This window comes from Paecilomyces variotii (genome assembly GCF_004022145.1).
Source record: "Paecilomyces variotii strain CBS 101075 chromosome Unknown C8Q69scaffold_19, whole genome shotgun sequence".
NCBI lineage: Eukaryota > Fungi > Ascomycota > Eurotiomycetes > Eurotiales > Thermoascaceae > Paecilomyces > Paecilomyces variotii.
Window position 1 is genome coordinate 17,741 of NW_021167158.1, and position 261,384 is coordinate 279,124.

Genomic DNA, 261,384 nt, shown 5'->3' on the forward strand with positions numbered 1-261,384 from the left:
TAGACGAAGATGAAGATATGGAAATGGGTAACGCTGATGACGAACTTGAGGTCGCGGAAGCTACATTAGCTGGATATCCGCCCCCTCCTCCACCGCCACCACCACCGCGATCACAGACCCAAGATGCTACGCAGCAGTCTGCTACGGAGTCTACTACGGATGAGAACAGAGTTCCTACCACGGCGTCCAGTGTGCATATTCCAAGGACTCCAACTACCTCGGTTAAGCCTACACCTGCCAGGACTCCAAGCCACTGGCAGGTAAAACCACCTGGTCCTGCGACAGGCGAGGTGCCTCCGCATGAGGATCTCTGGCAGCGGACTCGTCTTGATTGGATGGTCCTCTTTGACCTGAGACTATGGAAGAAAGCAAGAACTGATCTTCGCGATCTCTACATCAGCACTGTGGTCAACGTCCCTGAGTTCAAGAGGGTCATGGGTCTGCGCTTAGCTGCCTTATACACTGCTTTGGCGCAGTTGTACTTGATTGCAGACAGAGAACCAGACCATTCGATCGTGAATCTCTCTCTACAACTATTGACTACTCCATCGATCACAGAGGAGATTGTTCAGCGTGGAAACTTCCTTACGAAGGTCATGGCCATTCTCTACACGTTCCTGACTACCCGCCAGGTGGGTGAACCTCATGAAGTCAACCCAACTGCAACACTAGCTTTCGATGCCGGGTCCGTGACGAATAGACGTCTGTACCACTTCTTTTTGGATTTGCGTTACCTTCTCCAGTCTGAATACGTCCAGCACCGTGTCCGTACAGAGGAACAATACCTATTGCAATTCCTTGATCTAGTCAAACTTCCGCAGGGTATCTGTCCCAATGTACGCGCAGTCGGAGAACACGTCGAATATGAGACAGACGCCTGGATTAGCGCGTCAATCCTCATGAGGGAGATTAACCGTCTCTGCCGTCAATTCTGCGAGGCATTCAGGAACCCCGAAGTTGACAATGGAAAGAATTTATTAAGAGCAGTCAAGGCCGCTGCTATCTCCGCGATCGTACACTCAACCGGCATTGAACGCAAGCGCTTCGACCAAGCTGAAATAAAAGAATATGTGCGCTTCAAATCGCTACCTTGCTTCGATTTCGAAGTCGATCCGTCGGGTCAGATACCCCGACACAGGGTCGTGGATTTCATAGTCGAAAAGGGCTCTATCAGCTTCCACCATCCTTTGCATTACATACTCTCCTGGTTGCTAGAATGCGGCCGGGGCATGAGCAGTGCTTTGATGCACAACGTCCTGTTAGAGGCCGCTCGGGTGGCCAACGAAATGTATATCCACGATACACAGCTTACCCCGGAGGATCTTCTTCTGACAATGTTCGACTTTCCACTCCGGGTGTGTGCTTGGCTGGCACAGATGAAGGCTGGTATGTGGGTGCGCAATGGCCTCAGCTTGCGCCATCAAATGTCACAGTATCGAGGAGTGTCATCCCGAGATTTCGCCTATTATCGTGACATCTTCCTACTCCAAACAGCACTAGTTACATGCGACTCAAGCAGGGTGCTTGCATCGATTGCAGACCGTTTCGGGATGGTAGATTGGATGACGCGAGGCTATGTTCCCAGGCAGGGATACGAAGACTCTCAGATAGTCGACGTGGCGGAAGAATTCGTTCATCTTCTGATTATCCTCCTTACCGATCGTACTTCTTTGACGGCCATCGACGATTCTGTCACTTTCAGCAGGGAGAACATCAGCCGCGACATCGCACATGTCCTTTGCTTCAAGCCCCTATCCTTCTCGGATCTATCGACTCGTTTAAGCGATAAGCTGCTCGAGACGGACTTGTTCCAGGACGTCCTAGACGAGATTGCTGTCTTCCGACCTCCGGAGGGCTTAAATGATACTGGAACATTCGAGTTGAAGCAAGAGTACATCGCCTTGGTAGACCCGTACAGTGCGCACTACACTAAGAACCAGCGCGATGAGGCGGAAAATATCTACAAAGAGTGGATGGCCAAGAAATCTGGAAAGAAACCAGCTGATATAGTCTTTGAACCCAACCTGCGGCACATCAGTACTGGGGCATTCTCCAAGTTACCGCACTTTACCAGGACTTTGATCTTTGCTCAGCTGGTACACCACTGTCTTGATTATGCGATGTCCTCGAAAGAGAGCACTCCGAACATCCCTTCCACCCGCGTGGATACTTTCCTTCAGATTGTTCTTCATCTGACACTGCTCGCTACGCTTGAAGATCCTAGCGACGAAGACGACTCTACGGAATCGCGCTCTTCCTTCGTCTTGCATGCGCTATCGCGCTCAAGGGAGACTCGGGCCGGAAATCTGACGATTATAGGCCTGCTGCAGAAGATCTCAACCATGAATGAGTTTGACGCATGTGGTCCCAAGATTCGACACATTCTAAGAAGAATGTGGCAGAAACGGCCGAAGGCGTATTCCGCGGCAACGGCAAACTTGAAATTCCCTTATGATAGGGTTGATGCCGGTTCCCCTGCCACCAATACAGAGAGCGAACAAGAGATGAAAAAGAAGCAGGCTCTTGAGAGGCAGGCAAGGGTAATGGCCCAATTTCAGCAACAGCAACAGAATTTCCTGAATAGTCAGGGTGCAATAGATTGGGGAGAAGAGGACTTCAGCGACATGGAATCTGAAGCCGAAGCCGAAGCCCCCTCTGAAGCCAAGATCTGGAAGTATCCGAGCGGAACATGTATCCTCTGCCAAGAGGAGACAAACGACTCTAGACTGTATGGTACTTTTGCGTTGATCCAGGACAGTGGCATTCTGAGGCAGACAGATATCAAGGACCCCGACTATATCAGGGAAGTTCTGCGGACACCGTCAAGCTTGGACAAGTCTGCCGACCACATCCGTCCTTTTGGCGTTGCAGGCGAAAATCGGGTTACAGTGAAGAGATTAGACTCAAAAGGTGACGAAGTGATCACCGAGAAGATTGGTGTGAGCAAGGGCTTTAACCCAGAGAACACCATTCGGGGACCGGTAACGACAGGTTGCGGTCATATAATGCACTACTCTTGTTTTGAGGTTTACTATGCCGCGACGCAGAGGCGGCACAGTCAACAAGTGGCTCGCAACCATCCCGAGCGTCTGTCCCTGAAGGAATTCGTCTGTCCTCTATGTAAGGCTCTTGGAAATGCGTTCCTGCCAATTATTTGGAAGGGCAAGGAGGAATCGTACCCCGGCGCTCTCAGGACCAGCGGATCTTTCGAAGACTTCATCAACACCGGTGTGAAATCCGCTCTAGAACAACCTCGCACTTACGCTCTTCTGGTGGAGGGTGATAAGCTGCAGTTACCTGCATATCATGATATCTATGCTGACTATCTGTCGAAGACGATGGTACCGCCACTAACTGGAAAGATTGGCCAACTCATAGCTTCCTCGCCGCCGTCCATGCCGCCAATTCCTGCTCAATACGTACAGGCGACACGGATTCAAATGCCGGGCGTCTTCCCAACTGCAGAAGACCTCACGGCATCGAGTCCACTTCAGCAAGTCTCTACACCCGGTCACAGCCCCATGTCAGAGCTCATGCAAATATACAAGAGACTGAAGAAGACTATCCGATTGAACAACATCCAGTCCTCATTTAGTCATCCTGCAGATGCGATCAACTCCGATGAATTACTTCACACTGATTCCCTCATACGAAGTTTTGGGTTCAGCATCTCTGCCTTGGAGATCGCTCAACGTGGCGTCGAATCTGAGCCTGGCTCAACTCTACTAGACAAGATCCCGCAGTTGACGCTCACCCACCTCCGTGTCCTTGCTGAGACAGCTCTGTCATATGTCGCAGTCGGTGGACTTCAAAATGGTGCCAATGGTAAGAGTCGGTCCGCTCAAGAATTCCAGGAAATACAGCGTCAGAAACTCTGCCAGTTGTTTGTTGGTCATCCTTGCATGACTGGTACATCTCTACTAAACGACGTCCGAAATATCGAACCTTTGCTGGCAACGGATATTTTCATTTTCATGGCAGAATCTTCGCTGTCTCTGCTCCAGATCCTGAACATCGACATCCGCCATCTAATTCAGATGTGTTATGTGGCGGAGATTATCAAAGTGGCAGTCACTTTTATTCTCTGGCCTCTGGGCTTGAAGGCGGAATTGGCAGAGCATGGCGATGCGTCTTATCTGCTCGAAGTGGAGTTGTCTGATGAACGCTATGCCATTACCAGGCATTTCTTTGATTCGGTCGTCACCGAGCTAAGATCTAACTCTGTTGGGCGTGCAGAAGGATCATCTTTTCCCGCCGAGAGCGGCTACGTGAAAGAAGGCGAGGGGTCTGCGACGCCAGGCATCATCATAGCCTTGAGGCGACTGATATCTAGCTATGCCCTGGCCTTCCTCCGCAAGACAGTGATCCTTCTGCACGTGCAACATGGAGTCGAATTCCCCAACACTGGATTTGCCGATGTAGGCACATCTGAGTTGGATCGCCTTACCAAGCTTCTTCAATTACCGACGCTGGACCAGCTATTCTCAACTTTCTCGCCAGCTAGGAATACAAAGAAACCATTTGACAGCGTCGTTTCAGGATGGATCTTCCACTGGAATGCATCTCGTTCTGGAATCCGCTTCGATGACCACAGGCTTTGGCCAAGCCTCTCGCACCCTGCTATCTTTGAGTTGGTGGGTCTTCCCAAGTATTATGATATCTTGATCGAGGAGGCAAACAAAAAGCGATGCCCGAACTCCAAGAAAGAATTGATGGATCCGAGTATCTGTCTATTCTGCGGTGATATTTTCTGCTCTCAAGCTGTCTGCTGCATGGACAAGAAGTTGGGCGGATGCAACCAGCATCTTAAGAAGTAAGTAGTAGACACTGCTCCCGTTTCTTCGTTTTCTGGATCGTGACTAACGAGGCGTTTTTTACAGGTGCGGCAAGAACGTGGGCTTATTTATCAACATCCGCAAATGCACCGTGCTCTATCTCCACAACCACAACGGTTCGTGGCATTTCGCGCCTTATCTAGACCGCCATGGAGAGGTTGATCCTGGTCTGCGGCGCAACCGTCAGCTCATTCTGAATCAGAAGCGCTACGACAGACTTCTGCGTGACGTCTGGCTATCGCACCAAATCCCAGCTACCATCAGCAGGAAGCTAGAAGCAGATATCAACAACGGAGGTTGGGAAACTATTTGAGATGGACAGCTCTATGTAAGAATGAAGAGTTTGGTGGAATTATGATATTTTGGCCATGGAAGGCGAAATGTCATACTCTTTGGAAGTCAAATTTCCTTTTGCATAATATCCGCTCTATTTCATTTTTTACTTACATTGGTGGTTCTTCTACTATGTCTTGAAGTCCTGACGCAACCACTTTACCATCATATGCTCATTGGCGGATTTTAAATTTCAGATAGCTTTGGACGTTTGCAACTAGGTGTCAGTAAATATTCTACACATATTCAGATGCTCTGGGCCCAGAGGAAAAAATAGAACACAATCAACTTTTTGTCCGATCATCTAGTGTGATGTTTTAAATAAACATTCGGGTCGAAACCATTAATGACCACTACTCGTTGTGGTAGAGTGCATATTGTATCCTGAAAGATACGTCGAAGGAAAACTCATAAAAGAATAGACTTCAATAAGCTCTGACGATCCGTTGACTCAAAATAGTTCCATACTGCAGAAGATAAAAGAGTTGTCTTCAAGCCGAAGTACATAAGTTAGCTTACTTGCCACCATCATGCTTGACCGCCAAGCCTTGCGGGACCCCTAGCACATGCCGTCATTCGCTCAGCGACAACTTTCGCGCATGTCACCAGTTAAACGAGAAACATCTTATCAGAACTACAAGTGTTGCTGCTTTCAGCAGAGTTATATTGCGGAGTCCACGTCGCTGCGAAGTGGTAGAGGCTGCAAGTTCCTCCGGCGGTCAGCGCGCCACGTTCTGTTTTTTCCCCCCTCGGCCAGTTTCGATATCCTCGATGAAACTGGATCTTTCGAGGAAAAGCAACAAACATGAATAACGAGCAATTCCGCCGTCTTATACTTGACCAGACGCCGGCTAGAGATAAGGATCAAAGTCCAAATGGATCTTCTCCGCGACAACAAGGGAAGTCTGCGGTCGGGGGCGCGACTCCCGGTGTGCTTGGGTCGAGAATGCGATCGAGCATCCCGATGACGCCGTATGTGGATTGTTCTCTTGTCATCACGATGTTTTGTTGGGATTATTTTTAGCTAATGAGTACTTCTTATGATCTAGTCGCTCTGTGAAAGGTGTTGACTTCGCCCGTCAGCTCGCTGAGCATCGTCGCGAGTCGCAACAGCCGCCTACGAAGAAGTTCAAATCTTCCGCCGCCCCGAAGGGAACCAAGCTTGCAGCGGGCTATCAGGACCGCTCGATATTGCGAAGGAAACAGGATGAGGAGGAAGCAGAGGCTGAGGATAAAGAGAAGCGCGTCAAGGCGTTGGAGGAGTTGGTGAAACTGGGTCAGATCGACCAGGCTACGTTCGAGAAACTGCGGGCGGAGATTGGGGTCGGTGGTGATGTGAGCAGTACGCATCTGGTCAAGGGACTAGATTGGAATCTGCTGAAGCGTGTCAAGGCGGGGGAGGATATTACGAAGCCTGTAGAAGAAGAAACTCCCGAGGCTGAGGCCCCCGAAGCAGTTGAGGATGTTGATGATGAGTTTGACCGTATACTGGATGAGAAGGAGAAGGATGTCCGACCTGTTGCTCCCAAGGAAGAAAAGGTTAAGAAAGGAAATATGGCTCCTCCGCCTCCGCCTGCTAGCACAGGGCAGAAGAGGTCAAGAGACGAGATTCTAAAGCAGCTTAAGGCAAGCAGAGCAGCGGCAGCTGCGGCTCCTGTTCAACCCGCTCCTCAGCAGACTGGTCCTGCGTTGGGTTCGAAATTCAAGAAGATTGGAGACAACAAGCAGCGCTGGATTGAACAAGACGAGACTGGAAGACGGAGGGAGGTTCTGATTACGAAAGATGCCGAGGGAAGGACAAAGAAGAAGGTTAGATATCTGGACAAACCTGGAGAACAGAATGGTGGCCTGCTGGCTCCTGATAAGAGCGCAAAACCTCTAGGAATGGAGGTTCCTGCTGAAATCGCGGCGAAGATAGCTGCGACACCGGAGGCAGAAGAGGACGGAGACATTTTCGAGGGTGTTGGCGCAGACTACAACCCTCTGGGTGATCTTGGTGACGAGGAAAGTTCTTCTGAATCCGAAGATGAGGCTGCCGCCGTTGAAAAGGATGCTGTAGCATCCACGGCTCCACCACCACCGGAACCTGCTTCCACTGAGACAGCTGAGAAAGCAACTGCGGCTCCGGCGAAACCTCGCAATTATTTCTCGACACCTACTACTGCAGAGACAGCGGAATCCTCCCGTGCCAATCCATTTGCCACGGATCCGACGATCATGGCGGCTTTGAAGAGGGCGGCTCAGCTCCGACAAGCAGCGGAATCTGAGGAAGTGGCCGGTGAAGAAGACGCTGACGCGGAGACCCTCGCGCGACGGAAGAAGTTCCTGGAAGAAGCGAAGCGGCGTGAGGCTCAAGATGCGATGGATATGGACTATGGATTCGGCAGTAGTCGTATCGAAGATGAGGAAGACGAAGAAGGGCCGACCTGGGAGGAGAGAGGTGGCAATAAGCGCAAACGGGGTCCAAAGAAGCGCAAGGGTAATAAGGATAGTGCTGCTGATGTTTTAAGGGTCCTCGATGCGAGAAGCAAAGGGGACAAGGGCAAGGAGTAGACACAGTATAGTCATGGTTAACCTTCCCAATATGATACCAGAGGTCGTGAAGCATCATTGTTGCTCTTTGGACCGACCTCATAATGCAAATTTCTACTCGACAAACCACAGTAGTGTATCTAGTTGGGTCCTGCGAATTCTAGCCGTAGAGTCCTCGCCAGTACGGACCCAATTCTGAACCGGTCATGATCACTGTTTAGAAACACGAAAGAAACAGTGCTTTGATCTCATTTCGACCTGTTATTTGCTTGAGTGCTATGGCGAGAGAATGGCGGATTGGTGCTCCCGTGTCGAACGACGGTGGACTGCCAACACTGAAGGCGAGGCGGGTCTTATATCCCTATTTTGACCCAGTAGTAATAAGCCATATACCAATTTAGAAGCTGTTTCACATCAGACCACAGTATTTCTGGATATTGAGACTCCCCAGCCACATCGTGCAGTCGCCACGACGGTGAAACAGCAAAATGTCCGTAGCGGAGCGGAGTGGGATCCTTGGCGTATCATTTTCGATCTATATATCAGACAAGCATCGAATATCTGCAATGAAATAATTAATCATTTATCAACAACGATTCTTGCGGAGAGGGAGATTAGGCAGCACTTATTACATCATGGAATGGCTTGCTAGGCTGCAATACTGTGCCTGGCTCTTATATCCCATCGATCCTCCGCTTCAACCCCAGCCGCCTCCTCCATCAACACAACCACTTCCCCACCCTCCCCAGACATCACAACAACGCGAAACGCGCTCTTCCTGGTCATGTATCTGATCGAACAAAGAAGACTTTACAACAAAGGAATAGTCCTCGCCCAAGACCGCTCGCCAGTCGTCCTCTTAGCGAATCGCGTGGACTAGCGCGAATCTCCTGAAGATAAATACCCCCCTCTGCCCACCAAATCTTCTCCTTACTACTTCACTTTCGTTCTATGCACTTCACCCGGGATCAAGTTCATGTGTGTGGACATGGACTTGATCCCGAAGACTACTTCATGGTGCGATGTGACCTTGCATAGCCGCATCAGTCCTCTTGTTCTTCCACTTGATACACCTTTCCCATCGACGTGTTCATCGAAGGAACACAATGACACCTTTGAATTATGGGCATAACATGCCAGATTCTTCTCTTGCACACAGGTAAGAACCTTAGAATGTACCCATCGCGACAGAGGACTGTTCGTTCCCTTTCTTGCCCCTTCAGATCTATATTATATATTGCCACTTATCCCCCAAGCACACGCTCGTAGCCGCGAGCAGACACCTCTTGTTTCTTTGCCGGAGTTCGATGACGGGTGGAAGAGCTTGCCAGTGCATTTGTGCTGAGGAGGAGGCCTCCTCTTCTGGATATTTCCAGACTTTCTAGGTTCGAAATTCTATGATACGATCGATCGCTCAGCCATTTAACGACTTGATGACATTTGCTGTGGGAACTTGATCAGGAAAAGAGGTAAGAAACCTGAGAAAGTACCCTTGGGATCCCTAGAATCTACCCTGGTGTAGAACTGGCCACTCGAAGCTTGGGAGTTCGAAGATGGGGTGGAAGACCTTACCAGTACCTTTGTGCTGACGGAGACGGTTGTCTCCAGGTTCTACAGGTTCTACGAGTTCGATCTCTGTACTGTCTGATCAGGCACAGGATATGGTGACATCGCATGTCACTTATCTACGAAATATACATACAGGTAAGAACCCTAGGATGTACCCCCTTGCGACACTGGATTTGCAGACTCTACGCTGCAGTCCAGAGAGGCCTTGTCTCTTGCCTTTTCCATTTTTCTATCCGTCGCGTGTATAGGGCCCTCCCCCTCCTCCCGTCGAAGCTGTCTATACTATCTTATAAAACTTTCTTTCCTCCTGCACCTGCACCTGCACCTGCACCTGAGCAAGTCTTCGGGTTTCTTGTGGGGAGTCTGCTTGATGGGTGGAAGATCTTACCAGTACCTTGTGCTGAGAGGGACGATTGTCTCTAGATTTCTTTTAGGTCGAGTCCCGTCCTCTTTATTCGATTATCCGATACGAAACGATACAATTCGATGCGATGCGGATGACAGGTCAATAGAGTGGAGGGACACTGAAGTGGTTAGGGAGGGGAAGGGAGTGAGGAGGTGCAACATGCAAGCAATTAATGGTTCTTTAATATATAGTATAGTATTATAGCAGCAGAATCCTTCGACGAGACGAATGGAGTATCACTCATTGATCAAAACTTTCTTTCGCTTGATATATATCCCTACTATAAGTTGATCTTCCACTAGGGGTTGATCTCAAAGAGATACTTCCTGTCAACAAGGCAGTATAGAGACGACGATCAGATGGATCTCCAGCCTTGAAGGAGCACCAAGGCTGACGGATAGAGCCGCATAGGAGGCGATACAGCAAGGCCTTGCAAGGCCATACACCACGATCAGGAAGGACCAACTGCGTCGACAAGGGTAGTGCGAGGCCGATTGAATAGCCTGAACACCTTTCTGTTTTACTATTGTTGGTCCTTATCTTGTTTGGGCGGGAACTCTATCGATACCCAGGTCCGTGATGTCGGAATTCCCAGACAACAGTGAAATGGACTTTGCTTCAACCAAAATGCATTAACTATACATTAACCGTATACTCGCCGTGGGTAATTTCCAAAAACCCCTCTTGCTGGTTGATTCACTATTAGAATCACTGGTATATAGAACCCGACTGTCGCTCTGTATTCTTATTACCTCCCAACCCCTTCAGAATAAAGCCTCTCGTATAAACCTCGATTCATATCGTATAATACCTTTATATCAATATGCCCTGTTAGAGATCCAGGCAGTCTAACAAGGAGTTCTCCTTTTTGGTCGACTGGCAGAAAGCCAATATCCCCTTTATGTATTCGTTCTGGAACACCATACCGTGAACGAGAAATTCCAAACTTGGCGAATTTGGAAACATTAGGTACCATCAGTTACAACTTAACCGGTACCTGGTATAACTTTAATCGGATCGCAAACCAAGACCTTGCTGACGCGTTCGACTATAGGGAAGGACGAAGCTAGTCGTCAAGCATGACAGGATCTATGATAAACTCAGTCGTGGCAGAGTCAAGGGCTCTGCAGAAAAGTGGGAGCGTGGACCGGGTGGTGTTATCACCCCTCCCCAATACCTATGGTTAGTAGGCTTTATTTCAAGTCAAACTAAAGCTAATATCAAGATTTTAGCCAATCTTCCCCACGCGTGCGCCCGGTTCTGCCTTGACCGACTTTATCGATATTGGAAAAGGCTCAACTTTTCAGGCAGCAGTTGGTTACCGGCCAAATTCCAAATACAACTCTCAGACATGAGCTCCAACACCTCCGAGATTTCGCCAGAGAGATGTTAATATAACTCCGCGTGGACAATTCAGAGAGAATGGTCAGGTTAAAAAAGATCCGTGTGCTCAACAGCGGTCGCAGCCGCGATGTCCTTCGAGACCTGGCAGATGTTGCCCAGTGTAGGCGCATCAAAGGATGCTTAATCCTCCGAACACTTGCTGTCAAGAGATGCCTGTGCCTAAGGCTAGTTAAGGAAAGACCACACACTCCCTTGTCAGGGGGTTACGTGGCAAACACGAAGTCGGAAGACTTTTGTTCGTAACAAGGTGGGTAGATCGCACGCAAAACATGGGAGAGATACTTAGATTTTGTTAGCGTGGTACGCATTCTGCTCTTACTATACAATCACCTTACTTACTGTCGAACTATCGATCGATATCTTTACACAGACAACCGATCTTCTGATCGATAGTTATATATTCCTGAGCGTCACTGCTGAAATCTCGTTTCATAATGCCGCCCAAAGTGGACACAATAGGCACTTCTTTTCTCAGTGCTTGTTCCAGTCCATGGTTGATTTCTACAATGCTATTTCGATGGGAAGCTCCGCATACGGTACAAGAAGATGCAGGATTTCAGAACCCCAGATTGCATAGATTTATTCAAAATAGTAATAAAGTGATTAGACCCAGTCCCATGTGGTCATACTATATCAGCTCTTGCGCCCTCTCCCTCTGCGTAGGTTCGATTACGGCTCTGCACGTAAACTCTAGTTACCTATATTGTTTTTCTCTCTGAGGAACCCTAGGGAAAGAAAGAATGAATTATGGCATCTGCAAACTTCTATTTCTAATATAAGGCTGTGCAGGAAGTGAGTACAATATCTAAACCTTCGACCTCCATATTAGGCTAGACCTTCAATATCATCTCAGAATCGTGTGTTCTTCTTTGTCTTCTCTCCAAGAATTCACATACCTCCGTCCTATCTTGTCGGAGCCTGCCTACATGCAAGCCTCCGTTTTGTCGGGTTTCTCCCGCGCCTTTCTAGCTCCACCCAGAGAGATAAATAGGCCCAGCTAGTTGCTAGAGAATTCAAGTTCGCGCGAGCTTCGCTTCCAGATATCTTCATCCTTCTTTGGAAATACAAAGTTTGCTCCACTTTTCAGCTTCCTCTGAAGTTTGCCTCTCTTGCTTTGTCTGCTCTCTTTGAGGTTTCATTCCGTCGCATTGGAAAGTTCTTCCCATTTCCGGTCCTCTTTGTGGATCAACGCTTGTTCACTCACACCGATTTTCTATTGAGAGCCGTGTTTCGTTTATTCTAGAGCTTTACTCCAGAATATACGCGTTTTTCGCTCTCCTAGAGAAGCGATAAATACAGCAAGAAAGCCTGCAGCCCTGTCAAAAAGGTAAGACCTCCTCACTCTCCTTATACCATAATTATCACAAGTGCTCAGAACCAGTAGGATGGCGTCGCAGAAACTTCCTGGCCCTGAGTGGTTCACAACCCCCCAAGGTTCGGATGCCCCAAAAGGGTTGGCCAGAGAAGCTTCCATACGGAGACCGTGCCGGGTGAATTTTTACGAATGCGAATCCGATGACTATGTCGAATGTAGAGTTCGACTGCTCCTAGATTCCCAGAATCCAAGACTTGTGATCAGTGTTGGGCCACAGGGTGACGGAAGTCCAGGCGCGCAGTTGGTTTTTACTGTTGAAAGTAACACTTTCACACTGGGAGTCGAAAAGCCAGGCGATACACTTTATCAGACTATCAAGGACGCCCGGAAGAGGATGCCACGACTGTTTGAGGGATTCCCCACGACGTCACTGTATCTTGTGAAATTGCATGGCGCCCCAATCCAGACTGGCCAGAGTTGGAGACTCGAGGGAGAAGCACGGAGCAACTGGGAGAAGTTGTCCCAATGGGCTAACCAGCATCGCAACATGCTTGTTTGGAAAAAATGGCTTCCATCCCACAAGAACTTTGAACAGATTAACTCTTGGTTTTCGGTCCTCCAGTCCAAGGTGGCCGCGGTCCCAGGTGGCCGAGCAGCATTTTGGGCCTACACGGCCACAAAACCGGCTCAGCTCCCGGATGGCTCTGAGGGACGACGCCCCGAGTTGACTTGGCTTCGGATGACTGGAGATAATCGCGAGTCGAGGGAGGAGTACTGCAAGTGGATACCATCAGATCCGTTCTTCTGCAATGAGCTTGAAAGACAATGGAGGCTGGTCGAAGGCACTCGTATTGAAAGAGACGCCCAATATTGGTCGATAACCAGAACCTTTTCCCTCAAGAGACACCACCGTTTCATGATGGAGCATCATGAGCCTTCCAGCTGCTTTGTCCACGTCAAAGTTCAGCGCGCTGTTGACGGGGAACATCAGTTTATGATTCCTTGTATCAAACCATCGATAACCGCGAAGTTGGCATTTGTGGATTCAGATACCAAAGAAGTTCAGGACACCGATCTCCAGTATTCGGGAATCTTTGTGCAGAGACAAACAACCTGTGATTTTGTCATAGCCATGTCAGAGCCCCCGGAGATCAGCCCGCAAGGGCGTTTCATAGTTGTGGTCGCCGACCCCGATTCCGAGCCCAATCTCCAATCCATTGATCGCCAAATCGATGCATTGAAAGAAGCTGGAACCACCATGGTCTATGGCGACATGGAATCCCAATTGGGTCAAGGGTACTCCCTCCATAACACGATTATGGCTCGGGGAGAAGAGCTCAATCCACACAGTGCAGGCTATTTCGAACTGAGCATTCATCAGCTGTCAAGTCTCGATCGACCGACGCAAGAAATGCGCTTAGCGTATATCCTCCAGAAATTCCCTCTGAGCGAGTCTCAGCGTCGAGCATTCGACCGGTCAATCTACCACATCTGTGCCGGAGTACATCTGATCCAAGGTCCGCCGGGAACCGGCAAAACCCGCACAGCCTCAGTGATCATTCTTGCGCTCGCATGTCTTCATGTGCGTGTGTTGCTTGCTGCGGGATCCAATAAAGGGGTAGATAATCTGGCAGCTGCCGTGCTGCGTGAATTGGACAATGATCCCACTCTCAGTGACTGGTGCGATGGCCAGCTCGTGCGTCTTCGATCACCAAGTTATCAGATATCTTCTTTGCGAGCCAAGAGCGCTTTGCACACTGTCAGCAAAGAGCATCGCGACAATTTAAGCAAGGACGAGGAGGACCTGCTTCGCGTGCAAATGGATTCACTGGTGCTCGCTCATGCCGAAGGGGATCCAGAGTCAGAGCTTCATTCCCAGCTTCTCAAGCTTCTGAGCTTTGACGAGACTCGGGGTTTAACTCAGAAGAGCTCAGAGCAACTAAGCGACTGCCTTGACAAACTCTCCATTGCTGAGCTTAGTCGTAGTAGAATCGTCGCCACAACACTAACCAACGCATATCAGGAGATATTGCAGCATCCTGACTCTTTCCAACCAGATGTGCTTGTCTGCGACGAATCCAGCCAATGTCTTGAAGGTGACCACATGATCGCGATGACCATACCGTCCATCAGAGCAGTGATATTCCTCGGTGACCCGGATCTGCGACCACCTCCACTTATCTCTGAACATGGAAGGAATGAATGTGCTCTATATCTGAAACGTTCGCTCATGGAGAGGCTATACGCAGCCGGATACCCCTGCACTGTGTTGTCAACTGACTACGGAAGCCATGTACAGAGCCTGGACCTCAGAAATCGTGAAGGGTACCATAAGAAGGCCCGGACAGTTGAGCAGCCGGTCAACTTCGGCGGCGTTCGAGCGCACGACCAGAACCGTCGAGCCCCTCAGCCACTGCCTCCAAAGCCACCGGTCATAGACCCGTCTCGCCGCCGTGCAGAGAGCTCAATTGTCCGCCGCCGTTCAGGTAGCCCTACTGGGTCCTCGACAGACTATCGCAACCGGTCTGATGACTTGAGAGACGGAGCCATGACTTCAACCAGAGAGAAAGAGGAAAAGGTCGCAATGTTAGAAATGGAGCAGGCCCAGAACGACGTAGACCTGGCCCAGAAAGACGTAGACCTGGCCCAAGCGCGGAGGAGGCTCGTTGATCTCCAACTCAGGATGGCAAGGAGGGAGCTCGAGCAAGACCGGGAGAGAGAGCGCGAGAGCAGCGGGTGAATTTCAGCAGACAACAACAAAGAAAGAGGCAAGGCGGGCGGGGAAATAGATAGATAGCCCATAATAGATAGTCTAATAATATGCCATGGATACTTTTTTCTTTGCTTGTATCTACCCTTCCCTCCTGAAAAGCCCAAGAGCCATAGACTAAGATACGGTGAGGCCACCAAGTAGAGAGATTGGAAGCTGTGGCGATATCGATCGAATGATCATGGGGCACCTCAGAGGTGCGAGTCTGATATCTGGGAGTGCTTGCAGAGCGTATAGTCCGGGAACGTTCACCGTTCTGTCACTCTTTTCACACTCAAGAAGAGTGAGGTAAATCACGATGGCCCAAGCTTGAAGAGCGTCTACTTAGAAATTGTCGTATATCTTATCCAATTCCATACTAGTAGAGACTGGAATGGAAGCGCGGGGAAGCACGAGGTATGCCGTATATCCGGGGAGCACGTCGATTAGCAGCTAACTATCGGTAAAGAATGCATAGCAAGGAGAATTTCCCGTAGCGTGAGCATGTATGCAGCTATTACAGCAAGGCCAACGGCTCTGCAGAGTCTGCTGTAGCTTAATGTAATAGAATGTGCGTGCTGTCTCTATCATGATTATGGTCATAGGAGACCGTGTAGGGTAATCTAGGAGTACACGCATAAGCAACAAGGTCATTCAGATCTATGCTCATTGAAATCCCGAAATAGTACCATAATCGCTTTTTACTCTACAGTCGGAAGCATTGGATTGGTGGAAGTTGCTGGTGACACAGCTTCACGAAAAGGGAAGTTGTTACAGGTATCGTGATCGACGCCAATACTGATTATCATCGATGAGACTATGTAGGTATGACCTGTCCTGAGTAGACGGAGAGCTCATATCATACCTCAACACCACGAGAACAGGCTTTATATTGAACTTGTTTCTTTCTTTCATTGTGGTCTTTGTCAAATACCCCGACATGGCGTGGTCACGATCATGACATACTCCAGATCGATCCGTCCACAAGCGAAGATGGTGGAGCACAAGGGAGATTGAAATTGGAGCTGCACTCATATGAGATCAAACGACGGACAAAGCTTAGGAGCAATAATGAAATGGTTTCCCTGAAGGTCCATCGAGTCGGTCTCGCCAGGACGACAGCAGGAATGACCTTTCTACCGAGCCGAATTTCCCGTCCCACGATGCCGCCTGTCTCCCTCGGACTTCGAATTTGTCCCAAGTCAGACCGCAGCACTATGCGGAAAAAGGGAAAGCGAGATAGCGAAGCCTTAAGTATTATTATTCTATTCTAAGCATTTCACATTCTTCCGTGCGCCTGGCGACCGCGTATGCTCCCACGTCAGCAAGCAGGGCTGGCAACGAAGCCATGTGGACGATGGACTTGTTCATCCAGAGCGGCATTGGACGTGTCGCAGTCCAGGCCTGTTCTACGCCCTGTCGAACAAGAGACAAGCTTTGTCTCTGAAACGCCCGGTCGGCGCTTGTTGAAGAAACACTGCAAAAAGAGAGAGACCGGTTTCACGACGCGCCGTCCAGCCGGGACCGGCGCTAGTTATCTCTCGATCGATCCATCGTCAGACGAGTCGATTACTCGCATAGGACCATCATCCTGGCACAGTCTATATAGCTACAGCAGCGCGACAACAATGGGAAAATAATAACGACGGATCTCAGACTGTCATAGCGGCGGTGGGCGCGAATGATGAGGCAGGACAAGCAAGCAGACCCGAGAGGGGATAATCAAACCGCATGGAGACAGTTCTTCAGTACGATCCAATAACCGGATGCCTTGCTGTCAGTCGAGACCAACTGCTGTGCTGGAAAGAGACGGGGAAATCGAGTTGTCGCGACGGCCCGTTCAACGATGCCTACAGTAACTATCGCATCGATAGCATGCAAATTCAATTCCCGATTCCCCATCGACCGAGCGCCACGGTTGCTCAGCGGAGACCAGAACATACGCAGTCATTCACTGGATGGCGAAATTAGGGTTAATCTCATAATCCATGGTGCGTTGTTCCTGCATCCAGGGGAACGCCTCTGGCATCAACTTCTAGGGCTGTTCACATGGCAATGGTCAGATTCCTGATCTATCTATCTACTCTGTGGGTTGTACTCTACTTTCTCTATGATGTCCAGAAAGGCTTTGTGTCGATCCCGTCCGATCATTTAGCACCGTCTTCGATGGTTCTTCTCGGGGGTGATATCCTCACCGCTAGCAGCCCAGTGGCGAGAGCGCCAAACCGGTCTAGTGATAGGGCGAGACGCCATCGACGGGGAGAAGCGAGGAGAGTTCGTCCCTGCAGGAGATTCAGGAACAGGCTGGTTGGCCACGCTCAGGCACCAAGGGTCGGTGGACGCGCCCAGACATCCAGTTGGTCTGTCTCCTCATCGCATCCACGGCGGTTCTTCCTCCACCAGCCCTGACATGTCGATGTCGAGCTAATCAGGTGTCTGAGCCTTGAGGGGCGTGGACGGCGATCCGATGGTTCCAATCGGGCAATGTCAACCATCATCTAGGGGCCTCTCCACTGGCGTTTCATCTCGAGAGCGAAATAATAATGACCCAGACGTGGCCACCACTTTATCCAAGTACGCCGTTGACCAGTGAATCGGATAGCCATCATGGTTGGTCTGTGTCTGTTCGTCCCGCTAGAAACTGACAGCACTTAGCGCCTGCGGAGATGCTTTGACTGCGCGCCTCGTCCCAGCTATCGGGCACCAATAGTTCAGAGGCCCTTTCTAGACCGATGCTGCATTTTGTTACCGGTGGGGGCAAATGCTGCATGCATAGGTTATAAAATCCTATATCTTGCAAGCCCCCCAGGGAATCCTTTCTTGTTCACCACCTTGTCCTTCCCTTTCCAAACTTCAGCGTACATACGTCTTGCGTGCAAGCCACGCCGTGCCGGGCACGACCAACACCAACACTCCTTTTCTCTTGCAGAAAGTTCATTCCTTTAAAAGAGCTCCTATCAGCTCATCCACCCTCCTTTCGACCCAAAAATACTCGGGTTTGATACTGGTTGAGAAGTTCTCTCCTTCATCTTCTTGACTATACAAGAACATATCGAAGAAGCAGTTTCACCAGGTCATCAAGATGGTTTCTTTCAGCGCTCTTTTCGTGTCCGGCCTCATGGCTACCGTTGCTCTGGCTGCTCCTCACCAGGCGCATCAGCACCTCCACGCCAAGCGTAACGCTACTTCCGCCAAGAAGGGTGCTGCTTACAACGAGGCCTCCCTCGTCGCTGCATTGACTGGTGTCTCCTGGGCCTACAACTGGAACATGGAGCCCGATGGTACCCTTCCCCCCGGCGTGGAGTACGTCCCCATGCTCTGGGGCCCCAAGATGTACAGTGGCTGGTCTGCCGCTGCCGACTCGGCCCTTTCCTCTGGCAGCAAGTACCTGTTGGGCTTCAACGAGCCCGACGTCGCCAGCCAGGCCAACATGTCGCCGTCCCAGGCTGCCTCCGACTACAAGCAGTACATGACCCCCTACGCCGGCAATGCCACCCTCGTCAGCCCGGCTGTTAGCAACTCTGGCTCCGCCGGTCAGGGACTGGACTGGATGAAGAGCTTCCTCAGCGAGTGCACTGACTGCCAGATCAGCGCTCTTGCTGTCCACTGGTACGCCGATGCGTCCCTCACCGACTACTTCAAGCAGTTCGTCAACCAGGCCATCGAACTCGCCAACCAGAACAACATCCAGGAGGTTTGGATCACCGAGTTCCAGGCCACCGGTGACGATGCCTCTCAGGTCCAGTTCCTCACTGAGATTCTCCCTTGGCTCGACTCTCAGGCGGGTGTTGGCCGCTACTCCTACTTCATGTGCTCCAACTCGGTCCTCCTGACTGCTGCCAACGTCCTCAGCCAAATTGGTCAGGCTTACATGTCCCTTTTTTAAATATCCACATCAATCACCGCTTGACTTCGGCAACTTTCCATTACCATTGAAGCCATGATTTGTATGGATATTCTTCGATTCTTCTACTCCACTGCGCATTTTTTGTTAGCAGTGGCCTTTTGATACAAACCACTTCTTTTTTTTTTTTTTTTCTTTCTCTTCACTTCTTGGGACCTGGGTCTCTATCCTTTTCTTTTTCTCTTCTCATGGCCTTTGCTGGATCCTTTTTTTGGTCCGACAAGGACGGAGATGATTTTTGTGAATAAAAAGTTGTCTTTTTCGGGACTTGTATGCTTGCAGCCTTGCATATACTTAGGACCATGCTCGGCCAGGAGCAACGAGCTATGATATATACGATAGCGAGCCAAAATTCAAAAACTGCGGAATGTGCATCTATTCAGAGTAGACTTTTCATCACAGTAGACTATCAGCTAGCCCGCAAAGTAGTTCTTGACCTGCCTTTTGCACACACCGTCGTGTACCCTAAACCCCCAACTAAGTCGCAACCTCAGCGGCAACACTCTCACTAAACCATGGGTCCAGCAGAACTCTCATCAGCGCCAAACGTTCCAGACCAAAGAGGTAGGAAACCTTCTGGGCGCCAAGAGTGCGCAAAATTTCCAGTCCACGAGGAGGAGTAGAATATAATTGGTGTTCCGAATGAAAGGTGCGATGGCAAATGAGATCCTAAATCATCAGGATCTTGATACATGTACTTCTTATGGATGGAACTGGGGCTAAATAGGAGCACAGTCCCTTAAGTCTCGCGACTAGATCTAGACGAAATAAACGTCTTGGTTGACCGTAAATGTACGAGTCTGTCTCTACAATTCGATTTGATTTTTATTTCTATCTAATATTGCTTCCGTGGGGAAAACCTACGCGGAGCATAATAATGTCGTGTTTCTCCAGTCGGCTTAGAAATGAGATTGCTGCCATTATGATAATACTCTAGTACAATTTGGAGTCCTTTATCCGCCCTTCACACCTGTCTCTGCCTTGTGTAGTATGATGCATATGCATCACGAGTTTTGCTCTCTCCGAGCTCGTCTCCTCTCTAACTCCGCACGTAGCATTTGCAGTTCTTGTTCTGCAACCCTCCGGCGGTGTTCAGCTGATCTCCTGTCTTGCTCTGCCTTCAGCATCTGCCATTCGTGATAAGCACCCTTCTCTTTGGCTTGGAGTACCGCCAGTTTAGAGAGGCATACGGCGTCTTCAGCGAGTTCCAGAGCCTTCTCCTCCAGGAACCTATCCTCTCGGTCACGGCGTGCTGCGTTCTCTTCTGTATCATCCCGTCTAGTGTCTGGGGATCGGTGGCGATACTGGCTCTTGTGTGAAGTGGGACTGCGCGAACGGCTGCGAGGATCCTCGGTCTGCGGAGGCTGGGTGTCATGGTCCATTCCTAATATCTGTGAATATCCTGGAGAATATGCAATGCAAGGAGATTAAACTTACTTTGTTAATATGGACTGAATTTCCTTTAGATATCTGTTTGTTCTCTCTCTGGCAGTCAAGAGCACGGATGTGTGGTGGTCAAGGACGAAGTGGTAGGTAGGTGGTAAGAAGACAAGAGAAGAGAAGACGAATTGAAGAAAATCATATGTGGGAGGATTAGAAGACAAAGAAAATCTTTTCTCATATGCTAGGTTGTGTTGTGTTATTATCAGATGACTGTGACAATGAATTCGGTAGACATCGGTTCGTTGAACTATTCGTCAGGAAGCTATCTTATTTCACAGAGAATTACCTTCTCTGTGGTATGTATAAATGCTGCTTTACTACGCTGTACCTTCTTCTGGGTTTATATAGGCTCTAGAATATTGAATATTCTTATTCATAATCTATAGGAAGATGTATTCAGATAAAGAAGTACCTGTGTGCTTATCAGCAAGGACAGAACTTATTATCATACATGTAAAAATTCATTCTGAGATTTCACTTCTGAGCCCGAGTGCCCTCTTTGTCTGGTCCTTATGATATAATAGGATATTGAAACTACATATCCATTATGCAGTATGATAGCGCATCTCCGTCTTACAGTAAGGACAGTTCTGCTGCTGTAATGCCGGAGATATGTAAGTCGTAAGAGATGGCGTCTTATGCTAAATACTCATGAGCAATATATAGAGATCATGTAACCTTGTTGTGTATTATGCTTGAGCAAAAGCTTCATGTTTCTGGTTCTATGCATCTGTAAAACAGCCCGTTGCTGTGACCGATTGACAAGACTCTGTTCGTTGGAAAGAGATACCCCTTGAGTCTTGTCTGTATGTTCCATACTCCCAGGCTTTACGCTTTCTATAATGGGTTTCTATCGAAGTTAGTATCCCAATGGACCACACTATGTATAGTAGAATAGTCGTGACTTGCTCAAGAGTTTTCTTTTCCTTTATTGTCGAGTCCACGTACATCAGAGTACATGATATTAGTATCCAGTCTTCTTCGAACGAGATATCGAGAAAAGAGGGTTGCTGAATGAGAGGAGCAGTGTCGAGTGCCAATATACCAGTACCATCCGCTCCATCTGCTGGCTTGAAGGGCCACGAAGGTGAGGCTGAGAGGGCACCTACCTCAACTTGGAACACAAACACAACCCCCCTTCTGGGCACATGACGCACAAAGAAGCCCCAACCCTCTCCTTTGAATTTTTATTTTTCTCCTTGAACTTCCTTCTCTCCCACAAATCCCATTCCGGTGCATTTCCCCTTGCACAGAGAGCGTCTCTTCACTGCCTCGAATTTGCCTCTTTCAGCTGTCTGTGAGAGCTACAGTTTCGCGGGCCCCCTGAATCTCACCGAAAGAGTCGACCGTTTTGACATTTCCTGGCTTGCTTTGCGTAGCCGGCGGTTTTCTACTTTCGATTGTATCTGAGCGTGGAATTTTCTCTCCTGGGTTTCTATCTGCCAGGCTTGACCTCTCTCACAACTTGCCGACTCTCCTTCGAAAGCTAAGTCCAATTACTCGGTTACTCCTGTGATACTTTGCCAGTGGCTGATCAGTTTTTTTCCCCTGTTAGGTCTATTCTCTTCGGATTGTTTGGTTGGTTGAAGGAACTCTATTTCACAAGTAAGAACTCATTCCACTTGCAGCATATATTCTCCAGTATACTCACCAATTTAGGATGGAGCCTCAGAGATCTGTTGACCCTGGACAGTTCAGCGCTACTCATGTTCCTGCTCCCCCCAAGGAATTGTCAAAGCAAGCAGCTGCACGCAGGAACTGCCGCGTGACTTTCGAAGATTCCGAGTCCGGGAACTATATCAACTGCAAAGTTCGCCTCACTTTGGATCCTCAGAATCCTAACATAATACTCAGTGTTGGTCTTCAGACTGATGCTAGTCCCCGTGCACGGTTGACGTTCACCGTTGACAACAGCACCATCAAGATGGGGGTCGAAGCGCCCAACGACGCTCTTTGCGAAGCCATTCAGGAGACTCGCGAAAGGATCCCGCGGCTATTTGAGGGTATCGTCACTGCCTGGGTGTATCTAGTTGAGTTACGCGGTCCTCCTCTCCAGACCGGAGAGTACTGGAGACTCGAAAGTCAGGAAAGGGAGAGATGGGATGCGTTGTGTAGACGAGCAAGTCAATGCCGTCAAATGGTCATCTGCGAAAGATGGATGCCCACATACAAATACACTCGGGATATCCATTCCTGGTTCACTACCGCGACATCAGCTATATCCGACCCGTCTCGTCCAGTCATTCCGCTGTCCAGATCGCCATTGCAAACTGCTCCTGATAGACAGGCAGTTCACCTAGCGCCACTTGGAGCGTATAAGCGTGAAGAGCAAAGGCCCCCATTAGCTATGAAACGTTCTCGCAGTCGCTCTCCTGTTCTGGGTCGTGGGGTCTGGCCTCCGAGGTCCGAGCACGATCCTCGCAGCCATGGATCTCGTGGGGCGGGCTCGTTTTACCGCCGCCGTTCAAACAGTCCTACTCGACGCCCCAGGGGTTATCGCGACCGTCCTGAGACTATCCGGCAAAGTGATGTGAATGACCAGGCATCGGGCTATGACTTAGAGAATGATGTATTGGAGAAGGAGAGAAATCTGGCCCTGATCGACCGACGGATCGCTGAAATTGAACTCGCAGCAGCAAGGAGGCGACTCGAAAGACGCTAAGAGAGAGCACGCGATTCGGTGGATGAAGATGGACAGTGGATGGGGTGAAAATGACCTTGGCTAGCTGCCACTGAATTATGGCTACGAGCTACGTATTGTCTTTTCTTTGACAGTTCAGGTCCACGATCCGCTTGTATTTGTCGCCGGTGAAAGCAGGCATGAAGAGAGCGATATATCCTTACAACGATAAAGTTAGAGACAAATGCTGGGTACATAGATCAAATGTAACAGTCGATAATAAGGGCTTAAGCTCAATTAATAATTCTTTTTAATATCAAAGGATAGCAATATTGCTTTCCTATAGTAAACTTAGAAATTAGTATGACGCCTTCCTCATGTGGTGGCCGTGTAGTTGTCTACAGCTAAACGTTTTGCTGAAATTCTGCTTCCGTCATTGGCTATATTGTTCAACATATTGTACAAAAGATTGTATCTTTATCCGAATTTACAGGGTAGCTCATTAGAAGTAATACAGAATACGAGATAATAATATGCTTTGGGGGGCTATTTGAAATTTTGAAATCATCAAGTGTACTACTGTTCATCTAATAGAAATCTTCATATAGTCAATTGATATTCTTCTATTTCTCTATGATTTTCTGCTATAATATATGCAACATCCTGTCGAAATATAGAAGCAAAGATGAAGCTGAGCACGCGTCAAGGATAGGATCCTTCAGATTGCTTAAGTAACGGAATCTATCAAAATCTATCTGCTACTCTTGCCCTGAGAACCGCAGAGAGTTCAAATACTACGCTCGTCATTGTCCAAGATGGTGCATTAACCTGCTATACGTCTCCTTGGTAGAACCAACAACCAAGGTGAGCCTGAGGAGGGCACCTCCCTCAAAAACACAAACACCAACCCCCCTTGTGAGCACCTGACGCACAAAGACCCCCCAGCTCCGTCCTTTTTATTTTATTTCTCTGCTTTTTATTTCATCCTCTTCTCTCTCCCTCATCAACCACCGCTTCTTCCCTTGCCCACACTGGCTCTCTATCAGAGTCAGCGCATCTGATCCCTTTTGTCGACTCTTTCTAAGAGACCATTTGCACATTTTGCATGTTCCAGATTTCGTAAATATTTGACGTATCCGTGCTAATATTGAGCTACAGGGTCTACACATACTTTTCGTCCTGGTCCTATCTGAGGATCATAATTATCTCTTACACACAGGTGAGTTTCCGCATTTCCCCTACCTTGTTTGCTGACGGGCAGATCAGCAGGCCTTTTCATATCCTGGACTTCGTTGAAGACCGGCGTTTTTTCTCAAATACCAAATACTTCACTTCCTAGTTCTACCTGGAAGCTGGACTGGACTTCACACACGATACTTCCTGGGTTCCGTTGGATACCCGGCGTTTTTTCAAATACCAAATACTTCGCTTCCTAGTTCTACCTAGAAGCTGGACTCGACTTCGCAGACGATACTTCCTGGGTTCCGTTGGATACCCGGCGTTTTTTAAAAATACTTTTCGGCGTTCTACGAGAATGGGCGCTTACAACCATAGCTCGCTGGTCGCCTTTGAAGGTCTCTATTTCTCTTCAGGTTAGTGTTCACTATCTTTCAATCCTTTCTCGTTTTCTGCCTTTCAGCGAAGACCGGTGTTCCCCCTTTTCTTTCTATCTTTATCACCACTACTATCATCATTATCTCCTCCTTCTTCTTCTCCTTCTTCTTCTTGCTCTCACCGGACTTATCCGCTTTATCTCTCCCGGTTCTCCAGTGAAGAAACAGGCAGAGCACGCGTGAGAAACAAAGTAAGCAAGCGTCAGTCCTCTCCAAGCTATATAACTTCAAATACTCACAGATACTAGTCTCCCGCGATATGGAACCGTCGTCGGTAAGGCGCGCCCTCCTCAAAAGACACCTACTTCGAACCTGTTGACTAGGTGAAGATCCGTTTGTCAAATACAGGGGAGTGGGTATTCTAGTTTTCCTACCATCATGACCATCCATTGGAAATAACTACTGGATACTTATTACTCCACATCATTAGAAATTATATTAGTCTGCATTACTATGATAATCTTAGCTTCATCTTTCCGGCCCGTCCCTACTTTTTGTTCTGGTCGATTGCCGCTTTCTTCTATGCTAATCCTGTCTTGTATAATTCGAAGTCGATATCCGCCATCTAAGCCTTCTCTGTGACCCCCACATGTTTCTCTCCTGTTCAGAATCCGATATCAGCACTGTATAGTGAGCTTGAGGAGGGTATCAGAGTGACAATAACACGATAAAACTAGGAATCTGATGAACACGACGTTGATTTCTTCTGCTGCCCCCACAGATCGTCTATTCTTGATGTTCCGCGAGGGAGGCGACACAGCAAGAGCCCAACATCAGGACCGAGACCAGGACCAGGATGAATCAAGGGTGGCGAAACGGGTAGTGTGAGAACATACCATGAATAAATAATAAAAGACCCGGATCTCGACGATGTCGCTGAAGAAGGATAGGTTGTATCTGAGTGATCATACATACCCCTCGGTTTTACCCTTGTTTGTCCGCTTTTTTTTTTTTTTTTTTTTTTTTTTTTTTTTTTTTTTTGGGTGGGAAGCCCGGTCAATACGCAGTCCTGCGATGAATGCAACGATGCCGGAATTCCCAAACGCAAGTGAAATGAGCCTCTCTTCCATCGAAATGTATTAACTATACGCAACCAGTAGGTACTTTCCAATACCCCTCTTTCTGATCGATTCACAGTTAGAGTTCCTGGTATATAAATCCCTCGTTATCTGTCTATATTCCTCTTTCCTTTCAACCCCCAACAGAATCCTACTGTCTAGAAAACCTGCCTCTCTCATAATCCTCGATTGGTATTATACAATAAATGATAGTATTTCTTTCATATATATACCGCGTTTCAACGTCACACACCATCAGAGACAAACTCAGATCTGTAGCTACATATTGTTTATTAGATAGCTGTATAGCCCGGGCCGGAATGCTCCACAAAGACTGGTCAAGAAGCTGTATTTAAAACGATGTGCTGGGTGACTTTTGCCGATGGCTCATACTCATGCACAAATTGTTACATTCAATGCAATGTCCGATGGCTCTCGGACTGCCATATCCGAAGAACGGTTCTCAGTGTCGGCGGACTCCGGAAGTTCAGGTGCGTCTCCTTGCTCATCTGGTATTCAGTATTCAAAACGATACATCACCGAATGGTTTTGGCTGATGAGTTGTGTGTAGATTAAATTGAATGGATTCGACCATTTACCACGGCCATCTCGCTTTTGCTCGATCGGCTCGCCATGATAGCCAGATCTTTGCTGGCTTTGTTGACTCTAACTGAAAGTCTATATGTTTTCGAAACTTCCTTGCTTACGTTGCATAGCCGGCGACCTTTTATTTTAACATTTATGGCTTATTTTATATACCTTGTATAGCTGGCAACATTTTATTTCGAAATCTCCTGGCTTCCCTGTATAGCCGGTTTTTCTTTTTGAATACTAAACTTGGTAAAGACCTACTGTCGTCCACCAACAAAGTAAGAAAAGAGCCCTGTTTCCATGACCACATCCTTTACACAATACTCACACCCCTTTAGGATGTCTAGTCAGAGCCTCCCCGGCCCTGAGTGGTTCGACGCTGCCCATGGATGCGACGCTCCAGCCGGACTAGGAAAAGAAGCTGCCGTGAAAAGGAGATGCCGAGTGGCTTTCTACGGAGACCCATGCACTGACTACGCTGCATGCCAAATCAGACTGATCTTGGACTCTCAAGATCCCCGAGTCATCTTAACCATGAGAGATACGAAGAGCTTCCCTTGCCCTCAGTTCATCTTCACCCTCGAGAAGTGCTTCATCAGCATGGGCATGGAAAAGGAGGGCGACGATCTCTTCCAAACCATCAAGGAACTCAGGGCAGAAAACCCTCACTGGTTTAAGGATTTTGAGAAAGTGACCCTCTGGGTCATCAAGAAGACCGCGGGCGAGGACCCAATAGAGACTGGCTTTAGCTGGAAACTCGACCAAAAGGCCCGAGAAGAGTGGTGCTCCCTGCGGGACCGGCTTCGTCAGTCTTCCTGTGTACTCATCTGGAAGAACTGGGCCGAAAACCACAAGGACCCTGAGCCTATTCAATCCTGGTTCAACGTCCTCCAATTGGAGAAGATAGCGGATCCTACAAAAGGGGGCATCTTCTGGGCCTACAACATCATAAATCAATTGCAGCCCGCTGACGGCTCTGACGAGATACACGTCGAATTACCCTGGCTTAAGGGTGCAAATGGGGAATATGCCAAGTGGAACCCGTCAGAGCCCTACTTTTGCAGCGAGACGGAGAGAAAATCGCGACTCATCGAGGGATCTCGAATTGAGCGAACGATCCAACATAGGGTGATTACGACCCTATTCTCTACCGCGAATCGCCATAAGTTCTGGGTCGAACGTCTTCCGGAATCAAAGCACTGCTTCGTCCACGTCAAGGTGCAGAACACTAGTGACGAGGAGCAGGTGCCAGTACCAGAGATCCGCCCGCCCACAAAGGCGAGGTTTACTTTTGTCGAGAACCAGAGTATAGCAGAGATTACCAAGGCTAATCTCAGCTCTGGTCTCGTGGTTGATCGGCAGACTACCGCCGACTTTGTCCTGTTCGTGCCATTTCTCCCAGGGAAAAGCTATGAGGGATACTCAATTGTCGTGGTGATCAAGCCAGATCTTGAGGCCACTGATCGCCAAATACGCGCACTGCGGGAAGCTGGCAATATCCGGGTCCACGGTGACGCTGAACCTCGGCAAGGATACTCTCTCCAGAAGACGATCATGGGTCGTGGAGTAGAGTTTCATCCGGACGGCCCGGATTATTTCGAGCTCAGTGTCAACCAGATATCCAATGTGGAGCAATCTCTGCAGAAACAACGCCTGGCGTATATTCTGCAGAAATTCCCTTTAGACGATATGCAGCGCGAGGTATTTAACCGGTCAATCAGCCGTATTTGTGCTGGAATCTATCTGATTTAAGACCCGCCTGGAACTGGAAAGACTCATACGGCCGTACTGGTAGTCCTAGCGTTCGCATGCCTCAACGTCCGTGTGATGATCGCTGCTGGCTCCAACAAGGGAGTCGATAACTTGACAGGTGCTGTGACCAGAGCTCTCAAAAACGATGATAGGCTCCTGGGATGGTGCGGCCAATTGATTCGATTTCGATCTCTCGCGACCAATTGTCTGTCTTGCGAGCCAAGAGCGCCTCCTCTGCAGTTGTCAAAAGACAGTCTGACAAGTTGGGTCAAGATGAGGTGGATCTGCACGATGTCCAGATGAAATCGTTAGTCCTCAAGGAGGAACTGTTTCTGATAAAAGTGGCAGATTCATGCAACTCCTCAAAACGGACCAGCCATCCCGGGTTAACGCAAGAGAGGACAAAGGAACTGAAGAATTGCCTTGAGCAGCTATATCGTCCTAAACTTGAGAAAGCCAAGATAGTTGCAACGACGTTAAACAATGCCTCTCAAGATATTCTGTGGTTCCCAAGGGTGTTCGAACCTCAGATTCTTATATACGGCAAATCAGGGCGAATCTCAAAAGAGACCATATAATCGCAATGATAATGCCCTCGATCAGAGTGGTCATTCTGCTTGGGGACCCAGAGCGGCTTCCTCCTGTTATAATCTCCCAAATGGAGCCAATGAGAGTGCTCTTTTCCTTAAGCGCTCCCTGATGGAGAGGCTGTACAAGACAGGGTACACTCTAATTACCCTCACGACTGATTATAAGAGCCATCCTCAAATTCTGGACCAGTACAACTGTCAGGTATATAATAAGCAACTCCAAGCGACTCCACTAACTTGGCACTGGACCCAGTGGGTAACGCTTGGGATAAGTTTACTCAATTCTGTTATTACTTTCAGGAGCAGAACCTTGCAGGAGTTTCCAGTGTCTTCATCAGTGTGATCTCCCTGGCAAGACACTTCAGCAACAGCCGGCAGTGGAAGAATAATGCCCAGGCATATCTTGCAAGGGACCTCTTGAAAGAGCTCTACTCGTTCCGGTCAAGCAGTGAGGATCAGATCAAGCGAGCAGATATCATGATAATCAGCCCGCTTAAAGACCAGAACCATCTTATGGACTACGTGCTCAGCGAGTCGAACGTTGGTTGTCGTAACAATCTTACGGTGGATTCTTGCCAGGGCTCTGAGGCAAACCTTGTGATCTACCTGATGACCAGGCCATCGGATCATGAGGGAATGAGCACGGAGTTCCTGGTGGATAAGCAACGAATGAATGTTGCGTTAGACTGCGCGAGAAAGGTCCAGGTTATCGTCGGTAACTTTGACGTCTGGAACAGGATGTCGATAAACATCGGTGAAAAATCGAAGAACGCTTTCCTGATGTCCCTGCTGCGCGATGTGTCGGCAAAGGGCCATACCTTGGGCTGGTATGGTGTGCCAACAGTCACCGAGACAGATCGACAGCTATCACTCTCATGACCATGACCGTTGTGACAATCTTACGGTAGATTCCTGGCAGGGCTCTGAGGCGAATCTTGTCATCTAAATACCCCATGACCAAGTAATCTGATAGTGCCGATTAGAACACGGGATTCCTCGTCCATAAGCAGCGGATGAACGTCGCAGTGAGCCGTGCAGAGCGCTGATTGGCCCCGCCCATTTCATACATGGGAATTGTCTAGGAGCTTTTCATCTTCATCGTCCAATTGTCGTTCACATGGTCGATTAGCTCTCATCCACTGGTCAGCAAATGTGGATGCCTATGATATTGAGTTAGTGCCAAAAAACATTCAGATAGAAAGAATGAGCATTGAAGTTCCTCGCTTTCTTATCCAATACTTTACTAATTTCGATATTCTTCAGCACAAAAAGTTATAATTTATCATCTTTAGTCCTCTTTAAGCGTTGAGATCGGCCCAAAAGAAAACCCGATCAATGCATTCTCGACACCCCAGAGCATGCTTCAGCTAGTCGAAGCCCACCTCCTCACACTGCGCGAGACGCTGCGTGGATGGCATGAACAAGAAGATGAATGTTGAGATAGTTTAGCAGTCCTCATTGTTCCTATGGGCCTGAAGTATTGGACAAAAAAGCTTCAAACCGGAGGCCCTGCCGTGTGCCCGTCCCTCGTTCTTAAAGCGATTGCTACATCGAGTGCAACGTCCGCCTAATCTTGGGGTTTTCCAGAATGCAAGAATACTCCTTAACATCCTTATGCTCAATTGACCTTCAACATCGAAAACTGCACCTTCAACATGGGAGTTGAGGACCCGAACGACCTCTTTACAAGGCTATCACAGAAAATCGCGGGAATGCGCTACACCTATACAAGAACTTCGTCACCACGTCTATCTATATCTTTGAGCGACACAGCCTCTACTCAAGACCAGATATGAATCGGGAGTGCCTCGATACCATGTTTTACGCGGACCGCTACGGTAGTCTCGCCCAAGAGGCCGTTCGTTCGTCTACCGCCAAACAGGGCTTACAGGTGTCGCGAGCGAGCCGTTCAGCGGCTAGCACTCGGTCTCCTAGTCCTTCCGGTACAGTGGACTATAAATCTCGCGCCCGGAGCCCATGGCGGTCATCCTCGTTCTCGCAGTCCCCTTCCTTCCGTCGACCGTTATAGCTCCTATTCCAGGGGGTCTGAACGGAAGACTCTGGGAGACGGCCGGCTCTACTTATGAACTGCGGACAGGGATGCTTGAGTCACAGAGAAGGCATACTATGGCGATAACGAGGACTGAGGACTTGACATACCAGTTACTGCGAGAAGAACTAGAATTTGCCGGAACGGAGCAGGAGAAGCTGTGACAGGAACAGACCGGAAAGACGTAGATAAGGTGGTCATATTAATAGACCAGTCTACATTTACCATTCTGTCGGCACAAAAAGACGTGTGCAGGTCATCTATCATATAATCCATTTACAGCAGGTTCTTGAAACAAGGAAGAATCAACTGATGCGAACCTTCACATTCGGTATGTCCAATCAGTGTTCCACTCGGGGAGCTTGTTGGTTGAAATTCGGCGTCCAAACTGCAACGCTCCCATTTCATGACGGCGAGAATACTTATCGAAATGAAATAATGGCGTCAAATGGATCGGGATGGTTTTTGGGGGAGGCTCTATGGTCTCGTTTCGAATTCCTTCACGATACCGGTACATCGGTTCCCACTGTCTCGTATCAAGATATGACCCTCTGTGGAATCCATTATACTTATCGACACTGGGGTATATTGGAGATTCTTTACTCAGTCCATTGAGATCTTCTAGAACTGTGTATTCGCCATCTCGAGTCTTCTTGGGACTCAGCTCCTTATTTTATATTTTTAGACGCTTTCGGGACCATCTAACATACAGTAGGCCCGCGCTCGATCTGATGCTGCTCAAGGTAGAGTAATCAAATTACTCTTCTACGGCGCCTTGCACGGTTATATGCAGACTGCACCGACATATGGGCCCCAATGCCTGACCTGAAAGTCCGAGACGGGTATGGCACTGGGCCAGCCCGTAGCCGTTACAAACTGTCCGAAGACCAGATTTCTCCGTGGACAGACTTTCTGGTTGAAATAAAACGGCATACAAGTCGATATTACAGAAACTCTAGAAACCCCTGTCCCATCACCCGGTCTGAATGCTACGTACCGTTTAACTAGCTCCCAACCTCGGTCTATAAACCTCACTTTATTTTGACCATCTTCACCTTGACCATTACCGGTCCTCCATTTGTCTGTCTTCGATATCAATGCGGTTGTTGGATCAAGGCTTTAATTATCATTATCTGGAGTCCTCTACAGTCTCTAAATCGTACTGTATATTCGCACCGTGACTTGGTACGTATCTTAAGCGAGTCGCCTTTCTTAAATCTTAGCTTCCTACCGAACCTTTAGACCATCCTTACTCGATCTATTCCTATTTATATTGTCTTCTTCGACGCATTCCACCCGTGTCATAATGAGGACAAGGGATTCTAAGAACTGAGAGGATGGGATGTCTTTTTTTATTAATTTGTGCAGTCTCCACTGAGCGGAGGTACTGCAATTTCATTACAACGGCCCACCCCCTCCCGCACGGCAACTATGTCTGGTAAGTCTTCTCTTAGTTACGGTTGTGGTGTTGCTGCTGACGTCCTAGGAGAACGTGATCCTGTTACTCCTGTCAAGCGCGAGCCCGTCCCTCCTGCTGGGTCTCCCGACAGTAAGTAGAGCTTCCTGTAAGTTGGGATACTGCTGACTCTATATTGTCCAGATCCTGTCGTTATTCACGATGAATCCCCTTCTGCGGAGCCCGCCTCCCAGTCCCGACTGCTGTGAACTTCCTTACCATGTACGCAAGAATGCGATATTCGGTGGTGCCCCTAGTCGTGCAAGGGTTACAACCCTCGCATCACCGAACCAGCTACAACATCTTCATTTCGACGAAGATGGCTTTTTGACTAAAAGGTTCCTGGAGAGTTTCCGTTCTTTCTCGGAGAGATACCAGGATAGACAAGGTTGCTGCAGCGTACCGATATCACTTTGTCGAGGGACCTCAGTTGCTGAATGCACTTCATTTCGATCAAAAGCACAGTTTCTTCCAACAAGCAATCCAGTTAGATCCTCTCGTGTATCTACTGAATGTTTGTGTCCGACCGGATCATTCCTGGCAGTTGATTTCTTTTCCTCGCCCTGCTTTACACACTGAACCTAGTACTGACAAGACCGTTCTGCTGTTTCCGCAAACCTGGAATGCTATCTAATTTCTCAGCCGAGCGCGCTCTACAGCGGCTGAAAATGCCAACCAAGGGGGCCAACTTCTAGGTTACTGGCTAACATCCGACAACCGAGCTCATGAGTACGGATATACTAAAGTCAATCTGCGAAATATATATTACCCGGATAACCGCACTGAGAAGATTAATGTACAGCCGTTTCGCTATCAGCTAGCTGTTGTTGCCTCCGGTTATGGTCAAAATTTGCTGTTAACTTCCGACCAGAACGCAACACATGAGATGTCACACCTGTGCCATAACCACGGGTGTTTTAACCCTCATCATGTATGTGTTGAGCCTCTCGAGATAAATCGTAAGCGCGGGGGTTGTGTGGGTGCGTGGGTTATAAAAGCGGCCGATGGATCAAGTCTCGCAAGACGCAGCTGGAATGCTGTCTTGTCCGGACCCGAAATGGCCGGCAAACCCTGCCGGACTCTTCGATACTTTTGTCGTTGACGAAGCCCATATCATACGCAATGTGAGCTCAAGCACTAGCCAAACCGTCATGTGGCTCATGCCAAAGTTTTATCTCCTTCCAACCGCCACCCCTTTTTACAACTCTGTGAACGATTTCTTTACGCTGGTTCGCTTCATTAGTCCTGTTAAGGACTATTACAACAAGACACACCTGAGTGGGGAGACACTGCTGAGAGCGTTTGATGAGGAACGAGACAATGATCTACTTGCCGAATGGGATTCCTTTTAGGGAATATTCCTCTTTTCTAACTGCAGGACTATCTTCGTCGGGACTCGTTCTGGTTTCATTTGGGAACCACTTTCACATTACATACTAATACACTGGGCAGCTTGAGTTTACCGACACTGGGATCGCTTCGAGAGTAAACAGCTCTTTGAGCATGTTTCACATTTCGTCACCGAATCTTGACCTTCCCCCGCGTCTACCCTATCGTTTAACGTGTTCTATGCTCTTATTTATATTTATATTTATTTATTTATTTTTTGCTGGCATGACACTCAATACTCCTACGACGTTATTGACTCGGAAAAATTCGACAAGATCCTAGAATGTGTCCGCGCGCTACAGAAGTCTTTTCCAGCCGACTTTATCCTGGTTAGAGGCGCGACTGCAAAGGGCCTTCAGAAACGGCGTTCTGTAAATTTAGCTTTTCAAATATAATGCTTAACTATAACTTAGCTACTAAAAGAGCCTTAAGCTCAGCCACGGCGCGGTCAGGACTTCAGGAGATAAATATGGGATCAAGTTTCCTCCTAGATCTAGAGTCAAGCAAGCAAGCAACCTAGCTACTGGCTAGCAGGTTCATATTCATCCTGTTGCATCCGCGCCCTTTAGATTCGACATATTCATTTTCTCATTCATATCAGTATGTTCTCATTGAGGCTACCCTCGTGCAAGAGGTAAATACTATATAAGATGCCTTGAGGCGCAAAAAGTGTTCACTTCTATATAGCTTGTCTCGAGAACACTAGAGAACTTCCCATCCATAGTAATGAAAGAGACATTTTTCTAAACCTGCGCGTTCTTTCTTTTCCTTGGTCTAGGAAGTGATCTTCGGATTATACAATTACACGACAAACGTTTGGAACTAACCCGTAAGGTGCAACTAGTTTCCAGTAATCAGTAACCTCTGACTTTTATATAATGCAGAGAAGATCAGATTGTTTGGCATTTTCAAAGTGATATCCAGTCGAATATGTCATTGTTTCTCCAGTATAAAGCCCCGAAAACGCAAAAGTAATGAACTGTACATATATCAGAATGTACATGTTGATCAATAGGAGATTCTCTCAGTTAAACAGGCCTCGGTCTTGTATTAGGTACACGTGAATACAAGATACACTCATCCCTCAGTCGTCCGTGGACATAACCTATCGGACTCTCTAGACAACTCAAAATCTCAGCTTGGTCGCCCTTGATCTGGCATAGCCTTATTGGAACATCAAGTCGAAATAGTTGGCTGGGCTCCGACGGAAGAAGATGCCTGTTTGGCCTTCCAAGCTTCACTGCACACTATCGCCAAGCTCAACACCAATTGTCCGAAGAACTTTACATGTTTGCTCGAATACATGTTGAATGGTCCATAGGACTTGAGCTTCAAGAAGCAGTCTTCCTGATTGTCAACGACTCCCTCCGATATATACTTCGGATATCCTTGGCCGAAAGTCGCAACGGTCAAATACGTGTGCTCGCGGTGTCCCGAAATTGTGAAGTATCTAAGAATTGTTAGTATTTAGCGTCCGAGGACAGTTTAGCAGATAAAGTTTGCTGCAACTTACGGGTGATCCTCGCGGAAATCTTCCCTAATCATCCAACATAATAGTTGAATGGCTATCTCCATCAGTGTCGAATCTGGCTTATCGGCCAACCTGAATGGCTTGACTTTCAACAAGGCATAGGTATCGTTATGCTCTCTTGGATGCAGCCGTCCATCGTTTTGTGCCGTAAGGTGTGCGTGTCCAACCTGGATATGGACAAGCCCCCGTGCACAACGCCAGTCAAGACCAACGTGCTGACAGCTTTTCGTCAAGGCCACAACGAAATTAACCAGACCAATGTCAACAATTCCTTCGTCACCAGCAGGGATTATTCTTGAGAAATATGGGACTCTGTTGGATTCACGTTCTGCTGGCGCTGAATCTTGCTCATCATTCGGGAGCAGTTGTGCTAGTAGTTGGCGATACCGTACGTTCCCAAATTCCCCTAATTCGCGAGATTCCCCTGGTTCGGGGATCCTATCCTCAGTGTCCTTTATATCACGAAGATATACATTCCAATCCCCATATCCGATAAGCCAACGATTGGCTTCCCTACAAATTTCCTGCGTCAGATGGAAGTCTGTGTAGTTTTCTGGGGCCTTGATATCTCTTGGATCATTCGCCATCTCTACCAGTGTTCTTGTCGTCAGGAAATGGGAGAATTGTATCTTTGATCCTGGATTCCAGCCGCTGAGATTCACAAGCGGCACATCAATGGCCTTTTCTCCCACGTGAAGGCTAGGAGCGTCGACAGGCTGCCTTCTGTCATATTGGTCTGAGGGTGGAGGCGCTTGTATGACTTCTCTCGCGGCTTTCTGCCTCCATTCAGCGGGGGTTTTTGGAAGACCGCAGGCCAGGGCGTTTTGACGACGGGAGTCCATATTGTCCGAATTGCGCTTTTTGACTTTGGTGACGAAGGATGCGAGATAAAGGTTGCCTACCGAGAGACTGTCAGTATCAGTTCCAGTATAGAGAAACTAACCTTTCGGTAACCCCAAGTCCCAAAAGGAACTCAGGAAGAGGGGAAAGGAGAAAAAGAGGCCCCAAGTCCCAAAAGGAACTCAGGAAGAGAGGAGGAGAGGAGAAGAGGCCCCAAGTCCCAAAAGGAACTCAGGAAGAGAGGAGGAGAGAAGGAGAGGCCCTAAGTCCCAAAAGGAACTCAGGAAAAGAGGAGGAAAAGAGAAGAGGAGAGGAGAAGAGAAGGAGAGGCCCCAAGTCCCAAAAGGAACTCAGGAAGAGAGGAAAGGAGAAGAAGAGGCCCTAAGTCCCAAAAGGAACTCAAGAAGAGTGGATGAGAGGAGGAGGAGATGGAGATGAGGAGAAGCCCCGAGTCCCAAAGGAACTCAGGAAGAGAAGAGGAGAGAAGGAGGAGGATATGGAGATGAGGAGAGGCCCCAAGTCCCAAGGGAACTCAGGAAGAGTGCAGAGGGGAAGAGAACAGAGGGGGCAATGAGTCTTGAGAAACCAGGATCACGAAGAGAAAAGAAACGTTCTCGACAATGATCAACAATGGTGACTAGAGAGACTCGAAGGACTGAAAATCAGGGAGTGGGTTGTGTTGATGGCGAGGAGGGCGAGGCGATTCGTACTCGCTAACGGATTCGCACCTTCCTCACCTACCCTCATCGACGCGTTCCTTCCTTACTTGTCTCAAACTGAGAGAGAAAAATGAACGTGTCTTTTAATCGTACTTTAACATGTTATTATTGTTATCGATTATTATTATCGACTAGCAGTAATCGCATACTATACTTCTTTATCGTACAGGGTCAATACGTAGTTATACTTTACAATTAGAGAGTTGAGCATCGGTAGCTGTTTCTTTCAGTAAACTCATATGTGATTATTGGCTTCTATGACAAAGGACACAGGAATGAAATATCAAATCCTCAAGGTATATAGGCGAACAGTCATATTGAATGATGTCGAAGATGGCTCGTTGCTTGCGCAGATTTTGAGTCTGAGCAGACTGTGATCATGTCTTTGATACTTAGCTATCCCGGAAGTACGTCAGTCCACAGTACAGTATATATCCTAATAGCGATTACAAAAATGGGGGTTGATTTTCTTCCCCTGAAAAGAGCATTTCGTCATCCGGAAATCGATAATCTGCTTGTGCTGGGAATCCTCGAGGGAAATTACGGTAGGAGGCTGCAAGACTTTTGACAATGCAGCGTCTACCGCACTGCTTCATCAGGGAACATTGGCTCCCTAGGGAACTGAGTAGGTTCTCTCCTGTAACCAGAGTAATCAAGATCATCAAACAGCTATTAGATGTCCCAATAAATTCACCTTCCGGTAAAGGTAGCAATCAGCCCTCTATGAAATGCTCGTACACTTCTTTATCGGTGCTCTTTCGGATCGCAGTGCAGAAGGCACCGGTTCCACTGTGGCTACCTCATTTCGCCTAACATGTAGAGCGCCCATATGCTTTACAAGGTGTTCGGGGTTCACATTCTCTTCTCCAGCGGCAGTAACTGACATTGTATCTCCACACGGCACTGGGTTACACAATCTGATGACCGTTTCGAAAAGATCTGGAAATTGGCGCCCATCCAAATTCTCGAAGTTGCTTAATTGTATCTTCACTTTTCCATCAAAATAACACTGTATGAATCGACAATGGGCTGGCTCAACAACTGAGAAAGCTAGTACCTATTACACTTCTGGTTAGGACTCTGAAAAATAGCTGAAATATGAAGATAAAGGTTAACGAACAGGGAATATTAGCTGCAAAGCAGAGCTATCAGGCCATTTGACTTTGTTGAGGGATTCAATATCAGCAAAGAGCTGTCGTGTCATTTCCGACAGCATATATCGGAGGATCTGAAAGGCCTCTGTTGCTGCAAGCTTTCCTTCTTGTGCACTGCAAGAAGTATTCATGAACAGCATAAGATGTGGCTTTTTCTTTCCCACAACTTGGTGAGCTATCGTGTTTTCCCAGAGATCATGCTTATAATGGAGGCCCACTCGCTTCATAAAACAGTCCTTCCTGGATGGGAATACGATATTAGCGTCTTTTGCTATTTATAGTGGAAAAAAATAACAACAAAGGACAGGCCATCTTCAAAACTTACTGCACAGGCTCCCATTGGCATACATTGTGGTTCTTCTCACGCAGTGGGTGCAAACGTTTCTCGAGAACGCTCAAAACTGCAGCCGCCCGTTCAGTCTGATAACCATCACTGCCTGGACTCTCAAATAAAGGGTCGAAACCGATCTTATCGAGTTCATCGTTCAGGCTAACCGGGGGCTCTTTGGTGTCCTTCAACGTCCAGTTACTGTTCTGGGTAGGTTTGAAAAACTGCGGGGCGCCCGAGGGAACACCAGTCCTGAAATCCATCTGAGATAGCTCAATTCCCAGCGCGTCTAAGTCTTTTTGGTTGAGATAGTGGGAAAGTTTGTAGATGTTTTCGGTACGCTCAGCAAGATAAATGACTTTTTTTCTCAGCGCAACAATCCATTTCGTATAGAGCTTTTCTTCTGCAGTTTGTGGGTTCAGGGGTACTTTGGGCATTGTGAGCGGTATTTTGTGGTAAGAAGTAGGGAGTTCAGCGGTGATGGTAAGTGAAGAATATTATGGAAGACAGATTGTCCGTGTGAAGAGATTGAGAAAGAAATGAAATGGATGTGTTGGAGAATACGAAATGCTGGAGGTCGAGAGTTGAACTGGTACGGGTTGGTTGACTTGCAGCCTGGTACAAGAACCACGGTACCATTCAGGCAGTACGGCACTCTCCACTTTGAGTTAAATAGCATTGAGATTCACTTCTATAGTACAGCGGGCGGCATTTGAGTTAAAAACACTACTTATTCTTGCTCAAGAGGCGTGGCATAATATTATTATTACTGATTCTCTGATTCTTCGGTGAGAAGAGAAAAGACCATTCAGGATACATCCATAGAACTCTCCTCTTTTACTTTTCAGGCCTTGCTGCATTCGATACTTAGTCCAAGTGCCACTCTTCCGAGCTCTATGACATGTCTTTTGTTAAACACGTCGAATGGCCCGTAACATCTCAATTTGAGAAAGCATTTCGTCTCGTCGTCAACTACTCCTTCTCGGATGTATGCGGGATAGCCCTCACTGACCGTTGCTATCGTGAGGTACACCCGGTCTCGATGGCCTGAAAGCATGAAATAACTAGATTATGTTAGTATTTCCTTTTTGACTAGGTCAATAGGGAGAGATGAATAAACCGGAAATATCACATGGATATCAGAGTCACCGTACCATACGAACTTAGTTTGCGACCTATTCACGACCTGCAATTTCATGGCATGTCGGATATGGCTAAGAATTTCGAGAATCACAATTTGGACTCCGTGTTTCTATTCATCCAGAGATTCTTATCTCTAAGTAAGTTCGGATGCGGTTCGCTCCATCCAGATTCAATCACAACTCTAGGGAATTGAGCTGAGTCGGGACGCATAAACCAATCTGGTTCTTTGGCGGAACCGGCATAGATCCCTGTAAAATTTTCAACCTCTAGAACGTATTATTAGTGCGTAAGCTTCAGTAAGTTGGAGAAGGGAATATACTAGTGCCAGATCCTTCAGCAAGTAAGAGAGCCTCCTGTTGGTTCAAAAGACTATTGGTGCCCCAGTGACCCTAGGTAATGTGTCGGCGTACAAAGCGAACGCCAGGTGATCGATCTGTCTGGAAATCCGTTTGCGGGATTCTTTGAATCCTGATTATAAGTGATCACTAGATTACTAGGATCTAGATTCTTTGTATGCTAGAGACAAAAAAGGGTCAAATCCCCCTCTAGACCTAGAAGTAAGCAAATAATTCAAGTCGTTTAGGTCAGACCTTGCTTCCGTGCTAAGTAAAGGATTCGACATAATGTGTATCGAACGAAAGATCCAGTTGTCTGTGTAAAGAGATTCATCGATAGTAAGTACGGTGACTGTGCTGAATTGAATATTAGAAGAGAAGTGATGTCAGTCACATAGTTTAGGTAACTTTCATCTTGGTAAAAAAGCCACGGTACTATTCAGGCCGCACTCTGCGTTGAGATTCACTTTCCAGTATATGCCACGATGGAAATATAGATCGGAGAACAGTTTCCTTCCCCAGACCCTCGAGCCAATTGCCGACAACGGCTATTGAAATTGCGAAAGTGCGGGGAACCCTTTTTATCTCTAAGTACTGAGTCTACTCTGATATAACCGTTCTATGAACACATAAACTTCCCATTTTTCTCCTTTTTTTTTTAATTGGGAACAAACTTATCTGACGATATATTCACTGTTTCATCAACATGATCACTGCCCTCGCACACGTTAACCTCCTCGTTCCGCCGGGGACACTCGACCAGGCGAACGAGTTCTATGCGGGGACGCTGGGCCTCATCTCCACTCCGGTTCCGCAGTTGCAGAAGGGCACTTTGGCGTGGTATGTACATATATACATACATCCAATATTCAATGCATCTATCTACAATTAGTTATACATGAAAACACAGTATCAACTAATCCACACCAGGTTCAACATCGTTCCCGACGGCAGCCAACAAGTCCACATCGCGTTCGGGACCAACGAGCCCAATTCTTCGCGCCATCCATGCTTTCGAGTCGGTTCATTAGAGGCTTTGCAGCAGTTGCAGAAGAGAGTTTGGGAGCATCATGTTCGTGGTGGATCAGCGGCTCCTTTGGCGGTTGATAAGCCTGGGGAGAAGAATTCAGGTTTGTTCTCTCCCTTCCCTCTCTGTCTCTTTTCTACATGCCTTATTTGCAGTAGCTACTTATAGGAGGATTTTATTAATATGAGGGAAATGTAGGCGCACAGGGAGTAGAGTACCCGACGAGGTTCTTCGCGAGGGATTACGCTGGAAATAGGCTTGAATTTACCTTATAGATTAAATCGGTCATATATTTTTATCTACTCATGAATAGGCAGATGGTATTTGCATGGATGCGCAGTTTAGAGGTTTATTATCGTGTTCTATCGTACATCGAGCGCAGCTGCATGCACGCGCTACTATTACCCCGAAATGGATGGCACATGGACTGACTGACTGAATGTATGCATATCATTATATTGGGTATCCACTAGGATGATCTGACGAGGTCCCTGACCTACATGCAATGCAACTATTAATAAAAAAGAGAAAGAGAAAAAAAGAATCATTCAATCATCCCATCTCCATTAGTTTCTGCGCCCTTATCCGGCTCCGCCACACTGGCGGGCATGCTGCTGCTGTTGTTTTCTTCTTCTCCCACACCGTTTATTTTGGCTTCCGGAGCCTCATTTTCATTCTCTCCTTCGTCTTCGGGGAATTCCTCCCAGATCCTCACGGTCCGGTCCAGCCCGCAGCTCACCATGAGTCTCTTGTCCCCGATGCAGCAAGTGTCCACGCCCAGGACCACGTCGGTGTGTGCCTCAATCCGTTGTAGAACCTTTTTGCTCACGACGTCCCAGCAGAGGATGGCACCGTCCTCGCTTCCACTGACGGCAAATGCCTCTGGCTTGCCGCCCGGCGCACCGTAGATCCCGAATCCGCCGCAGAGACCATATTTCAGGTTGACATGGCCTTGATATGTCTTGATGCACCTGCCCTCCACGTAGTTCCACAGTCGTACACAGTTGTCCAGAGTCCAGGCTAGCACGAACTTCCCGTTAGGCGAAAACTTTACCGACATGACCGGTGGATTATCCTCGTGGACGATCGTGCGAAGACACTGCCCCGTAGCCGTATCCCATATTCGGATCAATCCATCACTCGCACAGGATGCGATCAGCGTGCCATCGCGGACGACGTCGATTCCGCCAACGGGATCCGAATGCGCAGGGAGCGACCGCATCACACTGGCGGACCGGACATCCCAGAGAAAAACCGCTTCATCGTAGGAGCCGCTGACTAGCATGTTACCCTTGGGAGAGAAGGCAATGGCATAGACGTAGTTGTGGTGGCCGACAAAAGGGATCGGATGTGCTTTCCCCTGCGCAACTCAATCAGCATATGTGCGGACACTACCCTCAGCGCGACTTACCGTCAGCACATTCCATAGACGGATGGTCTTGTCATCTGATCCCGAAGCAATAATCTCTCCATCTGGACTCCAGGAAATGGTGGAAATTCCTGCCAGGTGGCCTTCGAATGTATGTATGAGCTTTCCAGACAGTGTATCCCAAACCTTAACCGCCGCATCGGCGCCTGTAATGAATGATATTAGACACAACCCTGCGACATAAGAAAAGCGATTAATGTCTTACCGCCGCTTGCAATCATCGATCCATCTGGTGAGAATTTGGCCGCTGAGACTCCGCGCAGGTGCCCCTTCAGTATGGATCTCACCCGGTAATTCAGGCGCTCAGGTTTTGGCGGAGGTGGGGGAGGTAATGGCGACGGTGTCCGCACGGCGGGCTGTATGTTTCGATCTTCTGCTCCAGGTTCCTCCTGTCGCTCGTCGTATTCCTCCGATTGCTGCTCTGACTTTTCTTCTGGCGGTCCTGAACCTCCTGCCCTGTCATCATGCGATGGACTGCGCCCGCGACTGCGGCTGCGGGAACCGCTGCGGCTTCTGGAGCGCCGTCTCTTGCTCTCCCTCCAGTATGTACCAGCATCGACGGCGAGCTCGTCTGAACTCCCGGAATCACTCAGACGAGGCGATCGCTGATATGACCGTCTCGACTTATAAGCCTTCTGAGCGGACCAGCTGGCCCTTCGGCGGTCCATCTCGTGATCGGAGACGGCGGCCAGCTCGTCGGATGAGGAATCGTTCACCGGGTCGACGTAGCCATTATCGGTGCGACGGCGCTTCGAGGTATAGATACGCACCTCCATTGGGAATATCCGGGCCCTTCCACGCGGTCACTCGAGGCCACAGACGAGAGAATCAGTGACTATCCTGGACGCATGCGAAGGCTTTCCCAGATGGACGCGATGCCCGCCGGCCCTGGTGAAATTTCGCGTTGGCCAATCGGGAAGTTGCAACCTCAAGGCGGTGAGACCCCCGGATCTTCCCTGATCGGCCGGAGTTCAACTTCAAGGAGAATCAACAAGATCGCATCGTCGTTCTGTCGTCCATTTATTCTACGAAGCATAGATGATATTCTGAATTTATTTCCCGTCATCTACACTTCCATAGCCTGCAATATTAGACCCGCTGGCAACAATGACCACCACGGGCGAGTCACCCCCAGCCCGCATCCGCATCCTCACCCTCAACTGCTGGGGTCTGAAGTATCTCGCCAAATATCGTAATGAGCGTCTCTCAGAAATTGGCCGCCAACTAGCCATCGCAGAAGACCCTCCCGAAATCGTTGGCCTTCAGGAGTGCTGGACGCAAGAAGACTACAAGAGCATTCGCAAACAGACAAAACACATCCTCCCGTACGGCAAGTTCTACTTCAGCGGCATCTTCGGCGGTGGGTTAGCCATTCTGTCGAAATGGCCCATCGAGGACAGCACCATGTACGCTTATCCACTGAATGGTCGTCCGACGGCCTTTTTCCGTGGCGACTGGTTCGTCGGGAAGGGCGTCGCGTGTGCGCGTGTACGCTTCGGGCCGGGTAATGAAGACGTTGCGGAGGTGTTCTGTACTCATCTCCATGCGCCGTATGAGAGAGAACCAAATGATTCGTATATCTGCCATCGGACAGCGCAGGCGTGGGAGATCGCGAAGTTGATGCGGGGAGCGGCGGAGCGGGGTCATCTCGTTATCGGACTGGGAGATTTCAACATGGTGCCAGCATCCTTTGCGCATCGACTGATCACGACTCACGCCCCCGTTAAGGATGCATGGCAGGTCCTGCATCCGGATTCTTCAGTTGGAGCTGCCATAGACATGGAGGAGAGGAAACGGAACCGCCCAATTCCCACTGCGGAATACAACCTACTCGAGAACGGAGCAACGTGCGACGGAGCATTCAACACCTGGCGATGGCCCAAGGATAGGAGGAAACGGCTGGAAAAGGGAGAAGATTACACGGTAGACCCTCAGGTCGAGGATCCCAAAGCAAAGAGACTGGACTATATCTTCGTCGGAGACGGCGGGTATCCTCCCTCCTTCCCACCATCCAGATGGAAGGTCGAATCCGTCAAACTCTCCATGACAGAGCGTCATCCGACTCTGAAGTGCTCGCTGAGCGACCACTTCGCCGTCGAGGCCGTCATCACACGAGATGCCACAGCAGAAACAACCACGCAGCCACCTCCCTCATCCACCGCCCCAGAAACAGAACCGTATCACCTCAGCCCAACCCCATCGTCTACTACGCAGCGCCCCAATCTCTTCCTCGCCCCCGAAACCTACGACGCTATCCTCGCCATGATCGCCAAATACGTCCGGCGTGAACGCTCCCAGCGTCGCTGGCGTCTGGCTCATTTCCTTGTTGCCCTTATCGTCTCCATTGGCTGCTTCGTCGCTGTCTGGTGGACAGGAGGGATCATCTACGTCGCGTTCATCCTCACATTCGTCAGCACACTGAGTTTCGCAGCTGGTGTGTTGGACGGGTTGATTGGGGGATTATTTGTGTCGAGTGAGCTCAGAGCTCTGAAGGAGTTTGAGTGGGAGGTGAGAAATGCGAAGAGGCTAGCACTAGGTGGGAGTGTGGGAGATGAGACGGAGGAGTGGAAGATATGAATTGTGAATGAATCGGGTAATAATAATAATAGCCCGAGACCAACCAAGTCTATCTTGTCTGATCAGAACATAGAAAAAGACAAGTATGGCATTATAATGTCTATAATAATAATGAGGGTTGTCCTCGATTTTTTTTTTCTTTTCAACGGTTATTATATTTACTAATTACTCCTATGATAGAAAGGAAGGAAAGAATAGAATACTTATAGATCCGACTTTGATGATATATAAGTGACCACTTCAATGAGCGTTGCGTTTCATTTCATTTCATTTCACTAGAAGCTAACTAGCGAGAGAGTGTACCCCAGGGCTCTTGCCCTCTTGTACAGTACATAGGTACGTACTTGATTTCAATTCATTCCACCACCAAAGGAAGGCCATCGCCAATCAGGTCAATAATAACATCGTATTCGTGAAATTCATTTGCGATTTCTCGGAAATGACAGACAGACAGAGAGACAGGAATCATCGAGGAGAATAAATCCCTACGGACAAGCGCGCGACAAGTGACGAATTTACTCAGCACACTCGCGCTTACGCTCGTCGATGATCTTGAGAGCCTCCTCAGCGGCCTTGACACCGCTGAGAACCATGGCACCAAAGGTGGGACCCATGCGGTTGGAGCCGTCGATCTCAGCCAGCTCCATACCGCCCATGATCAGACCCTTGCTGACCTCACGGGTGTTCTTGACGATGGCGTCCTCGGCGGAGTTCATGTCCAGGCCGCGCATGCCGCCGAGCTTCTCGATGGCGGTCATGGAGACCAGACGCTTGGCGGAGAAGGCGCCGAAGGGGCCGTCGTGGCCAGTGGTGGAGATCACCAGAGGAGCGTTGATGGTGTTGGGGTCCATGCAGGACTGGTCGTCGTGGTGCATGCTGACCAGGGTCCAGTTGGTGACCACACCGGCAATGCGGACGCTCTCTGGGTTGTTGTTGGGGTCAGGGCGAGTGATAAGGTCCTCAACGGTGGTGGCATTGAAGAGCTTGACGTTCGGGAACTGGAGGACCTTCGACAGAAGAGTGGAGGTGAACAGAGCAGCGTGCTTGACCACAACGTAGTTGGGGTTGGCGTCCTCCTCGTACGGGACTCCGAGGTCCTCCAGGAAGACCTCAGCCGGGCGACGCATAACCATGGCGGAGAAGAGCTGACCACCGAGCCAGGCACCACCACCTATTGACTGTCAGATCAAGGCTTAAGGCATAGTGCAGTCAGGGAAGGTCTTACCAGGAGAGACGTTGGCCTCGATGATGGCAATCTTCAGGTCAGGACGAGCCTTGGCCAGGACGTAGGCAGTGCTGAGACCGCAAGAACCGGCACCGATGATAACAACATCACTCTCAGCGTACTTGTCCAGGTCCTGGAAGTAGCGACGAGTCATGGCACGAGAGACCTGGCTCTCACGGATCGGAGCGAACTTGAACTGCTCCCACTTGCTGGCAAACTGGTCCAGCAGCTTGGTCTGAGACGCCTCGCCGGCCGGGGCGACCGTCTCAGGGACGACCACCTTGCTCTTGATAGAGCTGGCAGGGGCAGAGACAGCCTCGAAGATGGCAGCAGGGGGGGACATGTTGGCTGTTCTTTTGTTTGTTTAAGTAATAGTGACTGGTATCATTGTTAGCTATTCCAACCTACGGTTAGGGGAAGAGGGAAGCATGATCCTTTCGCTGGTATTATCCAGATCAAGTTGTGACCGTATAATTTCAGAACGAACCCAGAGCTGCTGGCAGACGGCATCTCTCTCTCGAGCAGAGAGAGAAAACAACATCGATCTCCCCTCCCGCCATCGAGAAAGGTGGATGCCGCCATCCAAGTCCAGCAGATGGGAACGAACACCGGTTCATGCACAGATATTTACCTGAGATACCTTGATCATCATTGGATAAGCCCAGCCATGAGGCCATGGCTTCCATCTTCACGGTTCACATAACGACCGGAGAGATATACAGTACTGTACTGGCGAGAAACCTATTCGAACGGTCAGCCAAGACATACACAGAAAAGAGAGGGGCCGCAGGTGGTACTCTTGATGATTTTGTTATAGAAACAGTCGGGCAATTGTTCGTAGTGGGCGAGAGAGAGAGAGGAAGAAAGCTGGCGATGGAGGGGTAATGTGCGCAACTTTATACTTACCCAGAGAAAAACCCCCGCTCCGCCGAGAAGTCCAGCATCTCCGGCCTCGCTCGTCCAAGACCCCGCTTACTCTACAAGTCGAATAATAATCCATTATGATTCCCCTCCTAACGATAAACCTAATCCAGTTTCAGTTTTCGCTATTCCATTTTGGCGGAGCAGAGCCATCCGGCAGGACAACAAATCGCTACGTACAATTACTACTCGTCCAGGCAATTTCCGCAGTGATCCAAGTGGCTTTCTAGCTCTCCCGGTGAGTGATTCATCGGCCGTGCGCTTATTCGTGCGAGCTGTGCTGGATCCGGTGGACCGCCCTCTGGAAGCTGTCAGGATTGCGACAAGTTTATCGGTCGTTCGGGCTGCGCTGTTTAAAATCTAATTTGCTGGATAGAGATTTGCGCAGAGCCGGGGTTTGCGTGTTCGGCTGCCCACCATCGCTCGCAGCCTCGTAGTGCGTTGTTGGTCCATGGATAGTAATTCGCGCAGGGAATGAGTTGTTCGTCTTCCTCACTTGTGGCATACTCTGAATTAGTTAACTCAGTGTCCTCGGATAGCGAATTCTAGTCATACTTGTGGGGTAGTTACGTTGTATGGACCGAATATCAATCCGACGAATCATGCAGACAATGGTTCGTTGAGATACCCAGAAATCCTTATGTACCCTCGGTCTGGATTCATCATATCTATAGTTGAACCCAATATGCTATGATGAATTCGAGGAATTGCGAGTAAGGAACGAGGCGGAAACGATATCCGGAATCCACAAGTCATAACGGATGGACAATGGATAGCCAGTCAATTGTTCTTTATCTCTGTCGAGTCTGTTTCATTTCCCAAATTCGACTGCAACACGAACACCATAGTCTTCCTCTTTCTTGCTCGTGGCATGGGCCCAGTTCTTCTTTTTCCCGGCCTTCTCGATCCTCTCGATCGTATCCTCAAAGACGTCTTTGGAAACCACGGCGCCGGCGGACGGATTGACAGCGATGGCTAGAGATAATAGGTCCTCTCTGCCTTTCTTCTTATCGACATGCTGCCAGGTATTTGTGATCCGAATCCGCCAATTTGTGTCAGAAACCACGCCTGCGGGATACACGTCTCCGATCAAAGTAGCCACTCGTCCTAGGTACTGACACCACCAAGCCTCCTGTGGGGTGATTAATTGGCAGAAACGCTCACGTAGGGATTGTTCTGCGGGAGAGAGATCGCCATTCCAGCGCTCGCAGAGTATCAAAGCAAGCATAGCGCGGTCGACATGGGCTAGGTTATTTGCCGAGGCGAGGATTCCAGTTGTTGTGCTATATAGTGCCGCTGCGGGTCTCGACTCCTTGGGGATGGAAGAGTGGACGAAGAGGATATTTGCTAGAGCAGTAATAAGACCGGCAGTGAATGAACCGGGTGCGCGTAGTGATGATATAGGAGAATGCGTAGGCGGCAGAGCATCAGTGAGGAGCTTGGCGATTGCTTTTGCAGATGCAGATGCATATGGAGCCGTGGCCACTACAAGGGGATCGTGTGTGCGTATCTCTTGCGGCAACCTGTCAAACAGGAAACCCTCACACACTCCTCCCTGGCAGAACTGGATACCCTTGATGACTGGCAGGGCTTCTGCAAGGACGTTGACCAACAACGCAACCGCAGGGACCTGGGAAGCTCGTCGCTTCGAAACGCGGAAGATCTTCTGTTCTGATTTCTGGATGGTATCCAGAACCGAGAGCGTATCGTAAAAGTCAGACCGGCTGACCCTGAACCCATTGATGATAGGGATTGGATAAGGGTCAACTCTCGATTCACTCATGAGAAGGTATCCCCAGCCTCTGAAGCCTCCGCCACACAGATACAAGTCAAACCCACCCCCAGCTTCAGCTGATCGCAAGAGACTCTCTGGGACCTGTAATTCTTTGTACGCATTCTGGAAATTCGTCCGCATCTCTTCCTTCAATTCCTTCTCGGCCTTCGAGCCATTCTTCCGCGCCTCTGCCAGCCGTCTAGTCAGCGCAGCCGCTCCGTAAGGAAAGCTGACCGATCCCCTTGGACTGGTCGTCACGGTTCCATTCTTTGCGATCATCCACGTAATTTGAGTACTCCCTCCTCCTAGATCCATTACCAGACCTTCAACGGAGGCAAAGCTGCTGGCAACTCCCAGTGCGCCAATGCGCCCTTCATCCTCTTTCGAAAGAAGCGAAACATCCCAACCCGTCGACTCCTTGATCCTAGCCCGAAATTCGACAGAATTTGGTGCTGTTCTCGTAGCTTCCGTGGCCAAAACATGGATGTTTTCCGAAGGCACGCCAAAATCCTCACATGTGGCTTTGAACCGACGTAGCCTTGTCACGACAGCATCTACTACGTCTTCTGGGATAGGCCCACGGATCCCGTCTGGATTTGAGAACTGCGCATCATAGAGAGAAATGCCTGCCCGCTCATGGAAGACACTGGGCATGATGCGCGCTGTTTGCTGAGATAGGTCAGTTATGGAGAATCGGATTCCATTGCTTGATTTTTGTTAGTGAGATTTTATGGAAGTATTCGATTACGTGGAGTGGTGACATAGAGCGAGATGAGGAAATCTTGCAGAGATAGATAGATTTCTCTTACCTTCCCATATCCACCACCGCGTGGAGATTCTTGTTTTCTTTTCTGGGGGTAGCCATTGCAAAGAGTAAAGGAAGAAATATACCTATCGGGAGCAAAATGGTTGGAGAAGCTGTGAGTCGCAGATAGAACTACTATCACTATCGCAGATCCTAGCGTCAAACACTAAGTAAGGATGCCAAATCCAGGGTCAGAATGTGATGTCAGCGGCTGCATGCATGGTTATGGTCTTAATCCAAGACCACAAAGGAGAATTGAACTATTGGTAACGGCTGCATATATCGACAATTTTAGGTCAGTAGATCGAAGCAACTCCATTAGATAGAACATCGCTTTTGGTTCGACAGTAAGTACTGTAAGTACTTACGGCGAGCGACGCGGGAACAAACAAATCTCGCACGTGGATTCCCGTTCCACAAGCCGGTCTGTCGAAGCGAAACCTTCTGTCGATGAATCACACACCTCAGCCACAACGAATAGTTGGGAAGGTCGGTTTTCATGGCATTTAAGCAAATTATGATCCATGGTCTGATTTCCCATTTCTGCATGGCGATGTGGCAGCCTGTTCAGCAGGGACAGGGTTGGTACGAACAGCCACTATGAAGACGTGGAGTCTGGTCCCTGCTACTACCATCTAGGGATGGCGATTTGAAATTCAAAATGTCATGAATTTCAGTAATAAAAAAGATTTTAATTTCACGAAAAATTTTTGAATTTCAAATAGGCACGTGACCGAGATTTTGCGCTTTTACTTATTAATAGTCGTACCTACTATTGGTTATTCTCTTCGCTTAATTTCCTAATCCGTATTTAGCGCGCCCCATTTATGGTCTGTGCGTTTTGAATTTCGAAACGAAAAAAAAGGGTTGAATTTCAGTATTTCAGTAATAAAAAAGAAAATGTCTGAAATTCACCACCCCTACTACCATCACAATCTATATGTGCCTTGCCTGCAGATAATACTCGATACTAGGACTCCGGCCTAGTTGAAACATCAGGCCCATCGACGGGAGGATGATTGGTTTTGAAACTCCATTCAGACGCGTCTGATCATCCCAGTGGTCGCTCTGTTGTGCTACACCGACATCTTCTCATTCCTCGTTACACGGGTCGTTTGACAGGATATTGATGCAGAATTGTTATGGATGGTGGGCGAAAAACTGCCGTTGGAGGATTCGTCTCATTGATAACATCATCATTGGATTTTCGTATTCATAACAATAACATAAATATACCATAGACCATTACACTGCATCAAAGGACATATCTATATGCGGGTCCATAGTTGGCCTCTGCATAGTTCTGAGCATCCTTGTCATCCTCCCCTGCCCGGGCTGCCCTTTCTTCCCTGGTTCCGTATGTCCGGTCAAGCTTTTTGTTCTCCCAGACGAGAAGCGTCCGCAGCAAGAGAGCCAGAAATGCGGTGAAGAACATGAATGCAGCACAGATAGACTGGCCTTTGACGTAACGAGGAGCATCCGTTTCTGGGAAGACGTTCGTTCCGAGGAACGGTCCACATTGGCCGATCAGATTGAGAAGGACCATGCCCATACCACGGCGTGTATCAGAACCTTGGTTGTCTGTGCAGTCAGGTTAGCTTAATCCGATTTGAAATTAGCACGGGACCACATACTCAGAACCCAAGGAAGGATATTGGCAATTGCTGGGAAGACGCCGCTTGCAGCCAAGAACACACCGAAGTAGCGAACTCCGACCGAGGTGCAAGTAGCAAGAAGAACATATCCAACCGCTCCAAGTAATGACAGGAAAGCAATCATGAGACCACGCTGCTGGGACTTATCCGCGATCCATGTGGTCAAGATAGTGATGAGGAAGGAAAGGAAATAAGGAGGCGCGGTCAATCCCTGGGCATTGACGGCCGTGAAGCCCATGTCGTTCAGGATGGTCGGAAGGAAAACAGGAAGCGAAGAGAAGCTGACATTGCAGCTGAAGTACATGAACTTTTCTCAGTCAGTATCCCTGCTGCTCCCACCAGAAAATTAGATGGTGGACACCTACCGCTGTTAACCAGGGCTTAGCATCTAGTAAAGTCAGAAAAATATCTTTCCATACAATGCCTTTCTCCCGTTCGAGGGTGCCACTTTGCCTGAGCCCTCTGGCATTCGCAATCTCCTTCTCCTCCGCGGTAAGGAACTTTGCGTCTTGCGCAGAGTCAGGCACGTAAAACCAGGCAACTGGGGTCATCAGCAGTGTGGGGATTCCCTCAACCAAGAAGAGAAGGCGCCAGTTCGCCAGCTTCGAATGGCCAGACGTGATACCATAAGCAAGTGCTCCTGCAAAGGTATTGGCCAAAGGAGCAGCAGACAGGAACAGACCGCAGCGGAGACCAAGCTCATGGCGACGATAAAAGAAAGACATCAGATATGGGACGCCTGGCCCGAAATCAGCCTCTGCGGCACCAAGGAGAAAGCGGAGGGCCATTGCCCCATTCCAGTTCTGTATAGCTGCCTGGCATGTCGCAAAAATACCCCTGGGAAGTCTGCATGAGTATCTCCGAACCAGATTGCATTAGAATGTCAGAACATACCATGCAAATACAACCAGCGCCGCCCATCGATGCGGGGGCACAATCTTCCACATAAACGCCTGAAACTCGAAGAGGTCGTATGAGATGTAGAAGATGGTGAGCAGCCACGGGTAGCGGTTTCCAGATAGTTTCAGGTCCTCCTGCATGCCAGCTATCTTCGCATTTCTGGCATCGTTCGCTCATTAGATGTCAAGAGCCCGTTTATATCCAGCACGTCCACTCACCCAATGTTCGATCTATCCAAAAAGGCGAGGAGATCTGGTAGTCATGTCAGCAAAAGATCATTTTCCAATAGCGTTACTTGGACCAGAAGAACATACAGAGAGCTCCAAGGAGTACTGGCAGTCTCAGATCCAACTTCCTCAGGTAGCGTTTCTCTACAAGAGGATCGATTGCGGGTCCTGCCGTAGAAGGGTTTGAGTACGCCGCTTCCAGACGACTCACTTCTGGTTTGTCCTCGTGAATAGCAGCTGGGCGGATAGTATCATCTTGCGCTGCTGGCGAGACGCCCGGGTACTCTGGGAGCTCCATGATGGCACGCTTTCCTCCCGGTGGAAGAGTGAGATCGAAGCCATGGTGGCACACCGCCAGGACTTATACTGTGTACTCGAGTTATCGGTGTATGGGTTCAGCCGTGACGACACAGACCTGCGTGGCAGTCATTCCAGTGGTTCTCCGGTTTCATCATGAACCAATTAGTATCGGATGGCTAAGTGACCAGTCAAGCTCAACGCAGCGCTGACCAGGGCAGAGAAGATCGCCTTGATGGAATGGGCTCAGCCAGCCCGGCTACAGTACCTAAGTACTTAGCGTCCGCAGGGGGCCTCAAAGTTTCACCGGCCAGAAGCTTATCGTCTCTCTCCACAGGCCATCTTTGCGGGGGCACGCGCGACTAACGAGAGGACTAAGTAGGTATGTTGAAGGCTTGAAGCACATTGAAATCTCTGTTTGCCGGCGTGACCAGCAGGAGCTTTCCAAACCAGTGATAGATAGGTAAATTAGCTTCCAGCCGACTCCCAAAATATTGCGGAGTGGCGGCCTAACTCCAAATTCCCACAAATGGGATGGATGAACCCCGCAAAAAGTCGGCTATCACCAGAAGTAGGTTTTCTCAGGTAGAGACCGACTATTAGGACAACAAGCCATCCATTCTGCTCTACGGATCACCTCCTGTTGAGCCACAGGGTAACTTGCGGGATGATTCAAAAGAGCCATGGACCAGACGTTCCTTTCCCCGGAATGAGCCATCCGGGAACGTGTGCTCTAGAATTCCTCTGGAGTAGAAGCGATCGCGTCTAATCTCGGATGTCGTGAAACACAAACGCTTAAGTTTACCATACTTAGCCGGCTAAAATGCTAGACATTTTACCAAAGCACAGACGGAGAACTTCCGTCAAGGTCGGACAATTTCCTACTTCCATGTCCTCGACTGGGGATGCGGGGTAGTTTTGCACCGGCGATATAATCAAGAAGGCAATTGGATAGTCACACCAGCTAAGCAATGTCAGGTGGAAATGGTTCTTTACTGGGTTTTACTCACTAGTAGGTAGTACTGCAACCGATCCATCCTCATCTCCATATCCACGACAGTCGTATTCGTGGTCTCTGATCTCTCGTAAGCAAAGGGCAGGATGCGGGGGGCATAAGACTCGCTATGCTTTGCAGTACTTAAGTACCACTGCAGCAAAATATCCCTCTCTGCGGTCAAAGAGCTCAGCTCCGCACGGATGTATTATGATGGTAAGTGGACACCGGCTAACTACCTAGGTAGCCTTTTACTCATGGCGATTGTCCCTCTGTCCACGGAGTATCAAACTTAAAATCACACAAGTTCTTTCGAGGTCGGTCTGCGACATCGGTTACTTCTACAACAATAATAAGTCAGAGCCTCCGATTATCACTAATGTGGGCACCAATGTATGGTTTCGGATTCATGAAGAGGCTGCTCGCTATATGGCAAGGAATTGAACAATTTGACTACATACTTAGCTGCTAGTTACTGTCGAATCCTAAACACACCCGCTAACAGTTAATTGCTTTCTTGATTCTAGGCCTGAAAGGCAATGAGGAAGGTTAAGCTTATTACTTATCTCCGCTACATCCTAGGAGTTCCATAGGATATCGAGCAACCCGCCGCACCGCAAACGGCGATGTAACGGGTCGCCCATGTGCATTCTCGGTGCGCCGACAATTCCACATAGCTACCCATGCTCTCCACTCCCCAACATATGTGAATTTGCAGAACAATACCGTTCTGCATCTTATTGTCCCCAAGGAAGCTTGAATTCTGCGGTGCACGAATTAGAAGTGTTCTATTGGTGGGAAGAAGGCCCAGACGCTTGATAGAGCAAGCCGTGACAGCATTTGGGCAATCACTGTTATTAATCCGTGTCAACGAGAGCTTCGTTTGAACTGTGTTCTTTTTTCTTTTCTTTCGAAATTTCAGTTCACTCGTGTTATTTGGACTCTTATATTCTCCTAGAGTAAGGGTTGTGGTTTATCCAAGCGAATTGGTACTGTAGATTCGACTACTTTTTGAAGAGTTCTGCCTTCCATAGTGGCATTAAACTCTGATAAGTAATCCACACGAACACCTAAGAGACAAATTGATAGCATAAGTGGCATATTATTATTATCTCCCTGACAGTGATGCCTTTGTTGAGTAGGTCTCGAGTGACCAATTAGGCAGGTGCAGGAAACAACATTTGTTGCCTCAGGCATCAATAAATACTTACTGCGCCAGTGGACGCTTCAGCCCGCCGTTGCGCCGCATCCCGAACTGCTGATCTCAAATTCCGCGTCGCGTCCAGGAGCTTTAAGTCGTCAAGGCCGACCTCTCTTGCCCGCCGTCGCAGCCTATATGCGTGTCTCCCTTTCCTTTGATCTGCCTTGAAATCATTTTGCGACCACATCTTTGAAATATCGGAGCGCTAGCACACGGTCGCCAAAATGAATGACCCAGCCAGCGGGCTCCCTGGGCAGCTTGTACGTCGCCAGCTATCGATATCTACTTGGTTGAATGAGCTTGGAACTGATGCAATATCTTATTAGTTGCCCCATATGCACCTTGTCTCGCGGTATCGATACCCGATGATGAGCGTGCTGCCCACCGAGACAGCAGTCGATTATCTCCTGTCTGCGCCAAAGATTGTCCGCGAATTGCAACCGATGCACTGGACATTTCTCGATGGTCCCCCTGATGGCACTATCATGCTCACCTGGCAGCCATTAAACCACCTCGGAACAAATTTTGCCAGCGATGGTTACGTCTGGGCGGATGCGGAACAGGCGTTTACTTTCGAAGCCAAGGGCTACGTACGTCCACATGAGAGCCTTTCAAAATAATTACTCGACTGACTTTCAGGTTAGACTGTTGAAATGTGGCTTCATAGAAGCGGTTACCATCCTCCGAATGAGAATCTAGCTACGCATTGCCGTCGTCGTTTCCGTCTGGTTGCTGCGAAGGCTCCCAATCCCAATCTTCCTCCGCCGGATCCATCACTATGGATCGTCCACTACTCGAAAGCTCCGCCGACCGATCATATTCCTGCTAACAGAATCCCGATTCTGCCACAAACGCAAAGTATGCTCGCGCAACGCCGCTTTCTACAGGGCCAGGGCCAGCTGGTCCGTAAGGACTTCATGTTGCACGACCGCAACAACTGGCCAACAATCAATTTCCCGCCGCAGATGGGCCCTCAAGGGTTCGCGCAGCCGCCAGGGGCGTTCCCCAATGCCATGATGGCTCGACAGCCTGGCGCATTCTACCCTCCACAGCAAGCCGCCGGCATTCCTGGTGCTATGGCTCCAGCTCAAGCCAAAGCGCCGCGGGGCCATCGGGGGTCAACTGCAGCGTTATCTGCGGCCAACGTTGATTTTTCGTTGGAGGACGAAGAAGTTTCTACCGGCGATATGCTGGACCTCTTGACACCTCGGGAGATCGCGAAGATGAGATATCAGCAACATCATGAATGGATGGAAGAGATCTTTGCGTCTCCCTATGCCACGAACCAAATCACGCCCGTTGACCTCGGACTGGGTCGTAAGGGCGAGCTTGAGTCCTTGACAGCGGGCTTCTTTGACGCGCCAACGGGTCCTTCCGCAACCAAGGAATCCAAGGAAGCAGGAAAGATGGAACCTGGCAAGGCCGAAGAATTCGCGGATCGCGTTTCTAAGAAGGTGGCGGATATGACAGAGGAGATTGAAAAGCTGAAAAAGAGACATGCGCGACGGATGGAGAAGTTCAAACGCACCTCACTGCTTAAAGATGCCGAATTACGGCTCCGTGAAGCTGCAGCGGACCCTGACGCTACAGGCTCTGAGCTCTGGAGACTGGAGGGTCGCATCGATATACCTGCCGAAGAAGGCGCGTCTCCAGTGGACTATCCGCAGGCCAAGCCTAAATACAAGGTTGATGACATTCTCCGCGAGGTGGAGACTTCATGGGGTAAGAAGATAGTACCGGAAACCAAGGTGGCTTGCGTTGAGAAGGGCGGTCTTCTTGATAAGATCGAGCATAAACAGCAGCCTGAGCCTGAAGGAGATGTCTCCATGGAGAACACAGGTAGCCATGTCATGGACCAGTTTGGCACGCCAGGTGGTTCAGCACCTGGCCAAGGAGCAGCCACACAGGCCGGTGGCAACGCCTCGAGTAATGTCCCCAATACGGCCAATGCTCAAGCGTCTACGACAGGCACATCTCAAGGTGGCCTTCCTTCCATCCCCGACTTGGATGTGGACATAGAAATGGCTGGAACTTCGAATGAGCAGCAAGCGCCCACAGCGGACGGCGAAACTGGCGACTGGGTCATGGTCAATGATGACACCAAGAAAGATGACAGGTCCGCCGGTCAAGGTGCCCCTGGGAGCGCATCTCAGGGCTTTACGCCAGGCAACACTGGTCTTGAGACAAGCAATTTCGATGACGCTGCTGACTTCACCAACATCGACTCCGCGGGTGATGCACTTGCTGCCTACAGCGAACAACACGACGGTTTAGATCTTCCTGATCTAGAGAACTCAGCCTTTGGCGACGCGTTCCACGCATCGGACAATGAGCACAATCACCACCACGATGTGGACGACTTATCCTAAGCGTTTCGTTTTTTTCTTCTTTTCTTCTTCTTTCTTTTTCTCGGATGATTTTGGGCTTCTCTACGCCTGGATTGCGGCGGCGCTGGTGGGTTCTTAGTACGATCTATAGGTGCTCTGTTTTTTTGATCTGGTGGATGGACATCGACCCGGATCCGGGGGTCTGGCCGGTATAGCAGTATTAGTGTAAAAGTAAATGAGAGGCAATTTTCGTCATTTGATTCCTTATACCACAGGCACAGCCCGCTCTCATGAGATGCGCGATGGCAGGTTCATGCTGACCGGCATCTGACCGTCGCAGCAGGTACCCGTGGACTAGAAGATGGCATGCTGCAACGCCCACGAGCTGAGGCTGTGCTGCTGACCCGGCCACACTCGTCCATGCCACATTGATCCTGCGGGCTAGCTCGTTATCTATCTGCTCAGAGTATACCCCGACGTCATGACCGAGTCTAGTTCGATTGCTTTCATGCGGCTCTGTTTCCATTGCCTAGAGCCAAATAATACCTGTGTTGGAAATCAACATATGTATGGCAGTGCAAGCAGCCCTCATTGGATGCGGTTGTTTGCCCGTAGGAAACAAGAGCATCTCAGCCGAGAGCCATGCGATCTGAGAACGCGGGAGGTCTTAATAGCCCTGCAGACTTGTCGTCATGACCTCCCCAAGATCGTTCTTTTAACCATTTTCTCGATATGTGATCTCTTCTCGACTGACGTGAGACTCGGGAGAATATAGCAGAAATATATCTCGCGCGGAAGAGGGGTACGTAACTATCTCCTCACCGTTATCAACTAGAGAAACACAAGGCCGAACGCGATCACTCTATTATTCAAACCTCACACGCATAATTCTATTCTACTTGCTTCATCAAGTCTGTAGACGCAACAGGTAGAATTCTCGAATCCTCTACATCCACCACTTCACGGGCAGATCTCGTGCAACAGCAGCGCAGGTGCACAGACCACATGTATTGATCGCAAGCGCCGTAAGAGAAGCGCCGGCCTTGACACCTGATACGTTCTCATCCTTCCTTGACCACTGGGGGCCTGCTGAGGATGGCGCAGCAATCAACTGGGTGGCATGCGAGAATCAGTACTGACTAGGTATACTATAGTTCTCAATACGAGGCTCTCCGTGACTTCATGGATGTTCCATGCGATCCTCCATAGGCATCAGGCACTGTTTGCGGCGCATTTCGCCTTTTCCATTCATGCTCTGTTTTCTTTGGCTTTCTATATCCCTCTGGGATGTAGTTCTTTATTGCTTTTTTTCTTTTCGCCCTCCAACTTGAACTGTGTACAGGGGTTCGAATACGGATACTACTCTCGTATTAGTATCTAGCCGTTAGTTAACTACTTGCATATTTTGTACCCAACTCGCTGAGAAGTACTTAACTGAATAAGACAGAAATATCAGCACATGGAATTGCAGTTCTTGTTTCCAACGTTCTTCCTGCACGGCGAACTATTCCCCCTCTTTACCTGTGAAGTCGTTCGACTACTGTCATACTTCTTTGCCTACCGCTTCATTGGTGAAAACCACACAATTCATCGGGCAAGACGCCCACGTCCAAAGGAAGCTGTTGTTCAGCACTTCCAGGACAAAGGGCGTCTGTGAACATCTATTGTTTTGCTGGATATTTTGATCCACGCAAGATTTTGCGGGCTTCTTTCTACTTGCCTCATCCGGTCTCTCTGAGAGTAGTTCCTTATTCGCCAGAACACCATCCAGCCTGGCTATGTGCTTTATCGAATGCTACGATGACTCGGATGAACCGGTGCGAATCATCCGCCGCAGATATGACTTCTATCGCACAGAAAGGATCCCAGTCTCGCGATATCCACCGAGGGTGATCTACACGCGTCCTCGACGATCTTGCTCGTACGTCTCTATCGACAGGTCCTACACCACGGCCACCGCTTGTGAAGAGGGAGGTGCCTCCGTCGGCCTAAGGCGCATCCTCAGTCGCTCACCGAGCGGTCGTCTTATCGAGATCCGGAAGCCGAGTTATTGGCGATACTGCTAGATGGTCATGGACTTCAACAATATATTTTAGATTGGAGTGTGGAGTTTTGTGGTTTTGATTGGATGTAATGAGTGGATCTATGTTGTGTTGTAGAGTAAGTCTGTTTTGTAAATGTGCTCGGGTTTCATTTCTGCTTGTATCTTGTTGCAGCATTTAAGGTATTTATTTTCTGGCTGACATAGGGTGGATCTAGTCTTTCATGTCTATGCGCACTCACGTTTCATAATATGTTTATTTGAGAGATGCGTGGTTTGAAGTTCTCGATTCCCTATGTGTATGTATTTTCATTCTGGATCTTTATACGAAGGTTGAGTCTCTATTTACGTCCCCATACACATTCCCTTGATGACTGGACTTTTCCTATGTCGTTGTATGATGTACCAGCACATTTTCTTGATCTCTACATACCACACACCACCGTCCTTGTTTCATGAGTTTATGATACCTCCCTAGTCGACATGTATGTATTTTGATCAGAGGTCTCTACGTTTTATACCTCCCTAGGTATATATATATATATACCACTGTCGCTCATTACCTTTTCTGTTTCCCCAATCGACAGGGTAGAACCTAGTAAATTATATACATACAGCATACTTGCATAAACGCAGACGCTGCTCCGAATACTACATTAACCAATCACCATACCCCGACACTTCCTCCACAAGTACCATACTCTGTACAGTACCTAGACATAATACCCTAGAGTGATCAACTCTTTCCCCACCGATGATCATCGATCGACTAATTCACTTAATGCTTAATGCTAGCAGACTTACCACGCGCCCTATCCTTCGCTTTATTATAATATCCATCAAGTGGTTGTAGAAGTATATTTGTCCCTGATGAACCGAATGCGCGTAATTACTTACTGCAAGCGTGCCGCCGATCCCGCATGACGTCATGAGACTAGAACAACGCCCTCGGATACAGCGGGGTTTTTATTACCAAGATTCTGCTGAGATCTGAAATCCTTGCTGGATATTAACTGAAGGGACTTTTAGTTTTTCTTTATTCTCTTCTTGTTTTGTGGACGTTTCTGTTGAGTTATCCGAGATCGATCCTGATCGTGAGGAAGGTGCTACCTAACTACCTAACTACGGGGTGATCGATCGAGCTCAGCGACTACTAGGTAACTACCTAAAGAGTGGAATTTGCTGCAGAGTGGCGGAGATTATTTCCGGGTGTTGTCTTATAGCAAAGAGAGGAAGATTCAATATTGCAGCCAAAGCTGAAGTGTCGGTTTAGTCACGGTTTCCTGTTGGTCTACTGTTTGAAGTTGAAGTTTCGAAGAGTTTCAACATGTAAGTGAAGATTCTGTTGTCTGCGAGAATTATCCAGGAGAATACCTGCTGATGATTTCTTCCTAGGAATCGATCACTGTCTGTCCGAACCAGGAACCAGTCCGAGAGAGGACCTGGTCGGCATCGCTTCTCCATGGCAACTCTGCGAGGTATGCAGCAGCCTGAGCTTAGCAAAAAGCTATACAAGATCATCAAGAACGAGAATGTGGTCATCGGAGGCTACGAATCCGCCGGGCGCGAGCGTGTCGCCATCGCAGCTCAGCTGTCGGACTGGGGTGAAACCACGGGAGATGACGCTGTCTCGGATATCTCAGACAAGCTGGGCGTCCTGCTTGCAGAAATTGGAGAGCAGGAAGACTACTTTGCGCAGAACCTGGAGGATTACCGTAGTATCCTGAAGCAGATCCGGAATACGGAGAGCTCTGTCCAGCCTTCCCGCGACAATAGAGCGAAGATCCAGGATGAGATTCAGAAGCTGAAATATAGGGATCCTACGAACACCAAGTTGGTTTCGCTGGAACAGGAACTTGTCAGGGCAGAGGCCCAGAATCTGGTCGCTGAGGCTCAGTTGACCAATGTGGTATGTTTTCTCTGATAGTGTGCTCATCCTGCGGCAATCGACTGATTTCCCTGCGTGATAGACAAGACAAAAGCTGAAGGAGGCCTACGATTTACATCTGGCCGCCACAATCGAACGAGCTGAGAAGCAGATCATTCTTGCCCGCCAAGGCCGTCGACTGCTGAATCTGCTGGATGATACCCCTGTGGTTCCTGGGGACCCGCGGCAGCCATATGAACGCGGAAATGACGCACGCCAGATTCTCGAGGATGCGGACAATGAGCTGCGTGCTTGGGAGCCCCATGTCGAGCCAGTCGAACGCGGAGGAGAGTTAGCATCGAATTTGATGCCCGGATCTGCTAATCAGCAAGGGGAGCAGGCAGAAGATACGATCCTAGGTACTCCTGCTCCTGTCGCGGACGTTGATGGAGCAGCGGAGAGAGTTACCCATCAAAGGGAGGAGACCCAGTCAACGACGGCTAGCACGACAACAGAAAGGCCAAGCGGCTCAAGACTAGAGCCCACAGTCTAACGTTGTATTATCGTCCTGTCTGTTTAGGTTCTGTATTGCATTAGTAGTAATCGTTCATAATGGTAACTAGTGGAGGACGCGATGCGTTGAGGTTTGCAAAGTTAGCTTTCGTGTTATAAGTAACGATTTCTCCTCTTCCAGGCTAGAGGCTATCATTTAATTGACCTAGTGGATTACAATTCTTCGTCAATATTCATTTGAAGACACTGAGTAGTTACAGAATAGAGATGAGCTCTCCTCGTTTTTAGCGTCTGAAATCGAGTGTTATCGACATGGTTAGATAAGCAATTCGTTCACGTGACGTGGCAGGCGCCAGCTGTGACGCGAAGCTCGGAGCTCCAGCATCACCAGGAGCTCCGCTAGAGCTTCAATTCAGTCTCCTTTCACGAATCCAGACACTACATCGTGTCGCCTGTACATCATCTTCTTTGCTACGTCTTTACACCTCTCCCTGCCATCCTCGCCGCGCTTGTCCCTCCCGTCATGGATACGATAGTCGCCCAGTACACTCGCTCGCCCTTCCAGCATGAGTCTTATTCAGAGGAAGAGCAGCGCAACCTCACAGAGAGCCTCCCACCGCTATCTCTAAAGTTCGATCTTCCTCCTGTTGATAATGTAGGTCGCCCAGACTCAACTCTTCCAACCTGCAGACGTGGCTGCTACTCTCAGTTGGAAGGCACAATTACGGAAACATAGACTGACAGTTATTGACATCTATCTAGTCCTCTGCCTTTCTTCGTGCTATGACAGATGACCACTCGAATCCAAGCTGTCCCATAAAACTCGCTCACGGAACGACGACACTGGCGTTCCGATTCCAGCATGGAATCGTACGTTTTAGGCCCCGCTACCCTACCGGTTATATAATACTGATGGATCGCGGTTAGATTGTTGCTACGGATTCGAGAGCTACGGCAGGAAACTGGATTGCCAGTCAGACAGTGAAGAAGGTCATTCCCGTGTCGCGGTTGAGTCTGGCGTTGGACAGTGACAGGCCGAAGGACGAGCCTGTCCCGGGTCTTCTGGGCACTATGGCTGGTGGTGCGGCGGTATGTTGTTTGGACTCCGATTTTCAACCTTCCAATATAAGATATTGTGGGTTGTGGGACGCTGATGGGTATGCTTGTTACTAGGACTGCCAGTACTGGCTGCGATATTTGGGTCAGCAGTGCACGCTTCATGGTCAGTATATTCTATCGTTTTTTTCCAGATATCAGATAACCTAACGGGACAACAGAGCTGCGACACAAGCGCCGTATCACTGTCGCTGCCGCTTCCAAGATCCTCGCAAACCTCACCTACTCGTACAAGGGAATGGGACTGAGCATGGGAACCATGTTGGCAGGCGTATGTCAAACCGCTTTCCGTGTCTCCACACCGTCGATACTGACATCCATTGCAGATGACGCCGCAAGAAGGACCTGCCCTCTACTACATCGACTCCGACGGAACACGGATGCCAGGCAACCTGTTCTGTGTCGGGTCCGGTCAGACCTTCGCCTACGGTGTGCTGGACGCTGAGTACCGCTACGACCTGACGACCGAAGAGGCTCTGGAGCTCGGAAGGAGAAGTATCCTGGCTGCTACGCACAGAGATGCGTACTCCGGTGGTTTCATTAACCTGTACCACGTCAAGGAGGAAGGATGGGTCCACCACGGCTTTGACGACACCAACCCCATCTTCTGGAAGACGAAGTTGGAGAAGGGTGAATTCTCTAATGTCACGGCGGAGCTATAAATTTCCCTCCCTGCCGTTTCTTTCTAGTTATGTCGCAGGATAGTTAGATGAGAGGAATGACCAATGCTGTATAATCTATACAGCTATTTTTCTTAATAAGAACGCAATTCTTAGTAGAAAACGAATGTTTATATATACCGTGTCACATGCTGTTGCAACACGAATGACATGACCGTACGGGAGAGCATAGCAAGTCTTATTAGACGCGAATTCGTAGATTCCGCCTTTGATCACGAAAGGCGAGAGATGAAGATAGAAGAAAATCCATTTCCTTCTCCTATCTAGCCTCCAGGCTCCCACCAGCACCAACTAAGCTAACTTAACCTACCTAGGTACATGTCGCAGAGCTTAACCCAGAATTGCTTTCTAAGGTTGCACTTATGTACGTAATTCCATAGCTTAGCACATCGCTATACCCTATGGGAGGTCAACCAGGTATGCCCCGCGGACGTGAATGAATACTACTACTCCTACCCGGTATGTACCTCCCTGGTTCGACGCGAGACATTCATCTATCACAGTGACTATGTGACATTCTCCTTTAAGGGGACTTTTGCATTTTTCTTGCATGTTACTTCCCTCGCTATTTCTTTCTCTTCATCCTTTTCGTCATGCTTTTGGGTTATTTTATCTGCTAGAGATCCAGGCAGATCAACTAGGAGTTCTCCTTTTTGGTCGACTGGCAGAAAGCCATTATTATCCTTTGAGTCACCTTCAGCTTTGCTTACGCAGTGATCTTGCAAGTGGAATATACTTCAAAGCTCCCCTTTCCTCTTCAAATATACCACTATCCACGTTCGCTATGTCTGACTTCGACGACGCCGATCTGGTCGCACGGTTACAGTCTCTAAACACCGAGTTATCTAAAACACCTCCTAACCCTACCAATATATTTAGTACTCGTCCCTTCCTTGCTTCTGACGCTCTAGCAAAAGTGAAGCAGATAGACGAAACAATACAAGAGACAGGGCTTACGGCCGGTATTATCGAAACGAAAACATTCTCTCCAGAAGCCGGCTTGGAAGAACAAGCTGAGCAGAAACTATCTCAGTTTAAACCCAGCTCACGTACAGATGATACGGGTTTAATATTGAAGAGTTTTCTTGATCATTTGCCCCGTGATCAAGGTAGAGAGGTTTTAGTCAGGTATATTGCTGGATCTGAGGATGCTGGTGCTCTTCGTTCTCTTGCAGATTATCTGTATACGACTCTTTTGGCTCCGTGTAAGTTCTGTTCTGATAAAAAAAAGTATTCTTATATCTACCTGCCAATTAGCTGATTTTGACCTAATCTAATAGTTAAAGCCTGTGGAGCAAAGACACCTGTGGTAGAGCCCTCTCCTCTTAGTAGGGAGGGAACCCGGCCTGATGATGATGTTGAAAAACGCTGTTCTGAAAGAGACGAATATCGATGCATGCTTACTCGCTTACCTGATGTTGAGGCTAAAAACAGATTTCCCGACATCACCTTCCAGAAGGAGGACTTCATAGAAACTCGCGCGTGCCACATCATCCCATATGCGTTAGGGCACTGCTCAAATCGTCAACGGGTTGGTATTGTTCTTGTTCGTTTACTTCACTTTGGTTTTTATCTTCTGATGGCTTTCTGCCAGTCGACCAAAAAGGAGAACTCCTTGTTGGTCTGCCTGGATCTCTAACATCTTCTAAAATTAATTCACAGAAAGATCGACTGTCCAAGCTATGGGCTTCTCTATTTCTCTTCTTTCCATCCCTCGCAGGTATTATGGACCCATACCAGACAAACGAAACAAGAAACATCATGACGCTATGGGAGATCTTTAGCACGCAGTTCGGGAAGCTACATATGGCCTTGGAGCCAACGGTATGTGTGCATTCAGTCTCCTGACATGAATTAAGAGATAATATTTACTTACTTATTCACTTTCTAGGCTGATGATCATACGTATAAGATCATCGTGTACCTTGGAATTGCCGGGCAGGTATGCAAGAGATCTACCTGTCCCGGATGCAAATGGTGATCGGTTTATTACCTTCAAACAGTATAGTGATTGCGAGCTTCCTAGTCGGGTATTGTTAGAGACTCATGCGAGTATTGCGAGGATCCTTCATGCTTCGGGGAAGGGGGATGAGATTGATGAAATTTTAAGTGATGGCTATGAAATACGGCATCTTGCATTGGACGGGGAGACTAATGTTCGGAGGATTGTTCCTGTGTTGTTGTATTAGTTCTACGTAGAGATGGGACCAGCGAAAGGCTGTCCGGTGTCCACTTGATGTTATAATACCTAACACATTCGTGTGTGCTTACTGCGTTTGAGAGATCTTTCTTAAACTAGAATAGAGGGATTTTGCTGCTCTGGCAAGATCGAATAGATATCTAGATACAAATAAACACTTTCCTTACACACAGGACGCAAGACAGAAAAAATCAGGACTTGCAAAACACCTTTCCAATATGCTCTTTTGGGGGACCATCTTATCTTATCATGCGTGATTGAATATAATCTTTTTTTTCCCTTTCTTCTTCTATGTGGCCTCCTGGCCTTTTCTCTTTTTATTTTAAGGTTAATTCTCCACCCAGAACTTCATCCGAATGCCCATAGCAGCCAGCTCGACGTCCAAGTAGCGAAGAACACCGGGAACCGCGACCACCGTAACGTTATCTCCGCCAACGAAGCGTTTGCCGTTGCCATCCTCCCAGATATCGGCGCGGGAGTCCTCAAAGACTGCTTCGCGCGCACAGCGTCTGCAGCGGACGATGCCGGCCACGCCGCCAACGGCACCGACACCCGCGGTGGAAGTGGGCTGGTTGGGAGCAGCGTTGACGGCCGCAGCGGCGGCGCCGGGGTTGCGGCCCTTGTTGGAGCCGACGTTAGCGACGGCGACTTGGGCGGAGAGGAAAGAGCCGCAAGAGCGACAGATCCAGGCGCGTTGAGTGTCAGAGCAGTTCATCAGACGGTCTTGAAGAAGGAATGCAGCGCCGTGGGCGAGGAGGGAGTCACGCTCCATCTCTCCGACACGGATACCACCTCCCTTGGCACGACCCTTGACGGGCTGGCCGGTGATGCCGTTGACGGGACCGGTGGTACGGACTTGGAACTTGTCGTTCACCATGTGTCGCAGACGCTGGTAGTGGACGACACCCAGGTAGATGTCCGCGGCGAATTCGCGACCTGTGATTCCACTGTACATGGGCTCGTTTCCGTGGTAGTTGTAACCTGCTTTGCGGAGCTGGTGGCCGAAGTAGTCGGCCGCCGTGTTCTCTTCGGAGAACTGGAAAGGTGTCGAGTCCTGGGGATGACCGTGCAGGGCGCCGGCCTTGCCAGCCATGGACTCGATCATCTGGGCGATTGTCATACCTGTTGAGCGTTAGTAGAATGTCCTCTCACGGGGTTTCCTGGGGATGATCAACTTACGAGATGGGAAAGCGTGAGGGTTGATGATGAGATCAGGCTGGATACCGCTCTCAGAGAAAGGCATATCGATAGCGGGCCACAGTTGAGAGCAGACACCCTTCTGTCCGTGACGGGAGGAGAACTTGTCACCGATAATAGGCTTTCTGGGAATGCGGTACTTCACACTGATGGACTGGCAAGGCTCAGTTCCACTTTCGGCACCCATGATGCGGACGCTGTCAATGTAGCCCGCTTCGGCGTCCTTGAACTTCATGAAGTGCGTCTGACCGTCAACATTTATGTACGAGTCTGATGCAGCATCATACCGGACGTTATGCCACGCCGCAATATAATCGCCCTCCTTGACGTGAGCACCAATGTGTGGGAAACCGTCTTCATCGAGGGTCTTTCGCCACTCCGCTTTGATCAGGTCGCCAGGAGCGAAGCCAAATAGCTTGGTTACTTCGCGTCTTGACTTTCCTCGTCGAGAGTCCTTCTCATCCAGAGAATGGATCTTGGTCTTGTATACCGTACCGTAACCGAACCCACGCTCGTGAGAGGACTTGTTGATGATCATTGCGTCGTCCATGTCGTAACCGGTGTATGAAATGATAGCAACAACAGCGTTTGTGCCGTTGGGGAAGTTGTCCAGTCCGTAGGCATTGTAGAGCGGGGGACGCACGATAGGCGTCTGACCTGTCTGTAGTCGGTAGAGCTTGTTGTCTGTGCGGTATGCAATGGAAGTTCCAGGAGTACCCATAGTCTGCTTGCTCATCTGGCACTGGTACATGTTTCGAGGAGACTGGTTGTAATCGGAGAAGGGCGTCATGTTGGCCACGATAGAGAGGATGTTGGTAGGAGTGAATTCGATATGAGTGGAAAGACCGGAAATGATATCTTCCTTGAGGCATGCAATCTCCATGAATGGCTGTTCAAAGGGTCCGACATAGTCGAGCTTCTCCAGGGGCAGATACTTGACCTCACGGAACATTCTTGCCGCCTGGGAGAACATGTAGATACCCGGATATTGACCGCCGTTCGAGTTGGGAACATAACCGATTTCCAGCTCGCGGGGAATATTGTGCGAACCCTCCACCTTCCAGTACCTCAGGGTATCGGCGATCATCTTAGCCTGCTCTGGCGAACAGTAACCGATAATGCGTCCGTCCAACTGCACGACGACACTTTCATCGACTGCGACAGATGAATGAGAACGCACACCAAGCTGGACGAGTACTCTGGGCAAGTGTGACACCTCAAGATTATCGGTTGCGACAAGGCACTTGTGCGCAAGATGATTCAACAGACCACAGGGCGAACCATCGGGGGTATGAACAGGGCACAAGAAACCCCAACTCTCGGGCAATAGCTTTCTGACGGTTGTAGTCTTGAGCTGTGCGAAGAAACTACCTCTGTGGATCATGCGGAAATGACTGATGAAACGGTAGAAGTTGATCTTCTCTGCCATAACCGTATAACCCGAAGCCTGTTGCATATCCAGACCAGTCGGACTCACGAGGTTACCCGTCGACAGGAAATACTCCAGAGCGCCTCCAATGTTCTCGTTGGAGCGTTTCACAATCTTTGAGAGGAAATCCCTCTCGAACGCCGGGTCAGTGAACTTTGCGCCGTTGTTCCGCATACACCAATCTCTTGCAATAGGACCGAGAGACCTGAGCCACTCCTCGATTCTCTCCTTGAGGATCATTCCGTACAAGAATCCTCCCAGCAAGATTTCCTGGTTGGAGATGGCATCGGGGTTGTCCATGGCACAGTCACCAGCAACCAGCGCGTAGAGTTTCCGGATCATGAACATAACCATCTTGAATTTGTCGTGGTCCTGGGCCTCGGTGACATTCTGGTTACCCAGATGGGGCAGGACAACCTTGCGCAAGAATTCAGTTCCGACGTCCTCATTCGATATATCTTCTGGGACACCAAGGACTGGTCTGAACTTCTCACCCAAGTAAGAACGGACAGCCGATCGGCTGTGCAGATTGTATCCCTTATACGTTCTCAGCAGCAATTCCACACGGTCCGTCACGAAGGTGTTGTTGATGCCCTTGGAATTGGAGCCTCCGACGATACCCTCAAAAATCTCGCGATCGTTGGTCTCGACAAGAGCCTTTAGAATCATCATGACCGGCACGAGGTACTCATTTTTGCGCCACGAGAAACGGAAGGTTACGTTTCCGTCGCTCAGATAGTGGAGGACGTTGGTCTGCGAGGTCTGGTCGGGTCTGACCGATCGGATCTGAATACCGAATTTGGTGTATGTGTGACCACGCTTCACGAACGAGTTTCTGATGATAGCCAGGGGGTAGTTGCGTTTGGAGACGATCAGCATTCGAATCAGCTTTTCGTTACCATTGACGATGAAATAACCGCCCAGTTCTTCCGATTCTTCCTTATGATCAACCAATTCTTGCGGAGTCGCATTCTCGAGGTGGCAGCGATTGCTCTGTTACGGTCAGCATCGAATAGATCACTGGCGCCAAAAGGAATATTGCGATGGCTCCTTACCCTCAGCATGATGGGAACCTGACCCAATTCCCGGATGCTCTCCTGCCAGTCGCCATTGTTGACCTGGTATTCGAGCCTTGCGCGCAGCTTGCCTCGATAGGTAGCATGTCTCTCACGGCATTCCGCTGGATAGATGTTTCGGTTACGGGTCGTGAATTTGTTCGAGGGAGGCAGCACAGCCTTTTCCAAAAACACTTCCTTGACGCGAACATTGAGACGGTTCCGCTTTGGGGCCTTTCTGCCCTCTGCCAGCCGGACCTTTCGCTGCTCAGCGGTCTCCGGGAAGCCGTCTAGGAAGGTTTTTGTGCCAATATCCTTCAATGCAGCCTCCAGGGTCTTGGTGCCTTCGAAGAGCGCATTGAAAGAATCGACATGCGGTCGGATGGCTGCGGCCAGAGAAGGAAATGCCGTCTTGTCCTTTGGGGGGTGTCTGAAGAGGCGCTCACGACGCAGAGTATCGAACCCGACGGTCCACTCTGTGTCTGTGGCAGAGGGAGCCATGCTGGTGGTCTATGGTGTCGGTTGAATATAGGGTTCGAAAGAGAAAAGAAAAACGAGTCGCGATATCGCAAAGCACTGGTTGCGGCACCAGTTGTGAGTAACACCTCCCAGCAGTCCGTTCCAGAACCTGGTCAATGCAATCAAACAATAAATTGTCTTCAGTCCCGACCGTACGGGAACAGGACAGACGACACAGGCTCTGGCGGTGGTGTCTGCTGGAGCAAGTGCCAGTTCTTCTCTAATTCAAATTGAAGACCGGGGAAATTTTTCGGTGGAGCCGGGATACTATCATCACGTGCTGATAGGCTGTATTACATAATATAACATTGTATGCCTGAGGCGGTAAGGCCATCGGCTCAGGCCAACGACGGCTAGCCAAGTCGCCCCCAGAGACCGGCGACAATGTCGTAGGAACAATCATCTATCGAATTATTGTCTAGCTATATTAATTAGCGCCGTTGACCTCGGGCGTCTCGCCGTCTGCTAGATCTAGCGCCTGAGCCCGTCGCAGCGCCAGCGCCCGCAAGCCCCTCAGACCTCGAGAGGGATCAAACGCCCTTCTCTTTGGCCAGCCAGACGAGAAGTGCAGCTCACGGCCCAGGAAGAAGCCTACGGAGAACAACACTCGCGCTGCCATCCAGCAGGTTCTCACGGATTTGCAGAGGCTCTTCTGGAGAACTCCGGCTACTACCAACTGTTACGCGCCCGTTGCACGGGTGAAGAAAAGAAAAGAAACAGAAAAGAAAGAATTCATATTCGCTGAGCAGCTGAAGCCAGCCAGGATCAGGATCACACAGAGACGGCCGAAAGTCCAACCCCCCGGGAGAAGCTAAGCGCTCTCCCCTCCAGGACGGCGCAAGTCGTCGGTCATGTGTGCACATAGATCGCAGTGTTCAGTTTCATCGCAGAACAGAAGAACGGTCAATTAGAAAGAGGGCCCGTCCAAGCAGAGCGGATGTCCGCTGGCGCTGGTCGCGAAACGTCTTGCAATCTCCGCCTATCTTGTTGCTGATCCTAGGTTTATTTTTCCATCCATTATTTCTACGCCGCCTTTTTTCCTCGTCCTCAGCCCGCTTCACCTCCAGGCTGCCGTTTCTCGTCCGGTCTGCCTTTCTCTACGCACGTTCTGTACTTGTACATGCGGCGGTGGCCTCCATCGCCCTACCCCCGCTTGAAATAGCCTTAGATCCTCACCCTCTTTTCCAGCATCTGTGCACCAGCCCTTACCCCAAGCCCAGTCCACCCGGGGTGTTACTGTTCTGATAGCGAGACCGGTTCGCGCACACAGACTTTTCTCCTTTCGCTTTTTCTTTTCTTGCTCCCTTCCACTGGCTTCTCGCGCGGTCTGCGTCAGACCGTCCGGACATCACTCATAATGGCAGGAATCTTTCGGAGCATCTATGACTGGCTCCTGAGGATGTTTTGGTAAGTGGGCTTCCGTCGCGGCCCGTCCCCGCAGAAAGAAAGTTCGGCTTGCTGAGAACGCCGTTTTGGGGCCGACAGGGCGACAGAGATGGATGTGACCATGATAGGACTCCAGAACGCCGGGAAATCCTCCCTGCTGCGAGTTCTGGCGGTGAGTTCTCGAGCGATCTGATCTGCGGAGTCCTCGAGCGAGACTAACGAAAAGCGCAACAGGGCGGCGAGTTCACGGTGGAGTATGTTTGCCTGCGTCTTCAATCTTCAGACCTAACTATAGTTCCTGTAGTTCCATTCCAACGATCGGTTTCAATACCAAACGAGTCCAAAAGGGTCATGTCACTCTGAAATGGTTGGTTTCTTCGACGCCTTGCGAGCACCCTCCATCTGACGGTTTCCTAGTTGGGATCTCGGTGGTCAACCACGCTTTCGGCCAATGTGGGAACGATATTGCCGTGGAGTCAACGCCATCGTGTATGAACATTCTTTTCCGTACTGATCAAAACTCCCTGTGCTGACGGTCTCACAACAGATATATTGTCGACGCTGCCGACAAGGCCGCTTTGCCGGTCGCGACCGAAGAGCTGCATGAGCTCTTGAGCAAACCCAGTCTTGATGGCATCCCGCTGTTGGTTCTTGGAAACAAGTCTGATCTGCCGGACAAGCTGTCTGTCGACGAACTGATTGACGCCATGGATCTAAAATCGATCACTCATCGTGAGGTCAGCTGCTATGGAATCAGCGCCAAAGAGGAAACGAATCTCGACGCGGTCCTGCATTGGTTGATCGCCCGAGCGAACAGATGAGCTGGGAATCACGTGCGCGTATCAACACCGCGGCGGCCACAGGGGGAGCGTTGCCTCTTTGTTTGGGGCTGATGTCTCGTAGATGGCTCCGACCTTGTTTCTTTCCTGTATCTCTCTATTTATGTCTGCTTCCGCCCCGGTTTTAATGACGTTGACGATCATGTTCAAAGACGCATGGGGTGGCAACAGCCCACCAGCGATGGTGGTCCACCTTTGGGTATGGCTCTCGGATTCACGGCAAACGTTTTCCTGTTTATTTCTGTTATTTGATCGCTCGTTTTGACCTTGTAAGCAAGTTAGCTTTTTTTTGTTTTCAGTCTTCTCCAGGCGAATGATTCGAAGAAGAGTGTTCGGGACAGATTGTAGGTTAGTATGACTGGCTCAGTCAGATAATGATCCAAGTCAGTATGTACGAGTTCGGGGCTTTTGACTGTTCAATTAGTAAAAGAAATCCTGGGGGACGTTGCTTTAAAACCAAGACGCGGTTGTTCTCATTACTATTATTATGAACCATTCACGCATTCGTGCCGGGGCGCTGCTCGTATCAACCCAGGAGTTTTTTGCCGAAGGGAGCCCCCATCGGGAGACGATCGACAACGCGACCGGGCAGTATAGAATAGTGTAGACCAGAATACTGCGCCAGGCTTCATCAGTACTTCAAGCAGGTGAGATATCACCGCCAAAGATCTGGATTGATAGAAAAAGGGAGCGACAACAGCGCCAGTTCTCAATATATACGGCTGAATCGCGAGCAACCATGAGGCCACACAGACCAAGTGATGCGTTGGCATTGCATATGGAAAGACGGGAACTAAGCCCTGCGTACCAGACTCTGGCCAGCACTGGCTGGTTGTTGCACACGCGATCCCTGGGGGGCCAGAACTCGGCCATTCGGGGCACTCTGCTTGCAGTCTGGGGCGATCACTCTCACCCGTGCTGTCTCTGTCGCGTTCGTCCATCTAGATGCTAGTCTAGAGTAATAATATGCGGTCATGAGCCCCTCCTGTTACGGCGCTGAGGACAGTTGTGGCTGGGCTTCATCCACCAAAAGCCTCCGCGGCAGAAGTGGAATTCCATGAGCCTTCCAGAGATGGGCTGGTGGGTGTGGCGGCAACCTTGGGGATCAGTGATCCTTGCATGCTACTAAAGCAGACGGTCTCGCGACGGTGTCTCGCGGGTATCCAGCAGGACTGGGGCCGTAAGAGACACACTGACCAGCATCGTGATATCATGTTGGCGACGGAACGTTCGGAGGGTTTCGAGCACGACCTGGGAGGGATGATATAATTAGACAGATGTTTCTCAGCGATGGATTGACTAATTTCTCTGTACTTACACAGAGTGATGGATGGCCTTTGCACTCTTCACCAACCTGACCCGACAATACGAGGAGAGACAATGTGATTCTTTTAGAATATCTGTGATCGTCCATTCCCCATTCCCCCATCGATAGTCAAAGCCTCAAAAGGCACTGTGGGCGCATAGTCTAGTACTTTAGAGTAGACCCAGCTGGAGCTTGCTAATCGACATACCATCGAGTAGCCCTTTCTCGGAACTGCTAGACCGAAAGTGAAAAGTGCGGTGTATCGCATATGATATGATACATAGTAGATCGAAAGGCCCCCAAACAATTAGTTATTTAATAATAATATTACCCAGACTTCGGTTCCTGGCAATAAGAATAACTTGGTTCCAACAAACAGATACGCGCGGAAGAGCAAACCGGATGTCGGGGGTGATTAATAAACTCCACGCATCCGGAAGTCAAAGGGCTGGGAAAGTCAGGCTCCGCCACAGTCAACGCCTCAGCCTTTAACTAATAATACCTTCACATTCCCTCGCTTGAGAGCGCAGCGCTTCTGAGAACAATCACTGTCGCCTGATCGATCGCCTGAATTGCGATTTCGATTCGTTGGTGGAGAGCGTGGGATCATCAGTTTTCCACCCTAGCTCTGGTGTCTTTATCTCTCTTTATCTCTCTCGCTTTTCAATCGACAACGCTTCTTCTGCCTTCTGCCTAGGCATCGTCGACGGCACCTCTGCTATTCCGTACAGCCTCACGAGCATCCACGATGGGCGTCCTATTACCTCGTCAATATTATTGGTATGTTCCAGCCACTGACCCTCCGATGGCGAATCTATTATCCTTCTCTTGGAGCAGATCGGAGCTAGAGATGATCACATCTTGCTAACGCATACACCTTCACAGTGACGGCGGTTTTTATGACAGCGGCAACTGCTCTTCACCGTGGTCGAACTGGGGCCGATGGGTTGTCCTCGCGGTCATCGTTGCGTTTGGTTTTATCGTCTTCTTCGTTATCACGTATGTGTGACTCGATCCTTTGATGGTCTATATTTCCAGTAGACAGGAACTCATACTGACCCTCGCGTGACAGATGCGTCAACGCCCGTCGTCGCCGCAGACACGGACAGAATCCTCTACCAGGCACGGCATGGATGGCACCTCCTCCAGGGCCTCCTCCAGCACAGTATTATCCGGATCCAAACTATCCCCCGCCACCGCAGTATTCGCCGAACCCTCCACCTGCTCCGTCGTACTACGCACCTCCACCGCAACAGGGATACTTTGGTGGACAGCAGCAGAGTGGCATTGAGCTGCAACCGCCGCCGAATGTCTACCATGCTGGGGACCCGGTATATCCACCTCCTCCGGGACCTCCTCCGCCAAAGGAGTGAAATTCCTGCAGTGGCCTGGCATCTTTTGCAGATGAAAAAATGAAAACTATGAAAAATATCACGGTCGAGAGGATTTCGACCTGCACTCCTTCCAAAAACACCCATTTACGTTCACGACATTCCTTCTCCTATATATTATTACGAGTCCATGGCATACGGTCTGGCGGCATTCTGTCCTCTCAGCATATCTTCGGGTTCGGTCGGTGTTACATTTGAGGTTTGGCTTTATGATCAATTCGCGTTCTGTTTCAAATAAAAAGACTGCACATCTCCGGTTCATGTTCATAATCCTTCGATATCCATGAGTTAGGATCAATGTTTCTATCGTCGATCCCTTCTGGCTCCGTTTGATCACTTTTATTGTGTTTGTGTCTTGTGTCTAGGGAATCAAGTCTACGAAATCACATATCGCCAACGCCACATCTGCATACTTGGATTCATTGAGGTCCATGGCCCGTAAGAATATCCTCCAGCATGTATATATAATACAATCGACGACACTCGTCTCAACACTGAAGCGCTGTAACCCGCAAACTCACCGGACACCCACAACTCTCACCCACTGCAACCTTCCAGACAGACACCAGACTAGTCATCTCCTCTCCAAATTCAAACGCAAACTTTTCTCCCATGGACGATCTCAATGCGATATGTATTACTCCAAGTCCAAATTCCCCACAGACCGCGCGCGCTTACTAGATCTTTGGCGCCAAAACGGACCCCGAGCGCCCAATTGCTGGAACTGGCTTGTGGGACAGAGAAGACCGGCAGAGTTAGCGATCAGCGAAAAAGGCAGAGTGGCGTTCCGTGTATGCATCGCGCCAGGACCGCTAGTTTAAATCATGGCGCGCCCAGAGAAGGAATAATGATGGATACGCTCTGAAAGGCGCGAATAATGTGGCTTGGCTTGAGCTTCTCATTGATTGATGCACGTAGAGTCTTCAACTTTCAAGCCATGGTTCGATTGCTAAGCCCAGTCGAAAAGCCACACAAGAAGAAAAAAATAAAGGGCGCGGGGATTAATCAATTGGCGTTTCGATCCCTATCGTATCTTAGTAGCGGTCACTAAGTAATTAGTAGTTGCTGATTGCGGCCCCAAAACCCTCGCCGAGGCAGAAGAGGGGAAATCTTCATTAGTTACCCCTGGCAAGAAAAGCAAGGTGAGCGATTTCACACGGCAGCTGGTCGTGATGATCTTCCTGCTTGACGTGACTTTTTCAATTTCCCCCTTAGTATCTCTCTCTCTCTCTCTCTTGTTCATGAATTGATTTTCCCGTCGTTGATGCGACTGTGTTGTTGCTGTTGTTATTCTTCACTCTCTCTTCGTATTTCTGATGCTGGAAGCCATTCCTCCCAGCTAACTGACTGACCCTCCTTTGCGAAACTGCTTGGCGACATTCCTGCGTTACAAACACCAAGGAGGCTGTGCTTCCCCGGAAAAAAAAAACACCATCAGCTCTCTTGAGAAAAGAGCTCGTGTTAGTCGTTCACTTACAACTCGCAATCATCTGCGTCGTCTTCGAACTTAACACAAGTGTTGCTGGCACTGCTGCGCCTTGTTTCTATTTGAAAGCTCTCATTTCCTTTCGATCTGGTACCATCTGAAACACAAGTCCCTTCACCCGCGCGCGGGTTTGTTGACCTCTCCCTTCACAAGCCGAACTGCGCAATCAACCCTGGCTCTGCGTCTCCGTCTCTCTGTTTGGTTTTTTTTTTATTCTTTCCCCACGGCGCTTAATTCGTTATGAACCGATCCCGGTGATAGAGATACTAGCGATTCGTTCGATCGCAGGGAGATCTCAAAAGGTTCAAATCGGCGATCTACTCAATTGGTACCCTATCGGCGTCGCGATCGGTGTGGATAGCTTCTACACAGCTCACATTTCCGGTGGAGATCTGCCCGATCATATCACATCTCGATCGGTCCCGCTGAAGAGGAGGCCCAGCATAAGGGAAACAATACGCTGTAGAATTTGAGGAGTAGGATCTGCATTATTGCCTAGGGGTCGATTTAGAAGATCGAGCCGAAGCTTTTTTTTTTATTCGGGGTCATCTTGGCTTTAGGATCTTGGATTCAGGAACAGAAAGGTTACCGACTCTCCACAGTCATGGGTCCGGTGGGCGCAATGCCGCTGCTGTTGGTGCGGAACATCGCGTCTGATGTTGAGAGCGCACCATCGACGTTTTCCAGTTGGGATAAGTGTATGCAAAAGGCTTATTGCAAGTATGTTCATGAGATCTCCCCAGACTATGTCCCGTTGTATTTTGACGTGTAATGGAAACTGACTGTTATCACCTAGATGGCCGGTCATTGTTGGTATAGTTGTCGGTGCAGCGATTCTTATTGCTATAGCGTGGTGTCTGATTAGCTGTATATGCTGTGGTGTTAAGTGTTGTACGGGATGTCTGCGTTGCTGCAGTTGTTGTTGTCCATCAGGGGGAGGAGGTGGAGGGGGAGGAGGAGGAAAGAGATCGCAATATGCGGATGATCCTTCGTATCATCGACCTCCGCCGCCTCCATCCCAGGGTTATCAGGCACCGGCTGCGCCTACTTATCGCGGTGCTCAAGCCGCTCCCAATGTCGCTCAATTCGCTACGTTTGAAACACCATCCAAGAAAGTGGACGATGATGCATTGCCTCCAATGCCCAGCTGGGAGACTGCGCTGACGCGGAAGATCGAGGACACCAGTCCTCAAGAGGATGTTGAGATGGACCAGCTCAGGCCGTCTACCCAACCAACTGATATGGTACATGGTCCGGGACGACAGGTCCCAGGAGGATATAACCAGGTTCCCTCACACCCGACGTCGCCTCAGCCTGGGTATCATCCCCCGCAGCGAGCAATGGAACAGGTCCAGCCATATCCGCCACAGCAATATCCCCAGCAGTCACGCTCTCCTGGGCCTGGCAGACCATATCCGCCGCAACAGTCGGGCTCTCCTGGACCTGGCAGGCCATATGGACCACCTCTGGATACGAGCGTCGGCGTAGCATATCCACCGCAGCAATCGCGCTCTCCTGGGCCTGGCAGGCCATACGGAACACCTGTGGATTCCTACATCCCCCAGCCCGAGCTCAGAGGGGACGCGCCTTACCAGAATCGGCGTCAGAGAGCTCCCAGTTTCCATCGTCCACAACCATATGGACAGAATATGTCGCCAGTCTCGCCGCCCAGAGCGCAGCCTCCATATGGAGGAATGCAGAGACGGCCAACATATGCATCTGACACTGCGCCTCCATCCTATACTACTGAGCCACCACAGCAGGGCTTTGCTCCTGGTCCTGTTCCGCATGCGTTCACTCCTGAGCAGCGTCAGCCATCTCTCCCCGTTGTTCAACAGGCACCTTACCAGAATACACCTTCTTATGCAACTGAGCAGCCCCAGCGGCAGCCCACCTACGCAACATATCAACAACCCCAACAAGCCTACGCCGCATACTCCCCACCTGCACCTTCATCACCGCCCCCGAATATCGGAATGGCCCATTCAGATGAAGAATATGACTCGGGCAGGCCCCCAAGTCTGCTCCAGGCGGGACCCAGACCTGGGGCCCAAACCCGCTATTAACGTGTGGAGAAATGTCTGAGCGAGAGAGCAACGAGTCTTGAACTATATATCCATGACGTGAAAAGGAACAAAACAAACACGAAACCGTCTTGATACCCTGCCCTTGAAGTGGAATCATCGCATGATGGCAAGATGCGTTTATACTCGATGCCCGTATGCGGTTCATATTTGGTGTTCTTTCTTTCCTGCTGACATTTGACATGTTTGCGTGCTTTTCTTCATCACGTTTTTCATCGCTTCAGTTCGATTCCCCCAACTTCGTCTTTGTCTTGGATTGGATTGACAATGGCTCATCTTTTCTTCTTCTTTTGGATCCATGGTCGGTCCCTCGTGACCTTTCTGCATCTGCATCTGGGTCTCGCATCTTGGGTTACTTATTCATGTTGGGACTTATTGTCGGAGTCAGGGACTCGAAAACGTGAATTCCAGTGCACATACACCTTGGGAGCCCAGTTCTGGAGCTTTATCTTCTTCTGCACCATGAACTAACTTCTGCGTCTTACTACTACTACTTTTTCTCCGTGGAAGTCGAGGAAGCCTTTGAAGACGCCTTCTTCATCGTTGATTGATATCCAGTGCCTCTTTTTTGTCGATTCGCATCAGATGTGCGATTCGGCTTTTACGTATTTTGTTTCAGAAGGCATGATTGGGACCTGGAAGATCCATGAATTGAATTGAATTAAAGATTCTCTGTTCTCTGCCTTGCTGCTTGTTCTCCAATGTAGGCACTCGTACATGGGGCAAAATACGAAACCCCATTCGGATGATCTGGTAGCGGACTAGTAGTTAACTTACCAGGCGCTGTCCTTGTAGCAGCTTTCTCAATATTTATCAGCATGGATCGAAATAAGAATTTCCGTTAGCGTTAGTTGAGTCCAGGGCGCATGTAGCTCTTCAACTCGGCAGATTGAATAGAAGACTGTCCTCATATGCCGCAGGAATACCCGAGTCTGATTCTTGCCTTGTTTTACTTATGGAAAAGGATCAGCGCCGAGCGGTAAATAGACGGAGATAGGAGATAACTTACTAACTAACCAGGGAAAATATACTGCTTGTATGGGGGTTGAAACAAGTCCATTTTTTATCGTATGTCATCGCCATAGCTATTTGGGTCTGGCTGAGTTGCGAAACTTGAGAGCACTATACAATGTCCCAAACTGGGAACTAGATGAAAGAAAGAATGGCTAACTGAATCGGATGACGACCATTCCATAATTTGAATGAATTCAGAATCTTCAGCTTTGGTGTTGTTTCGAAAATCACTCCCAGACATCCATTCGGAAACTAACAGTGCCGAAGTTGTTCAGAGGATCTCCTGTTTGAGATCAACAATCACCAGTTTCTGCCCGAAACAACCATGGAACACCATGAATGGAAACACCACTTGCTGAATAATATGGTCAGAATCCGTGGTTTTATCCCCAATGGGGAAATGACTCTGGCATTTTGCTAACGAACTCGTCGCGCGACTTCGATAGGGTTGTGAAGAGCCTAGCCCGGATCGACAGTGAGACCAGCCGGTCCGGGCGAACTGGGACGAGCGCGATACACCCGACGTCGCAGGAAAGTCTGGAATCACGTTTTAGCGAACCTCGACTCCTTCAGTGTTCTTATTCGAGAGTCCAGTCTGCCTGTTTCGCATGAATCGAGCTCGGTTGGCTCCATAGAATAGAGCTAACATGGTCCGTGATGGTTCCTGGCGTCTTCACTTTGCCTCATCTTTCAACCAGGAGGCTCTCCTATGCACACCATACAGCTGCTAGGAGCCTCAATGCTATAGGAAAAGAGCATCGAATGATGAGAGGCTTTGGCGATTGGCCACTATAGAATATGACCGGCGCCAGAGTAGGCCGCATCATTGCCTCAGGTAGAGACGACCATGTCCTTGGAGTCAGTCCAAGCGCAGGGTCTCTGTCCCTTTACCAGTTTGAGTTGTATGTGAGGCTATTTAGCTTGCGGTCTTGGGGAAGCCCTATCTTGTATATAATGGCCGTGGGGTCTCGCTTTGATTTCTCTTGATCATCCTCCAGCAGGTTGACAGAGTCGCTTATACTTTCGTTTGTTTGCTTTTTTCGTCCGTTCTTTACCCAGTTATCGGCCACTCGTTGGACATTCTGTCTCCGTTGAAATCTGCCTACGAGCTCAGCAACAAGTATACTTGGGATATATTCACATCGTCTCAGAGCTGGTCTCTGATATCAATTTATTGTTCGGCCCTCTTTTCATTGTATATATATACACAACCTCACGACGTGCTACGAACTGTTCTCCTACATACCGAAGAGAATTGTCAAAAACAACATGAAGTCTGTTCAGATTCTCGAGTTTCTCGCCTTCGCGGCCCTGTCTACTGCTCGACCGCTGGATTCACGCCATATCAGCAACCTTGTGAACCGCGAGGTCCCACAGGAACACTCGCACGAAAAGATCCTTACTTCTGTTGCGAGTTCTTTGAACCTGAACAACCCTGCTGGCATTAAGGACCCTGTCTTTGCGCTGCTGGGAAACGCAGTATGTTTGACCCCCTTCTGGACTGAGAGTAGTAACATATTGACAACTCGAGCTAGGCTGCTGCGGCCGGTGCTGGCTCCATCACTAATCTCGACTGCCTTCAGCAAGATGTCGCTGACCAGGCCTTCACCAACGCCAAGGCTGCTGGTGACGTCGATGGAATGACCAATGCTCTTATCTTCCGGACTCTCGAGAGAAACACTGGTTCCGTGGGTCTCAAGAGTGTCCTCTGCAACGAGACTGCTACGAATCCTGAGATTGCTGCTCTCTCCCAGCATCAGGACCCTGCCTCCGATGGCGCCGCTGCTACGAATAAGCAGATTGCTTTGAATTTGGCTGTGCAGATTGCCTCGATTGGAGGTAACCCTCAACAGGCCATTGACAGTGGCACTTTTGCCCCTGGTCAGATCGGTGACCCTACTGCAGCCGGTAACACCTGTAAGTCACCATGGCAGCGATTTTTTTTTTTTCTCTTCTTCCCCAGATATTCTAACGCATACTCCAGGTGACGACCAGAATGACGCTCAAGGATGTATCTTCACACAGGATCTCCTGGTGCCTGACGTTACGGCAGACGAGATCAATGCTGCTGTTTCATCCGCAAGCGCTGCTCCCGCGACAGCCACGGCTGCCACGACCGCTGCAGTAAACACAGCTACTTCTACTGCTACTGAAAATGTGGCTGCTGCTGTCCCTACAGGTACCGTGTCGGGTGATCTGGGCTCATGTGCTGGCGGCTCTCCGCTCATTGTCTTCGGACCTGGCTTCGATGGTCGTACGGAGGACTCCTTCGAGCCCGAAGATGAAGCTACTTTCAACCATGGCTCAGCAGATAACATCGCTATCATCGCTGACTTTATCTGCGGCCAACTGAGCAGCAAGTGCAAGGCTAGTCAGGATGTCGTTGACCAGTGCAATGCTGGTAAGACGGCTGCGACGGCCTCGGGTGTTTCTGGTCAGGCTGCTGCTGATGCGTTCAATTCTGCTTTTTCTTGAATCTCCTTCAAAAGAGTAAGAGTCAAATTGGGTAAGGATCGGGCCGAAAGGAGGAAGGAATGAGTATCGAATGGCTTTTTTTGTTTTTCTTTTCATGACAACTTCTTAGTGAAATACAGTACATGTATGTATGATGGACACGAATAAGAAACCATAAAGTTTCTGCCTTTGATAGCATTTCCCGCTGCTATTTCATGACTTCGTATAATGTCAATACCAAACAGGTAATAAAACTCCGTGAGAACTGATGACTGGCCTAATCCCATAGATACCTTTGTGTGTTCCGTGAGGTCCTTCTTCCATAACTATTACCCAGTCGAGCAACAGTCAGTCTTGAATCCCATCACTGACAGGCCCGTAACCATGATAGCAGACTATCTGCGCGAAAGATCATTCTGGACCCCACACAAAGCTTCGCGTAGCTCTCATATCAAGCGATCTTCGTCATACCATCTCCCGCTACTTCCTTCACAGCTTCTATCTTCACCTGACCGACGACATCTTTCGACGGCGCAAGCTTAAGATCCGCTACAGCATTCTGCGTGGCTGACATTTGATAATATTCCAGATGACTCTGTACGTTGAGCCAAGCGTACGCCGCGGTGCTGGTGATTGGCGTGTTGCGACGGGGGCGAATGGTGCTCGAGGCGGAGTCCAGGATAGATATATTCTGGGCTGCCAGGGGCGAGGGTTCGGAATCTGGAGATCCCTGGGGAAGGGGATCGTTTGGTTCTGCCATGTTGTAAAGTTTAGACTTGTGTCTGTCTGGTTTCTTTCTTCAGGTTGTGCTTGTTAGTTGGAAGTGGTCGAATATGAGGAATTGAATATGGGGTATACCGTTTGTTTCTTCTGAGTGGATAGGTAGGTACTTAAGAGGAATGTGTTTCCGGGATGAAGTAGAACTGCTCAGGACTCGGTACCAGGGATTAGCTTGACAAGATGATGATCGAATGAAGAACAGGTAGACGAGAAGATAGGTATAAAATAATACTAGGGATTTTAACCTGGAAAGTTAGTTGGGAAGTGGTCACGCGAACCTCCAAGGTTCTTAACTTGACGTTTTGTGCTCAAATTACCAACACGACGATTGCGTGACAAAGGGGCTCACTTACACAAGAGACAACAATTCTGTTCCCGGAATGCAGCGGTAGGGAACCACCTTGCGATTGTCCCTCTCATGGTATTATTTCTATGGTTATTTCAATTCTGCTGCCTATCATAAATAGAGGCTTTACTGTAGATGGGGCGAGATTGTTGAATTGGTAGTAGAACGAGCAGAATGCATGACGTATTTTATGATGTTTTGATTCCTTTCTCATGCCGCTGTTTTGAAGCTCAGAGAGACAAGGATATGAAAGACATAGATCTTCTATCAACACCAAATGAATATAGTACTATACATGATCAAGGCAATGAACTGGGTCCTGGTTCATTCCTCAAGGGAAAAGTCAAACTCCTTGAAGGCCTGCTTGAAACTCTCTGCGTCAGTTGTCTCTTCTTCCTTGGACTGAATGTCGTCCTTCCAGTTTATCCGCTTCTCCAACTGCAGAAGCTTGGCCATGACCCTCCGCCCAAACTGGAGGTCGAAGCGGAAATCGGGACTAAGTGGAAGCAGTAAGCTCTTCTCTGAGCCCTTCTTTTCACCGCTAGCCCCCGCCTCCGCGTCTGTGTCTGTACCCGTTTCTGAAGGCGTCCATATCCAGACACGGAAAGAGTCTCCAGGTGGAGTGATCTCATCATTGGACGTTGTTTCGAATTTCGGGTATTTCAGATTTTCTGCTTCGACTTTGAACGCTGCTTCTACCAGGCCATTCTTGACCATGTCTGAGGGCACCGGCAGAAATTGCCAATGGATGTGGATGCCATTTCCGCGGCTAACTTCCCATGTGACAGCACCCAACTCGCCCTTTGCGCGTGTGCGAAGCATCGCATGTAAGGATGATCTATACCGTTGCATTTCATTGTAGGTGCCCAGCCGGGAATCCGAGTCGGATATGGAGCTGAAAGTTGGAGAGTGTGTAAATGGAATTATCAATATATGCCCGGGAAATCCAAGGTGAGAGAATGTCTGTGGCGTTGGTAAAGGTCCTTTTGCTGTTGTGAGATAAGACTCATTCCCAATAGACGTTATGAGGTGTGTCGCGATATTGGGGTTTGATAAGCAGAAAAAGCATTCACCAGGACCGGGAGGAGGCCCCCTGGCACGTTTGCGCGGTCGTTGGTGGTTATCCTCACGAGCAAACCGCTGATATGATTCGGTTTGACTCTGCAAGGCCCCACGCTTCGATGCGACGGCTGAAAAGGGAGTAGCTGTAGCCCCTACAGGGACAGAGGTCGGAACAGGAGCCTTCGGATCCAATGTAAAGGCATACATCCATTTTTGCTTGGTGGTCTTGCTGTAAGATGCTAGGTTGATGAAGCGCGTAAGAGGTTTCTCATCAGGTGCATCCTCAGTAGGCATATGAAAGAAAGGCTCTCTCTCGAAAAAGAAGTCGGCTGATGACGAGAAATGATAACGAGGTTTCAGCGTAGAGCAGACATCAGCAACGCACTGCACGCTCTCCGGAACAGCTGTGCCTTCTGGCAGAGATACCTTGGACCCGGTCGTGATACCCTTGGGCCATTGGTTGGTAATCAAGACGTCGGCATTGTGGACGCCAAAGAGAGCTCGAGCATCAGCTTCTGTATAGTGAGGATCGTACTTGCCGGTATTCTTAAGATCCGAAGTTGGATTGCTCTGTAGCTCTCCTCCAAGAGCCGCCAGTCGAATACCTTCAGAAGTTTTTAAAGTGCCGCGCTTTCCTAAATAATATAGATTCGGGCAGACTTCATCGTCCGATTCAATCTTTTCGATCACTCTTGTTGGAAGAGGACGACTGCCGATAGTAAAGTAAGTTGGCAAGGGGACGGCGATGTTCCCCTGTAGAAGGCCGGAGATTTCATCCAACTCTTGCTCACTGGAGCAATCCCCAAAGAGATCCCCAACAACAATAGCAAACGAAAAATTCTGCTTCACCTGCAGCTTAGCGAGCTTGGTGAAGACCTCTCGCAGGGCACAATTCACGTTCCCAACAACGACGCTAAAGAAAAGTGTGAGCGTCACTTACACTTCAAGTACAAGCGCAGTGGGTTTTACTTACATTTTGGAAGCCATAACTGACGCTTGGGTGTCTATCTAGCCACTCTGCTGATTTCAATGGGGTAGATTATTGCGAAGCAAGCATGCTGTGAATGCCAATGTCCGTAGATCGAGTAGCATACAAGTAACTTCCTTGAGATGTCAAACCAGCAACACCATAGAAACTACTTCTAGAGTGCTAACACTCGCGTTAGTACTAGTAGTTTGTGAGCCACAGAAAATGCTTCAGATCCCACTCAGATGGCTGTCATTTGATAGTTATTCGTTGCCATCATCCGCCTTTGGATAAAACGTAAGGAGCTTGGGCCACAAGCGTCACGTGAACAAATCATATCCAAAAAGGGTTAGTACGTGCACAAATTAAGCCCGGCGCTATCTCCGCACGGAGAAAACTACACCCGCGACCGATGAACTTTTTTGAAGATTCGGGGATTTCTCGAGCGGCTTGGATCTCACGTCTCAAGCGGTGCAACTTGTTCCCAGGTGTGCCAGGATGGTGGCAGCTTCTTCTGGGTCGCGGGGAAAGCCCGCAAAAGTTGTGAAAAAAGGAACTGAAACCGCGAAAACACACCGTTTCGAGCCCTTCTCCCAGCGCATCGCTCGACTCAAAATCGACCCGATCCACCGTGTGCGCCGGCCAAGTTTCGGAGAAGAAGATGGCGACGACGAGACGTTTTCCCATTTCCGATCATCTCTCGAGCACTGGGGAGAGCTCAATCTTACCGATAATTTTGTCCAGTTCGTGCGTCGAGTGAATTCGCTCTCTGAGAGTCTTCCGCAGATTTTATATCATGAAGAGAAGATAATGGGACTGTTGGTGGAATATATCGATAAGAGAGATCAATTATCTATCGAACCGCTGCTGAGTCTGCTGGCTCAGTTTGCCAGAGATCTGGGTGTCCGCTTTGAAAAATACTTTGCGTCGGCCGTTACTCTGGTGGCGTCGGTTGCAGCATCTCATGCTAATGTCGAGGTCGTCGAGTGGAGTTTCACCTGCCTGGCTTGGATATTCAAATTTCTATCCCGACTCCTCGTTCCAGATTTGACACCCGTCTTGAATATCATGGCTCCATACCTAGGGAAGGAACGCCAAAAACCGTTCGTTGCCAGGTTCGCCGCCGAGTCCATGTCGTTCCTCATTCGCAAGGCTGGCCTTGTGTACTACAAGAACAAGCTGCCTCTTGAGCGGGCCGTTTCGTTCCTATTCAAGGATCTTCGGGAAGTGGAGGATTCACGATGCATAGATTCGTACAAAGAAGGATTGATGGTCATGTTCTCCGACGCTATAAAAGGAGTAAAAGGAGGAATTCATTCGAACGGAGCCGACATCCTTCGCTGTATTCTCGACAACTTATCATCAAAAGAGGAGCTTCAGAGCGAACTAGCACAACAAGTGTTAAGTGGGATAGTAATCAACACTATCCATCATACGTCCAGCGATACCTTCGGGCCTCTGCTTGATACGATAGAAACCCATGTCACCAGCGATGACTATGAGAACACCGCATTCCACGCTCAAATCTGCACTCGGCTGATCTTCCTGTGTGTAAATACTCGGAAGGGATCAAGAGTGAAAAGCTGGAAGGGTGTTCACCGTAGTCTTATCACACTACTCCAGAGGTCTTTGAAAACTCCTGAAACCTTCCAGGATTGTCTCCCAGAGCTCTTGACGGCGGCTTCATTCTCGCTGCAACTTTCTCCTATGGATGAAATGCTTCCCTCTCTGCGTCAGATAATGGATGCTATCACTGACGAGCGCTTGTCGAAGCATTTTCTCTCCTTCTGCGCTACCTTTGCCGAGGCGGGCTCCGAAAGGTTTCGTGGCTTTATTCTCCCTTATTTCCAAAAGTAAGAAAGCATGTACTCCTTGTTACTTTTACGGTATACTAATAAATTATTTCTAGGTTCATGACTTCTCTCTGGCAGGATTACGAGTGCGAATTGTGCCATGCCCTGCTTCAGCTCAGTGAAGCAGGTTGTGTAACAGCTGAAATTTCTCGGCCTGGTTACGTTACCTGCCCACCGGCTTGGAAAAAGCACATCACGGAGAAGTTAGATAAGCCCCAATCCTCCCCAGAGGAAGTTTCCTTGCTAGATGCATATTCAAAGCTTCCTGGCGCGATATCTTTTTCTACCGAGCCGTCAATCTTACCCCAGCTTGTTCAAAGTCTGCACGACATGCTACTGTCATCTCTCCGTTCAGGGTCACCACATTCGCAGCCACTAGATGATTTTGCTTGTGGTCAAGGTTTCAAGACTTATGTCGATCTCGCCAGTCAGTCGGGTGCCGTTGACGAAGCCCTGTGGGATCCTATCAGCCAAGCTGCCCCGAAGTTTTCTCGCGTCTCACTCTTTCTAGAGGCCACTCTATCCTATATGTTGGCTCATAATGGCCCGATTAGCGTCGATGAGTCCACGCTTGAACCGTTCGCCAATGCTTTGATCAGCAACCTTGCTGGTCCCTCGCATCAACTGAGGCTCGTGTCCCTGAAAATTTTGCGTGAATTGGTCACCAGGGCGCTCAAAGATGATGGCTCTCTCATCTCCATGGCAATTGAAATTGAAGAGAGTCCTTTGAATCTGCAGACGGCAAGGTACCTCTCGATGCAGATTCGAAAGTTGGCACTCGCATACCCCCAGGTGATATCTCATAGGTGGCTTCCGAAGCTTATCCCCTACTTCTGCTTCGGCTTGTTCTCCAAGAAGCTTGCGCCTCTGTGGGATGATTCAGCTGAAGCCTTGAAGACTATGAGTGAACATGCCGTGGGAGAGGCTATTATTGCGGACATGGCAATCGGATGGCTGCAGGAACCTGGCAGCCCTCTCTCCAGCGAAGACCAAGATGACGACAACTATTTCCGCGCGACGGAGTTCCAGTGCTTCAACGTTTTAAAAATGGAGAAATACATTGCTTCCACATTCCGACGGCCGGAAAATGCGGCAGCAATGCTACTGCACGAATTCGAACAGAAACATAACCCTTCAGCTATCATCCCGACCTGGCCTAGGTCTCATGCTCTGCGCGTCCTCAATGCCGCTCCTCAAATTGCAGAGAAACGCTCTCGCCAGATAGTCCCAATGTTTCTATCATGGGCTTCTCATGACGAGGATACTGTTACTCCTGAAGAAGGCTCCACCGTCACGCCTGATGGTCAGACCCAACCTCCTTGGGGCTTCAAGGATCGAATGGCGCTTCTGGCACTCTTTGGAAAGTTTATAAACCCCAAAGTACTGTACAAGGAGTCAGAAGTTCATGGCGCTCTTCGCAACCTCCTTTCCAATGGTGACTCTGAGATACAGAAGTCTGCCCTGAAAGCCCTGTTCACCTGGAAGTCTCCCCATATCCTTCCTTACCAGGAAAATCTCCTTAACATACTTGACGAGTCTAGGTTCAGAGAGGAGCTTGCTGTCTTCGTACACGTTGGCAGGGAGGACAGTGTGATCGAAGACGAGCACAGAGCTGAGCTGCTTCCGGTCCTATTGAGGCTCCTTTACGGTCGAATGGTCTCACGAGTAGCCCAGCATGGCGGTCAAGGTGGGCAGGCTGGTCGGAGGAAAGCGATTCTGCGGACGCTGTCACAACTCTCTGACAAGGACTTTGATCTCTTCGTACAAATAGCATTCGGTGTTCTGGGTGAGCATCACCTCGTGGAAGAAGGCCATGTCCAGGAGCAACGGCTAGCGAATGAACTTGTCAGCCCAAGGAAGCAGATGGGTCTTTTGAGGATGATTGAGACCATGTTCGATACCCTTCAGAGTCGAATGCTTCCGTACACTGAACGATCGATGGACGTCGTTGTCTATTGCCTCGTTCGAGCTTGTCGAGCCCTCAAGGATGACCCGACAGCAGATGTCGCTGACTCCCAGCTTGGGAACCTAGCTAATGTGGTCCGTGGAATTCGTCAACTCGCTATCCGTTGTCTTGACTTGATATTCTCTGTATCGCCTGACACGGATTGGTCACAATACCTCCCTACCATTTTTGACGAAGTGATCAACCCGAGACTTGATAACTTCGCCATTGAGACAGCACAAGGCGTCTCCGGTCTCCTTCGCCTATTCCATACTTGGGCGTCTTCCCCCAAATCTGCGTTCTACCTTGTTCGGTACAACAACGCCCTTCTTTCCAAAATAGTTGATTGTTTGGGAGTGGAATCCGCTCGTGATGAAGTGAAGATCTTCGTAATGGACCAGATTATAGTACCACTGGTCGGGTTGTCCACTGGCAAGTCCATTGAAGAGAAGGAAGAAATGGGAGATGTGCCGCCAGAGCAAATCCGTTCAGAAGTCCTTGCACCATATGTTGACTCAACTCTGTCTCACCTTGGGAATCTTCTGAAGCACAATCCTTCCCGCCCGCTCATGGTTTCTGGCGTCGAGACGTTGTCACTTCTTGCACCATGCGTTGAGTCTTCACGAGAGACTTCGAGCCTCATCAGTATTGCTACCTTTCTCCTTCGACAGCCGCCTGATCGTGTTTCTCCAAAAACGAAATCGGGCCTTCTTCGCATACTCCAGCACTTCTTGCCGCTGTACGATCCTCAGGGCGATGTAGCGCTTACGACACAAGTATTCGAAGCTATCTCATCAATGTTCGATTATTTCAAGGATGATCAGAACAGGGAAGTGCTTTCTAAAGTTTTTGCCGCATTTGCAAGCCATGACTCGGAGCTACAGGAGGTCGCCTCTCTATGCTCTGATCTCAATGCTGTATCCGCCCAGAGACTTGATGAAGTCGATTACGAACGACGTCTCCAAGCCTTCACAAGAATCAACGAGGACTTGTGGAATGGCTTCAATGCTAAGCAGTGGCGACCTCTGCTGTTTAACATGCTCTTTCACATTAAAGATGAGGATGAGCTTGCGATAAGGTCAAGCGCCTCTTACGGGTTGAGACGATTCGTGGAAAAAGCTGCACTAGGATCGGAGAACAATGATGCAGAGTTCGATTCGCTTGTCATGACTGTCTTACTGCCCACTTTGCGGAATGGAGTCAAACACAAATCAGAGATGATTCGGGCCGAATTCGTCACCAGCCTGGGGTATTTCATCAAGTTGAACCCTACAATGCCAGCGGTTCAGGATATGCACGTGCTACTTGTTAGTGATGATGAGGAGGCCTCTTTCTTCAACAACATTCTCCATATCCAACAGCATCGTCGTACGCGTGCATTGCGTCGACTAGCTGGAGAAGCGGCTAAAGGGAAAATCCAGGCGTCCAACATCAGCACTATCTTCATGCCTCTTATCGAGCACTATATTTTTGACCAGGCTGAAGATGAGAACGCACACAACTTGACCGCTGAGGCAGTTAGCACAATCGGTACACTCGCAGAGTGGCTGGAATGGGTCCAATTCAGAGCTATATTCCGACGCTATCGAGCTTACATGGAAAGCAAATCGGAAACAGAAAAGAATGTCATTAGGCTCCTCGGACGGATGGCGGATGCACTATCCCATTCGATGGACCAGGCCAGAGCATCCCAGGATGTGGGCGACGCAGAAATGGAGGATATGGATCCTTCTGTACCATCGAAGACCACCCTTGCTAAGGCGTTGCCATCTGGTGCGAAAGTGGCAACAGAACTTACATCGCACTTTATCCCCTTCCTGACTAAATATATCCACCACAAGGATGAGGCCGAGGTCAGCTTGCGGTTACCGGTTGCAGTGACTACTGTCAAGCTTATCAAGCTTCTTCCGGAGGACGACCAGGTTATTCGTCTGCCCGCGGTGCTCTTGGATGTATGCAATGTCCTCCGCAGCCGTTCGCAAGAGTCCCGAGATATTGCTAGAAGGACTCTAGCGGACATTGCACTCATTCTTGGGCCTTCGCACTTTGGGTACATCTTGAGAGAGTTACGCAGTGCCTTAACTAGAGGATATCAGCTACACGTACTCTCATTCACGCTCCACTCGATTCTCGTTACTACCACCGATGACTTCAAGCAGGGCGACCTTGACCATTGTCTTGGCGAAATGGTGTCAGTGGTCATGGATGATATCTTCGGTACCACCGGTCAAGAGAAGGAGGCCGAAGAATATATCAGCAAAATGAAAGAGGTCAAGAGCAGCAAGAGCTATGACTCGATGGAGCTTCTAGCCAAAAATGCTACTGTCAGACATCTGGCACACCTTATACGTCCACTCCAGGGCTTGTTACGAGAAAAGCTTACTTCAAACATCATGAAAAAAGTTGATGAACTCCTGAGACGAATTGGAGTTGGTCTTCTGAGAAACCCTGAAGCCGAGAGTCGCGACCTGCTAGTTTTCTGTTACGAAGTCATCAAGGAGTCATACGAAGACCCTAAAACAACGGCGCCCGAATCCACTATACCCGCCTCTCGCTTGCGTTTCTTAGTGAATCTCCCTGCGAAGAAGGGTGAAAAACGGGGCTCGACAACATCGTACGTGTACAAGTTGGCGCGGTTTTCACTTGACGTTCTTCGGTCGATTCTCAACAAGCACAGTTCGCTCCTAACAGCAAGCAATGTGGCTGGCTTTCTCCCAATGATCGGAGATTTCTTAGTTGATGCGCACGAGGAGGTTAAAATCTCTTCCCTCCGTCTCTTGTCTACCATCATCAAACTGCCGCTTCCTGACCTGGACAAAAATTCGCACGTCTATCTGACGGAGGCTGTTAAACTGATCAAGGAGGCACCGAATACAAACACGGAAGCGGCTCAGGCTTCTCTGAAGCTCATCGCGGCCATGTTGCGTGAGAGGAAGTCGACAACCCTCAAGGATGGTCATCTAGCGTTCCTTCTCAAGCGCCTGGCATCCGACATCGAGGAGCCTGATCGTCAGGGAGTCACCTTCAATTTCATCAGGGCTGTGATGGCACGCAAGTTCGTCGTACCAGAGATGTACGAGCTTATGGACAACATTGCGACTATGATGGTAACCAATCAGACTCGTAGCGCACGAGACCTCGCACGAGGCGTATACGTCCACTTTCTGCTTGAGTATCCTCAGGCCAAGAATCGCTGGGCCAAACAGCTAGCGTTTCTGGCGAAGAATTTTGATTTCCAATATCAGGAAGGGCGCCAGTCCGTCATGGAAGCCGTGCATATGCTGCTGGCCAAGACCGGTGACGAACTCGCTCAAGATATTGTTGGAACCTTCTTCCTACCCGTGGTCATGGTTATGGCAAATGATGACTCGCCCGAGTGCCGTGAAATGGCTGGAGTGTTACTCGGAGAGCTTTATCGCCGGGCTGATAGAGAGCAGATGAGCGCCATTCTCAGACCGCTGCACTCTTGGCTCGAGCAAACCGACAACATGCTGCTCACTAGCACTGGCCTTCAGGCAATGAGGATATTTTTCGACCCCGAAGTGACAGAAAAGGATAAGGAAGCTCGATTTGTGATCAGCGTACTTCCCAGCATCATTGAGCCGATTGAGAACCAAGAAAGCGAAAACTGGGAGGTCCTCTACTTTGCTCTTCAACTTTTCACCAAGCTTTGCAAAACGGTACCCTCCATCGCCCTTGCGCAAGAATGTGCCCCCATCTGGTCTCATGTGCGAGAGTCGCTGTTCTTCCCTCATGCGTGGGTCAAGACATGCGCCGCCAATCTTGTTGGCCTATGGCTGGCGGATTTGGCCAAGGCAAACGCTGCATCTGGCTACGGAGCAGTCCCTCTAGTGGGTTCGTCAGGTCTGAAGCTTGACAAGGAGGCGATGTTGCAATTGATCCGCGCTAGTACACGTTGTCTTCGTACGCCAGGTATTAGCGAAGAGCTGGCCATGCAAACAGTCCGAAACATTATCTTCCTCGGTCGCTGCTTTGCCCAGAACAAGCTCGAATTCTCCAAGGCGGGACCTGGAGAAGCTGAAGCTGAAGCCGATGAGGCGATTGAGGAGAGTGACTCTGGCGAAGAGGACCAGGATCAGGACAACGTCAACGACACGGGCTCATCCACGAAGTCCGCCATTCAGTATATCTTCCAACAGGTTTCCCTTATCCTGCGTCGCGAGACTCTCACGACAAAGGCTGAGTCGTTGATTCCGAAGACCGCCTCCATGGGCCTGCTTGCTGCACTCTGTCGCCATCTCGATACGGAGCAAATCATGCCGTCACTACCGGTAATTCTGCTACCATTGCAGCATCTTACCGATCAATCTATCCCTGCACCGCGTTCCTCGGACCGCGATTTCCAGGAGGTGTATAAGGCCCTTGTCAGCAACGCACATGAAGTCCTGGATCTCTTGCAGAAGAAGCTCGGAACCACGGAGTACGTAGCGCAAATGGCGCGCGTGCAGGAATCGATCAAAGAACGGCGTGAGGGACGTCGTGTCAAAAGACGTATTGAGGCTGTCGCAGACCCCGAAAAGGTCGGACGCGAAAAGAAGAGGAGGAACGAGCGCAAGCGGGAGAAGAGAAAGGAGAAGGGTCTTGAATTTAGAGGAAAGAGAAGGGGTTGGTAGATGTTTATACATAAACATAATGTGTCAATTATGCTGAGCAGGGCTGGCGTTTGAGGAAAACAAAATTTTTTAGATAGAATTGGGCATGAACGGAGATGGTTATATTATGTGCTAATGATACATAGAGTCTATGTCGATATGTACATAGTGTATACAAGATGACGAAAAAGAAAAGGTATTCATGCGAGATCCTTTTCCAGTGGGCTCCCATTACCACCGACAAGCATAGACACTTTTCCTTCACCCATAGGTACTCAGAAAACCCGTCAACTCCTGAACTCGCTGCAAAAGTATCGTAAGATATGCAATGTGGAACTGCAACAGGAGACACGCATAGGATTTCTCCTGGGGCTGAAGATCATGACAGTTCCGTTAACAATTATCACTGCTCGCCAGCCTTTTCAGACTGCTCCTGGGTCTGCTTCGGGTTCGAAGTGCCATCATCCCAGAACTCCATGTCGCCATCCACATAGCCCTTCTTCAGCTTCCTGCCATCTTTCTTCAGGATATCTTCCAGCGTGCTCTTCTTGTCCATGAAGATGCCCAGATGATCGCTGATCACATGTCGGTTGGAACAAGTCGGGCAACGGATCAAGACTGTGCCGCGATGGTAGCCGTGCTTGGACATTTGATGCGAGGAACGGTCGCCGCATGGTTTGCAGGTAAATGTGATCTGGTACATGGGCTCTTGCGCCCGACGTGCTTTGTTCTGCTCGGCATTTTCTGCGTCTGTAGATTCGGAGGTGGCGCGGTCGGTAAGAGGACGAGGATCACGAGTCTTGGGCGCTTCAGAGGATGCGAAGGATCTGGAAAGAGAGGGAATCACAGCTTGCTTCTGTCTGAAAACGCTGGCAGATAGTAATGGCGACTGCGACTGTGATCGCGATAGTATGCTGGGAGCGGAGGCTCGGGGAAAGAGGCGACTCTGGCCGCGGAGGACGTGTCGCAAAGCCGGTGCTGCACGCATTATGACTCGAATATGAAGTGAAGATACAGTCGCGATAGTAATTCTGGTAAGTACCGACAGACGCACCTGGCGTTCTCGCGTATTCCAGCTGCGGTAGAGATGTTTCTGATGGTTAATCGATGATGATATGATAAACTATCGGAAACGGCGTCGCTCGAGGCAGAAAAGCCGCCGGAGATAAGTTGTTCCTGGGCTTTTCTCCGCGGCGAAAGCGAGAGCATCTCCATGTCCAAGTAGAGCATCTACTGAGACCAGCGACCATTCTCGGCGAGAAACAGTCAGAGATCTTCAGTGCAGGCGAATGGAGTTCTGGTTAGAAGTTTCCTCTCTCCCTGTCAGCCTCACTTCACTGCTCCCTGCGTTGCGCAGCTGTCTTCCCAACGCATCTATCTACCTCACTATCTCCGGCCGCTTTGACTGCCCCGCCCTCGAGTCTGTTCACAGATAAATAATACAGCACATTTTTCGATATAGCCTTCCAAGGAAGACACGTACACCATGGCTGCTATGAGAGCTAGGCATAAGATTCGTGCCCCTCGAAGGGTGGGTGTTCATTTTCCTTTGTTCGTTATTGCTCAAAGAAATCCTCCCGCAGTACGGAGGGAGGCAACTTCCGCTGCTGCAGACATAAACAGCTTTTTGACGCTGGACTCGACATCTTGACTCTATCTGGTCGATTAATTCCTAGTGCTTGACGATTGTTGCTAATATGAGTGTCCTCATAAAGGGTTTAACGACAGGCAAAGGAGATGATTTCGAGTCGAGATGGTCCGTCCTGTCTTCATCTTTACGCGAGATCCACACCAAGAATGCTTCGTGCCTATCCTTCGAGGAACTTTACCGCAGCGCATACCAGTGTGTCATTATGGGCCGGGGTGATGATCTGTACGAGCGTGTCGTGCGTCTAGAGCAGGACTGGTTGGAGAAGGAGGTCTGCAAGCGAGTCACATCCGCCATATCTCCGAGCTTATTACTAGCAAGAGAACCAACCGATGCAATGGACCAAGCAAACGAGAGAAGAGCTGCAGGAGAGAAGTTTTTGGAAGTAGTAAAGGCGGCTTGGGAAGACCATCAACTGTGTATGGGCATGATCACAGATGTATTGATGTACATGGTAAGCTGCACATCCGCTCTCTTACAATGCCATCCTTTAGACTTTTGTGCTTACGAGGTAAAGAATCGTGTTACATGCTCCGACCATAGGAAACCGTCGATATATATCGCAGCCATGTGCTTATTCCGAGATCATGTCCTTCGAGCGGCCATACCTGCGGAATCGGAAATGACTGTTTATAACGTCCTTGAATCAACAGTCCTCTTCATGATACAACTGGAGAGAGCTGGGCATATTATAGAGAGGCCATTGATTCGACACTGCATGTACATGCTAGAGGGTCTATACGAGACAGCCACAGAGGAGGATTCGTCGAAGTTGTACTTGACCGTCTTTGAGCCTTCGTTCCTGGAATCCAGCAAGGCTTTCTACCACGCCGAAGGACAGAGACTTCTAGCGACAACTGATGCAGCTACCTTCTGCCGACTCACCTCTGAACGCATCACGGAAGAGGTGCAGCGGTGTCGACAGACATTGTCTGACCTGACAGAACCGAAGATCAAGAGTGTACTGGACGAAGAGATGATCCTCAAGAACATTGCAGATGTCATCGCACTAGAGGGGAGCGGTGTTCGGTATATGCTTGACCATGACAAGCTGGAGGACCTGGGTAATGTGTACCAACTCAGCGCGAGAGTTGACCCGAAGAAGACCGCATTAACGAGAGCGGTACAAAAGCGCATTGTTGAGATGGGCGATGAAATCAATGCTGCAGCCAAGGCGTTCGCCCAGCCGACAGTGGCTCCGGCGCAGAAGTCGGAGGAGGCCGCTAATGGCAAGAAGAAAGCTGATGAGAAGGAGAAGCCTGCAAATCAGCAGACTGCGGCTGCAATCAAATGGGTTGACGATATTCTAGCTCTCAAGCAGAAATTCGACGACGTCTGGCGCAAGGCTTTCGCCTCTGATCAGGGTCTGCAAACATCGATTACCACAAGCTTCTCAGACTTCATCAACTCCAACAACCGCAGTTCAGAGCATCTGTCTTTGTTCTTCGATGAAAATCTTAAGAAGGGCATCAAGGGGAAGACGGAGAGTGAAGTTGATGCTCTTCTTGAGAACGGTATCACGCTTCTCCGATACATTAAGGATAAGGACCTCTTCGAGACCTACTATAAGAAGCACCTGTCTCGACGTCTGCTCATGAAGCGGTCAGCAAGTATGGATGCTGAGAGACAGATGATCTCAAAGATGAAGATGGAAGTTGGAAACCAGTTCACACAGCGTCTCGAATCTATGTTCAAGGACATGGCAATCTCCGATGACCTTACAGCCGGCTACAGAGACCACGTGGCGAAGTCTGCGGATCCGGATGTCAAGAAGGTAGAACTGGAAATCAGCGTTCTCACCAGTACGATGTGGCCCATGGAAATCATGTCTGCCTCCAAAGATGGTGCCGTGCAGCTACCATGCATCTTCCCTAAGGAGATCGACTCACTCAAGCAGAGCTTTGAGAACTTCTACCTAAGCAAGCACAATGGCCGGAAGCTCTCTTGGCAGTCAAACATGGGCACTGCAGATATCCGAGCGACGTTTCGGAGGTCTAACGGCAAAGTTGCCCGTCATGAGCTGAATGTCTCGACGTACGCCATGGTCATATTACTCCTCTTCAACGACGTGCCGGACGGTGAATCTCTCACCTACGAAGAGATCCAAGCGCAGACCCGTATTCCAGATCACGACTTGATTCGGAACCTTCAGTCTCTCGCCGTGGCCCCTAAAACCCGAGTCCTCAAGAAAGATCCGATGAGCAAAGACGTGAAGCCAACAGACCGATTCTTCTACAACCCAGACTTCCAGAGCATGTTCACTAAGGTTCGCATCGGCGTTGTCAGCGGTGGAGGAAACAAAGTTGAGAGTCAGAACGAGCGAAAAGAGACGGAGAAGAAGATGAACGAGGAGCGAGGCGGTAGCATTGAAGCTGCAATCGTACGAATCATGAAGTACGTTGTGTCCTTGATCCCCTTTCGACTGTACGATAGATACTAACGTGGCCTTTTCCTTAGGCAACGGAAAACGCTTTCGCACTCTCAGCTCATGACAGAAGTACTAACGCAGCTTGCTTCTCGCTTTGTTCCCGACGTCAACATGGTCAAGAAGCGTATCGAGAGTCTGATTGATCGAGAATACCTCGAACGTATCTCAGACTCAGATCCGCCCGCGTATGGCTACATTGCTTAAGCGTTCTATGTTGACATGTTGATGCTTGCTCCGTGCAAAATTCCGCCATAACTCCGGCACTGATTCCCAGGCGTCTTGCATTATCCTCGGCAAACTCTTCCTCTTTATTCGTTCAACCAGTAAATATTTCACGCCCCCATTAGCGATGGCGAAAGGTGGCTGTTCTTTCTGCATTTCTTGGCTGTGGTTTCGATTCGTCGTTCTCTCAATAATCGCTATAGATGTTTCTTAGCAGTGCATATGACAGGGTCACGATTGATGGGTAGATAGGTTATACGGGACTGGACGGCACGGTAGCACATGAATTGGATGTTTTATGCGAAATTAGACTTGAAGGGAAACGCGCCATTTATCTAGATGAACTGTGTGCATGGCATGCTTTATATCTCCCTCATTTCAAAAAGAATGATATCGATATCACCCTCTTTCTCTACTATGAAGACTGAAGAACACTCCAGATGATTTCGGAAGAGTTACTCTGTATACACGAAGCTTCGTTCTATCGTTCTATTAGCTTTTTTCTTTCAATAAGATATTAATATCTATAACTAGTCCCTGACGCCAAATCCTATGCTGCTCGAGTGACACAAAGACCGCTGAACATGCAATGCCACCAGACCATTCCCAATGCAACCACTCCAAACCTTGTAATCTAAAGTCTTTTGGTATCAAATGTAAAAACTGAAAGAAGGCTGGATGGACAAAAATGATATAATATACCACACCACCAGAGCGCTTTTCCCCTCTTTTGAGTGCTTAAATCCCAGTGTCACGACAAGATCCCATCCTAGACAGGATAAGAAAATCGATCCACATATTTTATTGTTGATTATAAAACCTCCACTTCCCCCCTCTCCCAACTCTTTTTGATCCCTTCCCATCGTACTACCCATACTTCACCCATATGCATCGTCGTACCGTATTCTTCCTCGAATCCCGCAGCCTCATCCGCAGGGATGAGAATGCTCACTTCCTCCACGAGACATCGCACGAATACGATCTCCTTCGTATCAGGCGCCTGGACCATACTCGTCCCGCCTGCGTTGTCGTCTAATCGACGTAGTCGCGGCGGGAAGGAGGCCATGAATGATAACCCGTAATGCTCCGCTAGGAGGTTCTGATGTGCGTGGATGAAAGCTGCTTCTTGTCGAGAAAGAGGGGATGTGTCTATCGCGGTTGAGGGGTCGGGGATGGAATCTTCTGGTTGTGCAGTAGTGGATTGGGTTGATTGTTGCTGCTGTTGGGAATCACGCGGTGGGGAGATGAGAAGGAGGTAGTGCATGCTGTATTTGGTGAGTTTGGAGAGACGCTGGCGGAGAAAAGAGCGGATGAGGTATTGAGTGCGAGAGAGGTCGGTTTGGAGGATTGAGAGCTTGAGGTTTAGAGTCGGGTTGTTGGTTGTGCTTGTTGAGGGGTCGGCTGATGAGGCGGCGAGGTCTTCGATTATTTCGATCTGGGAAGATGTGGCTGTTAGTGTTTCTTCTTCTTCTTCTTTTTCTTTTTTTGCTCTTTCGCTTGGGAGTTTGATATGCGCATTCCGCGTTGGTATCCTTGTATCCTTTGAGGGGAAAAAAGGTTATGTCTACCACAACCCTCGTACCCCTCGCGCGAGCACAAGGAAAGCAGGAAAGAAAGAAATTCGAATAACTCTCCTGTACCGCAGAGCCATTATGGAGAAACTTACCTGCTTCCTAACCCTCTCCATCATCCGATCCATCAACGGTGCCGGCCATGGCAAGAGTTCCGACACGGCGCGCTCCGCAACCCAATAGCGCGTCAGTTGCTGGTGATCAAGCGCGGTGGATTCAGGCGAGGAGTAATTGTCGCGATCGACAGAGGCGAGAATGTCATCGATGTCCATAGCGATTGTGTGTATGCTGCGATCCGGGCCGCATTTGGACCGGTACAGGAGGAATTGGGAGAGATCGATCGATTATTGAACGGAGTCGCAATTGAGACGCCCTGGTTTTGCGGGGTGGGCGGCGTTGATTGGGCCTCCGCTCGGAACTACTTGGACTGCAGATTAGAAACAGACGGGCTCGACTCTAATAATAATACCGCCAATCTGGCAGCTTTACGTTTCAATGTTTGTCTAGGGAAAGGAAGTGATTATTCTGTTTTTTGAATTTGTTTCCTCTATTTTTATTCCTCACTCAAGGAAAACATGGTTCCTATCAGTACCCTCTCACCAGGCTCACTGTTCACAATTGGGAAAGCACTGGGATCGTAGGTTTCTATGTACAAGCTGCACCGCATATTATTATGCGATATTAGCCCTCATCGTCTCGCTCATATGCGGAAATGGGGATGGACTGGTATCGACGTCAAACGGCCTTGTTTGGACGATCCAGAAATGAACGAGTAGCTGGTGACAGCAATGCTCCGCAAAGAATTGTACATGAACCACAAAAGGGAATTAGAGTTAAAAGGACGGTAAGGGGCATATAGTGCGCCAAAAAATGAATGTCAAGGAAATTCGTCTCTGGTGCGGTACCAGTCAGGATAACCCCAGCGGGCGGAGGGGTTCCAGCGTGAGGCGCAGGGGCGGTATGAGCGTATCTTCTTGTCGAGTATCAGGTAGTTGTGACAAAGGAAAAGAAGGATTGTAGAATGCTGGATGATGGTGGGTCGACTTTAGTCATGGTGTGATCTTCACAAGGTCATCGAAGGGGAATAAGTGGCGTAGTAACATAAGAAAGAAGATATGTGGTGGTGAAGCTGTATGGTAAAGCGCTGATGACATAAGGATTCGAGATTGTGTATGAGAATTGACGCCATACACTGGCGAAGAGAGACACCCCGCGGTGAAAGCAGTTGTATGGAATCAAACGTAAGAGTAATACCGCCCGTCACGCTCGTGACGATGTACAGGAGCAGTCGATATCGTCCTCCAGTGACGACGACTCTGGCCCTCTGAGGTTCAGCACTGGTTGGGGCCCGACAAATGGCCGTGTCAATCATTTCAACCCTTCGAAAGGCTGTGTAATGACAGAAGGCAAGTCGACTAGGCGCACACGAATGGAAATATCAACCAGGTGGACCATTCGCTGGGTTTAAAAAAATGCGACAAACGTGAAGTCCATTAAAGGCGTGGCGCCGTAGAGTCAAATCTAAAGCCGCAATCGACTCTAGTAAGAAAGCATCCGACGACCGGGCATGCGACTGTGTTCTTCTCCGAATGGGGATCCGAGACCGCGACTACGATCTCCATGGCTTCGACATCTTCCCGTAGGACTGTCCTCCATCTGTGGTGAGTCTTGTCCAAAGGCGAAGGTTTGAGCTCGACTGAACTTGGACCGTTGCTTAACTTTGCCAAGGCCACGTTCACAGTCATACTCATGGTTCTTGTCAGCCATCTCGACATAGTTTTGAGGATAACACAGCGATCGATGCTCAGCAAAAAAGGCGCTGTATCCCCCGTCCAAAATGTACATTTCCGGGTAAGTCAACTTTGGATATTCGTCAACATTGACCGCACGATCCTTGTGGCGGATATATTTCGCCATGATGGGCGCACGGTGGGCAGAGTACTCGCAATGGAAGACAAGCACCGTGCCCGGCTTGGGTTCCTTTTCGAATAGGATATCAGCAAGCTCTTCCTTGTCATTGTAATTCAGAGCTCCATTGATATGGCCGCCTTCGTACTCATACTCGAATCGACAGTCGATGATCATGAGATTCTCAAAGCGATCATTATACTTGCCATCAATGAGGTCCACCAGGATTTTCTTTTCAATCCGTGGTAAGCAGTCGGGCTGGTCGTCTGGGACGAAGTGGGGAAGCTGCAGGCTGGGGGTAACTTCGATATCATTAATAGATGGAAGGGGTGCATTTGTAGAATAGCCAGCATCATTTTCCCGCATCACGTCGTCAGGATGCTCAAACATGCTCAGAGACCTGCGGCATTGCTTGCGAGGACGCATAAAAGGATTCCCACTCCTACGGATTGGGCCTGGAGCTGGAGAGCCATTGCTACGCGCATGTCCAGCGCCAGATCCGAAAGGCTGCCTAAGACGAGGAGGTCCCATGAGGCCACTGTTGCTCCTGGGCAAGGTCCTCTCCCGCTGGGGCGATTCATCGAACATGTCTCCTAAGGATGTCGAGCTGCCGGATGACAGTTTACTGCCCCCGCTGGAGAATTTGAAAGGAGGAGATCGGCTCTCCGGTGCGGGCTTCGGGATGCCTAGATGCGCTGAGTGCGCCTTGGTACGAGCCAGGGACGGGCGGAGCATGTTGGAGCGTCTCCTTCTGTACAACCCAGGGCCTGTTAGACTATTTCCATCAGGCACTGGATTAATGGGGGAATCGGCTTACTCATATGGGGCGTGCTTTGGAGCGTCAAGGGGAGACTCCTGCAACGGGCTGGGAGCGGCTGAAGACATGGGGGAATCGACAGTGCCCATGTCCGGAGTGGGAGAAGGGAGTTCCACCTCAGTTGACCTCGAGTAAGGAACCTTGTGCGGGAGGGGAGACATCTCCATCATGTCCATAATATCCATAGCAGGGGCGGGCGAGGATGCAGGCAGGGGAGGGGTGGTCATGTTCTCTTCTACTCCAGTGTTAGCCTTGAGCACAATTTGGTCTCCTCTTGCGTCTCCTACCACGTCCGCCTCCGGGTCCGAACAGGTTCGATGAGAACAAAGACCTGCGGGGTGTTGCTAATTGTGGACTGTCCCAGACGTTAGCACGGCTTTGTCCGTAAGAGCCGTTTAGTTTCATGGAGACAGTGGACTGACCTTTGATCAATATGGAAATTTTGGGACAGATCCGCAGCAAGGCTGGCTGTCGGAGAAGATCCACGGACTGGCTTCATGTTGAAGTAATCCGCATGGCCTCTTTTCATGGAGAGGTCTTTGAAGTTGAAACTATTCGGACCAAAGCCCTTCACGGATCCAAAGGATGCATAAGACGTTGGTACATCTGCCCGAAAGCAGTGTCCAAAATGCACAGAAGGAGGCTGCATAGCAGCCAAAGGTGAAGAGTGCTCCATTATGGACAGAAGAATTGTCTAGGATTCAGCTGTCTCCCTTGGAATCACGGAATGACTGCAAAATGTCTGCACTGCAGAACCTGTAGCACCCTGCTAAGGATATGCAACCGTCCTTCCCAGCACCAACTATTCTTTGTATTCATGTAACGGCAGTCACACTTGGTGTCTGCTCGTAAATATTATCCAGCTTTTTTTTTTCCTTTTTCTTTTTCCTTTTTCTTTTTCTTTTTTCTTTTTTTCCTTTTCTTTCCTCTTGTACCTGGGGTGTATCTGACACCTCGTTCGTCCGTCCGAACACCCACAATCAACGAACTCCTCAATCCAATGGCCCACTGCACTCACAAGGGGCCCGGGGATGTCGAAGTCTGATTCAGAAAGACATGGCCGGCATGCAGCAATGGAGAAGAATCTGGGGTGCAGCTTGCAGCGGACGGTATGGAGGGGTTTCGAGGGGAAGAGCAAGGAGGATGGCGGAGGAGAGGTAGAGGAGATCCGGAACCGAGCCCGTCCAAGGGAAATCGACGAAGGTAAAAACCGACAGGACGGCGAGGAGAAGATGAGGAAGAAAGAGAAGAAAAGAAGCGTTGAAAAAGGACTTTGGAAATGGTGAAGCTGAAAGGGCAGCCCTTGTTGCAATGGCAACGAAAGTGGGGAGGATCTCCAGGTCCTGAGAAGCTTAAGCGACGACCAGAACCAGGGCGGAACAGGCTCGGGAACGACCAGCACGGAGATTCTTTGTCCAGGCACGGCCTGCTGAACGAGCTCGTCTTGCTCGCCCCGTTATTACAATCCTAGGGCTTCTCTAGGTGTATCGAGCAGACCTTCTAGGGTCGCTCTAGGGCCGCTCGTCAGCCCAAGCTCCCGGCCGTTGCTGTGCTCCCCTTGCCGCCATAAAACACACTACTGGCTGCTCAGCAACCATGAACTCACCCAGAGCCTGTGAGAAGCGCCAACATGGATCATGCCCGTCTTGGGTCTGACTCAGGTGGGCGGCAATGATGTTTGCTGTATTAATGATGGTACTGCACGGCTGGCAGTTTGATTACCCAGGGACCGTTGACGGGAGATGTGATACCAGTGTTTACGGTCTACAACAACATCAAGATGTACCATATATCCGCTTCCAGGAGTCGGGTAGCACAGACAGACGTTTACTGCTGCTACTTGGCTCTGTTCGTTGTCTTTGGTCTCCAGAATATTCTTGTTTTCGGGGTCTCGAACCGTTCGTGTCTACTACTTGCTAAAACTACTACGTCTTACCATTGCCAGGTGCAACGAGATCCAAGCTAACGCACACAGTTTTAGCGACCTCCACCGGGTCCACTCTCCCTATGAGAAGATCTTTCGACAACACAGAGGAAAAGTCCAGACGAAACCGTCCACACGCAAGGATGGCAATCCGCCTCATCCCCGACATCTGTCACCGACTGCGGCCACTCGACTAGTGAAGCCTCCCTCGTGCCGCTGGGCTGCATGTCCCAACCAGGACTGCTCCTGAGCCGCTGGCTAAGAGGGACCCAGCGATATCAATCACGATTCGTCCGTACCGTCGGCTTGGCGCCCGGGCAGGGATAGAAAGAACTGCAGTCATATCTGATATACGGACAACTATTCTACTACTCTTCAAGCGCTGGGTTAGCGGTCAATGGATATCATCGATCTGCAAGCGCTTACAGGACTTGAGAGGCTCTGCAAGAAGACTGGAGGTCCGCTGGAATACTTGCGCACTGTCCTGGGTTCGGTCCGTTCCTACGGGTACAAGTATGGACCATACAAGGAATTGAATCGCTATTCCACATTCTCCATACTAGCCCTCCCTCTCTTCGGGAAACCTGGACTTAGAGTGACGGTCTTAAAACCGCCTACGGGAGGGCAACTCTCTCAGAACGTGCTTTTAACAGCAGCTTTCGTTGAACTCGACTGAGGTGGAACCATGCTCTCAAGCAAGTTGAACGATTATCCTTGTTGAATTGCCTATTCTTGGTAGTAATTGTCTCTCTCAAAGCTCGTTGCAAGGCCCAAGACACAGGTCGACGTCATTGACTGGGCGATTTACTTGATTCCAAGCAGATGCTCCACTCCAGATTGCCTCTCGCAAGACTCCGAGCCTGTTATCCTATCCTCATCCGATGGATATCGCGGAATGTGGAGGAATTGTGTTCTTCCCGATGTCGCTCTGGAAAGTACCTTATGCGCCTTGAGGCTTTGCGCAGAGCAAACCACCGTATTTGTATCCCACTCTTATGCGGATAGCCAGTTCACCGCGTGCTGCACAGAAGTTCCCCTCCCCCAGGTGCCGATCGATTTCAGAGCGCGACACACCCCTCTTCGGAGCATTCGGGACTTGTCCCAGATGGAGGGGTAGGGTCTACTTCCATCCTGCTCGTGGGCACTGTCTCTAACAAGACCAGTCTCGGTCTACGTCACGCGCCCGTCTCACCTGTGCTGTCCTCTCCCGCGTCTCCCCGCAGATGCATTGATTCACAGCCAGCCCAATGCAACGATAAGCAGGCTAGACAGTTAGGCTCGCAGCTCTTCCTACGCGTCGGGGCTCGACGACAACTCTCAAGCTGCGATTGCTCGGTAGCTCCGATCTGAAATGGGTCCCTGGTGGGGTGATTCGATATGACAATGTGAAGTTGGTGCGCCATGTGCAGCCCAGGTCCCCTTGGAGCCCGCTTTCGTGCTATTCTTGTTATCGTGTTGTCAAGCCCCAAAGTCTAGCGCGACCCAATCATGGCGTCAAGGTGTATCATCAGCGGCATGATAACCCCGCCTTTTCAGCTATCGGGCAGCTGGGCTGAGCGCCAAAGAGGGATACTTACACCGTCGGCTATCCCGAGATCAAAGATCTTGTGTGTAGAATTGCTGGTTGTGCTGCAATGGCAGCGTGCTGTGGTAAGTAACTTGATCAGACTCGCGTTGCGGGGAGAAGTAAACAAAGGCGGGAGCGACGCGACGTGATGCGGAGTCCCGTGACGAACAGATGACCTCAGCCGGCATCGCCAGTTTTTCCATCTCAAACTCGATCGCTGCTAACTTGCTCTAAGCAGTAGATAGATTAGTTCACGCCTGTGATCGCATCATCGCGCACTCCATTTTTAGGCTTTCCCTGGCAAACCTTCTCTCGTCCAGCCCTGCGCCTCGGGCTGTGAAACAGGTCACCTAGTCCCGAACTGCGCGCGCTCCCACCACGATCGGCGCGCTAACGGATAGAATCTCAGCCCCATGTGCCTGGTGTTTATCTCCAGAGTCCACGGTCTTTGTCTGCATCCTGTCTGTTGCGGGTTATCCTCAGCTTCCCACGATCGCCTGGAGTTTCCCTAGCGTGTCTACGTAGGCTGAAGTTGCGAGGAATTAGCCGATCTGGTCGGGCCGTCAAGTCCTCACCGACACCGTCATCTCTAGGGGTTTTCTCAGACTTATCATCCTCTACTCGAGTCTGGAGCCACCAACAGGAATCAGCTGCGAGACAGATGACCTCGCAAGGAGAATTTCCGGTGGAGACACAAGTCTCTAATGGAAAAGAAATCATTAGCGGCAATGCGGATTATGAGGTATTGGGGTATGATCCTCTACCTAACCCCGAATTGGAACGTATTTACATATCCCTTGGTATTATCTTTCCCCCTTCTTTTCACTCTTTATCACTGAGAAACGAAAGCTTCTTGTAATGGAAGAGAATATCTTTCAGATCATTATTCGCTAGATCTGTTTCGTGCAAGGTTTGTCCATGAGTTTTTATACGGATGCTGGTACGCACTCAAGACCTGGGATCTGGAGCGGTACGCCCCAATATCATAATCCTCTGGATAAGATTGATGGCTTTGCTGCTCTTTCCAAAGGATAATCTTGAAACTTTCCCATCCATGTCGAGGATACATGACATGAGCGTATTATCTGCAGAGTCTACGCGCTCTACCTATTATCCGTGTCCTCAGCTATAATGCAGTCAGTCTATCATATGGGTTGACGATGGTGACCATCCCCTACATGGGTCTCGCTGCGAGCTCTAAACATGTTTAGATGTGAGCAGCCCTGTAAACATTAAAGCGGGGATAACGGAATCAAGGACCTCGACGGATCGCAGCATCTGGTATAATGCAGTGTAGATACCTTTCACCGAAATGTGACGGCGGAATCTCTCCGTTGTTTTCTTTACTCCATTCTATACGCTGCAACGCCACTGTTCCTAGACAAGCCAGTCCTCCCAAATCCCCGGGGTGAAACCTAAGGACTAAACATTGATATTTTCTCGATTAAGAAAACCCCGCTTCTTGACCTACTATTGCACTTTATGTGTTGCGGTACTATTATCTATCCAAACAGCTATTGAGGGACCCGCCAGCACCGCCACTTTACTTTGTGCTCCTTGCTGTCTGGTCTGGCGGAGGTAAAGTAAACGTCCATCTTAGAGATCCTGCAGCGGACGATCGGATTCAATAAAGGGATAGCTATTACTACTTGGCCTCTTTATGGTAAGCATGATGACCAACAGTATTAACTGGATATAATAATCTCAGAGAGCGGTGTAGTAATCCGAACAAGGCATGGTATCGTTCCACATTCGTAAATAGCTCCTTTTTATAAGTTACATAGTACGTAAAGCACTATTCAAATTTCACAGGGCATATCTAACAGCAAAGCAGAAGTGGCCTAGAAAAGACCTTGACATGTTAAACTTCTTCGCCAAGTTTAGATATCTTCATTATATCACATACCTCGACAGACGGAAATCGGGAGTCGAGGATTTTTATGTAATCTACATATGACGAACGAAAGCTGCAGTCAGATTCCAGCAGGAAGGAACGAGGAAAGGACCGATCCGCTTCATTGAGACCTACTGTAAGCGATCCAGATTGTTGGATTCATGACCATATACGTAGATACTGGTACTGTACTATACTCAGAACTACCTAATCGCATACCTCCCCCTTTCCCCTAGCGCGGTACGCTCGGGACGACCCGTATCTCTTGCAGGAAGATAATAACTATTCCACTATACCTTTACTGTTAAGGAGTATTCAAATCAAAGAATCAGATATCTGTCTCTTGACTAGATGAGACAGTACTTATTCCGAGCCATCTCCGCACTCATGCGTGGTCTCCTCCAACAGTGTGGTCAAATTGGTGGAAACCGATAAGTTGTTCACCATATTCACCCTTGCTTGATAGAGTGCGATTTGTTGTTCTTCGCTCATTGAAACCCACTTGAAGACATAGCGGCGATGGAGTCTTCAGCGGTGAATGGCAGAGCGGTTGATTCCGGCGTTTAAGAAATAGTAATATGGTATATTCTAGGGTTAGTACACTCGATAATACTGCGGTATCGAGTCCCATATGCTAGTGCATTGAGTGGGGGGAGGAAGGGGAATGCGGAGCTGCAGGTTCTAGTGCTTCCACTCTCGATTCAAGTGAGACTCGAGTCAGTAATATCGATACCTTTCCTTTTAGGTAAGATAGCAGTGGTGCTCAGTGCCGACTAGTCAAATGCTCATCTCTTGGCAGTGAATATTGGAACTATAGCCGTGGGTCGTCGATCTCAAGGTATCTGACAGTTTTGAAAAAGCTTTTGTGATGGCTGAAGACAGTCTTGACTGTCCAAAAAAGAATCAAGCCTGCTTGGGCTAAAATATCCGATTCATCCATCCATCTCCATCTAATCGCTTTTCATGTCTTCAATGCTCCACAATATAAGGTCACCACCTATGTCAGTATCGCCAGGCCGCCAAGTCCGAAGATGCCCGTATAGGTATAAACCCGCAACCCTTCCTTCGGCATCAGCAAGGGGGGAGGGGAATATGTCAGATACCCTTCCCCCACATTTTGCGAGCTTTTTTTCCCTCAAGCCAACGGTGTAGCACCGCTAAAGAGCGCAGTGGAAGTTGCAGTATTCCAAGTGCAGTGTAACGTATACTTACTTCCCAGTGGAGATCTTCAACCCGAGACATGTATGTCGATAGCACGTTACTAGCATCTTCAACCTCGCCGTATCCTGTACTGATCGACCTCGCAGTTTTCTTCAAGCTATGTGATCTGCAGGATGCATGAAGAGCTTAACGCGAAAGAAGCCTCCTTAGCACGAGAGGACGTTGGCGCTAGGACGGCTCCTATGTGGTATGATTGGACCACCATAGGTACTGTATGGTACATAGTACCTATCCCTGCCTTGGACCTATGTGACAAGGGAGAGTCAAGAAGAGAAAAAAGGCTCCTTCTTTTTCCTTTTCATCAAGACAAGATTCCCAAAGTGTTGGGAAACGAGCAGGTTAGACGGGCCCCGTTTGCGTGAGAGTAGCCTGCAAGGGGTGGTGTTTTTTTGGAAAGAAAGTAGTCAAGGTACAGGCCATGTTTCAACGATGATCAGATACAGAGCAGGAAAAAAAAAGGTTGTCAAACAGAAAGAGGCCGGATTTATCGCAAGAGCTAGATTCTTATTAGGAATATCGGCTTTTAGCTTTTTCCGAAGGGATTTTCTTTGGTGGTTCAATAATACATACGTGAGTATTCGAGGAGATTCTGTGGGGAGATTTCTTGGCATTCTACGTACTTATCGCGCGACAACAGTCGGGCATCTATCATCTACTACTCTACAGGATTGGAACTATGTGTACAAAACAATCAATGTTATTGTCTTAGTCGACCGACCAGCGAAGAAGTAAGCTATTTATTTTTATCTGTATCTTTCAATAGTTCTGCATGGAAAGAAAGACACGCAGTTGATAGTCCATCTGTAATTGGCACCAGTCCGGTAGTCAAACTGCATTTCGACGTTGGATTTGCGATGCGCTGGCGCTGTGTTTCTCCGGTCGACTACGTAGTAAACTGCAACACCTAGGCAACAGGGCGAGTACCCGTAGTTGTTTGTTTCTGTGTGTTTTTTTGTTTGGAATAGAAGTTGTTATTATTGTAGTAGGGATAGAACTGTATTTTTATTCATGACTTCATACTGGCGTTGAATCAACATTTGAGTGCATAGTTATATGTAGATACGTATCGGTTACCAAATATGGGGTACAAAGTCAGGTCAGAATATTCACTTCCCTCAGCCTCAGCGCCACAATCTCAGTGCTACTGACTGCGTTACACTTCCCGATATCCTGAGTGATGATTCTTATGATGCGCTTAATGCTGCCGGCGAATACGGTAGTGTGTTTCGTGTTGACCATGGATACGCTGCATTAGGCTCAGATCGTGAACGCCAACCCCATGTAATCGTCTTGATCCAACACTATTTTGACGGGAACGACAAGATTTCGCGCGCCGAGGTTTTAACAATCTTGATGACAATAACCACACAACTGGAACACAAGTCTCTTGATGCTCATTGTATTACTCCTGTGAGTGTGTGTGTGTGTCTTTGCTTCTCTGGACGTCGTTATCTCTAATTCTTGAATCATCAGTTCAACTAATCCATGGGAACTATTAGTTAGGTTATGATATTCTCCTTTATGAACTCATTCCAGGGGAGGGTCTTACAGGCCCACGTGACGGATAATGGGATTTCTATCAAGAAGTCTGAACTGTACAACTTCAAGACACACACAGAACTTGAAGACTCGATGACTCTATTTTCACGATACATGGCAGGCTACAGAATAGGGGACACTGAAAAGTTTGTGATGTTCGATATAAAAGCTCAAGAAATTCGAGCTATCACACCCGAGGTTGCTGCTCTCGACCTTAATAATATTACTTTAGCCGCCCAGGATTCGATTAGTGCCTAGCAAGAGAAAATTTCGGCATAGTTGTATTTTGCCGCCGCTACCTGGAGCGACTCGGTGTATAAGCAATGCCTTGTCTCTTATATGCCCTGTTCGTTCATGATCGGAAAGTCGCTCAAGTTGTCGAAGAGCCCGGCCATCGCTTCGAATGTGTAGTCGGGAAGTCCAAGTCCGTAACGCAGTTCCTAGGTTATATGCATTAGATCGCAGTGGGCATAGTCCGTGTTCGTATAGCAGACTTACAGGTAATAGCATCTCGATAGGATCGGTTTGAGGAACTGTGGTATATGATTGGTCATGGATATGGGTGTTGCCAACAGAATCGGCTGCCGAGGCACGGATCTCTCGGAGATGATGGTTAATAATTTCGATCGATCTTCTCGCAACGATGGACTCATCCATTGCTGCTAGAATCTCCACGGCCTTGTGGACATGTCCTACCAAACGATCCGTCTCTGTAGAGGAGCCTATCGTAGTAATGCGCAGGAGGATAATGGCAGTTGCGAACATGACATAAGTCACGTTGTACCACCTATGTCCCGTATTGTTCAGTCATGAATCATGCAGTTTGGCGACAGTGTAACTCACCAACAACGGAAAAATGTATGCATCGTGTATGTGTCGTGGATAATGTCAATTGTCTTTTCTGCTGAACTAAGGCATTTAGATACGGCAGCCTCGAGCTCAGCAGACGTATGCTCCGGGTTCCGAGCGGCGTGTGCGAGGAAAGGTCGAAATAAAAGCATCTTCACATTGTGATAACCTATGATTACACTCAGTATTGATCATGAATGAGTATTATCCAGGCCCCAGGTCTACTTACGCACACATAAAACCAGCCGCTGCCTGCGTGCCCACTTTGGATCTTTCAGAGAGGTAAAAGATTGCCTCTCCGCGAGCACATCCGGTCTTATTTTATGAGGAAGACCGGAGAGCCATGCATCCAGCTGTCGCTCTATCTTCGAGGAGAGCTGCAGCTTGTCCTGCAGAGGTGCCTTCGAGTGGTAGACTTTGACAGAGACCCTGCGGATTATCCGGGCAAAGTCAACCATCCAGGTCACAATGGCGTATTCAGAATCGTCTCGTTCAGGTAGGATGCGGTTGTGGTATTCGTCCATCCCGAGAGTGTCTGGACGTCCGAGAGCGAAGCTCATTTCTCTTGTATTACAGATCAGCCATTAGCTCGAAGAGGGGGCTTTTCTTTTTCAGGACTGGCTAACATTTCCAGAGAGTAGAGGCCCCTTAAGTTCAGAAAGTTAGCATTTACACATCAAGCATATCATGGTCATGGAGTATGTTTATTACTCACCACCACATCTTTGAAATGGATTGTGAACGCTGGCTTTTAGGATCTCTGGTCTCTCGATTGAATCCGGCAGATAAGCAAGTCCGGATCGCGAGGCCCAAATACATATAGGCAACTGTGGGATGTCAGCAAGCCACTCGGGACAATACTGGCCCAGCTGCGCATACGGTTTGGATTTAGCTCGTTTTGGCATATTTTAGACTGCGACGAAGTTAGTTGACGAAAAGAAATCACCAACGAAGCAACCGAACTGACCATCAGATATAAACACTGTACCGTTTCTAAATCATTAGAAAAGCCGAGCTCCTTCAGACACATTTGTGCCTCTGAGAACAGTTTCCGACTCCATTCGAATCGCGTCATCCCAGACAGTTGGGATTCATCCCATACCCTCGTGAGGGCGCCAAGTGAGAGTAGACTGAGATAGAGCGCAAGGAAGCTCGGCTCCGGCGTTCGATCGCGGCCAAACCAGAGGTCGTGGACGCGAGCAGAGAAATCTTCCTTGTCTATCAGGGGGTGTAAGAGATTGAGATTCTCAAAGTAGCCTTCCATAAACACGTGAGCCTGCTCGAAGTAGAAGTTCTGATGCCTCGGAAGCAGCGTCTGCTTCCGTAGTGAGAATCCGGGGTTGTGCAGCGTCGATATGAGGGAGGAGGGAGAATCAGCCGCTCTGCCATGGTGCAGGTACTCCTTTAGCTGTGGTCGACATGCATTCTGCAAATAGCCAAGGAAAGCAGCAGAAGAACTATTCCCATAGAACTCGATGCTGTTCGTATGCTCATTGACGCCGCTGATCTCTTCATCAAGGCTCTCAGACGTTACATCATTGAACACGGGAGATGGAGACGACGCGTACGCTGCTCTCCGTTCGCTGGATCGAGGTGTCAGAATCGCATTGATATCAGGGTCCGAGGCCGTTTCCATAGAAGTAGGCACTCCGTCGGATGGATGATCACGCTGGGATTGGATTATCTGGAGCTGAGACGTCAACGCAGCGACTTTATCCTCTAGTTCGCGAATGTAGCTGCCGTATATACGTTAGAAGATCATTTTTGACATTGTAACTTCTGCATATGGTCCTGGATATCTTCTTGGATGGGGAAAGGGTTCAGGACAAATACCTTGCAGATCTGCTGCTCTCCCTCTGGTGGTAGTCGCCTGCGTAGACACATTCTCGTTTGCTTTCTGCAGTGACGCAGGTCAGGTCGCAAGGACTACACTTTCATCCCAATGGCATATATGAGGTTCCTTACTTCTACATCGTGAGCACGGGTATTGCTCGTCGCATTTGTACTTTTTGAATCGACACCTTTCGCATGCTTGGGCGGCTCGTTGCTGCTTCGGTCTTTTGCGAACGGCTTCATTTGATGCTGTGCGAACCGCAGGTCCTGGACTTGATCGATGCTCCATATTAATAGTGCAGCAAGAGCAGACGCGCCAGGTCAGGACTTCTGTAGAAACCGGAGCAGCATTCTCACTCCGATGTTTCCTCTTATCCGGGAGCGCGACGTGGAAGTGCCGGCTTGTTTCACATGATCAACAGGTGCACGTGGGGCTTGCAAGGATAAGTAAGTAGTTAAGTAGTTAGGGAAGGGATTTGTTGCCGCGCGTCATTAGTAGAACTGCATAAATTCTAGGTGCAGAAAGAGGGATGTTGTTAGATGAGATGCTTGGCAGATTAAGTAAGTACCTATCTTAGGAAACCTACCCTTTCTGAATTCTAATTATATATAATATCTGTGGAGACTGCTTCTAGTCCGACAATCCACAACACACTGCAGAAGGCAACAAATCGCCACAAGGCATGTACCATAATCCGCTCGCACTAGTAAACATCAGTCGTGTCAGAGAAAAGTACTGTTATCATAGCACTGATGTAGGGGAAGATGTGCCATCCGAGAACAACTCTGGACTACGAGCTACAGCATTTTCCACTTCTTTGATCGCGTCATACCCGTAGATCCAAGGCTGAACTTCAGGGCAGGTCCTGCAATGCAGGTAAGTATAATAAGACAAATACTACAGTAAAGAGTTGATACATACCATCTGCTTGGGAAGGCCCCTTTGAGTTCCTTTCCGAGCTGCGAAAGGAATATCTCGTCCCGTTTACGTTGTTTTTCTCCGTCGGGAAGGTGGAAATCATGTCTCTGTGAGATGGATCTTGAATTTAGGAAATCCGGGGAAACAAAAGCCAATATCGAGACGTGTAAAGTGGGATACCTGTTTAAACGTTTCGCGTGCAATTGCTTCACCTCTCGACTTGCGAAGACTCTGATACAGTCGAAGGACACCTGGCAGATCAGACTTCCTCTTTAAATGCCTGAGGAGCGACCCAAGCACAGCTCCATCTTCCATGGAAGAATTGGCTCCTTGAGCAAGATATGGTAGCATCGGGTGGCAAGAGTCGCCGCTACATAGCGTCAGTACGGCATCTGTTCACTCTAGCCCCGAGACTTTTCCCCTACTCACAGGAAAACCAGGTTTGAGGCATCATTTACCCAGTCGGTCATTTCGGCACCTATGCATGTACAGTTAGAACCCATAAAGAGGAATAATCGCGACAAAACCAGAGCAGTGAGCCTCTTACGATGCATCAGCTTCCACTTGTCAACCTTGTCAACACAGCCCAAGAACTCATTCAGGCTTGCAGTATATGTTAGCAAAACTGTTTTTATGAGATATAATAGAGGATCTTCGTCATGGATCACTTACATGGGATCCCATCCATCGAAAAGCTTACGCATCTGATCAACAGAGCCGGGCTGTCTGGCGACGCCCGTTGGCAGATCGTCCGGAACGAGAAGTACGATGTTGTACATCTTGCCAGCCCTCAAGGAATAACCTACGACGTGAGCTCCAGGCCCAATCCAGAAGTGCACTTCGGAATTCTCGACCCAGGCTCTCAGTTTGGAGTCTTTGATTTGGTCCGTTGTGAGGACGATACGGTATGCTAAGTCCCCGGTTGGCAAGGGCTCATCCTTGCCTCCGAGGAAGGATTCGCGACATCGAGACCATAAGCCATCAGCTGCGACGATGAGATCACCGGAGAATGTAGCTCCTGTGTCTGCCTGGACAGTCGGGCCCGAGAAATCAATAGACTCCACGCGCTGGCCGAAGGAGAAGGTCACACCTAGCTCAACGGATCGGCCGTATAGAGCTTGTTGCACATCACAGCGGTGGAAGTCAATGAATGAAGCTCCATACTTTGCTCGGGTATGTTGGTCAAAAGGGCGATCCTCTGCCAGCTTTTCGCCAGAATACCGGTGTACGGTCAATGCTGTTGGTTCCGCACCAGTCTCCCAGAGCGACTCAAAAACTTCCCAATGCTTTAGAAGACGAGATGCATTAGGTGTAATTTGCAGTCCAGCGCCAACCTTTCTGAAATTCAGCATTCAACAAAAGTGAAGTACTTGGGTTTCGAGGAAGGCAACTCACCTCGACAAGCTCTTTCGCAGATTCAACCACATGTACTGAATGCCCGGCCATTGCACATGAGCAGGCAGCAGACAAACCACCAAGTCCAGCACCTACCACTAAGATTTGTAGTTTCCTGTCCTCAGTGGACTAAACGTGCAGAAGTAGCTTTAGTGGCTGGGACTTTCATGAATAGTCAAGGACAACAACTTACCATGATTGCACCTATAGTAAATCAAATGAATGATGGTAACAATATATCCAGACACAAACGATTCCGTCTACTATAGTTCCAAAGTAAAGATTGGTTCCTTAAATGATCCTTACACCTCGATGTAAACGATATACCATGTAAAAAGACAGCCACAGAAATTAGCCCGGGTGCCAGTATAGATTTCAGGACCCTCATGACAGGGGTAATATAGCCAACTGGACACAATTCTCCGCGATACAGCCTTCGGAATTTCCGTGCTTCATATTCTCCATTTTCTAACATCTCAAACATTAAAGTCTCTGGATGACTGCGTGGAATGTCTCGGATATCCCGACTGTCCTCACGTAAACCATACAATGAGACAGGACATGCAAATAATGCACGCCAAGGTCGCTGCTGTAATTAATATGCATTGCTCCCACAGCATGGTTAACATGGACTGTAGAAGCCAAGAATGGCTAAAAGAAAGGCCTATTTATTTTGGACCGTCTGGGGGAAACTCGCTTGAAAGTTTATGCGGGGTAACACTTTCGCTGTTGCTCCGATGCTCCCCGCTTCGTCCGGTGCTCAACCGATGGGAGATCTTGCAGCCGTGGGCTGAATCCTACATATTCTTTGGTGTAGACTAAATCTAATATAAATTCGATCAGATAAGTTAAAGATCTCGTCTTAAAACTAATCACAATATCTATGTAACACGTTGCCGTGTGAAAACTTCATTGGCCGGTATCATGTCTCCAGGCAAGGTTGACTCTCGATCTTCATACAAGATCGCTTCGATCCCAGCAGATGGGATAGGTCCGGAAGTGATCTCTGCCGGAATCACCGTCTTGCAGAAGCTAGCAGACACTCTTGGCACCTTCGATATCACATTCGAGCATTTTGACTGGAGCAGTGATTATTACAAGAAACATGGGAGGTATATTCCGGAGGGAGGCCTTGAAACTCTCAAGAAGTTCGACGCGATCCTCTTCGGGGCTGTAGGCGCACCAGGTAGAGCGATTCTTGTCCCTCCAGCTAATAACCATGCTGACCATCATTGCAGATGTCCCGGATCATATCTCCCTGTGGGGCTTGCGACTGGCCATTTGCCAGCCATTTCAGCAATATGCAAATGTCCGACCCACGAAAGTATTCAAAGGCACAGAGTCACCTCTTCGAAAATGTAATGTTGGCGATCTTGACTGGGTCATCATCCGTGAGAATTCAGAAGGAGAGTATGCAGGCCAGGGTGGCCGAAGCCATGTTGGGAAGCCATGGGAAGTTTCGACGGAGGTTTCTATATTCACTCGACATGCTGTTGAACGTCTAATGAATTTTGCATTCGAGACGGCCCGCAGTCGACCAAAGAAGCATATCACAGTTGTGACGAAGAGTAATGCCCAGCGCAATGGTCTGGTGATGTGGGACGAGGTGGCAGCGCAGGTAGCGGCCAAGTTCCCAGACGTTCACTGCGACAAGATGCTTGTGGATGCAATGACTACGAGGATGGTCCTTAAGCCAGAGAGTCTGGATACTATCGTTGCTACGAATCTAGTAAGTACAACTCCGAGTTATGTTCCATATTATGGAAAGATGCATTAAATTCTGACTGTGCAAAGCACGCCGATATCCTCTCCGATCTTGCTGCCGCACTGGCAGGATCCATTGGAATAGCACCCACTAGCAATCTCGACCCTACGAGGGAGAACCCGTCCATGTTCGAGCCAATACATGGATCGGCTTTTGACATTACAGGAAAGGGAATAGGTGAGTGAAACAGAAATTGATGGTGCAGCATAGAACTGACAAGAGAAAGCAAACCCCGTGGCTACGTTCTGGACGGCATCTGAGATGCTAGCTTGGCTTGGAGAAAAGGAAGCTGCGAGACAACTCTTGGACTGCGTCGAGTCTGTCTGTGAAAAGGGCATTGTGACACAAGACTTGGGTGGGAAGAGTACCACGCTGGAAGTAACAAATGCAGTATGTGAAGAGATTGAAAAGGTGCTGGGCGGAAGAAAATAGAAAACTACGATCGGAATAGATCGTTTTCGACTAACTCATTGTCCTTGTACAAGACAGTCACTAAGTGAGCAGATTCTTTACCTTATCTTAGCCTAAAGAGAGTTGCGCGGATCCGGATACTCTCATATTAGAAAGATGATAAGCAAGTAGTGTAGCCTACGATGGTTCTCAGGATAGATCCTGACGATAATAAGGTCCTTGATAGCCTAGAGACATGCTACTATTTATTGGCAAAGTAAGGGTGGGAAAAGCCAAGGTTCTATTCTATAAGGTAACTAGCTATAGGACCATTAGGGGGCGATAGGTGGTAGATAGCTGCCTAGTAGCCATACTAGAATAAAAGGCAGGCATAATAAATGCGTTATCATCATGAAATCCTACGGCGTTCATCAAGTTGGAAAGCACTTTGGCGGAAGACTCCATAAACATTATGTCTCTAACCACGTTCCGCAACGCATGGGGAACTCAGCGCCCATTGCATATGGACGATATACCGTTGCTCTCTATCCCTGCAGCATATCAAAGTGTGCCCGACGAATTCCACTTGTTTTCTGTCTACGACCACTTTCTTGTGGTAGTCAGTACAGAGAAAAATATTATGGCAGGGTCAAAAAGAAGGCCCCGGCATATTGCTCGAGGACCGAGTCCGGAAGTGAGATTTCATCTTGCATGATTCTAGGAGGTTTGGTATCAAAAATCTCACTCAGCGGAAGTATCAGTGGAGCATTGGTAACAATTGGCGGACTATCGTTTGGTTTCATAATCGTCAATTGCTGTATTCTGGTGGGTCTTTTGGCTGGATTTGCTGATCTTGTCCGCTGTGGCCGTGGATGAGAAACGTTTTGCCATCTTTCGATGGTGATTATTTTGCGATCAATAGAGCCATGTATGAGTATGACAATCTTAATGCGCTCATTAGTCTGAGTTAGCCAGAAATGCGCATCATTACGCAACTTATTGAGGCCTTCACTGAGGCCAGCCTCAATAACAAGTGTCGAGCAGTCATCTTTATTCGGACGCGTGTTGGTAGGACAGAAACTATTGTCTGGTTCTTTTTGACGCGAATTATTGCCCTGTTGACGACCAGCGCCTTCGACCACAAACTCATTAAATTCGAGTCCCATGTTTCGCAACTGCTCACAGATGATAAACATAAGTTGCGTGTGGAGTCTCTCATGGCGCCGTGAAACAAACTTGATGATGAGTTTTCCCGTGGGATCATCATAGCACAATCGCATTGGAGGAAGTCGCCGATGGTTTGCATCGAGCCAGTCGATAATTTTTTCAGTCACGCCTCCTACCATGACATATTGTTGGTTATTGTCTCTTTCAAAATTCTTGAACGAGTCTTCCAGAAAGCGTGTGAACCTTCTATGGTTCTGGAAATGATGACTGGGTAAAAGTCCATAGGTAGGGTCGTAATGGCTATCTGAGATTAGGACCTGGGATGAGCTAAGCTCTGGAGTAGTAGAGGAACGAGGTAAGATAGAAGCCATGACAACGATATTAATAAAGCAACAAACGGAGTTAGACCGAGGTCCAGTGGTTATGAAACGAGGAATAATCACTGGTGATTCCGAGGATGAGATGAAGTTGCAGACTTGTCATTTCGGGAGATTATTAAACTGGCTAGCTCCAGCGAAGTACATGTGTATGTCGAAGCTTGTTCAATTCATTCTGCTATATTCTTGGCTTGATGAGCAGAGATATGTACTTGAGGAGGAGAGAAGACGGATGACTAGAGTAGTTGATTAGGAGAATTAGAGTAAGTCAGAACGACCGACTTATTTTATGCACGAGCAAGACAGCCTATTTGGGAACTCAGGGCATAGGGTTGGTCTGTGCACGTTGACCCGTGGACCCGGGGCTCAATTACCCGAAGAGGCTTAGTAGATCACCAAAATAGTAAGTCCACGTTCACTGAGCTATCACGGGGTTTCTTGGCATTATCCTACAACGCTAACCTGTTTCGGTCAGATAGCTCCCAAATTTTCTGTTGCTCGAAAATAGTCGAGCGCGACTGAAGATTATCAAACATCTGACACGAAGAACTTCGCAGAGATCTAAAATAATATTTATTTGTTTGAATAAGTTACTTGGTGTGCGCTTTTTTACGCTTCGAATCAGAATGGCGCAGAATCACGCTAGGTTGAAGAAACGGCGGCGCGAAGCTTTTAATGTTGATGTCAAGCTGGTCGAAATTTATGAAGACCTAGCTAACGAGAAAGATGAGATCCGATTGAAGGCAGCACAGGAGCTGGTCTCCCGGTTTTTGCCAGAGAACAGCCCGACAGATGATCAGATCCAAAAAGCACTGCAGAGACTTTTCCGCGGATTGTGCAGTAGCCGAAAGGCTGCCAGAGTCGGCTTTTCCATCGCCTTAACAGAGATTCTGTCCCAGATTTTCTCTCCATCGCAGAAATTGGCCTCTGAGTGGAGTGTCTCGAAGGCATTGGATATCTGGGAGTCACAGTCTGATGCTTCCGGTAGCGCCTCCGGACAGGTACGTACTAAGTGAAGTAGGCTTTTGCAACAAATACAGAAAGTCGGGCTAATATTCCCTTCAGGAGGAGAGAGATCATCACTTTGGGCGTCTGTTTGGAGCAGAGGCTGTCATAAAATCTTCTGTTCTCTTCCACGCCAATGCCTCGTTCCAGGACTGGACTAGAGTCCTGACCGTGATCTTCGATCTGGCAAAGAAGAAGCCATGGCTCAGAGAAGAGTGCGGCTGGATCATGTACCGCTGTATTTTCGATCTAGCTGCTCAGAAGCTGGACACGAAGTACGTGGAATCTATCCTCGACCAGCTTTGTGCGAACGATCTTGCACGGACACCTGAAGGCGTTGCTATCTGGTTGGCTGCCAAAGACTCGTTCCCCAAGGCCAAGTTCCCACAGAATGTGTGGAAATACGAAGACCCTCTTGACTCTCGTGACAAGAGCACCCTTGCCAAGATCATGAAAGAGTCTTCTGATGTCGAGGCCCAGTCTGAGGGCAGTGGAACGAAACAGTCGGGAGTCTGGAACTCGAAGCTCCATTTCGCCTGGGATGCTGTATTGAGCAGAATATTTGCTTCCCCGCAGAAGAAGGAAAAGTCAAAGGATAAAACATCCAAGTCGTCGCGCACAAGTTTCGTCGACTTCTGGGTGGAAGTTGTCGACAGTGAGTACAACTGGTCTAACAAAATGCACAGCTAGCAAGCTAACGCAAGATAATAGATGGGCTTTTCGCAGCAGCCTCATCAGAAGAACGGAAATATTGGGGATTTCTCCTATTCATCAAGACTCTCAACGAAGCCCCTCAGAATTTTGCGTCTCTCGTCTTCACCAAGAACCTTATCAGATGTCTCATGAATCAACTTGCAGTTGAGGACCGGTATCTCCATCGCATGGCTGTTAAAGCTGCTAAGACTATACAAGGTCGTGTCTCGAAGGAGCCTGACTTTGCGGCAGCCGCGATTAACGGCTTGATGGGACCTACGGGATCCGTGAACTTTGACCAGATAACGAAGACCAAGACTGTGGAAAAGATCGTCACTGAAGCTGACGCGGAGTCACTGAAGCAAATCCTTGTTCTGTTCGAGCGCCTAATTGCCGCGCCGGGGACAGAGGATATCAAAGCTGCAGCTTCCAGCCGTCAGAACCTTGCCAATCTTCTAGTCTCAATTGTCCGATCCCGGGCATCTGTCAAGACTGAAGAGGACGATTTCCACGATGCGATCGAAGCTATTCTATCTATTTTTGTCCGCTTTGCTTACTTCGTGGACAAAGGCGACAGTACTCAACCGCCTCTGACGCAGGCCACGCAGGAGCTCTTCCGCAACAGGATTAACTCATGCCTTAATAGTTTGGTCGGAGCCCGCAAGGACCCGGCCAATCTCCCGTATACTGTGATTCGCAAAATTCGCGATGCTGCCAAGTCAGCAGAGTACGGTAAATTCATCATTGAAATGGACGACACGGTCCAAGAAGCCATTGATGGAGCATTCAAGTCGCTCAAGAAACTTGCCAGCAAAGTAAGTTCCTGTGTTTCTTGCCGCCAAGTGTATAGTCTAACGTAGAACAGGAAAAGCACGGCGAGAAGGAAATCTCCGGTATCCAGGCATTCAAGCTTCTCTATTCGATGACTATTCTGCAAGTCTACTACGGTGATGGCGATGCTGTGTCTATGCTGGGGGAGCTTCAGTTCTGCTACGACAAATTCATCGGCAAGAAATCGAAGGATAACACTTCTGATGCCTCTGATGCTCTTGTCGAGATTCTTCTGAGCTTCGCATCTAAGCCTTCACAATTATTCCGTCGCATGAGCGAGCAAGTCTTTGGCGCTTTTGCGAACCAAGTCACTGCAGACGGCCTCCAGTCACTCATCTCGGTACGTTGCCTTCGGCTTGTTTGTTTTTACACTCACACTAACAATACCTATTAGGTCCTGGAAGTCAAAGAAACCCTGGCTGGCCAGCAGGAGATGTTTGAGCAGCAGGACGACGATGAGGATGAGGAGATGCTTGATGCGGATGATGACGACGAGGAGGATAGCGACGTAGAAGTTGTCGATGCAAAGGATGAAGACAGCTCCGACGAAGACGGCGAGGAAGAAGAAAGCGGCTCTGAAGCGTCTGCCGATGAAGGCGAGAATGATGAGGAGTTGGCACTTTTCGACGCCAAACTCGCTGAAGCTCTCGGCACTCACCGGGCCGATCAGGACCTGAACGAAGACTCCGAGGGATCGGACGCCGATATGAATGATGAGGAGATGGAAGCCTTGGACGACCAGATCGTCAAGGTGTTCCGTGCTCGCAATAAGGCTGCCAGCAAGAAGAAGGACAAGAAGGACGCCAAGGAGAACATGGTGAACTTCAAGAACCGTGTTCTGGACCTACTCGAAATCTACGTGAAGAAGTGCCATTCCAGTATCTTGGCCCTTGATTTGCTTCTTCCGCTGTTGAAGCTCAGCCGGAAGTCTACGGTCAAGCAGATCTCGGGGAAAGCCAATGCGGTGCTCCGCGAGTACACGAAGCTCTGCAAAGGCTCTGCCATCCCGGCCATAGAGTCGACGGAAGCTGTCTGGGAGCTCCTAAAGGACGTCCACAAAGAAGCCAGCTATAGTGGCCCACCTGCTCATGCTTCGTCGTGCAGCCAAGCCAGTCTACTCCTGGCTAAGGTTCTGGTGGCGCATGACAAGGGAGCTATTTCGGGTGTTGTCGATGTGTATGCCTCGACGCGCAAAGAGCAGCTCCTCAGCAAGAAGTGCCATGTGCAGCCGTCCTTCTTTACCGAGTGGAACAACTGGTGTGTCTCGATGAGCAAGCAACTGAAGGATTAGACAGTTGCCACGCGTGCTCCGTAGCCTTACCCTTTCCAGTCATTACACCCAGAAGATTATCCTGTATAAATCACACCACCTCCGATCAATCAGACCACCAGTAGGAAAAGCGCGCATACAACATCAATACCATATATCAATCATCGTAAATGAATAATATAATGTAAGGCAAATTTCGCGTCCACAATGTCGCTTCTTAAAGGCACGATTGGAATGACGTCGCCATGATGTGTAACACCGTATATATACGCTTGATAAAATAGATATATTTCCACGTTCCCTTCTAGCATATAACTTTCGATCCAGTTGGTCCTATTAATCAATTATATTTAATTAATTGGACCCTGATTCTCTCGGGCAGAAAAAAAAAAAAAAAAACAGAAAAGTAAACTCTCGGCAACAATGGCATTCAAAACCGTCGCCCTCTTTGGAGCCAACGGCCAAATCGGCAGCTGTATCCTCCGCGCTCTCTTACACTGCTCCAAACAATCTTTCAATGTAATCGGCTTTGTCGCACCAGGAATGGCCTCAAAGCTGCCTCAAGCGCCGAATCTGAAAGTTAGAGAACTCGACGTCACGAATATCAAGAAGGATGAGTTGGCGGCTGCGTTGAAGGGCGTGGATGTCGTGGTGAGCGCACTGAATGGGAAGGCATTGGAGAGTCAGGTGGATATTCAGAATGCCGCGGTCGATGCGGGTGTGGAGAGGTTCTATCCGAGTGAATATGGGTTTCATCATATTTATCAGAAGCCAGGGGATGGAGCGGGGTGGTTGCATCCGGTGAGTTGGTTCTTTTTTTTTTTTTGTCGCATGAACTGTGAATCTCCAATTGGATATAGGAGTGTATACTTTTAGTATACTTGTCCTAGTATCTATCTGTCTGCGTTCTGCTTCGGGTGACTTGGATGACCTGCCCAAAAACGTGAACTGTATATTAATATACATATTGCGAAATAAGTACTAACACCCTCCAGATGTGGAACCAAAAAGAAAAAAGCAACGATGCAGTCCTCCACCACGCAGCCATAACCTCCGGAAAGATGAGCTACACATTAATCGGCTGCGGCGACTTCTACAACCAGGACCGCGAACCGGTCTGGTGTCCCTGGACGCAAACCAACGTCGACAGCTACACGTTCCACATCATCGGCGACCCCAACGCCAAAGCGGATTTCACACACCTCGACGACTTCGCTGATTATCTCGTCGCGACACTGCTCGAGCCAGAGAAATCTGAAAATGCAACTCTGAACTTCCCCAGTGATTTCATCAGTCATGAGGAGATTGCGAGATTGTTGGAGAAGTATTCGGGGAAACCGGTCAAGAGAGATGTCATTTCGCTCGAGGAGATGCATCGTGTAATTGCGGATCCGAAACAAGCGCCCAAGGAACTGCAGTCAGGGAGTCCGTTTCCCGTTGATTTTTGGTTTCTGGTCAAGGGCCAGCAGGGGCAGGGGAATTTTTTCAGACCTAGGGGCCAGACGCATAATCATCTGTTTCCGAGTGTGCGCAAGACGACGTTTGAGAAATACTTTCAGAAGAAGTTTGCGGCGCGTTGAGATGAATTCCTCATGATTGGGGGAGGTGGTTACGGGATATTGTACCATATAATTCAGGTCTTCTCATAATTATTGGACAAGTTAAACTAACAATACTATATAATGAATTAGTCACTCTACTACTTTTGGATCTCTTTTCATATATAGAGGGAAACAACATTCCTCCATCCGAACTGTTATGGAAACCTGGAATATACAGACGTCCTCAATATCAATTCCCCAAAAGTCTCTCAAAACTAGAAACCTGTAATATACCGATGCTGCTTCGTCTCGTTCAGCACCTCGAACTTCATTCCGACATAAATTTCCCCCTCGTTGCGGGGCACGCTCAACATGCCAAAACACGGTTTATACTTGATCCCCTCGTCGACTCTTCGGTACGACATCAGAGTGTTCCACGGCTCGTGCTTGTGCTTCTCTGCCGTATCCGGATTGACGTTGGGGACCTGGCATCTGGCACATCGGGCGACGACATCCACATCGAGAGGTCTCGCAGAGTCAGATCCGCGGAAACGCACTAGTTTCCACGAGTCTTCCTCCCATGGAACTGTGCCCCGGACGATGATATTCGGCCGGAACCGCTCGATGGTGATGGGATCGGCACCCTTGGCGGTCAAGCGCGAATTGAGCTCTGCTAGCGATGCCTCTGACCCGATTAGTAGTGGAAGGACGTCTGGGAAATAGGTATCCTGCGTGCGGCCGATGATCTTGGGCGAGCCATTACCGCGGAGGACTCGCGGCGTGGGACCCTTGTAGACCAGACAGACGGCGCGATTGAGGAATTGGGAAAAGAAATCATTCACTTCGGGACCGTACAGATGACCGTCGGTGTAGATATCCCATATCTTGACCTGTGCCAGGGTCGTGTGTGCGGCCAACCAGTCTGGCGACGGGCGCGCAGGGACGCGAACCGTCCGCGGTTCCTCCGCGCCTGTGATGCTAAGCTCGAGAAAGACACCATCCTGACTAAGACCGGTGTTGATGAGCGTCATCTGGGGAATCTGGCGGATAGTGAGGAATTCACGGGTGGTCGCGTCAACGAACATCCATTGGCGATCGAGATCGAGTCCGTGCATTTGCACCGTGGTCCTGTCGATCTCGAAACCGCGACATGATTTGATGGGGTAGATGCGCAGCGACACAACTTCGCTGGTCGACAGGGGTTTGTGTAGCAGTTGGAAGAGAGTCGATCGGATGTCGTGATCTGTGTTGCGGAGGATATATGACAGGGCGATAAGTGTCAGAAGAAGCAATATCGCCGCAGCTAGAGCGGTTGGAAGGGATGTGATAGTGGTGGTAGTAGTAGTAGTAGTGATGAGATGGTCCCTCGTTGTGGATTCCATCTTTTTTTTCTTCTTTTCTTTTTTACTCTAATTGTCTCCTCCCAATTGAAGTTTTATTGTGATCTGTGGAGTGACAGACGTCAGCCGGTGCTGGTTCCGGGATGGTGTGGTATATCGACTCGGAGTAATAACAAATAGTTTGATAACTAGCTTGGGTTTGTCGGTATGGGTAGTTAAGCTATCGTCCCTTTTTTTAGATGATATCTTCTGATAGGGCGTGTGTTAATATATGTGGCGACGGTGCACGAGCCCATGAGTCACGGAGCGCCGGGAGATATTAATAGCCATCTTGCCGATGAGAAGCGTAGCGTGCTTTTTTTTTCTCTTTTTGCATCGATTATCATTTATTAGATATCATTAGTATCGTGAAGACAACGTTGAAAAGGGAAACTAATATCCGAGGTTAAGTAGTGAGTATTAGCGTCTCAATAATTATAATAACATTGCATACATATGACTGAAACCACATACGACTACTGGTAGACAACACTTAGATAGACAGTCAGTTTGAATAATAATAATAAAAATAAAAATAATAAAAATAATAATATGTGCGAAACTGGAGTCTGCCGTTGCTGGTTAAACTCGACGATCAGCACTGGGTTGTCTGTCACTCGTCATCGATCGAAAAGGGGGTTGATTCCATCTGAACACACCACTCGATCATCATCATATTCTTCTCCTTTGTCGCGTAACTAACTCTCCCCAGGAGCGTCTTTTTCTTTTCTTTCTTTCTCTCTACTTAGTATCTACTCCGTATCTCTCTCTGTCTCTCTCTCTTTCTCTGGACGAAGATCAATGCCACTAGTTAGCCGGCGGAGCCAATAGCGGAATCCGTGATCGTGGGCCAGCTTGCGGCGTCTGCAATGCAAATACCGCCATTCCCCTCCTCTTGAGTCCAGCCAAAGGTAGTCCAAACCGCCTTGATTAATAACTGAGTGATGTCCGGCTCACTGGGTGAGAAGATGCTCTACACCTCAGGCGGACGGGGATCGATGCGATATTTCTTCCTTCATGGCAATCACGGTGCTCCATCTCTCCCAGAAACATTGATCGTTGAAGCAAGCGTCGTCGTTTTTGATCCCCACGGGAACGTGTAGGTTGGATGGGCTTTGAGGCCCAGTAACCCCCTCCCCTCTTCCCCCGCGCAACATCATATCTAAGAAGAAATCAGCTAACAGAGAATCAAAAAGGTTATACGGGAAAGAGTCTGTGGATTCCCCGAAGAAATATCATTTCGAAAATGGAAAAATCACTCATGTGGAGGGTGAAGAATCTGCTTCTATTCCCGTCCGACAGTTGACGGAGACTCTTCTAAAGAACGTTTCTGTCCCGACTTTGATCGTGGTAGAGCTCACGAGGTCTGTATGAGAAAATTATTCCCCCCCTTCCTTCCCTTTGGCTTGATCAAATATCTGACTGGTACACAGTGCTCAATCCGATATATACTGTCCAGATGCATATCAAATCCTGTAGGTTTTTATTTACGATTCTGCGTCATCACGCCCCGCCCCCCTTCCCAAAACTTTTCAGTAACAGGTTCTTTTCTAGAGCGCTTTCAGTCCTGGAGAGAAGTGACCGTCATTCTAGTCTCGATGATAGAAACTACATCATGACTATGATGCCGGTCTTTGTACCCTGCTTCGTTCGAGCAATCTCTCTCATAAGCGCCGGATACCTTCCGGGCAACGTCAGAGATCTCGCCCGAGAAGTGGCCGCTTACATGGAAAGCATCGATAGCGCGCATGAGTTTAATAAGTTTCTCGAGCTCTATCGCCAGCGGTACATTCGGAAGCCAGTCGAATATAATAGTCAGGTCCTTGAGACGTGTCTGCTTTATATGCTCAAGATGCCTTTCGACTTGGCGTCTTCTATTGACTATAGGTTAATTCGCTATTAGTCTTACTTCTTCTTCTTCTTCTTTTTTTTTTTTTCTTTTGCGGTCAATTAAAAAATACCCCCCCACTTCGCATTTAAAAAAATCCGACAGCTATGGTTTCTGGTCAAAGTGACTCCGTCAGTCTGCGGGACATGTGTCGATCGAAGTTTCGGTCGTTGGTTGGTTTATGACGGGATATATGATATGGTATGTTAAACCGGGTTCCTCGATTTCGCATAACGTCCTGTTGATGAACTCTTTCGAATAGCATAGCGCGTGGTTGAACTTCGGTGCACTGTCCTCTTGGGAGATGATACTTTATAAAATACTTGTTTATCTCTCTAACATTTTGGCCTTGTTTTTGATTAGGCAAAACTGGACGGAGAATACTGTGCGGGTGGATTAAAGGTTGAATCTGATCACGCGAAATTATATTCAAGATCAGATTATCCAACAGCTAGCTAGGTGTCATATGGTTGTGGGCCCTCTGGAATATGAAACCATGGAAAATAAAAAAAAAAAAATCAAGCACCGTTCGTTGCTGTGCTTGGGGAAAAAAAATTGATATATATATATGCCCTTCACTGGGAAACTTTTTCACGATAGATACTCCCTGGAAGAAGCGCAGATTCGTAACCGTCGTCAAGTTGTATTCCAGCTGATTGCAGAAACCTAGACAGATCCTGCATAGTTCAAGTTTGCCTTCGCTCGTCGATCCAGCAGGTGACGAGGGCTTTAATCAAGGCTACCGCAGTCTCGGTTCCGACCTTGATGTTCGCCTCATCGTGCCAGCTAGGGACATGGAAGAAGACGACACTTCGGTCCCGACCTTCCTGCAGAGCTTGCGCCAAGCTCGTGTAGAAGATGAACTCACAGAGGTACCGTCCAGCATCGTGGGAGATGCGAATATCCGTGCCAGCCGGGGCGAACGACTTCCACACCTCGAGGAAGTGATCATCCGCGGGATACGGACTGACTCGCGAGACCGGGGCCACGAGCGGTGCTGTTGGTTCGACAGCAGGCGCAACATCTGTCGACGTCGCTGTCGCTGGCCCCGGTCGCAGCACAGGTGGCAGTCCCTGTTCCTTCCAGATCTTCTCACCACTCTCGTAGCCCAGCTCCCCGTTGACATCTCCCATCCGGTAGTCATCCCGCCGCGCGAGCGTCTCTACTGACCAGTAGTTCCTCGTCGATGCCAGCCCGATATGGATGATCAGATCGGGGCGTCTGCCATTGTGAACGCTAGCGAACTCCTCGACAATTGCAGGGACAGTCGATCTCACGGCGGAATACGACACCGGAATGGGAGAGGGATGGGTGTAGATGGAGATCTGGCGAGCAGCCGGTCGTCCCTCAGGAGTCACCGAAGATGGCTTCCCTGGGAGGACCAGCGTCGATGGCAGAGACGAGGCGACGAGCCAGGAGGAATTGACATTGTGGGTCTTGAACGGCTGCTCTCGTGGTCAATCTTGGATCTCTTCGGATGCTGGGAACACGACAGCTCACGGCCTCGATCCCTTTAGAAACGCGAAAAGGAAAAATGATGCACGTACGCCAAAGCCCGTCACCAAGACTGAAATATCCTCCGTGACCGTTGGGATCGCAGGGACACCATCGGGGAGCGCCGTCGCGGTCGGCGAGAACGCCGCTCCGTAGTCACCCATGACGTTTAGTCCCGACGATAAGGAGCGATAAGCCGGCGACGCGGGGAATCCGGTTGGGAATGCGACGGCGATGATCACGAGCAGACAGTAAATAAATATCTCGAAGTTCAGAAAATAAGGATAAGAGACGCGATATCCTGTCTGGGCGCACGCGGAACGAAGGGACGAGGGAAGAGACGAGAAGGCGAAGGACAGATGATGAGGTCAAAGGAACCAGACCGACTCGGCAGTCGACTCCGACTGATTGGCTCACCTAACGCCAATGTTGGAGATATCCTCGGATGGGCTCGTTCGTCTCCATTTGTAATCCATACAGGCGTCCTTTGGGGGATGGTCTGCCAGGTGAGGAGTCGCTGCTCTGGATAGCTAAAAGAGGGGAAGACTGTGCTCCCGCGCCAGGATAGGCGGCGGCGACGCCACAAGAGCTCGATGCACCGTGAACCAAATGAAAAGGTGACATGTTGCGACGTCTATCGGCGGAGGAGGACCATTGTGATCGTGGAGAGAGCTGGTTCGGCACTGACCCTCGTCGCTATGCAGATATAGGCAGTCGATGCCACCGGTGACACGCACCGTGTACAACAGTGGGAGTATGACCCCTCTTTGGGTCTATCATCAGAATGAGTTTGATAAGATAAAACAGCATCAGTAGCTCTCCAGGTTATCCTCAGTCGCAGAATCCTTTTGATCGGATATTCCCCCTCTGCGGGGACGCATCTTGACAATGGCCGCCAACCTACCGCATGCTGGGGTACCTTTGGTTAGAGACGAGTGATGTAAAACAAATGATATTGAAGACATGAATCGGAAGTAGATGTAGATAGTCAGAATAGCACTGTTCTTCCAGTCCTTTCGCACAACCTATTGTCTGGCCTATTAGCGGAGGCACGAGGCAAAGAGTGAGAGAAGGAACTCCCAAACACCAAAATCATGAGCTCCAGCCTTTTCTCTCAGTGCCAATCCCGCCAGGTGAAAGTGAAGTCCCCACCGTATCGAAATTAACACCATTTGGAGTAACGACGTCTTGAAAAGAAACGAGCTCCAGCTGGGGTCTCGATTCCCCTTTCTGTGGTCAACCCGATCTGGAGCACGTGCCCACGTTGCGGTGAGGATCCGGGGTAGATTGATGGAGGTGTATGTACAGTACATAATTATTCTTCACTGCATGCAGTTGGTGTTACATTCTGCATAGCATTAGAGTCCTGTTGACGACTTGTTAGTAGCCATTCTCATTGAGTCGTCTAATGTTTGAAGTCATGGATCTTAATCTCGAGTCTGGATATAGACATAGGAATATATATTTCTGTTTGCAGCGATCGTAGAGATCATTACGCATGGATCAACGTGGAAATTGCGAAGAGGGAACTAACTCGGTGTATGAGCTCCCATCACTGAAGAGAGAGAATTAGAACGAGCACAAATCAATTATGCGTGAATACGCATCTCTAAAATCTTGAAGTATACAATCAAACTGCGTCCAGAGCTCGGATCGCTAGAGTAGCTCCCCGGAGCCGAAATCCAACTCCAACTCCAACACCAACTCCGCGCGACGATCTATCACAAATACCTCCTCCCTAAGACGAACTCATTGAGGACCTTGATTCCTGTTCTGCATCTGATGTACGATTTTTATTTTTAGAATAATCTACATACGAGAAGAAAAAAAAATATGAGCTCCTCTTTTACGCTATGCTTGTCATTGAGTTTGAAGCGATGCGAGTGTTTTTTGGCCAGTTAGAATAATTGGGTGGCTGGTAGCGATCTGACTGGGTAAAAATATAGTGATGCGGTCTGCATATGGGCGTTGTGACTGGGTCAAGCAGGAAAATTTAGGGTGAAAGCCAACTTTTTACTTCGTATAGAAAAGCAGAACATAGTTACTCTAAGAGTCTACAGTTAAGGGGGAAAAAAAAACGATCAGATCAGTCCAAGTGATCCGTCCACCGCCTGGTCGCGATCGAGCCTCATTGTGGCCATTGTCATGGTCCGTGGGCAGCTATTATTATTATTATGGTACTGCACTGGCCAAGTTCGGTGGAGAGGATCCGCTGAAGTCGGGGGTTGAATCTCGGGTGAAGGTCCCAGGGCAATCCATGGTTCGGAGGAAATCTAAATAGATATGTCCCGTGTCGTTTTGGATCCAATAATGTTACCTACGAGTACGGAGTATATCCTGAAGAAAAGATAGTGACTGCTGGTAACTTATCTCTCCCGTTTGCTGGGATGCTACTACCTAAACGGAGTGATTCCAGTTCGGTAACGAGTGGAAGAGTTTTGCTCCCTTTTTTTTCTTCTTTTCTTTAAGACGGCAGCAGATGTATCGGCTCCCGCGGGGAATGTGGATCGTGAGCCTTCTCGCCTATTGTACTCCATACGCCATGTTACGGCCGCAGTTTCGGCACGTAGTAGAAGATCAACAAGGGCCATTGCGATATCAGGCGCAGGCAGGTTGCTTTGGGTGGGCCATGCAGTCGAGATAGGCCAGAGCAAGGTACTCCGTAGAAGTTCGCGGAAGAGCAGAGGCTTCGATCAGGGGTCGATGTGATTTCACCGTACATATGGTACTGCTGCTGCTACAGAAGGACAATCGTGAAAAAACCACGCGCCCCGGGGGGGGGTGTGTTCTACTCTAGGGTCATGCGTCCGTTCAGAAAATTTCGAATTGTGCCTCACAGCCTCGCAGTGCAGGACGGCGGTCGGCCCGGTGCAGTTTGGACCTCTGTTGATGGACGCCACCCTGATATCACACTCTCCATGGCAGACGGCGTTGTGGTTGGCGTGTGTTCAGTTTTCCCTCTCTCGCCCTGGACAGAGACGCGCCGACTTGATTCCTGACGCGCGGGATTCCCTCATCAGTTTGAGAATGACTGACTCATTTGTTATTATTGTTATTGTCTGGCAATTGGCCCATATCAGCTTTTGGACCGTCGTGTTCACCGCTGGCTCGTGGTCGGGCATCTATGAATATGAGGCTTCCTCAGAGTTTGGAAGGCTTTTTAGGGAGGAAGGATACTCCATATTTACCGCTCCGGGCAGCCCTGCGCCTCATCCGCCTATCCTATCCTAACGTATCCATTCTTGCCCGGCAGCATTGCAGCAAGAATGCAAGAAGAAGGGGGATCCACGGTGCAGCCCCCGGGACCGTAGTATGCAGAGTGCAGACAGACAGGAGATCCTCTAAAGCGCGACGAAAGCAGTGACTATGTCCAATGAGTCTCTGCGATGTTCTCGAGCAAGATTCTGTCACGGCAGTCCGGGGGGTTGGATTGATTAATCAATTGGTTCGTTGATTATCTGCACAATGATCTTGACGGGGATGAATATGGATCATGTTCTGTGGGCGTAATAAATAAATTACCAGACTAGACTGACGGTAATATTACCAGACGCGAGCGCGTCGCGTGCGGCGGGGAAAGAAAGAGGGAAGGCGCGACTCCACGATCCCCTGCATCGCGCCTTCCGCTTTCCCCTGTTCCCCCCCCCATGACGACACCGGGAAGGAGCGACTCTTGATTATTTTCCAACTTTTTCAAGTAACCGCGAGATCAGACGAGATATTATCATTACCAGCTCTCCTTATCAATTAATCAATATTCTTGTTGTAACTATGATCTATCATCTAGTTATCACTCAATAATATCACCCATCACCATCGTCTCTGCGGAACAATACCATAGATAATCTCAGATCCCCAGCTTCGTCTCCGATTTTCCCGGAGATAAAAAGCCCACACGCTGTCCCGGCCTAGTCGGGCTGTCGCGCATTGGCGCTCTCCTGTCGCGACTCGACAAACGGCTTCTTGCTCTAACAGTCTAACTAGTTCTTAGCTGCGTCTAGTCGCGTCCTACAGTCTCCCAGCATGGCGGACAGGGCATCACTGGTCCATCGCCGACTGGCCCAGATGAAGCGCATCGCCTTGGGATCTGCTCCACCTTAGACGCCTGAGACGTGTTTCTCGCGCGCGCTCTGCCATCTGCTGCTCGTTCCCTCACCCCCGCGCGAGAGCAGAACGAGTCCGATACGGATACGGAATACAGACCGTACAGCCGGCCTTGGTGAGAGAGACCAACTTCCGACTCGTCCCGGGTACAGTGTCGTTGCAACACTTGGCGCAGCGCGAGCACAAGTGCCGACGGGGCAGAAAGTATAGAGTACAATAATAATAATAATAACTAATACAATACAATACTACCAAGTTGATCAAAGAGGCAAAAGGCAAAATTCAAAAAAAAAAAAAAAGCGGCTCGGGCCAACGCTGCTGCAGCTTCTCTGCCGTGACCCCTAACCCTTGCAGCTCGCATCGAGGCAGTCTGCTCGAGTCTTCGAGTCCGCTGGTCTGTCTGGCTCAGCCTCGAGAAAGGAAAGATGGAAAAGAGTGATTATGATGGTAGAATATTATTATCATATTATCATCAAGAATAATACCATTGTATGCTTGTTGTTGGCGTAGTCTGCTGGACCAAGCTTCCAGGAACCGTCTCCATCGCCCCTCCAGTCCGAGCGTGGGCCCCAGTAGTAATTAATCATGATCGTGGCGCTTCCTCGATCCTCAGAACGGCGGTCCGTGGATAGCACTCAGGAGTCAACCTACTCTATCTACAGTATCTATCTAGATCCCTGAAAGAGTTCATGGGACTTCACGGCGCTGGCTGCGGATAGACTCGAGCGCATCGCAATCCTCACAGCCGCACCCGCGCGGAGACTCGACACGGCCACAACGTTCGAAGCTCGACAAGTCTCTCTCTCTCTCTCTCTCTCGATCGTCTGCGAACTAATTAACTAGCTTCTAGCTTCCTCGAAATCGAGTCGGTAGCATCGACGTGTTTCAGGGACCGTGATTCGGGCGGTATGTGGGACCAGTGTCACCGCACAGCGCCAAATATCTCCCTAATCTAATCCCTCTCTCTCTCTCTCCTCAACCATCCTCCGCGAGCGCAGCGCTCGCACGTCTATTTCCGGCTGCTGGACTGTCCAGGTCATCTCTCACAGTCTCGTGCCGTTTCCTTTGTGTTGGTCAGACGTTGTGTGCACGAACGGAACGCCCATCTTCAGCCTGGTATCTATCCCAGTCGGAGGAATGCAAGTGATCTCCCGGTGATCAATCCGTGGCGTCAGCTTCTCTCCTCCCAGATCCAAGAGGGAGATATAAACGAATCCTACCGACAACCGAATCCGGCATCTCATAGCTATTTCCAGTTTCAGCGCTGCTCTCCAACTTTCCTTATTCTCGTTTCTTTCTTTCTTTTTGGTCTTGTCTTGTCTTTTCCTTGACGCAGATACTCCCAGCTCTTACTACGTCGCAAGGGAGGTTTGGTTCCAAAGGATCGCGACAATAACAACGCGCAACACGTTGAGTCTTTGCAACGATCCGTCCACCAAGACCTCTGGTGGAAGTCGGAAGGTTGCGCCAGTGGGGATATCGGCGGGATTCATCCAATACATCATCACGCGCAGTCCAGAGATTCCTAGATCGCAATGGCCTTGTAAACCGCCATCGTCCTGCTGAAATCGCCCAGTATTGGCAACAAGATGTTTCCGGTATAACGAAGTCATCTTGGTGATCTGGACGCAATTCAACAGAGACCTGGAATTTAGGCTCTTGGTTTTGGAATCAGATCTATCAATCATACTGGACTGAACCGCAGCTACGATAACCCCCCAACTCCTCACCATGGCGCACCACGCGCATGGTCTTTCTCACACTCTACCGAAGAACTTCACGTTCCCTTTGGTAGAGGCTGACGACCCAACGACCCCTAAACGAAATCCATCAGAACCTACAGTTCCCCCTCCCCCTCGCCACGCCTCTTGCCATTTACCCAGATCCCGCGTCCGCTCACAAACCAATGTGCTCGCTTGTGTGGAGCGCGACTTTCTCCTATCCACTCTACAGTCTCCTGATATCCCTCTGCCATCAATCGAAGTTCCAACTCCGGGGGATCCTCAGCCAATGTTCTCTTCCCCGGTTGATCCTGTACCCAGCGATCATCTGCTAGTTCCTCCGCGTGGACGGATCGATCTAAGAACGCCGCCGGCCCAGATCCGTGCTTCACCTCTCGACTCGCAGAGCACATGCAGCTGGAGGCAACCAGACGCGAAAAGCCTGGGTGACTCGATTGCACGCCCGAGTTCCGCATGCTCTAACATTTCGGATTCTTCGGTGTCCTCCATTGAGACTTCCGCTTCCCAAGCGTCCTGTGGAGGAAGTTGCACCAGTGTGGAGAGCGAAGATCCTTTCGTCCAATATGAGATGACCAGAAAAGCGGTCTTGGAGTCTCCATACCGGCCTAGCACTCTGCGCACAAGGCCTCTAGAGCTCCCGAAGAAGGAGAGATGGACGGTGGAGATGGATAACCACCTGTGGAACACGTATCAAATATACCTCCAAGACCCGACGATCACGCCATTTAAGATGACACCAGGCAGCATACCACCGCTCGGAGTATCTCATCGAGTTGCCCGCGAAGCAAGGAGAACCTGGCCCAGAGTCAAGCGCAAGTCTGATCGACCACAACGTTCAGGGCTTTCCCAGATGTCAACTACGGATGATGCTACCTTTTGCGCGGAGACACAGGCGGTGGCAGCAGAGATGCGGAGTGGCAGTTCAACTCCCACGGCAAAAGCCTCTAAAGCGAAGCCTGTGTGGCCTAGATCCGAGGCCTCCACCCGTCGACGGCTCAAGCTACTATGTAGACGGAAATTCTCGATTGCACCGCATTATCAGCGGCTGCTGCAGTCCCGTAGCCCCTCGCCCTTCATCGATCCGTTCTCGAGGAGCTCTCGAGAGTCCTCCCAGGTCGGCCTTCACGGCAATTCAACGTCATTCGCTACGCGGGACCTTGGTATTTCTCTGGTCTCAAGCTCCCTTCCTGGACCGCTCTCTCAGCTGGTCACGGAAGGCTACCCGTCGCGCGAGTCTGAGAACGTGTTCAATCGGCCTGTGCCCCCTACCATTCAAGTGGAAGACAGGAGTGACAGTTTTAGGCCCGCCGTGAATGTCAATCTGGACCCGTCCGGTCCTATTCCTCGTCTGGGGTCGCCTTTCAAGTACCACACTTGGGGCCCTGAACGCTCGCGCCATCCTGCCCGTCTCTTGACTCCCGTTAACCAGCGTGACACGATCCATGCCACTGGTTCGAGACTACGGTCGCCTGCGCGACGCCAATCATTCTCGAGCGTGCAAAAGCGGCGAGCTCAATATCAGCTTGAAGAGGAGATCACTCCGGACGGATCAGACATCGATCACAATCTTCAGGACCTGTTGCACAAAGGCAAGATAAAGGACATCGGCCACCGCCGCGTACGCGTTCGAAACCGAGGAAACACGACTGGAGCCGTCAATATCAGGGGACAACTAGACCAGCTATTCTCCCCAGTTTCTCCGTGGGCAACCTCTGGAACGGATGACCACAGTCCAAAGCCAACAACAGAATCAAACGGCTTGTTACAACCAGGAGGTGAGGCCATCAAACGGTTGGGCTCGCCTTTCGAGTTGAATGGTCTCAAGCGCATCAATACTCCAGCCAGATCTCCTCGCCACGCCCCTTCTCTTTCTGATCCATTCGTGGGTGGCGCGCTCTCTTCTAGACGTGCACCTGCCCACCAGGACTCCGAGTCTGACGGACGAAAAAGTTTCGGTACATTGCCTTATGACCCCACCGAGGAGGGCATTTCAGATGCAGAACGAATCCGACGACAGATTCTCAACATGCCTTTTACCCGGAAATAAACGGTGCCCGACCTTAGGAACAGGTGGCCATAATATTTGAGTCTGACCACGATCACATTTGGCACTCATTGATGCGGACGATTTTCCTTTTTGAATGTACGACTTTGAACGACTTACAGCCCCGGTTCCGACTAATTACGGAACCCAGATTACGACGGTGATGATATGATCAAATGATATGATTTTTCTCGACGAATGACAAAAAAGATGATGATTTTTTTTGACGGAGGTCAAATTTATTTGACTTAATGTACAGGGGATTTTAATCCGCAACCTGAGACATTTCCGCTTCTATCCCAGGGTACCCGCTGCTGCAATCAAGATGCCAACAATCAAGTCTGCGCGTCTTTATACGAAGCGGATCCTTACCGAAGCGGTTACTTTGACCTCGATATCTCTATGACGACCTAAAGGATTATGAGATCAACGATATAAACGATATTTTCGAAAGCATTAACAAATTTCCGCTTTTTTCTTTTTCCGCGGTTCTGCGTGGATTCGGCGAATGCGAAGACGAGCAGGGACAATTGACCGAATTGACTGGAGCGACTCCGCTACCCAGCGCGGATCGGAGAATCGGAAAAGATCCAAAGCGTACGCTGTCTTTTCGTCACTGTCTACCTGCTCGTCTCTCGCCATCCAGCCTCAGGCCCAACATACAGACACTCATTCGAATTTTCCTTTTTACTCTAGCAAGCTGTACCAGTCAGCAGATACAAGGCGGATATCGCCAGAAAGCCAGAAAAAAAGAAGAAGAGCCATTTACCGTTCTTCCATCCGTTCATCACTAGATGACTTTGCATTGTCTGACCGAGCTCTCATTGCCATGCTATATTACCTCATGAGGACCCTTCAACGCTGTCTCTCCACGGACGATGCGGATGAACTGGATTGAATGAATGGCCCCCAAACCAAATGGACAAGCTCACACTCTTCATTAGACAACTATGGCTCTTACCAGCTTTTCTGGCACTTATCCACCATCTCCCCAAACAAACACTACTACTTCCCGGCTTGCTAACCACTACCAAGCCTGTCTCGCCTACGCGCTGTTTTCATATTTTCTTCTATTTTCTCTTATTCTTCTATCTCGTCTCTCTTTAACCCATCTTCGATTCTTGACATGATGAATCTATGCCACTTTTTTTACATGATGACGAAACTTCTAAATGCATCTGCTGCTCCATTTGACGAATTGATTTACGCGTGCGCTTTTACCTGGATTGGATTGGATCGGATCGGACTGGAGTAATGATTAGGTCCTAGGTCCTTGAAGGGGTTAATTAGCTTAGCGTCTTTCTAGGTACTTGAGTCTAGAGTATGCATGTCAACCTTTTTTTACTTCTTCTTTAAGAGTAAGAGAGGAAAATGGAAATCCATTACTTGGAAATCTAGACCATGAAATAAACCATGCATGTAGAAAGGAAAGGGGGTATAGTAGTAATTAGTTAACATGGCATGCAGGCCAAGGGAAATTAATTATCAATCGCAAGTGTTCCCTCCCTTCCCTAATGAAAAATCACAACAAGAAGCCTGTGACAGAACCAGGAAATGTGATCAACGACAAGAAAGAAAGAAAAGGTTGATTTCCATTTCTGCGTGATACATGCATGGTATGCAATTGATGCGTTTTGTGAATCCCAAAGGACAAAAAGTAAAGTGAAAATCGATTGGTAGAGAGACCAGGAAGGAAACAAGTCAGTCAAAAAAACGCCAGGTTGGAGCCTTGTAGGGTCTTGGGAAGAAAACCGGGAGATTTGTGCATGAAAGAGGGGTATTTATTAAGTGTCATTCATCATTGAGGCGAAGGGGAATCGTGAATTAAAATCATTTTTAGGGATTAGTTATCGGGTCTGGTCATCGAAAGGCGGAGATCTTGGCAGACATGTACACAAGTGGTTGCATAACTGCCATCATTTCTCAAGCTTCTCTTTCTTCTTGCTGAGGACGGCCTCGAGCTTCCGGATCTGAAGGGCGAGATCTTTCTGGTGCGCGTTGGCTAGGAGCCAGGCCTCCATCTTCTCACGGACGTACTTCATGGAACGGAGGACTGGACGCATGGTGCCTTGGGAAGACGACTCTGTTCCGTCCTGCTCCATCTCGACCCAACGGTCGGCTCCGGGGTTGAGAAGAAGGTCAAAGACATCGCTCCATAGCTCGCGGTCCCAGTAACGTTTCAAGGGCTCCCGGAGACGATATGACTTTTTGTTGCCCGCGCCGGAACCCCTGCGACCTTCGTTTGCAACTGACTCGATGTACTTGCCAAACAGCATTGCGTGAATAGTGCCAGCCACGCCGTACAAGTCGATTTGATACGTCCAAGGCCGCATCTCGCGGATCTCGTTGCATTCATGGCCACCGGTCTCCCAATCCGCGATGAACTGGACAGAAGGCTGGAAAGCCCGCATATCAATCGCACGCCCAAAGTCGATCAGGGTCAGGCCTTTGTTGCGCCAGTTATACAGACCACTGGGAGAATAGTGGATCTCGCGAGGGTCCGTCGAGAAATCTTCTTCCAGATCAAGAAGAGACGCTGTAGTGGACGAGCTGCGGTCGGCCTTCTCATCGAACCGCACCAGGCAGTTATCCGGCTTGATATCCCCGTGCAAGATACCACAGGCGTGGAGTCCTTCAACCACCCTGAAGAGCTCGATGGAGAAAAACATTGCCAGCGCTTCATCCAATCCTGCTTCTGCGGTCCCTGCCGCCATGGCTGTTTCGTTGCGGATCGTGTTGACTAGATCCAACAGCGTTCCTTGTCCGCGATAGTCCTCCACCAGGAAGCTTTCGTCTTTGAACAAGTGCAATTCATGAGCACGCACGATGCTGTCGGCTGCGCGAGAATACTCCGCTGACTCACTCAGACGCTCGTGTGCGATTCGAATCATGTAGAATTCCCACGCGTTAGGTTTTCCGATCTCCATCTTGATAGCTTCAAATCCGTGGCGGCAGGTCGAGGGCTTCGGCTTTCTGGCCCTATGAGACGAAAGGGCCCGTTTCTTGTTTTCTTTGATGATCTCGCTATCACTTTCGGAGGAGGTATCTGCATCATCAGTGCTTTCAGCGAGATATACCGGGGCAAACGCCCCGGCTCCGAGCTCACGCCTGATAATGTAGCTTCTCTCGGCGCCAGAGAAGGTGAGGACTGGTGCAGTGAAGCTTGCCTTGTCTCCGCTCTTGTGTTTCTTTGAAAGGACTTTGATGTACTTTTGGATGTCTGAAGCGTGGTTGCCTTCCTCTCCGGAGTGGTCGTGATATCCAGCGAAGCTGGTCAAAGGTACATCGATAGACTTCAGAATAGTGGCACGAATGTTGCGATCGGTAGGATTGCACTGTGCGTCTTTGATGATGGGGACCACTGGTACAGTCTTCTTCGATTTCTTCGGCGGACTGGGTCGGAATCTCTTTGCAGCTGGGCTTGGGGACTCATCTTCAGGGACAGAAGCAAGACCTCGACTCTGTGGCGTCGACAGAGCTTGAACTGGACTGGACAACAGGAGATTGTCAACAGCTGGCATGCCGGGAGAAGTGTGGCTACCGCTCTGCATCGGTTTCGACGGGGTCTTCGCATCGTACATGTTGTTTCTGGCTGCGGTCATGGAGGGAAGAGAATATTCAGTTCTTTCCACAATAGGGGTCATGAAAGGAAGCCGATTCTGGGCCATGATGGCAGGATCACGATATGTACCACAAGGGGGAGCGTAGTCCTCGGGCATCTGCGGCACGAATCTTGATCGTGAGGAGGGAAGCTCGTCAGTGGAATCTTCACCTGAGGATAGGTACTCTGCATCGTGAGGGGAAGTGTTCTCGGCGTCGTGTTCGTGCGTGTTAGACAGCCTGGGGACATGTCTTCCTGTCGAAAATTCTGTCCATTCACTGCCGGCGACACTTTCAGCCTGGGTGTAATCATAGTCTTCTTCCTCTTCTCCCTCATCCTCTTCATTGTGTGTCTTTTGCAGTGTGCCGGTCTCATCATCACCGAATTCACTAGACGCTGCAGAAACAAGGCCAGTAGCGGTGCTCTCTCCGGCGCTTGTATAGTCATCATCTTCATAGTCACTACCACAGAGACTGTCATTCCTTTCTTCCGTCTCGGCTTTCAAAGGCTGGTTGAAGATACTGTATATCTCATCCGTGGCAGCGCGTGTGTGGATTGTCATAGTCGGCTCCGAAGCATTCCTCTTCTTCAACTTCCGACCTGTGGGCGAATCCAGATTGGTTTTGACTGATATATATTAGCTCGATATCCATATGGTGGGGACTACAGATAGCAGTTGCGTTTCACTTACTGGTTTGTGTCTCCCCCTTTATCTCCTTAACTTTGATCTTTTTAGTCTTTGCGACTTTTACATCGCTCTTTCCCTCCAGATATGATGTAGCCGGATGAGAAACATCCTCTTCGATGGCCAGCTTATTGACGTCTGCCGCAAGGGCACCATTTGGACAGTTCTCCGGATCATCTGCCATCACCGGCTCCCTGCATGAGGCGTTCCCTGATATCTCTTTCAGCGGCCTCTTTTGTCTCCAATCCTTATCCATCCATCCGCGTTTGATCGCTCTAAGTTCTTCAAAACTGATCTCATAACTAGGATTTCTGCGATCGGGATATACTGCTGCAAGGTTGACAAAGACGCGCTCTCTTCTTCCGGTACGGGGATTGACCGCCTCCCTTACGTGATGCTCTGGAATCTCTTCGGGCTTTACTGAATCTTGTACTCGTGCATTGGATTTTGACTGGATACACAGAAATGCAAACGACACGCATGCCACCAATTAGTCCTGTGATCGTAAATATATGGAAGTCAGAAAATGGGCAGAACTGAACTGAACTAACCTGATCCCTGAAAATGGTCATCTTCTGAGCCGGAGCCGCTTTCTTGCCAGCTTTCAGAGTCTCTCCCGCCCAGGGCTTTGCCTCCACTGTGTTCTCCTTCTTACGTTCGTGGAGCGATCCGATGCTCTCCCATCCCTTTGTCGGCCCGCCCAAAGCGGGTGCAGCAGCTGGGGCCGAATCCCCATCCGAAAATATAGCCATCTTAGGTTTCCCTGATTTGGTTTTTGGTGCACTACCAACTCCCGATGAAGAGCGCTGTGCTTGCGGAGCAGGACTGGGAGCTGATGCGGAAGAGAAGGGGTCAATCTTAGCGGCCAGCGCTGGACGGACAGCAGGAAGAGCCGGCGAGGATGGGCCATCTGTGCCTCGACGCTCGAATCGAATCTGGAACTCCTTGAATTTACGGAGTAGACGTTCCGTTGGCCTGGCTTCTCGTTCGATGCCGAGTCTGTAAACCTCTTCAGCCTGGGTCCATCTTCCGGCGCCCTCCAACCAGGCAGCGAATTCCTCATAAAACAGCGCCAGTCCCTCGCCTATATGATGTCGTGCAAGGAAAGCAAAGACTTCTCGAGGGGAGTCAGAAAAGAGTCTGATGTAATGCAGCCATAGCCGGAGGTAACGCGGGTCGTTTTTGTAGTGTGACGATGTCAGAAACGACTTGGTGGCGCGTTCCAGGAGAGGGAGTAGCCCCGACTCTGCTGTAGCCTGTGTCGAAGGGTACGCATTCATCGTCCACTTCACATATCGATCATATATATCCAATGGATCATCCGACTCGTCGATCGTTTGAAGCTCGGCTTCATATTCTTGCCGAATGGCATCGTTGAGGGTCTTTGTTTCGTTAGGCGACGGCGAGGCAAGTTTATCGCTGCTACTTCCGGAAGAGAAAATCTGTGCGAGCGCTCGAGCTGATCGACCACCAGGTAATGACTGAACGTTCTCTTTCTGTGCCTCGATTATGTCGAAATTGATGAGATCCTCGGAGGCCGACATGGCGGCTGACTGTGACCAGAAAACAAACTCCTTGCAATGCTGTATCCGAAAAGGTGTTCACGCACAACTAGGGCCAACAAAGGATTGATGAATATCGAAATACTTGCGATGATCGTGCGGTCGTCCAGTCCAGGAGCGTCGATTGTGCCGTCGGAATAGAAATTGAAGAAGATCGAGAAGCTGACGGGCGTTGGTCTTTGCGATAAACTTGCGATAAACACATTCTGTCGTTGCCCTGGTGACGGCTCACGTGCTGGTCGCCGCTTCTATGATCTATGACAATTACTGGAGAATATAGCTGTTAGTAACTAGTTATAAAAGCAGAGACTTAGTTAATTGAACAAAACAGAGGCTGAATTGTTCCATATGGTCACTTGTACTGTTCTGCCCTGACGTTGGTTGCTCGACATAGATAATCGTGAATATCCGGCGAGCGACACTTGCCAGACGCGCCACTCGCTGGATACAGCTAATAATAATAACTAGGGCGCAACACCAGGGAAGAACAGCCACAGATCCACTCCAACAGCCTGTCTACCCTTCGAGATCACTACTAATTTCCAGGATCGAACTAATGACAGAGAACAATTAATACGTCTCCATATGTTGAGTTGAACAATTGCTTCCTGCAATGCCCGCGCGCTCCTCCCGCAGCGCAGGTTTCGCCGCGGAGTCGCCATCGCCAAGCTCGAAATCCTCAACGGCCGCAACTGATGCAATGCAGAGGAATGCACCAAAAAAAGGTAGCAAACGAGGTGTCGAGGACGCAACAGAAGTAGGATCACCTTTGAGGAGGTCCAAGAGATCGAGAACATCGCTAGCCTCCGATTTGCCTTCTCCGGCCCCTACAGCGAGTGGGAACGAAATCATTCCCGACGAAGACATTGATAAAGTCAACGGTGCAACACCTACGGAAGACGATACGGGGACAGTGCAGAGAGGGAAAAAGCAGAGAAAGACAAAGACTGTTGCTGAGGTCACAGAGAAGGCGGAGGTGTCAGCGAGCGTCAAGTCAAACAAGAGGGCAAGGGCAACACGGACAAAGGCCTCCTACGTCGATCAAGACGTGGACGCAGAGATCGATGAAGAAGTAAAGGAGGAGGAAGAGGAAGAGGAACAGGAGATAGTCGTCAAGAAAACGGTGAAACGCAAGAGGAAGACCAAGGAAGAAAAGGACGCTGAAGCGATGCCACTCGCTGCGCGCACACAAGGGCTGCGCATGTTCGTGGGTGCCCATGTCAGTGCTGCGAAAGGTCTGTTTTTTCTTAATCTGTATATATTGCCCATATGGGCTTATCATGATGTACATGGGCTGAGCTGTGTTTCTATAGGAGTCCAAAATGCCGTTACAAACAGTGTTCACATAGGGTAAATCGTCCTTATCAGTTGTATCTCTGCGAGATCACTAATCAGGAGTATAGGGGAAATGCCTTCGCTCTGTTTCTGAAATCTCAGAGGAAATGGGATAATCCGCCATTGCAAGATGAGCACAGAGATGCATTTCGACAGCTGTGCGTCGAGCACAAGTACGACCCTGCAAAGTATGTCCACGCATATCATCCCCCTCTTCGTAGAGTAATTGCAATCAATATATACTAACCTCCGAGACAGATTCGTCCTACCTCACGGTTCCTACCTTGTCAACCTGGCTCAGGAAAACAAGGCAAAAGCCAAACAAGGATATGACTCGTTCCTGGAAGATCTACAGCGTTGCGAGGATCTCGGCATCAAACTCTATAATTTCCAGTTAGTATAGTATTACGGAGCCCGCTAGCCTCTTCATCGCTTGAGTATCTCTCAACTGACACCCTATGCAGTCCCGGCTCAGCAAACCAGAGCACCCTTTCCTCAGCACTTTCTCGCCTCGCCGAGGCGCTCACAAACGCCCTCTCAGCCACAAAGACCGTCATCCCCGTCCTCGAGACGATGTGCGGACATGGAACGACCATTGGAAGCAATCTCAGTGACTTCCGCGACTTAATAGCTTTGATTCCCGAGAAATACCATGATCGCATCGGCATCTGCGTGGATACCTGCCACAGCTTCGCAGCAGGCTACGACTTGGTTTCCCCCGCTGGATTCCAAGCCTTCATGAAAGAATTCGACGACCTCATCGGCCTCAAATACCTTCGTGCCTTGCATCTAAACGACTCTAAAGCTCCCCGCGGCAGCAAGCGCGATCTCCACGCAAACATCGGAACAGGATTCCTCGGTCTGCGAGCCTTCCACAACGTCATGAATGAGAAACGCTTCGAAGGACTGCCCATGATCCTTGAAACACCCATCGATAGACCCGATCCCTCATACCTCCCCTCGGGCGAGACCACAGCAGTCCCCGAAGCAAGTGAAGAACCAACCCACGATTCCTGCGCCGAAGAGAGCGAAGCAGAAGATACCAAGTCCAAAAAGGGCAAAAAGTCCAAACGCCCAGTTGGTGCGCGCCCACCCACTATCCCAGATTACAACGTCTGGGTGCGCGAGATCAAACTCCTCGAATCTCTGATCGGAATGGACCCCGAAAGTGCCGAATTCAAGACCCTCGAAGCCCAATTATCTGAGGAAGGACGCGCGGAACGAGAAAGGCTTCAGGACCAATATGACCGCAAGCTTGAAGCGGATGAGAAGAAGAGGAAAAAGGAACTTGAGAAGCAGAATCAACGGAGTCTAGAGGATATGTTTGGAAGTGGGAATGCGAAGAAAGGTGCTGGAAAGGCAATGAAAGCTGCTCCGAAGGGGAAGGCCAGAGGGAAGAAAGTGAAGTCGGGTTCTGAAAGTGGTAGTGAGTGAGGCTTTTCTCATTCTCACCTTTGTATGTATTTGTATAATTAGGTCTTATTCGGTCGATATCGGAGAGGAGTAATCCTTATCAGTAATCCTCATCGCTTGCTGCTGGCCAGTGGGATGTTGGACTACGTTAGATAAAAGTTGGGTTGCATACATCTACGCACATCCACACTTGAGAGATCGTAGAACTGTAAACGGCTGTCATAATTTAGAACGCTTGCATAACTGTATATTGAACAAAAGTCTGCCAATGGTACCATCACAACTTTCCGGTATAAGCCCTAATTGGCTGGCTGCGGGACTGTTCAGACTCTTTGCGACAGTACCACGCGGAATATACATATGATTGTGGCATACCACATTGCACGAGAGGAGAGTTAGTCTGGAAAAATGGTGCCACTTAGCATGTCTAGCGGCCCAGGTATCTAGTTCATCTGTTCTTCTAATGTGCACTAGACTGCTGCACATACTAAACATTTTGGTGTAAAAGAAAACCCGCGAGGTATCATCTGGAGACAGTAACAAAAGGAATCGACAGGATATGCCAAAAAAGAAAGCAATAAGCAAATGCAGTAATAAGAGCCCTGGGTCGAGATCGGGCATCATATCCCACCCTTACTAGAAGGTACGGGCGATATGAAGAACAAGGAAAAAGGGGGACTGCAGGTAACAGCACGGATCTACCACACTCATGATCTTGACAGGGGTATAATCAGTCGAACGGTATAAAAAAAGTGAATTCGCCCACCCATCTAAGACGAGGACGAAGATGAGCCTGACGAGGCAGAGGCGGAGCGACTCCGATGGCTCGAGTCATGCTGATCACGATGCGGATGGCGCTCAGGGTCTTCGTTGTTAAAAGATTGCCCAAGGTTAAAATGATCCCCCATGCTGGTCGCAGGTGCAGAGATTATGTTCGGTACATTGCTTGTGCCACTGGCTCGAATACTGAAGGAGTGACGCTCTGGTCTGCCGCTGTCGCTGACCGGAGAAAAGGTGTCGCCATGCCCCTCAGAGTTACCAATGGACTTGTATCTACCGCTTGCTGTCCCAACCTCCAGGGTACTACCAGTACTCATACGGCGTCGCACTGAACGGCCGGAGGCATCGGAACCGCGATGCTGACCGCGTTCCAGATTCTTCTGGGCCTCTTGACGCATCGCAGATATTTTCATGTAATTGTAAGAGCCGATGCTGGCAATGGTCACAATCAGACCGGACACGTTGACGGGGGTTAGTTTGTCGTGGAAGATGACACCAGCGGCACTAATGGTGACCACTTCCTTGAATATACCGCAGATACTCAAGGTAACGACAGACGATCGTTTGAGGAGCGCGAATTCGGAGGCGATCATGCAGAATGCGAGCACGCCCGGGAATATGAGGAGCAAAACACCCCCCACAGTCCCATGTGCAGCCGCGAGGGCCGCGAAGCCTCCCATAACGTCATGAGGACCTTCTACGGCCAACGCAATCAGAATCAGCGTAACGAACATAATGGGCGTCAGAAAGAACAGCGTCGAGAAAGGATTTGATGTCGCAGGGTGTCGGAGAAGGAGGATCTGAGTCAGGCCCCATCGGAACCCGGAGAAGAAGGCAGAGGCGATGACCAACGCAAACCCGAGGGCATTGAACGCTGTCTCACCGGCGACCATCATGACGACACCTGCAGTCATGGTCGCAATGATCAGGATCAGTTTGACGGAAGGCCTTTCAAGGCGGAAGACAAAGGCGAATAGGAGGACGAATGCGAGGGCGGATGATTTGCACATCGTGAGAAAGGTGAGGGAGATGAATTTCAAGGACATGTTGCCTAGCCCGATATCGAGCGATGTGGCAGTACCGCACGGCAGCAGTCGCGTCGCGTAGAAGAGTTTCGTCATGATCGGTTTCGTATCGTGCGATCCATCTCCAACGGACTGAGGTTGAGGACGTAGAGACGGTATGAAGTAGAGGATAATGGACGAAAAGGTGAATTGGACCAGCATGTGCAGACTGGTGGTGAAGAGAGGAAAGGGAAAGACAACCTTATCCTCCGAGAACATCCATTTGTTATACTGTAGGGGAAGAGTTGGTCAGATCAGTATCATGCCTGGAAAGACTGCGGAAACCGGAAGCAACTTACAATGGATATGGAGAGCGAAAAGAGGTACCACAAGCTGATCAGAGATGCATTGATAAGCAATCTTTTGACGACGTTCTTGTCCGCCAACGACTCCTGCTTTGATGCCTTCACGCCCGCGATTCGAGCGTCCAAGTGCCTGCGCTGCTTTTTCCTCTTCAGTCGCCTGTGGCTGCGTTCCTTGGCCGTCAGGCCCATCTCCTCATCATCCTGATCGTCATCGGACAGCGTCAATTCCTCACTCTCCGCAATCGACGACAGATCCGACGAATCTCTGCGGTCCGCCGTCAGCGGCTTCTGCTCCTCCATCCTGGAGGCATCTCCATCCCCGTAAGTGAATCTGGGACTGTCCTCCTGGGGTTCCGCGTTGACTGGCCGGTATTGGGAGGGCCCTCCAGTCAGCACCGAACTCCGCCGCCTGTGGTGGCTACTCCCCGACGGGGACAATCCCATCCTGGCTGCCTGAGTCTATCTGGATCTCTAGAACATCAACGGCCCCATTGGGGAATGGCAACAGCGGGGGGCAATCGTAGGTACCGTAGAGACGGTCAGTCTGAGTGTCAGCTGGCTCGTGGAGATGAAGTCCGTCCTCCAAGGTCGCGTGAATGAATCCGTCCCGTCTGTCGGGCAGCCACCGATCTGATGCGGCCACGACACGGTCACCACCAGCGCTGCCCTCAGGTGTCGAACACAGAAAGTAAGTAAGTAAGCAAGCAAGCTGGATCCAGCGAAACAGCCTCACGGAAGAGAACAGAGATGAGTTCCCAGGCCAGAGAAGACTGACCGGTCTCTTCTGTTCGAGTGCGGCTGAGAGAGAGACGAGCGACGCTAGGGGCCGACGATCCGGGGGTGGCAGCTTCAGGCGGTGGACAGGATCTGATCGCCGGGCGGAAGACCGTGGATGCAGGGCAAAAGTGATCGACCCAGGGCAAGAAACAAGTGGACAAGGGAGAGACGCAGAAGAGAGAAGAAGGAAATCAATTCCAAGGGAGGGACAGGACGGGACTACACCGTCTGAGGAGATGAGATGAGAGGAAGCAGAAAGGGAGAGAGAGAGAGAAAGAGAGAGAGAGAGAGAGAGACGGGCGCGTGAGGAGTGTTTCAACCCGTCTCCTTACCGTCGCTCTTAGCGCTTGTCTATCTATCAGATGAAATCGTCAACCCCCCTCAGTTTCTATCTAATTAACTACTATCTAATTATTGTTCGTTATCCGATTCCAGCATAGCAGAGCTTCCAGCCAGCTCCAGAGCAACTCAATGGCCCTTGGGTCTACGGTTCCCTTAAACGCTCTCATCCATGGATCTGGCTCATTTCTGGTCGTCTTGTCCGGCCATCGACACCATGACCTCAGGTATGCTGCCGGCATCATCATCATCATTGTTGTCATCATGGCAATTGGGTCATTGCAACTCCGTATGCAGCTGGTTTCTGTTTAATAGAGCGCGCCAACCTGGCATCGACTTTCTCCAGCTGCTCCATCCAACTCCACTCCTGTGCAAGATCGCTGCTAGTGCTGAGATCACTCCATACTCTCTCTAGTCTCTTCCTCCACGACTGTATGATATCACCATCTGTCCAGACCGGTCGGGATCGCCATGGCAAAAGAAGCTGGATACAGTGCCATTGAGGACTATGGCATTATCGGGGACATGCACACATGTGCTCTGGTTGGCAAGAATGGCAGCCTGGATTTCATGTGCTGGCCCGTCTTTGATTCGCCCTCAGTCTTCTGCCGTCTCCTGGATAAGGACAAAGGCGGATGGTTCTCTATCAATCCGGATCCCAAGCTCACCCCAATCGGGAAGCAGAGGTATCTCCCTTACACCAACATGCTCGAAACCCGTTGGATCGACGAGACTGGGGTCATCAACTTGTTAGACTATTTCCCCGTCTCGTCCCACAAGTCGCCCCAGTCCGATAAACATCTCTCGGGGTACTGTCCCTGCAGAGAGGCAGGCGCCAATCTTTTCAAATCGGGTCTACGCCATTCGGGCGTGATCCGCAAAGTCGAATGCGGCAGAGGATCGATGGACGTGGAAGCCGAGCTGTTCCCCGCGTTCAACTATGCGCGCGACTCTCACATCGCTCGCTGCAGCCTGAACGACGACGTCGCCAACCATCGTCTCCAAACAATCCATTTTGAGAGCCCCTCGGAAAGGTTGCAAGTACAGATCTTTATCGACAGCAAGGAGCCTGGCCAGTCCGGTTTTCCCAAGGTCCACTTCGAGATGCAGAACCGGCCTGGAATAAACGGGCGCGGGCTCTCTGCCAAGTTCCATATCAGCGAAGGCCAGTCCATCACGTTTGTCGTCCACAGTCCTGAGAAGGCCATCCCGGGCGAGAACATCGTGGGCCCTTACCTCAATAGGCTGGAGCAAGAGACCTTTGACTACTGGACCGACTGGACCAGGAAGTGCACCTTCAGAGGTCACTACCGCGAACAGGTCGAGCGGAGTTTGCTCGTATTGAAGCTGTTGACATATAGGCCTACAGGGGCTATCGTAGCGGCACCAACTTTCTCACTGCCTGAAAATATAGGTGGTACCCGTAACTGGGATTATCGTTATTCATGGGTCCGTGATACGTCTTTCACCCTGTACGTCTTCCTGAAGATGGGCTACGATGAGGAGGCGGAGTCCTATATTTCCTTCATCTTCGATCGGATCTTTCCATCAGAAAGCGCCCAGGTCCTGTTTGAAGGCCATCGACCGTTTCTTCCAATCATGTTCACGATCAGGGGCGAGTACGAAATCCCCGAGGAAGAGCTCACTCACATGGAGGGCTACAAAGGAAGCCGGCCGGTGAGAATCGGTAACGCGGCAGCTTTCCACACCCAGCTTGATATCTATGGCGAGCTTCTCGATAGTATCTATCTGTATAATAAGCACGGAAATCCGATCTCTTACGATCAATGGTTGGCGGTCCGCCGCATGGTCAACTACGTCGTGGACGTCCGCCATGAGAAGGACATGTCCATCTGGGAAGTTCGTGGTATGTCACAGAACTTCGTCTACTCCAAGGTCCTGTTATGGGTCGCTCTGGATCGTGCACTGCGCCTGGCTGATAAGCGCTCCAGTCTTCCCTGCCCTGACCGGGGCGAGTGGCTGCGGGTTCGCGATGAGCTGTACGATGAGATCATGGAGAAAGGCTACAACAAGGAGGAAGGCTACTTCTGCCAGAGCTACGAGAACAAGGCCGTCCTGGACGCTGCGCTTTTGATCATGCCGCTCGTGTTCTTCCTGCCAGCTAATGACAACCGCTTCCTGAGCACGTTGGAGAAAATTTTGGCACCGCCGGAGAAGGGCGGTCTGACAAGTGCAAGAATGGTGTTCAGATATGACCATACTAAGGCCAACGATGGTAAGCTTCTTTCTAAACCGAGCTCGTGTGATGGGTGGCTTTCTCAGCCCTACGAGGCTGTAGCTTCGTCGCATCTGGCTACAACAATGTATTTCTTCTGACTTGTGTGTGAATCTCGACAGGCGTTGGCGGGCGAGAAGGTGCCTTCATTATGATCACTTTCTGGGCCATTGAGTGCATGATCCGCGTAAGTAATCTCGAGGGAGCTGCTGCAAGTTGTCGTAACTAACTTTTGGCATCCCAGGCCGCAAAATACCACTCCAGTATCCCGAGTTATGCAAACCTCCAAAAGACCGCTCTGGCACACTTCGACAATGTTCTCTCTTTTGCCAATCATCTGGGCATGTTCTCTGAAGAAGTGGCCGTCTCGGGAGAACAGATGGGAAATGCACCCCAAGCTTTCAGTCATCTAGCATGCGTCAGCGCGGCAATCAACCTAGGAAGGGGCGGCGGTGAGGATTAGAAGCCTTGACAATCTTGTCGTTTGCATCTTCTGGTTCTTCAGCTACGGCCTTGGATAATGTACCAGAGCATGGCTGCCGGGCCAGATCACACCCTCCAGCATACTTCAGTACTTCACTAGATCGACATGGCTCTCTCCAGGACTATAAAAGCTATTAGACGTCTATAATACTTTGTGAACGTTTCCCTACTGGCCAGAAGTCTCGTCATTCCATGGCGTAGGGGATCCAGCGTTTGGAACACCACTGGATAACAATAAGTATGTCCAAGAATAGTGGTCCCTTGACGGCCCCATGAATAGGAGACTGCTCGTGGCTCGGTTCCAGGATAGGCTTTCGAGTTATCCTGGATCTGCCATGCGCCAGCCGGTATCTAGTGAGGAGAGTTTGGTCGGGTCTCCCGCGGACCATTGTACAGGTATGAGGTCGTCCCATGTTACACTAACCTCTTTCCAGGTCTATAACAAGCCTTTATTCAAAACTCAACACAGGCCCCGTACCAAGGTAACTGACCTGTGGCTTGCGTGAGCTTAAGTAAATGTCAGCGTCCGCCTAGGTGTTGGCACAGATCCTACTGGCTGCTGCAAGAGCCTTTTTCTTTGTTCGACAATGCTGCGGGACACGAACCACTGTGCCATTTGATATCTCTTGCATGCGTCCAAGGCCGGCTGACGGTGCCGTCCGGTCCAGGCCAGTATCTAAAGTGATTCCAGTGTAACCTATGGAACCGGCTTGCCATCTGAGAGGGTCGCGGAAGCTCACGGCATCGCAGGGGGCGGAAACCAGACGAGAATCGGTCCGATTTAAGATCTTTCGGAAGATCGTGCCCGGATGTCTGTAGTCCGACTTGGAAAGGTCTTTATAATATGCTGTGTCGTCCATTTGATTGTTTACTAATCTACAGCTTACAGGCCAGAACGTACTAATGCATTCCGAGTCCTTAACTTCAGCATCTGAGAATATCGAAGAAAAGAAACACAACCGATTGCTAGAATAGATGCTAGAATGAGCTAACCTAACCCTTCATTGCGGTTTGACAGCAGACAATGCCAGATAGAATTCGGGATGACGCAATAGGAGTCTTCTCTCTTATCGCGAAATAAGCTAACTAGACATTGCCTCACAGGATAGTATCGCAATAAAAGGATCTCTATATCACCTATTATATCATATCGTAGAGATAAACATCTACCTCGAACAAGAGTTCCAGTTTCTTCCATTTCATCTCAATCCACGGACAAAGCGCGACATTGCATCAGGTCACACGTCACCCTGACATCGGATCTCTGAAGCCTAACTTGCATCAGCTGTGTATAACTACCACTAAACAAGTAAAGAGAGTTCTGGACTACTTTCTCAGAATACTGTACTAACTACACATAATACTCCCTACAAATATTAAACATCTGAATAGATAGATATACTACCATAGTCACTATCAACATAAATTAATAAATCATGTCCATACTCATATCTTATCATACTCTACTCTACTCTACCATTTACACGCTGTCAGCTATTAACTACCCCCCCACCCCTCCCCTTTTTAATTCCGCCCCTTTTGGCAACCAGACAAGGCAATTGAATCGAATCGAATCGAATCCGGTACCCATCATACCATAAGTTACGAGTAATGTTATTCGGAATCTTGCTGATTCTAGTTCCTTCTATTTCATACTACACTAGAGGTAATGCGTCGTTTCGTCTAGTTTTGTTCCCAGTACGCCGGGGGGTGGAGTGGTGTAATAAATATTATTTACCGTACGTGGTGTTCTGATTTAAGGTTTATATATCGTGGGGGGGGGGGAGGCGTGGGGGAATTGTTCTGCATTGTTAAAACTTAGGGAGGGACGTGGGAGAGTGGGATAGTGTCTTTTTCTTTGTTTAAATTTGTATTACTGATGTGTACAGTGTAGATGTCTGATATGCTGTATTTGGGACCGGGTTGGGTTGATAGGAAGGAGGAGGTTGATAATTGTTCATGTGATAGTGTATTCAAGTGTCAGTTTGTTCTAGATGGGTTATGGCTGTCGGATTACTTGAGTTGCATAGTTGACTCCATCTACGAACGAATAAATATTCACTAGTTATATTTTTCATTGATATGTTACCTAGACAAAAGGTCCTGTCCTGCACCTGAGTTCTCCGGGTCCTCATGGATTGCATAACCCTGTTGGCGTTCCCTTATACATAAGACATTCCTTCATGATGGCGATCCGACATGATCCAAGCATGATCACCTGCTATTCCCGTCCCAGAACTCTCATCCATTTCTAGTCTCAAGTTCTGCGTCAGGTTTGCAATTGACCCCACGGTGTCTGGGATCTCACGCTGCCCCAAACTCAGCAGCAGCAAAGCTGGTCTGATATTGCATATCGCCCTTCCACTGACTTCGGCGCCCAGACCTCTGCAAAGTAGCCTTCGGTGCCTGTCGATCTTATACCTGTGAGATCATCCACCTTTTCTCTGCCCAACAGCTCCGGATCCTGCCGCAGCGCCCGCATGGTTCCCCCCAGCAATAGAATTCCGTGAATCCTTGTTCGGGACACCTCGTGCTGCGCCCGCGTTCCGAGGAAAGTTGTTCGAGTTTCCAATCGCAGCACTGGCGTTGCGGAGTTCAATCTTTTTACGCTCCATCTCGAGCTGTTCGGGGGCATATAATTAGCATGACTTCATATAAGTACCGCAAGGGACGAGGTATACATACAACTTTACGAACTCGTGCCAGCGCGGCTACATCCCCTGCTACCAATGGCCGGCAGTGATCCACCGTGTAGGGCTTGGAAATCACGACCGCATCAGCGACGACTATGCTGGTGCCGTCCCACCTGGCAGGCATCGTCCGACTGAACGCATCGAAGAGATCTTGCGCCTCTCGACTCACTCCTTTGCCCCGTCGCGCCTCCCGCTCCTGGAGCTTCGCGACAGCGTTCGCCTCACGGGTCTTCAGAGCACGGAGGTCCAGGGCATGGAGCGGAGGGTAAGCATCCGTGAACGAGGGTCCATCGGAGCTAGTGGAAGATGGAGCCAGGGATAGGAGCTGGAAGGACTGGATTCGAGACACCGGGATGATATGATAGTCACCGGCTAGGCTGGCATTTGAGGCGTTGATTGGGGTGGGAGGAGGCGTGGACGTATTGATGGCGACGAGGTTCGTGATAGGATCAGTAGTGAAGAGGATACCTTCCAGGGTAGAAGCCGTTGGAGGCGCGGTGGTGATACGGACACTATGTCAACTTGTCAGTAATCGAAGCATATCCCATTCTCCGCATGCGCAAGTTGAGACACGCGGGGAGGTTTCTGATACGTCAACTGCCCACGAAATCAAGGATGTAGACTTACCGCGCACCGATTGCACCGCTCAATGCCACATCTAAGGGCACCATGGCCGCATTAACGCCAGGGCCTGCGGCAGCCACAGCTGGTGCCTGCGCTTGCGGCTTCCCTCCGACACTCTGCCGCTTGTTTTCCGCCATTGGAATGTCTCCAGAACCAGCTCTATACCGACAAGCGAGGACAGGTCCAATAAGATGGCCAATCCGCCGGAAAGAAACAATATCACTTGGTCAAAAGCCCGATGACAGCTGTCGGTCTCACACCATAGAGATCCGCACTGGGACGAGAGATGCCGCCGCTTCGAAACCTAACAAGCCTCGTATATCCTTCGTCTAGCGTCCTCCTGGAAATACTCCAGTAGACAGAGCTCCCTATCTCTGCACCTTAACTGGAGGTTGCCTGCTGTCCCTGGAGCACCTGCAAAAGGGGGGGCAGTGAATCAGATGAGCACCTAAGCTAAAAAGAGCGACGATTGAATGGCACAACAAAGAAACAAGAACCAGAAGGCTAATAGAAACCAGCACTGCACATAAGAAAAAGGAAGAAGAACAAGATGCCTTCCGGGGGCCACCGATATCCGTGCCGCTGCGAAGGATCGTGAGGTCGGCAGGAGGATGTTGGACCAACGTAGTAATAATGATGGGAACTGCGGACGTTTCGATGTTGGACCAGGTGTCCCGATGCAGACTAGCGCATCCGCCGATGCATTCATTCATTCACCCCGACTTTCGACGGGTCAAAGGCAATAAAATACATTATGATTATAATAAATATTATTATTATCAGCTTCCATGATTACAAGAGAATCGGAGCTTCATTCATTCAGCTAGCTTTTTACTTCCAGAAACCATTTCTTACAACTGCCAAACATCATGGCCCCCGGTTCATCTCGTTTACCGTGGAAGATCTTCATCCGACGCGTCCCAGACCAGAACGCGCTACCCAATATGATTGCATCTAATTAAATACACGCAACAGTCGTACTCGAATTTTACCATAATTAATTCCGTTTTCATCATGTCACTACCCATCGCAGGTGGAGCGGGGTGTATGCGTTAGACCGCGCTGACTGCGTCCTCATCCAGTGAAACGCATCATCGTGCGGCTGTCCGCTTAAGCAATGTAGGTCGAGGCAGACACGTTGCCACCCCGGCCGGTCCAGTTGACGTGGATGTCCTTGCCCTCGGGGAAGGTCGCGCTGGCAAACTCGGGCTTGATACGGAAGGTGTGAGCACCGAAGTAGTCACGCTGAGCCTGCAGCAGGTTGGCGGGCAGGTCCTTGGTGCGGTAGCCGTCGTAGAAGCTCAGCGCGGTGGCGAAGGCCGGGACGGGGATACCCCAGAGAGCAGCCTTGCTGACAACGTTTCTCCAGCCGCTCTGGGCATTGTGGATGGCCTTGGTGAAGAACTCGTCGAACAGCAGGTTCTCGAGTTCGGGGTTCTTGCGGTAGGCGTTGGTGATGTCCTTCAGGAAGACAGAGCGGATAATGCAACCGCCACGCCACATGAGAGCGATGGAGGGCTTGTTCAGCTTCCAGCCGTACTCCTTGGCAGCCTATTTAGAAAAAGACAGCGTCAGCAGATGATCCGGATCGAATATGACAGTCAACACTTACGTTCTGGATCAGCATGAAACCCTGAGCATAGGAGATGATCTTGGAAGCATAGAGGGCCTGCTCGAGGTCGTCGATGAAGGCCTGCTTGTCACCCTCGAACTTGGGAGAGGGACCCTCGAGGATCTTGCTGGCACGGCCACGCTCGTCCTTGAGGGAACTGAGGCAACGGGAAAAGACGGCCTCGCCAATCAGAGTGACGGGCATTCCCAGGTCGAGGGCGTTGATGGCAGTCCACTTTCCGGTACCCTTCTGACCGGCCTTGTCAAGGATCTTCTCGACGAGAGGAGTGCCATCGTCGTCGTTGTAGCGGAGGACATCACGGGTGATTTCGATCAAGAACGAGTCCAGGACACCCTTGTTCCACTTGTCGAAAACGTCACCCATCTCCTTGCTGCTCAGACCGAGGCCACGCTTCAGGATGTCGTATGCCTGCAGAATATGTCAGTGCGCAGTTCGTGCAGATACATGTCCCATGTCTACCCACCTCACAGATCAGCTGCATGTCACCGTACTCAATACCGTTGTGGACCATCTTGACATAGTGACCAGCACCCTCGTCTCCGACCCAGTCACAGCATGCCTCACCGTCACTCTTGGCGGCAATGCTCTGGAAGACATCCTTGATGTAGGGCCAGGCCTCCTCGTTACCACCGGGCATCAGAGAGGGACCGTAACGGGCACCCTCCTCACCTCCGGAGACACCGGTGCCGACGAAACGGATGCCCTTCTCAGCCAGGTACTTGGCACGGCGGTTGGAGTCGGGGAAGTGGGAGTTACCACCGTCGATGATGATGTCTCCCTTCTCAATGTGGGGCAGAATCTGCTCGATGAAGTCGTCGACGGGCTTACCAGCCATGACCAGCAGCATGATGCGGCGAGGCTTCTTCAGCTTGGCGCACAAGTCCGCGACGGAGTGAGCACCGATGATGGACTTGCCTGTCGGGGGTGTCAGCTCCGCAGGACAGGGGGAGATCTGGGCTATCAGTCCACCTACCCTTGGCCTCGTTTTCGAGGAAGCGGTCGACCTTGGCAACGGTACGGTTGTAGGCGACGACGGTGAAGCCGTGGTCAGCGGCGTTCAGGATCAGGTTCTGACCCATGACGGCCAGACCGATGAGGCCGAAATCACCACTGGGATACGGCGCCGGGATGCCGACATTGATGCCGGCAAGACGGGCGCTATAGTCAGCCGTATGTCCTCATGTCAATAAATCCGAGAGCATGGAGGACCCGGGTAGCATGACGACGCTGCCCCGGAGCCACAGCATTCACAGCATCTACAATGACTACCGCAGCTCATGCTGAACCCGTTGCAGAAGCATTGGGAGCTTGCACGGACTTGTCTTGCGGCGTTCTGCACTGCTGGATTGATGTGACACACCGCGGGGTATTTGTCGAGGGACGGCGGGGAAGTACTCACGTAGCTTGGTCAGCCATGACGACAGAATATGTTAATCCAGATGCAAGCTTCCACAGGGAGGTTCGAGTCGCAGATGCTGCAGAGTCACTCTACAGAAACGCGGAGGGGGTCTAATGGGAGATGGGATGATGATGAGGATGGAGAGAAAAGGCCTGAAGAAAAAAAAGAGAGAGGGAGTGAGCGGAGGAGGGAGCAGAAGAAAAGGAATAACTAAACGCTCGGGGGGGCTGATGACGGAGCAAGACGAGCCTCGTCCGTTGCCGGTACGGTTCTTTTCGCTCTGTACGGCGTTACGGTGAACGTTCCGTCATGGTGGGACGGCCGGTTGGGGCGGGGCAGCAGGAGTACTGTGGTCCGGCTGTCTGGCCGCTGGACGGGGGAGAATGGAAGAAAAGACGCTGATATTATAAATCTACAGAGTCGCGCGATGCTGTCGCTACCGATTGATGCCACATACGGGCTATCTCGTGGTGGTGACTGTGTTCAACGCTGCCAATATGAAATGGAATCGCGAGATGCGAACTCATACGATGGCGGGGCAGAAGAGGGAAGCTCCCGGTGAAGCAGTCGGCATCGAAGACTGTATTAATTAAGCAAAGGTAGCGTCACAGCCTGTAATGCCAGCCGGTAATTAATCTTGCAGTCCATCAGCAATAACTAGTTAGTTCAGTTCAGTTATTATTATTATTATTTAATTACCTATCCAGAAGATGCAGCTTAGCTTAGTTAACTTACTACACGGTGAATCAATAATATAATAATAATAATATCATATAATACTCTTGACATAGTTTCCAGCAATAACTTACTACTAACTAGTACTACCTAGTGATATCACTGCTTGTGGAGGGGAAGTCTGACACCCTGCTTAGTCAGGCCTGCTTGGCCCAGACTCTGCTGACTCATCCCGCTTGGCGTGCAACCTCAACCTCAAGTCACCTGGACGATTCCTCAATTTCGATCGCATTCATCAGCTTTCCTATCCTATCCCGCCTGCACGGGGCCCATCACCCCTGGAGTGAGACATCTGTCTTCACGTAAGCCTTTGCTTTTTTTTACACGCACGGAGTTATCCTGTCACCCCATCGACTCCCAACTTGTCACCGTTCGTGTGGCTGGCGTTCCCTCGTGGTCGAGAAGTTCTCTCAGGTGTGACGTCTGGCGTAGGCTCGCTGCGCCCAGTCAGGGCCTGAAGGTACGTGTTTTTGCTGCCAGTTGCATCCTCACACGGCGCATCAAATCCGTCTTCTGCTCGAACCGTCCATTCATCATGTCGTATCCGCCTCCTGCAGGTTTGCCGCCGCGGCCTCCACCACCCGCCGGCTCCCAGTCGTCCTCCTTCAAACCAGCCTATGCAGCTGCGCCCTCGTACGCTTCCTCGGCCTCCGGATATGCTGCCAGTGCCAAACCGTCCGGGGCAGGCCACAGTGCCTTCACCGCGTTCCAGCCACGCTCCGTAGCTTCCAACCAGCCCTACCGCACTAGTAGTCCTGTCGTTTCCGCTCCGCCCGCATCAGCACCAGCAGCAAGCTATCCGGCCGCTACGACGGGCTACAGCGCGGGCGCCTATCAATATCCACAACAATCCTACCAGGCCGGTCCTTCGTACTACGGCCAACCACAGTATGGAGACACCACCTACGGCGCCACGGTGCCCCGAATTCAGAACCCTTTCCCGCTCCCGGGGCAAGACAAGGGCGGAATGAATTACGGACGCCATGATTCCGGCGTGGACCCGGACACAGAAGCACAGATCGCACAGTGGCAGAGTGCGTACATGGGCAGGGAAGCTGATCCTACCCCTGGTAATAAGGGGCCAGGTCGTCGGGACGGTCCTGCCGCTGCGACAGGCGCAAATACGGGCACCCTAGGTGCGTCGCGCTTTGATTCATCTACCCCGTTGGCCGGTCCGACAGCTTCCAACACGCCCGTTCCCGGTCCGGGGCGTCAGGAGCCTGTTCAGAAGACTGTTATTCGTTCGGGCGGTGGTCAGACCTGGACGGACCCGACCCTGGTGGAATGGGATCCAGCGCACTTCCGACTCTTCGTTGGTAACCTTGCGGGCGAGGTGACAGACGACTCGTTGCTCAAAGCGTTCTCCAGGTATCCGTCCGTGCAGAAAGCGCGCGTCATTCGCGACAAGCGCACCGAGAAGAGCAAGGGATACGGGTTTGTCAGTTTCAGTGACGGTGACGATTACCTGAAAGCGGCGCGAGAGATGCAGGGCAAGTATATCGGTTCCCATCCGGTGTTGCTGCGTCGCGCGACAACGGAGGTGCGGCCTGTGGCGAACGCCAAGCTCGGAAAGAAGGGCGGAGCACGTGGCCACGGCGGAAACCAGAGCGGGTCCGCCGGCAGTACCAAGGTCAAGCACGACGGAGTGAAGAAGCAGAGCAAGACCAAGGGTGGTCTTAAGATCTTGGGATGAATTATGCCATGCTAGTCTTTCTGTATCATGCCAATCATTTTTTATTTTCTTCTTCCCTCTCTTGGGTTGGCCTGTGCGTTGCTGTATTCGGTATGAGCGGATTCTGAGACATGGCGTTTTTGTCGTATTATAGAATACACTATTATGTCTAAATGCCATCTAATATTCTGATGTCTCTATATTCGAACATTCCAACAACAATAATAATAAAAAAACACCTTTGTTTAGCAACGGTAAGATCTGCCAACCCAGGTAGCATTATATATGTATATATCATTCTCATACAACTACATCATAGGCTTATCGTTATCCATAAACTCCTTTTCCTCGACACAATCCAAATCCAACTAACCCTCGGATTCTCTAGCTGGTAGTCGCAGTATTCAGCTTACAATAGTCGAGATTATGAACTGAAGTATCGGGATTTCCAGCCCATGTCCTAGTACGCAAAAATAGAAAAATATCAGTATAGGAAATCCTATTTAGAAAACAAAAGGATAAAAGATAAGAGAAAAATAAAAAAAAAATGACGGGAGGGGGTAATTCACTCACGGAAAAGGATAACTCTTCCCACTTCCTCCAAAGACCGCAAAGGTCAAAATAAACACACACACCTGCGTGCCTCCGTCGAGAGCCGCAGAGACGATGTAATTATACTTTGTGAAATAGCGCGGGTGGTATTTTCTCAACCACCATTGAGCGAAGAAGCCGATTGTGAAATACGCTAGGATGGATGCGTTGATGCCCACGAATAACCAGCCCATGTACCAGAGGATGATGGAGAGGTTGAGGTAGCTGAAGATTCGGTGGGGGCGCCAGCGGTTGAGGAGCCAGAAGGGAAGCGGGACGGCGAAGCCGAGCAGGTAGGATATCGTGACCCATTGGTAGCGGCCGCCGATGGAGAACATGTCCTTGGCTATACTCCAGGCGATGGCGAGGGTGTTGAACTGGTAAGGGGGGGTTAGTCTGGGGTGAGAGAGATGATGATAGGAGGGGCAAGTGGGACTTATCTGAATGTTCTGACCGCTCCAGATGTTGGTGCCTTCGATGGATTTGAGGACCGAGCCTTGGTTTTGGACGATGCTGGGGATTGTGTGTGTTAGTTGAGGGAGACTTGAGGTCTGAGATGGGTTTGATGGCGATATTGATGACTTACGTCAACATCATGATGTAGTTGAAGAGCGCGCCGACGATACATCCTGTCACTTGGATTGTGAATGTGCATATAGGTGAGATGTGCAGGTTCTGCGCCAGTCGGAGGTCTTTTGCAAGCACCTGTCCCATTTGGAGGGAGTTGTAGGTGAAGCAGGTGAAGTAGAGATCTTGGACGTGTTAGACCGATTGACCGCTACTGTAAAAGAAACTATGAAAAGCAAGAGAGTCACTCACTCGCTAGGGGTTTACCGGGGAACATGTATCCCGCAAGCATCTGGCAAATGGGCTGGACATTGAACTGGAATCCGGTAATACCATATTGTGCACCAAAGAAGAGCATAAACAGCAGCGTCAGCAGGTTGGCGATGATGAAACCCCACCACGGAAGGGTTGATTTCATGGCATAGAGACAGCCTAGTCCGACTGCGAAGCTTGCAACGAGAATGGCCCCCCACCACCAGTGCGGTGTCTCTTGATACAAGTTCCGCAGCATGAGTTTGTAATGGGGATCCAGCTTGGGGTCGTTGAGTCGTCGCTGCAGGCGTTCTTCTGGTGTCTCCTGGTTCGCCCAGAACTTCCAGGAAGACGGTTGGAGCCATTTCTTCAGTTTCTTAGGTGACGCCCACTCCCACCCGGCTTTGATATCGTCCAAATTCCACAGCAGCATGTGCGTGAATGTAGCTGTAAGGCCCATGTTGGACGTAATCAGGTAGCAGACGTATGTTCCGGTGAGCCAAGGGAGTCCCTGCTGGCGAAGGAGATCTTGGTTGATTGTGAAGTCCTCGTTCATGATAAGAGTTTGATTGTAGGTGTGATAGTTTGTCGAATTTGAGTCTCCGTAGAAGAGCAGCTGGGAAAGGAATGGGAAATTCTGAGAGTTCCAGACGTTTTTGTAGTAGACGGCCATGAACAGGACAATGCATCCGATGTACCCGATGAGACTATTCGTCAAGGCGTACAAAGGTAACCACAGAGGCGACCCAAGCGATGCAATATATTGCCAATCAAATGACCAAGCCACTAGTATCTGGCATCAGTACTTGTCCGAAGGTGAAAATAGAGGGGGCCTCTTACGAAACCCGAGTCCCTCGTTTCCTGATGCTCCGCCAAAAAGATTTGTGAATACCATGCTATTTTGGTTCGCAAGACAGAAGATCGAAACTCCCTCAAGGACTGGAAATATGTACTGGAGATATGAACTTAGTTTTGCACTTCCGGGGGGTCATAGGGGTGATCAAGCCTACCTCGGGCACAATTTCCCAGAAAAACAAGATGAAGAAAACAACATAAAATATCTTCATCTTGGATTTCGACTCGCTCTTGTGGCGGTGGAGAGATTCGAGCAAACTACTAATAGGCAGAGTCATCGGCCAGAGCATCTTGGTCGGGCGCACAATGACATCCCTGAGCAAACCAGCGATGCCGTAACCGATGAGCTGAGAGGACAATGTAATGAAGATACCTGCAGCGTGACTCGGATAGCCACCGTAGAAAAGCTGCTGGGCAGCCAATGCCTCGGTAGCGAGTGCAGACTGGGAAGCCGCTGAAGCCATGAGCGAAATCGCAGCGTGTTCTTTGGCATTGAACGGCCCCGGATTCAGGAGATGCCCAATACGCCCGCGACGGGGTATCAGGTAGGCCATACCTTCTCCCAAAACATATGCAATGACCGTCAAGAAAACCTGAGAGACATAGATTGTTTGTGGTTTGAAGTAGAAGATTTCCTGAAGCACGGAGCCAAAAACAGACAGACCAATGCCTAGTCGATATGTCAGTTTCAGTGTACAGCTTAAACCCCGAAGTAGTATTTATGGTTTGACCCATACCAAGAAAGAACATGCGGAAAGTCCAGGGATTAATTGAAGGATCATCTTCGACAGCAAGAACCTGAGTGACGATGTCGTCCGCCGTCTCCAGTACCTTGGCACTGCTCTCAACGGTTTCTCCGACAGCTTCTCCATATGAGGTGACACTATCGGCGTTGATGTCCACTTCATTTTTCACATCCTTCTCGTTGGGCAATGTCTTCTCTTCCACCGGCTTGGGACAGGTACGCAGATCTTCGAGGGAAGCTGGCGCCCCCCCGGTCATGCTGCGATCATAGCCTGGTGTGCTGGCAACCATTCTTGTCAGGATATAGAAACACGAGAGACCTGGAAAGCCAAAGCACTGTACGGGGCAGAAGCCGTGGGAAGGAATGGCGAAAGCTCATATTAAAGTATTGTTCTTCTACCTACTGTCTATCCGTACATCTCTAGTGGCACGGTCCCTTGAACTCGCCACAAAGCCATGGGCGCATGATAAGAAGACCCGAGGATGTTTCGGATAGAAGCGCTCGTCTCGATCTGGAAGGTCCATACATGACCTCGAGTACCAATGCTTGAGCTAACAGTATCCCTGCGCCATTTCAAGCCTTTTAGTTTGCGCCGGCCACCCCGGTGCTAGCATCTCCGCATTGGCATTGTAACATGGGCGTAGATAAGAAATCTTAGCTCGGCCTCCGTCGAAAGCTTGGTATTTAGCGAACCGCCAAAGTTCTCCTCCACTCGATGGGGTCTTCCAGAACATGTCGGGTCTTGTAACGGAGCTCCGACTGGGATAATGAATTGATAGTCATATGCTTCTCTAATTGTCGTGCTAGAGTTGGCCCGTTGAGCAATTCAAGGCTTGCCACCGTCCTGGTATCTTTGGCCGCCAGCACAAGCTGGCATCAGAGATGCTGGACAGTTTTCGGCGCGCCAGTGATCCTCCTGACTTGACCGCTGGCGTAGTACTTAGGCGACGCTCTCAAAAAGAAGATTCCAGGCTCTTGCTCGTCGACTTCGTGCGAAGTCTACTCCGCACTCTCCGGCAAAGCATATCTTGTCCGTCCCCGTTGCGATTGGGGTACGTGTCTCCGAGTCACGACCCAGCACCGTTTAGACTTAGAGTGGCTCTGCGTACTTAGGGAGTGTAGCATTCTGAAGTTCGTTTTGAAGACCCAAGTATCCACTGTGGGGAGTCTAGACGAAGACGAACCGAACCTTTAGCGAGATAAGGTCACCCCGAATGCGCAACTGAGATCGGCCGGTACGTAATATAATTTTGCCAGAAGTTGGAGTTCTTCAGACGAGGCAGGAGGTAATCATAATAACGCATTTGAGTGGAAATAGATGGGGTCTCGAGCAAACGACCGTGCGGCATTCTCAGCCGGGAGAAACCACGGGGACAGAACTTGCTTCAAACTGCAGCGTAAGCACCTAAAGCCAACATCGACGGAACCATTCAACAAGACTTGTGCAAGGAAACATTCGTCATTCTGGTGCGATTGTAGTGTGACAAGAAAGACGCTGTCATTGCTGGGATTGATGACTTTAAATAATGCTGACATTGCCAAGTTTGTTTGCCGCAGGCGGGGTCCCAATCTGGAAAGGTCTCTCTCTCTATACTGGAGAAAGTCAGATAGCTCGCACTTTATGGGGCCATCGATTGTTTCTGTTATCCATGTAGCTGTCAGATAGGCTATTTGATAGATATTGATAGAATAATGTCAGACGACCCGCATAGAATACCACATGGTCATATCAGCCCGGAAACACTGCGGTGCACATATGCCGTGCAACTATTAACTCTTTGGGGGGCAAGTTGTAAACGTGATCAACGTGTACTGTCTACCGTGATTATCATCAGACAGTTACAAGTAAGCAATTATGACCCTTGACAAGGCTGATCTAGTGCTGATTATCGTTTACCATGTTTTGTTCATTTCTTAGTTAATTCATGCCGTGTTGATAACCCAGAACTCCTTATCCCTCAAATCGACCATCAAAATCAACCCACAATGTCGGCGGCCGTGGTGCTCATCGTCGATTGCTCGTCAATTGCCCTCGACACATGTATTGCATTCAAGCTGGTGGCAAAGGCATTGTCTACTTCGTCGACTGCTGTAAGTGTTGACAATATCTCCATTGCGATCCACCCAAACGAAGTGTTATTATTCGTCCCATCAGATGCGTTGTTGCAGGCCAATTTCACATTGGCCTACACCACAACCGACCGCTCAGTTCAGCGCATCCCCGCGAAGTACGTATATCGCACGGAAGTCAGACCGGGGACTTGAGAGATTGGGGGGTTGATGAACGCGTGAGGCAGACTCGTTTTCTACCTCGAACGGAATTGTTTTTTTCGCCCCGGTCGAAGCGGTGGAAGGCAAATAGTGCTACGTCGGAGGCTCGCCTGAAAGATTCATGCTGGCGTAGATTGAAATCGAAGTCAGGTATGGTGGATAACATCCGTAAGTTTCGTTCTCTTAGCGTCATGCAAGTCGTCGCAAGCATCTTCATCACTAGAGCTATCTTCGTAGATACGGCCCTCGCTGATTCCCCATGTCCTGATAATTCGACACGCGCTGGGAAAGCTACACTGATCCCAACAATTTCGATCTGTAGCAGGCGTCGACGAGTATTCTGTTAGGGTCTTGTGGTCTGCATTCCGGATCTTTCTGCGCCATTTGGTCATGTCGGCCCATCGGGAGTAATCGAATTCTGAAGTGCAGGTGTTCTCGTTGAACATGATGGGCCCTCTTTTTCTTTTTCCAAGCGTGGCTGCTCGCTGGCCTGCACAATAGTAGTGGCCATCGTATAAGCAGCGACGCGTGGCACCCAACGGCCACTTGTTTCGACAGAAGTGACAGATCCAAACCCACGGTCTCGGGGAAGGTGGCCGTGGCGGCATCTTCAACTGTGATGATGGAAGATGCGATCGAAGAAGTCCATCTTCGGGTCGAAATGTTGATCTCGACGAGGAGGATCGTGCTAGGGGAGGTCGACAGGGCAATCCTTCGATTGCCGGAAGGTTTATCACAGGAGCTGTTCGGTCCGCGTGGGCCATGCTGCGTAAGGCCTCATGCCCGGGATTCACATGTGGACGTCTGCAATCGAGAACTGGGACATGAGGTGCAAGCATTTGGCAGTCCATTCCTCCTCCACCCTCGAGCACAGATGTAAACGTCGTCATTTGCACTATGAAGGACGCAACAGAGTCATCGTGGATGGGGAGCTTGTTGTCAATGTAGGTGTCGAAGGAGGAGGGGCGAGATGGTTTAGAGGGTCCATGAACAGGCTAAATGATAGCTGCCATCTTGGCTCGTACAGTGAAAAGAAGCCAAATCGTGAGAGCGAGGATTTTTCGAAACGGGTATATACGATGTCTTCGAGATGGAACGGAGCAGACTGTGAGGTTCGGTGGTGTATTATCGGGACACAAAGCAAAGATTGATGGTTCTTTCAGGGTTCGTCAAAAGAGCAGCGATCCTATTATCTCAGACAAGCACACACAGACCCTTTTGTGGCGATAGAAAACAGTCAAGTTGATTGACCGCAAGTTCCCATGACTAGAATGTCTCCGCAGTTAGTGGAGACGCTGCGAACAAGGTTGAAACGGCGACAGTTCATAGTTAGGAGTTAAACTGCCCAAGAGAGGCAAAGAAGAGACCCAAGCTTCTACTCATGCTGGTGAACGGCAATAAAGGCAACATTGAGCTGCAGGTGTATTCTAGTCCTTGTACTTGGGTATGAGGATATTCTCTAACGGCGGTTTATGCTAAAATCCCAACTGTTTTATAAGGACATCGGCATACCGACCGTTCTATGCACGCAGGGTGGAGACAGTCGGAATCGAGAAAAGAGATCATGCTTGACAAGAGCCTCAAGTACTACTATTATTCCGATCCTGTCTTCTACGGGGGATCTTACAGTGGAGAAATCCCAGGGTGTTGGATATACTAGAGTATATGAATTGCACTGAGGACACCACAAACGGTAAGTCAAGGAACGCACGTGGAAGCAGGATAATAATAATAACAGTAACATCCTCTCTTAAAGCGATAGATAGTCTATGGTGCGGTTCTTCGCACTCTCCAGGCGTCATAAAGGAGGAGGCTGGGGGGCATCCGGGTACCTGCTGTTAGCGCTGTCAGCTTGGACTCTTGGAGTCTCGGATAGCTACCCACTTATACTTACTTCCCGACACTGGTGTCCCTCTTGGTGTCTCTTGGTGTTTCTTAGCCTCTGTTAGCTTCCCTGCCACGTCGATTCTTCCCTGCAGCGGCCTGCAATATCCTGTGAGTGGGCGCTATGGCCATCGCATTATCGTCTGGACTGTCGTTATCACATCCCCAGCCACAGCAGCAGAAAAATTCCATGGCTGGGCAGCATGGCCAGTATGGCCCTCTTTTTTATACAAATATGCGCGCTCCCAGCATTCCATCTGCTGGCTATTCTGCTCTTTTGGATGGTCTTGCTGCTCCGTCGACCTCTTCCGACCCATTGCCCCGTCCGATAACGACAAGATAAGCCAGCGTTCTTTGTGCTGCGGGGTATTGCCTGACGCTTGGTGAGTTGTCGGCAGCACAGAGCTTCCGCCATTGGACCAAAAGGGATAGATGTGCTAACCTAACACTCTTAGGATATTATTGAGTTGCCTGTTCTGGCTCCATTTTCGTCTTTCTGCGTCCTCATACGGAGATTACGCCCATCGTTGTCCAGCGCATTAGAAGCCCCAGCATCAGCGGCCGTCATCGGCCCTCTGCACCGACGATCTGAGCCGGACTGCCTCCATTGACACAGAAGAAGCTCATCATGGTTCAGCGGAATGATGCTATCGCGATTATCATCATCGTGCTCTTTGTCGTTCTGGCTGTTGTCGGCTTCGCCATCTATTCCCGCCAGAACCAAGTCGCCTTCTTCTCCAAACGAAGAGCGATAGACGAGGAAAGCGTAGAGGAATAACGACTGCGACTGGAGAGCTGTGGCGTACCGTTCATTGGGGTCCAAAGCACTGGATCATCCAACCGTGCGAAATATTTGAACATTCCTGGGCCACCACGGAACGGCCCGTCAGCGACCCCGTTTTCGATACTCAGTCGACGAGCGTGCCTTGTCGCCTTAAAATTGTCGATTCTCAAATGTCTTATATGAAACGTATAATGTGGCGGATGTAGGAGTTTCGGTTGTTTTTTGGCCTTGATATTTTGCTTTCATGTGTGTCTTTTCAACGCTACACTACGACGCAGCGATCACTGGGACGGGAAACCATGGAGGAGCAATCTGTCCATCACGGATTACAGGATTCTGGCACTTCTGGGTGGTTAATTTGGGATGTTACGACCGCATATGATGGATATGGAATGATGGACCGACATTTATGTTTACGAATGATGTTTACGAGGACCTCGAAGCACGAGATCAATGCTTCAGAGGCAATGCATAATAGAAGATATCTGTCTCCTAATGAAACAATGCTTTTTGAGTGGCTCTCTACGATCATGATATTATGACGTTTGCGGCTCATCATAAGTACTGTACAACGTACCACCCGTTGCTCCCTGCGGGGAAGCCTCAACCGTCCCTTTCTTATCTTCTTGAATTTCCCATCCTACCTTCATTATAATCCAAACTCCATACCGAGAAAAATATCTGCTATAGCCTAGAATGTTCAACTTCGCGAAAAGAACTCTATCATCCATCACGAGCCAGGATGGTGATGGTGACTTTCCAGATGCCGATTCCGCAGAACAAGAACAAGAACAAGAAGACTCTCCCGAGACCCTGGAAGAAAAGCGGCGTCAGGAACTTCACCGGCGGATATTCGATCTTTGGAAAAAAGTCTGGCTGGGCCTCTACCAGGTGCACGATAATAACGGACCATGGCACTGCGATCGTCTTCTTACTCTCTACGCTGGAGCTGGAATGTCCACCTCCATGGCAACAGAAAGTTCAAAGAACTACAGAAGGAGAGATCATGCCGCGTTAGGACTTCTAGGTGCCGCGCTGGGGCAACAACTTTGCGTTAACAATGACTTCGGGGGCGGGATTAGGAAGCTGAGGCTCTATGACGGACTATCGCTGAGCACTCTGGAATCCGTCATTGAAATTCTCGAAGGGTATGAGCGCGAGATCGAACCGCTAGGCGAGGTGTATGCCGTCCTGCGCAGGCTCCAAATTGGTCTCCGGGAGCCATCAAAAGCCGATGAAGATGCTGTCTTGAGAGATTATCCGCCTGTCGCAGACCCTATTGCTAGGCGGCTCTTTCAGTATGATGTCAGACTTGGTGTGCTTGGTATGCAAATGTACGATGAGGTGACAGTCCTCCATGATGACCCGAAGTTACAGAGGGGTTGGCTCGTATGGGGTGAGGTGTTTCCGTGGAAGACGAAGATGGGTCCAACAGTGTAGACGTCCTAGAGGGCGGTAGGTAGGATTATGTATGTACTAGTCAATTACAAGTACAAGCGGTGCCATCTATACGCGTCAATGGCTTCAATGATCTTTTCTTATTCTAGCCACCGTACTCTAGATGTATCAACACTTGCCAGACCCGGGGAGACTAAGCCGGAGAGTTCCCCTTTTTGGCCGGGTGTCTAATGGGTTATGGTAATAATACTTGATAGGAACTCTGATCATTGTCTCACAACGTTCAGCCCAAGAACCTTCTCGTTTCCAAGAAGAAGCTGTCATTGAACATACGGCTGGGGCATAGTCAAGGGGGCATATCCGTTCTACAGATATGGAGAGTATCTGAGGACAAGGTTTTCGGTGAACTTCTAAATGTTTACTGGAACGTGTGGGAATATAAGACAACGGAAGCAAAGTTATTGGAGTGGTATTTTATCCGGGTGGAGTTACATTGCTCGAAGAACTAGAGGGTACCAAAGTCTATCGACTACCTAGGTACCTATTTATGCCTACTCTATCCTGAATTACTGCTGCCTAGAGCACTGCCTCCACCACTCCTCTCGAGCCTTTCCCAATTATTCCGGCGCGTCTGCTTTGATCCTATATTGGTGGAAATGGGTGGCTTCAAGTTGTTTGTTCTATGCCCTTTATACAGGGTAGTAGTGGCGTTTGGCAGCTCGCCTCCTTTGAAGCCGTGAGAGCTGACAGAAGGTCTCGGTACTTATAGTTGTATATGTTTGCGGATACACGGCATAACATTCATTTGCACTTGTGCACTTACTAGTTAATCTGTAGATAACATTGTCAACAATAAATGCAGCATAAGTCCAGGTTGTTTTACATTTTTCTAGGTTACTAAGCTAAGCTAGGCCTAAACAAAAAGGAGATGCACTGCCCCAAACGCTGGTTGTCAACAATAAGTTGAAAGCGGTATATAGTGAATTAGAATGTTGCAACATTTATAGCAGTTAATCATATATAGCATTGTTAACCAATGTCCAGACCTCTAGGAATCCCTTCAGCATATCTTATTTCGGCCCCCAATAGTAGATGGTAGAAGACAGAGTGTTCATTAGTATCAAGGCATCCCACTTTGCTCGGCTCGGCAACAACGGACACCCGATGCATAAGTAAGTATAAAGAGTCTCATAATGTCTTCTTGCGGGGGTGTATTATAAATCGAATCCTTTCAGCATCAGTTCACGATCATTTCTCTCCTCTTGCGTAGTGTTGACAAGAAATACTCTGGTGATAATTCTTGGGGACTGTGATCGCTGAAATGGCTTCGAAAGAAACTGTTTTGCTTCTCGGAGCAACGGGCGCAACGGGTGGTTCTATCCTAGAAGGTCTTCTGGAAGCAAACACATTCGTACGTCCCCACCGATGTACAAAAATTGGCCACACCTGCTAATGGATAATAGAATGTCGAGATCTTGGTCAGGCCAAGCTCCGTAGAAAAGCCTGCAGTGAAGGATATCACCGCTCGGGGCGTCAAGCTACGCGTAGCGGAATTGAGTGCCCCAGAGGATGAACTGGTCAAAAGTCTCTCCGGAGTCGACATCCTGATCAGTGCGATAGGACCGCACGATCTCCTGCAGCAGAAAACGTTGGTCAAGGCAGCAAAGGAAGCGAATATCAAGCGCTTTGTGCCGTGCGCGTGGATTACTATTTGCCCTCCAAAAGGGGTGATGGTGTTGCGTGATGAGGTATGGGTTCCTTCCCGTCCTCTATATTCACGCAAGTTCTTCATTCAAGAGACGACGTGACTGCGATCTGGAGCTTTTATAAGCTGACTAGGTCGCGTTTGCAAAATAGAAAGAAGAAATTTACAATGAGATCAAGAGACTGGCCGTTGGCCACACCATAATTGATGTCGGATTCTGGCATCAGATCTCGTTTCCTCGCGTACCATCAGGACGTGTTGACTACGCGACAGTGATACCAGACAATAATATTCATGCGGGTGGAAACGCTCCGAATATCCTTACCGATCTTCGCGATATTGGACGTTTTGTCGCGCGTATCATCGCTGATGAGAGGACCTTGAACAAGTACGTTTATACCTGGGGTGACGTCCTGACTGAGAACGAGATCTTCTCTATCGTCGAGGAGCTCTCCGGCGAGAAGATCGACAGAAACTATGTATGTTGTTTCTTCTTTTCCCCGACACGATCTACGAAAGGGTCGAATAGAAGCTTATGCTATATTGCGCAGGTGTCCGCCGAGACAATTGAGAAACAAGTGCAAGAAACGGTCGCAGCGCTTTCTGAAAATCCCGAGGATCCCGCAAAGCGCATCCCAGTTTACATTTCACAATACAAATACAGCAAGTATGTCCGGCAAGATAACAGTCCCTGGTACGCTAAATTCCTTGGTTACCTGGACGCAAGGGAGCTGTATCCCGATCTCAAGCCAATATCGTTCCGGGAGTGCTTTCAAGAGGCTCTCGATGGGAAGGGAAAGAATCCTTATGCAGCGTAAAGGAGCAAAGTTTGTCAAGATGGATTTCACAGAATGCGATCCTTGGATCTCACTCTCTAGCCATACTCAACTCTTAACGAGAGAGAAGTTAGGCTCTGAAACATCCAGACACGTTAAAAGCCCGCCTGGATTCTTGTCTCAAGCAACTAGCTCGTTACTCAGCTGGAACAGTTTAATATGGCTGTTTGCTTCCCAACTGTCATGATCTAACAATTAATGTTCGTCATCAGAAAATCATACTAGATGCCACCATGCACTGGTATCCCCTCTACCTCAAATCAACTCCTCATCCCCTATACATGCACCGCCAGCCAGTTCCCCTCTACAACACCAACCCCATGCCCCCGTTCAATACAGACAACTTAATCACTCGCAACCTCCCCACAAACCATAGAATGCCAACCCTTCTCAGAAGGGCCATCAGACTTTCACAATCTTGCCGCTCTCCACTTCATAGATGTATCCAGTAATGGGCACATCCAGAATGAGCGGATTCTGCTTAATCAACTCAATATCATCCAGCACACTCTGTTTGATATCAGAGAATGGGAGAAACGCGATATGATCGGCATTCTGGTGCAGTTCACTGCGGATCTTGTTCCGAATATCAGTGTCCGAAAAAGTGAGCATTCCGCAGTCGGTCTATATGTAAGTAGTTAGAACTAGGTCGTCACGTATTATATGGTAAGGGAAAGGATCGAGGTAAAGGGACATACGTGATGGACGATAACGATTTCTCGGGTTCCAAGGAGCTGTTGAGAGATGACGAGGCTCCGGACTGCGTCTGCAACGCGCCCGCCAGCGTTCCGAATAACATGCGCGTCACCTTCTTCGAGGCCGAGGGCGCGAGCAGGGTCTGGATAGAAATAATTTAGTTATTGTTTTCCCGTTGTGATGTAGAATATAGTTTCCAATGATGCGATTGTTTCGAAGGACGGTTTTTTTCGCATAGTAAGTTGAGGACTACGGTCTACTTACCCAGTCTAGCATCCATACAAGCCAGAACGGCTACCTTACTATTGATTAAGAATCAGCATTTTGAAATAGGAATTGAAGAAAAAGAAAGGGCGGGATAACTATGGGAGGTCCATACCGAGCCGGGGGAAGCGGCAAACTACCCTTCGTGAAAGAAGATGCATACTTCTCATTTGCAGCCTCGAATTCCTTCGCGACGGACATACTGGGCGGTGATAGATACAACCGTAGGGAGGAGGAGTTTCAGTATACCAAAATGCGGTGCAGCTTATTATAGGATTTCGATATACACTGGTTTCTGGACTCGGATAAACTGGGATGGTATATTTGAATCCAAGAATTGCATGGATAAGAAAGATAAAGCAGGATACCCTTTTGAGAAAGGAAGAAATAATATATGTTCCGTCAAAAGTAGCCTTTCTATCACCTGCGGGGCTGGTTGGGCGCGGGGATCGGTTTGCGTGATCTTTGCTCGGGATTGTTCTATTGTCTTATGTGGAAACATTGGATGGACGGCGTATGCGGCCGGGGATTGCCTTGGGAATACGGCAAGTTTTACGTGACGCCCGATATCCATATCTGCTAATTAGTTTTTACTGGTTTCCTTTGGACCGGAGGAAGAAGGAGACAATTCGGCAGAAACACCTCGAAGATGAAGTACACAAGGACGTAGGGTAAGATAAGAGATGCGGGTTGACGGCTATTTGAGCTGCCCTGAAATAGAAATACATTATAAGCTATGAATTTCCTTGTTTATCTCTAGGTTAAATATCAAACATCCGCATGTAAAACGCCCGTAGAATGAATGCCCCGTGTATCAAAGCACCGGAGTCAAATGGACCTTCAGTGGCGGCTTTTGCCACATGAGGAAATTCTTCTGCTGGATCCAGTTGCAAGAATGATCGGAAAGTCTGATGTCAAAATTAAAAACGATAAGTGCCAGAATAAGGCGCATTTCGCTGTAGGCAAGACTATGACAGAGTTAGGAAGCTCCTGTTCCAATTGGTATAGACTGTTGCTTACTTGCGCCCTAGACAGTTCCTTGGCCCCACGTGAAATGGTTGTAATGCGTCGAGTCGGTCATTTACGAAGCGAGAATCACCGAGAAATCGTTCAGGGTGGTAATTGTTTGGGTCCGTAAAATAATCTGCACGGCGATAGAGGGCCCATTGGTGGATTGAAACGTAAGTCTATATATAGGTGTCCTTGTTAGCACAATTTCAATGCATATTACGCTGTAAGTGACCTGGCTGGAGATATACATTCTCGGGAATATATTGCCCCAATACCTTGGCTCCCCCTTTCGGACACATTCGAGGCAGACCGTTGGCTACGGGGGGATACATGCGTAGCGCCTCCTCAAGACATGCTAGCATGTATGGTAGTCGATTCACTGAGATGAGATCAATCTCCTCTGCACTGTGAAATACTGTGCGAACTTCGTGTGCCAGCTTTTTGTAAATATCAGGGTTCTTTAAGAGCAGGTATGTCACTCCGCTCAGCAAGGTAGCAGTTGTCTCAGAACCTCCAATAATGAGAATTTCAGCATTCGCAATCAACTTCCCAACACTTAAGTTCTATCAAAAATTGATTAGAGTGCAGAAGAAAGTGATCCTTGTCACGACTTACTAGTTCATCCTTCCTTCTTATGAGCCCTTCGATCAGATCTGCTCGTCCTTCGCTGTTAGAAATGCGCCGGAGTATTTTTGCCTTGCTGAACTCCTTGTGCTTTTGATGCTCTTCTTGCATTGATTTCGGGACCAAGGATAATAGAGCTCTTTTCAACCATGGATAGAAGGACAAAGCTTGCAATATTGTCCCTAAACGTCCGGATTGGAAAATGCCTTGTATCCATCCATCATAATCCGAGCTTTTCAAACACCCAAAGGGCTCACCGAACGCCAAGTCGCCGATAATGTCAAATGTTGTATAGTTATACCAATCAGAAATAACAACTGGTTCCTTATCTCTGGAAAGCTCATGGAGCTTCTGCAGTAGGAAATCGACGTATCCGCGAATCAGAGGCTCTTGATCTCTCATCGACCTTTCTGAGAACCCATGTGCGAGTTGTCGCCGCAGTTGACGATGCTCATGCTGTGGTGCATTGACAACGTGCAGAGGTTCACCTTCTAATGGTTGATAAAACCATCTTGCCTTTTGCATTTCAAGCTCTTCCTTCTTGTGCCCCATGATATCTTTCCATGCGTCGGGATGAGAAAAGGCAAGTTCATCTGGAGCGATACGGACGATGTTTCCATAATGCGCGTGCATGTCTAGCATGTCGAATGGAAGGGTGCCTTTTGTTGCTTTGTATAAGTATGGCATCCGAGATATGGCATGGGACAGAGGGCCAGGGAAGCGGCTCAATGGATGGAGGAACACATTGTAAATTGCTTTGCTAACAAGGTACAGGAGAACCTATCGCTGTCAGGAAATGGAGAAGAGTCAGAAATAGACTGTTGGTGACTGACTGTCAAAATGCCGGCAGTAAGTGCACTTCCTGCATCCAAAAAGATAGGTGCTGTACGTAGCATTGTTCGGCCTTTATTATATGAAGAAAATAAATCACCATGGAAAGTGGACATCGTCGCGTACTGAGAGCGTTTCCTAACGGACTTGACTAGCACTCGGTTGATGGGTAAAGTAGGTCCAATGTCCACAGGAAATAATTTATCTCTGAGCGTACCGACAAGAAGAAATAAATGCACTCCATTCTTTTATCTTTAATAGTGTCAGATTCCACTTAGACTACCGGGCATCGTCATCACACTATTAGACCAATATCGATTGGCTGGCAGAGATAAGTACTGACAGTCCGAAGACGAACACGAAGCCGAACACGAATACGAACTAAGAGCATGCATAGCTGGAAATAATAGCTCGACCACGGCGATCTTAACAAGAAGAAGGCTGAAACTCGCTTGGCAACGAGTCTTACCTCCTCCAATGGGCCAAGTAGTCTCTGAAATAGGTATAAAATGCAGTTAAGGTTATTATTAGAGTCCATTGGAAGCAAATGGCGAGCGTGATCAATCAGCCACTTTTCCCACTAATGCGAAAATTAACAGCTCTAAACTCGAGGATGTTATTGTTTCATATGGCCTCTGCAATACGCTGCTGCCTTCTGTGAAACCGGTCCTTATCGAGCTGTCGTTCTTTATATTCTCAATCATACCTAAATGGCCTACCGAATTAGTAAAAAAAATTGTTTCTCTCTCTAGTTCCTTTCCGCCTTTAAAACCATCTTACTTTATATCATCATGGTCTCTCAGCAATGCAGCCTCTATTACTACACTCCTAGTATTCCTCTAGCCGTGGTAGCAATCATTCTGTTTTCTGCATTGACGGCCCTTCATATACTTCGCATGGCGCAGGCCCGGGTATGGACCGGAGTTTTCTTTGTCATCGGCGGTTTAGGTGAGTGGCATCGATAACCGTCAGATTAGGTATATGGATCTTTCTCACATATTAAAGTCCAATTATCTGGTTATACAGCCCGCCTGTTTTCCTCCCAGGATGTGTGCAATCGAGCAACCTACACTGTGCAATCAGTCCTTTTACTTCTGGGGCCGACCCTGCTCATGTTTTCTGTGAACCTCACGCAAACTATGTTTGCACAGGCAGTTGACGGGGCATCTTTCTGCTGGTTGCCAATCAAGTACCAAAGGATTACCTATCTCATCGTCAACACGATCTTAATGATCATCCAGATCATAGGAGGAGTCATGAGCGTCGCGCAAGGGCCTGTTAGCGTTGTCGCAACGGGAGCAAAAATTTCAATTGCTATGTTTATTACCCAGCTTCTCTTCTGGGGCTTTACGTTTGCGGAGAATATCTACATGACATCTCGACTAGGTCGCCATCCCTCAGAAGCCAGTCGAGAGCGAATTCCGAAGTGGAAATACTGGAATCAACTTTTTGGTCTATCGATATCCATTATTGCCTTTGGACGTAATGTGATGCGATTGACAATGGATGGGGGTGTGGAATTTCTCAGTGTGAACGAGTGGCCTTCTTACGCATTTGACGGGTATCAAATGGTTGTCGTCATGGGAGCTTGGGCGATATGGTACCTGCCGGGAAAAAGTAAAGAAGTTATTCGCAAGGGAACTTATATTGAGCTAAATGGGAGGGTTTGAGGTTACGATGTACGATGAATAGACAACATGTAGGTTAAATGACCCGTACCAATGCCGGAATGCAGGAGATAAGAAGCGGATTATTTCAGAGGTAGCAATAATTATTACGATGATCCTTACCTGCTATTACTTGTGAGAGTGGCACAATTGCGGACCTAACGTCAGCACAAAAACGCGGCCGAGTGATGGCAGTCTGGTCATTAGACCAGTTGCAGGTGGGTTTCTGGTCGAATCGTGTTCGTGGCGATGGAGCGATAAGGATCATTCGAAGCCGTATTTTGCTACGAGATAACCATATTCCGTCTTCATTATGGTAGAGCTGCAGTGGTCATATTTTTCTTCGTCGTCCCTGAGATGTACCGCCCAATACTTGGTCCTTGAACGCAAGGCAGTTCGCATGCGAAAACCCATGGGAGATATGGCATATTGATCGCGCCTGGATTCTGTCATCTCACCGAAGCAACTCTTTCTGAGAAGTCTATTCTTGTCTTATTCGAGATTTCTTGGCTCAAAGTTTCGAACCTGTTACGCGATTCGTTTGTAGTTATTGGTCGCTGTATATCTCATTTTTATCCTTATTACCGAAAAGAAAAGGCAGACAGGTAAGTGCGCAAAGAAAGGAAGTCACAGCCTTTCTGTATGAAACTACATGCGAAAATCACCATCAGGAGACCAGGCAATCTGTTCTTGTGGCCACTGAAGCCAGCTCCGATACTCCTCGTCCAGAGCCGAATGCAACTCCTTCAGGAGTCGCCCACTGAGGCCTTCCATCCACCACATCCACTCAATCTGTCGGACAGATACGCAGAAATAAGCAAAAATAACAAGGGCAATGGGTTCCTCCTGTCGCAGCAGTTCCAGGTATTCAGATGAAACTTCAAGGAGCCAGGCGAAAACGTCAGCTGTCTCCAGCCGCCGTTCATCCCCTGGCTTCATGGCCACCGCTAGTGTCCGGCAGAGCCCATCTAAAGCTTCCTGGTAGATTTGGAGTAATGATTTGTCCGGAGAACATTTCGTGCAGACCATCTTCCTCAACTCCCATATGTACATCTGGCCCTGCTCTAGGGCGTGCGCCTGTCGACGACGAGCAGCTAAATTAGACCCATTTGCGAAGATTGGAGCCAAAACCCCTGTATGAAATTCGCTATCACCATAATCAATGATTGCTTTGGTCCCCCTAAATAACCGAACCCACTGGGAGAGTTGGCCGTGTTCAAACAAAACGAGGAAATCGGTTCCCTCTGGTGGTCTGGCACAAGCGAAAATACATGTCAAAGAGGCAAACAAGAACATCCCAGGACTATTCTCCGGTGCCAGAGAGGTTACAATTGGCACCATCGCATGGATGGCGGCGTTGTGATGCATCTGCGCGTGCGCGATACAGCTTGCTCGTTTAGACTGATCTGAGCGTGCCAGATGCAGTGCTGAAATGGCTAACAGCGTATGCAGCACAGCTGGCATGGTAAATGCGATGCGAGGAACCTGGTCTCTCCAGACGGCCTGTGCAGCTGGAGCTCGAGACAAAGTGTAGCAAGTTGCAGTCATATAGTGGTGTAAGAGCTCCAGGTCGAACACAGCAAGATCCGCCTGAAACGTTGCCAGAGAGCTCTGGCTGGACGTGGGTTGTAATGAGGTAGCCTCTGAGGCAGGGCTGGCGCATTCGGGTCCAGGCGCTGAAGCCGATGATCTCTGAGAATTGACTCCGTGCCCATGTTGAGTGTACGTTGATGCGCTCGCAAGAGAGCATGTCACACCGTGGACTTTGCAATTGCGGCAAATTGGCTTGTCTTCATCGCACTAGAACAAAGCTGTCAATAATGGTACTATAGATTGGTCGCTCGTGCAACTAATTACCTTGATCTTCCTCTTTTTGCATTGCAAACAGCCCGCCTTCGATTTCCGGTGCGACCGACGGCCGGTAACGAGTGAAGCCATATATGTACGGCAGGTTCCTGTTGTTATGATGTGGGACGTTCGAGACGATCAAATCTTTGGAGCTGCGCTGATAGTGTACTTAGTTAGCGTTTTAAGTAGAGGGGTGTTCGTGTCGCTAGCACCTTGCTCGGCACTGATGAATCTTGTTCCCGCCTGATGCCTCCGGGTATCTGGATTAAGTATCGCAAACCCTTCTACTAATACTTCTATCAAGTATCACTTCTTTTCCTGTCTCTGGTGGTTAGCACAATCGTTTAATATCGCAATAAACCTAACACGGAAGTAATTAAAGAGGTAATATTCACTAGAGGACCGCCAACAGTTTTAGCAATGCTTCCATGCCCCGAAACAGCAAAAAACAGCAATTAGACGCACAATTACGCTGTCTAGGTACTATCAGCTGCAGAGACTGCGCAGCTGCTGCAGGCAGACTAGCTTTCCCGCTCCACATTTTGCTACTCACGGTTTGCGCGTATTGCTGTGGTTCATCTGCAACGCGACAATTCCTTTTGCGGTTCACTTACATGGCAACACTTTTGCATGGTTAAGCTCATAACCATGTTTCATGATTTGAGAGATGCAGGTCGACCAAGTCCCAGGCCACTTCCGCCACCAAGTCGACGGAGAGACAAACCTCAGCTGTCCTGTATGTCTTGTCGAAGCCGAAAGTACGTCTGTATCTATTCGCCTTGGACATATCAACTAAAACTTTTCAGACTCAAATGTGATCGAAGTCAGCCGTGCAGTAATTGTTCCAAGAGGCAGCAATCCTGCGTCTACGTGGCCCCCGGGCACGGTAATCGAGTGCTAAGGGGTACCCAGGTGCGGCCAGACAGCTCTACGGGCTTACAGGAAAGGATCCATCGCTTGGAGCAAATCGTTGAGGATTTAGCAAATGCAAATTATTATCAGTCCGAAAGTTGTCGTGAGGACGAACAGTATTCTGCGTACCCACAGAGGATGCAAGCCCTCCGACACACCCGGCAACTGGGGATGTCAATCCTGCTTCATTCCGAGAAACTGGCACTGCTGATATCACGGATTCCATTGGTCGAATTAATATCAACGAAAGAGGAACCAGCTATGTTGGACCTGCACATTGGCAAGAGGTCGTCAACGAGGTACGAACAGCCACAATAGCCATTGAGAGTTGCTAACTTTACGGGTCCACACTCCAGATATCTGATATCAAAGATCAGTTGGAAGGCTTCAGCGATACATCTGGAGATGGCCTTGGCTCGAATTCAGCGAAACCAGAGTTGCTTCTCGGTTTGAGGAGACACGTTAGCAAACAAGATATATTGAGGTCTATTCCGCCCAAGCAGACTGCTGACAGTCTTATATCATACTTCTTCGAAGCAATGGAACTGGCGACGTGTACGTTCCTTCCCAGTGGACAATTTCGGAAGCTGACAATGATAGTGACCATACATCGTCCAACTTTCGAAAAAGAGGTGAGGCAGTCAATAAGTGGGGCAAGAGTTCACCACTGAATCGACATTAGTATGCTAGATTCTGGATGAATCCGTCTGCTATGCGACCAGCATGGCTAGGTATCCTGTTTGCTATGTTTAGTCTTACCACCCATTTTCGGATAGTTTGCGGAAACGAACCTGAACCTGTTTCGATGTTGGAAGAATATCGAAGCCTCTATACCGAAAGAGCTGCTCACTGTCTTATATTAGCTGATTATACTCAACCAGGCCAGTATACTCTGGAAGCTCTTATACTGTATTTTGTTATTGAACATGCCGTTGCTAAGGCGGGTCCATTCAGAGTCGCTCTTTTGTTTGACATCATTGTCCGTTCAGCCATGCGCATGGGATACCATCGTGACCCATCTCACTATCCAGAAATATCTATCTTTCATGGAGAGCTGCGCCGACGAGCTTGGATACTCATTCGACATATGGACATTGTCGTATCCTCATGGGTAGGTTCTCCACTGTCCAGGTCTGCGTTTGCGTACTCATTTTTCAAAAAGGTCGGGCTTCCTAGACTAGTCGATAGCCGACACGCCGATACTAGGCCACCTCGGAACCTCCTAGACCAGGACCTTGATGAGAATATGACAGAGCTTCCTCCTTCAAGACCAGAAGAAGGGGCAGTTTCGTACGCTACCATGAAGACTGATATCCTGATCCTGTTTGCCAATGTTGTCGATGAAGTCAGCTGCATAAACCAGCCTTCATACTCGCGGATAATGGAACTTGACCGATTTCTACGCTTCTCTGCGATCGCACTTTCAACTTTCGGAAGAGATTATGAAAACTAACCCAGCTCAATTCCTCCGGCGATTAATGCTCAATGTGATATACCAGAAAGCGCGCTGCGTGCTACACCGGAACTATATTAGCAGCATGCGTGAGGAGCATCGTTATTCCCGGTATTCCTGCGTGGATGCTGCAATGCGCATTCTGACCGACATATCTATGTCCTACGACGGAGATATGCCCAACAGCTCGCTGTATCCCCTTGCGTGGAGTTTACCTGCCGCTTTCACGAATGATCTCCTATTGGCGTCCATGATTGTTTGCGTTGATCTCGAACGGGCCGTGCGAGGAATTCGAGAAACCGAACGTCCTCCAGGGGATCTCTTGGAATGGACTAAGCAACAAAAGATACAAGCTCTTCGTAAAGCATACAAAACTTTACAAAGCCCATCCTTGGGTCCCAGTGAAGTGTCTGAGGGGATTAAAATCATCAGGATAGTTCTTGAAAATGCGACAAAAACTGTTGTGCAGTCCCAACACCGCCAGGAATCGCATTATTCGAACCAGCAGCTTTCACAGAACAGAACCGATCGTGATGGCCAGGGTCTAATAGAACCAGCTTTGGCGACAGGTGAAATACATGCAACTGCCCTTTTCTTATATCTACTGACTCTGTGAAAGCAGTTGAGGACGAGTCATTGATTCCTGCTTCATCAGCACAGCCATCTTGGGCTATCTCACCTCCTGTTGAATATGCAGTTGACAACGCCGGAGAATTCTTCGCCGCTTCAATGATGGACCCGGTACAATTTATGATGGAAGTGCCACTAGATTTCGGCAGTGTAAGTTCCGTATTTCCTTCGGTAGCAAGGTGTGCCATAAGTGATGTCAGCTAAATGTGAGTGCTAAGGGATTTTGGACGGCTACCGCCTCAAGTAACGTTGAAGTTCCTCCAGATATGCCATGGGACTTTGATGGCAACTCCCAGTTCAATGGCAACCTATGAAACTTTTTATCCAGGTCGCAATGACTGTTCAGATCGGTAGGCCTTTCAGTGTGGGATAAGGCAGCCGTAACTTTTCTAGATATTTGGAAATGGTGAAGTATGGTCAACTGCCCGGGGGTTATGTCCCAAATACTAGAAGATCAGAAAGAAATTCACCGTTCGCATTCTAACTGGAACTCCATAGGCAAGACATCGGTGGGTGGATAGGACCTGGCCTTAGAAGTGCCTGCCAAGGAGGGACAGAGAAGGCCGACTCTCTATCGGATTTCATGAACTGCCTACGGAGTAGTTAGCATCCGAGACCCGACCTGAAGGGCGCGCCTTTCGTTTTCTTTATGGTCCTTGTGATCTTGGGTCTGGTCGTGAAACGTGGATGAAATGCAGGTATAACTTTTGGCGCCTTTTTGAACCTCATATCAATGCTTCTCTGCCAGAGGTCGACTCTGGACTATCTGTCACCTTAATCTATAATGGGTTGGTAACTTGTATTTTGTCTCTGAGGTTGTTTCCATGGGATGCATTGAGCTGCATGTTACTGTTCGCGGCTGGGGATGAATGACCTCATCATGCTCGGTCCAGATGAGCAGCTACCATATTCCAACAGCAAATAGCTCACCCAGAATCAAAACAAGAAATCATAGTCCTGTGGATTCGATTATTGCGAAATACTATGCAGTCATCTACAGAACAAACCCTGATCATTCAGCTTCCCATCGGTGGTCGGCATTCAGTCAGCCCGATGGGCGATCCTACCGAGAACAGCAACAGACTCGTTGCAACAATGCTGCATTGCTGATGGACGCCTGATATCTGATATCAGACGCGGGACGCTCGCTAACGGTTTGAAGCATGAGCGAATCGGTGGCCATTATTTCCCTCCAGGTCTTCCCCAGACAACCGGTTGTGGACCACCAAAACCCAACCGGATCAGGTAGTGGATACCTCCGAGCTAACGGATGACTATCCATGATACTCACGACTCCGACTCCGACAGTCCAGAAGCTCTCGGAGCCGCGATCAAGTCTAGCGCGAGCAGGGCGCTTCTCTTGACGTAATCCTTCTCTACGTTTCAATCTGCGTACCAGTGAATAATAGCGGTGCCTGGACGATGCAGTTCTCCGACTCCGACTTGATCTGTGGTGCACAGATATACAGAAAGAAAGCCGCTCATGCTAAACAGCAGATCATTTTCGACAACGCTACTCCTTGGGATTAATATATCCTAGTACATTCTTTCATTTACTCCCTGTGCCAGTTGGCCTCGCATAGGCCCGGACTCGACCATTCACATGCTATGGCTACAGACAACGGCGCCGAAGGTAGCAGCAACAAGCCCATCACGCCGCAGTATGGGTATGAAGCACTAAACCCTACTGCAGGAGCTAGGTCTTCCAGTCCGGTGTCCAGCGTGAGCTCCGATAAAGAATTCGAGCCAATTCGCAGTAGATCACCAGAGAAAGCTCATCAAGACAGCCCGACAGACTCGACAACGGACATAGAACGAGACAATGAACTGTCGCAAGTTATTTCTCGACGGCGCAGTGGTGCCTCTGGACATGAGAACGATGAAGACTGGGCACAGATTGAAAAGCTCATGTCACGCATGTTTGGAAGAGAGAGACAAGCGAATTCAGAGGAGGAGAAGACAAGACATCTGGGTGTCGTATGGAAGAATCTCACCGTCAAGGGATTAGGGCTCGGAGCAGCGCTGCAACCGACCAATGGAGATATTTTTCTCGGTCTTCCTAGATTGATCAAAGGTCTATTAACTCGGGGTAGAAAGGGCGCAGGAACCGCGAAAGCACCGGTAAAGACGATATTGAATGATTTCACCGTAAGTATCAGTTGTAAAAATATGTAACGTATATCCGTGCTGATTATCACCATTCAGGGATGCGTCCGACCGGGTGAGATGCTTCTTGTTCTCGGGAGACCAGGCTCTGGTTGCACAACATTCCTGAAAATGATTGGGAACCAAAGAGCGGGTTATGAAAGCATCGAAGGCGATGTCTACTATGGTGGGACAGACTCTGTAACCATGGCTAAGAAATACCGTTCAGAGGGTATGCAAACTTATAAATCCTCTGGCAGATCACGGCTGACAGGGACAGTGTTATATAATCCTGAGGACGATTTGCACTATGCAACTCTCACAGTTCAAGACACTCTCTCATTTGCGCTGAAAACGCGGACTCCGGGAAAGGAGTCGCGCATTCCCGGAGAGAGCAGGAAGGAATACCAGCAGACGTTCCTCAGCGCCATTGCAAAGCTGTTCTGGATTGAACATACACTAGGCACCAAGGTCGGCAATGAGCTCATCCGGGGAGTCTCTGGCGGAGAAAAGAAACGAGTATCTATTGCGGAAGCGATGATTACGAGGGCGAGTACACAATGCTGGGACAACTCCACCAAGGGCTTGGACGCAAGTACTGCTCTGGAATACGTCCAAAGCTTGCGCAGCTTGACGAACACAGCGCACGTCTCCACCTTAGTTGCCTTATATCAGGCCTCGGAAAATCTTTATAACCTCTTCGACAAGGTCATCCTAATCGAGGAGGGCAAATGCGCTTACTTCGGTCGCACTGAGGATGCCAAAGCGTACTTTCAAAATCTCGGGTTTGAATGCCCGGCGCGATGGACTACTCCAGATTTCTTGACATCAGTCAGTGACCCTAACGCGAGACGTGTCAAGAAGGGATGGGAAGACCGTGTGCCACGGTCAGCAGAGCAATTTGAGCAAGCGTACCGTCAGAGCGATGTATACCGAGACGCTCTCCGTGATGTCGATGACTTTGAGAAGGAAGTCGAGGAGCAAAGGCATGAACGAGATGCTGCTAGAGCAAAGATGAAAAAGAAGAATTATACTTTGTCTTTCTATCAACAAGTCCTAACTTTGACACATCGACAATTCTTGGTCATGTTTGGAGACAGGCAATCGCTGGCGGGAAAATGGGGCGTCGTCACATTTCAAGCTCTCATTATTGGGAGCTTGTTCTTCAACCAGCCTCCAACAAGGTAAAAGAAAGAAAAATGCCCTGGTTCAGATGAAGTTTACATGGCTAACGTTGATACAGCTCGGGGGTCTTTACTCGCGGCGGTGTTATGTTCTTTATCCTGCTTTTCAATGCCTTGCTGGCCCTAGCTGAGCTTACAGCTGCCTTTGCGAGCCGGCCTATACTGATGAAGCATAAAAGCTTGTGAGTAGTTTCTCTCCACTCCGAGGCTGTTGAGTTTGAATAACCAGAACCATAACGTAAATTAGTTCGTTCTACCGACCTTCAGCTTACGCTCTAGCACAAGTGGTCGTTGATGTTCCTCTTGTCCTCATCCAGGTGGTTATATTCGATGTGATAGTATACTTGTATGTGCTTCTATGTCATTATGGCTCTTCATGTACCGTGCTGATGAGAATTTGCAGCATGTCAAACCTCTCAAGGACTGCCTCCCAGTTCTTCATCAATCTACTGTTCATTTTCACATTGACGATGACCATGTACTCGTTCTTCAGAGCTCTTGGGGCACTTTGTTCCTCACTTGATGTTGGTAAGATTCTTGTGAAAGGCTTGAGATTCTTATGGCCAATTACTGATTAAAACAGCCACTCGCCTTACTGGTGTCGCCATCCAAGCACTGGTTGTCTACACAGGTTCGAGAATATCCTTTTACACTCACGATATCGATGTTAACTATAACAGGATATCTTATTCCTCCTTGGAAAATGCATCCATGGCTTAAATGGCTTATCTGGATCAATCCAGTACAGTATAGTTTCGAGGCGCTGATGGCAAATGAGTTCTATAAACTTAAGATACAGTGCGAGCCACCATATATTGTTCCTGAGGGGCCAGGCGTATCTCCCGAATACCAGAGCTGTGCTATCCAAGGAAGTCAGCCGGGTCAGACATATGTCAATGGTTCTGACTATATCAAGACCGCATTCACATACACAAGGGCGCATCTTTGGAGAAATTTCGGGATCATTATCGCATGGTTTGTCTTGTTCGTGGCTTTGACGATGCTAGGGATGGAACTGCAGAAACCCAATAAGGGAGGCAGCTCAGTAACTGTCTTCAAGAGAGGCGAAGCTCCCAAGGCTGTCGAGGATGCTGTCAAGAATAAGGATCTTGTTGGAGATGAGGAGAAGGGCGAGAAAGATGCACCGAATCCAGTTACCCAGGCCGAGTCTGAACCGAACAGCCGAGACGAGGTTCAGGGAATCGCCAAGAATACTGCAATATTTACATGGCAGAATGTGAACTATACTATTCCGTATAAGGGAGGCCAGAGAAGACTGCTTCAAGATGTTCAAGGATACGTCAAACCGGGTCGACTGACAGCCTTGATGGGTGCTTCTGGTGCAGGGTTAGTCGGAAATCTATTTCCCCTCACTTTCCAAAGTTGCTAATTCATAGTCCAACAGAAAAACGACACTTCTGAACGTGTTGGCCCAGCGAATCAATTTTGGCGTCGTCACAGGAGATTTCCTTGTGGACGGAAAGTGAGTGATGCCAGTCTAATCCATCCTTGCGATACTAAGTAGCCCTCGCAGGCCTCTTCCAAAAAGCTTCCAGAGAGCAACTGGGTTCGCAGAGCAAATGGACATCCATGAGCCCACAGCAACAGTCCGGGAGTGTCTCCAGTTTTCAGCTTTGCTTAGACAGCCAAAGGAAGTTCCAGTCCAGGAAAAATATGACTACTGCGAAAAGATCATCGACCTTATGGAAATGCGTCAACTTGCAGGTGCAACTGTTGGAGCTGTTGGAACTGGGTTAAATCCGGAGCAACGAAAACGCCTTACCATCGCAGTTGAGCTCGCTAGCAAACCAGAACTACTTCTTTTCCTCGACGAACCGACATCGGGACTTGATTCGCTAGCTGCCTTCAACATCGTGCGTTTTCTGCGACGATTAGCAGATGCCGGTCAGGCGGTGCTCTGCACTATCCATCAGCCGTCCGCTGTACTCTTCGAGGAATTTGACGATCTCCTCCTGTTACAGAGTGGTGGTAGGGTTGTCTATCATGGTGAGCTTGGTTCTGATTCCAGAAAGTTGATTGAGTACTTGGAGCGAAATGGTGGTAAGAAGTGTCCACCAGACGCAAACCCAGCCGAGGTAAGTTCTTAAAAATTTGGTCTGTCCACGAACTATTACTAACAGAGACGCAGTATATGCTTGAGGTAATTGGAGCCGGCAATCCAGATTACAAAGGTCCAAATTGGGCAGATACCTGGGCAACCTCCCCCGAGTATAAAGCCCGCGCTGAGGAGATCAACGAGATGACCACCTCTAGACGCAATGCTAGCTCCGGAAAAGAACATACTGATGACAGGGAATTCGCGATGCCGTTATGGACGCAAATAATTGCAGTAAGCAGGCGCTCATTTATCGCCTACTGGCGGACGCCAAATTATGCAATTGTAAGTTGTGTCCTGTGGACCATTGGCTGTAATACATTATCTCACACTCGGTAGGGAAAATTCATGCTCCACATATGGACAGGCCTATTCAATACGTTCACCTTCTGGCACCTGGGCCACAGTTATATTGACATGCAATCTCGACTGTTCTCCGTATTCATGACACTGACCATCGCACCTCCCCTGATCCAACAACTGCAACCACGCTTCCTTCATTTCCGTGGGATGTATGAATCTCGCGAGTCGAATGCAAAGATTTATTCGTGGGTTGCTTTTGTGGCAAACAGTATTTTGCCTGAGCTTCCCTACTCCATCGTCGCTGGCTCCATCTACTTTAATTGTTGGTAAGTTAACGCAGCAAACGACAGTATGCTAAACGAGGTGCTAATAATAATATACCAGGTACTGGGGAGTCTGGTTCCCCCGCGATTCGTTTTCTTCCGGCTACGTCTGGATGTTGCTTATGCTTTTTGAAATGTTCTATGTCGGATTCGGCCAGTTTATCGCCGCCATGTCACCCAATGAACTGTTTGCCTCCCTGCTTGTTCCTGCTTTCTTCACCTTCGTGGTCGCCTTCTGCGGTGTCGTTGTGCCTTATGCAGCGCTACCACATTTCTGGAAGTCATGGATGTATTGGCTCACACCTTTCCATTATCTTCTGGAGGGTATGCTTGGAGTCGTCACGCACAAACAACAAGTCAAGTGCGTGCCCCGGGAAGAGGCTAGGTTCCGACCGCCACCTGGACAGACTTGCCAGCAGTATGCTGGCCCTTTTGCCCAGCAGGCAGGTGGATACGTGGAACAGGGTGCTGATGGGCTGTGCAACTATTGCCAGTATTCGACAGGTGATAGATTCGTATGTGTTTGAGACGCCTACTTTTCTCTGTACTTGAAGCTAACTTTCTGGAACTAGGCTACTTCGTTTAATGTCTACTACTCGCACAAATGGCGCGACTATGTAAGTCAGCTCTTTCGATCTATCCTACTTGATGAAGGCTTGAAGGCACCCATGCAACACTCTTACTAACACGGTTACTAGGGCATATTCTTTGGTTATGTCATTTTCAATTTTATCGCTGTCTTTGTCATCTCCTGGTTGTATCTTCACGGTGTCCGAAATGCCAAACGCTGGTTCAGCGCACGGAAGACGAAGAAGGGCAACAAGAACTCTGCGGAACAATCTGTGGAACAGTCTGTGGAACAATCTGGGGGAGCAAAGGAGGAAGAATCAACCTAGATCGAACCCGGGCACCTAGCGGTCAGTTGGCTGGTGCCCTAATCTCCACTCAGAGCATTATATGCATTGAGAATACATGATAGTAACAGAGATAGACAACGGGGACAAAACATAAGAGGCAATGCTTTACATCTTTGTTTAGTCCCAATACTCGATTCAAGCAATAGAATTAGTCTGGTGTCTTATCACAGCATTCGTGATTAGCCATCTCATTTCTCCGAATATAGATCAAAGGCGGTAGTTCACATCATGGAAATTCCCTGATAACTATTAGTGACGGAGGCAATGCTGAAGCGGTACTCGGGTCATTAAATTTCGATTATACCGCGGAGAAGTTCGTATAGCTATAGAGTTGCTTTGTTTGAGTCAGTCTAGAACTCTAATCAGTTGCCCCGTTAAGAAAATAGATGAGCTTAAGAGATGCTCACTTCATCCCTAGAAGCTCTATAATAATGTCCCCCAAAGGTGCATCTACCTCAGTGAGAGACTCTAGACGACTTGGTCGATATCGGTCTCCACAGACCTCAATTTCTTCTTCTTCGCCCTGGAAGTTGACCAGCCGTGATCGACACGGATATGGTGCCCGTACCGTTTCTCCCGCTCTTTAGTTTAACTAACTTAAAAGTCCCATGTTCAGAATGCACACTTTACTCTATATAAGAGCGCGATCCTCGGGTTTTGCGGTACTAATCTTCCAAGTCCCGGCCATGCTGTCATTGATGCGCAACTATATCACCCCACCATATCGCATTCTGCTATATATGTATGTATAAGGGCACAGCTTCTTTAAATCCAATTTTCCCTAGCTACAAAATATACCCATTCACGTGTATCGGTCAAAGCACCATTCTTCTTCCTCTCTCCATCACACCCTGCAGAGATACCTACCATATTACTCTACATACCATAAATCTCCCATATAGAAAGATTTGCGACAATGTCTGTCGATCTCAACAAGGACCTCGTCGCTCTCACCTGTGCTAGCGGCAAACAATGCTCCCAGCTCATTCCACTACTCTACAACAGATGGAGAAACATCCGACTTATCGTCCACAGTCCTAGTTCAGAGACCCGTCTGCGGACGCAATACCCCAACGCTGAGATCGTCCGCGCCGATATGACACGAGCCGACGATGTCGACCGAATCATAGCCGGAGTGACTACTCTTGTCCACATTGGACCAAGTTTCCACCCCCGAGAGACGGAAATAGGATACTTGATGATCGACGCAGCTAGTCGTTATCAAGTTCAAAACGGAGGTGTTTTCAAACACTTCATCTACTCCTCGGTCCTCCATCCTCAATTGAGAAAATTGATGAATCATGACTGCAAGCGCTATGTGGAGGAATATCTCATTGAGTCCGGACTCAGCTATACTATTCTACAACCGAGTCATATGCTGAATATGTTCCCCGTGGCGCCCTTGCTGGAACAGGATGAACCGGTGTTTTATGCGAATTATAACCCCGAGATTACTTTCTCGTTTACTATCTTGCAGGATCTGGCTGAGGCGTTTTGCAAGGTCATTGAAGAAAGAGAGAAGCATTATCTTGCGGAATATATGCTTTGTTCGACCGGGCCTATCTCTTACATGGATGTTACTGCTACGCTAGGGAAGGTGATTGGCAAGTCAATCCAGATCAAAACGAGGGAGTTTTATGATTCTGTTGAGTTTCTGGAGACTATGGTGTTGGAAGATCCGAAGAAGGCACATCGAGTGGCTCGCGATGGGATTCAGCGGTTGCAACTATATTATAACTTTTATGGAATCAAGGGGAACATGAATGTGCTTGAATGGTTAATTGGCAGAAAACCAACAACGGTGGAAGACTTCTTTCGGGAAAGAGTTTCTCAGTTGCGGAAGGGAGCCTGAACTTGAAGAAATAAGATCTAGCGAGGATGCGAGGTTCCTTCCCTTTGGCAAAGTATGAAAAAAATACAATTATATGCAGTATCAATTAGGTAGGCAGTATATATAAAGTAGAACAGGATCAGAAGAGTTATCCATTTTCGCACACGCGCCCACCCTCCAATGCTTGCAAGACACTGATGCTCAAGAAACAGCAAATAAAAGAACAAAAAAGGAACATGAAACAAAGTGGAAAATATCGACATTGCGTCTCCCCATGCAGTGTTAACGCAGAAATATAGAAATGGTGTGCACATAGAACACCAAGCACCGTCAATCCTGCAATGATACCTCAAAACCACCGGTGTTGAAGACGAAAGCGTCAAGTGATAACTCGTGTTGACCCCCATCACCACCGCATGCAACATGCTCATGTAAGTCCCCGAGGAATCCAGAGATTAAAAATATATATATAATAAGACAGGTAATGGTTATGTACGGCCCCAGTGGGCAGCTGTGCAATTCGACCCTGGCGCAGGTATGTAGGTACCGAAGTACCGAAGCTTGAGGCCATCCGGGCAGTACCGCCGAGAAACTTATCCTGGTATAAAGGGGAAAAGATCTTACTCTCCTCAAAAGCAAAACCAGACTGCGGCCATTTCTGGCTACGTCCTTTGGGTTGTTCCCACTTCCATGCATAGGTGTCCTCTGTTGGTTTTGTGCGATTCTGGGACTTAGACATCACTTTGCAGGTCCAGTGTAACAGTGCACCATGCTCTTCCCGCATGTGCGAGTTTCTCTCTATACGCCTCTCCAGGCGGATAGGAGTTACACACGATCCCGATATCTGCACATCACCGTACGCTAGGGCGCGATGGAGGAGGAGTTGGCGCAGACGCCGTACCAGGTCCAGATAGAAGTAACGACTGGACAGAGTGAGGACCCCATGATGAGGACGTACCATTAGTACTATCACCGGCGGATGGGCTATGTCTACCTTCTGCTGCACCGGTTGCCGCCGGACTCCCGTTCATTAGACGTTGACGCTTAGCCTGCGGAACCCCATTGTAACTTTGGATATTCTCCTGAGGCTGATATGGAGGTGTCTGCTGTTGCGAGCTGGTAGACGCTGCTTGGCCAGGGCTTGCAGCAGGTGGAATTGGGCTACGAGCCGCAGGAGGCTGCATCGGTTGCGACCGATTGGCAGCCTTGTGCGCATCATCAGTATGCAGTTTTACGGTAGGACTGTTTTCCTCCGATACACTGTTCGCATAGCTGACACCATACCGGCCCATACTCTTGTCATGCATCACCACACGCTTCCATTTCGCTACCACCGTGTCGTAATCCCATCTAGAAGAGGCTGGATTGAGCAGACCTTCTTGTGCATCCAACTCCCTAGTTACATCTCGAGGAAGAGGCAGAAGGTCGGGAGGGAATATCGCGAACTCCCTAGGCCATTGGCAGGAACCTAATTTCTCCACTTGAGCCCGTAGCTGGTTCGCTTCCTGCTGTACTCGTTCCAGCTGGTGGTCGAGATGTCTACGCTTCTCGACTTCCCGAGCAAAAGCCCTTGTGATCTCCAGGTGCCAATGCTCACGCTGAGTCTCCGGAGAAAGTGCCATCCAATGTTGAAACGACAAGTCTAGATGTCTGGAACTAATATCGTCGTGCTGCTGGGCCGTTCGAGTAATCATGGTCGGATCATTGCTAGGGAGATTCACGCCCGACTTCCCGGGAGTCGACCGGCTCGTGGTGGCAGATGCCAGCTGGTCCGATTTCCACTGCTCAATCTGAGCTCGTAGAGCTTGTCGGACAATCTCAACATGCCCGGGGCCTGGAGGTTGTAGAGGAAACGAGCCTGGAGCAGGAAAAGGATGAACGGAGAATAGACTTGGAGGAGGCGGAAGCATCTGCAGACATAAAGCTGGAAATGTCTGCGACTGGAGATCGAAGTCAAAAGGCGATAATCGGGGTCGCACCCTAGAACTGCTATGCATATGTGGTGTAAGCGGCAATGTTTCTCAAAGTACCCGTGTCTCCGGGGACCATTAAACAAGGGGGGCGGAACAGATTGTCCAAATAGATAAAGAGGTAACCCACGTCGCTGCTTTGATATTATCCAGAACCTCCCGCAATGCCAACTCCAATGCTCTCGCCGTGTCCGCCGAATTCGCACTACCACCACGGCTGGCATAGTCCAGTGGACCTATCGAGACGGACGGCTGCGACGTCGTGAACCACGCAGCACTGGGACCATCTCGCGGGCTTGATGGATTGGGGATGTCGTTGATGACGCCTGTCGCGTGCCACGTAGGCGTATTGAACATCATCCGGACGCCCCCTTGGTGCTTACTATTCAGTTCCAAAGGAACTACACCATGCGGATCGTGCTGACTCTTCCCCATGGCACGGTCTGGACTGTCCCGCTTCCCCGTTGAAGTGCGCGCCTGGCGCCTGGTGATACCGCTTCGAATGCGCCGGATCTCCTCGACATCGTGGATGCCGTCGGGCTTCTTCTTGAACAGATACTGATCGAGATGCCGGCCCAAGGACGACGAGGTGAACGCCTGGTGACAGTACTGGCATTGCTTGTCCTTGATCGTAGAATTCTTCGCTGGGGTCTGCTGCCGTTGGGTATCGTCACCTCCTACAGAACCCTCGGGCGTGTCGGTTGCGCGGGAGGGGTTGTTGGTGTCGTCCATTGCGAAGCAGCGGAGTTGGACGATGGACGATCCTATCGAGGCCTTCCGACGATCAGGGCAGCCAGATGAATTGCGAAATCAACACATTGGGCAGAAGGAGAGAGCAGCAGGGCAGGAGGCTGCTAGAAAATAAAACACGCGGTGAGAAGCAATCGAGGAGGCAAGACGTAGAGTGGGAAGCTGGCCTGGAAGAAGCTGACGCTGGCGATCGTGTGAGAAGATGCGAAGCCAAAGCCAAGGCGGGAGATGATCCCTCGCGCTAGGGGAACCTGGCAGGTACTTGACCCGCAGCCGAGTTTTGGCCGGCCAGCCAGGTACCTCGCAGGTACCTTGACCTCCTCGATCTGGCGCTGTCGCCCGTTTGTCATCGGGGGCTTCCTTGAAGCTGCTTCGTTGCAAGAGATTAAGCAACGACGAGCTCTGTTGGGATTATCTCCGCCACGCAGCGGGGATGGTCTCTATATGCAGATCCTCCAAGTTGGGCGGGGAAAGAGTACTACAAGGGAGCGACTAAGTACATCCTTTTGACTTTTTGTTTGCCAAGCTCGAAATACAAGAGCGCCAGGATACGGATGTATTCGATGTATTCCTCTTATACAGTATCTATGATTTATCCGTGTAGCGTCGGACACACGAGATCTCTAGGGATCCTGTCGCGACTGTGTCGACGTGTAAGTAAAGGGCCTCACTTGGTATTGCTCTGCTTGGCAACCTCTGCACCAATGTACTCTGCCAGAGTCAACATCTTTTCCTCTTGGAATCGTCTTCCAAACAATTGCACTGAAACAGGAGCTCCGTCGTAGATCTCAGCATCGTCTAGAGTTGGGTTAGCAGGTTCAAACTAGTTGCACTGACGGTCGCCTCAGTACTTACACTCTGCCTGGACCTTCTTGTCGGTCTCTCCGAAGAAAGCATCACCGGTGTATGGCACATCAACTGCCTTGTCCGCACGGGTAACGGGAATCACGACGGTTGAGTAGTCAAGGACATTTAGAAACGACGTATAGCCCACAGGTGCACTCTTCTGGGGTATCACAGCGGCATGAGGAGCAGGCGGGACGAAGACGCCGTCGACAGGACGCCCGGTTCCGGTCAGCTTGGCAGTGCTGTTCCAGTAGTCCATATATTTCTTCTGCCATTCCCGCTTTGCGATGTTGAGGGCTGCAATTTCCGAGGCCGTCTTCTGCGGCAGACCTGTCTCTAATATAATCTGCTCAACAGGCTCTTCGCCAGATAGTGCAAAATGCTCGGTAACGTCGGCACCGCCATCCATTGAATACGTCCGGCTCTAGAAAAGGAATAAGTCACTTGTAACAGCTACGTGTGAAAGAGAGCGACTTACTGCAATATCATAGGCCTCAGTATGAGACGGTGGGTTCCAGTCGATGACCTACAGTGTACGGTTAGAATCATTTTTACGGCTTCGCCGGGAAACCAGCTCCCCATTCTGCTCTTACCTTATGTCCAAGCCTGGTCAGCGTCTGCACAATGATCTCGATTCCCCTTGCGACTGGTGGGTGTGGCCGAACAGTGCCATCATTGCGCATGATAGCAAAAGCAAGTCTTTCCGGGTTGGTAGCAGACTCCTTGATCAGTGCCAACGTCTCCTTTTCCACATCATCCCGCCACGGTAACTCCACTGCAAGAGGATCATGATACCACGGCTGCTGGCTCAGGACGGCTTTGAAAAGCAATTTCAGATCGGGAGCTGTTGCCGCTAGTGGTCCGATGACAGACAGGATGGTGCTTTGGCCATCCATAGAATTTGCAGCACCTTCATATGGAACCCTTCCAGATGAAGGCCGCAAGCCATAGAGACCATTGTAAGCAGCTGGAATGCGGACGCTTCCCCCGATGTCGGTGCCAAAGCCACCGGGTGATCCTTTCAAAGCAATAAGGGCACCCTCGCCTCCAGAGCTTCCTCCACAGGACAAGAAGCGATTTTTCGGGTTCCAAGTGTACTCAATGATATGGTTTGCGGTCTCTCCTGCCATCAATGTGGTCGGCACGCTGGTCTTGCAATACAAGACAGCGCCACAGGCGCGAAGTTCTCTAACAAGCTCGCTTTCGAAGGCACCCCGTCGGGAGTCATCTTTCTTGCCCTGGAAGGTTCCTATCCAACCGACATATCCCATTGTGGTCTCGACGCCATTGACGTGGAACTGGTCCTTCAGGCTGACTGGGAGGCCGTGTAGCGGGCCCACCGCCTTCTTATGTTCGGAAAAATAAGCGTCTAGCTTCTTAGCATCTTCGATTGCTGCATCAAAGAAGATCTCATGGAGACAATTGACCTGCCAAATGCATTAGAGCCACTGCATATTTCTGGACTATATCTTATAACTTACGAGCTGGTGAGCAAGTGCAGCCCTGTGGCAGAAAGCTTCAGTGACCTCAACAGCAGTCCATTGCCCTGATGTTGTGCGCTCCACGATGCCAGCAGCGTCAGTTTCAGTAATCTCGAGTTCGCGAGCATTGAGGAACTGTTGAATATAACCGGCGGTCACGTCTCGAAGTTCCAACGGGGAAGGGATTGGTTCCTTAATCCTCCACTTCTCCGGAATCAGATCGAGGACAGCTTGACGCTTAGCTTCTGCTGCAGCCTTCCAAGTTGGTTTTGTGACGGTCATGTTTGCGCTGTGATAAGATCTTGAGGGAAATAGACCTTCACGGTGACGGCGGCTGTCTGCTTTTTGTTCTCAGGCGGCGCGATCCCCCAGTCTACTCCTTATCTCCGCAGCCCCATATAGGTATCTAGCCATCGGAATAGAGTAAGATCAAGGCCGGTGCAAGGACCGCTCTCATCGTGTCGCGTAATGCACGAGGGACAATACGACACCCTCGCGGGGTTCGTGGGTCACTAACAGCTCCTATCCGAGCTAAACAGTCATGGCATCTGCGGGGCCACGAGAGGACCTTAATCGGCCGCCGCGATAAGAACACTGATAGCATCAACAAGTGCTATTGTTCGCCTTCGTTTAGAGATACGCGACCGCTGTATGTCGATCCTAGGGGAATTTGGGTCTGAGATGGTTGAGATTCAGTGCTTATCGGCGCAGACGGACGCACTATCCGCTAAGGTAATCAAGTTGGATTCTTTCACTGCCAGCTACGTTTGGCATACCCCTCCATTATTGTTCCTTGGCGGCGGAGGAGGAATCCTCCGGTAGTATCATCTGCCGGACATTCAGATTGACTCTCTTGCCCGACATCCAACCCTTCCAGTATTGATATCGCGGGTCCTGAGATGCGGCGTTCTGATCGGCGGGCCAGTCCTGGAGCCACATCGGGCAGGTCGAAGGCAGAACCTTGGGCACGCCATGCCAGGCAAAACGCGATTTCCCATCCATGTAAACGGCGTCGCCGGAGCGTAGCCTGATGACTTCGCATCCTTGGCCGGAATCGTGACTTATCAGAAATAGCCCGTCGCAGCCAATGCTGATACTGATCAGGCCGACATCGCACTGTTCGCTGACATCTCGATGCACGCTCAGCGTGTCGCCGGCGGAGTAAATATTTACGATAGCTGCTTGCGCCTCCGTTTCGGGGAATGCCGCACGCAGCAGTTGGGCGATATCATCAGGGAAACGGGGAGGGGGCTCTGAGGGGTACACCTTGGCAGTCCAGTCATACTGGCCCCCCAGTGTCATCCAACGGAGCTTCTTGTTCAGGAAACTCTCGATAGTGATGGGCTTGTGCGTTTCTGGGTCCTTTGGGCGAAGCATACGCATGGGATCATCCTCAAAGAATGATGTCGATGAGGCATCCGCTTCCTCGGGGTTAGTAGTAGAGTCTGTTTGCCCGGGGTAGGACACATGGTAGTGTAGATGCACGTTGGTCTTGTGCTCGTGGTTCCGCAGATCCCGATGCAGCAGACGAGAGAGCAATTCCTTCTGTACAGTAGGCGGGAACAGCGACGGGATCAGACGGAGGCCTGGCAAGGAAGGATTAATATACCAACTATTAGTTCATGGAGTGCAATTGGCATCACTTGGTGGTTATGTACTCACCAGAGACAGAACGTAGCGTCAGAATAGGAATATCTTCGATCAGAGGCCCTCGTGGCGGGGGCGCAGGCTCTTCTCCAGGCTTGATAAAGTGATCAAATGCCCGCCGTAGCTCCCTGCTGGACTTCCATCCTGCTAGAGAGATTCCATCTGGCAGATCGTCTGGATCTAGCTTCTGCAAGTTGATGATGTCCTGCTGGGCATCCACTTCCGACGCCTGCAATCTCTGATACTCCTTGTAGCGGCGCCGGATTGGCTCCGGGGGACGATCGTGCGCATTCAAGCCTTTGATCTCCGCCATACTCTAATTCTTAAGAAGCCTGCGGGCGGTAGTCAAACAATAGTGGAGACCTGTTGATGAAGATAACTAAAGAACGGGGAGTAGTTATGGAAATATGGATATCTTGATCGTAGATTAACTTACACTCTGTACTAAGTAAGTTCTCAACTCCCATCGCATCCAGTCAGCTGCTTCCGCGAGAAAGCGCGCTTTTGTTTGTGTACACAAAACGCCCTTTACCGCCTTCGCTCCCCCACCAGCAGCAAAAAATCAACAAGAGAGAACCGCACCATGAGAGAAGAATCATAGTCAATCGATCGATCAGTCTGCAGGTTGAAGGAACTCTGCTTCAGACTGGCCATCTCCAGGTCCAATACTAACTAACCCAGCAGATTCAGCCCTTCTCCCGAACTCCTAAATCTCCCTTCCCGCTTGTTGCTCTCCTGCGTCCGCTCTTTTTCCCCCCTTGGCAACAGAAGCTCATCCCCCCCCCCGCGTTCTCAACGACACGACTACCGAAAGGGATTGGTGCTTGTTCTCAGCCCCGACTACGATCCTGCCAGACCCCTATCCTTCGTGTTTGACCACCCCAGAACCTCCTCTGTGGCCGCAATGGAGAACTACCAGAAGATCGAGAAAATCGGAGAAGGTAAGTAGCCATTCGAAAGCTCGCCAGTCGGGGGTCGAGACCTCCTCCAATGGGAGAAATGGCTGTCCCCTAGAGGCGCATTCTCGGGGCCAGCGGACTAAGTGGTGCATCAACTACAGGCACGTACGGTGTGGTCTACAAGGCCCGTGAGCTCACTCACCCGAACCGAATCGTAGCTCTGAAGAAGATCCGTCTAGAGGCTGAAGATGAGGGTGTCCCGAGTACCGCCATTCGCGAGATCTCCTTGCTCAAGGAGATGAACGACCCGAACATTGTACGACTGCTCAATATCGTCCATGCAGATGGCCACAAACTCTACCTGGTCTTCGAGTTTCTCGACCTCGATCTGAAGAAGTACATGGAGGCTCTCCCGGTCAGCGAAGGTGGACGAGGCAAAGCTCTGCCCGATGGATCAGGGATGGATATGAACCGGATGGGCTTGGGCGAGGCTATGGTCAAGAAATTCATGGCCCAGTTGGTGGAAGGAATTCGGTACTGCCACAGCCACCGTGTCCTTCATCGGGATCTCAAACCACAGAACCTGCTCATTGACCGGGATGGTAACCTGAAATTGGCCGATTTCGGACTGGCGAGAGCGTTTGGTGTCCCTCTGAGAACATACACCCATGAGGTAGTCATGAAAGACGCATTGGCTCTGCAAAACGGCTGACGGATGTCTAGGTTGTCACGCTATGGTACCGTTCTCCTGAGATTCTACTTGGTGGACGCCAATACTCTACTGGTGTAGACATGTGGTCTGTGGGCGCTATCTTTGCTGAGATGTGCACTCGTAAACCCCTGTTCCCCGGTGACTCCGAGATCGATGAGATCTTTAAGATCTTCAGGTACGCATGCAGCCAGTGCTTGGTCATTACAGAACCGGCTAACCACACACCTACCAGGCTCCTTGGTACCCCCGACGAATCCATTTGGCCCGGTGTCACTTCTTTCCCCGATTTCAAGGCGTCCTTCCCCAAGTGGAAGCGTGAACCGACACGGGCTCTGGTCCCCGGTCTCGAAGAGAACGGATTGGATTTGCTTGATGCCTTGTTGGAGTACGATCCAGCCCGGCGTATCTCTGCCAAGCAGGCATGCATGCACCCGTACTTCCAGCACGGCAGCTCTCACTACTCCGGCCGGCACCGTGTTAACGGATACCATTGAATGTTCTCTCATGATATGCCCCGCCCTTTCCATGTAATCATGATGTTTGGATGACAAGCAGTAAAGCCGAGGTTGCAGTCTGTATTCCTGAGAGACAGCCATCTCCTGGAGGCTAAACCTGCCTGCCATCAGATCTGGTCCTCAGAGGTCACTACAGTACTCTGCCACTCCTTGTGCGGTTTTCTTTTTTTGTTTCATTTGTTTTATGGCGTTCACTTGGAGTACTGTGGCACGAGGAAAGTTGGGTTACTGAATAGTCCAAAGTCCAAGAAGTCCTGTTCAGGTGTTCTTAGGGACACCTATACCCGTCCCAATTAGACCTGCTTCGAATCTTAATTCACATATCTCTCTTATCGAGACCAAGACTCCATAAGCCTTTGGCCGCGTGCAATTCTTCCTTTTGGGATCTGATAGCCCAGTAGTAGCTTATGTGAGACGCGGTGCCTTGCCGTACGCATTATCTTTCTTCCCATGAAAGACAAGCCTCGAGTCTATTAACTTCCTCCGCCTAAGATACAATTTCGCCTTAATGTTAAACCAGTCCAACGACGCAGCTCGATCTGCCATGGTCCGTCTCTCTTCAGCCAGCGGCCCCCAGTTTTGACGGCTGGACCCCATCCTTAGTGTCTCCGGTGCCCCGGCCCATGGGACGCTACCCTGTGAGAACAATCTGTCTAGAAGCTCTTCAGCCGGTTCTTTTTGCTAACATGGGCTGTAATTAGCACCAAATGCCAGCTCTTATTTGCCCAAAATCCGCGGGGTGGCCGATAGCTGGGATCGCGATCGTGTTTCAGGCTTTTCTTGCGGTATCTGGGGCTGCTGCTAAAGTAGCGACTTGCAGGGATTCAGAATGGCCCGGCGTGGGCCTGCAGCCTTATGGCGGTGTCTCTCGATCTGCGTACTATTATGACTTCGACCGTTCAGCGCACAGTCTCTCGACCAGCTGGCACAGCGGCCGTTGTCGTTGCCTCATGAGGCACGGCGATGTCCGTCGGGCGGATTGATGATCAGCCTCAGTTGCTGAGCCTACAACGTCAGAGAGAGCCAGTTCATAAGATAGACTATTATTGACTAGGCGACCTGTCGTCGACTATTTCTACCAAAGGGCCCCGTGGAGATGCGCACCGTCCTCTTCTAGCGACGGATAAACCAACTATTGAAAAGGCCGTCTCGGATAGCGCCTCACAGTTGAATTGTGCTCCAGCTCATTAATAATAATTGTGTCAATTGCACACCTAACCAAACGTTTTCTACCGTCGACGGCTCCAAGCACAAATGGATTCTGATCTCGAACCACCCGACGGCCCTCCATCTTCTCGTTCAGGTGGAACCCGAACCCCGCGGAGAGCGATGAATCAACCACCCCAGGAGACGGTCAAGCAGTTCTGGGAACGCTTTAATACGAAATATCCCGGAAAGGTGTTTACCGTCCTCCCGGACAACCCGTATGCGCGCACGAGAGCAGCTCGGATGCCAAAGGGCGTCGTCCAAGGCCAGGATGAAGTCAAATCCTACGAGCAAGCCAGGAAAGAGTGCCAGCGTGCGGTTGACCGCATCGTCAGAGAATGCAACCGCGTGAACCAAAAGTATACAGATCCGCATTTTGACATTGAATTCGATCTCAAGTCAGGAAGGAGAGATTGTCTCGATGGGCTAAATGGGACCAACGACGAGCTGCGCCCGAAAGGAGTCAAGAGAGTCACCGTTCGTAGCCCTGAATCTCATTTCTCGTCACCATGAGTCGAATTCCATGTTGACAATTTAATTCCAGGAGATCTTTGAAAATCCCCGGTTCTATATAAACGGACCCACGGCGGGAGACGTGCGGCAAGGCCGCGACGGTGATTGTTGGGTCATGGCTGCGCTCTGCACCATGGGCAATAAGCATGGTCTAATTGAGAAGATCTGTGTGGCTAGGAACGAGACCGTGGGCGTCTACGGTTTCGTTTTCTACCGCGGTACTGTGCCCCCGAATCCGGCTGAAAGATAAGCTGCTAACATTCAAGTGTCAGATGGCGAATGGCAGCAGTGCATCATCGATGACAAGCTCTATCTCCGGGCGGCTGATTACGATGAATCAATCGATGAGCGTCCTGTCTGGGATGATATCAATCGCAACGACACTGAAGAGGAATATCGAAAGGTCTGGCAGACCGGATCGCGAGCTCTTTACTTTGCGCAGTGCGCGGATGAGAATGAAACATGGCTGCCATTGTTGGAAAAGGCTTATGCAAAGGCTCATGGTGACTATTCCGCCATAGAAGGTGGTTTCGTAGGGTAAGAGTTCAATTAACCAATATGCAATCTTGGGCGGACTGACGCAACATAGGGAAGCCATCGAGGATCTGACTGGTGGAGTGAGCACTGAAATATTGTCTAGTAATATACTGGATAAAGACAAATTCTGGAAGGAAGAGCTTATGAAGGTGAACAAAGAGTTTCTGTTTGGTTGTACCACCGGCATATTCTCAAATTGGCTGGATCCCAAGTACAGAGGACCCGCCAGGGACAGAAAGGGGATCACCGAACGACATTGCTACTCGATCATGGAAGCGCGGGAGGTAGAAGGCCAACGGCTTCTTCGTCTGCGGAACCCATGGGGAACGAAGGAATGGAGTGGCCCCTGGAGTGACGGCTCAGAACAGTGGACGCCGGAGTGGATGGAGCGTCTTGGTCATAAATTTGGGAATGATGGGGTATGAATATCCTTTTTACAATTATACGGGAAAGATGCTCAAATATCTCTTCCAGGTATTCTGGATCTCGTACGACGACCTTCTGAAGAGGTATCAACATTTTGACAGAACTCGCCTGTTCGGATCGGAGTGGACGATAACACAACAATGGACAAGTCTGAATGTTCCTTGGTCTGCAGACTACCATAGCACCAAATTTGTCATCGAACTCACCAAGACAAGTCCGGTGGTCATTGTCCTCTCGCAGGTGAGTGAAGGTGTCCTTCTAAGCTGCTGAACATCCAGACTTACATCAATAGTTGGACACTCGCTACTTCAGGGGTCTGAATGGCCAATACACCTTTTCTCTGCAGTTCCGCCTGGAAAAGGAGGGTGAAGAAGACTACATAATCCGCAGTCGGACTCACTATCTAATGGCGCGGTCCATAAACACTGACATCACGCTGGATCCCGGTCGTTACTATGTGCTTATGAAAGTAACTGCTTTTCGGAACACCAATGCAGAGACTGCAGAGGACGTTGTACGGCAGGTAGCCTCGGAGCGCCGGGAGAAGCTAGTGCAGATAGGTCTTTCATACGACCTGGCACACGCCAAAGGCCTGCCGATAGAGACTGAGCAGGAAAAGTGCAAGCGTGAGGAGCGCGAGGAAAATCACAGAATCGCGGAAAGGAGCAAGTTACGCGAGGTGACTTTGGCCCGGAAGAAGAAGGAATACATCAGGAACAAGAAACTAGCTGCACGTCAGGAACGACAAGCTGCAAGGCATTCTCGCTCCATAAGTCAGGCCACGGTGACTTACGCGGAAACGCCAATCACCTACGATACTGTTGCGGATGAAGTCAAATCCTCCAAGCCTAGCAATGGAACCACCCCCGCCTCGACAAATGGCTCCGCCACTGCCAACGGTATTAATGGGACTCGAAAGCCTATGCGTCCGAGTGTTGACACGCATTTCGCAATTGATGGTATTGCGAATGACGAAAGGGGACTGCTGGAAGGATTCGAGTTTGACTCCGACATCGATATGCCGCCTGAGGAGCCGCGAGACGCCAAATCCAGCAAGCATCCCACGGAAGCTGGTTTCCGGTTGGACGAAGAGGAGACATCCTGCGATCCATGGAATGCAGTGTGCGTTGTCGGATTGAAGGTATATTCCAAGGACCGAAAACTGTCCTTACAGGTTATCAGGTCCCCTGCTGAAGAGGATACTGAAGCGGCTCTCGACTGTGACGACCCAGCCGCCTCAGCAACAACCGAGAAAGGGACATGGTTCATCGACTAGGCTGATATACTCAACATAAGTATGATCATCTTTCCAGGCGTATATCTTCATTCTATTACCCTATATTAAGCATTGACAAGCGTTGCGTTGAGCTGCTGTGTTTGTTGAGCGTGCGGTTTCACATATATATATCGTACATTTTAACCTCTGCAAAGACAATAAAACAATGGGGACGCCCCTGATTTTATATTCTCCTTCCATTAGGAATGCAGCACACTCTAGACTTCTTAGGACCTCCTTGAAGAAATAAGACTATCTTGCTCAAGATGCTATCTTCGGTTCTAGTTATCAGAGGTTTGTTTCCCCATCTCGATAAGATAAGCCGCAGCATCTCTGCCAAGAACCACCGTTCGAGGATCACAGAAAAACAATTGATTACCCTTGCAAGGCCTCCTCGCACACAGCGCGGCCTGTCTGCTAGAACAATGGTGCTATGCACGCCCTGATCGGTTCTCTCCAAAGGGCAGCATCCTTTTGTCTGCGCAGACCTCCTGCACTCCGCTGCTTCTCGCGTGTCGCGGGAGCCCGCTTCTACTCGGCTGCGCAATCTCCATCCGCGTACTTTGAAGAGACCGTCGATGTACCTGTGGGCGGTGATGGATCTTTATCATTGAGGTTCGTGAGCTAGATTCCGTTCTTCCACGGGAAGTATCTAACACTTGAAATTGACAAGTATCCTTCATCCCGCTTCTCTACCGCAGAACGTGCGCCCAAATGTGATCCTCTACCTCCCTCCTGGTCCACTGTTTCAGCAGGACGAACCCGACAGCAATGGAACCAACGGGGACGATTACCTGTCGGAATATACTCCGGATATTGACGTTCTTTCACCGCAACATATCCTGGCTTACACCACTCTGTCCACGGTCGTAACGGTGAATTATCGCCTTGGGAAACAGCTCTTGCGGCCAGAAACCGCATTACCGGGAGAACCTCAAAGTCACGACCCCCCGCCGGCGAAATTTTACAAATACCCTACTCCTATTCATGATACTTTGGCTGGTTTCGATTGGGTTCTACAGAATCTTCGACCTATGCAGCTCTGCGTGTATGGCCGACATGTCGGTGGCTCTCTGGCGGTGATGCTGGCGCTCACGGAGCCGCGGTCTATACTAGCCATTGCCGCATACGAGCCTGTATGCGATTGGGTCGGTTTGGACGATTATTGTGTCTCTGTACCGGATGAGGTAGATCCGGATGTTGCTGTTGGGGGCAATGGAGAGAAAGGGTCGAACGGAGTCGAAGCGGCTAAGAAGCCCCCGCGACAGAGGACGAGGCGTCCCGCGGCTGCGCCTGGGGATCTTGTTCCTCTTCTCGAAGCTAGGGAGAAGTTCTTTCTGAAACCGGAAAAGTATTTTGACCCATTTGCATCTCCGATTCTGTTCCTGCGTTCAGCGGGAAAGGAAGTGCCGCTGGAGTTTCCGAAGTATCTGACTGGACCCGACTATCCTGTTCCGGTTTCTGCACAACCGAAAGAAGAAGAGGAGCTGATTGATTTTTGGGACATTTACATGCCCCCTGAGGATGAATCGACCAGTCCTTCTACGTCTGGTTCTGAGATCGACCCCATTGCAGACATGAAGCCGGTCCGACGCCGAAAAGCTCTGTCTCGATGGCCACCGTACGGTCTCGACTACGGACTGAGTGCGGATAGCTGGACGTCTCCCAGTATTCGCCGATCACAGGTTACTCTGCCGTGGGTACGGCTTTATGTGCCTGGGGAAAGGATCACTGAGCCAGAAGAGGTTATCTTAGACTTTGAGAGCCTCGGCATAGAGGACGAAGCCGGAACGGAGGAAGAGGGCAGGAGGACTCGGCGCCGCCGTGGAAAACCAGTCATTGAGAAGACAGTGTTAGAGAACCAGGCTACGGAGATGGTGTCGGTCATGCATCGAGCCTGTTTCTTTGGTCGGGAGAAAGGCTTTGGCCAGAATCGAGTGAAGCTTGTTCGTATCCCCGCTCAGGGAACTTCCGCAGCAGATGAAAGCTCTACCCCAACCGGGGCAAACAAAGCAGCTGAGGAAGAAGCAGGAAGATGGCTTAGCGGTATCCTAACTACCTAAGTGAGAGTCAACAGGCCCGGCTTTATCGATGCTAGATGTAATATCAATCTTACAAACTGTAACATTATGATGATAAACACATGATAAATCTCATCAATTGCCTCCAACTCAATAACCATGCTTCACATATTTCACACACAATCCCTGCTCCTCAATTGAACCATGTCAAAAAGTAAAACCAACTCGTATGGTCCAAAAAAGAAGTCGAAGTCCTAGTAAGACTTCATACGATGCTGCTCACACTCGGAATCGAACCAAGGATCTCATCATTACTAGTGATGCGCTATACCACTAAGCCATGCGAGCGAGGATTGAATGTTTTCTCCCAGGTTTGTTTTTTCATTGTGTGGTCTAGATCTTCCCGTGGGTCCGGCCGTGATTGGGTGAATTCTCGGACAACAGAAGAGTCGCTTGGAGCCGACGGTCAGTTTATGTAGATTATTAGCAGGCTGTAGTTTAGAATAGGCAGGTTACTGCGCGGTGGTAACTGTTGGACATATATTGGATACTTGCGTGTGAGATGATACTGTACAAAGTGTCGTTCGTTAAATGCGAGCCTTTCTCCTCGATTCGGTCAGAGAGAAACATGTGGGGAAATATATTAACTACTAGGTACTTAGTTATCCGGACTTTACATTTACATAACTAATGCAAGATACGCCGTTATTTGCATGATCCTTTAGTCTTTTAGGTCCTCTTTAGACTAGCATCCAGACCCCAGAGTCCGGTTATTGGAGCCTTGATAGCTAAAGACTAGGGCAAGTGGCCAAGAAACAACCTTCCAAGGACTAATGCACGCTCAGCTTACTATCATCGCTCCATCGTCAATCTTTCACTGATACTGTAAGTTCGCCAAAATAATCACCTGCATTAATGCATCACCCCAATGAAAAAAAAAGGCGCCGTTATGTGGAATGGAGAGGGTCGAGGCCAGGATCGACCGACGCATTCTGCATTCCAGAGGGGTAGGATGGCATGGATGGTTAGGATGATTTAATGTTAAGACGATCCCACTTTTGTGATGATAATGCGAAGACTTTCTTCTGCCCTTCTACTATCTGGGATAGGGAAGCAAAAGGGCATCTCTCGTGTCAAGGTTGGAGAAATATCCACGACCAAGGAGAGTTCCCTCTCATCCTTCCTAAGTACAGGTGGAAAGCGGAGGCGGTTACCCCCGCAGCGTTCCCCGACGATGAGAGTCCAAAGATCCCTTCTGATCGGTTCAATTCCACATCACTCTCTATTATTCCTGTTGCTCATTTCAACATTCACAACTGCTCTGACCATGGGTGGCGGACCAAACTACCCCATCCGCCGCGTCGGACATCCAGAACAACAAGGAGAACGCCGCGCTGGAAACCCCGTATTCCCAGGCTGGTACGCCGATCCCGATGCGCGCATCTTCGAAGGCCAATATTGGATCTATCCGAGCGTCTCAGCTGCATACGAAGACCAGACGTACTTTGACGCTTTTTCTTCATACGATCTGACATCCTGGAAGAAACACTCGCGGATTCTCGACTTTGCGAATATCCCATGGTCGACGAACCGCGCGGCGTGGGCTCCTACCGTCGCGTATAAGAACGGAGCTTACTATATGTATTTCTCGGCTGGAGATGGGGCGGGGATCGGAGTAGCCAAGTCAGTGACTGGGCCTGGGGGACCGTTTGTGGATGTTCTGGGAAAACCGTTGATTCCTGATGTGAAATTTGGTGCGGAGCCTATTGATCCGGATATCTTTATTGATGATGACGGGAGGAATTATTTGTATTATGGAGGCTGGAGTCATGGGGTTGTGGTGGAGTTGGAGGATGATATGATTACGACAAAGGGGGAGTTTAAAGAGATTACGCCACCTGATTATGTGGAGGCGCCGTTTATGGTGAAGAAAAATGGGGTTTATTACTACATGTATAGTGTTGGCGGGTGAGTTTTTCCATTCCTCTTCCTTGGATGTTCGAGTTATCGTTTTGCTGACTGATATCAGATGGGGTGACGATTCCTACGGCGTCAGCTACGTGACGGGAACCTCGCCCAAGGGTCCTTTTTCCACTACGGCGACGAAGATTCTCACCGGTAACAACTCGGTTGGGACGGGAGCTGGAAGTCACAGTGTCTTCCGTGTCGGTCATGATTATTATATCTCCTATCATCGCCGGTATCTCAATGACACCGCTCGAGATCATCGCGTGGTCTGCATCGATCGTATGTATTTCAACGAGAAGGGTGAGATCGAGCCAGTGATCCTCACGATAGAGGGTGTGGCTGCCAGGCCGCTTTTATAGATGGGCTAGATGCCTCGTGGCGTGGAATATGTAACTTTCATTCGTAATTTCTTTTCATTCTGTTGGCATTGCTGCCGCCTGATTATGCCACCACGCCATCTTCTAGACAGAAGAGCATATCGGGTGTACATACATAACAATCCATTAACCCATGTCATGACCAAACACCTTTATATCCCTGTTGCATGCGAGGTGCCCAAAAACGCCTTGACTTCCGAACGAACCAACCAAAACAAGATGTTGTCTTTCCATGAAGAAGACATAAAAGGGGTATCAACAATGTAACGAAAAAAGGCCTCAGCGGTGTCTAAAACACTGCGCTCTTCTTTTTAGCGAGCTTGTTGTCATCTGATTTCCTTCGTAGTCCAAAGAAACTGCTCCGCTTCTCTTTCAGTTGGTGTTGTTGCTGCGGTATCCGCGTCGGCGACATAAGTGACGATTGTGGCCGAGGCTGCGCTGCAAAGGATACCGATGACTGCGTCCTGCTGTATCCGCCAGGAACATTCAGATATGGACCTGGCGCATGTCCCAGGACCGGGTAGTATCCCTGGGCCGCATGTGGATGTTGCGCCGGATGTTGCGCTGGACGTTGGTTGCTGGGACGCGGCGGCAGCGAGGGCCGTGGGACCTGCTGCTGCTGCTGTCGACGGATTTGCTCCTCCTCTTGGCCGTAGAGCCTTTTCAATCGCTCCGTTTCTTTGTCGATCTCTGCCTGCTTCTTCCGCTTCGCCTTCTCTTCGGCCTCGAGCAGCTTCTTGGTCCTGCGCTCTTCTTCCTCCGCGCGCTTCTTTTTTTCTTGCACCTCTGCTTCCTGCTGTTGACGCAAGCGTGCATTTTCTGCCTCGATCTCCCATTGACGGCGGGGGTCTAGGCGCGGCGGTCTTGGGCTGTCCTTCTGCGGTACAGCAATCCGAGGCACCTGAGGCTGACCATTGGTAGGCCTTCCATTAGCAACGGGTTTGATGGCCAACAGAGGCGGCGTGTTCTTCCTCTTCATTGCAGCGGAGACGGGGTCTGAGACATTGAACGCCGCTTTCAGCGGCGTGAAGAAGACATCGCGAATGGCCACTGCACCCAGCATCAGAACTACTTCCAGACCCTTGAAGTCCTCCATGTCAACACGGTAGAGATTTGGCTCGTAAAGAGTGATTTCCTTGGGCGCCTTGAAGATCGAGATGGTAATATCCGGTTCCCTATTCTTCGTCTTCGTGCCATCAGGACTCGTCGTCTTTCCGGCCAGGAAGCAAGCTAGGTCTTTCGACAGCTTGCCGTCCTTGCGCCAGCTGAACTTCAATTTGGGTGTCACTTCAGACACAGCGGGGTCGCTCTGCGTGCGGTCCAGAGTGGAACTGGACGGTTGTCGAAAGGTCTTCTGTGGCATCTCAAACTCCCACGACGCAGGGGTGTTCCACGTCTTATGCTTGTATCGAACAATCACTTGCTGGTCTGGGTTGTAGAGTTGAATGGTGAACTGTGTCGGGAGAATTGGTTCTGGCGGAGGTGGAACGCCCCCATTCTGTCGAATAGCCTCCTGGGACAACGACGGTTGCGTCCACTCTGGAATCAGCAACACTTCTCCGTACAGGATGTCTGGGACATATGGGTCATATAGTGCAACAGCGTAGCGATTCTTGGATTCGACAAGGGCAGGATCGAGGTGACGTAGGGAGTATGCGGGCTCCGGTTCGTTTCCATGTTGGCACAGGTATATCGTGGCATTGTGTTTTTGCTGGCCGCCATTTGACTTGACATAGAATGCTAGTGCCAATTAGGAATCAAAGGTCATCACAGGAGCATATATCGATTGACATCACCTACTTGGGAGGTTCTCGTCCAGCATATTGCCTGTCACTGGAAGAGAGATGACGGTTACCTTGAGTGCCCGGGACTCGAAGCCGTTTTCCTTGTCAACAGAGATGTGGGAGGCTTGGATCAAACTGCAGCAAGCTCCATCTGTTGGCTGGATACAGTACGAGTCGTGGGAGCGAGGGAGAACGCGGTTTGATAAAGGCTGGATGCGCCCGTGACAAGCTCTCTCCCGCAGTGTGGCGTAGCAGCGGGTGGTGGAGTGACCCTCGACTCTCTCCAAAAATAGCGAGCGGGTTGAACTAGATTCCTGTACCTGTTTTTAATTTTGCCTATCACTCCCCACGGACCATCACTATCTTCTTAGTGCATGCTGCTGCATCTCTACGAACTAGTTAACCATCAGCAATTGTTATACCAACTCGACCTCCATAATAAACGTCTTCACTGTACTCCACTCGCAGTATATTCAGTTACCATCCTCCGCTGACTATGTGATGGAAACAGACATGTTCGCCAAGAACCACATTTTACCCTTCCAGGAACAACCCTTGGTCCCGCTAAGTACCAACGCGCGTCGTCGCAGAGATTGAGGCTGTGAACAACCCTCATACCGTTTCCCAATAATGGAACTGCACGATCAACACGTCTCAGGGCGGAACTGGAAGCCACTATCAACCAGGGATTGGCTCGCGGGCCATGGTTCTTCTGGTGAAGTCCAGGAACGCCCCGTCGTCTTTTGACTCGACGATAAGCCCGTTGTGAACAAGCTCCCCGCGCAGGAATTCCGGTTCAAATACCCCTCTTTCTGTATCCCTGACAAAAGAATCCAGCTGCCTGGAGATAGAGAGATGGCAACTGCTCCCATTGTGCGCAAAGAACCTGCTGGAACATGGGGGCCGATGTACTTCGTCCATGCGGAGTGTTGACCCCGTCGTGTTCAGAGAATTCTGTTGTCAAATTGGTCTTCCTTGACCTGCGACCCCGTCTTGTTTCCAATTGAGGAACATAGTGATCGCAAGTCAAGGGCCCTGCCGTCTTCCAATTGACCCAAGCGCATAGGAAAAAGTGTTATTTGCACTCGAGACCCGCCTTTCAGCGCCATCCGCATGTGCGGAGTAATAATAGCTAGTCTCTTTGTACTGTACACCCTGCCTGTGCACTGTCTATCATGTACAAGTACTTATGTTAACGTTCGGCGACTATGGTGAGTAGCATGATCTTGCTTCGTCCCCAAATCTGTAGTACCCATGGAAGAAAATATGTCTGTTGAGACTGGAGCCTACAGTCGTGATTGACGATTCGTTGCTCGACATCTAAGCTGATGATGGATTCTGTGGAGTGCTGGATCAGTAAGCCGTCGCATATAGCTATTATTTTGTCAACTGGGGTTAGGCGGACATTGCCAAATATGGAACATATATCATGAAGTCCTTAACTTATATGAAATGACTTCATTTACGTGGAACTGCCTGGACTCTATAGGTTGAATACGATTATCCACCCCAGTACGCTAGCTTTGCTCGCACATATGGACTCCACGCTCACTCGAGGATACATGTAAATGAATAGTTTAAGCCCGTGAGTTAGGCTTATTTTCATTAGTCGTGGTCTCCATAACAGGTGTGCTAAAGGATGCATAGAAGGACGAACTCTCGTCCTCTCTATCGAGCGCTTCCTCCACCATACCTGTATGGTGACCTGCGGAAGAAGATAAAAGCATGTCACCTTCGTCCACAACGCTCTCCGCTTTGACTGTATAACGCACTGCAGAAGAGGATGGATACTTGGCTCCTTCATTAGTTTTGCTCTCCTTCTTAGCTGAACCATTGCTTTCAGGTGAGGCTAAAAGCGTATCATCGTGATCTTCATTGGCCGGCTGAGGAGCATCGTCAGCAGCCTTCGGTTCCCCCAAGTCAACATATTTGTTGAGAATCTTCTGTTGCAGTTGTTCCTCCGTTTCACCTAGTAGAGTCAGGGGTCCGAGATCTCCTTCATCGTCATCGGAAAGGCTGCTTGACGATGAGTCTGAAATCTCCCTCAGGGTCTCAGCAATATCGCTTGGAGGTTCATTCCGCTGGAGCAGTTGCTGTCGACGGAGGGGACTATAACGACGCCTGCTAGATACCCGAGGGTAGCGTTCTCGAGATTCGTCTAGATTAAAGGCTTTGATTAGTTTCACGGATTCTATACAGGACAATACTTGGTTGGAGTCGCTTACCTGATCTACGAATGGTCAAAGGGATACGATCTTCTCCTCCCTGGATTCCTCTCCGTGATATAGATCTTCGTCGATAGTCACGGCGGTCGGGTATAACGATTTCTTCATATGGTTCAACCTCCGTATATGTGTTTGTATATTGTTCTCTGGCATTGTCGATTATCTCGATAGTTCTATCGTCGTCGTAGTCGCGCCGCGAGCGCCGTATATATTGAGATCGCGACGGTGACTTTGGACGGACGATTGCATCATCTTCCTCTTCATATTTTGAGGTTGGATCTCGAGACCGGAGATATGATGACCCCCGAGCTCTCGATAGGATGGGTTCCCTCGTGTTGGTGTAAGACCTTGTACGACGGCGTGTAGGTGGGTCTACAAAAGATATCCTATCCTTGTGCGGTAGGCCATGATCATCCTCTCTCAGAATGCCGTGTCGTACGTCTCCTGGATGTCTGTTCCGTTTGAAAACTACATAGACTCCGGAGATATCCACACTCTTTGCTCGTCGATGAAATATACTCCGACGGCGTTCCTCCCACAGTGGCTCGACATGAAGAAGTACCCACTTTGACGACTCGAGCGGCGTGTTTATTGAATGGAGATGTTCGGCAATCTGCTCGCGGTAATCGGCTGGTAAAAAAGAAAACTCCCGCCACACAGAATGGGTTTTTGTGGGTTTCTTTACGAGGTCGTCCTGCTTCTTGATGACGGATAGCAGAAGCCATTGGTTGGGAACCTCAAAATTGATGATTTCCACTCTTGGCACATAATACTTGTTGGTTCGTTGGAAGAAGTAAGCCTCCAGAGGAGCAATCCCCCCTTCCGACGTCGGATCCTGTAGAAGCGGAGGAATGTCCTCCTTCTGAAGTTCGTGCCTCAGGGTGCTGCTTGCGGCTGAGAAGGATCGCTCATGGCCCGAACTGTGGTTCTTAACGTCAGCTCTATCCAGCTTTTCTTCAGCAATGGTTACGAACCTTCTCCGCCAGAATGTCCAACGACGCGATGGCACTGACTGTCCTCCCTCAGTCATCACACTTGCAGCGGGCTTCTTGTTTACTGCTCGCTCTTCAGTGGGCGTTTCCCTGAATATCTGCACTTCCTTGTCGATAGTATCAAGTGGATGGATATTGTTCACAACCTCGTTGGCTCGCTGGGGCGGCATTTGTGCTTTGGTCAATTCAGCGAGTAGGTTGGCCCGCGCCTCCTTCACCTGCTGACGGCGGGCTTCCAGTGCAAGTAATTGCTGTGTCTTAAACTTTTCCACTGCCTTGTTCTCAATTTCTTTCCTCTTTTCCTCTTGTATTTTAATCTCTTCTTCTTTCGCATCTTGCCATTGTTCAAACAAGTCCTCAAGATTCTCGACATCTGCGATATCTACGTCCGATTGGCCATCAGGTAGAGGATAAACCCCGTCGTCATAGTATGTATCTCTGGAAGGCTCCCGGAACCTCGTACGCCTTCGGGGTTCGTTCATTGATACAGACCTATTTCGAAGTTCTTGCTCGCGTCTCACCCGACGTGCTTTAGCTTCGCGGAGTTGTCCTCGGATCAATTCGCGAGCGCGATGAAGCTGAGGAAGATCGCCCTTGTACTTCTCGCGTTCTGCAGAGGTTCTAGGGAGACGTTAGCTATATGAAGGTGGCCTTGTGAGTTGGGAGGCTCATACCCGGTCTTAATCATATATGTAGAATAAGCAATGAGAATATCCTGCTTGGCACCCTGTAATTCTCGTCGATAAACTTCCAGCTGCGGCTTGTACCAAGGCCACATGGCCTGTTGGAACTTGGTAATATCGATCTCGTCACGATTTACCTCGCCAACAGGTTCGCTGTTGCTGTTGCTGATACTTGACTTCCTCAACAGTTTGCGTAGTTTGGCAATAGTCTTTTCGCAGTCTGTAACGCACTTCTGGGCGTTGCGCAGGCCATTCTCATTCCACGCCTTGGTCGTCTCATTCCTTGTGATCAACTGCTGGAGATCAGCCAATTGTCGCGATGTTGCTTCAATATCCCCGATCAAGCTGAGGATATCGTCTCTGGCGTTGCTGACGTCGGAAATATACTGGACCTAATCATCCGGTGCACGGTCGCACCTGCTGCACGATTTTTCCCGAAGAATTTAAATAATTAAAACGCGAATATCTCAACGCCGAATTAATTAAATTAATAGTTATTTAAATAGGGTATTTTAGACGCCTGAAAATATTATATAAGCTATTTAATAGTATCCTGATATTGTTAGGAGGGTTGAATCTGCCGTCCGCGCCTAATAGTAGGAAAAGAACCCTCTTTAGCTTTAACCTCTAGTAAAATATTATTTTAATTCTTTTTTTTTGCTGTAGTAGACCAGGAAGTCTTTTTAGGGCTTTTATTAGCCTGTTTAATATTATCTTAAAATTATACAGCAGCTAATTATTCCACTATCTAATCTTTTTTTTGGCGTTATCTCTCGGCCTATTTCTTAGCTTAGATTTAAATCCTTTCTAGGCGAGCTGCTTTATAATTTTAATATTTTTCTTCTAATATATATTCCTTCTCTGCTTTAGCCTCCTTATGATATTATTTAGCTTTCTCTTTACAAACTGTAGTATATTATATAGCCTCCTCCTTCTTTTTTTAAACAATCTATGCCTTCTTAACCTTAGTAGGGCTATAAAATACAATATTACCATATTCTGGAGGTCTAGGGGGTAAAGGGAGAGGTTTGCTATTATTATTCTATTTCTTTCTTTCTTATATAAGGGTATTTATAAGGCCAGAGTTCTCTATTTTAAGCAGACTATTCTCTGTTGCCAGTGTGGCATAATTATTATAAAATTTAATAAATTTCTATAACTTCTTATTGCAAGCAGTATTAACCACTTAATTAATCCTTTTATAGAGGTTTTTCTAATTTATATATGTGAGCTTAAAGGCTGTAGACTTGCTAGAGGAAGGTCTTAAATTATTATCCCTAGTGAAACAGGAGATTATAATTAAAAGATTAAATAGGTAAATGCCTATATATCTAAACCTACTGTCGATATTCTTCTTTATAAAAGTAACGTCCCAGGCTTTTTAGAATAGGCAAAAAAAATCCTATTTATCTATTGCAGAGAATCCCTAGTATTTATATATAAAGTTCTCCAACTTATTGCTGTATGCCTTTACTAGTAGATTAAATAAACTAACATTAAGTGGCTGTAGAGTATATATTATATAAGAAGGAAAGCAAGCTAATAAGATTCTATTGTAATTATAGTAGTTAATAAACTTCAGCATAAGATAAGATCTATAGCTATTAATAATAAGGAGTCTATAAGACCTCTTCACCTTTAGTTTAGTCTCGCGGTCAAATATCCTAGTCAGCCAGGTATATCTAAACTTATTATTTATCTATTTACTAGGTAACGAGGCAAAGAAATAATTGTATTCATCGGGATTGAAATCTTAAAGCCAGTAGTTATATAGATTATTGCCTACTACTTTATAGATCAATCCTAGGGATAAAATAGTACTATTAGTATAAATACAGGCAATTATAATAATCTATTTATAAGATTCAGGCTAGATCCTCTACCTAACTTATCCTTATTCTTATTAGCGGTAAAAGAATATCTTCTTACCCTTCTATATAATGTCTATTATAAACCCCTTCTTATCTATATTATATATATTGCAAGGTTTAATATCATACTTGTCTAACTTTATCCCTAGGCTAATAAACTAGTCTTAGTATTTTAGGGCGGAATTAGCTTATTTGCGGGGAATATTAATACTAGTTAAATATAAAGCTCGAAGCTTGCTGCAATGGCGGGCCTAAAATTGTGTGGGCTAAGCTTGCCCTAGCCTTTATCTATAGATCTCTTTAGCAAAGTTCTATAATATTTTATTTAATAGAGATAGACCTTGCTTAGTTAGCTTATTAATTTCTTTAATAAGCTAAGCTTTTTAGGCGTTGTTTAATAGGTGTTAATCTTTATATTGCTCTGCTTAGGAGTTTATAATACTATAATATCTTTGTAACAGGGTAGACCGGTTGTAACCATATTTTTTTATAATTTTTTATATAATTAGGCTTTTCTCTAGGCTTTAGCGACTTTAAATCTTTAAGAGCTAATAAAATAGGGTCTATTTTGATAATTTGGTGGGTGGTTAAATAAAATTCGGTGTAGTAAAATTTGGAGGGGAAAATCGTGCATCAGGTGCGACCATGCACCGGATGATTAGGTCCAGTAGGTATTGAGGGCCGAGGCGAGACTGAGGCCGACCTGCGCTACTCCTATTACTGCGCTCGCCTCTCCGATTCCAGCCATTCCACGCAAACAAGGTCCTCCCTAAATGCCTCCGACAGAAAGAAAAACAAAAGGAAAAAACGAAAAGTCAACCCGCGCTGAGAGCGGCACCTTTGTACACCCCCTCATGCGATGGAGACGAGGCTGAGCTGAAGTGCATGAAGCTATTTTCTATGCTCTGTCCGCCGCAGCCAATTGTTGTGCCCAAATTGATTCCCACGTTCAAGTCGCGCCATTTCTAGGCTATCTAGTCGGATGGTCAATTATTTGGCCTTGGCTATGCGGGGAAGTATTTGGTACAGATGGGGCTGAAAAGACCGCGGGCGTGATGCCCCATACTTAGCTCAAGGGTACGGAACTTTGAGGCCCGAGCTAGCAGGGCTATTCAATTGTCTACGCTACAGAAATGATTCCGACCAATGTCATAGTCCCTCTGCTAATGTGAGTGATGATAGTGTTCATACTCATGTTCGTCTGATTGCAGGATTGACATACAACACCAGGCGATGTCCCAACCTCAACACCCATACCTACATCAATAATCCACAACGGCATAATGTATCATCAGCACACGAAATAAAGGATGATTCGACAACGCGAATCTGGGGACGGCGTGAAGAACTCCAGGAGAACTCCAAGACCAGATTCTTTTCGAAATTCGGGCTTTACGAAAACAGCTAAGTTACGGGTGCCCCTCGGGATAACATTGCAGGAGATGGAGCATGTTGAGAAAGTTGTGGTGTTCTCTTCTGCTTTTTGAACGATGGCCAATCCGAAGTACTTGCCGATCCAGGAACCAACAGATGAATGGTTAAGAGGAGTCGGTGATAATACGGTATATTGACCTCATTCAGAAACACGGGGCCAAGTCTAATCGCGATTAGTTGGATCTCTAATCAGGTGCGGTCTAGAAGACGTACTGCTCAGTAGTATCCAATGAAACCATTGTTCCGACGTTTACAATGACCAGCTTTGCATCCCTCGCACAGATCTTCGTTGTGTGGAAGCTCGCTATTGCCGGAGTAATGAGGTGTCTCCACCTCGATTCCATTCCATTTCTTGATACGATATGCGATTCTTTCCGCGTAGGTGTCGTTTAGAAGTGGGCGACTAAGGCAGTTGCAGCTCTTGCAGCTCTGATGATATACCCTTGCATTATATCTTGCTCCGGGGTACATTCGTATGGTGATGGCAACCATTTTGCTTGACCATCCAGGAGAACCACACTTTTTATTGCGACATATAAATCGGCCCGTGATATTAGTATCGTAAGATCTGTGGCAACCTTCGTCTGTATCCTTTTTGTTGAACGTGAAGTAGAGGCCCTCTTCTTCTAGCAGTCGCGACACGTCATCGTGGAGTTGTCGATACATGGACCATCTTCTTTCCGGGTTTTGTTTGCGAGGCGGCATGTCGAGTTTAGTGGAAAAGAGGCTCGAAATTATTTCAAGAGCAATAGCACAATAATAACAATAATAATGAGTGAAGTTAGAAATCAGACACGAGGAGTCATGGCAGTACGTCAGTAATAGGGAATCCAGTAGTACTTATGGACACTCTCCTCATATTGATACCCCGAGAGCCGTCTGCAGGAAATGCCAAATGGAGTTCATGATTCAGATATCACTTTAAGATAATCAAACATCATCCAACAGGCGACAAGGCTGAAATAGCAGATTGGTTATAGTTCGCAAACTAGCACTGACTCTGGTGACTGGGGGGAGGCGCTATGTAGGGCCTTACGTACGAAGATCAAATGGGCAAGACAATTGATCGTCTCATTGGACACGGGCTTCTGCCTACGATTATCTTTGAAGGCAACCCGCTATCTCTACGAAACTTGTTCATATGCATTATGCATTGGCCGCTTATAGCATTGCACTAGACGACAACCATTGCGCCTATCGCTCTAAGTGGCGGTGTTTCGGTCACCGTTTTGACAGGGATACTTCCTTCATTCATGAAGCATCCAATACAATCGAGGAGAATCTGGGGGATTCGCTTCCCTATTGGAGTCTTATTGAAAGCCGCTGCTCCTGGTACTTGACTTCTCTGATATTGGGTATTGATACAGATGAGAGGCTACCACTTGGGTTCTCTTCCGACAAATCACGCCAGTAGACTAAAACGAACCCATGTAGAGACTGTCAGGAAATCGATATGAGCCAAGGTAAATTAATCGATTATCGGTTGACTCATTCTCGATTCCACGCCAAGCCAGACCAGTCGAAATGTAAACAACTGACGCACACTATGGATATGATATGTGGTGGAGCCCAAGGACTGAGCAGCAAGAGAACCAACTAATGGGATACTATCGCTATCCACTCATTGCATTCCTCTGGGTTGGTTTGAATAGACCACGCCTTCAAACTAAATGGCTTACACTGAAACCCTTCGTTACATATTTATATTAATCTGCTTATTTATATGAGTAACATGATCGCTTCATACGGATTTCTGAGTCACAAAGGCTATGTATTATACCTGTACCAAATTTCTGGCTGCCTAGGGAAATAACGACACTGTTGGCGTCTCAAGAAGTGTGCGAGTGATCCGTCATATCATCCGTTTTGCAGCAGGCTCTTTGATATCCTAATTGGAGGATAGAACCTACTAGATCACGTCTAAATCCTTTGTCTGCTATTAGAGATAGATATGGGATCAGTCGCCCCCAGATCTAGAGTTAAGCAAGCAAGCAATCGAGCTACGTAGCCAGAACGTTCAAATCATTCGTTTCTCCAGTGCCCTTTTCTCTTTGCGGAGAACCTCCCAACCCCACCGGGATGTCAAAGGTGGCTGTAAATTCAATGATTGGGTAGCGGACATATCGTGATGGACATATTAATAAACGGAATGGGTATGGAATAATGTCTTCCAGTCCAAAAATTGAAGCACATTATTGAAGGATATATTCTAGCCGATGACATGGGTTCGAAGCTTCGTTAAATCTCCTGACCTGCAACCCCAGAGGATATTGTCCGCGATCTATTGTTTGTCCCGGGAAAATCCCTGTTTTTCCCCGCGGCGAAGATAGGTATATAGAGTAAAAGTGTCCCGATATTATCAAACAATCATCGTCTCACTTTACAAACGGCAATATGATTCTTCTTATAATTTTATTGTTTTTCTACTCGTCCGTGAGTGCAACTTCTCTCTATGCCCGCCTAGAGAATGGCCTGGCACGCACGCCACAGATGGGGTATAGAATCCTCTTAGAACGTGTCTATTGCTACAATCCAACTAACAGATATAAACCAGATGGAATACATACAATACTTACAGCTGCCATCCAAATGAGACCATTGTGCACTCTAATGCGCAGGCACTAGTCAGTTTGGGCCTTGCGGACCTTGGATACCGCTATGTTACCACTGACTGTGGCTGGAGTGTCGCTGACAGACTCCCTAATGGTACACTAACATGGAATGAGACCTTGTTCCCTAGCGGATTCCCATCTCTCGGTCGTTATATTCATGATCTGGGATTGCTGTTTGGTGTCTATGGGGATTCAGGGATCAAACTATGCGGCAGTCCGCCAGATCAGGCTGGTAGTCTATGTATTACACCTGCCTGTCGTCCAGACAACGCGAATCTGACACCGCATAGATCATGAAAATATCGACGCGAAGACATTCGGGGAATGGGAGATTGATTCGCTTAAATGTACTGTACATTATGGCCGGAAGCACCCTCTTCCCATGTGGTATGTACAGTACATGCATATGGCTAACGAGAACAAGATGACAATTGCTATTCCGATGCAGCCACTGGCTATCCAGATGCGAACTATTCTCCAAGTGTTTCACCTGAACCGCGCTATTCCATCATGTCACGTTATCTACAAGCACTGAATCGACCGATCCTCTTCCAGATTTGCGAATGGGGCATTGACTTCCCTGCTCTCTGGGCTCCGGCTATTGGCAACTCATGGCGCATTGGAAATGACATTATTCCACACTGGCGCACAGTATTTCGCATTCTCAACCAGGCTGCTCCTCAAGTCAGCTTTGCCAGTTCTGGGCAATGGCCTGACCTGGATATGCTAGAAGTTGGCACAGAGGTCTTCACTATCCCCGAGGAGCAGACCCATTTTTCACTATGGGCCATACTGAAATCTCCATTGATAATTGGGGCAGACCTCACCTCAATCAGTAACGACTCCCTCGCCGTCATGATGGAAAAGGATGTAATTAGCTTTAACCAAGACATTATCGGGACGAGTGCGAGCTTGCAGAGACGCTGGTCCGATGACGGGTACGAGGTCTGGAGTGGACCGTTATCCGGGAACAGGACGGTGGCGGCTCTCATTAACTGGAAAAGTGAGGAGAGACGGCTGACACTGGATTTACCGGATATTGGCCTCCAATATGCCGGAGAATTGCGGAATATATGGGACGGATCAAGTATGACAGTAGTACGGACATCGTATACGTCAAAGATCGCAGGCCATGGTACGATGCTTGTTGAATTAGGCGGCACTTCTCCAGTTGGGATTTACCCCAGCGAACTATTTTCCTCATCCAGGGGGTGAGTCTTTCCTCTATTTTACTCAAAAGTCATGTACTGATTAAGAAGGGATACTCATACCTTCGCTCCTATATACGCCCGCAGCAGCAGTGCACGCTACAACCTCGCTATTACATTCGCACATTGCCTTTCCACTACAACACATATAATAGTGAACAGCGTACCAGAAGCTGTTCCTAACTCAACGTGTCATGTCTCTGTCTTCGTGACGCTCGCTGCAGGCTCCAATAACACAATCACTATCCACTCGGTCCCGTCCATCAAGTCCATCCAAGTGCAAGAACCGAATTCAACTTACTATGCTGGAGATACCAACTTCACCCTTTCTGGTTCAGCGAGGATTGTGACATGTGGGGAGGGATTCTGCCAACCTGTAGGGGCAAAGATCGGCTACCTGAGCCCGAACAGCACTGCTGCTGCGCATATCCCTGCCACACTCACCGGGGATGGACGCAAGTATGTGGAAATTGATTATATTAATAACGAGATCGCGTTCAACTCATCCTGGGGCTGGGGATCAAACTCACGGAACATCACAATCGGTGTCAATGACGCAGACCCAGTACTGCTGGAGGTACCGCTGAGTGGTAGACATAGTGAGTTATACGGACCTGGTCGTGGATGGTGGGATACGGCGACTCTTGGGGTATTGACCTCTGGCTGGAAGGAAGGTCTAAATAAAGTCGTGATTGGGAATGAGGGCGGAGAACATGGGTTTCAACCTTATGCGGCCGATTTTGTGGGATTAAGGGTATATCTTGGAGCTGACGAAGATGCTTGATTGTGCAACTATCTAGGGGCTGAGCTGAACTGATCTATCTGGCCACTACTCTGCTGACTAAGCTGGCTGCTGGCGCGGGCGACCACTACTGGAGCCCCTAGGGGCACCGAAACACCCCCTTCGACTGCGCTGGCAGATAGGTTTAATTCCCTAATTGGGTAATTTGTTAGGTTTCTTTAGTGTAGTATTCCTCCTCCTAATAGCTGTTTATATTCTGAATTAATTTAATATCTAATCTGGACGGGTTGTTTAATCTAAACCTATTTAACATCTAGGCTAGACGGGTTGTTGAATCTAAACTAAACCTATTTAACATCTAGGCTAGACGGGCTGCTCGGCGTATATAACTGCTTTGTTAAAGGTATTTATAATCCAATTTAATGTCTAATCTAGACGGACTCTGATCCTATTTAACATCTTAATCCTAATATTTTTAGCTTATAGTAGCCCTGTTTAATGTCTAATCTAGACAGGTCTTCATAATCTAGTTTAATATCTTGATCTAAATAGGTTTCTAATCTAATTTAATATCTAATCTGGACAGGTTACTCCCCTAAGCTAAGGCAATTCCTGCGAAGCCTTTAAAGTAATCCTTTTTATTTGCTCCTACTATTTATCGCTGATTAGGCAGATATTATATACCTTTATATAGTTTCTAACCCTATAGGATCTCCTCCATTAAGCAGTAGTAAGTATCTAAACTATAACCTAGTCTGCTATAATAGCCGCACCTGTTACAGTGCTAGCCTAGGGGATAGGATAACTAACCCGCTGGCTAATGCTTACTTAATCTAGAAGAGTGAGGTTTATACTCTTCTAGATTATATAAGGAGTTATATAATCTTATAAAGATATCTTCAGCACATAGCTTAATCTAAATTTAAGTTTTTTAAGCTATGTTTTATTTATTAAGCCTACTTATAATAGCCTATTTTAGTCTAAATTAGCTAAATAGAGATCTTATAGCTAGTCCTAATATTAATTATCTTATTCTATCTATTCTAATCTGCTTCTTAAGCCTATATCTTAACACTATATAGCTCCTATTTAGGAGTTAATATTATTAATAATATTTACTCTAATTCCCTTATTCTTACTAACTATTTTAAGAGAATTTATTAAATATATTACTGCTAGCTATAGGCCAGAATAATATAATTATTATTACCTAATATATAAATATATTACTAGGGCTAAGTTATCTATAAATAAAGCTAGCTAATATATTAAATAAACTAAGATAAAGTTCTAAGAATTCTAGTAAAAGTTCGCGGCTATATAATAAAGGCTTAAATAAGAAAATACTAATCTTAAGGCTATTTAATAATATTAAGAGATATAGCTTAATAAAAAAGAATAATAATATATTTAGACTATTCTTAAAAAAGATTAAACTTATTATATAGCTATCCTTACTATAAATATACCTATATTTATATTTAAATTTAAACCTAGTATTAAGAGACCTATAGCTGCTCTAATAAAAGTGTCTAAAATACTTATTATTATACCTTCTTTTACCCCTAGACTTTTAAAAAGATTCCTTAATTTAAATAAATTTAAAAATAATTAAAAGGACTTTTAGCATTTTATAGCTTAAATCTAAGAGAAGATAATAATTAATTAAGACTAATTCTTAACTCCCTAAAGCTATATAGCTTATATAATTAACTATTTAAAGAATATGCTTTATACCTAAATATTGCTATATATTAGAGATAGGACTTATATTCTTAATAACTATTAAGAGATTCTAGATATTTTAAAATATATATTTAATAATTCTAATTATATAAATAATATATATAATAAATTATTTAATCTCTATTAGATTAATAAGGAATTTAAAATCTTTTTTACTAAATTCTAGTGCTTAATATTAGAAAAAGAAATACTTAAAAGAATATTATCTACTTTATTTAAATAAACTATTAGTTAAGAACTTTAAGAAATATTATTATATAATTAGCCCCTAAGTTATAAGTATTATTAGTTTATTAAATTTTTATAAGACCTTAAAAACTATTACTGCTAATATATTATAAACTAGCCCTTTATTATAAAGACTTATATTATTATTTTAAAACTTATTTAATATATTTAATCTTTCTTACTTATTTTAAGTCCTGCCTTAATTATAAGATATAATAATTAGCCCTAGAAAAGCCTTATATAGAAGAGTAAATTAGCCTTAATATAATTATATAACCTAATAAATCTAAATATTTCTAAATGCTTAGGCAAAAGAGAGTATAGCCTATTATATTATAAAACTAATGCCTATTTTTATTATAGCTCTTTAAAATATTATATTAGAGATTGCCTATACCTAGATAATTATTAGAAGATTTAGACTATAGCTATATATAAACCCTATTCTTAAACTCCTTAAATAATCTAATTCTTAGACTTATATAATTTATCCCCTAGCTAGTCTTTAATAAAAAAAGTAAGCTTAAAGTAAGTTATAGCTAGGCTTAAAAATTATATATTATCTAAATTTCTACTACTGCTATTTATAGAATTAATCTTAAAGAATATTTATAATAATTAAAATTAATAATATTGCCTATAATATTAAAAAGGAAAAAAAAGAAGATTTATTTATTAATTTATACCCTACTTAATATTAGAGCTAAAGAATAAAAATTTATAGATTAAGAATAGGCTAAAGACTAAAAGTTAAAGCTTATCCCTTTAAAAAGCTTAATTATCTTATATATATTTAATAGAAGAGAATTAGAGGATAAGAAGATTATATATTATATCTAGATAGATATAAGAATTAAGGACTATTTAAGAAAGATATTAAGTTCTATATTATTTAACTAGCGCATTATTTTATTATCTTAAGACTTTCTTAATTAAAGTATTATAACTTATATTTATAATTTATTGCCTATAATATTACTTTTAATAATAATTATTATTAAAAGAATTATAATATATTTTTAAAGCTAATTAAGATATTTACCCTATATAATATTCTTCTAAAGGCTTTACCCTAATACCTACTTTTAAGACTTAAAGGACTAAAAAAGAGAAATATAGCTTTTATTTCTTTAGCTGCTTATTCTACCTATATCTAAAGAAATATTTAAATATTTATAATTACTCTAGAGGACCTAAATACTGCTTTAAGGATTAAATAAATTTAAGAAAAAGACTCTACTTATCTACTGCCTAAGAAGTTTAAGAATTATATTAATATTTTTTCTCTTAAGAAGGCTGAGCGCCTATTATTATATTATTTTTATAACTATAATATTAAGCTATTAAAGGGAATATTACTCCCCTTTAAACCCTTATATATTATATTTTAAAATAAATTAAAGATCTTAAAGAAATAGATTAAAAAAAACCTAAGAAAAAGATTTATTTACCTAAATTTATTACCTGCTATATTTTTAATTCTATTTATTAAGAAGCCTAATAGAAGAATATAGATCTATATAGATTACTAAGCCCTAAATATAATAATTATTAAAGACTAATATTCTCTACCTTTAATTAAGAAGACCCTAAATAACTTAAAAGAAATAAAGTACTTTATAAAGATTAATATTATTTCTATATTTAATAATCTCTATATTAAGAAAGAATAAGAATACCTAACTACTTTCTATATCTAACTTAGCTTATTTAAATTATTAATAATATTATTTAGCTTAATAGAAGTATTAGTAATATTTTAATAGTTTATTAATAATATTCTATAAGATTATCTTAATATCTTTTATACTATATATCTTAACAATATCTTAGTATATAATATAACCTATTTTAAATATATCTAATATATCTATACTGTCCTATAAAAATTATATAAAATAAGTCTATATATAAAGATCTAGAAATATAAGTTTATTATCTTTAAGACTAAGTTTTTAAGTATTATTATTAGCTAAGATTATATTAAGATAAATTTAAATAAGGTAAAAACAATTACTAAATAGAAGACCTTAATTTATATAATTAATATATAAGTCTTTATTAGGTTTAGTAATTTTTATTATTAGTTTATTTATAACTTTTTTAAGATAATTATATTATTTATAAACTTAACCTAAAAAGAAGTCCCCTTTAATTAGATACCTGCCTATTAATCTAGTTTTAAAGCCCTAAAAAAAGTATTTATTTAAGCCTTAATCTTAAAACTATTTAATTAGACCTATAAGGTTATAATTAAAACTAACTTATCTAATTATATATTAGCTAAAGTTATATCTTAATATAATAATAAAGGAATTTTATATCTTATTATATTTTTCTTAAAAAAGCTCTTTATTATAGAGTATAATTATAAGATTTATAATAAAGAACTATTAGCAATTATTTACTGCTTTAAAGAGTAATATCTTAAGTTTAAAGATATATTATTACTAATTAAAGTTATTATAGATTATTATAACTTAAAATATTTTATATTAATTAAGCTATTAAACTAATAATAGGCCTATTAATTTAAGTTTCTATCTTAGTTTAACTTTTAAATTATATACTATCTTAAAAAATAAGGAGTAAAGCCTAATATTTTAATTAGGAGGTTAAAGGATCTCTTTAAGGAAGGGGATAAATAGTTATAGTATTAGAGCTAGATAGTCTTAAAGAAGAAAAATCTTAACCTATAGATTTAGAGATCCCTAAAATTAAAAGCTATTATTAAGAGTTAAATAGTAAAATATATTTATTTTATTAATCTAATAGCTTAAAAAGTTAGAAATCTTACTAAATTTATAGGAATACCTATTTAACTTATTCTAAGAAGTTAATCTGTTTAGCTTAAAAAAGCTATCTAATTTATCTTATTGCTTAATTAATCTATTAAGATTATTTAATTTGCTAAGGAGATAATTTAACCTATTAAAGAGATTATTTAGCTTATTAAAAAAATAGCCCCGCCTATTAAATAAGACTAATTAAGTTCTCTTACTATACTTAATAAATTAAAATACCTGCTTAATATTAAAGACTTACTAGATATAGCTTATTTATTTAATAATTTAATATAGTCTATTTTATAAGCCTTAGACTATAAAGCTAATTATTATCTTAAGATTATATTAGCTAACTGCTAGTAAAAAGAAAGATATTTATATTATAAAAACTACTTATATATTTTTAATTATAATAAGCTAAGAGCCTATTTATTATAAAAATATTATAATAAATATATATCTAGATACCCTAGAAAATATAAGCTTTATAACCTGATTTTATAAGAGTATTACTAGCTAAATATATACTAATATATAGATTATTAGACCTAGAATTACTATATTTACTATTATACTATATTCTTAAATAAAAGTTATTAAAAAGTCTTATACTAGCTCTTTATCTCTAAATACTTTTAGTAAGATATCTTAATAGATTTTATTACTAGACTTATACCTTATTAAAGTTATAATATTATATTAGTTATTATAGATTAATTTATAAAGATAAGGTATTTTATTTTCTGCTAAGCTATCTATAATATTAAAGAAATAATATAATTATATATCTATTATATATAAAAACTTTATAGGCTATTAAAGATTATAATATTTAATTAAGGCCTCTAGTTTATTACTACTTTTTAGAAATACTTAATTTAATATCTAAATATTATAAACTTATTATTTACTATTTATTACTTTAAGATTAATAATTAGATTAAGAAGATAAATATTATCTTAAAATAATACTTATACGCCTATATTAGCTATTTATAAAATAATTAGGTTAATTAGCTATCTCTAGCTAAGTTTATATTAAATTCCTATTATTCTAAGACTATTAAAATATTGCCCTTTTTTTATTAATTATAGGTTCTATCTATATATAGGATTTAAGCCTATTTAGCCTATAAACTAGCTTGCTGCTAAAGATACTAAAGCCTTTATTAAAAAAATATAAGATATTATAGATTATATCTATATTTAGATTTATACTGCCTAAATTTATTATAAAAAGTAGATTAATTATTATTAAACCCTAGCCTATTATTATTATATAAAATAGTCTATTTAATTAAATACTTAGAATATCTATATTTAGCGCTTCTAGAAGAAACTTAATTAAAAGAATTTTAATTTATTCTATATTATTAAGGTTATTAGCTTATATATTTACTAGCTTAACCTGCCTATCTTAATATATATTTATCTTATATTTAATATTAGCTTACTCTATCTTATTGCTAAAAATCTTATACCTAAATAAAGATAATCTTTATTACTATCTGTTAAAATTAATAGTTTTAAGAAATAAGTTATTAAAAATATCTTAAACTTTTAATAAGAATATTATAGGTATAAAGGCCCTTAACTATAATATATTATTAAATAGTTAAGTTATAATAATCTAATTAAAGAGCCTATATATTATCTATAATATACTTAGGAGATTATTATAAACTTCTATTATTACTATTTAAATAAATTAAAGCCTAAAAATAGTCTTAATAAAGCTTAATCTTAAAAAGGGGAATATTATTATAGTGCTAGCCTAAGAGATAAAATAACTAACCTGCTAGCTAATACTTATTTAATTTAAAAAAGTAAGGTCTATACTCTTCTAAATTATATAAGGAGTTATATAATCTTATAAAGATATTTTTAATATATAGCTTAATTTAAATTTAAGTTCCTTAAATTATATCTTATTTACTAAGCCTGCCTATAATAGCCTGTTCTAATCTAAATTAGCTAGATAGAGATCCTATAGCTAGTCCTAGTATTAACTACCTTATTCTATCCGTTCTGACCTGCTTCCTGAGCCCGCACCTTGACAGTACCTCCCTTTTATATAAAGCTTCCTATTGCGGAGCTTATTTACATACTTATAGGGGTCTTTCCCCTCTAGAGGTGGCTTACTATATACCTTCTCCTTTAATATTTATAGTCTGTCTAATATTATTAGTACTGCGGGTAAAGCTATTGCTAGTATTGCTATTTATATACTCTTATAAGCTATTCCCTAGTTAATCGCTTTAAAGCAGAGTTGTTAGAATTCCTTTATAAGCATATCTGTTAGTAGTAAAGTTTATTAAGCCTATTTAATATAATAGGAGTTAGTCTAAGCTAGTATTTTAGACTTAAGCTGTTTAAGCATTAATATTACTGCACTAAAGGGCGAGAGGATTAGGCCTATATTATTTAATTTTATTATGCGATCTTTAAACTCAGTAATATATTATTTAATTATTCTATATTAGGATCTAGTTATAATAATAGCTTACTAGAATATAAAGAGTCTGCCTATAATTAAGCTATAGTTAATAATCTTTTTAATTGCTTTAATATACTCGTCCGCATATATTAGCTTATTAGGCATAATCCTAATTATTTTAATTAGCCTATAGTCTATCTAACTACTAATCTAGCTCTTTATTATTAGGCTAAGCTTTCTCTATCTTTTATAGACGTCTAGTTTGTTGTTTAGTATTAGTCTCCTAATTAAGGTATTAATCAAGTCCTTACAGTCTATAGTTCTAAGGACTTCCTTAACTAGCTAAAGCTAGTTATTAAAATTGCTATTATTAATTAATTATTCAGCTACTACAGGGATTTTATCCGGCAAGGTTATTAGTAGCTTTATCCCTTAATAGGGCGTAGGAGCTAGTTAATCTAGCTAAAGGGTTAACTAAGGAGTTAATAGGATCGTTATTTTAGAGGTTTAGTATTGCTTATATTCAGGGGGTTTAATTCTAGGTGCTCCTTGCAATTAAGATTATATGGGTTAACGAGCTCTTCTGTTAGATAGGGTGTTTAAACTACTATATCTCCTCTAAGATAAGCTGTTTTAGTCCCTATTTAATGATAGTGAGAGATAAGCCGGGCTCATAACCTCTTAGAGCTGACGAAGATGCTTAATTGTGCAACTATCTAGGGGCTGAGCTGAACTGATCTATCTGGCCACTACTCTGCTGACTAAGCTGGCTGCTGGCGCGGGCGACCACTACTGGAGCCCCTAGGGGCACCGAAAGTATATGACTGATTATTTCAGAGAACGGGCGGGGCCAGATTCTGTCCATTCCGTAAGTATGTACGGTTTAATGCGGCTAGAGACTTACCATTGAATGGCAACGCCCCTGGACGAAAGTGAACTTTTGGTTTGTAACACAAAACTGCATAAAAAAGTATCAAGTTACTTCTACACCTGTTAATCGCACGCTTTCTAAAATGTCAGCTACATAGTTAGTTAAGTAGAATACAATTACATAAGCCGTGCACATGCTGGCTGCTTTGGAAGGAATAGAATACGAGGGAATCAAGTTGGCCCCCAATCTCATCATTCTCCTCCTCCAACATCCTCAAGCTAAGAATTACTTGATCATCAGTTACTCAGGAATATGAAGCTCATTGTCGCTGGTGCAACTGGCTTCGTCGGTACGGAGGTCGTCCGACAAGCTCTCTCCAACCCAGGAATTACCTCTGTCATCGCTCTTGCGCGACGGACAACTCCTGTGCCCCAGAACATGGACCCCGGTGCTGACATATCCAAGCTGAAATGTGTTGTCACTGACAACTTTGAGGAGTACTCAGAGGACGCTAGAAAAGACCTTTCTGATGCTGATGCATGCATCTGGTATTGAACCTTTTCTTCATGTTCTGCTAGTTCACCTTTGACCCCTTCACTGCATCTTATAAAACTTTCAGTATGTATTTTAATGAAAGAAAAAATCTATTTTTACCATCTATCTATGGTCATTTTTTATATTGACCAAGTGCAGGCTCTTAGCTGTCACGCCATCTAAATCGAAGACGATGCCTTGGGAAGAGGTACGCAAGATCTGCTACGATTATACAGTCAAAGGCCTTGAGACTATTGCTCAATTGCCAAGAGATATCTCCGCTGGCAAGCCGTTACGCTTCATCTACACCAGTGGGGCCATGAGTGAACGCGATCAGAGTAACAAGCCTTGGCTGCTGGGTGACTACTGTTTGATGAGGGTATGTGATTTCCCTCTTCCACCGTCTCCCGTTCTTTCTTCTGTCTTCATTTCCCGCCTGGAGATATCTTCTAATATCTCTAACGTTTTATTACACAGGGTGCAACCGAGTCTTTCGTTCTCAATTATGCCAATGAGTCAAAATGCGCAGTTGAAGCTGCTGTCGCAAAACCGGGGTTGATTAATGCACCGGGCAAAATGAACATGGCAGTCAATGTATTGTCCACAATTGGCCGCTCCATTATCGGCCTTCCTATGGTGGATGTGAGTGAGGTTGCGGCAACACTCATAGATCAGTCTGTCAATGGACTGGAGAAGGAGACGCTCCTCAATGAGGACCTGGTCAGGATAGGGCAGAAGGCGTTGGCAAGATAGCAGGAGACTTAATTTTTTTCTATTCAGTATCTCTTGAGAGCGCCCTTCATTTACGATAGTGGGCTAGTTTTATGATTTCCGGTTCACTTGGCAATATTTATGTGTTTGAGAAGCTCGAAGAAGGGCCATGTTATATGAACCGAAGATTATATTGGTGTGCCCCCGTTAGCTTGACTACTTACCTATGATAGTCGGGTATCGTTGAACTGGTTTGATCGCTTGTGGTTTGCTCATGCTCACGATAGAAATATCGTTAGAACAGATGATAATTGGCTGACCACCGCGAACTTGGATCAAATTCGTTGGGATAACACCTAAGACGCCACTTAAGCTATCTAATTGATTTGACTTCAGTGTATATCACTCCTAATCTGATACAATATGTCGCGGTCTGCGACTCCCGGTTCGATTGTTACTAGTGAACAAAGACGATGCTTAAAAGAATCTTAGCCCTGCGCCGGGCCCAACCCTAAATATCGGCCATGCGAAGATAAAGTTCCCGATCGTTCCAGCAGTTGACGAACGGTTCGGTTTCGGTTCTCGTGCGGCTGAGGTATCCGAACTGTTCCTCGCGATAGCTGACACTGGACAGTGCATTTGCAGTCTCCACAGTAACTATCCCAGAAAATGGGAAAGAGAAAAAAAAAAAATAAACTTCTAACTTCATACTTTCTGGCTCAAAAGGGGATTGATTGACTTTGGGTGCCTGTGGTTCCTTGCCGTGCTCGCATGAGTCTCGGATTTTACTGCAGCCATTTTGGTGAGATGGTTCTTCAAAAAGAATTATCTCTCTTGTATACTGGAATTCCTTTAGTGATCACTCATTTCTAGGGAGCGCACCTTGCATAGATACCCAAACTATGGTTTCCCCTTCTCTTCTGCTGGGCCTGTGCGCTGCTGCGCTAGCCAGCACGACAGACGCTGCTCTGACCACGCGCCAGTACCAGTCCTTAACATCCAGTTCAACTGGCACAGACGGCGGCTACTATTACTCGTTCTATACAAACAGTGACTCAGTCACCTATACGAATCTTGGTGGTGGAGACTACAACGTAACATGGGATGGAAGTGGGAGCTTTGACTTTGTTGCCGGGAAAGGATGGAATCCAGGATCTGAGAGGCAAGTGCCTTTTTTTCGTTACTTTGTTCATGCCAACCTATATATATATTCATATATTGCTGCAACTAACAAGATAATAGAACTGTCACTTACACTGCCAACTATCAGCCTGATGGTTCAGGCTACTTTGCCCTGTATGGATGGTTTACGGATCCATTGGTAGAATACTACATTGTCGAGTCGTGGGATGGATATGACCCGATCAACAGCGGAAAACATCTGGGAACAGTTGAAAGTGATCATGGAACGTATGATATCGTCAAAAGCCGTCGCGATAACGATCCGTCAATTGTTGGGACAGCGACTTTCGACCAGTATTGGTCGGTGCGACGAACCAAGAGAACCAATGGCACGATTACTACAAAGAACCACTTCGATGCATGGAAGAATGCCAATCTGACGCTGGGCACGTTTAATTATCAGATCCTGGCAACCGAATCGTGGGACGGCAGTGGCGAGGCGTCGGTGTCGATTCACTAGGCGCTGTATACAAATGACGTCCTATGGCTTTAAAGGGCATGTGGGCTATTGGGCTATTCTGGATGCGCAGAAATGTTAAATGTGAAGACGTGTAACCTCTCAGGCACGGGTGCAGAGGGATTGACTTACTTACTATATGACTTTACAATAGATACTTCAGTGTCGATACACGCCTAAGCAGTATCACATATGCAAAATCGACAATTCTCTCTTCCCGTTGACAGATGAGCACATCAGATTCTTTGATCAACACGGTTATCTCATTGTTCGAGATTTCTTCTCTCCCGAAGACACGAAGAAACTGTAACAATGGACACAGGAAGTTCACGATTTGCCCCATGATAAAGACGTTCCGTGGATGCCATGAGGCGAGCATACCCTCCTTTGAGAAACAAGGTACCCGCCAGGAAGGGTAACATAACACTAACTTATGGACTGCCTGAAGGAAGTTAATGCACAAGGCAAAAGTGCGCTGGTCGTACTGAGAATTTTGCCAATAGTCACTCCAGTTTCAAGGACTTCTTGCGCGGGAAGCGGATTTTCAATATCCTCCAGCGGTTGGGAGGCGAGGAGATGCTTTTGTTCAAGGAGAAGATCAATTACAAGCTCGCTGGTAGTGGTGCATGGTGACAGCAACAGGACGAAACAATGCACAAACTGACGGACCTAGGTGGTTTTGGACCGCATATCGACGCCAATGCCTATACACATGTTACGAATATCAGCCATTTGACCGTCCTTGCCGCGGTAGATGATATGAGTATCGAGAACGGTGGGAGCACAGGAAGTTCAAGGTATCGGCGATTCTGCTGGTGTCTAAAATTGACCTCTCGTTCACTACCGGGTTTCATTCCATTAGAAAATCATTCCCAGCCATGACAATAGAGGAAGTACTAAGACACTAAGGGTCGAAATCTTGAGTCCGCTCCTAGTTTGCAAGGATTGCTGGATCTAATAATCGGACAGACAGGTCCAACTGTCGTAGATTATCTAGACTGTTCATACGTTTCCCTCAGATGGTTTCTCGGACAAGTGACGAACTAATAGGGAGTCCTAGGATATGATATATCTGCTGCACTACAGATCTTGAAGATAACGGACAACTTGTAAACTCGGCGTATTTAATCTGAACCTAACGGGCTATCATGGCCACTATTGTTCACATTTCGGTATAGGCATTCAGCGCGAGCTGGCCTCCCAGGTGCGCAAACAGCACCTTGCTGCCTGCGGCTATCTCTCCACGACGAACAAGGTCTATCAGACCTGCCAGACTTTTACCCTCATATACAGGATCCGTAATGAAGCCCTCTGACGAAGCGCCAAACTTGATGGCTTCGACAGTTGTGGCGTCGGGGATACCATAGGTGCCCGCATGGTACCGGTCATCAAGGATGATATCAGCTTCTGTGATGTCGTCGCGTGACAATCCGATCTTCTCTCCAGTAGCTTTCGCGATGCGTAAGATCTGGTCAAAGGTCTGTGGCACCGTCGCAGATGCATCAATGCCAATAACCTTGCGAAGCCGCGAGCCGTTCACCTTCTGTGCCAGCTTGAATCCGGCTACCATACCGGCCATTGTTGACCCGGTCACAGCGCACACGATGATGGTGTCGAAAAACAGCCCGAGCCTTTTCTCTTGTTCCTCAACTTCAAATGCCCAGCGCGCAAAGCCCAGTCCACCCAACGGGTGATCAGATGCGCCTGCAGGGATGTAGTAAGGCTTTCGTCCTGCAGCCTCGATCTCTGCCATCAGATTGTTGAGGCTAGCCTTGTGCTCGATTCCGAACGGAGAGGGGTCGAGTCGCGTATCAGCGCCCATAAGCCGTGATAGTTGTAAGTTACCAGCTTTATCATATACAGGATCATTCCAGTTCACCCATTTCTCTTGCACCAGCGCAACTTTCATGCCCAACTTCGCACCTACAGCGGCCACCTGCCTTGTGTGGTTCGATTGGAAACCTCCGATACTGACAAGCGTGTCACATCCTTTTGCTAAAGCGTCTGATGCGAGATATCTGTACAGTTAGCGATGGTTAGCAATCCCCTGAAAACGGAACGTGGTATCCGATGAGGCGAAAGGGGCAGCGTTACTCCAGTTTTCTAGTCTTGTTCCCCCCAAATGCTAGTCCAGAATTGCAATCCTCTCGTTTAGCATAAATGTCGACTTCGCCGCCAAGGGCCTTGCTGATGTTTTCCAAGTGCTGGATCGGCGATTGCCCAAACAGGAACGACTCCCGTGGGATGCTGGCGAAAGGTTCCGGAAGAACTGGAGAGTCCATTATTATTGTTTTAATTAACTGATGTCCTAGGATGACCTTGTTTATTTCCGCGTTGGCTGGCTTTATATAATGGATATTCACAGGTAGGTGTCTAGTATCATCCGAGTTCCTTTCCCGACGGGAAACCCTGCCAAGTCAGATGTCGACTAGAATCATCAATATCCTTCCCACAGCCTCCTGTGATTTGCGCTCGTATACTAGCTAACTATCCTTGCCGGTCCTAAAAATCAGCGTGAATCCAGGTCGTTTTCGCAACAAGACGCTGCGGGGTATGTATCTTTTCCGTCGGCAAACTCGTCGAGAGCTTGTCTTATCGCATCTCGTTCAACATTCTGTTTTCCGAAGGGTCCGATACTTACCTAGACACCCGTCGCCATTATTTCCAAATGAGCTGTACTTTTTCAACTTGTTTCCGTGCGAGGAAGAGTTGTCGAGTATCGATCGGTCCATGTATACTTAACCTCCTGATCAAATTAAGTTACGTTCGAAGGTTGTCACATACACTAAAACGGCGAGGTTCTATAAGAATTTTGTAGAGACAGTAATCTGTATTATTCGCCTTTAACTCTACCTGAATTATATAAAGAGTTCGTATTTAATACCTAGCTAAACCTTTCATAGTACTTAACTCTTTATTGTTTATTTATTATTTAGATTTTTGCACTAGCCCATAAACAGCTATACCCCTTTCTTAAATTTCCTGAAAGGAAGGAAGATCAATTGATCGGGGATTGACAGTTTAAACGGTTATAGACTAGCTCTTAAATCCGGACGGAACGAAAGGGGGTGAGTCTATATATAGCCTTGCCATCGATTATATTATATGATTGTACCTGGACCGGCTCTTCTTTGCCGTGTTCTATGTATCATGTCTTTCCACCAGGCCGATGTCTTGGCGGACATGCATCACGTATAGCCATCCATGTAAGGCATGGGCCAAAAGTCTGGAAAGTACTGAATCTCCGGTGCAACGATCTGACCCAATCCGAACATTGCACTGCTGTTGAGTAAGTCGTCCATACATACCATGGTACTTCCAGAGGCCATTGATGCTGTTGCTTCAGAACTCTCGGGCATATAGATAGTCGAATCCAATGGCCGGAAGGAGGGTTGTGAGTCTTCAGATTGGACTTCTGTGTCACCGGCCCCCGCTGGTATGCTGAAACCCGCCCTCTCAGTACCTGAGTTGTTCAGACCACTGGTTGACGCATGACGATCTCTTCTGCGCGAGGCTAGGTAGCCATTGTCTGTCAACTTCTCGACTATTGTTTCGCTCTGGTTTATGCAGATATCTCCCAAGTCCCAGTTCCAATTATGCTTGGCGGCCCGGAGAAAGTCTAGTAAATCTTTTGCGCTCGTCACACATTCTCGCGCGGTATTGTCATCTTCAGTCTCCAACGCACAGCGGAGTATAAGCGTCACCGCAGAAGCGAAATGATAAGCGCTGTCTGATTACATGTGTCAAGATTATCGAAGGACATGTGCTGCAATGGAGATGACCACTTGCATATAGCGGAGGCATAATACTTACAAGGGAGCCAGAATGCATCAATTTCTGTTCTGTTGAGTGACAGCACGAAGTTTATGATTGCTTGGGCGGTCTTTCTGCATTGTGAAAGATAGTAGCGTCTAGCTTCCCAGTCATCGTTATCGTCTCTGTGAACAGTTTCCTTAGAGAACTATCAGCATAATACACCAACAGGGCCAGACTGAGAGTCATGGGGCGTATTACCTGGAGAGCAATTCGAGAAATGCACATCTTCACAGCTAGAGATGATAGCTGTAAGTTGAGGGCACCAGGAGCTATTTTTTGGAAGTCCAAGCTCCCCGGACGCAGCCAGGTATCTAGGTTATCTTCCCATTCATCCATCTTTGCCTCGAGCCTCCGTAATGACTTCAAGCAATTGTGTTCTCTTGATGGCTTCAATGTATATACCAAGGCCAAGATGTCCCCGAGAATCTCGGTCAAACCACACAGAGCAATGAATGACTTAGCACCCTGCATCCACGCATCTGGGAAGGAATCTGCCGTGGAGACAGTGCCCATCAATAGTGAATCAATGTCAGGTAGCAAGACATCCCATTGCGATGAATGAATATGAGGCGGGGTTCCGTGAGAAAGACTCGCCCTATAGATCATTAGAGTGCTTCATGACTAGTACTTAATGGAGAGAGGCCGCACCAGGTATCATGTATCAAAACGCCCCACCAGGTTCGAACTCGCAGACTTTTCTGACGATGGTCCAAATTCCAGTTTGCAGGGTCTCGGTTCAATCCTAGACTCAAGGATAGCGAAACTACCCGTCCAATATTGACTGCGTTGTAAGTTATAGACGTTATTGGCCGGCCAAGAAGGTCTAGTATACATGCCAGAATCGTAGAGAAATTAGGAGCCAAAAAGTCTTCATTCATTGCGTTGACGGCAAGATTCCACATGTATTTGATGTCTGGCGACGGACGTCTTGTCTCCGATATTATAGGTGAAGTGTTCCAGAGAAGCAGCGAAACAGCGTATATTTCACAGATGAGTGTGTATGGGAGGCCATCCTTGCTGTAAGCCTCGCGCACTGTCTTCTCATCGAGGATAGGGAAAGCCGGATGGATATTATCAAAGTAGCTTCGAAGAGTGAGTCTTTAAAGTACAGCCCTTTTAATCTAGAACTCCTTACATATGAAACAGTTCTGGTCCAAGTGGCTCCAGGATCTTTTGCATAGTCTCGAACTGACTGAAACTGGATGTACCGTTTCCCGCAGGCGGAATCCCTCGTTGTCGAGGAACTTTCATATACACGACCGGATTCCTAGGATCATCAGAGTAAACGCTGTAAGGGGTTGATCGCGCATACAAACTCGTTGTATTTCTATTTCTGGTTGGCGACAGGTGTTGTTCCAAAATTTGTGCATCTCTTGCCATGGCTGGACCGATTATATGGCCTGATTGATCGAATGTGCTTTTAGACGCAGAGGCTGGGGCATCATGAATATCATCTGTCTGACTAGATGTGGAATTTTCCTTTTGGTGATCCTTCGCGGACATATTAGCATCTCGTCGTGTCACCCTGTGGTGATGTGCGAGCGCGCTTTCTCCTAGGAACCGAATGAAACTCCAGAGTTTCATGGCTTCTGGATTGGCTGTCGATTGCAGTCGAACATTGTGCTCCGTACATGCGACATGGGAGGCATTCTTTGTCAACATTGTCCCTGGTACATCGAGTTTTGCGACGGCGACAAAAATCGCACGCGGGAACCTTATGGGATCTGTACGGACGACTACGAGGTGTCGAACTCGTCGACGCATGTTGGACACTGATAGCTCCTATATCGTGGCTGGGACTCTCTGCCATCGACTATTATGGTTCCCAACATCAAGCATGGAAATAATAGAATATGCACCAGGGGAGAGTCGGAGTGGAAACCCATACTTAAGTAACGCGGCGCGGCCAAATCTTAGTCCGATACAGCTCAAGACAAGATAAGACTCCCAAACAACTCGGCGATAATCATCTCATTCACTCCTTTAGCACTTTTCCATGAAGTCATCACCAGCTTCGCCATCAAGAGAGCCCTCACCTCCGCTTGCAGCCTTGTCTATATACCAACTCGCTCGATTGAATTGCAGAGAACGACTTCTCGTCGACCCTCTATATTGGACTAGCCGCCATGTCTCACTCCTACAATGTCATTTTGACAGTCCCGCTCCGGCGCCATCACCATCAGAATCACTAACAGTCTCCACTGACGGACAGCCTAACCAAAAGGTCATTGATCATGTCAAGCGACTTTGTTCTCGCGGCCAAGCTTTTCGGCGGGATATCGGCATATGTGGCATTCTTACAGGTCCCGGGTGTCCATTTACATATGAGTCAGTGTCCAGATAATTCCAACAGACCCTTGTTCTCTTCCCTCTAATTTTATAAGCATTATAGAAATAACCTTGATTTTTATTTCGACGGACGGCGTATCAGAACCCTACCCTGCATTGTCTTCTTTCTTGGGGACGACCCCGTTGCCGCAGCCAAAGGGCACTTACCTCCCGTAGCTGCATTTATCAACCGTTCCGATATCAAGCACCTACGCGCCGACACCTTTAGCAAGCGTTATCCTAGACGGTATAGCAAACCTACCTACTCTCTGCTCAAACTCCAGTTCAAGAAAATCATTCCTCCGGAGCCTTTGCACGACCCGTATATTGTAGCGCTCTTGATAAGCTTGGCATACGAACAACGTTATTTTGCGCAACGAAGCGGGCAAGAAAACCAGGTTGATCAGTCTTTCTTGGTACAGTTTTCTTACTCCGTGAATCTTATATTTTATACTAATAGTGTATCCATTTAGTCCCAAGTATTAGTAGCCAACGATAAGGAAAATCTCCACTTGTTCACTGCAGATATATCCTCTTCTTTTCTGCACAAACTCGATTTTCCTGCACTTCCCCCCCCAGGTCCTGTGCCGCCAATTGTGTCCATCCGGCATACAATGATCCCATTCTCACCGTTCGAAACTTTCAGAGAGCGTCTCTTGCAGTGTCTGCTTCCTACATCTGACAACCACAGTAGCTAATGGAAACGTCACACAGTCGACGTTGGGTTGCAGGACACCCCAATGACTGGCACCAGTTTCCCAGTAGTTTGATTGATGTAGAGCTACAAAACTCAATGCTTCTCGAGATGATGCAGCCTCGACAAAGTCCCTCGGGGTTCTAATGGTGTCGTAATATGCCATGATTGATAGGCTGTTTGGGGCAAAGATACAATGATAATGCAATCAATAATTGAGGAAAGAGATGTGTGCAGTTAGCAATACAACTCTCCCAATAGAAGAAATACCCGATATATAATACTTCGCACTCAGAAAGTTAATCCGTTGATGACTCGATAATTTCCCACCAGGCAGTTATCACAGCGTGTTAATGCAGTATCTTCCCGTTTGATATTGATGAGACCTAGATAAGAATCCTCGGATTAAAGGGGGTTGAGTAGTATTCAATTTAAATTATATGGTATAGGTATTCTTTTCATTTGGTGGGGGCCGGAATGCGGATCGTCGAATACTTTTGACGTAGAACTAACTGTATGCGCCCCTTAGGAACAGTTCCCGTTCGTCCAGATCAGAATCTGCCGAGATAATAAGTTCATTAAACTGCCCCGCGTGTTCTTCGACAAGCCAGTTGAAAAGACGAAGGAGCGTGGCAGTTCCAACATAGCCTCACGGTGGAACCCAAACCAGCCTTGGCTAACATCATCTCTCCGGAAATAGCATTTTCAACGTTGCAATGCTTTCTGTGGTCTTTACTTAAAAGTCTAGTAGTTCCCTCGGGACAAAAGTAGTCGAAAAGCACTTGACGAAATCTAGGGTTCTCTTCTACATATTTATTTTGAAGGACAATACAGATATATACTTATATAAGCTCCCCGGATTCCTTCTCACTTGGCATAACACGACAACGCGCTGCGGCATTCTTTCGCTTCGATAAGCACTGAGAAATTTACTTTTTCTAGGAGATAAACGCCTTTTCACTCATCATGCGTCTTGACCTTGGTGCTTTGTCTCCTCATCCTGGTGGCACCGGCCACTTCCTTGGTGAAGGTGGTATCGAGGCTGCTGCCCGGCGAGGCCGCGAGAGAGCGCTACGGGAAGCAGCTGCACGAGAGGAGGGCAATTCCGTCTCCAAAGACCTCGGAGCTGAAACAACAAAGGCTACTTCCGACGACAAACAAGAACACAATGCCGAGGACCGGTCTATTGGTGCCGAAGAATCGGAGGACGCGCGAAGGATCCGAGAAAGAAGGGATCGGTCTTTATGGCAAGCATTAAAGAACAAATTCTCTACACAGAAAAAGGAACAGGAAGCTTAGTGGCTACCATTGTGGGATATCATATCGTTATGATTCATGTCATAAACACATCAGATCCTGTCTTCTTTCTATACCCGCATCCGCAGCTTAGACCTCTTCCTTGTGGGTTGCAGTGACTTCCTTATCACCAGAGATGCTGTTCTTCGCGTGTCGTTCAATCTCCTCAGCAAAAATGTCTTTCACCTGCGCACTCCGCCAGGGCTTGACGTCGGTGTCGAAGAGAATGTCAATCTCCTCCAGAGACCGACGTGCGGTTTCGGGGTACGTGAAGAAGACGTGCACGGTCATAACGGTACAGAACACGCCGAAGATGATATACGTCTTCCATTCGATGTTGTGGAAAGCGGGGGCAACGAAGTATGCAAGTGCAAAGTTGAAAATCCAATTAGTGGCGGCGGATATTCCGACGCCCTTTGCACGGTATTTAAGCGGGAAGATCTCTGAAGAGTAAATCCATCCGGTAGGAGCCTGTTTCTGCTGTTAGATCTTCGTGGTTCAAAAGGTCTCGAAGAGAGCCATTTGCGCAGTGTACATACCCAAGTCAAGCCATAGACACCCACAAAAATATAAGAGCATGCAATCACACCCTTTGCTGAGGCGCCATGAATCTCCCAGCGCAAATTGCTATTTCCGTTCACATCGGGGACAAAATGGCCATCAGTTGCCATTAGTCCTGCAATTGCGAAATGTAGCGCCATGCAGATAGCTGAACCGCTAAGCAATAGCAGACGTCGACCGATGCGATCAATCCGTGGCAGCATGATACCAGTCGTAACCAGGAAGATGACATATTGGATCGCAGAACTGTACAGAGTTGTGTTGCCGCTCTGGTGGAATCAGTGACTTGAGGCGCGTAGTTAGTGGAATAGAAGTACGTACCATTCCAGCCATCTCGAATATATATTAACCGGATTGGGAGGAAGTGCGGGGTTGAATTTCAGCGGGCAATAATGCCACTTCCGTATGTCGCGATAAGTGGCTTTGAAACCCGCAAGTTGTTTTCTCTGATCACGAGGTTTTGCTTAATAATACAGTTCAAAGACTAACTATGGAGGGGCACGGAGGTGCTGGTTATTTAGTCTATATTTAGATCCTACTGCTATGGCCAAGTTCTGGCCGTCAGATATGGGCGGCGTTAAGGGATATTGATATAGAGTCAAAATTGTAGGGCCTTATTTAAGAAGTGGCTCTAATTCGGCTCTTTTAATAACAAGCCAAATAATTAGAAACGCCTTAACAACAGCCTCACAATGATGATCTGAGGAACCAACAAATCACGTCTAAACGAGGTTAGAATATGTTTACTGCGATCGTCGACGCGTCGCAGCAGCAGTTCTCGACCCCAACTTGTCCCTACAGCAAACCTGGCTAACCTACGCTCAATCTGCGAACCGGAGGTATGTTTCACACGGCGATTAAGTGAGGAGCCACACCTCCACTACACGTGAAGCAAGCTGACTTCTAAAGAGTAGGTCCTCTCGAGCAAAGTAGCGGTGATTTTCTGCCCAATGGCGTGGGTTGTCGCGTCGACACGCTGATCTCCGCATGACCGACTCAACTGATTGATGACCAGAGATGCACTGAGCGCTTCGTCTATGGTCATGGAGCTATACACTATCACAACTCGGCTCTGGGTAGAAAAGGCAAGAAAAAAAAAGATAATAATTTGTTAGCAATGTTATCTCTGCGTTCTGGGAAATATGCAGAGTTGTTCTGTATGGAATGACCCCTCCACTAGCAAGACATAGTGGGAGAACTGAAGGATGTACTTAGGAGTAGGTCGCGGGCTCTTCTGCGGAACTCTCTGGTCGCATCATTAAGGGTAGATCTGTCAATGCGCCAGTCGACTGGGAACATTTGTTGTTTCTTTATGGTCCCGATCGGATTTCGATGCTGTCTACTGTGGCGAAGAACGATGTAGATAAGGATAACAATACAGTTCGACACTATAATATTGAGCAATTGTCCGTCGAGTACTGGGTAAGAATATTGTTAAATGTCTTGTCAGATGGCTTGGCTACAGGCCATAATAATACAATATTTGGAACTGCTTAGAGGATCTCGCAAACGCTTTTTGGCGCATAAAAGCTCAATATAGGTCAGCCAAGGAGACGCGGAGCAGGTCTAGCGTAGCGACGCCGTCTATTGGTATCGTCGCATCTATGATGAACTAAAATTGCCATTCCTTGAGAGAGGGGGGCAGCTTAGCATAATCGGATAGGTATCCAAGACATCGGATCTCTGGCTTCACGCCGCCACTGGGTCCATCAAGATTAATCGTGGTGTGTGTGTGTGTGCGCGCTGTATCGGACCTTTTCTCCTCTGCAATTTCGTCTCAGCAGAGGACGAAAAAGATTGTATCCGTTGTTTATCTCTGTTGCGGAAAAATATCCTATGGCAACTTCAAACGTTTCAATATTGCTCCTTTTATTGACGGTGACCTTCTTAAAACAACAATACAATGTGCATTGTTGGCTAATAATGATTCCTTAAGGAATACCGAGCCTTCGTGAGATAGATAGATAAATATGAAGCGTTTCACCTTTTTCGAGTAGCATCTTTTTGGGACACGATCTTTAGGAGACTTGTTGGTGGTGGAGACTACAACGTAACATGGGATGGGATGGAAGTGGGAGCTTTGACTTAGAAGTGTCCATCTAGATACACGATGCAACCCTGCAAGGCCCTGGGACCTTTGCCCTGTACGGCAACAGAGATCACAATAGAAATGGCTCTTATCGCGCCGGTCTCGCACTCGACCAGCTTGTGCGACAGCGACCGAGCACTTTGGAGGGGCCACGGTGCCGGGTCCCATTTCGACGATTCCCGTGAGTATTTCAGATAGCACTGCGGTCGATGGATTGACTCTTCATGAAGTCACGACCGCCATGGCGCAGTCCACGCTGACAAGGATGTTAGAGTCAATATATAAAGAAAGAAAAAGCTCGTATTACAGCAGCAGCTCATTTTTGCTGCAATGCTGATGTTCGCCGCTCACCCGGCCACTAGCTTAGTCATCTAGTTAGATAACTAACTAACTAACTATCTAGAGAAGATCCTGATCTCCGGCGTCAGGATCTCCCTGAATCAAGCTTCAATCCAGTTCAGCTCAAGATTACCTAGCCAGTCAGTATATACTCCACAGATAGGGACTTACTACACACTCTTTCGTGCTACTATAGCACAGTATTACGACAGTTATCGATTGCTTTCTAGTCTCCTATTACCGTACTACTTCGTCCCCTGTTCTATATGCCCTAGTCCGGTCGTAGCATCGTCCCTCCTGACTTCCGCGCTTTCCCCGTGTCAATAGTCATAAGTTAGCAACATGATGGTTCTTGTTAAGCGTCCATTTAATACATAATTCAGCATCCATTGCGCTTTGCAATATCTTTTTTGATTCGCAAAAGCTGCCACCAAATGTTAGACTCCTACACACCACATTTCTCCCTTCCTGCTCAGCACCAAAGGTGTATTGTTGGGAACTTCTGATACTTTCACACCACATCATTCAATCTGGTTACTGGTCTATTCACCCACTCAGCTCACCTTTCTTGTATTCAATTTAGAGCGGGGGTTCTACTTCCCGTCAAATTCGATGAATATGAGTCAGACACGTACCCCTCCTCAAAGGAATATATCAACCGGCCCTCGCATCTGGGAAAGTCTCAGCTTTTGCTTCCTTCAATATGCCATAAGGTTGTCAAGGTGCCATATTGGGCCCGGATCTCTTACATTTATATAATGTGAAGTCGTATCGCTCTTATTAATTCTTTATGCTTTCATTATAGCTTTAAGAGAACTCGATATAAAGCGGATAGATCTCTGATCTCCAACTTCTTTCTAAAGAATCTTTCTCACTATCATCATCATATACAACAAGTAACAGTAGTATCCTGTCAAAAAACCTTACTAGAATTCGTGAGGTGATTTCAAAAAGCTCGTTTCTCAAAAGACCCGTTAGTGGAGTCGCCATACACACTCTAGATGTCTGTTCGGATTGTTTCTGTGCCGTACAGCTGGTACAGGAAAACCGCATATGTTACCTCAAGACCGCGTCCATTTTGTCGCCGGCTTTGAAAATGAGAGTGAAGAGCACAAGTATATCACGTCCGGTGATGCGATCCGAAAGCTGAAGATTCGGTGCGTTTTGACCGATAGGCAAATGGGCAAAAATGTGACGAAGGTAGCCTTACAATGATGATCCGAGGGACGAACAAATCGACGTCCGAACGAGGTTCCCACATTGGAACAGCTTCATGTTCACTACAATCGTCAACGCAGCAGTTCTCGAACCCAAGTGGGGGATCGGCTGCTCGACAGACCACAGCTCTCGTGTGACGAAGAACGACCTTCGAAGCGGTCGAACAGATATCAAAAATTGCGCTTGTTATGCAGGTAAGTAGTGTTTTACACGGCGATCAATTGAGCCACACCCTCAAGACTCCTGAAGCATGCTGACTTCTACAAAGTAGGTCCTCTCGAGCGAAGGATACAGATCCTAGCAAGGTTGAACTAGCAACTTAACGAGATCAAAAATGCATGCATGGTCGGCCATCAGCCAGGGACCTGCCCTGAGGATTCTGCAACCACATGTTGCGTACCGGCGTAATAGAATGAGCTACGGAATATGCGTTCATCGCAAATTCATGGATTACCACGACTTCAACCTCGAGCGCCTGGATCCCGAGGTGCGAAATAACCTCAAAACTAATAAATCACTTCGAAAGGGCTTTGTGAATATTATAAAAATCGCTGTGGAGTGTTTTGAGGCGAAAAGAGTTCCCACCGCGGAAAATTTGGCGTGGTTCTGTATTGAAGCGCGCTGCACTGAGAGCAAGATGCGTTTGAGATTCAAGGCATCAAATTTACCCTGCCGGTTCCATTCTACTTCTCGACAACATCATCATCGGGAGATACTCCACTGATTCTGCAGACAAGCAACCCACATAATTGGGTACAAGAAAAAACAAAAGATTGCAGCTTTTGATTTATAGCGACGGCCTTGGGAAACAGATTTGCTCGCGATGCCAAGGATTGGAAGTGCTGGCATCCGGTTCCCACTCTGAACGGTTCCAAATCGCCGTTGTCTCCAACCAGAAGAAAATCAGTCTCCAGAGGGAGATTGAAGGTGGTTATAGCAAATTGAAGAGTCTCACAACATTCAGATTATACTTTTTTTCCCTTCCTTGTCGGAGATGCAACTTGACGGCCGGGAAACCACTCATATTCTGACCGGGACTTTGCTGCAAACATCGAGATAATATTCAAAACACCGCAAAAGTTCTTCCTTGGGAAACCGCCCAAGCCCGTTTCGCAAGTATTTGACCCTGGTATATATATCAAGGAAGAAAAGAAAGTGGTCCTAAACCAGTGACCTTCAAAAAATACAGCCCCCTCGACTTAGTTATCTTTTGCAATAATCCCAGCGCAGGCAAATCAATATTTTATTAGAAGTATTTACAGCCTCTTAATTACTAGCGTATAAACCAGGATACTTCAAAGACTCACCAGAAATACATCAAAATTGCCAACAAGTACGTTATCTAGAAACAAAAGCATGCTGGATAGAGATAGTGTGGGAAGATAATATCCTATACCTCACCTTAAGTTATATCAGCACAACAACGCTATGTGCGCAGCAAATCGCAATCTAAACCATACAATTCTACCTGTTGCTTTCGGCCTCCAGAACTCTCAGAAGGGTTCCAAGATGACCAAAAGTGGTAGTTCACCTTATATTTTGGTGTCCGGAAACCGCATCGCGCGAAAACAGAAGCCATGGGTGCTTCTGCTTATATGGGCGTGGCTCGGTATATTCATCAAGAGTGCATGCGCTCTGAATTCTGGGAAAAGATAGAAGAGCCTAGCCAGGACATGTATAATGTGGCCTTCCATGTCTTTGATCGATACGGAACACTCAAAACCAAAAGAGGAACTGGTGTGTGGGGAGACGAGCTCGATTATGGCCCTCTTTTCCTGATTGAGTGTCATGGTTCTATTCCCTCCCTCAATATCAGAGCATTGTCAACTGCTGATGGAGCGATATCGTCGCCAACAATCAGGATCCCAAATTGTTTTACAATGCTGGGTTACTGTAATAATAGTCAAACAAATAGTCAAGCCTTTTCAACCAGAGGACAATATTCATACTTTGAGAGTGTTCGGCACGCATCCGCGTGAGAGATATTTTTCGGGGGCCAGGGATGGCCGTGTTTCGCCATATCAGGTGCTCCCTCACGTCCTTCTATATATTTAGCTAGCAGCCTTAGTAGCAATGAGAACTCAGACTCTTCGACAACACCTTTTCTCTTTGCTCCTAGCACTGTTATCCCCGAGATAACAGATACAAGTTTGTATCTGCTTATACTTCTCGAGGGCCAGCGTTCGGCACGGAAGTAACGGTATGAATTGGACTTCCTACTTATCATCACATCTGGGATAGCGTTTGTAAGAAGCTGGGATTCTAGCACATATTAGAAGAGTACCTAACATATATGCATGCAGTCATTTATTGAAGCAAGACCTTCCCGCATTGTTATATCATTCGACAAAGTTGACTACGAATATAGAGCTGCTGGCTCCGCTACACGCGGTATAGTGGAGTTTATATATGACTTGGAGCCCATATAATGCCGTAAGGAAGACACTGAAGTCAAGAGGGACGATGCTACGATCAAACTAAGGCGTATGAGATAGAGAATAGCGAAGTGTAATAACTAGCAACTGATAAGCAATCGGTAACCGTGTAGTAATGCTATACTATAATAAGGAAAGAACTGTCCTATCCCGAAAGAATCGTTCGTGCTGGCAAGCAAGGCAGTTTGGGATCACAAAAAGGCATAGATATTATGATGTTCCGCGATCTCCGTGTAGCCATCGCATTCTGAGGCAAGCATAGCGTGCTGGCGAGGATACAGCCGTACAACGCCGGGGTTCGTACCTTGCGGCCATACAGCGAACGGATTGGCCAGATTTGCTTGCAATAGGTTCCATTCCCATGCTTGCTGCGCAGGAATCCAGGCTGAAGGGACGCTTTGAAAAAGCTCGAACTTGGTGGTATTGGGGGCAAAGAACTGGACGAAGCCAAGAAAAAGTTCGGTGGGGGATTCGTTGGGGGTCAGCTTGGCTCAAGAGCAATTGGACCTGGCAGCTTCTAGCGTGGAACTAAACAACAAAGTGGATCATAATAGCAAAGAGGAATGCTAGGAGCAATGGGGGAAAAGTGGTATTAAGGAGTCTGGGTTCTCATTGCTACTAAGGCTGCTAGCTAAATATATAGAAGCATATGAGGAATCGCCTAATATATCGAAATAGGGTCTGCCTCCCCTAAAGACCAGTCCCGGATATACCAGTTTAAAACATCCCCAGAGTTGTCATCACTCCTTGGCAAGTGCTTCTTTAATCTCCTCCGAAATTTGCGCGATCCTATTATCCAACGCTGTATTAGTCGCTTGCGTGGAATCGAGTGTCTCAAGGAAAAACCATATCGGTTTCCCGTATCGTATCGAACATAGGAAAAGTATCCTTATCTGCCTTCATGGTCTGGTTCAGCGACACAAAATATAATTGGACGCGACTATTATTCTTTATCTTCTCTATATAATCTTACCCCGAGCTCCCATACTCAATATACTTTGTTTTGTTCCTGTGCCCACCGTTCCTGCGCTTAATATGGGCTGTTCTATTGCTGCGTTCGACATGGGCTGCCTTGTTGCAGCGTCCAATGGCGGTGGTCGTGTATTACTCGTAATGTCCACACCTTAGCCCGACCGCGCATCTTAAGATCCTGGTTTTGATCATCGTATTCTTTCTGATACCAGCGTGGTTCCCCAGGTTTAGGAACATAATGTTCCCCCGAGCGCAATGGCGTGCGTATCGGTGAAGGTTAGCCCCGCTTCTAATTGCTGCAACGTTGTAGGGAACGCTATCTGGCGAACAGCTCATACATTTTCTTCCTGGGTAGTCACACCGAGACGAGACATGTGGTGTCCCAGCATCGATATGGAAGGGTATGTATTGAAGATAACGAAATGCCCGATCCATCTAGTGTGGTAAGCACTTTGTTAAGATACTGTAGGTGCTATTCCTTTGACTGAAATATCATCAATATATACTAGGAACAAAATACCTGGGCAGTGAGGATGAAACTTCAGATAGCGACGACAATGAACTGGATACCGATGATGATGATCTCTTCATCATTCCTCATGGACCCAAGAACAAACCCAGTATACCCAAAAACAATCCAGCGCACCCAAGAAGGAATCCAGTATACTTCGCGATACTTGTAAGGAATAGAATAAGGTAGCGTGATAAGTAGCAATATTTGCGTAATCGCTGAAGATCTGAAGGCGCACCGTGAGGTGCGCTGCTGAAGGAGCAGTCTTATGGGTCATGTGACCCCCGGTCACGTACATCTCGTGGTGTGCGCAGTGAGGATATGGCAACGGGATATATTCAATCGGTCTTTAGTTGGACTTCAAGCGACCAGCGAACCAAGACCTATAAGCCTCTTCCCTCTAATGAGAAACCATTTGTCAATGAGCCGTCCATCATCCGTTGTGCCTCGTCCAATATCATCGATGAGGGTAAGACCAGTAATCGGGACCACACACCGAAGACGCCAAACCATCTACAGCAGAGCAGAGACTTACATGAGACTCCGTACTCCGTCCGCTCTTCTGCTTGGAATAGCTAGCCTCCACGGTGAGTCTCTATTACAATCGCCTAAGATCCCTTATCCTTTAGGCCAAAACCTTCACGTGCTGATTTCTTGGTTCTCATAGGTGCCTCTCGGATCTTCAACTGTCTGCCTTCTCTCAAATATCGAATACGCTCGTTATTAGTCGCTCTGATAGCTTTGCAGGCCTTGGATTTACAACAGATAACAATCGTTGTAATATTGCAATAACCCGTGCAAAGCAATGTTTCATCCTTATTAGGAAAGGTAGCGACACGGCCTCCACGCAGCAATAGAGGAAGAGGGAGACAGACGACAACTGTCTGTGTGAGCAAAACGTCCGATAGGGGAGGTTGCAGAAATTTTCTCTTCATTGAGTCTAAGCGTTTCCCGCGCAGTTCGTGAGACCGCGGTGATAGGAAACTCTCGTGGTACATCATCGACACTTTCATTCCACTTCTATTGCTCTTGAGGTCATTTAAACTGATTGTTGACCCTTCACTATTAGTATTATGCCCGTCTCATCTTCAAGGGTCTCCTCCAGGAGGATCCAGGTACCGAGGAACTGCCTAACACTTATTCTGCCCATGGTTTCCCATTTGAATCCCCCTACGGTCACCTCTGGCTCGAGTTGAAGAAGGATATTGTTAAGCGCAAGTTATGGGAAGATGCCGTTCAGCACAAGATAAACATCCTGACCAACCTAATCATAAATAGTTGGGCCAAGCCCGAGTAAGGGTTTAGGCTTCCACTCCTAACTCTCTACCTGGACCTCGTGCAGGTTCGAACAACGGCCGCGCTTCCGCCGATGGACCAGGATCAATCATAGTTAACGGTCAGCCGATTACGGTCTCCAACCTCAGCAGCAGCGGAAGCTCCGTTCGCCGCCCCAGCAACGTCCTAAACCAGTGCCATGGGTATCTAGCTTCTACTCCTGACTCTTCGCTTAAACTTTATACCATCGATCTTACGGCGGCGCGGCTAGTGAGTCCCTATCCGTCCGTCCATAATAGGTGATTCTGAAACATACCGACCGGTACCGGACTACAGTAGCTAACTTAAAATCCTGCAATGGTTTGACCTGGATAGCATATTTAATTATTGACATTCTTTGGTTTCTACGTAATCAACTGTCTAGCATTTCCGACCATATACCGTTTTCTGTTAGCAATGTCGACGAATTAAATCGATTTTTTTTCTCAACAGTCAGCAAAATCAACGTTAAAACTGCAAAACGTTTCTAACAGTTTCTTAACCTTCTAAACACCTTTCCAATCATTTTGCGGTAGTAATGTTTAGAGATCAAACCATTAAGATAACAGATTAAACGTTCGGACACTAGTCCGAACATTGTAGAAGAGAAACATTGAAGGTTCCAACCATTAAAAATCTTTTGGGAACGTTACATTAACCTTTCGCATTCCATACCTTTTAACTCTACGATAATTCATATACCTTTTAAATCTACAAACCTTTTACATATATAACGTTAGAAAAATATAATGTTAAAAAATTATTTTAATGTTCTTTTGATACTTCTGTTAAACATGTCGACTTTGCATAAGTTACCGATCTTTAACCGAGTTCTTACCATTTAAAGTCCCCATCAAGGACCGGTATGGTACGCAGGCCCCACCAACACTTTATCCAGCATCACCTCTTCTGCCTTCCTCCATGTCATGCCACACGCTCGCAGCTAGGAATCACTCTATTATGAACGGCAGATATTTGGTAAGTCTCTGTTCCCATTGTGTACAACGAGATTTTGACATGTTATTTCAGCCAAGGAACAGAGACCTCCTGAAACCCCGCTTTTGCCACTGCTGGGTTAGCGATAAGTAAGCAGGATCGTGGATCAGCATGAAGCTTGGGAGGGAGGTGTAGTATCGGGCGGGAGGAGGAGCAGGCCGAGCTGGCCGGATGCTGTGTGTACGGACGATGTTCTCACCGTGGTGAGATCCGGCCCGTGTTCCCCATCGATCCCCAGAATTGTGCCATGGGGGTGCGATCCTAACGGCATCCCGACAGGGAGTGGAATCACATGATGATGTTGTCGCGATAAGCTTTGCTGTTGACAGGGCTGCATCTAGTGGGTCTAATCGCCGTTGGCGGATGGGCCCCCCTGACTATATGATTGCTATGATCAATATCAACTGGGCGGAGCCCCAGGGCCTAAATACAATCAATCTCTGGTGAAAAAAACGCCTGCGTTGCCCCGCGCGTTATTGTCCTTTGGCCGCGTTGGTCAGGCTTATTTCTCTTCTCCTCTTTCTCCTCTCCTCCTCATCTTTTCCTCCTTCTCGTCTCCCATCCCTCCTCCTTTCTTTCTCCTTCTTATTCCTCTCTCCCTTGTTCCTCTCTCCCCTTGTCTGTTGTGCTGTACCCTTCTTGGGTTATATTTTTTAGTGCCCTGGTTAGATTCTTAGATTCCCCTATCTTTGCTTAATCTGCATTATCCAAAATAGCCAATATAACAGATGATCCTATTACGGGATTGTAATGGCTCAACCCTAATATAATAATGAATTCCAACCCCTCCTGCAAGAAGAAGTATTAAAAGTCTAAATTTAAGATCCAACAGTTTAGCAACATGATTGAGGCTGATACGCGGAAAATGTTTTGGTTTATTGTGTTGGTCGACATTGCCCCTTTAGACCCTTTCTGGGGATACGGCCTGGCCGCCAATTATGCTCTTTTGGATTCCTATATGGCCAGTATAATCGATATATTAACACAAAGAGGCATCCGGCGCTTTGATGCTGAAACGCATCTTTAGGTTGCTATACTTAGTTATCTGGTGAATGCAATCTGTCATAATATGGATAAGCAGACCCGAGCCTTGGCTAACAACTTCGCCGCTATTACTATCCAGGACTACCCTGTTGTCAATCTTAAACAATACCTGAACTTAAGAGATTAGATACGCCTTAAGGCTGGTCAATATTGGCGGGCTGCTATTATAAGGATGAATGGCCTGTCTAATATAGCCCGCGAAGGCATCTTTATATAGGAACTGGATGCTATTTGCGAACAGGTGAGTTATAGGGCCCTATATATTTCCCTCTGGGATAGATTGACTAATGTCCCCGGAGCTGATTATGCCGTCTCCTCAGGATAGTTATGTTGTGCCGTGCTTCTTCTTCTTCTTCTTCTTTTTGCTCACCATAGTAAGATTTATGCTGACCGGTGTGGCGGGTTAGTCAACCATATGGGCCATTGAGGTGTACGAGCTTAAGTCCCTTGATAGGTTGCCGATCGTTCGGAACTGGATTATTAGAAATAAAATTAATATTACCTGCCCTGCTAGTAGAGGAGATCTCTTCAGCTGGTTCTATTAGGCGTAGAGCGGTTTAACACCCGAGCAACGGCAAGAAGTCAAGTCCTCTTATCTGAACTTTGATAAGTTTCTTATAGTGATTTTCGGCCCAGATCCCAGTTATTACTATAAGATCTATCCAATCATCAAACATGGCCTGTAAAATAACTGCTGCGTCCGCCTGTGCTCCATTCTGTAGACGCGCGAATATATAGTGCTTGGGAACCTGTCCAGTGCCGTCAGCGCACATATCCCTCGCGTATATAATTTTTAGTCTCCCCCCCCCCCCCCCCCTTTCTTTTTTCTGACTATAATGAGATCAATACTAACTGGCACTGCGGGCGCGCCAGTACTTCCTGGGGTTTATTAATAAGATCCTAAAATAGTTCAAAACTGTTATTAGTTTAGCGGCCGAGCAAATTAGTCCCTTAGATATAGATCTACTAATACATAAATCTAGCTATTTTACAGGAGTTAAGCTAAGACTACTATTCTTCCCTATTCTGTCCGATTTTAGAGTTAATTAAGCCAAGCAGATGATTACCGGGAATACCGCCCGCCTAAATAAAGCATAGATGCTTAAGCACCCTAATACTAAGCCCAACTGGCCCCGCCTAGCGACGCCATTCCGCAATATAGATAGTAAAGCATACCCGTTCTAGCGCCTAAAGTTCCTGGCCAACTTGAATAATACTATATATATAGATCTCTACCACCATCTCCTTAGCAATAATATAGTTAACGCCCCCTTTCTGAAATAGGATATAGTTATAGTGCATAATGCCCGGAAGGCGGGCTTGCTTACTAATCGCATCCTAGGATATATAATCTAGTGGTTCAATCCCAATGCAAAGACCCCCGGCACTAAGAATAAGAATGCGCTCTTATGGTTCTGGGACAAGATTATAAAGAAATATATTATCAATCGCCGCAATAATATATTTATCCTCCCGCTCTGTAATGGCCCGCATGACTCTACAGCTAGTGCCCAGGCTCTAATTAATGCAGTCTTCCAGATCTGCAAGATTTACTATCAGGAGCTAGACACGGGCAAATACAAGCTGAAGGTACTATCCTCCCCTCCCCTCCCCTGCCCTTAAGCCCCCTGCTGACCGATCTGTCTCTAGCTTAAGGATCTCCCCGCCGGCCCCAACAACTATAAGCAGACCATTATATATAACGCCTGTTTTGCCCAGCATCAGTAGAATAGTCTTTTGCTCCTGGCGTGGGATTTTACCGGCGGCGCGTTCCTAACTCCCGGCGGGCTTAAAGGATATTGGGACTGCACGCAGATCGTAAGTACCCCCCTCCGGCGGCCTAGTGCCCTTAACTAACCCCGCGGCCGGCAGGTCAATTGCAGTCTGCCCTGGACCATCTAGGGAGACGTCATAGTCCGCCATATGGCCACTGCCAATCCCGAGTTGCGCAGGATTATACCTATCCTTGGGTTAACCGCCCGGACCGACCTCTGCCATAAGGGCAATATATTTGGGGCGCATTTTATATACTGGCAGCTCAAGCAGATCTAGACTGAGAATCGCAGCCGGGCTCAGACGGCAACTGTTGGGCTATCTAACTAGCTAGGCATCCTGACCTAGATAAGTCTTTGCCCTATTCTTACTATGGTGAGAACTACCCTGCGCTGACCGATCCCCAATAGCACTAGCGCATTATTATTAAGGAGGCCTTACACTGGTATACTAAGCTGCTGAACTTATTGTCGCCTAACCATATAGACCCCCTTAACCCGAACGAGCCCTTTCATACAATCCGCTTCTCCCACAATTTCTTCCCGAGTATATCTGCTACTAATCATGCCCCTCTAGATACTATATAAATCAATTCAGCCCCCCAGGCAACTATAGTAATTAACTCAGTGCTCCTAACAGCCCCCATGCTTACTTCTATTATCTTACACATCCTATCCTGCATAATAGCACTAATTATCGTCGTGGACCCTTTTATAGAGATAGGTCCGCCGCAGACCCCCAGCATAAACTGCTTTATTCTTAATAAACTCAAGCGCAGCGGGGCAGGCTATAGTTATTATTGCCGTGCCAGCAGCGGTGTTAGTAACTTAGGTAGTCCTAGCTCTAATCACAGTAGTCGCAAGAGGCTGAGGGGCCAGTGAGCCTCCCCAGCAATCCCATAATAGGGAGTAAGATAGATGGGTTAGTGATTTAGGATGGTGGCGCGGTTTTTTTTCTTTTAGTTTTCTAAAAGTTCGGTAGTGGTTTAATTCTGTGCTTCAATCCGCCTCTTCCATGTATGAATAGTATTTTTCCCGATGTTTGTTAATACTTGAATACAATCTCCGACTGCCGTACTGTGTCTTGTCTCCCCGTGTGGTCCGGGTGGCGCGCCAGATCGATGATGCCTTGGGGTGACCCCAGAATAGAGTACCTAGTGGGTCCGAGCCGCGCCGTTGGGGTGGATCCCCACGCTTCGGCCAACCTCCCGCGCTTGATAGGAAATGCCGATTCAGATCCTCACGCCGTCCCTTCGCCCACAATCAGACGAGACCTTTTTCTCCATGGTGAGCAAAAGAACAGTTCTCGCGCTTCCGGTGCTCGTCCATCTTTGCCCCCCCTGGTCGGGGTTCGACATCGGTGACGCCCCGCTGGCCACCCGCGTGGTTGCGTTGCCCTCCCCCTGTCTCTCAGCCAGCTTCCCCGCCGCGGCCATCGGGCCATCCGGTTTAGCGGTGAGAGACGCAGCGCACTGTCTGTGGAATGTCGGTGCAGATGTGGCAGCAGCTGCTAGAAAGAGATCCTGTAGCCAGTTCTAGTATCAACTACCTTATTCTATTCGTCCTGACCTGATTTCCGAGTCCACACCTTGACACTCTTGTTCAATCCAGGAAATTTACATAACAATATCTATTGCATACTATCGAAACATATTGTACATATGACTATGCATATAGAGGTATTTCGATTATATCATCCGGATAGACCGTCCTGCACAGTCGTAACTTCGTAATTTGTCACTTAAAACTCGATATTGCTTGTCGGCGAGGGCGGGGGGTAAGATATCTGTCATTCGGAAATGCAGAGCTGATCTGCTGCGATAAGTGCTATTGCTGTAGGATCGCACAATGTGAGGTATACAGGCCACGTATAAAATATGAAAGTATTCGATCATCGCTAGATGACACCAATATGGCGGAGGCGGGTTGGCTGGAGGTTCCGTTCTGCCACAAGATCAACAAGAGACCAGAAAAAGCCCCAAACTGATCTCTGGCGCAGTGATAAACGGGGAAGGAGAAGCGTCTCTGTATACCCCTTGATATTAGCTTTTAGCCAGAAGACGGGGTTGTCATGCTTTCATCGGATTCTGGTGGAGACAGTTTTCTCTTAGGCTGCTTACGCGGAACGTATTCGGCGACTTTATCCGCGTTGAAGCCATGGTACAATCGTAGATGCTCTTTGAGGGCATCCGCTGAATTGAAAACCTTTGATATACAACCTGCAACTTTGCATTTTGAAGGCACCCAGCTGGGATCGTGACATCTCATTTTGTGCCTTATATAGGCACCGTAATTGGCATACGGTTTTCCTCCGTTGCAGCCGTATTCACACGCTTGTGTGCTCTTCGTGTGACTCGTTATATGCGTTGCCAGGCTGCTATACTTGGAGTATGCCTTTCCACAGCCATGGGGACAGACAAGTGCGGGTGGCGGCAATTTTGCGGGCGGCTTCGTAGGATCACATCGAGACACGTGGGAATCAATGCGTCTTCGTGTCGGATGCTTGTAATCACACACGGAGCCGTCGACGAACTTGGTTTTGCAACGAAATTCATAGAGTGTCGGCGGGTCTCGGCTATTGCCGGTGGCGACAGAGTTATATAGACGCTGTGGTTCATTGAACATCTCCAGAGCCACTCTTTGACACAAGACAATGTTGATTCTGGCAAAGAAGCGGATGAATTCTTCTCCGGACATCTGCGTCCAGAACTGTTGCGACTCAGGTTCCATATACATGATATCTGCTGTAGCTAGTTTTTCCGCGTCGGTAAGGTGCAACGGTTCAGAAAAAGCATTATCCTTGCCGGGGGTTGGACTGGAGGAAGTCCCCGCTAGAAATTGCATTTCCTGGTCATCTTTTGGGACATAATGAGAGCTGCCTGTTCCGCAGCCAATCAAGTCTTCAAATTGACTCATCATTGTCATTTGCAAGTCGACGTTGTCGTTGCCTGCTTCTACCGAGTCTCCATCTTCATCGTCACTAACCATGATTTGATCATAGCCAGAAATCTTTCCAGTTTGAGCCTCTGTGGTCATCAACAGGGCTGGATCTATATTGGACGGTGTTGTTTCCTTGCGCTCGACATTTGGGACCTTAATGTTATCACCAGATGCCTCGGCTTCAGTTGGGGTTATACCAGACGTAGTCCCAAGTGTGTCTTGACCAGTCCTGTTTGAAGTAGATTTATGTATGGGGCCCTTCACCGCTTCCTCTTTCCATGCGTCGAACTCGGATCGGAACAGGGCCCTCGCTGCCTTACGACGGTTGCTCTGCGATGAAGGATCAAGACCGCGTTCTTGACACCAGCTAGTGAGCTCTGGGGAATTCTTGCGTCTTCTTTTTTTCTTCATGGACTCGTCGGCAACAGGTGGGGCGAAGGGATCCTGGAAGGGATGGGAAGCTCTGGCTGTAGTGGTGTCGACGCCGAGTCCCCCCATATACATCTCCGTTACACCGGCGTGCAATGCTTTACGACTATGTCCCAAAGCCCTTGCGACATGTTCAGCACTTGTAAGAGGAAAAGCTTCTGCTGGCACGTGGGCGAGATCTCGGGCAGAACCGTATCGGACAGCATGAGATGAGAGCTTTTGGCAAACACCAGCTTTAAGTCCCATATCCTGGATAGTAGCGCGTAATTGCTGGGTACGTGCTGGAATGTCGGCAGAGAGAAATCCATGCTGCTCGATGCCACATATGACAGGACGCTGGGGGATCTGCCAAACAACTTTGTGGTCACGTCGTGAAAAGGCTTGCTGCAGAACCTCATCTAGTGTAGTGAGCGGAGAATTGGGATCCTTCTGGGAAGCACATGCTCCTTGACGAAGAGCATGAATCAATAATAGCTTGACAGCGTCGATCGCGAATAGCTCTGGAGCTTCATATTGTCTAACAATATGCGTACGAGCCTCGTGAGGACGGTCTTTTTCTCCCTTAGCGTAATGAAGGGAGACTCTCATGATGACGTTCTCGAGGCATGGCTGTTTCTCCACTATCACTTCGATATGCTCGTATAGTAAGCATGCCTTCCCTTCATAATGCTGACTCAGTGCAATATCGCCAGCACGAGAGCAACATGCGTGCATCAGTACAATGCTTAAGAGACGAGAGATGTGTATGTCCCACGACCGGCAGCCGTTTTCGAGCCCGTCTTCAATCCACGCTCTTGCCATATTTCGAAGGAGGATAAGACCCACAAAGCAGCCTTGCTTCCTGGCCCCTTTTATGAGCTTACCCTCCTGTCTGAGGCGAGCAATGCACGAATCAAGTCTTTTGGCTTCGCCATTCGTCATCCGATAGTCCGGATATCGGAAAGACAAACCATCTACAAGTAAGGAAATCGAGCCGCGAATAGTGTATTCTGATATGGCATGGCCCTCACCATAACGGGATTTCATGTTGCGTACCACCGTTTCGACAAACCGGATTAGCTCGTCACCAGTAGGAGGGCCGTCTGGGGGGTTTCTGGAAGTCGCCCTGAATGCGTCGAATCGATTCATGGTCATTTGGCGCATTTGCTGGGTGGATGGAGCGCCTCGCTGATCAGTAAGGGTCTTGAGTCGTTTCTTGGAGTGGGCTCGGTCTTCAAATTGGTTCTCTTGCATTTTCTGAATACTGGCAAAACCTGCTCGTGCAAATTTATTCACCGGCGGCTCGTCAATTTCAATATCTGATGAATTGAAATCTTGCGTAGCTGCCATGGCTGTTGTAGATTGTGATGAAGCGAGCGTGTAAGCTGTTTGGATCGACCAGGTGAAACTAGAGGTCTGTCAAATCTCACGACGAAGCGGGTGGTACGGCGGTACAGAAACTAAGGATACATTTCATATTAGTATTTTGAAGTAACAAACAAGACAAGAGACTTACAACGAAGTGCGTGACTTAGAAGTGCCACAACAACAGCAGAGCAAGTTAAGGGTAGCTGCTGAGAAGGTGAACATAGGATCTCACAAGATTACCGACTGTTCATATTAGACTATTTGATACAACTAGGCGAGCAAGAAGCTTACTATAAGATATGCAGCTCAGCTGCATCACAGAAGAAGTAATAGAATAAATAGGAGAATGGGGATCGAGAATGAATGTAGAAGGATATGAAAGAAGAATTTGAAATTGTCAGAGAAAGCTTTGGCACGGCAATATCTGTCTGGGGATAAAACCCAGACTGAAAATTTTGCTCGATAGCACGCTGAATGTGGGAACGAACGGTACTCGGCTGGACCACGATGGAAGATGAGCGAGAGACGATGAAAGATGAGGGAGAGAGGAAGACGAGAGAAATCCAGACCGAGGGGCAGGCCGGGTACTTGTTAGATCGTGGCCTCTTTATCTTCGCTCCTGCCTTTAGCAGAACAATGACGCAAGAGACAGCCGTCAGAACACTTACCGGAGCCTCACTGTCTGCACATTTCTCTAGGCATAGTCTCTTCTCCTCGAGTGAGATAACCTTTTGACCCGCATTACACAGAAGGAAAGGGTCTGTATGCACTGGTGCCCTTGTTTCTGTTGCTTCCATTATGGAGCAGACGGACGATGTCTATATCTACACCTCCTTCCCAACCCCTCAAACTGCCTGGTATGCCAATTGCCGCGATACTGCTTACATCTACACGGTGGTCTCCCATTTGACGTTTCGGAAGTTGATATTAGAACTATCTTCTCGCAGTATTTTAACAGTAACCGTACATGTAAGTCTAATGTCTTTTAGATCTTCTTGACCGGGAGACGAATCTCGTATGCTGGAGCCGAGATCCCACAGGAGAGTCCGTGGGGGATTCCCATTGTGAATCAAATGCACCACCGATGTTCCGCAATGGCTCGATCTGGTTTCTCACCATGGTGAGATTGAAGCCATTATGAGTCCGTGTCTCACTGCCAGCGGTCGAACCCAAATCTCACCAGGTGAGATCAAGTAGCCTGACTTCTAAAACTCCCTCTCTCTGCCTTCTCACCTGGGCTCGCCGGGACCCCGCACAACCCACCCAGAAGAGAAAGAGCGTGCAAAACCCCGAGCAGACCACCGTACCAAAATTCTTTTCTTCTCTTTCTTCCTCATCTTCTCTCTGTCGGTTCTGTCGATTATCCATGGACAGCTCAGTTCTATATCTCCTCTACCTCTCCTCCGCCATCCTCCTTGCTCCTTCCCTCGAAACCCAGCCTGCACACCAGATTCTTTATCAGACTTCAACATCCCCGGGGCCCTTGCGAGTACGGTAGGCTATTGGTTGAGGGTATTAGGGGTTAGATATAGCCCAGGGACAAACAGCTTCAACTTCAAAGACCTGTCCGTGAAAAGAGGTCACGGTGATTACTTCAACATAAAGCCAGTCCGTGGATCTTCTCCACCAGCCAGTCTTGCCATATTGATCAGAGGTTGGATCTCCATAAAGCTGGAATCCAGGGCATATACGGGTCTGCCGACAACCGCGCAGACGGCGGCAATAACGAATGGATTGGAAAAGCAGACGCAGGCGGAGTTAGATGCAGAGAATTAGGGAGCCGGAGGACCTGCAGGAGAGAGATGGGGAATCCCGATATAGTCTTTCTTGCTGGTTACTAGCCCTTTCAAGTCAAATCTCACCATGGTGAGATTGGTGGCCCCTGGGTTGCGATTGGCCTAGCGCCCAGCCTTAACATTTCCACAGAGAACCTTTTCAACCTGTTGCCGTTCCTCCTTATCTTCCTACTGACCGTTCCACCCCCTGCTCTCTTATCATCGCTATCCCCTACACTAGGTTCCTTGATGTCGCACAAGATAGCCAACTCTACACCCTCATGGCGTTCCTGAGAACCCTCGCGGATATCCTGAGGTGATCGGCCACCTTCTAGAGCTCTTAGAGAAAATGTGCGCAATAATGTGCAGTTTCTGGGCCTTTCTCTGGCCAACCTGGTGGATTTAATAGATACAGACTTCTTTAGCCGGTCGGCCTCTTTTTGGCGCGGATTTAGATTCTGTATAGAAAGTAGGTTGCTAGCGGCATATATATATAACTTTGATAGAGCAATTCGCGGCGGAGAGCTGAGGGAATTTTTTAACATCTGTATATCTTACTTCTGTAGCTAGAGATAGCAAGCTATTATTATATATAAGAACCTTACTATAAGAGACTTTATAAATTAGCAATTAGCAAACTATCTAGAAATCTTACTATAGTGAAATTAGTTTCAATTTAAGTTTAAATAATATTAGCTCTTATAAGACTATAGATTAATCTAGGTAATTTAAATTTATTCTCTATTCTTTTTAACTAGTTATAAGCTTAAGTAATACAGATAACGATAAAATAATGGTTTTTGTAGCTTAAATACCAGAACTTTAAATAAATTTAGAGGATAAAGCTTATCTTCTCCTACCTAGTAGGAGAAGGAGACTATATCTAGCTAATACTTATATAACAGGATGCTTATACCTTTATACCCTTCTCTAGTCGCTCTATTAGTAGATCTATATTAGAATCCCCCCTTTTTATTAAATTAATATCCTTATTATAACTCTCTTATATTTCTTATTTAACTTCTATAGCTAAAAATAATTATTCTATTCTTTATTTATAAAAGTATTAAAATATTTAATAGTTATAATTAATTCTATAGTTATACCTATTAGCTAAATAATATTTAGCCTATTTATAAATAGTGTTTATTTTTAATTCTAGTAGGCTTTTTTTTAATTATTATATTTATTCTTAAACTATAATATTATAATCTATAAGTATATATAATATATTATAATAATTATAGTTATTAAATCTATTTATACTTTTTTAATAGTTATTTTAAATATAAGTAA

The 261,384-nt window shown here is 48.1% G+C and overlaps 82 protein-coding genes and 1 non-coding gene across 83 annotated transcripts in view; 48 read left to right on the plus strand and 35 right to left on the minus strand.

Annotated features, from left to right (window-relative positions):
- The window catches only part of C8Q69DRAFT_531327 (hypothetical protein), a 7,409-nt gene extending 1,778 nt beyond the window's left edge, over positions 1-5,631 (plus strand). The window contains exons 1-2 of the mRNA XM_028633751.1: positions 1-4,813; positions 4,881-5,631. The exon at positions 1-4,813 is cut by the window's left edge and continues 1,778 nt beyond it. Of these exons, the coding sequence (XP_028481155.1) occupies positions 1-4,813; positions 4,881-5,148 (5,081 nt within the window). The 3' untranslated portion in view covers positions 5,149-5,631. The remainder of the gene's footprint in view (positions 4,814-4,880) is intronic.
- On the plus strand, positions 5,619-7,811 carry C8Q69DRAFT_424265 (hypothetical protein). The gene is made up of 2 exons (XM_028628417.1): positions 5,619-6,140; positions 6,218-7,811. The coding sequence occupies exons 1-2, from the start codon at positions 5,974-5,976 to the stop codon at positions 7,719-7,721; spliced, it is 1,671 nt and encodes a 556-aa protein (XP_028481156.1). The 5' UTR covers positions 5,619-5,973; the 3' UTR covers positions 7,722-7,811.
- Positions 7,812-12,464: 4,653 nt separating this feature from the next.
- Positions 12,465-14,726, plus strand: C8Q69DRAFT_393356 (AAA domain-containing protein; the record flags this gene model as incomplete). Its single annotated transcript, XM_028627642.1, has 1 exon — positions 12,465-14,726. A coding segment is annotated over one exon (2,262 nt), but the record flags the coding sequence as incomplete, so codon positions are not given.
- Positions 14,727-17,911: 3,185 nt separating this feature from the next.
- C8Q69DRAFT_125205 (hypothetical protein) lies at positions 17,912-19,174 on the plus strand. The gene has a single exon (XM_028625254.1). It carries the CDS (start codon positions 18,226-18,228, stop codon positions 19,027-19,029), a length of 804 nt encoding a protein of 267 aa, XP_028481158.1. The 5' UTR covers positions 17,912-18,225; the 3' UTR covers positions 19,030-19,174.
- A 1,705-nt stretch (positions 19,175-20,879) lies between these two features.
- C8Q69DRAFT_501989 (hypothetical protein) lies at positions 20,880-23,515 on the plus strand. Its single transcript, XM_028632377.1, has 3 exons — positions 20,880-21,104; positions 21,466-21,577; positions 22,150-23,515. The coding sequence occupies exons 1-3, from the start codon at positions 21,038-21,040 to the stop codon at positions 23,150-23,152; spliced, it is 1,182 nt and encodes a 393-aa protein (XP_028481159.1). The 5' UTR covers positions 20,880-21,037; the 3' UTR covers positions 23,153-23,515.
- Positions 23,516-26,176: 2,661 nt separating this feature from the next.
- C8Q69DRAFT_501990 (AAA domain-containing protein) lies at positions 26,177-29,895 on the plus strand (the record flags this gene model as incomplete). The annotated part of the gene is made up of 6 exons (XM_028632378.1): positions 26,177-26,272; positions 26,628-26,650; positions 26,711-28,073; positions 28,277-28,639; positions 28,677-28,916; positions 29,015-29,895. The coding sequence occupies 6 exons, from the start codon at positions 26,177-26,179 to the stop codon at positions 29,591-29,593; spliced, it is 2,664 nt and encodes an 887-aa protein (XP_028481160.1). The 3' UTR covers positions 29,594-29,895.
- Positions 29,896-32,920: 3,025 nt separating this feature from the next.
- C8Q69DRAFT_379008 (zinc-binding loop region of homing endonuclease) lies at positions 32,921-33,202 on the plus strand (the record flags this gene model as incomplete). The annotated part of the gene is made up of 1 exon (XM_028627597.1): positions 32,921-33,202. A coding segment is annotated over one exon (282 nt), but the record flags the coding sequence as incomplete, so codon positions are not given.
- Positions 33,203-33,224: 22 nt separating this feature from the next.
- Positions 33,225-33,572, plus strand: C8Q69DRAFT_510839 (hypothetical protein; the record flags this gene model as incomplete). Its single annotated transcript, XM_028633222.1, has 1 exon — positions 33,225-33,572. One exon carries the CDS (start codon positions 33,225-33,227, stop codon positions 33,570-33,572), a length of 348 nt encoding a protein of 115 aa, XP_028481162.1.
- An 887-nt stretch (positions 33,573-34,459) lies between these two features.
- On the minus strand, positions 34,460-36,117 carry C8Q69DRAFT_501991 (hypothetical protein). The gene is made up of 2 exons (XM_028632379.1): positions 35,123-36,117; positions 34,460-35,059 (listed from the first exon to the last, which is right to left on the minus strand). The coding sequence occupies exons 1-2, from the start codon at positions 35,980-35,982 to the stop codon at positions 34,786-34,788; spliced, it is 1,134 nt and encodes a 377-aa protein (XP_028481163.1). The 5' UTR covers positions 35,983-36,117; the 3' UTR covers positions 34,460-34,785.
- Positions 36,118-37,002: 885 nt separating this feature from the next.
- Positions 37,003-38,765, minus strand: C8Q69DRAFT_531337 (hypothetical protein). The gene is made up of 3 exons (XM_028633752.1): positions 38,179-38,765; positions 37,820-38,093; positions 37,003-37,756 (listed from the first exon to the last, which is right to left on the minus strand). Exons 1-3 carry the CDS (start codon positions 38,616-38,618, stop codon positions 37,421-37,423), a joined length of 1,050 nt encoding a protein of 349 aa, XP_028481164.1. The 5' UTR covers positions 38,619-38,765; the 3' UTR covers positions 37,003-37,420.
- Positions 38,766-40,365: 1,600 nt separating this feature from the next.
- On the plus strand, positions 40,366-40,961 carry C8Q69DRAFT_448394 (putative glyoxalase family protein; the record flags this gene model as incomplete). Its single annotated transcript, XM_028629282.1, has 3 exons — positions 40,366-40,499; positions 40,590-40,789; positions 40,885-40,961. The coding sequence occupies 3 exons, from the start codon at positions 40,366-40,368 to the stop codon at positions 40,959-40,961; spliced, it is 411 nt and encodes a 136-aa protein (XP_028481165.1).
- Positions 40,962-41,042: 81 nt separating this feature from the next.
- C8Q69DRAFT_125717 (WD40-repeat-containing domain protein) lies at positions 41,043-43,059 on the minus strand. The gene is made up of 3 exons (XM_028625257.1): positions 42,321-43,059; positions 42,098-42,261; positions 41,043-42,046 (listed from the first exon to the last, which is right to left on the minus strand). The coding sequence occupies exons 1-3, from the start codon at positions 42,889-42,891 to the stop codon at positions 41,231-41,233; spliced, it is 1,551 nt and encodes a 516-aa protein (XP_028481166.1). The 5' UTR covers positions 42,892-43,059; the 3' UTR covers positions 41,043-41,230.
- Position 43,060: 1 nt separating this feature from the next.
- On the plus strand, positions 43,061-44,813 carry C8Q69DRAFT_125411 (Endonuclease/exonuclease/phosphatase). Its single transcript, XM_028625256.1, has one exon. The coding sequence runs from the start codon at positions 43,223-43,225 to the stop codon at positions 44,690-44,692; it is 1,470 nt and encodes a 489-aa protein (XP_028481167.1). The 5' UTR covers positions 43,061-43,222; the 3' UTR covers positions 44,693-44,813.
- Positions 44,814-45,207: 394 nt separating this feature from the next.
- On the minus strand, positions 45,208-46,260 carry C8Q69DRAFT_489001 (Thi4 family-domain-containing protein; the record flags this gene model as incomplete). Its single annotated transcript, XM_028632085.1, has 2 exons — positions 45,208-45,863; positions 45,918-46,260. 2 exons carry the CDS (start codon positions 46,258-46,260, stop codon positions 45,208-45,210), a joined length of 999 nt encoding a protein of 332 aa, XP_028481168.1.
- A 1,389-nt stretch (positions 46,261-47,649) lies between these two features.
- On the minus strand, positions 47,650-49,477 carry C8Q69DRAFT_489002 (retrograde regulation protein 2; the record flags this gene model as incomplete). Its single annotated transcript, XM_028632086.1, has 2 exons — positions 47,650-49,318; positions 49,422-49,477. 2 exons carry the CDS (start codon positions 49,475-49,477, stop codon positions 47,650-47,652), a joined length of 1,725 nt encoding a protein of 574 aa, XP_028481169.1.
- A 1,195-nt stretch (positions 49,478-50,672) lies between these two features.
- Positions 50,673-52,497, minus strand: C8Q69DRAFT_409395 (MFS transporter; the record flags this gene model as incomplete). The annotated part of the gene is made up of 6 exons (XM_028628251.1): positions 50,673-50,998; positions 51,052-51,379; positions 51,438-51,909; positions 51,967-52,131; positions 52,191-52,224; positions 52,287-52,497. The coding sequence occupies 6 exons, from the start codon at positions 52,495-52,497 to the stop codon at positions 50,673-50,675; spliced, it is 1,536 nt and encodes a 511-aa protein (XP_028481170.1).
- Positions 52,498-54,801: 2,304 nt separating this feature from the next.
- Positions 54,802-57,149, plus strand: C8Q69DRAFT_125904 (hypothetical protein). Its single transcript, XM_028625258.1, has 3 exons — positions 54,802-54,951; positions 55,018-55,281; positions 55,336-57,149. The coding sequence occupies exons 1-3, from the start codon at positions 54,916-54,918 to the stop codon at positions 57,058-57,060; spliced, it is 2,025 nt and encodes a 674-aa protein (XP_028481171.1). The 5' UTR covers positions 54,802-54,915; the 3' UTR covers positions 57,061-57,149.
- Positions 57,150-60,130: 2,981 nt separating this feature from the next.
- Positions 60,131-61,698, plus strand: C8Q69DRAFT_126030 (Eisosome component PIL1-domain-containing protein). The gene is made up of 4 exons (XM_028625259.1): positions 60,131-60,216; positions 60,333-60,388; positions 60,455-60,965; positions 61,030-61,698. Coding segments are annotated over exons 2-4 (963 nt in total). The 5' UTR covers positions 60,131-60,216; positions 60,333-60,386; the 3' UTR covers positions 61,480-61,698.
- Positions 61,699-61,824: 126 nt separating this feature from the next.
- On the plus strand, positions 61,825-63,400 carry C8Q69DRAFT_482188 (nucleophile aminohydrolase). The gene is made up of 6 exons (XM_028631637.1): positions 61,825-62,094; positions 62,202-62,309; positions 62,367-62,528; positions 62,613-62,661; positions 62,717-62,826; positions 62,882-63,400. The coding sequence occupies exons 1-6, from the start codon at positions 61,963-61,965 to the stop codon at positions 63,215-63,217; spliced, it is 897 nt and encodes a 298-aa protein (XP_028481173.1). The 5' UTR covers positions 61,825-61,962; the 3' UTR covers positions 63,218-63,400.
- A 619-nt stretch (positions 63,401-64,019) lies between these two features.
- Positions 64,020-65,424, plus strand: C8Q69DRAFT_448403 (hypothetical protein; the record flags this gene model as incomplete). The annotated part of the gene is made up of 5 exons (XM_028629283.1): positions 64,020-64,440; positions 64,516-64,766; positions 64,898-65,059; positions 65,127-65,177; positions 65,239-65,424. The coding sequence occupies 5 exons, from the start codon at positions 64,020-64,022 to the stop codon at positions 65,422-65,424; spliced, it is 1,071 nt and encodes a 356-aa protein (XP_028481174.1).
- Positions 65,425-65,520: 96 nt separating this feature from the next.
- On the minus strand, positions 65,521-69,918 carry C8Q69DRAFT_439071 (putative DNA-directed RNA polymerase I subunit beta). Its single transcript, XM_028628597.1, has 3 exons — positions 69,117-69,918; positions 66,615-69,054; positions 65,521-66,557 (listed from the first exon to the last, which is right to left on the minus strand). The coding sequence occupies exons 1-3, from the start codon at positions 69,615-69,617 to the stop codon at positions 65,764-65,766; spliced, it is 3,735 nt and encodes a 1,244-aa protein (XP_028481175.1). The 5' UTR covers positions 69,618-69,918; the 3' UTR covers positions 65,521-65,763.
- Positions 69,919-70,623: 705 nt separating this feature from the next.
- C8Q69DRAFT_126133 (ADP-ribosylation factor-like protein 8B) lies at positions 70,624-72,094 on the plus strand. The gene is made up of 6 exons (XM_028625260.1): positions 70,624-71,042; positions 71,121-71,193; positions 71,256-71,275; positions 71,326-71,388; positions 71,439-71,510; positions 71,569-72,094. Exons 1-6 carry the CDS (start codon positions 70,993-70,995, stop codon positions 71,840-71,842), a joined length of 552 nt encoding a protein of 183 aa, XP_028481176.1. The 5' UTR covers positions 70,624-70,992; the 3' UTR covers positions 71,843-72,094.
- A 1,820-nt stretch (positions 72,095-73,914) lies between these two features.
- On the plus strand, positions 73,915-74,539 carry C8Q69DRAFT_448406 (chitin synthesis regulation, resistance to congo red-domain-containing protein; the record flags this gene model as incomplete). Its single annotated transcript, XM_028629284.1, has 3 exons — positions 73,915-73,946; positions 74,052-74,165; positions 74,239-74,539. 3 exons carry the CDS (start codon positions 73,915-73,917, stop codon positions 74,537-74,539), a joined length of 447 nt encoding a protein of 148 aa, XP_028481177.1.
- A 2,108-nt stretch (positions 74,540-76,647) lies between these two features.
- C8Q69DRAFT_448407 (hypothetical protein) lies at positions 76,648-78,109 on the plus strand (the record flags this gene model as incomplete). Its single annotated transcript, XM_028629285.1, has 2 exons — positions 76,648-76,763; positions 76,840-78,109. 2 exons carry the CDS (start codon positions 76,648-76,650, stop codon positions 78,107-78,109), a joined length of 1,386 nt encoding a protein of 461 aa, XP_028481178.1.
- Positions 78,110-80,269: 2,160 nt separating this feature from the next.
- On the plus strand, positions 80,270-81,758 carry C8Q69DRAFT_126250 (hypothetical protein). The gene is made up of 3 exons (XM_028625261.1): positions 80,270-80,620; positions 80,677-81,058; positions 81,126-81,758. Exons 1-3 carry the CDS (start codon positions 80,411-80,413, stop codon positions 81,614-81,616), a joined length of 1,083 nt encoding a protein of 360 aa, XP_028481179.1. The 5' UTR covers positions 80,270-80,410; the 3' UTR covers positions 81,617-81,758.
- Positions 81,759-82,755: 997 nt separating this feature from the next.
- C8Q69DRAFT_126254 (CwfJ C-terminus 1-domain-containing protein-like protein) lies at positions 82,756-85,012 on the minus strand. The gene is made up of 2 exons (XM_028625262.1): positions 84,757-85,012; positions 82,756-84,696 (listed from the first exon to the last, which is right to left on the minus strand). Exons 1-2 carry the CDS (start codon positions 84,768-84,770, stop codon positions 83,046-83,048), a joined length of 1,665 nt encoding a protein of 554 aa, XP_028481180.1. The 5' UTR covers positions 84,771-85,012; the 3' UTR covers positions 82,756-83,045.
- Positions 85,013-87,328: 2,316 nt separating this feature from the next.
- C8Q69DRAFT_482215 (armadillo-type protein) lies at positions 87,329-93,278 on the plus strand. The gene has a single exon (XM_028631638.1). The coding sequence runs from the start codon at positions 87,360-87,362 to the stop codon at positions 93,180-93,182; it is 5,823 nt and encodes a 1,940-aa protein (XP_028481181.1). The 5' UTR covers positions 87,329-87,359; the 3' UTR covers positions 93,183-93,278.
- On the minus strand, positions 93,279-94,268 carry C8Q69DRAFT_482216 (mitochondrial import protein Zim17). Its single transcript, XM_028631639.1, has one exon. The coding sequence runs from the start codon at positions 94,147-94,149 to the stop codon at positions 93,565-93,567; it is 585 nt and encodes a 194-aa protein (XP_028481182.1). The 5' UTR covers positions 94,150-94,268; the 3' UTR covers positions 93,279-93,564.
- A 103-nt stretch (positions 94,269-94,371) lies between these two features.
- On the plus strand, positions 94,372-97,941 carry C8Q69DRAFT_482217 (putative SCF ubiquitin ligase subunit CulC). The gene is made up of 4 exons (XM_028631640.1): positions 94,372-94,692; positions 94,877-95,263; positions 95,327-97,203; positions 97,267-97,941. The coding sequence occupies exons 1-4, from the start codon at positions 94,648-94,650 to the stop codon at positions 97,439-97,441; spliced, it is 2,484 nt and encodes an 827-aa protein (XP_028481183.1). The 5' UTR covers positions 94,372-94,647; the 3' UTR covers positions 97,442-97,941.
- Positions 97,922-99,547, minus strand: C8Q69DRAFT_482218 (putative GINS DNA replication complex subunit Sld5). Its single transcript, XM_028631641.1, has 2 exons — positions 99,126-99,547; positions 97,922-98,894 (listed from the first exon to the last, which is right to left on the minus strand). Exons 1-2 carry the CDS (start codon positions 99,300-99,302, stop codon positions 98,271-98,273), a joined length of 801 nt encoding a protein of 266 aa, XP_028481184.1. The 5' UTR covers positions 99,303-99,547; the 3' UTR covers positions 97,922-98,270.
- A 938-nt stretch (positions 99,548-100,485) lies between these two features.
- Positions 100,486-102,608, minus strand: C8Q69DRAFT_126518 (putative cell cycle control protein tyrosine phosphatase Mih1). The gene is made up of 4 exons (XM_028625263.1): positions 102,178-102,608; positions 102,043-102,110; positions 101,756-101,990; positions 100,486-101,689 (listed from the first exon to the last, which is right to left on the minus strand). Exons 1-4 carry the CDS (start codon positions 102,429-102,431, stop codon positions 100,570-100,572), a joined length of 1,677 nt encoding a protein of 558 aa, XP_028481185.1. The 5' UTR covers positions 102,432-102,608; the 3' UTR covers positions 100,486-100,569.
- Positions 102,609-109,748: 7,140 nt separating this feature from the next.
- Positions 109,749-113,086, minus strand: C8Q69DRAFT_482250 (C6 transcription factor). The gene is made up of 11 exons (XM_028631642.1): positions 112,715-113,086; positions 112,583-112,646; positions 111,717-112,485; positions 111,629-111,662; positions 111,465-111,576; positions 111,376-111,396; positions 110,979-111,313; positions 110,744-110,918; positions 110,399-110,687; positions 109,911-110,340; positions 109,749-109,853 (listed from the first exon to the last, which is right to left on the minus strand). Exons 1-10 carry the CDS (start codon positions 112,869-112,871, stop codon positions 110,236-110,238), a joined length of 2,061 nt encoding a protein of 686 aa, XP_028481186.1. The 5' UTR covers positions 112,872-113,086; the 3' UTR covers positions 109,749-109,853; positions 109,911-110,235.
- Positions 113,087-113,206: 120 nt separating this feature from the next.
- Positions 113,207-115,523, minus strand: C8Q69DRAFT_482269 (FAD binding domain protein). Its single transcript, XM_028631643.1, has 8 exons — positions 115,090-115,523; positions 114,897-115,025; positions 114,174-114,835; positions 114,049-114,104; positions 113,931-113,979; positions 113,682-113,871; positions 113,505-113,608; positions 113,207-113,448 (listed from the first exon to the last, which is right to left on the minus strand). The coding sequence occupies exons 1-8, from the start codon at positions 115,090-115,092 to the stop codon at positions 113,325-113,327; spliced, it is 1,317 nt and encodes a 438-aa protein (XP_028481187.1). The 5' UTR covers positions 115,093-115,523; the 3' UTR covers positions 113,207-113,324.
- Positions 115,518-117,288, plus strand: C8Q69DRAFT_482275 (hypothetical protein). The gene is made up of 4 exons (XM_028631644.1): positions 115,518-116,082; positions 116,135-116,625; positions 116,691-116,838; positions 116,888-117,288. Exons 1-4 carry the CDS (start codon positions 115,821-115,823, stop codon positions 117,091-117,093), a joined length of 1,107 nt encoding a protein of 368 aa, XP_028481188.1. The 5' UTR covers positions 115,518-115,820; the 3' UTR covers positions 117,094-117,288.
- Positions 117,289-117,336: 48 nt separating this feature from the next.
- On the minus strand, positions 117,337-118,863 carry C8Q69DRAFT_482277 (hypothetical protein). Its single transcript, XM_028631645.1, has one exon. The coding sequence runs from the start codon at positions 118,587-118,589 to the stop codon at positions 117,690-117,692; it is 900 nt and encodes a 299-aa protein (XP_028481189.1). The 5' UTR covers positions 118,590-118,863; the 3' UTR covers positions 117,337-117,689.
- A 231-nt stretch (positions 118,864-119,094) lies between these two features.
- On the plus strand, positions 119,095-122,415 carry C8Q69DRAFT_439107 (DNA polymerase phi-domain-containing protein; the record flags this gene model as incomplete). The annotated part of the gene is made up of 5 exons (XM_028628598.1): positions 119,095-119,596; positions 119,661-120,255; positions 120,312-121,108; positions 121,159-121,464; positions 121,519-122,415. The coding sequence occupies exons 1-5, from the start codon at positions 119,222-119,224 to the stop codon at positions 122,413-122,415; spliced, it is 2,970 nt and encodes a 989-aa protein (XP_028481190.1). The 5' UTR covers positions 119,095-119,221.
- A 151-nt stretch (positions 122,416-122,566) lies between these two features.
- Positions 122,567-124,092, plus strand: C8Q69DRAFT_126840 (hypothetical protein). The gene is made up of 2 exons (XM_028625264.1): positions 122,567-123,195; positions 123,390-124,092. Exons 1-2 carry the CDS (start codon positions 122,818-122,820, stop codon positions 123,972-123,974), a joined length of 963 nt encoding a protein of 320 aa, XP_028481191.1. The 5' UTR covers positions 122,567-122,817; the 3' UTR covers positions 123,975-124,092.
- Positions 124,083-125,627, minus strand: C8Q69DRAFT_482283 (hypothetical protein). Its single transcript, XM_028631646.1, has one exon. The coding sequence runs from the start codon at positions 125,315-125,317 to the stop codon at positions 124,211-124,213; it is 1,107 nt and encodes a 368-aa protein (XP_028481192.1). The 5' UTR covers positions 125,318-125,627; the 3' UTR covers positions 124,083-124,210.
- A 631-nt stretch (positions 125,628-126,258) lies between these two features.
- On the plus strand, positions 126,259-127,217 carry C8Q69DRAFT_448423 (hypothetical protein; the record flags this gene model as incomplete). Its single annotated transcript, XM_028629286.1, has 4 exons — positions 126,259-126,413; positions 126,499-126,678; positions 126,748-126,789; positions 126,857-127,217. The coding sequence occupies 4 exons, from the start codon at positions 126,259-126,261 to the stop codon at positions 127,215-127,217; spliced, it is 738 nt and encodes a 245-aa protein (XP_028481193.1).
- A 656-nt stretch (positions 127,218-127,873) lies between these two features.
- C8Q69DRAFT_515951 (putative pyroglutamyl peptidase type I) lies at positions 127,874-128,860 on the minus strand (the record flags this gene model as incomplete). Its single annotated transcript, XM_028633377.1, has 2 exons — positions 127,874-128,647; positions 128,750-128,860. The coding sequence occupies 2 exons, from the start codon at positions 128,858-128,860 to the stop codon at positions 127,889-127,891; spliced, it is 870 nt and encodes a 289-aa protein (XP_028481194.1). The 3' UTR covers positions 127,874-127,888.
- A 2,191-nt stretch (positions 128,861-131,051) lies between these two features.
- On the plus strand, positions 131,052-132,253 carry C8Q69DRAFT_482297 (hypothetical protein). Its single transcript, XM_028631647.1, has 2 exons — positions 131,052-131,449; positions 131,494-132,253. The coding sequence occupies exons 1-2, from the start codon at positions 131,419-131,421 to the stop codon at positions 131,925-131,927; spliced, it is 465 nt and encodes a 154-aa protein (XP_028481195.1). The 5' UTR covers positions 131,052-131,418; the 3' UTR covers positions 131,928-132,253.
- A 2,278-nt stretch (positions 132,254-134,531) lies between these two features.
- C8Q69DRAFT_409303 (hypothetical protein) lies at positions 134,532-136,589 on the plus strand (the record flags this gene model as incomplete). Its single annotated transcript, XM_028628247.1, has 2 exons — positions 134,532-135,347; positions 135,393-136,589. The coding sequence occupies 2 exons, from the start codon at positions 134,532-134,534 to the stop codon at positions 136,587-136,589; spliced, it is 2,013 nt and encodes a 670-aa protein (XP_028481196.1).
- Positions 136,590-138,502: 1,913 nt separating this feature from the next.
- Positions 138,503-142,416, minus strand: C8Q69DRAFT_409366 (putative checkpoint protein kinase; the record flags this gene model as incomplete). The annotated part of the gene is made up of 3 exons (XM_028628249.1): positions 138,503-140,814; positions 140,879-141,323; positions 141,424-142,416. 3 exons carry the CDS (start codon positions 142,414-142,416, stop codon positions 138,503-138,505), a joined length of 3,750 nt encoding a protein of 1,249 aa, XP_028481197.1.
- Positions 142,417-142,732: 316 nt separating this feature from the next.
- On the plus strand, positions 142,733-145,578 carry C8Q69DRAFT_127033 (apurinic or apyrimidinic site lyase). The gene is made up of 5 exons (XM_028625266.1): positions 142,733-143,669; positions 143,748-143,784; positions 143,838-143,957; positions 144,028-144,162; positions 144,234-145,578. The coding sequence occupies exons 1-5, from the start codon at positions 143,048-143,050 to the stop codon at positions 145,201-145,203; spliced, it is 1,884 nt and encodes a 627-aa protein (XP_028481198.1). The 5' UTR covers positions 142,733-143,047; the 3' UTR covers positions 145,204-145,578.
- A 374-nt stretch (positions 145,579-145,952) lies between these two features.
- C8Q69DRAFT_489025 (nucleotide-sugar transporter) lies at positions 145,953-147,775 on the minus strand (the record flags this gene model as incomplete). Its single annotated transcript, XM_028632087.1, has 3 exons — positions 145,953-146,245; positions 146,282-147,257; positions 147,326-147,775. The coding sequence occupies 3 exons, from the start codon at positions 147,773-147,775 to the stop codon at positions 145,953-145,955; spliced, it is 1,719 nt and encodes a 572-aa protein (XP_028481199.1).
- A 1,143-nt stretch (positions 147,776-148,918) lies between these two features.
- On the plus strand, positions 148,919-151,146 carry C8Q69DRAFT_510875 (putative glycosyl hydrolase; the record flags this gene model as incomplete). The annotated part of the gene is made up of 3 exons (XM_028633223.1): positions 148,919-150,683; positions 150,806-150,870; positions 150,928-151,146. 3 exons carry the CDS (start codon positions 148,919-148,921, stop codon positions 151,144-151,146), a joined length of 2,049 nt encoding a protein of 682 aa, XP_028481200.1.
- A 2,306-nt stretch (positions 151,147-153,452) lies between these two features.
- C8Q69DRAFT_127151 (anticodon-binding domain-containing protein) lies at positions 153,453-154,735 on the minus strand. The gene is made up of 3 exons (XM_028625267.1): positions 154,487-154,735; positions 153,852-154,371; positions 153,453-153,787 (listed from the first exon to the last, which is right to left on the minus strand). The coding sequence occupies exons 1-3, from the start codon at positions 154,618-154,620 to the stop codon at positions 153,596-153,598; spliced, it is 846 nt and encodes a 281-aa protein (XP_028481201.1). The 5' UTR covers positions 154,621-154,735; the 3' UTR covers positions 153,453-153,595.
- An 858-nt stretch (positions 154,736-155,593) lies between these two features.
- On the minus strand, positions 155,594-157,532 carry C8Q69DRAFT_489028 (putative 6-phosphogluconate dehydrogenase Gnd1; the record flags this gene model as incomplete). The annotated part of the gene is made up of 5 exons (XM_028632088.1): positions 155,594-156,034; positions 156,096-156,524; positions 156,580-157,031; positions 157,090-157,274; positions 157,516-157,532. The coding sequence occupies 5 exons, from the start codon at positions 157,530-157,532 to the stop codon at positions 155,594-155,596; spliced, it is 1,524 nt and encodes a 507-aa protein (XP_028481202.1).
- A 1,032-nt stretch (positions 157,533-158,564) lies between these two features.
- On the plus strand, positions 158,565-160,124 carry C8Q69DRAFT_127426 (RNP domain protein). The gene has a single exon (XM_028625272.1). It carries the CDS (start codon positions 158,786-158,788, stop codon positions 159,941-159,943), a length of 1,158 nt encoding a protein of 385 aa, XP_028481203.1. The 5' UTR covers positions 158,565-158,785; the 3' UTR covers positions 159,944-160,124.
- C8Q69DRAFT_127425 (peptide transporter MTD1) lies at positions 160,125-163,352 on the minus strand. The gene is made up of 8 exons (XM_028625271.1): positions 162,925-163,352; positions 162,343-162,857; positions 162,173-162,284; positions 161,333-162,118; positions 161,100-161,265; positions 160,954-161,026; positions 160,496-160,893; positions 160,125-160,382 (listed from the first exon to the last, which is right to left on the minus strand). The coding sequence occupies exons 1-8, from the start codon at positions 163,220-163,222 to the stop codon at positions 160,307-160,309; spliced, it is 2,424 nt and encodes an 807-aa protein (XP_028481204.1). The 5' UTR covers positions 163,223-163,352; the 3' UTR covers positions 160,125-160,306.
- A 1,921-nt stretch (positions 163,353-165,273) lies between these two features.
- On the minus strand, positions 165,274-166,486 carry C8Q69DRAFT_127421 (hypothetical protein). The gene has a single exon (XM_028625270.1). The coding sequence runs from the start codon at positions 166,091-166,093 to the stop codon at positions 165,350-165,352; it is 744 nt and encodes a 247-aa protein (XP_028481205.1). The 5' UTR covers positions 166,094-166,486; the 3' UTR covers positions 165,274-165,349.
- A 1,986-nt stretch (positions 166,487-168,472) lies between these two features.
- On the plus strand, positions 168,473-169,804 carry C8Q69DRAFT_482330 (hypothetical protein). The gene has a single exon (XM_028631648.1). It carries the CDS (start codon positions 168,568-168,570, stop codon positions 169,309-169,311), a length of 744 nt encoding a protein of 247 aa, XP_028481206.1. The 5' UTR covers positions 168,473-168,567; the 3' UTR covers positions 169,312-169,804.
- A 786-nt stretch (positions 169,805-170,590) lies between these two features.
- Positions 170,591-171,792, plus strand: C8Q69DRAFT_409291 (isoflavone reductase family protein; the record flags this gene model as incomplete). The annotated part of the gene is made up of 4 exons (XM_028628246.1): positions 170,591-170,680; positions 170,733-171,017; positions 171,127-171,453; positions 171,526-171,792. 4 exons carry the CDS (start codon positions 170,591-170,593, stop codon positions 171,790-171,792), a joined length of 969 nt encoding a protein of 322 aa, XP_028481207.1.
- Positions 171,793-172,104: 312 nt separating this feature from the next.
- C8Q69DRAFT_127504 (carbonic anhydrase) lies at positions 172,105-173,134 on the minus strand. The gene is made up of 4 exons (XM_028625274.1): positions 172,886-173,134; positions 172,771-172,808; positions 172,509-172,648; positions 172,105-172,434 (listed from the first exon to the last, which is right to left on the minus strand). Exons 1-4 carry the CDS (start codon positions 172,969-172,971, stop codon positions 172,213-172,215), a joined length of 486 nt encoding a protein of 161 aa, XP_028481208.1. The 5' UTR covers positions 172,972-173,134; the 3' UTR covers positions 172,105-172,212.
- A 346-nt stretch (positions 173,135-173,480) lies between these two features.
- Positions 173,481-175,529, minus strand: C8Q69DRAFT_439147 (cytochrome P450). The gene is made up of 5 exons (XM_028628599.1): positions 175,239-175,529; positions 174,397-175,185; positions 174,030-174,344; positions 173,791-173,957; positions 173,481-173,738 (listed from the first exon to the last, which is right to left on the minus strand). The coding sequence occupies exons 1-5, from the start codon at positions 175,350-175,352 to the stop codon at positions 173,585-173,587; spliced, it is 1,539 nt and encodes a 512-aa protein (XP_028481209.1). The 5' UTR covers positions 175,353-175,529; the 3' UTR covers positions 173,481-173,584.
- Positions 175,530-176,362: 833 nt separating this feature from the next.
- Positions 176,363-176,920, plus strand: C8Q69DRAFT_482337 (hypothetical protein). Its single transcript, XM_028631649.1, has one exon. The coding sequence runs from the start codon at positions 176,376-176,378 to the stop codon at positions 176,904-176,906; it is 531 nt and encodes a 176-aa protein (XP_028481210.1). The 5' UTR covers positions 176,363-176,375; the 3' UTR covers positions 176,907-176,920.
- A 631-nt stretch (positions 176,921-177,551) lies between these two features.
- On the minus strand, positions 177,552-178,841 carry C8Q69DRAFT_489035 (hypothetical protein; the record flags this gene model as incomplete). The annotated part of the gene is made up of 2 exons (XM_028632089.1): positions 177,552-178,703; positions 178,761-178,841. The coding sequence occupies 2 exons, from the start codon at positions 178,839-178,841 to the stop codon at positions 177,552-177,554; spliced, it is 1,233 nt and encodes a 410-aa protein (XP_028481211.1).
- Positions 178,842-179,399: 558 nt separating this feature from the next.
- On the plus strand, positions 179,400-182,119 carry C8Q69DRAFT_448442 (hypothetical protein; the record flags this gene model as incomplete). The annotated part of the gene is made up of 9 exons (XM_028629287.1): positions 179,400-179,487; positions 179,558-179,637; positions 179,694-179,766; positions 179,799-179,962; positions 180,020-180,218; positions 180,527-181,008; positions 181,163-181,685; positions 181,739-181,896; positions 182,075-182,119. 9 exons carry the CDS (start codon positions 179,400-179,402, stop codon positions 182,117-182,119), a joined length of 1,812 nt encoding a protein of 603 aa, XP_028481212.1.
- Positions 182,120-183,354: 1,235 nt separating this feature from the next.
- On the plus strand, positions 183,355-188,713 carry C8Q69DRAFT_510889 (putative ABC transporter; the record flags this gene model as incomplete). The annotated part of the gene is made up of 15 exons (XM_028633224.1): positions 183,355-183,894; positions 183,952-184,123; positions 184,172-185,075; positions 185,135-185,257; positions 185,323-185,421; positions 185,479-185,603; positions 185,659-185,706; positions 185,756-186,422; positions 186,481-186,558; positions 186,610-187,171; positions 187,225-187,476; positions 187,531-187,820; positions 187,879-188,332; positions 188,390-188,434; positions 188,516-188,713. 15 exons carry the CDS (start codon positions 183,355-183,357, stop codon positions 188,711-188,713), a joined length of 4,557 nt encoding a protein of 1,518 aa, XP_028481213.1.
- A 773-nt stretch (positions 188,714-189,486) lies between these two features.
- C8Q69DRAFT_127527 (hypothetical protein) lies at positions 189,487-191,001 on the plus strand. The gene has a single exon (XM_028625275.1). The coding sequence runs from the start codon at positions 189,651-189,653 to the stop codon at positions 190,584-190,586; it is 936 nt and encodes a 311-aa protein (XP_028481214.1). The 5' UTR covers positions 189,487-189,650; the 3' UTR covers positions 190,587-191,001.
- A 205-nt stretch (positions 191,002-191,206) lies between these two features.
- C8Q69DRAFT_128402 (hypothetical protein) lies at positions 191,207-193,609 on the minus strand. Its single transcript, XM_028625279.1, has 2 exons — positions 192,666-193,609; positions 191,207-192,551 (listed from the first exon to the last, which is right to left on the minus strand). The coding sequence occupies exons 1-2, from the start codon at positions 193,265-193,267 to the stop codon at positions 191,417-191,419; spliced, it is 1,737 nt and encodes a 578-aa protein (XP_028481215.1). The 5' UTR covers positions 193,268-193,609; the 3' UTR covers positions 191,207-191,416.
- C8Q69DRAFT_127566 (putative general amidase GmdA) lies at positions 193,610-196,144 on the minus strand. Its single transcript, XM_028625278.1, has 5 exons — positions 195,613-196,144; positions 194,725-195,558; positions 194,610-194,657; positions 194,141-194,555; positions 193,610-194,083 (listed from the first exon to the last, which is right to left on the minus strand). The coding sequence occupies exons 1-5, from the start codon at positions 195,892-195,894 to the stop codon at positions 193,953-193,955; spliced, it is 1,710 nt and encodes a 569-aa protein (XP_028481216.1). The 5' UTR covers positions 195,895-196,144; the 3' UTR covers positions 193,610-193,952.
- On the minus strand, positions 196,145-197,674 carry C8Q69DRAFT_127565 (hypothetical protein). Its single transcript, XM_028625277.1, has 2 exons — positions 197,275-197,674; positions 196,145-197,198 (listed from the first exon to the last, which is right to left on the minus strand). Exons 1-2 carry the CDS (start codon positions 197,570-197,572, stop codon positions 196,396-196,398), a joined length of 1,101 nt encoding a protein of 366 aa, XP_028481217.1. The 5' UTR covers positions 197,573-197,674; the 3' UTR covers positions 196,145-196,395.
- A 489-nt stretch (positions 197,675-198,163) lies between these two features.
- C8Q69DRAFT_409361 (cyclin-dependent protein kinase) lies at positions 198,164-199,364 on the plus strand (the record flags this gene model as incomplete). Its single annotated transcript, XM_028628248.1, has 4 exons — positions 198,164-198,200; positions 198,320-198,834; positions 198,882-199,045; positions 199,103-199,364. The coding sequence occupies 4 exons, from the start codon at positions 198,164-198,166 to the stop codon at positions 199,362-199,364; spliced, it is 978 nt and encodes a 325-aa protein (XP_028481218.1).
- A 1,140-nt stretch (positions 199,365-200,504) lies between these two features.
- C8Q69DRAFT_127536 (large subunit of cytosolic Ca2+-dependent cysteine protease) lies at positions 200,505-203,543 on the plus strand. The gene is made up of 6 exons (XM_028625276.1): positions 200,505-201,068; positions 201,136-201,322; positions 201,377-201,641; positions 201,694-202,060; positions 202,116-202,307; positions 202,360-203,543. The coding sequence occupies exons 1-6, from the start codon at positions 200,640-200,642 to the stop codon at positions 203,341-203,343; spliced, it is 2,424 nt and encodes an 807-aa protein (XP_028481219.1). The 5' UTR covers positions 200,505-200,639; the 3' UTR covers positions 203,344-203,543.
- Positions 203,520-205,665, plus strand: C8Q69DRAFT_482432 (hypothetical protein). The gene is made up of 2 exons (XM_028631650.1): positions 203,520-203,958; positions 204,017-205,665. The coding sequence occupies exons 1-2, from the start codon at positions 203,777-203,779 to the stop codon at positions 205,404-205,406; spliced, it is 1,572 nt and encodes a 523-aa protein (XP_028481220.1). The 5' UTR covers positions 203,520-203,776; the 3' UTR covers positions 205,407-205,665.
- C8Q69DRAFT_t143 lies at positions 205,641-205,712 on the minus strand. Its single transcript has one exon. It is a non-coding gene; the product is annotated as a tRNA-Thr (tRNA).
- Positions 205,713-206,691: 979 nt separating this feature from the next.
- C8Q69DRAFT_510897 (xylanase D) lies at positions 206,692-207,691 on the plus strand (the record flags this gene model as incomplete). The annotated part of the gene is made up of 2 exons (XM_028633225.1): positions 206,692-207,332; positions 207,394-207,691. 2 exons carry the CDS (start codon positions 206,692-206,694, stop codon positions 207,689-207,691), a joined length of 939 nt encoding a protein of 312 aa, XP_028481221.1.
- A 296-nt stretch (positions 207,692-207,987) lies between these two features.
- Positions 207,988-209,807, minus strand: C8Q69DRAFT_128497 (hypothetical protein). The gene is made up of 2 exons (XM_028625280.1): positions 209,510-209,807; positions 207,988-209,449 (listed from the first exon to the last, which is right to left on the minus strand). The coding sequence occupies exons 1-2, from the start codon at positions 209,529-209,531 to the stop codon at positions 207,999-208,001; spliced, it is 1,473 nt and encodes a 490-aa protein (XP_028481222.1). The 5' UTR covers positions 209,532-209,807; the 3' UTR covers positions 207,988-207,998.
- A 1,263-nt stretch (positions 209,808-211,070) lies between these two features.
- C8Q69DRAFT_448454 (hypothetical protein) lies at positions 211,071-214,389 on the minus strand (the record flags this gene model as incomplete). The annotated part of the gene is made up of 4 exons (XM_028629288.1): positions 211,071-211,684; positions 211,719-213,331; positions 213,385-213,785; positions 214,387-214,389. 4 exons carry the CDS (start codon positions 214,387-214,389, stop codon positions 211,071-211,073), a joined length of 2,631 nt encoding a protein of 876 aa, XP_028481223.1.
- Positions 214,390-216,768: 2,379 nt separating this feature from the next.
- On the minus strand, positions 216,769-217,537 carry C8Q69DRAFT_128539 (zinc-binding domain-containing protein). Its single transcript, XM_028625281.1, has 2 exons — positions 216,912-217,537; positions 216,769-216,861 (listed from the first exon to the last, which is right to left on the minus strand). Exon 1 carries the CDS (start codon positions 217,401-217,403, stop codon positions 216,915-216,917), a length of 489 nt encoding a protein of 162 aa, XP_028481224.1. The 5' UTR covers positions 217,404-217,537; the 3' UTR covers positions 216,769-216,861; positions 216,912-216,914.
- Positions 217,538-218,875: 1,338 nt separating this feature from the next.
- C8Q69DRAFT_128677 (putative alpha-galactosidase D) lies at positions 218,876-221,716 on the plus strand. Its single transcript, XM_028625282.1, has 5 exons — positions 218,876-219,193; positions 219,253-219,551; positions 219,601-219,657; positions 219,735-220,521; positions 220,570-221,716. The coding sequence occupies exons 1-5, from the start codon at positions 219,093-219,095 to the stop codon at positions 221,300-221,302; spliced, it is 1,977 nt and encodes a 658-aa protein (XP_028481225.1). The 5' UTR covers positions 218,876-219,092; the 3' UTR covers positions 221,303-221,716.
- A 7,621-nt stretch (positions 221,717-229,337) lies between these two features.
- On the plus strand, positions 229,338-231,025 carry C8Q69DRAFT_482443 (hypothetical protein). Its single transcript, XM_028631651.1, has 4 exons — positions 229,338-229,562; positions 229,629-229,876; positions 230,022-230,241; positions 230,340-231,025. The coding sequence occupies exons 2-4, from the start codon at positions 229,641-229,643 to the stop codon at positions 230,613-230,615; spliced, it is 732 nt and encodes a 243-aa protein (XP_028481226.1). The 5' UTR covers positions 229,338-229,562; positions 229,629-229,640; the 3' UTR covers positions 230,616-231,025.
- A 450-nt stretch (positions 231,026-231,475) lies between these two features.
- C8Q69DRAFT_489048 (xylanase G1) lies at positions 231,476-232,215 on the plus strand (the record flags this gene model as incomplete). Its single annotated transcript, XM_028632090.1, has 2 exons — positions 231,476-231,735; positions 231,816-232,215. 2 exons carry the CDS (start codon positions 231,476-231,478, stop codon positions 232,213-232,215), a joined length of 660 nt encoding a protein of 219 aa, XP_028481227.1.
- A 533-nt stretch (positions 232,216-232,748) lies between these two features.
- C8Q69DRAFT_128721 (hypothetical protein) lies at positions 232,749-233,154 on the plus strand. Its single transcript, XM_028625283.1, has one exon. It carries the CDS (start codon positions 232,864-232,866, stop codon positions 233,092-233,094), a length of 231 nt encoding a protein of 76 aa, XP_028481228.1. The 5' UTR covers positions 232,749-232,863; the 3' UTR covers positions 233,095-233,154.
- A 101-nt stretch (positions 233,155-233,255) lies between these two features.
- C8Q69DRAFT_494013 (1-aminocyclopropane-1-carboxylate deaminase) lies at positions 233,256-237,838 on the minus strand (the record flags this gene model as incomplete). Its single annotated transcript, XM_028632200.1, has 9 exons — positions 233,256-234,230; positions 234,307-234,550; positions 234,621-234,671; positions 235,709-235,942; positions 236,026-236,164; positions 236,227-236,623; positions 236,677-237,111; positions 237,164-237,519; positions 237,590-237,838. 9 exons carry the CDS (start codon positions 237,836-237,838, stop codon positions 233,375-233,377), a joined length of 2,961 nt encoding a protein of 986 aa, XP_028481229.1. The 3' UTR covers positions 233,256-233,374.
- A 186-nt stretch (positions 237,839-238,024) lies between these two features.
- On the plus strand, positions 238,025-239,054 carry C8Q69DRAFT_409393 (hypothetical protein; the record flags this gene model as incomplete). The annotated part of the gene is made up of 3 exons (XM_028628250.1): positions 238,025-238,356; positions 238,421-238,772; positions 238,830-239,054. 3 exons carry the CDS (start codon positions 238,025-238,027, stop codon positions 239,052-239,054), a joined length of 909 nt encoding a protein of 302 aa, XP_028481230.1.
- Positions 239,055-240,436: 1,382 nt separating this feature from the next.
- On the minus strand, positions 240,437-241,240 carry C8Q69DRAFT_448461 (general substrate transporter; the record flags this gene model as incomplete). Its single annotated transcript, XM_028629289.1, has 3 exons — positions 240,437-240,817; positions 240,886-241,176; positions 241,229-241,240. 3 exons carry the CDS (start codon positions 241,238-241,240, stop codon positions 240,437-240,439), a joined length of 684 nt encoding a protein of 227 aa, XP_028481231.1.
- A 3,650-nt stretch (positions 241,241-244,890) lies between these two features.
- Positions 244,891-245,284, plus strand: C8Q69DRAFT_482469 (hypothetical protein). The gene has a single exon (XM_028631652.1). The coding sequence runs from the start codon at positions 244,966-244,968 to the stop codon at positions 245,275-245,277; it is 312 nt and encodes a 103-aa protein (XP_028481232.1). The 5' UTR covers positions 244,891-244,965; the 3' UTR covers positions 245,278-245,284.
- Positions 245,285-246,081: 797 nt separating this feature from the next.
- C8Q69DRAFT_129016 (hypothetical protein) lies at positions 246,082-246,629 on the plus strand. The gene has a single exon (XM_028625284.1). It carries the CDS (start codon positions 246,131-246,133, stop codon positions 246,530-246,532), a length of 402 nt encoding a protein of 133 aa, XP_028481233.1. The 5' UTR covers positions 246,082-246,130; the 3' UTR covers positions 246,533-246,629.
- A 2,163-nt stretch (positions 246,630-248,792) lies between these two features.
- Positions 248,793-249,768, plus strand: C8Q69DRAFT_510907 (hypothetical protein; the record flags this gene model as incomplete). The annotated part of the gene is made up of 3 exons (XM_028633226.1): positions 248,793-248,940; positions 249,139-249,248; positions 249,541-249,768. The coding sequence occupies 3 exons, from the start codon at positions 248,793-248,795 to the stop codon at positions 249,766-249,768; spliced, it is 486 nt and encodes a 161-aa protein (XP_028481234.1).
- A 5,080-nt stretch (positions 249,769-254,848) lies between these two features.
- On the plus strand, positions 254,849-255,226 carry C8Q69DRAFT_482479 (hypothetical protein). The gene has a single exon (XM_028631653.1). The coding sequence runs from the start codon at positions 254,882-254,884 to the stop codon at positions 255,134-255,136; it is 255 nt and encodes an 84-aa protein (XP_028481235.1). The 5' UTR covers positions 254,849-254,881; the 3' UTR covers positions 255,137-255,226.
- Positions 255,219-258,545, minus strand: C8Q69DRAFT_129062 (hypothetical protein). Its single transcript, XM_028625285.1, has 2 exons — positions 258,462-258,545; positions 255,219-258,405 (listed from the first exon to the last, which is right to left on the minus strand). Exon 2 carries the CDS (start codon positions 258,293-258,295, stop codon positions 255,647-255,649), a length of 2,649 nt encoding a protein of 882 aa, XP_028481236.1. The 5' UTR covers positions 258,296-258,405; positions 258,462-258,545; the 3' UTR covers positions 255,219-255,646.
- Positions 258,546-261,384: the final 2,839 nt, after the last annotated feature.

Bases quoted from the DNA above. Each gene is read 5' to 3' on its own strand.
- C8Q69DRAFT_424265 (XM_028628417.1), top strand. From the start codon at position 5,974: ATGAATAACGAGCAATTCCGCCGTCTTATACTTGACCAGACGCCGGCT. The intron at 6,141-6,217 runs GTATGTGGATTG...CTTATGATCTAG, and splicing joins TCGAGCATCCCGATGACGCC to TCGCTCTGTGAAAGGTGTTG.
- C8Q69DRAFT_125205 (XM_028625254.1), top strand. From the start codon at position 18,226: ATGGTTTCTTTCAGCGCTCTTTTCGTGTCCGGCCTCATGGCTACCGTT.
- C8Q69DRAFT_501989 (XM_028632377.1), top strand. From the start codon at position 21,038: ATGCAGTATGATAGCGCATCTCCGTCTTACAGTAAGGACAGTTCTGCT. The intron at 21,105-21,465 runs GTAAGTCGTAAG...ATTAGTATCCAG, and splicing joins TGCTGTAATGCCGGAGATAT to TCTTCTTCGAACGAGATATC. The intron at 21,578-22,149 runs GTGAGGCTGAGA...TCACCAATTTAG, and splicing joins TGGCTTGAAGGGCCACGAAG to GATGGAGCCTCAGAGATCTG.
- C8Q69DRAFT_501991 (XM_028632379.1), bottom strand. From the start codon at position 35,982: ATGGACTCCCGTCGTCAAAACGCCCTGGCCTGCGGTCTTCCAAAAACC. The intron at 35,060-35,122 runs GTAAGTTGCAGC...AACAATTCTTAG, and splicing joins GATTTCCGCGAGGATCACCC to ATACTTCACAATTTCGGGAC.
- C8Q69DRAFT_531337 (XM_028633752.1), bottom strand. From the start codon at position 38,618: ATGCCCAAAGTACCCCTGAACCCACAAACTGCAGAAGAAAAGCTCTAT. The intron at 38,094-38,178 runs GTAAGTTTTGAA...ATTCCCATCCAG, and splicing joins TGCCAATGGGAGCCTGTGCA to GAAGGACTGTTTTATGAAGC. The intron at 37,757-37,819 runs GTTCGTTAACCT...GAAGTGTAATAG, and splicing joins CTTTGCAGCTAATATTCCCT to GTACTAGCTTTCTCAGTTGT.
- C8Q69DRAFT_125717 (XM_028625257.1), bottom strand. From the start codon at position 42,891: ATGGAGGTGCGTATCTATACCTCGAAGCGCCGTCGCACCGATAATGGC. The intron at 42,262-42,320 runs GTAAGACATTAA...CATTCATTACAG, and splicing joins ATCGATGATTGCAAGCGGCG to GCGCCGATGCGGCGGTTAAG. The intron at 42,047-42,097 runs GTAAGTCGCGCT...TGAGTTGCGCAG, and splicing joins GTCTATGGAATGTGCTGACG to GGGAAAGCACATCCGATCCC.
- C8Q69DRAFT_125411 (XM_028625256.1), top strand. From the start codon at position 43,223: ATGACCACCACGGGCGAGTCACCCCCAGCCCGCATCCGCATCCTCACC.
- C8Q69DRAFT_125904 (XM_028625258.1), top strand. From the start codon at position 54,916: ATGAATGACCCAGCCAGCGGGCTCCCTGGGCAGCTT. The intron at 54,952-55,017 runs GTACGTCGCCAG...ATATCTTATTAG, and splicing joins GCGGGCTCCCTGGGCAGCTT to TTGCCCCATATGCACCTTGT. The intron at 55,282-55,335 runs GTACGTCCACAT...CTTTCAGGTTAG, and splicing joins CTTTCGAAGCCAAGGGCTAC to ACTGTTGAAATGTGGCTTCA.
- C8Q69DRAFT_126030 (XM_028625259.1), top strand. The intron at 60,966-61,029 runs GTGGTATGTTTT...CCTGCGTGATAG, and splicing joins CTGAGGCTCAGTTGACCAAT to ACAAGACAAAAGCTGAAGGA.
- C8Q69DRAFT_482188 (XM_028631637.1), top strand. From the start codon at position 61,963: ATGGATACGATAGTCGCCCAGTACACTCGCTCGCCCTTCCAGCATGAG. The intron at 62,310-62,366 runs GTACGTTTTAGG...GATCGCGGTTAG, and splicing joins TCCGATTCCAGCATGGAATC to ATTGTTGCTACGGATTCGAG. The intron at 62,827-62,881 runs GTATGTCAAACC...CATCCATTGCAG, and splicing joins TGGGAACCATGTTGGCAGGC to ATGACGCCGCAAGAAGGACC.
- C8Q69DRAFT_439071 (XM_028628597.1), bottom strand. From the start codon at position 69,617: ATGGCTCCCTCTGCCACAGACACAGAGTGGACCGTCGGGTTCGATACT. The intron at 69,055-69,116 runs GTAAGGAGCCAT...TGACCGTAACAG, and splicing joins AGGTTCCCATCATGCTGAGG to AGCAATCGCTGCCACCTCGA. The intron at 66,558-66,614 runs GTAAGTTGATCA...AACGCTCAACAG, and splicing joins CCCTCACGCTTTCCCATCTC to GTATGACAATCGCCCAGATG.
- C8Q69DRAFT_126133 (XM_028625260.1), top strand. From the start codon at position 70,993: ATGGCAGGAATCTTTCGGAGCATCTATGACTGGCTCCTGAGGATGTTT. The intron at 71,276-71,325 runs GTATGTTTGCCT...TAGTTCCTGTAG, and splicing joins GGCGGCGAGTTCACGGTGGA to TTCCATTCCAACGATCGGTT. The intron at 71,389-71,438 runs GTTGGTTTCTTC...ACGGTTTCCTAG, and splicing joins GGTCATGTCACTCTGAAATG to TTGGGATCTCGGTGGTCAAC.
- C8Q69DRAFT_126250 (XM_028625261.1), top strand. From the start codon at position 80,411: ATGAAGTCTGTTCAGATTCTCGAGTTTCTCGCCTTCGCGGCCCTGTCT. The intron at 80,621-80,676 runs GTATGTTTGACC...AACTCGAGCTAG, and splicing joins TTGCGCTGCTGGGAAACGCA to GCTGCTGCGGCCGGTGCTGG. The intron at 81,059-81,125 runs GTAAGTCACCAT...CGCATACTCCAG, and splicing joins TACTGCAGCCGGTAACACCT to GTGACGACCAGAATGACGCT.
- C8Q69DRAFT_482215 (XM_028631638.1), top strand. From the start codon at position 87,360: ATGCAGATTCGAAAGTTGGCACTCGCATACCCCCAGGTGATATCTCAT.
- C8Q69DRAFT_482216 (XM_028631639.1), bottom strand. From the start codon at position 94,149: ATGCGTGCAGCACCGGCTTTGCGACACGTCCTCCGCGGCCAGAGTCGC.
- C8Q69DRAFT_482217 (XM_028631640.1), top strand. From the start codon at position 94,648: ATGGCTGCTATGAGAGCTAGGCATAAGATTCGTGCCCCTCGAAGG. The intron at 94,693-94,876 runs GTGGGTGTTCAT...GTCCTCATAAAG, and splicing joins AGATTCGTGCCCCTCGAAGG to GGTTTAACGACAGGCAAAGG. The intron at 95,264-95,326 runs GTAAGCTGCACA...TACGAGGTAAAG, and splicing joins CAGATGTATTGATGTACATG to AATCGTGTTACATGCTCCGA.
- C8Q69DRAFT_482218 (XM_028631641.1), bottom strand. From the start codon at position 99,302: ATGGACATCGATGACATTCTCGCCTCTGTCGATCGCGACAATTACTCC. The intron at 98,895-99,125 runs GTAAGTTTCTCC...ACATCTTCCCAG, and splicing joins TGGAGAGGGTTAGGAAGCAG to ATCGAAATAATCGAAGACCT.
- C8Q69DRAFT_126518 (XM_028625263.1), bottom strand. From the start codon at position 102,431: ATGGAGCACTCTTCACCTTTGGCTGCTATGCAGCCTCCTTCTGTGCAT. The intron at 101,991-102,042 runs GTAGGAGACGCA...ACACTGGAGTAG, and splicing joins CGGACCCGGAGGCGGACGTG to AAGAGAACATGACCACCCCT. The intron at 101,690-101,755 runs GTAAGCCGATTC...TGGGTTGTACAG, and splicing joins CCAAAGCACGCCCCATATGA to AAGGAGACGCTCCAACATGC.
- C8Q69DRAFT_482250 (XM_028631642.1), bottom strand. From the start codon at position 112,871: ATGGAGCATCGATCAAGTCCAGGACCTGCGGTTCGCACAGCATCAAAT. The intron at 111,397-111,464 runs GTGAGTAATAAA...TCTGAACTTAAG, and splicing joins TCCATTTCAAAGATGTGGTG to GGGCCTCTACTCTCTGGAAA. The intron at 111,314-111,375 runs GTTAGCCAGTCC...CTGTAATACAAG, and splicing joins GGCCTCTACTCTCTGGAAAT to AGAAATGAGCTTCGCTCTCG.
- C8Q69DRAFT_482269 (XM_028631643.1), bottom strand. The intron at 113,609-113,681 runs GTATCCCACTTT...TCCATCTCACAG, and splicing joins CACGCGAAACGTTTAAACAG to AGACATGATTTCCACCTTCC. The intron at 113,449-113,504 runs GTATGTATCAAC...CCTGCATTGCAG, and splicing joins GGGGCCTTCCCAAGCAGATG to GACCTGCCCTGAAGTTCAGC.
- C8Q69DRAFT_482275 (XM_028631644.1), top strand. From the start codon at position 115,821: ATGTCTCCAGGCAAGGTTGACTCTCGATCTTCATACAAGATCGCTTCG. The intron at 116,083-116,134 runs GTAGAGCGATTC...CCATCATTGCAG, and splicing joins CGGGGCTGTAGGCGCACCAG to ATGTCCCGGATCATATCTCC. The intron at 116,839-116,887 runs GTGAGTGAAACA...GACAAGAGAAAG, and splicing joins CATTACAGGAAAGGGAATAG to CAAACCCCGTGGCTACGTTC.
- C8Q69DRAFT_482277 (XM_028631645.1), bottom strand. From the start codon at position 118,589: ATGGCTTCTATCTTACCTCGTTCCTCTACTACTCCAGAGCTTAGCTCA.
- C8Q69DRAFT_126840 (XM_028625264.1), top strand. From the start codon at position 122,818: ATGGCATTCAAAACCGTCGCCCTCTTTGGAGCCAACGGCCAAATCGGC. The intron at 123,196-123,389 runs GTGAGTTGGTTC...AACACCCTCCAG, and splicing joins GAGCGGGGTGGTTGCATCCG to ATGTGGAACCAAAAAGAAAA.
- C8Q69DRAFT_482283 (XM_028631646.1), bottom strand. From the start codon at position 125,317: ATGGAATCCACAACGAGGGACCATCTCATCACTACTACTACTACTACC.
- C8Q69DRAFT_482297 (XM_028631647.1), top strand. From the start codon at position 131,419: ATGGTACTGCTGCTGCTACAGAAGGACAATC. The intron at 131,450-131,493 runs GTGAAAAAACCA...GTTCTACTCTAG, and splicing joins GCTGCTACAGAAGGACAATC to GGTCATGCGTCCGTTCAGAA.
- C8Q69DRAFT_127033 (XM_028625266.1), top strand. From the start codon at position 143,048: ATGCCCGCGCGCTCCTCCCGCAGCGCAGGTTTCGCCGCGGAGTCGCCA. The intron at 143,785-143,837 runs GTAAATCGTCCT...TCAGGAGTATAG, and splicing joins ACAAACAGTGTTCACATAGG to GGGAAATGCCTTCGCTCTGT. The intron at 144,163-144,233 runs GTTAGTATAGTA...CACCCTATGCAG, and splicing joins ATCAAACTCTATAATTTCCA to TCCCGGCTCAGCAAACCAGA.
- C8Q69DRAFT_127151 (XM_028625267.1), bottom strand. From the start codon at position 154,620: ATGGCGGAAAACAAGCGGCAGAGTGTCGGAGGGAAGCCGCAAGCGCAG. The intron at 154,372-154,486 runs GTAAGTCTACAT...AAGTTGACATAG, and splicing joins AGCGGTGCAATCGGTGCGCG to TGTCCGTATCACCACCGCGC. The intron at 153,788-153,851 runs GTATGTATACCT...GCCCCCGAACAG, and splicing joins TGGCACGAGTTCGTAAAGTT to CTCGAGATGGAGCGTAAAAA.
- C8Q69DRAFT_127426 (XM_028625272.1), top strand. From the start codon at position 158,786: ATGTCGTATCCGCCTCCTGCAGGTTTGCCGCCGCGGCCTCCACCACCC.
- C8Q69DRAFT_127425 (XM_028625271.1), bottom strand. From the start codon at position 163,222: ATGGTTGCCAGCACACCAGGCTATGATCGCAGCATGACCGGGGGGGCG. The intron at 162,858-162,924 runs GTATGGGTCAAA...CATATCGACTAG, and splicing joins TTTCCGCATGTTCTTTCTTG to GCATTGGTCTGTCTGTTTTT. The intron at 160,383-160,495 runs GTGAGTGAATTA...TTTGCGTACTAG, and splicing joins GGGAAGAGTTATCCTTTTCC to GACATGGGCTGGAAATCCCG.
- C8Q69DRAFT_127421 (XM_028625270.1), bottom strand. From the start codon at position 166,093: ATGACGACGTTTACATCTGTGCTCGAGGGTGGAGGAGGAATGGACTGC.
- C8Q69DRAFT_482330 (XM_028631648.1), top strand. From the start codon at position 168,568: ATGTTCAACTTCGCGAAAAGAACTCTATCATCCATCACGAGCCAGGAT.
- C8Q69DRAFT_127504 (XM_028625274.1), bottom strand. From the start codon at position 172,971: ATGTCCGTCGCGAAGGAATTCGAGGCTGCAAATGAGAAGTATGCATCT. The intron at 172,809-172,885 runs GTATGGACCTCC...CTTAATCAATAG, and splicing joins TTGCCGCTTCCCCCGGCTCG to TAAGGTAGCCGTTCTGGCTT. The intron at 172,649-172,770 runs GTAAGTAGACCG...ATTTCTATCCAG, and splicing joins TTGTATGGATGCTAGACTGG to ACCCTGCTCGCGCCCTCGGC.
- C8Q69DRAFT_439147 (XM_028628599.1), bottom strand. From the start codon at position 175,352: ATGTCCACTTTCCATGGTGATTTATTTTCTTCATATAATAAAGGCCGA. The intron at 174,345-174,396 runs GTAAGTCGTGAC...AATTTTTGATAG, and splicing joins TAAGAAGGAAGGATGAACTA to AACTTAAGTGTTGGGAAGTT. The intron at 173,958-174,029 runs GTATATCTCCAG...ACCTATATATAG, and splicing joins GGCAATATATTCCCGAGAAT to ACTTACGTTTCAATCCACCA.
- C8Q69DRAFT_482337 (XM_028631649.1), top strand. From the start codon at position 176,376: ATGTTTGCACAGGCAGTTGACGGGGCATCTTTCTGCTGGTTGCCAATC.
- C8Q69DRAFT_127527 (XM_028625275.1), top strand. From the start codon at position 189,651: ATGTCTGTCGATCTCAACAAGGACCTCGTCGCTCTCACCTGTGCTAGC.
- C8Q69DRAFT_128402 (XM_028625279.1), bottom strand. From the start codon at position 193,267: ATGGACGACACCAACAACCCCTCCCGCGCAACCGACACGCCCGAGGGT. The intron at 192,552-192,665 runs GTGGGTTACCTC...TATGCATAGCAG, and splicing joins GATAATATCAAAGCAGCGAC to TTCTAGGGTGCGACCCCGAT.
- C8Q69DRAFT_127566 (XM_028625278.1), bottom strand. From the start codon at position 195,894: ATGACCGTCACAAAACCAACTTGGAAGGCTGCAGCAGAAGCTAAGCGT. The intron at 194,556-194,609 runs GTAAGTCGCTCT...TTCCTTTTCTAG, and splicing joins CTGAGGCCTATGATATTGCA to AGCCGGACGTATTCAATGGA. The intron at 194,084-194,140 runs GTAAGTACTGAG...ACCCAACTCTAG, and splicing joins CAAGAAGGTCCAGGCAGAGT to ACGATGCTGAGATCTACGAC.
- C8Q69DRAFT_127565 (XM_028625277.1), bottom strand. From the start codon at position 197,572: ATGGCGGAGATCAAAGGCTTGAATGCGCACGATCGTCCCCCGGAGCCA. The intron at 197,199-197,274 runs GTGAGTACATAA...CTTCCTTGCCAG, and splicing joins GACGCTACGTTCTGTCTCTG to GCCTCCGTCTGATCCCGTCG.
- C8Q69DRAFT_127536 (XM_028625276.1), top strand. From the start codon at position 200,640: ATGGATTCTGATCTCGAACCACCCGACGGCCCTCCATCTTCTCGTTCA. The intron at 201,069-201,135 runs GTTCGTAGCCCT...ATTTAATTCCAG, and splicing joins AAGGAGTCAAGAGAGTCACC to GAGATCTTTGAAAATCCCCG. The intron at 201,642-201,693 runs GTAAGAGTTCAA...GACGCAACATAG, and splicing joins ATAGAAGGTGGTTTCGTAGG to GGAAGCCATCGAGGATCTGA.
- C8Q69DRAFT_482432 (XM_028631650.1), top strand. From the start codon at position 203,777: ATGCACGCCCTGATCGGTTCTCTCCAAAGGGCAGCATCCTTTTGTCTG. The intron at 203,959-204,016 runs GTTCGTGAGCTA...GAAATTGACAAG, and splicing joins GATGGATCTTTATCATTGAG to TATCCTTCATCCCGCTTCTC.
- C8Q69DRAFT_128497 (XM_028625280.1), bottom strand. From the start codon at position 209,531: ATGCTGGACGAGAACCTCCCAA. The intron at 209,450-209,509 runs GTAGGTGATGTC...AATTGGCACTAG, and splicing joins GCTGGACGAGAACCTCCCAA to CATTCTATGTCAAGTCAAAT.
- C8Q69DRAFT_128539 (XM_028625281.1), bottom strand. From the start codon at position 217,403: ATGCCGCCTCGCAAACAAAACCCGGAAAGAAGATGGTCCATGTATCGA.
- C8Q69DRAFT_128677 (XM_028625282.1), top strand. From the start codon at position 219,093: ATGATTCTTCTTATAATTTTATTGTTTTTCTACTCGTCCGTGAGTGCA. The intron at 219,658-219,734 runs GTACTGTACATT...AACGAGAACAAG, and splicing joins GGAGATTGATTCGCTTAAAT to ATGACAATTGCTATTCCGAT. The intron at 220,522-220,569 runs GTGAGTCTTTCC...CTGATTAAGAAG, and splicing joins CTATTTTCCTCATCCAGGGG to GGATACTCATACCTTCGCTC.
- C8Q69DRAFT_482443 (XM_028631651.1), top strand. From the start codon at position 229,641: ATGAAGCTCATTGTCGCTGGTGCAACTGGCTTCGTCGGTACGGAGGTC. The intron at 229,877-230,021 runs GTATTGAACCTT...GACCAAGTGCAG, and splicing joins GATGCTGATGCATGCATCTG to GCTCTTAGCTGTCACGCCAT. The intron at 230,242-230,339 runs GTATGTGATTTC...TTTATTACACAG, and splicing joins GTGACTACTGTTTGATGAGG to GGTGCAACCGAGTCTTTCGT.
- C8Q69DRAFT_128721 (XM_028625283.1), top strand. From the start codon at position 232,864: ATGCACAAACTGACGGACCTAGGTGGTTTTGGACCGCATATCGACGCC.
- C8Q69DRAFT_482469 (XM_028631652.1), top strand. From the start codon at position 244,966: ATGAGCTACGGAATATGCGTTCATCGCAAATTCATGGATTACCACGAC.
- C8Q69DRAFT_129016 (XM_028625284.1), top strand. From the start codon at position 246,131: ATGGGTGCTTCTGCTTATATGGGCGTGGCTCGGTATATTCATCAAGAG.
- C8Q69DRAFT_482479 (XM_028631653.1), top strand. From the start codon at position 254,882: ATGGTGAGCAAAAGAACAGTTCTCGCGCTTCCGGTGCTCGTCCATCTT.
- C8Q69DRAFT_129062 (XM_028625285.1), bottom strand. From the start codon at position 258,295: ATGGCAGCTACGCAAGATTTCAATTCATCAGATATTGAAATTGACGAG.